Source organism: Eulemur rufifrons, chromosome 29 (assembly GCF_041146395.1).
Source record: "Eulemur rufifrons isolate Redbay chromosome 29, OSU_ERuf_1, whole genome shotgun sequence".
Taxonomy (NCBI): Eukaryota; Metazoa; Chordata; class Mammalia; order Primates; family Lemuridae; genus Eulemur; species Eulemur rufifrons.
The window spans coordinates 84,382,340-84,607,403 of NC_091011.1; the positions used below are offsets into that span (position 1 = coordinate 84,382,340).

At 43.7% G+C, this 225,064-nt stretch overlaps 6 protein-coding genes across 15 annotated transcripts; 3 read left to right on the forward strand and 3 right to left on the reverse strand.

The window, feature by feature from the left end:
- The first annotated feature begins 1,453 nt into the window (after nt 1-1,453).
- Nucleotides 1,454-53,706, forward strand: AGBL3 (AGBL carboxypeptidase 3). Its single transcript, XM_069462658.1, has 16 exons — nt 1,454-1,516; nt 2,796-2,856; nt 5,896-6,081; nt 17,324-17,431; nt 21,675-21,813; nt 23,009-23,788; nt 27,540-27,702; nt 28,123-28,249; nt 29,281-29,381; nt 29,606-29,718; nt 34,324-34,378; nt 34,988-35,074; nt 39,269-39,326; nt 41,134-41,205; nt 48,763-48,994; nt 53,283-53,706. Exons 1-16 carry the CDS (start codon nt 1,454-1,456, stop codon nt 53,704-53,706), a joined length of 2,769 nt encoding a protein of 922 aa, XP_069318759.1.
- Nucleotides 53,707-67,654: 13,948 nt separating this feature from the next.
- Nucleotides 67,655-76,978, forward strand: TMEM140 (transmembrane protein 140). Its single transcript, XM_069462659.1, has 2 exons — nt 67,655-67,932; nt 75,056-76,978. Exon 2 carries the CDS (start codon nt 75,080-75,082, stop codon nt 75,641-75,643), a length of 564 nt encoding a protein of 187 aa, XP_069318760.1. The 5' UTR covers nt 67,655-67,932; nt 75,056-75,079; the 3' UTR covers nt 75,644-76,978.
- Nucleotides 76,979-77,102: 124 nt separating this feature from the next.
- On the reverse strand, nt 77,103-81,949 carry CYREN (cell cycle regulator of NHEJ). The gene is made up of 4 exons (XM_069462660.1): nt 81,917-81,949; nt 79,528-79,672; nt 78,370-78,445; nt 77,103-77,505 (listed from the first exon to the last, which is right to left on the reverse strand). The coding sequence occupies exons 2-4, from the start codon at nt 79,662-79,664 to the stop codon at nt 77,263-77,265; spliced, it is 456 nt and encodes a 151-aa protein (XP_069318761.1). The 5' UTR covers nt 79,665-79,672; nt 81,917-81,949; the 3' UTR covers nt 77,103-77,262.
- A 2,668-nt stretch (nt 81,950-84,617) lies between these two features.
- WDR91 (WD repeat domain 91) lies at nt 84,618-109,541 on the reverse strand. 5 transcript variants are annotated; one of them, XM_069462561.1, is made up of 15 exons: nt 109,396-109,541; nt 107,841-108,020; nt 107,058-107,265; nt 105,328-105,410; nt 104,225-104,355; nt 102,863-103,025; nt 97,592-97,750; nt 97,179-97,372; nt 96,302-96,452; nt 95,002-95,096; nt 94,681-94,849; nt 91,134-91,242; nt 90,250-90,362; nt 88,761-88,958; nt 84,618-86,547 (listed from the first exon to the last, which is right to left on the reverse strand). In XM_069462561.1, the coding sequence occupies exons 1-15, from the start codon at nt 109,516-109,518 to the stop codon at nt 86,383-86,385; spliced, it is 2,241 nt and encodes a 746-aa protein (XP_069318662.1). In that variant the 5' UTR covers nt 109,519-109,541; the 3' UTR covers nt 84,618-86,382. The 5 variants fall into 5 exon arrangements, 3 of the variants coding, with proteins under 3 accessions (XP_069318662.1, XP_069318660.1, XP_069318661.1); XM_069462559.1 differs by having other exon boundaries at nt 102,863-103,058; XM_069462560.1 differs by having other exon boundaries at nt 85,898-86,547; nt 96,272-96,452; nt 109,396-109,518.
- Nucleotides 109,542-124,905: 15,364 nt separating this feature from the next.
- On the forward strand, nt 124,906-141,329 carry STRA8 (stimulated by retinoic acid 8). 2 transcript variants are annotated; one of them, XM_069462470.1, is made up of 9 exons: nt 124,906-125,097; nt 126,953-127,028; nt 127,478-127,562; nt 130,913-131,042; nt 131,100-131,221; nt 132,071-132,338; nt 136,469-136,542; nt 138,871-138,982; nt 141,255-141,329. In XM_069462470.1, exons 1-9 carry the CDS (start codon nt 124,906-124,908, stop codon nt 141,327-141,329), a joined length of 1,134 nt encoding a protein of 377 aa, XP_069318571.1. The 2 variants fall into 2 exon arrangements, with proteins under 2 accessions (XP_069318571.1, XP_069318572.1); XM_069462471.1 differs by lacking the exon at nt 131,100-131,221 and having other exon boundaries at nt 130,913-130,954.
- Nucleotides 141,330-147,179: 5,850 nt separating this feature from the next.
- LOC138377518 (solute carrier family 23 member 1-like) lies at nt 147,180-191,897 on the reverse strand. Of its 5 annotated transcripts, none has more exons than XM_069462512.1 (13): nt 191,673-191,896; nt 187,528-187,647; nt 184,751-184,908; nt 173,220-173,379; nt 169,860-169,982; nt 162,670-162,851; nt 161,321-161,441; nt 160,022-160,178; nt 159,062-159,315; nt 153,788-153,952; nt 153,421-153,529; nt 153,228-153,323; nt 147,180-151,728 (listed from the first exon to the last, which is right to left on the reverse strand). In XM_069462512.1, exons 1-13 carry the CDS (start codon nt 191,697-191,699, stop codon nt 151,469-151,471), a joined length of 1,932 nt encoding a protein of 643 aa, XP_069318613.1. In that variant the 5' UTR covers nt 191,700-191,896; the 3' UTR covers nt 147,180-151,468. The 5 variants fall into 5 exon arrangements, with proteins under 5 accessions (XP_069318613.1, XP_069318614.1, XP_069318617.1 ...); XM_069462513.1 differs by having other exon boundaries at nt 187,528-187,644; nt 191,673-191,895; XM_069462517.1 differs by lacking the exon at nt 147,180-151,728 and adding an exon at nt 151,736-153,031 and having other exon boundaries at nt 191,673-191,897.
- Nucleotides 191,898-225,064: the final 33,167 nt, after the last annotated feature.

Below are 225,064 nucleotides of genomic sequence, written 5' to 3' on the forward strand. Positions count from 1 at the left end.
AGAGGACTGCCCAAAGTCTCGCGAGGGTGGGCCCGTTGCCCTGGTAACGAGTGGAGATGGGCCGGCTTGGGACCATAACTAAACTTCAGTGGCTTTCCTTCTAGCGGCTGGAACCCCGGGTAACTTGGGGAGACTTCCGAGATAGTGTCCCCGGACAGAAGGAACGACTGGCCTGGCCAGAGGACTCGGGGTGGGAGTGAGGGGCCGGCCCAGGAGGGACGGTGGAAGTGCCGAAAAAGAAGGGGAGAGGGGAGGCGGGCGCCCCCTAAGGGAAGCGAGCGCATCCTGGCCAATGAGCTCCTCACACTGCCCTGTCCAGGAGTGAGCGTGGGAGGAAGACCTTGCCAACGCGAATCGTGGCTTAATCGGGCCTGACCGCAGACCTCTCCAAGGCGCGCCTGCTTTTGTCCCTTCTTTAGACGCGGAAGACACCCACGGAGCGCCCATTAAGTATCTGTGTGTGTGGCTTTGCTGAAGCTAAAGTTGCATTCCACAGCAGGGCAGCACGGTAGTGTGCCTCGTATGCTCATGTAAGGAAACAGAATCAAGATTTATGCCAATCCGCTATTCCAGATTTGGGGTTGTGATCCCCAGACCGAAACGTCAGTCTCAATACTGAAAGTGTGGCCTATAAGACAATTTGCTCTGTTGCATTTGTAGTTATTTGCTATGGAGCTTGCATTTCTATGCAGCTCACGCTCCAAAACACGCTTTTTGAAGAGAAGAGCGTAAACCAATAGGTTTGAAATTGGTAAATTCCTTTGGTCTCTCAAAAACCAGGATCTTGACAAGGAATTTCGATTATTCCGTTGTCTAATAACCACGTGGGAAGGTACTTGCATAGAAGGAGTAATGGTCTTTGCCAAGACAACCTTCTAGTAGCTATTGCCATTTCAGTAAGAAAATAATTGCATATTAGAGACAATATCTACAGAATAATCTTAATCAAAATACAAAGAGAAAAGTTTATTTTAGTCCTTTGAACTTTTGGTCAATTGAAAGTTAAAGAGAAAACTTTTTAAACTATATTGCTACATTTCACTGACAGAATAAATTTTTTTCTTTGATTCATTATATTTAATGCCTCAGGATCACTCTGAATTTACTATCGCTAGTATTTAATTGTAAATGTAAATGTAAATTATTTGGCTGTGTGCTCTGAAAATTCCTTTTTCAATTAAATTATTGATTTTATTGTGATTTTTGTTTCTTATAATAATGAAAAATTTCTTCACATCTTTGAAATTGAAAGTTTAATTAGCTGCATTCTAATTAATTTAGTTTTTAAGGAGAACTGTTGTCACTGTTAAATACAATTGAATATATTTTTGAGTACTCATTTAATGCAATAAACACCTTCAGCCTAAAAAGAAGTTGTCAAATAAGTCCCTTAGAAATTGTTTTACAGCCTATCCATATAACAAAAGAAATTGCAAGCCAAACACTGAAAGAGATGTCAGAAGAGTCAGAAAAGGAAGATTATTCAGACAGAACAATCAGTGAAGAAGATGAATCAGTATGTTCTTCTCAACTTTATTTTACTTGAGCTAACATTTGTGTTATAAATCCCCAATTAAAATATTATTAAATCAATTGGATATAAAAATCAATTGTATGTTTAAATCATTGTCACTGAAGCTGGGAAATAATTTGAGTGAAAAAGCTAAGCTATTACTGCATCCATTATGCTCTATAGAAAGAGAACTATATTTATATTGTTTTCTTAAGAAAATATTTTGGGGCCGGGCGCGGTGGCTCACGCCTGTAATCCTAGCACTCTGGGAGGCCGAGGTGGGCGGATCGTTTGAGCTCAGGAGTTCGAGACCAGCCTGAGCAAGAGCGAGACCCCATCTCTACTAAAAATAGAAAGAAATTATATGGACAGCTAAAAATATATAAAGAAAAAATTAGCCGGGCACGGTGGTGCATGCCTGTAGTCCCAACTACTCGGGAGGCTGAGACAGGAGGATCCCTTGAGCTCAGGAGTTTGAGGTTGCTGTGAGCTAGGCCAACGCCATGGCACTCACTCTAGCCTGGGCAACAAAGTGAGACTCTGTCTCAAAAAAAAAAAAAAAAAAAAAAAGAAAATATTTTGGCTAAGATTCTTCTGGGTTTTATTAAAATGTGTGTATGAAATCATTATTAGAGTTTTATTTTTATAATTCATGTCCACTTATTTTCTTATATGTACTAATTATATTGTGTTACATCACAATATGTATAATACTAAAACCACCTATGTTCCAACCTTACTGTGTATCACCATAATATTTTTAGTGTGGCTCTGAAGTCACAAAAAGAGGGACATGGAAGAAGAAAAAAGGAGAGAAATGTAGTGTTTAAAAATATTTTTTCTGGTTCTAATACATATTTCTGAGAGATTTCCTTTAAATTATATTGATGTATCAATTATTAGGTATGTAAATTAAGGTCCCAAAATAAGCTTTCTAAAATGATGTATGTAACCCTTTAAATCTATGGCTTTCTGTGTTTCTTTTTTGTTGTTGTTAATTTTATTCTTGATTTAAATTGCTATTGTTGTCCCAAGAATCTTTAAACCGTATGCCTTCCATGCAGTCATTATTATGACCATATCCAGTAGGAGAGGAAGAATGAAAGAGGCAAACTTCAAGGTTTCAGGATATTTGAAGTGTTTGGAGCTTTGAGACCAATAGCCTATAATCCATTCATTTTTTTCATTTATTAAAGACATATACTCAATATCAAGCACTAAAAAATTTCTGGATTTAGAAACTTGTTTTTTAAACAAATATTTTAAAATTCTCTTGTTTTAGGATGAGGATACATTCATGAAATTTGTAAGTGAAGATATTCATCAGTGTGCACTTTTAACAGGTTTGAACTTATCTATATATTTTTCCTTCCCTTTATCATAAGGCCTTGAGTGGATAAAAAATAAGATGGGGAAAGTTTTAGTTCCGCTTTCATAGTCTGAGACTGTGTGCCTGCATAACTTAGGTTTTTAGGTTGAGACTTGTATGGATGGGTTCACACACAGAATTAGGAGATAGCTTTCTCTTGTCTCTTTCTTCCCTTCAGATTCCCTCCACATTGTGAGGACCCCTGTTGCTGGTCCTCTGTTAAGAAAGACTGGGTTTTTATCTGAGATTTAGCCATTTGCACCACTGCAGTGGTCTGTGAATGGGACCTGCCTTCAGAGCAAAGCAGGAAAAGAAAACAAGAGGAGGTGGACTCACCTTGCAGAGAGTGCTTCTCTACATTTTGACTGCACAATCTGCTTGCACTAGTTTACTTTCAGACCCCTCTGATAGTTATGTTTTTGTGTTCTATCTATACTTGTAATCAGTGGGAGAGAAGGCCTATATAAGACTTATGCTGCCATAGTGGGACTGTAACTCTTGCCTGTTAACCTACGAATGAATGACAGACTTGTGAATTTTACATGCTGATTGCTGGATTTCATTGTGTTCTATTAAAGAATATTGGACTTTGTCCTGATAAGCAGTTATATTGCTTATGGATAAGTTTCTTTACTTCCAGACTTCCTTTTCAGCTTTTTTAGGGCATGTCCAGAGCAGTATTTACCCCAGGACTGAGTTCATTATTCAGATCTCAGCTCAGATGTTACCTCTTCAGAGAAGTCTTACCTTGACAAGACTATCTAAAGTATCATTCCCACCCATTCCCCTTTCTCACTTTCATTTATTATTTCTCTGTTTTATTTCTTTTGTAGCATTTATCATCACTGAAATTATCTTGTTTTCCTGTTTATTGCATGTCCTACCACAGCGTAAGCTCATGATGGCAGGGACATTGTCTATTTTTTTTCACCTCTGTATGGTCAGTGTCTGTTTATTGTTCTTGGCATATAGTAGACACATGATAACTCTCTGTAGAATGGATGATTCTGTATAACAATCCTGAGAAGTAGCTAGGGAACGTGATATCATTAATTATTTACACAGAGTAAGATTTATGTTGAAAGAGGCTGTCTTGCCTAAACGAAATCATACAGAAATAAAGTGGTAGAATAGAACCCAGTTATGTGACTTGTAGTTCCATTGCTGTATCTGCTATTGTCCTAAAGTGGCCAAAAACTAAATCTAAGCAAAAAGCTACATTTCAGAGGTAAACGAGCAAAAGGAACCAGTGAGACAAATGGAGAACCAAGTACGTGAGAGGTAGGGAGAACACCAGGAAATGTATTATCACCAAAGGGAAATGCACTTAAGGAGGGGTGATCATCAGCATCACATTGATGTCACACAGCCATCATGCTGAGAGAGACAGGACCACTGCACTGCTGCTTGGGGCAGCCCCCTTGTATTCTGTGAGGAATCATGTTCCTGGTTTGTGTCACACAGAGGCCCTAGAATGAGAACTGAGAAAAAGTTGTGACTGAGTTCACTAGCAACCTTTGAGAATATAGTTCCAGTAAGTGGTGAAGAACTATGGTCAGTAAGCATATTTAACCCATTAGACAAATAGTGTGATTAAGTTTAAGAAGATTCAAAAATAGGTGATTTCAGCCAAAGAAACAGTCACGAGAATAAACAGACCACCTACAGAATGGGAAAAAATTTTTGCATACTACACATCAGATAAAGGACTGAAAACAAGAATCTATTTAGAACTCAGAAAAATCAGCAAGAAAAAATCAAACAACCCTATCAAAAAGTGGGCTAATGACATGAATAGAAATTTCTCAAAAGAAGATATAAGAATGGCTAACAAACATATGAAAAAATGCTCAACATCCCTAATCATCAGAGAAATGCAAATCAAAACCACAATGAGATATCACTTAACCCCAGTGAGAATGGCCTTTATCAAAAAATCCCAAAACAACACATGTTGGCGTGGATGTGGAGAGACAGGAACACTCATACACTGCTGGTGGGACTGCAAACTAGTGCAACCCCTGTGGAAAACATTATGGAGGTATCTTAAACAGATTCAAGTAGACCTGCCATTTGACCCAGCAATCCCATTACTGGGCATATACCCAAAGGAAAAAAGGTCATTCTGTAACAAAGACACATGTACCCGAATGTTTATAGCAGCACAATTCACAATCGCAAAGATGTGGAAACAACCCAAATGCCCATCAATACATGATTGGATTAGTAAGCTGTGGTATATGTATACCATGGAATATTACTCAGCTATAAGGAATAATGAAGATACGACATCTCTATGGTTCTCCTAGAGAGAGTTGGAACCCATTATATTAAGTGAAGTATCCCAAGAATGGAAAAACAAGCATCACATGTACTCACCAGAAAATTGGTTTCCCTGATCATCACCTAAATACACATCTGGGAACGACACCAATTGGATATCAGACTGAGGTGGGGGGTGGGGGAGGGGATCAGTGTATGCCTACACAATGAGTGCATTGCGCACCATTTGGGGAATGGTAACGCTTGAAGGTGCTGACTCGGGAAGGGGGGGTGGGCAAGGGAGGGATATATACCTACATGATGGGTGCAACGCGCACTATCTGGGGAACAGGCACGCCTGGAGCTCTGACTTGGGGGGAAAGGCGGTACATGGGCAACGTATGTAACCTGCAATTCTGTATCCCCCATAACAATAAGATGAAATTAAAAAAAAAATAGGTGATTTGCTAGAAAAGCTGGAAGAGACAAATGTTTTTAGAGTAATGGTGAGAATTTAGCATAAATTAATAGTATATAAAGTCAACAGCTATTATTTAGCTATTGTGAAGATCAATTGTCGTAAGATTTCATTGTTACTGTTATTTTTAAAAATTCCATGAATTCTAAAATATTTATAATGATATCCACAAATTGAAGAGGGTTAGAAAGAAAAAAGGCCCTATATAAAAACTTATAGGAATTGGGGTTTTCCTTCTTATCACTCATGATTGTGTTTGAATCTTCTTTTCAGCTAACTCTATTGGAGATGCATTCTTCCCCCGGACTACACAGATACTATTGGAATATCAGCTAGGGAGATGGGTGCCACGTCTTCGTGAACCACGAGATCTATATGGTGTCTCTTCTTCTGGTCCACTGAGCCCAACACGGTGGCCATACCACTGTGAGGTCATTGATGAAAAAGTCGAGCATATTGGTATGTTTTTAGCAATTTGGGGGATTCAGACATTAGCAAACTACTTTGCCAACCTTGATTTCAATGAGGAGACTCTTGGTATTAGAATAATGCCTTACAGGAGAAATATAACTTGAACCACGTATGTAATTTTAAATTTGCTAATGGCCACATTTAAAAAGGTAAAAATAAAAAGTGAAATTAATTTTAAGAATATATTTTTAGCCCAACTATATCCAAAATATTTCACATCCTTTCTTCTGAATTTCAGAATCTGATGTACATTTATACTTATAGACATCTCAATTCAGATCAGCCACATTTGAAGTGTTCAGTAGCCACGTGTGCTTAAACAGAAGGGCTTAAAGCATGTGGATAGCCCCTAAAGCTTTAGAAATTCTAAACAATTCCAAACAGCATGACGGTGTTCCAGTTACAGTCAAATTCAGCCATAGATGCAGTCACAGAGGCGATGCTGGAATAGCTCTGAGCTGCATTCCTGCTCCTTTTTGCTCCTTGTCTCTTTCCCCATTGTATGTGTGTCTTCTCCTTAGTATATCTTTATCATCTTTTGCCTCTTTCTGCCTTTTTCCATTTCTGTTCCTCTTTCATTTTTCTATCTCTTCATGCTCCTTTGTTTTGTTTTTTTTTTTATTTTCCCACTTTCTATTTCTTTCCTTTAATGCACATTTATGGAACTGAAAAATACATATTTTAGTGTGTATTTTTATTTCTGTGTGTGTGCGTGCATCCCCAAATTTATTTTTTGCTCTCCCAGATAAAGCTTATAGCCTTATCTCCCCAGTCCACACACAGGCATGATAGAAACATTCCTTTTGTTCACCACATTCTCACTGCCACTACTTTCCACCTTTAGTTGGTGATAGCACATACACATACATTGTTGCCTGCCTTGGTGAATAAAATTGGAAACTGTTTATATTTATTACAACTGCATACTTATTACAGTGCCTACTTAAATTAGATGTTACTTAGTTCTTAAAAACTAAGTTTTCTCCATATATTATCTCATAGGTAGATAGATGCTACACAGATACGCAGATAGATAGATAGATATGGGCAGAGAGAGAAAGAACACTGATTTTTGTTTATAGAGGACAAAATTAATTTTCTCCAGTAATTCCAAAGTTATAGGGTTAAAAATACATTAAAGAACCCATGCTTAATAGTACTTACAAGCATCACTTATTTACAAAGATCTCTTCTGAGCTGGGTATATATTTATCTTCTGTAGTATAAGACGTCTTTCTCTGTTTTTCTCCTTTCAGCCCTCATACCATTATCCCCACCTCTCCCCTGCTAGCCCCCTCCTCCTTTTTGTTCCAGCACCAGAGAGAGAGATAAAGTCAAGCAGAGAAAATGCTGCCATGCTACTGAATTTGAACCTTCCCCCAAGCCCTTCTTTCTGTACCTCAGTTCTGTCTCATGACCTACTCATTACACATCTGTGGCAGAGGGAGTGAATAAGGAGCAGGAAAGGAAAATCTCTACTGCTTCTGCTGTGACCTCTGCCTAATTTCTCTCCTGTAGCAATGGTGAGAGAATGAGAAAAGAGGAGAGACCTAAATGGTAGAGAGAAGCAAGACCCCATCATGCCACTGCTTCTCAGCGTCACCCCCAGCCCCATGTGCACATTCCACTCAGCTTGGTTTCACTCCATCTCACTGGAACAACCCACTATCACATCCAAAGTAGACAAAGAGACTGATTAGGCAGAATATTTCAAGATCTTAGGGGTTATTTCCCAGGAGTTGGGCAATGTCCAGACCTTACTTTGGAATATGCAGAGTTTGGACAACCTAGGCAATCGGAGTTAATTCTTTACTGCACAATGAGAATATCCATTTTCTACTTTACTTTTGGAAATGCTGTGAAGCCTTTTGGAGGAGCACCTATAGTTGGATACCCTTGAAAAGGAGAAGTTTTACAAAGCTTTGTGGCAGATGACTCTAGTGCAGAACAAACTCATTGCTATAATTTTAAACACTTTTAAAGGCTTGAATATTCCCAACTTTGAGATGTATGTAATTGTCCTGAGAATCCTGTGCCATAAAATTAAGAGTATGTAATCATTAAGTTAGGTAAGAATCAGATACAGACTAAAAAAGAATACCAATGAATTAGATAACTAAGATAAAATGGATAAATGCCTAGTAAGACACAAACTACTGAAATCGACTCAAGAGGAAATAAAAATCTAAATAGACATCTAACAAGTAAAGAGATAGAATTAGTAATAGTTTTTGTACCATTAAAAGAGAAGCCCAAGCCCAGATTGCTGAATTCTAACAAGCATTTAGTGTTTATGACATTGTACCAAACAATCCTAATTTTTTACAAACTCTTCCAGTAATAGGAGAGGAAAGAACACTTCCCAACACAGTCTATGAGGCCAGTATTACCCTGATTGTAAAACCAGATACAGACATCAGAAGAAAAGAAAACTACAGACAAATATCTATTATGAATATAGAGGCAAAATTCATCAACAAAACACTAGCAAACTGAATCTAGCAACAACTAAAAAGAATTGTGTGCCATGAATGAGTGGAATTTATCCAGAATGCAAGGTTGGTTTAACATCCAAAACTCAATTAATGTGATACAGCATATCAGGAGAATAAAAAACAAAAACCACTAGATCATCTCTATAGCTATAAAAAAGGCAGTTTTTAAAAGAATCCACCACTCTTTCATGACAAAAACACTCAACAAATTAGGAAGAGAAGGGAACATCCTCAGTGTGGTAAAAGGCATCTGTGAAAATCCCACAGTTAATATCTACTCAATGGTGAAAGACTAGATGCTTTCCCCATAAAATCAAGAGCAAGACAAGAACATCGGCTTTCACCTCTCTTATATGACATTGTAATGGAGGTTCTAGCCAGGGTAAATAGACAAAAAAAGAAATAAAAAGCATCCAGATTGGAAAATCTCTATTCACCAATGACATGATTTTGTATGTAGAAAATCCTAAGGAATCCACTGGAGGCGGGGGGACTTTTAGAACTAATAAATGAGTTCCACCCAGTGGCAGAATACAAGATAATATATAAAAACTAATTGTATTTCTAAATACTTAACATGAACAACCCTAAAATGAACTTAATAAAATAATTCCATCTAAGAGCATCAAAAGAATAAAATAGGAATAAATTTAAGAGAAGAGTATAAAACCCATATACCCTGAAAACTACAAACCATTGCTGAAAGAAAATAAAGAAGATCTAAATAAATAGACATCCCATGTTCTTGGATCAGAACATTTACTATTATTATGATGGCAGTCCTCCCCAAATTGATCTACAGACTTAATGCAATTCCCATGAAAATACCGACTTGTCGCTTTGTAGAAACTGAAAAGCTGATCCTAAAATTCATATAGAAACTCAAGGAACCCAGAATTGCCAAAAAAAAATCGTGAAAAAGAGCAAATTTGCAAAATCACACTGCTTGATTTCAAAACTTACTACAAACAGTAATTTAGACAGTGGTACAATCATGATGATAGACATTTCTCAAAGGAAGATTATAATGACCAATAAACATATGAAAAAAGTGCTCATTGTGGGAAATGAAAATTAGAACCATGATGAGATACTGCTTTACAGCCACCAAAGACTAACAACCAAATATTTGAGTGCAGAACAACTTTAACTCTTAATGCATTGTTGATGGGAATGAAAAATTGTACAATCACTTTGAAAAAAGGTTTGGCAGTTTTGTTTTTTAATAAAAGAAAATACACATTTATTTCCTGAACAGCAGTTCCTCTCTTAGTTATTTATATTACATCAATTAAAATATATGTTCTCAAAAATATTTGCACATGAATTTTCATTTTTATATTTACTCACAATATCCAAAACCAGAAACTAGTGTCCATCAATAGGATAATGGATAACAAACTGTGCTATAGCCATACGGTAGAATACATATCAGCAAAAGAAGGATGGGGGGAACTGATACACACGACATGGATGAATTTCAAAGCCACCGTTACACTGAGTAAGAGAGTCCAAACACAGAAGACTACATGCTATATGATTCCAATTATATGAACTTGAAGAACAGGCAAAACTGGTTTATGGTAATAGAAATCAGAAGGGTGGTTTCTGAGGCAGGTTGTGGGGACTGACTGGGAAAGGGCAAGAGAAAACTTTCCTGGATGATGAAAATGTTCTACATCTTAAGAGGGATGTTGGTTATATGATCATACTTATTTGCCAAAACTCATTAAATCATACAATTAAGATCTATACATCACATTATATGTAGTATGTAAATTTTACTCAATTTAAAAAGTGGCCACAGTTTTCCATCCATGTATTCTTGCCCTTTGACATGTCATCTTGCATCTCTTTCCATCAAGAGGTAGTGGACTTTATTTTTCCTGCCCCTTGAATCTGAGAAGAACTTGTGACTGGCTTTAGTCAAATAGAGTGTGGTGAAAGTGATAATGTGTTAAAATAATTAAATAGGAGGCCATTTGACTGAGATAGCTCCATTGCCTTGGGGTGCCTACATAAGTAACCAAAATCTAACTCAAATGCATTTCTTATAAATGACTTAGAGGGAAATGAAACTTAAGTTTAACCAACCAGAATCTAATAACTAACTAACTTCTATTTACATGACTGGAAACTTGCCACTGGATAGTCCAAATAAGACAACTACATAACAGTAACCAATCAATTATTTACTTTGATTCTTCATTCACCTTATAGAAGCCCTTCTTTAAAGCCCCTCCAGTAGAGCCCCAACCACAAGCCACAGTTAGGTGCTGCCTAATTTATGAGTCATATTTGCTCAAATAAATTAGTTATTTAATGTGCCTCAATTTAATTTTTAACACATGCCGGTGTTGTCCTGGGCCTAAAAAGGCTTTGTACACTTCCACTTTCTCTTAAACTCTGTCCAGCCACCATGGAACAATCCATAGTTAGCTTGCTAGATAATGAGAGTGAAGCAGAGATAAACCAAGTCTGTCCAGCCCTACGCCAAACCTACAAGATACATGAGTGAGCCTAATCAATACCACAGACACCTAGCTGAGATAAATAAGTGATTATTGTTTTATGTCACTAAGTTTTGGGGGGGGTTGTTAGGTAGCAAAATCTAATTAATACATATACCAAAATGGCTAGAAGTTAAGGTTTTGTAGTAATGTACTATATCCCCTGGGCAAAATTTGGTCCATCACCGATTTTGAACCTTTTATTCATCTTTAAGAAGTGGAAAATAAATTAATCTTGGGACAGGAACACCTTTTACAGTCAATGCCAAACATATTTCTGTTAATAAATATTATATAGGAGGTTGTCAACAGATTTTCTTTCTTTTTATTTTTTATTTTATTTTATTTTTTTTTTTTTTTGAGACAGAGTCTCACTCTGTTGCCTGGGCTAGAGTGCCGTGGTGTCAGCCTAGCTCACAGCAACCTCAAACTCCTGGGCTCAGGTGATCCTTCTGCCTCAGCCTCCTGAGTAGCTGGGACTACAGGCATGTACCACCATCCCCGGCTAATTTTTTCTACATATTTTAGTTGTTTGGCTAATTTCTTTCTATTTTTAGTAGAGATGGGATCTCGCTCTTGCTCAGGATGGTCTCAAACTCCTGAGCTCAAACGATCCTCCTTCCTCGGCCTCCCAGAGTGCTAGGATTACAGGCGTAAGCCACCGCGCCCAGCCTCAACAGATTTTCTAAAGTAGTCCCAGATGAAGTTTATAGGGTGCTATGGTTTGAATATTTATCTCCTCTAAAACTCACCTTAAAACTTAATCCCCAGTGTGGCAGTATTGAGAGGTGGAAGCTTTAAGAGGTGATTGGATCATGAGAGCTCTGCCCTCAAAAATGGATTAATCCATTCATGAATTAATGTATCAGTGGGCTAATGGATTAATGGGTTATCATGGGAGGGAAACGGTGGCTTTATAAGAAGATGAAGAGAGACCTGAGCTAGCATGTTAGTATGCTCAGCCTCCTCACTGTGTGATACCCTGCATCTTGGGACTCTTCAGAGAGTCCTCACCAGCAGGAAGGCTCTCACCAGATGTGCTCCCTCAACCTTGGACATCCAGAATCGCAGCCTCCAGAATTGCAAGAAATAAGTTTTGGTTTTCTTACAAAATTACCCAGTTTCAGGTATTCTGTTATAAGCAACAGAAAACAGACTAATAATTGGGATAGCCAATGATATTCTATTTGTACACAGACATTAGATTAATTCCTCTGAGAGACAAAGAGGCTTCTTTTGGTTTTAAGAGAGAGAGAGACAGAAATGACATAAATTTGTAACCTAAATGCTAGAGGGTACCCTCAAACAAACTGCATGAAAATATACGTGACATTACTATACAAGGGCTGTCCAGAAAGTATCCAGCCATTGTTCATATAATGAAAACGGTTTGTGTGACATCAGTGTAACCTGACAGCCAAGGAGAGTGGACTGTAATGCATACGCCTGAATAATGATGACTGCACAGTACTAGTCAAAGGGGACACTAGACACCCTTGAGTGAGCATGTGTACTGTTTGGCTGTTGCATTCAAAATGACTGAGCGAGTAGAGCGATGAATCTGCATCAAATTTGGCGTTAAGCTTGAACATTTCTCTGTGAAAACTATTCGGATGATTCAGAAGGCTTTCGGGGATGATGCAATGAGACCAGCACAAGTAAAAGTGTGGCACAAACGCTTCAAAGATGGTCAAGAATCTGTTGAAAGTGATCCACGTTCTGGAAGGCCTGCAGCAAGCAGAACACCCGAGAATGTTGAACATGTGTGGGTTAGGTTAAGAGATACTGGGAGAACTGTGTGAGGTCCCAAGGTGCCCTACTTCGAAGGAGACTGAGGCGTCATTGTCCTATGTACAATGTTTCTTATATCTTGTATCTTCTTCAATAAATGTCTCTATTTTTCATAGTACATGGCTGGATACTTTCCGGACAGACATAGTATATTTATATTTTTTATATATCTTTATATGTCAAGATTTTAAATTTTCATGTTCTTTGATTCAGTATTTCTACTTCTAGGCACCTAACCTAAGGGCATTCACACACATAAATAGAGGCATATTATAAAGTTGTTCCTTGCCATATAAATAAATTGTTAGAAGCAACCAAAATGTCCATCAATAAAGACATAACTATAATGTCCATCAATTGTCAAATTTTGGCAACCCATATTAGAGAACACTAATAGCTGTTTAAAAATGAGGGAGATACATATATATTAAAGAAAAATCTCTGAGATATTTAGCTAAGTGGGCTGAAAAACAAATTGATTATCAGTATATATAGAGTGATGCCATATACATGAAAAGGACATTGTGGACCCCCAAGTATCCATTCCACCTCAGCTAATTAGTCTAAGTCAGTCAGTACAAAACACTCTACTTCTGACAGCCACATTGTTTCCACTTTACAACCGTAAGCCTTACGATGACTTCCAAGCTGAGGATGATAAAGTGGAGAGACAAAGAAACTAAACTTGGAATGACCACTGAGCCACTTACTGTACCATAGTCTGAATTGTCTCTGCTTCCGGATTTCTAGATATGTGAAGCAATTAATTTTCTTATTGTTTAAGCCAGATTGCGTTGAGAAAATTTGTTATTTGTAGCCAAAAGCACCTGAAGTGGATAGTTGAAAGAGAGAAAACTTAAAAAGAGAAAAACCAAAATGTCAATATTTCTCTATGTAATGAGATTATGGATAATTTCTTTTCTTTTTGCTTAAGCTGTAGTTTTTTTATACAATAAACATGTTTGATAAAAAAATTATTTATCAAAAGCATTCAGAATTAAGCATCTTTAATTCAGAAACTTTATTACTCCTGGAATTTTTCATGACTCTTGGATATCCTTTTATATGATCACTTGCATATGCCACATATCAATGATCAAAAAATGAGATCAACCAAAAGTAAACTTGAGAGAAAATAACAAAAATTCCTATAGTATCCAAGTGAAAAAACAGATATTAAAAATGGGCCAGGTGTGAAGGCTCATGCCTGTAATCCTAGCGCTCTGGGATGCCGAGGAAGGAGGATCATTTGAGCTCAGGAGTTCGAGACCAGCCTGCGCAACAGCGAGACCCCATCTCTACTAAAAAATAGAAAGAAATTATATGGACAACTAAAAATATGTAGAAAAACTTAGCCGGGCATGGTGGCGCATGCCTGTAGTCCCGGCTACTCGGAAGGCTGAGGCAGGAGGATTGCTTGAGCCCAGGAGTTTGAGGTTGCTGTGAGCTAGGCTGACACCACGGCACTCTAGCCCAGGCAACAGAGTGAGACTCTGTCTCAAAAAAAAAAAAAAGAAAAAAGATATAAAAAATGGAATATCCTTGCCACCTACCTAGGCTTTTAAATCAGTGCTGTATAAGGTTGAATAAGTCCCGGAACTGTTAATTTTTATTACGTTTTTCTTCCATAAAGGGATGACAGATACAGTACAAATAAATTTATACCACAGATTTGAACTTACCATCATGAAGACCCTTTCTAAATATGTTATTGACTTTCTGAGAAATCAATATTCTGTTGTTATCAAGAACAATATTATTTACAAAAGTGGAACTCAACACACATTAATCAAATAAAGGAGGTTGGGAGGAAGGAGAATACCCCACAAACAGGAAACTTTAAAACAAAATATTTGCTATTTTTGCAAGAGCAGCATTCTAAACTTATTTTTGTATAGAGGTTCTATCTTGAATATAAGCTATTTCAGACATGTCTAGACCTGTCTGCCATACTGGTAGTTAGGACCTCAAGGAGTCTTCTTTTGCATTAGAGTTCTTTTTTTCTTTCTTAAAAGAAAATATAGTGTATGGTGCAGGACTAAGGGTATGGTTTTGTCTCAGCCAGTCCTAGGGCCCGTGGAGAAAGGAGCTGAAGACCAAGTAAAACAACTTCACACGGTGATCCATGAGACACGAAGGCAAAAACAGCATAGGTTTAGTGCTCATATGATATGGTAAATGCTAAGTACAGTCTCTATTCTTCTTCTGGGGACATGAATTTGACCCAAAGAGAACTCAAAAGAATGCAATGTTGTTTGGACACCTCAACAGTCTGCAGGTGTGAGAGAACTGGGAAACAGCACATTTATTACGCACAGACGTAAGTTCTCTTGGGACAGTGATAAGTACTACCTTCAAAGACTTTTTTGGACAGCAGACATCAAGAAGGCTGGTAGGAGAGTCTGATGAAGGCAAGATGAATACAGAATTTTCCAGGCTACTTGACATAAAAACACCTGCAAAAGCTGTCACAGGATAACAGTCAAGAGGTGTCTATATCTGGAATCCATGTTGATGTTTAAGCCCCTTACAGATGAAATTCCTTAATGTGGAACTTTCAGGAAGTCTGGAAATGCTTCCATTTCCAGCCTAAATCTCTTCTGCTTAAACAATTCTAGCTCTAGAGTAGCTTTATTGCAATGAAGATGTTGCCAGACATAAAACACTTATGGCAATAGGTGTGTATGATTTAATATACCATTTAAATTTAAGTATATGTGGATAAGAACCCCAGCTGAGTTGTTTAACCACCCATCCATTCGCCCATTCATCTCTCCATCCATCCATCTGTTCATACACCCATTTAATCTATAGACATTTAACTGAGTGCCTACCCTGTTTCAAATACAATGCAAAGAACAGTTTTAGTGGAACAGTGGGTATTGGACTAAAAATAGCAAAATCTAGATTGAAATGGGTTAAGCCTGATTCTCAAAATATGGTCCTCAGTAAGGGTATTCTGATAAGCTGCAAACTTGACCCATTTATACAAGTTATTTCTCCAGTTCTTATGAGAGAGTTTCATTTTTCTTTACTATAAGTACTATTTATTAATAAAGAAGAGCATAGGCAGAAATTAATAAAATCTGTAATTATTTAATGGGAAGCCTGAGTGTGATGCAACTTTTGACAATCAACATACACAAAGGCAAATAGCTGAAATTCTGAAAGCTTTAACAAAAGTCATGTTATTGGTTCATGATTAGTTTTGAATTGAGTTGATTAAGACTTTCAACTAATGAGAAAATTTTAAATAAGAACAATTTAAAACTTTAAGTATAATTTGCTTTATTCCTTATCTTTATCATCAATTTATTTGGCTGTTGTTCATTTAACTCTACAATGCACAGTGTTGCCTATTTGCATCAATATGGTAGTCTATGATTTTTCTGTAGCTAGATTTGACCCCTATTCATCATGTCAAATACAGCTCTGTTACTAAAGCAGATGTACATAATCTTAAAAATGTTTGTCCAGGAATGCTTGTTTCTCACCACCAAGTTCTTGTTCCACTAAGAAATACAAATAACTAGGATAGTTAGACTATGAAGTAATTTTTTTCTTCCATCAAATAGGTCATGGTGAGAAAGATTTGAGCATGGTGCAGACAACTGTTAAGAATTTGGTCCTAGGCCAGGCACGGTGGCTCACGCCTGTAATCCTAGCACTCTGGGAGGCCGAGGCGGGTGGATCACTCGAGGTCAGGAGTTCGAGACCAGCCTGAGCAAGAGCAAGATCCCGTCTCTACTAAAAATAGAAAGAAATTATCTGGCCAAGTAAAATATATATAGAAAAAATTAGCTGGGCATGGTGGCGAATGCCTATAGTCCCAGCTACTCGGGAGGCTGAGGCAGTAGGATCGCTTAAGCCCAGGAGTTTGAGGTGGCTGTGAGCTAGGCTGATGCCATGGCACTCTAGCCAGGGCAAACAAAGCGACACTCTGTCTCAAAAAAAAAAAAAGAATTTGGTACTAAAAAGAATGAAGGGTAGGAAAACTAGTAGTTAAAACAGGAGTGGGGGAGGGAAGTGCCGAAGGATATCCTTCCTTTGGGGAGATAGAAGAAACTTCAACATGTTTATAAATTTTTAACTTGACAACTCTTATCGAGCAAGAGGCTGAAGATGCAGAGAATAAAGACTAAAAGGCGAAGCAAGATTCCCAGAGGTGGGATAGAATGGCATCAAGGCCTTAGGAGAAATAGAAATTTTAGTATAAAATCTATGAGTACAAAATAATAGTGAACCACTCAATATGATAATTTAGAACAAGGTGCCAATGAACTCTTGTAAAATTCAGCCCCACCGTAAAATGCTTATTTTAGCCTAGATTTATCAATGAATAATTTGAAAATATACAACAAAATTTTCCTGTTTTGTTTTGAAGTATTTTCAAATAATGTTACCTGCCCCCCCCCCGTTTTTTTTTTTTTCCAGATTGGACTCCTTCTTATCCTGAGCCAGTATATATTCCAACAGGCCTAGAAATGGAACCCATTTATCCAGACTCCAAGGAAGATACTGTAGTTTATCTAGCTGAAGATGGTGGGCACATTATGAAACATGTTGCTGTAAAATATAATTTGGTACCTGGGTTAATCTCTTAGTTATATTTGTTTTTCTGTTTATACTAGAAATTTAATATTGCCAGGAAGTCCCTGTCCCCATAAAGAAGTTTGGTTATATATTGATCCAAATGTTGATTTAGTACTAATTATATTTTTGAAGGTGTACTGAAGTTTATGCAAAGTTACTTTAAAGTAAAATATCATGTTGGCCATTAACATGGAGAGTTACATTTAGAATGAATTATGCTTCACATCAATTTTCAAAGATAAATCCAGTGTAGTGCTCTGCAACTACTGCCCTCTCCATCTACAGCTCACATTGCACTCATTCAGATGTTTTTCTTTTAATTTCATGCCTGTTTGATGCATTTCTTGGAGTTGTCATCTTTAAAAGAGAAAAAAATATCCCACATTGCAAAAAACCATCTAAGATTATATCTCAGGAAAGTGTTCTTAACACTTAACATCCATATTTGCACTTTGCACTTTGATAGCTTTGTTAATGCAAAATCTTATGTCTTCTTTTATGATAGTGTGCTAATAATCAAACATAGATGTCTCAGCCTATATTCAAAATTGTCCTGCTCCTGAAGCACCAATGTGAGAAAGTATGGGACTCTCGCACAATTGCATCATCAGAGCTCAGTATCTTAAGAGTGTTTTCGTATGTTAAAGATAACTTCCAGGGAGCATGTGTATTTTATTTAAGGGGCTAGCAAGACAAACAGAAATTCACAGGGATTGTTTCCTGAATAGTAAGCAATTCTAGAAAACATATATTCACATACATATTTTTAAACAACTGGAAGTGACTCTGATTTTTAAAATATAATTTCAAATATTTACATGGCTAACCTGCCTTAGCTTTCTTTTGATTCATATTTTCATAGTACCTATATCTTTTTTCCATCATTTTAATTTTAACCTATGTTTCATATTTAAATTTTTTTTTTTTTTTTTTTTTTTTTTTTTTTTGAGACAGAGTCTTACTCTGTTGCCTGGGCTAGAGTGAGTGCCATGGTGTCAGCCTAGCTCACAGCAACCTCAAATTCCTGGGCTTAAGCAATCCTCCTGCCTCAGCCTCCCAAGTAGCTGGGACTACAGGCATGTGCTACCATGCTCGACTAATTTTTTCTGTATATATTTTTAGTTGGCCAGATAATTTCGTTCTATTTTTAGTAGAGACAGGGTCTCGCTCTTGCTCAGGCTGGTCTCGAACTCCCGACCTCGAGCGATCCACCTGCCTTGGCCTCCCAGAGTGCTAGGATTACAGGCATGAGCCACCGTGCCCAGCCATCAGATTCTATTTATGTATTTTTGTGGTTGCTGTGAATGTCATTGGGGTCTTATTCATAAAATCTTTGCCTGGGCTGATATCTAGAAGAGTTTTTCCTATACTTTCCTCTAGAATTCTTATGGTTTCATATTTACATTTAAATATTTTATCCCTGTTGAATTAATTTTTGTGAGTGGTGAGAGATAGGGGTCCTGTTTTATTCTTCTGCATGTGGCTGTCCAATTTTCCCAGCACCATGTATTGAATAGAGATTCTTTTCCCTAGTGTACATTGTTGTCTGCTTTGTCAAAGATCAGTTGGCTGTGGTAGGTGGTTTTATAACTAATTCAACATACACAAATCAATAAATGTGATTCACACTAAACAGAAAGAAAACAAAGACCATATGATCATCTCAATAGATGCAGAAAAAGTATTCAGCAAAATCCATCACCTTCTCATGAAAAAAAACCATCAACAAACTAGGCATAGAAGAAACATATCTTACAATTATAAAAGCCATATATAACAAACCCACAGCCACATCATGCCAAATGGGGAAAAGTTGAAAACATTCTCCCTGAGAACAAGACAAGGGTACCACTGTCACCACTTCTATTCATCATAGTGCTGGAAGGTCTAGCCAGAGCAATCAGGCAAGAGAAAGAAATAAAGGGTATCCAAATTGGGAAAAAGGAGGTCAAACTATCACTCTTCCCTGACAACATGATCTTGCACCTAGAAGTCCCCAAAGACTATACCAAGAGACTCTGGAATTGATAAATAGATTCAGCAAAGTCCCAAGATACAAAATCAATATACACAAATCAGTAGCATTTCTATATACCAATAACATTCAAGCTGAGAGTCAAATCAAAGACTCAGTACCATTTACAATAGCTGCAAAGAAAATAAAATACTTAGGAATATACTTAACCAAGAAGGTGAAAGTTCTCTACAAGGAGAACTATGATGCATGGGGAAAGAAATCACAGAGGATACCAACAAATGGAAAAACATATTAGGTTCATGGATCAGTAGAATCAACATTGTTAAAATGTCCATACTACCCAAAGTGATTTACAGGTTCAATGCAGTCTCTATCAAAATACCAATGTCATGCTTCACAGACCTAGAAAAAATAATTCTACACTTCATTTGGAACCAGGAAAGAGCCCAAATAGATAAAGCAATCTTAATCAAAAAGAACAAATGTAGCGGCATCACATTATCACACTTCTAACTGTAGTACAAGGCTGTAGTAACCCAAATAGCATGGTATTGGTACAAAAGTAGAGACATAAACCAATGTAACAAAATCTGTTTCTTTTTACCAGTACCCTAAGTATAACAGTGATCATTGTCCTTACCCCAATAATTTAAGGTTTTTGTTCCACAAGGGAGATAGGGGAGAATGATTTGGGCAGGGTTTTGTGCTTTTCTTGCTTTGGCTGCTACTCCCTTCCCCACATCTATGCCATACATGGTGCTTTCTCAGGACTGTCACCAATGATTTTTGTGAGTACTTGGTGAGGTTACTGAGTGGGTATAAAATTCCTTTATGCCTTTATATCCCTTATATCTTTCCTGAGATTACATATTCTTTACTAGCCCACACTCAACCTTTACCAAGTGGTTAAAATTTTAACTGAATATTCCTTGCTAGACTTCCCCAGGAAAGCTAGTGTTCATGTTCCATCCTTCTTTAGAAATGCTTTAAATTTTCTTCCATCATTTTTTGAAGGACGTTCTCACTGGATATAGACTTCTAAGTCAACTTTTTTCTTTAAAGATATTTTTCCATTGTCTTGTAGCCTCTGTTGTCTTTGATAAGAAGTCAGCCATAAGTTATATAGGCATGCTTCATAGATATTGTGGGTTTGCTTCTGGACCATTGCAATAAAGTGAATATTGTAATAAAGTGATATTTGCTTATTCACATAATTTTATTCACACAAATTTTTTGGTTTGTCAGTGGATATAAGTTATGTTCACACTATACTATAGTCTATTAAGTATGCAATAATAGCATTATATCTAAAAAACAATGTATATTCCTTCATTAAAAATACTCTATTGCTAAAAAATGCCAACAATCATCTGATCCTTCAGAAAAGCATATTCTTTTTGCTGATGGAGGGTCTCGCCTCAACATTGATGGCAGCTAACTGATCAGGGTGGTGGTTGCTGAAGATTGGAGTGGCTGTGACAATTTCTTAAAATAAGAAAACAATGAAGTTTTCCATGTCAGCTGACTCTCCTTGCAATGATCCTATGTAGTTCTATTCTATGTGTTGTCCAAATGCATGACAACAGCTCTTATTTTTTGTCCTGCATTATAATCATTTACAGTGAAAGGACAAGTTCAGAACTACTACATCATGACCAGAAGTAGAATGAATATTTTTTGTTGTTGTTGTTTGTTTGTTTTGAGACAGAGTCTTGCTCTGTTGCCTGGGCTAGAGTGCCATGGCATCAGCCTAGCTCACAGCAATCTCAAACTCCTGGGCTCAAGCAATCCTCCTGCCTCAGCCTCCTGAGTAGCTGGGACTACAGGCATGCACCACCATGCCCAGCTAATTTCTTCTATGTATATTTTTAGTTGGCCAGATAATTTCTTTCTATTTTTAGTAGAGATGGGGTCTCGCTCTTGCTGAGGCTGGTAAAATGAATATTTTTAATGTGAGAAATATATAAATTTATTTTAGGCATTGCCTTTCTAGTTTAAAGACTCCTAGACTCTCTTACTTCAACATAAATCTATATAAATTAGTGCCAAATTACTTTAAAATTTACAGTCCTTGTACTATTGCTACAAATTCTTTCTAGCTCAGATGAGATCCAGCATGAACAGGATGATATGGCCACAGACTATTGCTCCAAATTCTATGCCTGCATATTATAGGCATGTTTTGACATCTCTATGGTCTTCTTCTCTCATCAGCTTACAAAGAGCCCTGTTTTGTGTATTCTCGAGTTGGGGGCAACCGAACACCTTTGAAGCAACCTGTGGATTCCTGTGATAACACTTTGATGTTTGAAGCAAGGTTTGAGAGTGGTAATCTACAGAAGGTAGTCAAAGTGTAGGTTTTAGTTATTTTTATTCAAGGAGCTAGGCCATCAACCATTTATTATTTTCTGTATCAGGTACATTAAAGTTCTTAGTAACCATTATTAAACTTCAATTCTTTGAAGTATAGATGCTATTTAGACATTATTGCAGGGGCATGTATAAATGGTTCTGAATTCAAATAATTTCGAGAAATATGAGTTAAATTTAAGCAGGTTTCTGTACTATACATTTTCCATATGGTGATATGAATTGTCACACACACACACACCCAGTGCTTCTCAAACTTTTGAATGGAATAGTTCTCGTAATGAATGTTCCATAGAATATCCTAAGGGCATTCATTTATTTAAAAAATATTTATTATGGAAATTTTTTAACATACACCTAAGTACAGAGAATAATACAATTCTACATTCACTACCATATACCCATTACCTGGATTCAACAGCTGTCAAGTTCTACAACATTTGTTTCATCTACTGGTAGGTCATTATTTACAACTATACACACATGCACATATACTAAGTACATAGTGCTGACAGAATAGAAAATTACTTGGTAAAAAGAGTTACAACTAGCCAGGCAAGATTGTTATGTATATAAATAATGTTCTAGTGGAATTATTATATTTGCCTTTATTTAAACATCTCCAATGACTGAGTATGGGGATGCAAATAGTTATCAAATGCAGTTCTTATCCTCAAGAAGTTCAAATTTTGTAATCTATATGATCATATTATTTAATCATTTATATGTTTTTTAACCTCTCCATGATAGTTATTTCATTAATATATCCCTAGAAATAGAATCTAATGGAAAATAGGAATATATGTCCAAGTAAAATAAGAAACTTTGGACTTTGCTTCAGTTTCAATAACTCTTCAATCATTTCTTTTACAGAAAATATAATTGGGTTGAAATATATAAATTTTTATCAAATACCCATGTTTTTATGTGTTCTTTTGAATTACAAAGAGATACAAAGGCTTTAGAATTAGCATAGAAGCAGTTTCTCACCCAATAAAAGATAAAATTTTAAATCTTTATCTTTTGAGTCACTTGCTATTGGATACTGTCTAAATGAACATTGTTTTCTAAAAAACTTTCTATGAATAGGTAAAAATAGTTTTCCTTATTTAATTTAAACTTGAGTGTCATTTTTACATTCTTATGTGTTTCTTTTCTCTTCCTTTCTTGTGCATTAGGGAAGAACATGAATACCAGCTGACTTTGCGCCCTGATCTCTTCACACATAAACACACCCAGTGGTACTATTTCCAAGTCACTAATACCCAGGCAGGAATAGTCTACAGATTCACTATTGTTAATTTTACCAAGCCTGCTAGTCTTTACAATCGGGGTATGCGCCCACTGTTCTATTCTGAAAAAGAAGCCAAGGCTCATCATATTGGCTGGCAGAGAATAGGAGACCAAATCAAATATTATAGGAACAACCCTGGGCAAGATGGGCGCCATTATTTCTCTCTTACGTGGACATTTCAATTTCCACACAACAAAGATACTTGCTACTTTGCTCACTGCTATCCCTACACTTACACCAATCTGCAAGACTACCTTTCTGGCATCAACAATGACCCAGTACGGTCAAAGTTTTGTAAAATACGTGTCCTGTGCCACACACTTGCTAGGAACATGGTGTATGTTTTAACAATCACTACCCCCTTGAAGAACACTGACTCAAGAACCCGCAAGGCCGTGATTCTGACTGCAAGGGTCCATCCAGGGGAAACCAACAGCTCTTGGATTATGAAAGGCTTCCTAGATTATATTTTAGGAGACTCAAGTGATGCACAGTTGCTTCGGGACACTTTCATCTTCAAGGTGGTGCCCATGCTGAATCCAGATGGTGTGATTGTGGGAAATTATCGGTGTTCCTTAGCTGGACGGGATTTAAACCGTAATTATACATCTCTCCTAAAGGAATCTTGTCCTTCTGTATGGCATACCCGGAACATGATCCGTAGGTAAAATAAGCTTCAAATTACCTCTCTGCTTATTTCATAAACTTGGTAGTAAGAATTTTGCTCCCACAGTCCCACTCACTTTAACTTTTCTTAAGATAGTGTACTATATAACTACTGTATTTTTCCCCATTCTTCTCAACCCTTATTCTATACTCTTCTGGCATTGTGCCACTGGATTCACTAGCGTTCTCTTAAATAATGAAATAGATCCAGAATGTTTTGATGGCTCTGTGAAACTAATAGATAAACTTGCATATCCCAAACTTGGTTTCTCAATAAAGCTAACAGTATCATTGACATTTACACTGGGATCCTTGAATCCTTTATATGTGAAAATTAATTACATCTCACAGAGCCTGCTCGCACTGTGTTGCTCATACATTGCTCTATGAGTCTTTTTGATTATCAGGTTACATAATTATTTAAACTTCATGAATAATAGTCTCATGTGCCCCTAAAAAATTGAACAGCTTTAAATTTTCTAGAATTTAAGAATCTAGAACAGTAAAATGCACATAACATAGAATTATTTGTTGAATGGGTGAATTCTTTGATAGATTCAGGTAATAACATTCAGGAATAGACATGTTGTACAGTGGAAAGATTTATTGGCATTAGAGAACATCCATTTCAAGTTCAAAGGCTCTTAACCTTTTGGTTAAGAGCATGGACTTTGGAGTTAAGCATATCACATTGGAATTCCTGCTATATCATTTATTAATTATGTGACTTTGTGCAATTTAAAAACCAATATAAGTCTTAGCTTTGTCATTTATAAGATAGGAATAATAATACTTGCCTCAAAGATGGTAGAATTAAATGTGAAAATTATTACTGAAGTACTCAGAATAGGATCTGGACCATTGAAAGCTCTAAATGTATTCAGTGTTTTCTCTAGTGTAAAAAAAAAAAAAAGTTGTTAATTTTAAGCAGATGTAGATGTGAAAACCCTTTGTAAACAATTTAGGGTTATTCAAATGTCACAATAATTAGTACTATTATAGAGAATGTTTACATCCTTATCTAGCTTTTTGTTACCAGGGCGCCTCACAGGGTCAAGCACAAAAGAACCATGTTACAAAGCCAAGGATCCCAAGGATACCTCCAGGTCCTCAGAGGAGCTGACATATTTAGAAATATCAATACCTGTCATGGCTCCTAGTGTCTTAGATGGTTCAGCCTTAACTTTCACTTTCATATCAATCCTTTTATCTGCTTAGGCACATAGGGAGTAAAGTGCAGAGCCTCACAATAAGGAACAAAAACCCTGGATTTATACCCCTCAAAAATGTGAATTCCAGGATTCCTGGAAAGCATTTAGGAAATGTTTTAAGTGATAAAATAAATAAATAAATAAATAACCTGTGACTTTTTTATGTTTCCAGTGATGGCAAACAATAAAAACGGGGCTGACTAAATAAATGCAATGTGGTATCCTGGACTGGATTCTGTGATAGAAAAGGGGCATTAATTAAAAAAACAAAACAAAACAAAAAAACCTAGTGCAACCCAAATAAAGTTGGTAGTTTAGTTAATAGTAATGTGCCAATGTTGTTTTCTTTATTTTTAACAATGTGCCGTGGTCGTGCACTATGTTCACATTAGGGAAAACTGGGTGAGGGATATACAAGAATTGTCTCTTGTTGCAACTGTTGTATAAACCTAAAATTATTCCAAAGTAAAGTTTATTTTATATATACACACATGCACATATATAAAGTAATTTAATGTAAGATGAAAGACACCAATATCCTGTTTCACTTACAGCAGTATAGCATTGCTTTGGGCATCTATTATATAAAGTAATATATTTTTATATATACATAAATAATAAATAATATATGTGGCACCAATGGAATGTCTATTAGAATATCTATAATGTCTACTTAATGCTCTTTGACATTAAGGGTCCCTGGTCTGACACACAATGGATTACAGGTCAAGGCCCCTTGGCTTGTCTCTATGGAAACTTTGTTAAATGTCTCAGTTCTTCTCAGATTGCCTTGTAAAGAAGGTTAAGGCAGGAGTCTATTCAGCAAGTTTCAAAAGACTTCTAAGAAAGAGAAATACCTTAATACAATTAATCATAGGGAGATAAGTAGGATAAGATATCAGTCACATATGTGTGGAAGAGTGAGCAGCTATAAGTAAATCTAAGATTAAGTATACTTAAAGCATATTAGAATGAAAGAGTGTAGCTCTTAGTATTGGGTACTTGGTATAAAATACTTAGAATATCTTAATTACCTGTGGGTAAGAAGAAAATCCAAACTGTTTCTAAAGTTACTTAAATTAATGTAAGATGAGAGAGCCTAATATCCTGTTTTACTTCAGCAGTATAGCATTTCTTTGGGAATTAATTATTTAAAAATAGATATTTCTTTTGACTCACAAGAAGTTGAAAGATCACTAAAATGGGAATTTTTGATTTAAAAATGTATAGCATGTTTTATATTTAAGAACTTAACTTGATATCCATGCCTTATAATCTAGCTAGTTTTCTAAAAACTTACAATGATCATTTAGTGGCTTTATGTTAGTCTTATGTTATCAGTTAGAATTTATTAGGCACTAAATGAGAAAGGGCAATAAATTAATACATGTAACAAATTTTAGTTTGGGATTTCATTATAGTTTAAAGGAATATTGTTTCTAATAGAAACAATGCTTTGAATGTTTTTATTTTAGGTTTTAATATTTTTGTTATTTTGTTATAAATGTAATATATTTCATATTATTATAAATACCATTGCTAATACTTTGGTATTTTTCCTTCCAGATATAACAAGTAGTACATGCAATTTTGATTATCTAAGTAATATAATAATCTACCACATTAACACACCACCACTCTTTTATCTTTTGAAAGCCTCCTTTATGAATCGTTTTCATCAATCAGTTTTGGGGGTTTATTTTTTGTTATTTTTATATTAACTGAGTGTTAAATTATAGAGACTATGGATTGTGCTATTAAGGAATGTATAATAATTTCTTTAAAATATTTATTAGAAATCTACTGGAAAAAAATCAATTCAGACTTTAGTACCATTTTTCTCAAAATGATATTTAGTCACCACACTAATAAGGATTAAATATTGATTGGCTTCAGCACCAATTCATCAGGCACTCAGTTTTTAACAAGTATTTGGGTGCCTAATTATGTGCACAGTACTGTTCTAGATGATTTGAAGCATTCCCCATCCTAATGAGCTTATATATCAAAAAATATAAAAACTTACCTAGGCAAGTGCCAAGTAAATAGTACCAATATTAAATGCTACAGGAGTTCAAAGAGAGAAAAATCTATGGGCTTGACTAGTTGTAAAGGAAGTGAGACATGCAGTCAGTCTTGAAGGCTAGAGGATAATATTTACATTAACAAAGATGAAGAAAGAAGGTATTTTAGTCAGAATTTATATGAAAGGTAATCGGCAAAGACACGAGTGGGAAAACTGGAATAATAAAACAGGGAGATCTTATTGAAGAAAGTCTTGGGAGTAAGTTAAATTTGTCCTTATAATGAATGATGATAGCATTCAGATTTTATATATGGTTAATAGTAAATTATTGTAGATTTTTAAGTAAAAAGTATATTAATAATGGGCATATAGATATGAAGAGAAATAAGATGAAAGCTAGGATATAAAAAATTCTATTTATTTGGATATTACATTTATAAATCCATAGTTATACCCATAGAAGAAAAATGCAGGAGTAAAATTTAGTAATTTATTCTTTTTCTTCTTGACAGACTGATGGAGAAACAAGAGGTTCTTTTATATTGTGACCTTCATGGCCATAGTAGGAAAGAGAATATCTTCATGTACGGCTGTGATGGTAGTGAGAGATCTAAAGCGTTATACTTAAAGCAACGAATCTTTCCACTTATGCTGAGCAAAAATTGTCCTGATAAAGTAAGCATCTTTTAAGATTATAACTGTCTTATGAAAATAAAGAATCTCTATTCTATTTCTGGAGATCTCCAACACTAATATTATTCCTAAATATGTTTGAACCCCTTCCTAGAACTTTTTAAAAATATAAGATCTTATCCCAACAGTAGCAAGCATTAATCAACCAATTTTGAATACACATGTTATATAAAGATAAAAAGTAAATTTTAAATTGCAGGAATTAGAATCTATAGTTTTCAGAAATGTAGATATATCATCCTTAAAATGAATTTTTCCACTGGTCAGGAAATAAAAAGCAGCTCCTGAAGTTTTAGTGAAAATTACTGATTTGCACAACTACTTTTTCATTTTCAATCCTACTTCCTAAAAATGATATAGCTACCAGGACAATGAGTCTCATTTTTATTTGCTTCTTTTCAGTTTTCATTCTCAGCTTGCAAGTTTAATATTCAGAAGAGCAAAGAAGGAACAGGAAGGGTAGTAATGTGGAAAATGGGAATCAGAAACAGCTTTACCATGGAGGCCACCTTTTGTGGATCTACTCTGGGTAAGACCAGGTGTTCTCATTCTCAGCTCTCAGAGCTTTAAACCAAAGGTATTTTTAATGTAAAATTAATAGTATAGACAATTTGATAGTGAGCACTTTCTTCCCACTTAAATACATACTGATATTTAATCAATTCTATAAATAGAATGAATAAACTCCCACTATATAGTATCTCTATTTCATCATTTCCTTTTGTTTAACAAGGAAAGTTTTAGTATGTAGATAGAATACTCTAACTAGTTGTATAATAAACTAATCTTTAAATGCTTGTTATTTTTAAGGGGGTTGCTGCAGATTTTTTAAAAATGTAGGCTCCTAATGATTTCAAGAAAAAACAATGCACATACCTAAAATACATGGTAGAAATGGGTTTTTGGGTTTTTTTTTTTTTTTGTATTTGCTATTTGCAAGGCAAAGTAGACAGTTTTGTTGATCAATTTATGTTTAAATGGAAGCACTTGGTTCCCTGAATAAAAAATAAAAGTGTACTCTGTAGTCTCATTTAAGAAATCTTTTAGTCACATCTAGCATATCACTGTTAGGATATATGGATATAGAATACTACATATTAAGATAATTGTCACATTGTCAGAAAATGTATCAACTCAAAGGAAAGTGCTAGAAACCCATATATGTAATTTCCAGCCAGTTTCTAAAGCACCTTGAAGGTGATTTAACATTGTTCACGATGAAGAAAACATTGTCTCATAAAATCTTTACCCACGTTTTTCTCAAAGCGATTGTTAGGGCTATTTATAAATGGTAACCAAATATTCCATAACTGTCTTATTGAATCTTCTTCTGCCTTACAACATAAACTAATCTGTGTTAAGTCAGCTTTGGTACAATTGATGGAAAAGGAACAAGGAAAAGCAATAAGCTGTAAAATGTCCTGCCCCAGAGAAGAAAATCCAAAGGACAGGTTATGGAATCATATCAATGTTTTGTTTATACTCTCTGTTTTACAATTTAGGCCTACCTGCTAAGAAAAAATTAACTCATCCTCAAGGATAAACTTATTGATGTTTTAGGTAATAAACGAGGCACTCATTTCACCACAAAAGACTTGAGGTCAATGGGATACCATTTTTGTGATTCTCTCTTGGACTATTGTGATCCTGACCGTACCAAGGTATGTAAAGTCCATTTGGTAATGCCTCAGATTCCAGCCTAGCAAATAAACACAGCCTGATTGTGGGCCTATGGCAGTTTTTCCTTTTAATATCCTAACAGAGCTCTTGGTGTGGGGTACTTAATGTCCCAATAACTATTGTACTAGGTGTCTATAAATATTCAAATAGTTTAATTAAGAAATAAGGTTATTTTATAATGAACTAATTTATCATTTTCCCCTAGTATTATCAGTGCCTGAAAGAATTAGAAGAAATGGAAAAACATAGAAACTTGGAAAAAGTCTTTGATGATTCAGATACTTCTATGATAGAAATTACGTTGGATCCAGAGTCTAGGTAACTCAAGGCTAGCGAAGCAATGCAATTTGTTGTGTTGCTTTATTATGCTCTTTATAATAATAAGATATTATTGTCAATTCTCAACTGAAAATCCCAACTATAGGTGGGAAAAAAATTTCCCATGCACATTATTTTGGCCAGACTTCATCAAGAGTTCATTTAACATATTCTTTTATTCAAGTAATATGAGCATTACTGTGTATAATGTACTAATTATATATGAAAGACATAACCAAATTGTTTTTTATTTGCTTTTGTTTTTGTTTCTCTTTTTATAGTAGACTTTAGTTTTTAAGAGACTTTAGTTTTAAAGCAGTTTTAGGTTCACAGCAAAATTGAGTGGAAAGTACACAGATTTCCAACATATCCCTTATCCCCACACATGCATAGCATTCCAATCATCAACATTTCCTACCACAGTGGTACATATGTTATAATTAGTGAGTCTACATTGACACATCATTATCGCTCAAAGTTCATAATATACAAAGGGTTCACTATTTTTTTTTTTTTTTTTTTTTTGACACAGAGTCTCACTCTGTGGCCCTGGGTAGAGTGCAATGATGTCATCGTAACTCACTGCAACCTCAAACTTCTGGTCTCAAGCAATCCTCTTTCCTCAGCATCCCCAGTAGCTGGGACTATAGGCATGCGCCACAACACCCGGCTAACTTTTCTATTCATAATAGAGACAGGGTCTCTATCTTGCTCCGGCTGGTCTCAAACTCCTTAGCTCAACAATCCTCCCTCCTCAGCCTCCCAGAGTGCTAGGATTACAGGCGTGAGCTACCACACTCTGCCACAGGGTTCACTCTTGGTGTTGTACATTTTACAGGTTTGTACAAATTTATAATGACACGTATCCCCCTTTAAAGTAACATACAGAGTATTTTCACCGTATGGATTTACCCTAAGAATCCATTTACTCGTCCCTGCCTCTCTAACTCCTGATAGCCATAGATCTTTTTAACTGTCTCCACAGTTTTGCCTTTTCCAGAATGTCATATAGTTGGAATCATCTGGTATGTAGCCTTTTCAGATTGGCTTCTTTCATTTAGTAATATGCATTTAAGTTTCCTCCATGTCTTTTCATGGCTTTATAGCTCATTTCTTTTTAGCATTGAATAATATTCCACTGTCCAAATGTACCACAGTTTATTTATCCATTTACCCACTGAAGGGCACCTTGGTTGCTTCCAAGTGTTGGCAATTGTGAATAAAGCTGCTCTTAACAACCGTGTGCAGGTTTTTGTGTAGATGTAAGTTTTTTACTCCTTTGGGTAGATACCCAGGAGCATAATTGCTAGATTGTAAGATAAGAGTATGTTTAGTGGGTTTTTTCCCCCAGCATTGCAGTAGATTGCTGTTTATTTTATTTTATTGTGGTAAGAACACTTAGTATAAAATCTACCCTCTTAAAATTTTAAGTGTACAGTATATTATATATATAAAGTTATAGAGCAGATCTCTTGAGTTTATTCATCTTAACTGAAATACTATACCCATTAATTAGAAACTCCCATTTTTCCTCCACTATCCCTAGAAACCAGCATTCTGCTCTTTTATTTTTTTTTTTTATTTTATTTTTTTTTTTGAGACAGCGTCTCACTCTGTTGCCCGGGCTAGAGTGCCATGGCATCAGCCTCGCTCACAGCAACCTCAAACTCCTGGGCTCAAGCGATCTTCCTGCCTCAGCCTCCCGAGTAGCTGGGACTACAGGCATGCGCCACCATGCCCGGCTAATTTTTTCTGTATATATTTTTAGTTGTCCATATAATTTCTTTCTATTTTTAGTAGAGACGAGGTCTCGCTCTTGCTCAGGCTGGTCTTGAACTCCTGAGCTCAAATGATCCACCCGCCTTGGCCTCCCAGAGTGCTAGGATTACAGGCGTGAGCCACCGCCCCCGGCCTCTGCTCTTTTATTTTATGGATTTGACTATTTTAGATACTTCACATAAGTGGAATTATGCGGTTTTTGTCTTTCTGTGACTGGCTGATTTCACTAAGCAAAATGTCTTCCAAGTTCATCCATGTTGCTGCATATTGCAGAATTTTCTTCTTTTTTAAAGCTGAATAGTATTCCACTGTATGTAGAAAGATCATTGTCTTTATCCTTTCATCCGTTGGTGAATATTAAGATTGTCTTCATGTCTTGGCGATTGTAAATAGTGCTGCAATAAACGTGGAAGTACTAATACCTCTTCAGAATCTGGATTTCAATTTTGCAGAGTAAATACCCAGAAGTAGCATTGCTGGATCATATTATGGTTCTATTTGTAGTTTTTTGAGGAACTTTTATACTGTTTTCAGTAGCAGCTGCCCCATTTTGCATTCTCATCAATAGCGTACAGGGGTTCCAATTTCTCAACGTCCTCCCCAACACTTGCTATCTTTTGTTTTTTTGATAATAGCCATCCTGACATGTGTAAGATGGTATGTCATTGTGGTTTTGATTTGCATTTTCCTAATGTTTAATAATGTTGAGCACCTTTTCACACACGTGTTAGCCACTTGTATGTCTTCCTTGGAAAAATATCTATTCAAGTATTTAGCCCATTTTTAAATTGGGTTATTGGGGTTTTTATGTTTTTTTTTTTTTTTTGCTTGTTTTGTTTGTTTTGTTTTGCTGTTAAGTTGTAGGGGTTCCTTATATATTTTGGAGATTAACCCCTTATAAGATATATGGTTTGCAAATATTTTCTCCCATTACATAGGCTGTTTTTTCACTCTATTAGAAACACAACTGATTTTTACATGTAGACTTTGTAACCTGCAACCTTGCTAAATTTGTTTATTACTTCTTTAGGGTTTCCTGTATACATATATATAAGATCATGTTATCTGCAAACAAGGACAATTTTCTTCTTCCTTTCCAATTTGGAAATTTTAATTCTTTTTCTTATCTAATTGCTTTGGTTTGGACTTCCAGTATTATGTTGAATGGAAGTGGGGAGAGTGGGTATCCTTGCCTTGTTTCTAATCTTAGAGTAAAAACTTTCAGTTTTTCACCATTAAGTATGCTGTGGGCTTTTCTTACATATGTAGCCTTTATTATGTTGAAGTACTTTCCTTCTATTCCTAGATTTTAGGAGTTCTTATCACAAAATGATGTTGAGTTTTGCCAAATGCTTTTTCAGCATCTATTGAGAAGATCATGGATTTTTACCCTTTATTGTGTTTATATGGTATATCACACTAATTAATTTTCATATGTTGAGCCATCATTGTATCCCAGGGATAAATCCCTCTTGGTCATGATGGATGATCCTTTTAATGTGCTGTTGGATTCAGTTTTCCAGTATTTGTTGAGGATTTTTGCATCTATCTTTCTCATGGATATTGGCCTGTGGCTTTCTTTTCTTGTAGTATCTTTGTCTAGATCTTTGGTATCAGTTTAATGTGGGTCTCATAAAATGAATTAAAAGTTCTCTCCTCTTTGATTTTTTGGGAGCATTTGAGAAGAACTGGCATTAATTCTTCTTTAAACATTTGATAGAATTCACCAGCAAAGCCATCTGGTCTTCGGCTTTTCTTTGTTGGGAGATTTTTGATTACTGATTCAATCTCCATACTAGTTATAAGTCTGTTTGACTTTCTATTTCTTCTTAAGTTAGTCTTGGTAGTTTGTGTGTTTCTAGAAACGTATCTGTTTCTTTCAGATTATTCAGATTGTTGCTGTACAACTTTTCATACTTGTATCTTGTGATTCTTTTTATTTCTGTGGTATCAGTTGTAAAGTTCCCTCTTTCATTTCTGATTTGAGTCATTATTTTTTTCTTAATTAGTTTAGCTAAGAACTTGTCAATTTTGTTTATTTTTTCAAAAAGTGAATTCTTAGTTTCACTGATTTTTTTCTATTTTCTGTTTTATTTATTTCTGCTCTAATCTTTGTTATTTCCTTCCTTCTGCTAATTTTGGGCTCTATTTGTTCTTTTCTAGGTCCTTGAGATTTTTATTATTTTTAAAATATAGACATCTATCACAATAAGTTTCCCTGTGAATACTGCTTTTACTGTATCCCATAAATTTTGGTATGTTGTTTTCATTTTTGCTTGTCTTGAGGTATTTTTTAAATTTTTTTTATTTCTTCTTTGACCCAATGGTTGTTCAACAGTGTGCTATTTAATTTCAGTATATTAATATTTGTGGATGTTCCAGTTTTCCCTCTGCTAGTGATTTCTAGTTTCACTCCACTGTGGTCAGTAATAACACTTAGTAGGATTTCAGTTTTCAGAGCTAGGAAACTTCCCAGATATATCATTTATTCATTCGCTTATTAACAAATAGTATTGAGTACCTAGTATGTGCCAGGCACTATTTCCACTCTAGTCATAGAGCAGTGAGCCAAACAGAAAAAAGTCCTACTTTTCTGGAGCTTACATTCCATTAACACATTCCCAAACCTTTGCATCTCTCCACACATTCAACAAAAACCTCTATTTCTAAGATGTCTGGAACTACCACACATAATCCATCTTTGTAAAACTTCTTATAATTAGAACTTTTCAACCATTCAAATAAAATTATAAAGTAAAAGCAACAGTTGAAATTTTAAAATCCCAGCAAAACATTACGTAAACTAAAATTATTAATTTTTTGTAGTAGCCGAGCCTCTGACAGTTCAGAATCCAATGACTCTCCGACTTACCTTCCTAATGTAACTTCTCAGGTATGATTAAATATTTTTGCTTATGGTATGAATATGCTAATAGGTACTTATTGTGACAAACAAGCAGGCAAAAAAATGTTTACAGATGTATAATTATTGTATTGTAATAGTTGTTATTTTCTGATTATGTACTTATCTTTAAATCATAGAATTTTCTAACCTTAGGGTTTTTTATTCTAACACCTTTACTTCATAGATGAAAACACTTAAGACCCAGAGATTAAATTACTTCTCAAAAGCCACACCACCTGTGTAGCACAGAGGTGGTAGCCTAACATGTATCACCTGCCTGTTAGTCCAATATTCATTTATATATTTATTACTCAACTGTATATTGAACTCCAACTATATATCAGGTACTGTCTAGGTGCTAGGGATAGAACAGTGAAGAAAAATGAAACAAAAGCTTATATTCTGGTTGGGGGAGATACACAATAAACAAGAGAAATAGGTAAAATACATGATGTGTTAAATGGGGATAAGTGCTAAGGGGGCCCCAATTAGAACTGGGCATCTCAAGATAGTTTCATGTCTGTACATATACTGTCCTTGGTGCATTGATTAAATATTGATTTTAAACAGGATTCTTTTACCCAGATGGAAACCAGGAAAAAACTTCTTAAAACAAAGAAGGAAAGGAATTCTACCACAGCAAAGCACCAAAATGCCGGAGAAGAACAAGAGGTAAATCTTCATTTATCTGGTTGTTAACAGTTTTTGAAAAATAATGAATGCAAGAGAATGGCAACTTATTTTCTCTTACACTCTTATACCCTAATTTTTCCCCAGAAAAAGTTAATGATTAAAATTTAGCTCATATTATTTACTGTTTATGAAAACACAAAAGGTCCTTGACAGATGAGAGGTGGTCTTATTAAGGTAACATATTTAAGTTTCATTTATACCTACCTTACTCTTTCAAGAAGCTTACAAAGATGCAGGTAGCAAGAAGAAATACATTAAAACTAAGAAAAATTAAATGAGAATATAAGGGCATAAAAATAGATGGTACTGGGAGATCAGCTTCTACCATGACACCATGAAGAGCTCTACAAACCCATTTACCAGCCAAACTGGTGAAAATTATTTAAGAAAAAAAAAACATTGAAAGTCTCTAGAAATTGTGCTAAGGGCATATAAGAAATAAATTTAAAAAATGTTTTCAAGAAAATCTACTAAAATTCATTAAAAACTTTGACAGTCTGTGGTATTTGAACCAAAACTGCTTTTCCCTCTCCACCTCCCAGCTCAGTAAGATAGAAACTCCACTTCAGATTAGTACAGTCAAGAAAATAGGGATCCCTGTCCCCACAGCTACCAGAGGGCTATTTTCCCAGGAAAGGCAGGAAATCAGTATTTCTTAATACTGTCTCTAGCTACTATTGCTGAAGCTAAGTTCCCGGTGAGCACAGACAAGAGATGGGGCTCACTTCTTCAACCCAGACCCCATTCATGGGATGGAGGCTCTACCCTGGGTGCTACACCACTGAGAATACTTGGGCCCTGATCCCTTTACTTTGGCGTGTACAATGGTGATTCTAGCACTGGAAGAGGCAAGTGGAGAAGACCTAAGGCTACTACACTACCTCTACCTACAGTTTAGGTCCTGAAGCAGGGGTATCTCTCAGAGACATGAGTGCCATTGTCCCTACCCCCAGCTCCAGAGCCAGGGCTTGAAAATTCTGGCTTGAGAGAAGAAGCTGGTCATGAAACAGATAGCTCCTAAATTCTTCCCAAAAGAACTGACTTCATTTGCAACAAAGTATAGAGAAGTTCAAGCTCAAGGGCATTCTCAAAACCAGTGTATGTATGGTAAAATAAATAATTGGGAGGTGATTGGTAGATTCATTGGAGGTATAACTCTAACCTGTATACTGGCTAGTTTGCAGGAGAGAATTGGAGAAAGAGACAGTTGGGAAGAGCTCTACTGGAAGCAGAACAAATCTTAATCACTGAATTTGATTGGATTAGTCTGAAGAGCCAGTTATGCCCCATGGCATTGTTGAAAACAATAGAGCAATCATTCAGAAATTAGTGGAGTTTAACAGTTAGGTGTGGTCTAGGAATGACACTGTCAAAGAGAACCCTGCCCAAACCACTGTCATCAGATGACTGTGTATGTACCCAAGTCTGCAACCTGAGCACCAACATCAGAGGTTTAGCACTGCCTGGGAGAAATAGGCTTCACTAATATAATCTAGCCAGTCGCTAAACAAACAAGCCAATAATAACAAGCTCTGGAAGAGGTTGGGGGAGGAAGACAGGTACCCAGAGTTCAATAGAATTCTCTAGTTAGGAAATAAACTTGACAAACACAAATGAAGGACACTTAAAATACTATGCCTAGTTGACAGGATCCAAACAATCCATCCTTGAATCCAGTCAATCCATCCTTAAGCATTTGTCAACTGCAGAGAATCTAGAAGTTGTTGAAGCCCTGAGTACCATACTCAGAAGATTAGAAGATTTATACTTAGACATTCAAACAAATAAGAATATCAGGAGTTGCTTTAAAAAATATTTCCTATGTTAATAATGATGCTCAAGCCTCAGTGGGAAATTTAAAGTAAGCAGTGACAAGTTCATTCAGCAGTATTGAACATCAAATACATTGTCATCTATCAAATGTGGATTGAAGTAACAGAATTTAATTTTCCACAAACTTTTGCAATTATTTTTCTCTCTTCCTCACTTAATTTTTTTAACTTTTTATTTTTAAAAAAATTATAGATTTATGGGAAGTTGTAAAAAAATATATATATGTATAGGACGCCCAGCACTCTTCACTCATCTAGCATAAATATAGTACTCTTTCAACACTGTGAAATTAACATTGATACAATCCACAGAGCTTATTCTGATTATCAATATGCATGCATTCGTTTGTGTGCGTGTGTGTATGTGTGTGTGTGTGTCCATACAGTTCTGTCACCACAAAGTACAGAGCTGTCTCATGACCACAAGTCTTCCTTTATATCCATGCCTGCTCCCTGCCCTCACAAATTCTAACTCCTGGCAACCAGTCTGTCCTCCATTCTAAAACTACATCATGTCAAGAATGTTATATGAATAGGATTTAAAAGTTTTTTCTAGTAAACAAACCCTCTAATTGATCTCCCTGTGTTAAGTCATTTGCAGGACCCAATAACCAAAGTAGGTTTTGTTTTGGGATTTTCTTTGTATATGTTAATATATATTGCAAGATACATACTTATTTAGTTCTCATAAATATATCCACCTACAGTGGGTTTCCTCACCTATCCAAGATATATTTAATATATTACACAATGTGATAAATTATTTTATAATTAAATGCTCATATATTTGTATCTTTCTTAATTAAAGCTTTAAAAATTGTTATGAAAGCATAATCTACATTTAGTGTTGGATATTTTCAAATGGAAAATAATCTTCATTTGTCAAATGCTCTGAAAAAGTTGTATACATTTTAAGTGTACCCATAAGCTAACAGGAATACTTCACTGATCCTGAAATTTCTTTTCAAATTATCTTTGACAAAAAGAGTGAACAATCTCATGTTAACTGAGGTAAATGGCTAAGGATAATTTAAATTCATGTTCTTGAACTATTTCTTATTTTAACTGTTTGCTTGTAAGACATCAATACATCCCTAAAATAATACTGGTAAATTATTTTTATAATATTTAGTTAACTTTATTTCCCACTGTCAATCATTGATTTTGAAGATTTTCAACAAAAACAATTTTATATTACTGTGGTTAGAAATTATAAATCACATTCATAAGATCACTGGCCTGGTGATATTTTTCCATGGGATAAATAGTTTATTATGGCTCACAGCATCATTTTACTCAAGGGATGAGGGCTAAAAATTACACCAAGAATTCATTAAGTCTTGTCTTATTAAGTGACTTTTCTTCAGCTGATTTCATCCCTTGTCTCACCAAATTCTAATAATTACATAATATCACTACTTTTAACTTTGTATAATTTCTTCTAGAGTATTTCCCTTTCTCGATCCCTTCAATAATCAAATTTTGATTTTTACATTTTTCTCCCATTTTAATACTATTTTTTTTGCTGCCAATCAATTACATCTACAAAGAAGTAGATATTAGCTTTTAACTCCATTACCTGGTCTGCTTTTACGGTGAGTTGATATGTATTACATGTTGGCAAAAATGTTTTCAATTCTTTTTTTTTGCTTTCCTCAGGCTCTTTTGGTAAATTCTTTATAATATTCACATATCACAGATACAGAAATAAAAGTTGAGAAGTATTTAAATGTTTCAGGTACCATAATGATCTGTAGACTACACAAGATTAGCAGTCATAGTTCCACAGTATTTTGTGCCTCTTTTAGTCCATCTGTGTCATAGTAACAATTCCTTTCATGATAAAAACCAGTATTATGTTCGTGTTCTTATTCTGAGCTTCTTTACAAGCTTCAAGAAAATATTTTTCTTCTTTTGTACATAAGCACAATTTTGCAATCTGTTTATATATTTTCATATAATTTTATATATTTTCACCAATTTTACACTCTTATCTTCCTGTATCTTTATTCTCATTTAAATAAGCGAGATTACCTGCATATCTTTTATTGTCTCTTTCCCATGATAAATAAGTTCTATGTGATGTGGAAAATTTTTAAACTCCCTTTAGTGCCAAAATATAATATTAATATTTTCTTCATTGATGCAAAAGAAAAATATTGTTGTGAAAGATATTAGAAGATTCTGATTTGTGAGATATTTTTGGCCATTCTAAACCTATAAGGATAAAATGAGAAATGTTTGTTGAAAACCCTCCATGCCATAAATAATATAGGAAATATACCCTGTTTTCATGTTGATAACATAACATTGTTTTACTTATGATTCTCTGTTCCATTAGGTGTATGATACAGGACCTTTACTGCAAAAACACAAAGAATCAAATTCTGATGTGAAAGGTAATGTTCTGCTACTGCCTTCTCATAAACAATTAATTCATTTACTCTCCAAACATTCTTTTTTGTTTCACAACCTGGAGGTTGCCATTATGCTTGGTGCTAAGGATATTAAGGAAGTATCTTTCATATATGTATATTGCCATTTCTTCCCTGCAGGAGCTCATCTTTTAACCAGAAAATAAAAACAAGTAAACGAGTTAAGCACAGTGCTACAGGTACAGTGCCAGTAATCTGTTTAGGGGGTCCCAGGGAGGATAGAAAAAAGAGTGGTCAATTACATTGGAGGGAGACAGGTCCATGTATACTACTTGAGTGATATCCGCAAGGTTTTGAAAGGTTTTTCTCCAAACAGAGTATAGGGATTTTATGTTCTAAAAAATGTCTTATTCCTCTCCTTCCATAATTTGAGGATGAGCCCAGCAAAGAAATTAATTTATAGACTCTTCATAGGCTTCTATTGCAACCTGCTAAGTTGATGTGAATCTTTGACTCTCTGGCATCTCTTGTATTTTTTCCTTGATTTCTATCATTTTATCTTTAGTTGAGGTCCTTTGGAAAAAATCATATAATTTAGCAATATTTTATCTAAAATAATTGTATGTATATATGTATTAATTTATTATACATTTATACTATACCTACTTCCCAAAAGGATTAGAGGTAACCTAATTTTTAAAATATATGTAGACCGGGCACGGTGGCTCACGCCTGTAATCCTAGCACTCTGGGAAGCCAAGGAGGGAGGATTGCTCAAGGTCAGGAGTTCAAGACCAGCCTGAGCAAGAGCGAGACTCCGTCTCTAATAAAAAAAAAAAAAATAGAAAGAAATTATCTGGCCAACTAAAAATATACATAGAAAAAATTAGCTGGGCATGGTGGCACATACCTGTAGTCCCAGCTACTCAGGAAGCTGAGGCAGGAGGATGGCTTAAGTCCAGGAGTTTGAAGTTGCTGTGAGCTAGGCTGACGCCACGGCACTCTAGCCCAGGCAACAGAGCGAGACTCTGTCTCAAAAATATATATATGTAAACATCTATATATACATTTGATTTATGACATGGAAGAATAATTAAAAATAGAAATGGAGATAAGAACCACACCAAGGACAGGGAAGCATAGCATTATAACTATGATGGTTAATTCATTTGAACTTTATTCTTTCTGATTGTGATCAACCAAGCAATTCAGCTGCTTTTCATATGTAACTTTTATATATTCTTTTGTTAAAAAATTTAATTTCAAAAATTATAAATAAAGGTAAGCAAAAGAAAGTAAAAATCGCATTTCAGAATATTTAAGACTTTTTCCTATGTCTATACATATACACTCCATGTTAATGAATCATATAACCTTCATGTTATTTTGCAACCTACTTTTTAAAAAAAAATTTTAAATTACAGTATATTATAATATAAACCTCTTTGCATGTGAGTAAACGGCAGCAAAGTATTCCATTCTATTAGTGAATCTTTAGACACCCCCATTGTTTAACTTTTATTGTTCCAATTTTTTTTCTATTGTAAACAACAGTGAAAACCTTATAACTCTCTATTTGTGTGTATTCTTAATTATTTCCTTATAATAAATTCCTAGAAAAGGAATTGCAGGCCCAAATGGTATGAACATTTAAAATGCAACAAAAATTCATGAGATTTGCATACTGCTTATATTAATTTCATTGAACTAAACTACTGCTTATACATTACTTAGTAGCATCTTTTACTTCTAAAAAAGATGAAAAATATGGAACATAAATGAGTCAATGAATTATTTTCATGGTGCTATGATCTTTTACTATCCCCTCTAGATACAAGGCCAAATGAACCAGATGATTATATGGTTGATTATTTTAGAAAACAGTTGCCTGATCAAGGTTTGGGTAAGTAAAATAGGAACATAGACAGTAATGAATGGTCACCTATGATATGTTATTTTTCTCTCTAACTCTAGAAATACATAGGGAAAACCGGTAGATATCATTGTACGTCAATTTGCATTCTTGTAATTTTACCCAGTCAAAAAAAAAATATTCATCTAATTGTCTGATCTTTTCATTCCATCTCACCAAATCTTAAGAGCAGAGAAAGACCTTGAAAGTACTCTGGTCTCGCCTCCTACTCACTAGAGAAGCGGTTCCCAACCTTTTTAGCACCAGGGACTGGTTTCATGAAGAAAATTTTTCCACAAAAGGTAGGGAGTGGCGCACAGGTTTAGGGCAGCAGAGCTCTGCAGCTCAGTCCCTAACAAGCCACGGACTGGGGGCTGGGGACCACAGCATTAGAGGATCCAGGCTCGATTTTAGTGGACACGAGAATTACCCAAGGAGTTTATGAAAACCTCAGCTTCTGATTGAGTAGGTCTTAGCGTGACCCCTTGAATCTGCCTTTTTATAAGGCACCTCAGGTAATTTTGATTTGGTGATCTGCAGACCACGCTTTGCAACTTACCACTTTGAGGGCTACAATGAGAACTGGTCAGAGGTCAAACAGTTGAGAGCTAACCCATCTAACCCTTTTTCATCCTGAATAGCTTCCTCATACAGATTTTCTTTCAATAATGGTCTGTTTCTTTAAAAATTTTTTTGTTTTTATTATTTTTAATGACATTATAATTGTACATAATTATGGGGTACAGTGTGACATTTTGACACATACATATTAATATAATGTGTAATGATCAAATCAGGGAAATTAGTTCATTTAACTATCTCTAATGATCCTTTGCATTTCTGTGGTATCAGTCGTAATGTCTTCTTTTTCATCTCTGATTTTATTTATTTGGGTCTTTCTCTTTTTTTCCTTGGTTAGTCTAGCTAATAGTTTGGCAATTTTATCTTTTCAAAAACCAACCTTTTGGTTGTGTTTGTTTGTTTGTTTGTTTAGACTCAATTTCATTTACTTCTGCTCTGATCTTTACTATTTCTTTTCTTCTACTAATTTTGGATTTGGTTTGCTTTTTCTTTTCTAATTCTTTGAGATGCATCCTTAGATTGTTTATTTGAATCTTTCTACTTTCTTGATGTAGCCATTTATTGCTATAATACTTTTGCTGTATCCCATAGGTTTTGGTATGTTGTGTTTCTGTTTACATTTGCTTTAAGGAATTTTTAAAATTTCCTCTTAATTTCTTAATTGAATTATTGGTCTTTCATAAGCATGTTGCTTAATTTCCATGTTATTTACACAATTTTGAAAGTTCCTCTTGTTATTGATTTCTAGAAAAGGTACTTCATATTATTTCAGTACTTTTAAATTTGTTGAGAATTGTTTCATGGCATAACATGTGATCTGTCCTGGAGAATGTTCCATGTACTGATTAAAAGAATGTGTATTCTGCAGTGGTTGGATGAAATGTTCTGTGAATGTTAGGTCCATTTAGGCTAAAGTACAGTTTAAGTCCAATGTTTCTTTGTTGGTTTTCTGTCTAGATGATCTGTCTGATGCTGAGAGTGGGGTGTTAAAGTCCACAGCTATTATTGTATTAGTTTGTATCTCCCCTTTAGATCTAATAATATTTGCTTTACATATCTAGGTGCTTCAGTGTTGGGTGCACATATATTTATAATTGTTATATCCTCTTGCTGAATTGATCCCTTTATCATTATATAATGACCTCCTTTGTCTCTTTCTACAGTTTTTGAGTTAAAGTCTGTTTATTTGATATAACTATAGCTACTTCTGCTCACTTTTGGTTTCTGTTTGTGTGGAATGTTTTGTGTGGAATGTTTCTGTTTATGTGGAATGTTTTCCCCAAACCTTCACTTTCAATCTTTGTGTCATTACAGTAAAGTAAATTTCTTGTAGGCAGCATATAGTTTGGTTATTTTTTTTATTCATTCAGCCAGTCTATATTTTTTAAGTAAAGTATTTAATTTGTTTACACTCATGGTTATTGTTGTTAGATGAGGATATATATCTATCATTTTGTTAATCGTTTTCTGATTTTTTTTATATCTTTATAAAATCCACCTAATCCACCTGGAAATCCCAGGAAATGTATTCTTGAAGGAATTAGTCTTTAAATCATGATGGAGTCTTAAAGGATAAGGTAGGCATTTAGGCATGAGGGGAAAATCACTTCCTTGTTTTCTTAAAAGACTATTGTCAATAGTTCTGTGGTCTTGTATGTAAATGTTTTCCTTATTTGTGATATAATATGTCTGGAATTGTGTATGGAAAACTCTCAAACTGTGTTTTCCCCACTTTTCTCACACCACAATAATCATCTACACAGAAGAAGACTTCTGTGACCAAATGTGGGTTTTTATCCCCACACACCAAGCAGCAGACATCAGCTTGGTGTCCTCTGATTCAATTCCAACACTCTACCTGGAGATAGCATCCAATACCACAGGTTGTGGGCTCAGTCCCCAAAACTTTCCCCCCCCTTTGCAGGGCAAGTCTAGGCCTCCAGAACTTCTGACACACTGGCTTCAAGTTGGGGTTCCCATGACCCCCTATTTGGGTTTTGCTGGAGTGGCTCACAGAACTCCGGGATACACTTACTTATATTTACTGAATTATTATAAAGGATATGGATGAACATATATGTAGGGTGAGGTCTGGAGGAAGGAGCATGGAGCTTCTATGCCCTCCCTGGGTTCACCACTCTCCAGAAACCTTCACATGTTCAGCTATACAGAGGCTCTCTGAACCCTGTCCTTTTGGGTTTTTATGGAGGTTTTATTACATAGACATGATTGATTACCATGTAGAAATGTGATTGAACAAAAAGCTCATGATCTAAACCCAGCAAGGCCTGTGTATTCAGATTCTTCCCAGCCTCTCTGCGTAGCATTCCTTCCTCCAGTATATGAGACAGGACCCTCTGTGGAATGAGAGTCTTTTGACCCATAATCAGATTAGAGTCCTGCCTTGGGCAGGTGAAAGGAGGACAAGAGAAGGTCACAGATTCTGTTTCCTGGGGACTTCTCCTGAGGCCTAAAGTGCCCTAACATTATAACAAGGACTGTAGGAGTTACGAGCCAGAAACCGTGGATGAAAGCTAATATATATATATATATATATATGTATATATATATATATATGTAGTGAGATATAGATAGATAGATAGATAGATCACAAAACCACAGGGATGAAGATAACTCATTCACAAAGTTTTGACTTCTGTCATCTCTTCCAATATTTAGTCTCCCCTTTTCAGTCAAAAGAAAACTCTATTTGACAGAAAAGATAGAAGCAATTTAAGATCTGAGGCATTCTGCTTTGTCATCCATAAGTATAAAATAATCCCAGAAGTATAAATCTAAACATTCCTTGATATATTTTCATTTTGAATATAGCTAAGTAAAACTTTTGTTGTTAATATTTTTTTTCAAATCTTAGTTCATTTGAGGTTTAACCATCCTAACACTATTCCGTTTCAGACACTTTCTTATATTCACACTTTGTTACTTAATCTCCTTTCCATCATTGTTCATGTTCTTTTAAAATCTGATGTTTATCTGCTTCCCAGAGGTACCAAGTTGTAATAGTGCTAGATACTGGGGTACAATGCTATATAAAATATAATCTGTTCTCAAGAAGCCAAGAAGGTGACAAGTAAACAGACAATAGCAATATAATGGAATGAATGCCACTTACCATCCTATGGGATTACATAGGTGTTAGTCGGGGGTAGGGACGAATGAAAAAAGGTTTCTCAGAAAAAGTAATTAATTGTTAAGATTCTAGGAGCCAAATAAATAGAAGTTTTTTGGTTTTTTTTACCAAGTTCTGTATCTATTAAGAATTAAGACAAAAGAGTAAGACAAAATACAAGCAAACCAAATTCAGCAATATATATAAAGGATTATACACAATGACCAAGTAGCATTTACCTAGGAAATGTAAGGTTGGTTTAATATATGAAATTATGAAAATTAAACAATATAATATACCGTATTAATAAAATAAAAAGGAAAATACTGATCATCTCAATAGATGCAGAAAAAGCATTTGGCAAAACCCAGCATCCTTTCATGATTAAAAAAAAGAAAACCACTCAAAAAATTACAAATAAATGGATTCTTCCTCCACCTATAAAAGGCCATCTTTGAAAATCCCACAACTAACATCATAGTTGGTGGTGTAAGACTAAATGCCTTTTTTTCCCTAAGATCAGGAATAAGACAGGGATATCTACCCTCAACACTTCTATTCAACATTATAATGGAGGTTCAGGCAGGAAAACTAGGCAAGAAGAAGAAATTAAGGAATCCAAACTCTCTATTTCTCTATTTGCAGAACACTTGATCTTCTATATAGAAAATCTTTGGGAATCCCCCAAAATAAAAAAACCTATTAGAGCTAATAAATGAGTTCAGCAAGGTTGCAGGATAAAAGATCAATAGACAAAAATCAATTATGATTGATGAACTGTATGGTGTGTGAATTACATCTCAATAAATCTGTTATAAAAATCAATTGTATTTTTTATACACTAGCAATGAACATTCTTAAAAAGACATCAAGAAAACAATTCCATTTACATCAAAAAGAATAAAATACTTAGGAATAAATTTAACAAAAGGAGTTCAAGACTTGTACACCGAAAACTACAAAATACAGTTGAAATATATTAAAGAAGCTCTAAATAAATGCAAAATATTCCCATGTTCGTCAATGAGAAGACTTAATATTGGTAAGATGGCAATGCTCCCCAAATTGGCAGATTCAGCGCAATTCCTATCAAAACCTCAGTTACACTTTATACAGAAACTAGCAAACTGAACCCATAATTCATATGGAAATGCAGAGGACCCAGAATAACCAAAAGAACTTTGAAAAAGACAACAAAGTTTGAGAACTCACACTTCCTGATTTCAAAACTTACTACCAACCTACAGTAATCAAGGCGGTGTGGTACTGGCACAAGGGTAGACATATAAATCAATGAAATAGGATTGAAAAAACAGAAATAAACTCTTATATTTATTATAAATTGATTTTCCACAAAGGTGCCAAGACAATTTGATGAGGAAAAATAGTCTTTTCCACAAATGCTACCAGGACAACTGGATATCCACATGCAAAAAAATGAAGTTGGACTTTTTCCTACATCACACACTAAAAATAATTCAAAATGGATCATAGGCCCAAATGTAAGAGCTAAAACTACTCTCAGAAGAAAACATAGACTTACTATTTAAACATAGTAAGGGGACTTCTGGTTTTAGCTTGAATATTAATAAAGCTTGAAAGTCATAATTTCTGTCCTTACAACAAGAAAAAGCTGAACAAACTAAAAATCAACAACTTTTTGGATCCATCAGAGAACTGAGTGTGCTGGGTAAACCACCACCCTAAAATCTGAAGAGACAGATGAATCCAGAAAGTCAGAGCTAAGATCTGCTTACCTGAAGCAGAAGCTGCTAGAATCATAAACTGGTAGGAACACTTAAGCAGTAATTTTAACAAATTTCTGGAGGCTGTGTGCACAAGCTTGAAAGTGAACAACTCCTGGGGACCACAGTCTTAAGGGAAGCATCACACTTTTGTGATTTTTACCTCCATGAACCCCACCAGATTCTCAAAGAGCTTAGAACAATCTCTTAGTAGCTCTGGCAGGGGGAGAGGAAGAATAAACATTGTGAAATACACCTAGGACATACTCCATAATAAAGGCCTACTCTCTAAAAAGAGAAAATCAATAGGTCAGAGACAAATGAATTATTTTTTCAGCAATAAGAGTTGCAACCTGGGTAACAGTCAGAGACAATACCACATGAGAGGAGTAAGAGGGCTTACATTCATATGAATTTGTTCAGATTATATAAATTGTTTGTCAGATTATTTCATTAATTGACCAAACAAAGAAGTTTTTAATCATTAGAAGAATGGTGCATTTTCATCAGTTGGCAAGGAAAAGCTATATACAGAATGTTCTTAAAGATTTGGATCAGTTTCCTTGCATTGTTGAGAGCACAGATGTTTGCAAAGGAATGTGGTTTTAAAACATAGTTCCTTTGTGAGTCTCAAAGTTCATCATCAGTTCAACATCAAGTCAGTAGCCAAAATGGAATCACTGATGTCAATTAAGCCTGGAACATTGCTAAGCTCACAAGGAAAAAAAGGCTTTACCAGAGACTTATTCCTTCTGGGGAAGAGTATTTCTCCAACTGCAGCCTCCTCTAGCCTTCCTGTCTCACTGAGGGGGCAGGGGAAGAAAAGCTAAGAAATATTTATTAAGGTCACAGCCCAGGGACACAGGCTTACTAAAAGATTTAATAATAAACTTATAAAATGCTTCCTCTCCCCTATACCTTACCACCACACCAACATGGCTCCAATATAATAACAGTGTTTTACTGCTGAAAGAGCTGTACAAAAGACAAAAATTCTATTTGATAAGTAGTTCTTAGGGAATCCCAAAGACAACAGGAGAGACAAAATCAAATCCAAGACGAATTTCAAGCCATTGGTCCCAGTGACTACAGCAAACATTAAGCACAATCCAAATTCTTGTCAGAGTAATGTAAAGCCCCATACTAAAGGCCTATTAACCTCAGTTCCTGTTACCCACTGTCCTGTGTCTAACAAAAAAAATTATAAGCTGTTTTAAAAGGTAAGAAAGAACAAATCCCATATGCCATCTTTGCTTTTAGTCCCAAAAAACAGAGACTGGAAACAACACTTTTTTACATCAAATGGATACAGCACAGATTATCTATCTTTCATAGTCAATTGTCATTGTTTTTTCCCCTTGACTGCTGATGTTCGCAACCATGATTTGCTGTTCACAATAGTATATCATCTAGTAGCGCAACTTAAGTGTGTTGCAATCCAAAAACGGTGTTAAGAGAAGGCCTCCCTGTGAAGCTGACATGTCATAGGAGTTAGGAAGTCAATCAAACAGATTTCAGGGGAAAGAGCTTTCTAGGCAAGGGGAAGAGTAAGTGCAAAGGCTCTTACTGAGGCAGGAGCATGGTAGTGTGTTCAAGAACACCATGATGGCAACAGCAGCTGAAGCAGAATGTACTAAGGGGAAAATTATAAGATATGAGTTTAGGTAGGTAACTTGGATTCAGCTCATGTAGGGCATCATAGGCTATTGGAAGGACTTCGATTTTTTTCTGAATGTGAAATGGCGAACCATTGGAGGGCATTGAGCAGCGGAGTGTCATAGTCTCAGATTTGTTTTAACAAGATTGTGCTGGTTGCTGAGTGGAGAACAGATTTTAAATGGAAATCAACCCCCCAAGAATTCTCTATTCCCCTCCCCAGCTTTATTTTATCCTGTCAATGTTATCATTATCTGACATACTATGTATTTTACTTGTTTATTTGTTTATTTTCTGCCCACTGTCATTAAAGTATAAGCTTCAGATAGGCAAGGGATTTTAGATAAAACCCTTGGCATATAATAATGCTTGATAAATAATTGTTGAATAAGTACAGTTAATATATCTGTCCATATTTTTATGGTTGCTCCCCAGATCCACATCACAACTTAAAAAGCAAAATGAAAGAATGCACATCTTTCCAACGCAAGAAGAGTGGCAGAAATTGGACAGATGATGAAAAAAGAATCTACAGGGATAAAAGAATAGCTCAAACTCAAGAAATATTACAATATTTGCTCCCTATCATTGATAGCACTAAAAACATGCAAACCACTCAGATAAAACAGCTACTCAGTACAAGAAGCAACTTCCAAATCCAACATCAGTAAGTTGGTAATATTTTATCATTCTTAGCTATTTAATACATTCATTTATAAGGAAGCATTCTTTTATTAATTCCTTACCCTAAGAAACAAATATAGGCTCTTGAAAATGGTATCAGCTACACTTCATTTTACAAAGGGACAAAGGCCCAAACCCATCAGAAAACACTAGATAAGTGAATGAGTCAGTCATCAGGCCTTATTTGATTGGTTATTTGCATGAAATTATTCATTAATTTGGATCTATGAATAGAGTATGCATAAATAAAGTATGATCATAGCCTGACTTGAAAATGTTCAGGTGTTTTTAAACCTTATAATCCTAGGGGATAACAAGGATTAAAAATTTAGCCTGAACTACTTTGACACTCAGAGGAAAGCAAAAGGGGATGAGACCAGATTTCTTTCTTCCTTTTTTTTTTTTTTTTATTTTTTTGGAGACAGAGTCTCACTCTGTCACCCAGTAGAGTGAAGTGGCATCATTGTAGCTCACAGCAACCTCAAACTCCTGGCCTCAAGCGATCCTCCTGCCTCAGCCTCCCAAGTAGCTGGGACTAAAGGCACACAGCACCATGCCTGGCTAATTTTTCTATTTTTTGTAGAGACGGGGTCTCGCTCTTGCTCAGGCTAGTCTCGAACTCCTGATCTCAAGCAATCCTCCCACCTCAGCCTCCCAAAGTGATGTGAGCCACGGTGCCTGGCCAGATTTCTTTTAAAGACAAAAAACAGAAACATCTCTAAGGCCAAAAGGAAACCCATGTAAATAAAAGTAACAAGCTAAAGTAATAAATATAATACTAATATTATCTACAAATTTTTATAACGTACTTTCCATGTGTTAGATACTGTTCTAAGTTATATATGCATATACACTTCACATTTTACACATGAGAAAACTGAGGTGCAAAGAGGTTAAGTAATTTGTCCAAAGCCACACCAGCCAATAGGTAGCAGAATCTGGATTCAAATCCCATTAGACATTCTGACTCTAGTGTCTTTCTAAATTTTATCATTATGTTTTGCCATTTCTCTTCATAACACAAATGAAAAACAGGATCAATATATTTAATATACAAAGACCGTCTACAAATCACCTAGAAAATTATGACTATTTTAATAGGAAAATGGACAAAGGCTATGATTAAGCAATTCACAAAAGAAAAAAACACGGCCAAGGAACATGTAGGAATGTTCAATCTCACTTAAATCCAAAGACTGCAAATTAAAACCATAATGCAATACCATTCCTTTTTCCTTCTCAGTGGAAAAATTAATTCTCATACTGTGGGAATATAAACTGGTACAGAGTTTCTGGAAGGTAATCCAATCTAAGTGAAAAGTCCTTAATATCATGTATTCATTTTGACTAAGAAATTCCACTTTTGGAAATTGATCCTAAGGAATAAACCTAAATAAAGGCTAAAAGGTTTGTGTAGACTGATGTTCATTTCAGTATTGATTATAAGAGTCAAAAAAAAAAGTAAAGAACCTAAATATCCAACAACAGAAAATTGCTTAAGTAAATTATGGTATATCCATAAAATAAGATAGCATATAGCTATTAAATATTATAAGTATATATTAATTAACATGGAACAATGTTCACAATAGATATGTGGTTCAAAACAGGCTACAGCACAGTTTGATCTGGTATGTTTGCATCTATATGTATGTGCACATATTACACACTCAAACACATATATACCTAAAAAAACTCTGGAAGCATATTTTCCAATAATGATTTTCTCTGGATAAAGTATTAGCAGGGGATGATATTTCTCTTTATGCTTTTTTCCTAATTGTTTGGTAATGGATATTTCTTTCTTATATAATCAAAAGTCAATAAAATTTACAAAAATAGGCAATTGGTGGCAATTCTAGTGGAGTGGGGTGGCTATCATGCTGGGGAAGGCAGTGCCTGACTGGAATTGAGTCTAATGGGTCAGCTAATACTAGAGAAGCAAATAGTGTGGGCTCAGGCAAACAAGGGATCAAGTATGATAATGTCAGCAAAATCAGAAATGAGGAAACAAATAACAAAATACAATAGACCTAGGCAAAGGGGCTGAGAAGTTGAGAATCTGGAGATAGGCAAGTGGTCCGGGTGACAATTAGGATATAGCTTGATCTTTAGTCATTACTTTCATAAAAGATCCCTTATACACTTTGAACCCAGAAATGCACTCAGTGTGGATTGGTCTGAGCATGACGGTGTAGACAAATAGTAGGTTATATTAATTAAGACCTCTTTGGTTACAAATAACAGAAACCAATTCAAGCTAGCTTAATCAAAAAGAATAAGGTAGACAGAGTATAGGGGAAGAATTATAAGAAAGTATAAGACTATTCATGGAAACAGAGGGAGGGGGAATTCAGCCAGGCTTCAGGAAAGGACTGAAACTAGGGAATGGAAACCTACCCATTTATCCATCTTCAGTCTCTGCTTTTCTCTCTCTGCAGAAAAGTTTTCACATCCCTTAGCTCACAAATTTGCATCCTACAGCAGTTTCACTTACAAGACTGACTCCCTATTTCTCATTCCCAATCCTAAATTATAGGGAAAGATAATCTGATAGGCAACCATGCCAGTGCATAGAGCTCACCCAGTTACAGACACAGCTATTGGAAGCCTTACCCTGTGGATCTAGAGGCAGTCCCCAGAGAAGGGCAAAAATTGTTCCCGGCACAGAAACTCCCAAAAGTATATAGGTATATATGGAAATATTAAAAACTAGGAAAGCAGCAAGCAAAACCAATCTTAACAAATGATTTCACAGCATACCTAAACATTATTAAGTTGATTTTTTGTTCTTACAATTTATTTCCTTATGGCTGCCTTTTCTCTGTTTTATATATCCTTTGTCTGACTGGCTCAATACTCTCACATAGTGTTACCTACAGTAAGTGATTACAGGGTAAAGTAAGAATAAGCACAGAATAAGAAGATCATACCTTTGCTAACCCATCTTGGACATCAATCCAAGTTAGGATTAAGGAGAAACTGTTTAATGTGCCATAGCAGTTTGCAGGGTTATCATAGTGAAGGATATAACATCTGACGATAATTCTAGGACTGGAACTTAAATTGTTCTGTTCTTAAGCCAAAATGAATAGGGTCTAGGTGGATTACTAATCAATAGCATGTTAGCAAGAGGATTTACAACCTTCAAATATATTTCTGGTCAAACATTGATCAGAGTTCAAATATTGAGGAATAAATCTCATGTTTAGAATTCCATTTGGTCATGATGAAAATTCTTGAGAAAAAATTATGCAAATAAGAATGTAATTGGAGAAATTACCACTTCCAGGAAGATGAAGTAGACATGTTTTCCCTAGTCTACCCACTAAAGACAACTAAAAACGCTGGACATGTAAAAAAAACATAAGACGACTCTGAAAGGTGGAAAAAAGAAAGCAGGCTAGCTAGGGACTTCCAGAACCAAGGAATGACACACTGGCGAGTCACCTGGGTTTTCTTTTTGCCTCACGTATCAAAGACTTGAAGCTAAAGAAGCCACCAACCTGAAAACACCAATGTGCACAAACACATTCACAAAAAACTCTAACAATAGCCTGCACTATATAACCAAAGAACCAGGAAATGCACAGCCTGCCAAGATAGAAAATTTTTAGACAATAACCAGTCTGATACCGAAATCAGCCAAACACCACAGATAAACAGTAGCCCAAATCCCACCCATGTAAGCAGAAGTAGAGTGAGGGGCCTACACGTCCACTCTTATGAGGTGTAACAAGGCATCCAACACCCTGCTAGGGTGGTGTGAAAGAAGGACACGTAGAGGCCAGAACTTTTACCTCCACTGGCCTACAAAGAGCCCTCCCCCACTGCAGTATGTCACTGGAAACCAAACTTCTCTCTCTTGGACTAATATTGATCATTTTACCGGTTATAGAAAAACATCATATAGCATGTATACTGAATGTGTTCTAATAGAATAAACAGAATAGATTTTTGGAGCAAAGCAGAATTTTAGAGACTACTAGAACTAGATGTACAGAAAAAGAGCTGAGGCCTAGAGTGGCTATTATATCAGAAAGGCTAGGATCAGGGCAGGTATCCCAATAAACATATCCTGTAGGCATTTAGAATATAAGATTGGAGTAGTGCTGTAAAATCATAATCAGAGATAAAGACTTAGAAATGATGGTAAAAGTCTTGAGGATGAACTCACCAAAAGGAAAAAACATGATTTATACTAAGTTGATATACTTAAGACCACAAAGTAGGTACATGTTGGTCACTCACATATTTCATTTCTTTTCTAGACTAAAGCCAGCTACTTGCATAAATATAAAGAGATACAGCACATCTTGGATACCACCCAAAAATCACCCTTTTATAACCCAAAGGAAGCTTATGCCAAACTCTTCAGAGTGGTTCCAGTCTATATCCCATAGGCCCTCTGAAAGTTTGTCACCTCCCAAAGGCCCCAAGAAGAGGAAAAAACATTCTCAAACACGAGCCATAAAGAATGAAGACATGAAACCTCTCACCAGCAAATGGGAGACTGCTCCCTCAAGTTTTAAAGCAGATGCAAATAATATAAAAGATGAGAGTCTTCAAGCTGAAGAATCCAACAAGCAAAGCTCTACGCATGTATCCCCCCATCTAACTAAAAATGAGGAGGAGAAACTAAATAAGAATGATGGACAACCCATCTTCCACCTGAAGTTGGAAAGGGACAGTTAATCTAGTTTTATGATGCTCTAAAAATTGTGGATGAAAGAAAACATATGCCTACATAGTAAGAAGAAAAAAAGAAAAGCCCTCCCCTTTCCTATTCCTCCCCCTACACATGCATATACTAAATTACAAATTCTAGATATCCCATCTTCTTTAGTGGGAACACCTTTCAGAAACTTTAAAAGAAATCCAGAGAAAATATAGAAAATTTTCAAACACTTAGATATTTATATTTTATTTTTGTCAACATGGAAAAAAAATCTCTGAACTTTTTATTTCTTTCTAAATTACTTTGCATACAATGCCAAAAAACTAAGAACTCAAGGAAGGAATGACATGCACTATATCACTGATTTTAATCTCCCTACTAAGCACTTGAATGAATCAGTCAACAAACATCATTTCGTGAATTTCTGTTATATTGTTGGCATGTTAGGAACCACTCGTGATATAAAAGACATTTCTCTCCACTAGAAGATTATCATATAATTGTACAGATAAAATATACATTAATAAAATGATTACAGAATAAAAAAGTGCAAAGTAAAGTGTTAAGTTGTGCACCTCCAACAATTAGAGAAAATACTATATATTAAAAGGTGCTAATTGCACAGAGAAAAAGTGTGGCACAAAATGACACTGAAATGCATAGACTATGGTTTAAAATCATCATTATTTTATTTCCCAAAATTTAGCAAAGATGTAAAAGATTAGATGTACAGTTTCCTTTAGAGCAAATGAGTGTACATCTCCAGCTGTTTATTCATGTGAACACTCTGGAGCAAGCCCAGCACCTCCTAGTTTGTCATTTATAAAGGCGGTGAGCACTGGGGAGGATTCCTGAAGGATACATCAAGGAACAGTTATGTCAGGTCAAGATGAATGTGGTAAGTGAGAAAACAGAGTCAACCAGCCTACAGTCTCGGGTTAACAATGGCATCCATTACAGGATGAGGCTAAGCAAAAAGAGGGTGAGGTAGGTGAGGTGCATTAAAAGTGTAGGCCACAAGCCTAATGAAGGCAGGATGGAACTAGGAAGACCTAGGTTGGGTGATCTACTTGCAAAAATATTTTCAGTAGCTAAAGAAGGTTCAAGGAGAGTCTGTTGGGACTTTAAAAGAGTAACCATTGTATTTTAAAGGACCTTGACTATAGATTTCCCCAGGAATCTTTAACAACTGGTAGGAAATAGCTGTCTTCTGAATAAATGAGATTGTGCTTTGGAGGCAAGTATCCCGATCCTCAGAGGCTCCCCCAACTTTTTGGCTCAAAATTTTTATTCTCAATGATTCTCTGGGGCAAGAGCAGAGGTCAACTCCCCTCTGGGATGCCCTCTGCCAGACAGGTGCTCAGGCTTGGAAAAGCAGGAGAATAACGTTCTGGATCACAGCATTTATTGTAGCTGACATCATGATGGAATAAGAGCTCTCAAAATTCAGTTTGCCCTTATCCTCATCTATCAGGACAAAAGCCTGAGCTCCAGGGAAACCTTGATTTTTTAATTCAGTGAAATATCATTTGAACCTTCGGTTGTCTGAGAGTTTGAAATTGTAAACTCTAGAGTTGATTATCTTTGTGAATAACAAGAAAAGTGAAAAAAACAGTTTCTTGGAAGATTTAGGGGTACAGAGATATTGCTTAAATAATTTTACCTGGGTCCTCACCCATACTTGCTCTCCCTGTATCCTAACATTTGATACAAATATTGTATAAAGATGCTTTACCCAAAGTAGGAGTATCTGTAGGCCACTTCCCCACTCTGCACTTCATGCTATAATACTTAACTTTTAGTTTTCTGAGCATGCCACTATCATAAAGTCCATTTATTCTCCCTGTCTAGCATTCTCCATTCCTAGTGGTACACCTAGCAAGCCCCTACTTCTTTAATATTCAACTCAAGTGCTATCTCCTCTGAAAAACCTTCCCTAGATACCCCAAGGTATTTAAAACAACTACGATTAATATGCTGAGAGTTCTAATGGGAAAAGTGGACAAGATGCAAAAACAGATGGGTAACATAAGCAGAGAGATGGAACCTCTAAGAAACAAAAGGAAATGCTAGAAATCAAAACACTATAATGGAATGAATGATAGGCTCATCAATAGATTGGACACAACTGAGGAAAGAATCAGTAAGCTTGAAGAAATGCCAATATAAACTACCAAAACTTAAATGCAAAGAGAAGAAAACAATAAAAAATACAGAATCTCCAACAACTAGGGGACAATTACAGAAGATGTAACGTGTATAATTGAAATGCCAGAAGTCAAAGAAAGAGGGAAAGGAACAGAAGAAACATCTGAAGCAATAATGACTGAGAATTTTCCAAAACTAATGACACCAAACCAAAAAATGATACCAAAAAATTTATGCCTAGATATATCACATTCAAACTGAAGAAAATCAAAGACCAAGATAAAAAATATTGAAAGAATCCAGAGGAAAAAGACATCTTACGTATATATGAGCAAGGATAAAAATTACATCAGACATCTTTTCAGAAACTGTGCAAGCAAGAAGAGAGTGGAGTGAAATATTTAAAGTGTTAAAAGAAGCACTGTCTCAGCTTGGGCTGCTGTAACGAAATACAACAAACTGGGTTGCTTAAACAATAGAACTATGTCTCTCACAGTTCTGAGGCTGGAAAATTCAAGATCAAGATGCCAATACCTCTAGTGTCTGGTGAGGACCCTCATTCTGGTTTGCAGATGGTAATCTTCTTCCTGTATCCTCACATGGCAAAGAGAGATCATCTCTCTCGTGTCTCTTCTTCTAACAGCACTAATCTCATTCAGGAGAATTCCACCCTCATAACCTAATTACCATCCAAAGGTCCCACATTTGAATACCGTCACACTGGGGGTTAGGATTTCAACATGTAAATTTTGGGGGATATAACATCAGTCCATAACAACCAACAAGCTAGAATTCTGTATCCTGTGAAATTGTCCTTAAAGAGTGAAGTAAAAATTGACTTTTCAAACAAAAAAAAATTGAGGGAATTTGTTGCCAGTAGACCTGCCTTACAAAAAATGTTAAAAGAAATTCTTCAGAGGGAAGGAAAACTCTAGTCTACATAAATAAAGGAAGAGCAATAGAGAAGGAATAAATGAAGATAAAATAAAATCGTATGTTTCTCTTAAATGATTTAATAGATAACAATTTGTTCAAAATAATAATATGCATTCAGAGATTATAGATCATTGAAAAGTGAAATGAATAGCAGCAATATTATAAGGAATAGAAGGGAGCAATTGGGAATACTCTGTTATAAAATACTTGCACTACCCAGGGAGTGAGTGGTATAGTGTTATTTGTGAAGGTATTCTGCAAATTCAGGGATGAAAAAAAGAAGTATAAGTGATATGCTAAAAGAGGGGAAAAAAAGAATAATACAAAATACTCAATTAAAACAAGAGGAAGTAGGCTGGGTGCGGTGGCTCACGCCTGTAATCCTAGCACTCTGGGAGGCGAAGCGGGAGGATCACTTGAGGTCAGGAGTTCGAGACCAGCCTAAGCAAGAGTGAGACCCTGTCTCTACTAAAAATAGAAAGAAATTAGCTGGACAACTAAAAACATATATGGAAAAAAAAAATTAGCTAGGCATGGTGGTGCATGCCTGTAGTCCCAGCTACTCGGGAGGCTGAGGCAGAAGGATCGCGTAAGCCCAGGACTCTGAGGTTGCTGTGAGCTAGGCTCACGCCACAGCACTCTAGCCCAGGCAACAGAGCGAGACTCTGTCTCCAAAAAACAAAAAAAGAGGAGGTAGAAAAGGGGTGGAAGACCAAATAAGAAATGAAAAACAAAGGCCATGATTGAACATGAGTCCTAGGAGAAAAACAAAAAAACAGGCAATGAATAGAAAACAGTAACAAATATGGTAGATATTAATCCAACCATATCAATAATCACTTTAAAAGACAATAGTCTAAATACAGCAATTACAAGACAGGAGGTTGTCAGAATGGACAGAAAGACAAGACTCAACTATATGTTGTCAAGAAATCCATTTAATATACAGCTAGATTAAAAGGAAAGGATGGAGAAAGAGATATTATTCTATATTAGCACTAATCAAAAGGAAGCTGGAGTAGCTATATTATTTTCAGACAATGAAGACTTCAAGGAAAATGATCAGGGATAAAGAGGGGTCAGTTCTCCATAACAATCCTTAATGTATATGTATCTAACAACAGAGTATCAAAATATGTGAGGCAAATAAGAAACAGATGAATCCACTTCATAGCTGGAGACTTCAACACCCTTCTATCAGTAATTGAAAGATCTAGCAGGCAGAAAATCAGTAACCATCAATCAACTGGATCTAATTGACATTTATGGAATACTTTATCCAACAACAGCAGAATATACATTCTTCCCAAATTTACATGGAACATTCATCAAGACAGACCACATGCTGGTATATAAAACACACCTTAGCAAATTTAAAAGAATAGGAATCATACTAAGTATGCTCTCAGACAACAATGGAATTAAACCAGAAATCAATAACAGAAAGGTAGCTGAAAAAAATCCCAAGATATTGGAGATTAAGCAACACATTTCTAAATAACACATAGGTTAAAGAAGTCTTTAGAAATGAAAAAAATTTCAAAGTAGATGAAAATGAAAATACAATTTAACAAAATTTGTGGGATACAATGAAAGCAGTACTTAGTGGGAAATTTATAGTACAGAATGTATTTCTTAGAAAAGATCATCAAAAATCAATAAGCTAAGCTTCTACCTTAGGAAACTAGAAAAAGAAGAACAAATTATGCTCAACGAATACAAAAGAAAAACTGATAAAAAATAGAGTAGAAATCAATGAAACTGAAAGCAGGAAACCAATAGAGAAAAACAATAAAACAAAAAGCTAGTTCTTGGAAAAGGTCAATAAAATTTATAATCCTCTAGCAATGTTAACTAAGAAAAAAAGAAAAGACACAAATTACTAATATCAGAAATGCAAGAGGGACCAATCACCATTGATCTCTTAGACATTAAAAGGATAATAAACGAATGTTATGAACAACTCTCTGCCCACAAATTTGATAATCTAGATGAAATGAACCCATTCTTCAAAAGACACAGTCTGCCAGAAGACTCAGTCTTCTGTTAGTACACAAGAAGAAACGGACAATCTGAATAGGCTTATTAAATAAATTGAATAAATTAAAACCTACCAAAAAGATATCACTAGGCCTAGATGGGCTCATTACTAAATTCTACTAGTCATTTAAGAAAGAAATTATACCACTTCTTTACAATTTCTTATAGAAGGTAGAAGCAGAAAGAATACTTTCTAACTCATTCTTTGAGGCCAGTATTACCATATGAAAACCAAACAAAGATATCTCAAGAAAGGAAAACTACAGACCAGTGTCATGAACATAGGTGCAAAATTCCTCAACAAAATATTTAACAGCGTTTAAAAAGAATTATAAACCACAACCAAGTGGTATTTATTCCAGTTATGTGAGGCTAGTTTAACATTCAAAAATCAACAATCTATTGCATCAACAGAATAAGGAAGGAAAATCAATCATATGATCACATCAATAGATGCAGAAAAAGTATCTGACAAAATCCTACATCCATGCATGATTAAAAATCCTCAGCAAACTAGGAATACAGAGAAACTTTCTCAACTTGATAAAGAACATCTATAAAAAAATAAATAAACAAAACTCACAACTTGGCAGACTCCCTTGTGCACAGTCTTTTGAACTGGGATGGAAGGATTAGCATAATGTCCGGAAGGGGAAGGAAGGGCAATGTAGACCAGCGGAAAAAGCCAAGTTTCTAGTACTCTCCAGAAATATATCACTTTTTCTCTGCAATTCACTGAAGGAGAACAAGTCAGCTGGGCTGGGGAATGTGTAAAGTGCCTACACATGAAGTGAAGCGAGGCCACTGCATTTAAGCCTCTGAACAGCTGGCAGGTGGTCAATTTTTAAAGCAATCTTTTGGAGATTGGCATGAAGAAAGATACGGGAAGTGCTGGGGTTTTATTACCTATCACTTAGCTGCCGGCACTGGAGCCTCTTCTCTCCCTTCCCGGAATTCCCTCCCCTTTTTGTCTGTTTCCCTTCTCCCTGTATCAGTCTGCCTCCTGTCATTCCCTGTTATAATTACCACAAATAGAAAACATCACAGGTGTCTGCTATAAACCATTTGCAGATACTGTACACTGCATTTAAAAAAGAAAGCAGCTGCAAATTGTGTAATTTGGTCTTTTTAAAAAGAAAACCCAGAAAGACATTTCTGGAAATAAACACATCTTTCATCCTGGTAAAAAAAAAAAAAACAAAAAAAAAACTCACAACTAAACTCACATCACACTTAATGGTGAGAAACTATTAATAGATGCTTTCCTTCTAAGACCAGGAATAAGGTAAAGATGTCTGCTCTCACCACTGCTATTCAACATCATCCTGGGCATCTTAGCTAATTCAATAAAAAAAGGAAATAAAAGGTATATATATAGCTTGGAAAGGAAGAAATAAAACTGTACATTTGATCCTTGAACAACACACGTTTGAACTGAGTGGATCCAGTTATATGTGGATTTTTCTTTTTTTTTTTTTGAGACAGAGTCTCACTCTGTTGCCCAGGCTAGAGTGAGTGCCGTGGCGTTAGCCTAGCTCACAGCAACCTCAAACTCCTGAGCTCAAGCGATCCTCCTGTCTCAGCCTCCCGAGTAGCTGGGACTACAGGCATGCACCACCATGCCCGGCTAATTTTTTCTATATATATATTTTTAGCTGTCCATATAATTTCTTTCTATTTTTAGTAGAGATGGGGTCTCGCTCTTGCTCAGGCTGGTCTCGAACTCCTGAGCTCAAACGATCCGCCCACCTCGGCCTCCCAGAGTGCCAGGATTACAGGCGTGAGCCACCGCGCCCGGCCCATGTGGATTTTTTAAAATAAATATATTGGAAAAGTTTTTGGAGATTTGCAGCAATTTTTAAAAACTCACAAACCATGTAGCCTAGAATTATCAAAAAAAATTAACAAAATTAAGAAATCATGAATGCATAAAATATATATAGATAGTAGTCTATTTTTTATCATTTGCTACTATAAATTATACACAAATCTATTATTAGAAGTTAAAATTTCTCAAACTTATGCATGCAAACACAGACCACACATGGCACTGTTTGCAGTGGAAAGAAATGTAAACAAATAAATGTAAAGAGGCAGTATTAAATCGTAACTGCATAAAATTAACCATAGTAATATTGTACTACTATAATCATTTAGTAGGCACCTCCTGTCGCTATTCAGCTGAGCTTAACGTTGGGAGTATCTGCTGAAAATGATGTGTGATGCTGATCATCTCCATGTGAGCCATGAGCAGTTCATCTCTCCAGTAAATTGCATATGGCAGTAAAAAGTAATATGTCATGGTTGTCACATACTTTTTATCATGTTTAGTGTAATACTGTAAACCCACATTTATGGTATTGAATAACACCATGTAACCCATATGAAGTGCCACTAACGATACTGGAAGCGCTCCCGAGAAGCAGACCAAAGTCATGACGTTACAACAAAAACGTGAATTGCTTGATGTGTACAATAGATTGAGGTCTGCAACTGAAATTCCTGGGCATTTCAGACAGATGTAAACAGGTAACAAACTTACAGTATCAACAAATACAGTGCAATACTGTAAATTTATTTTTCTTATGATTTTAACATTTTCTTTTCTCTAGCTTATTTTATTGTAAGAATACAGTATATGATACATATAACATACACAATATGTGTTAATCAACTGTTTATGTTATCAGTAAGGCTTCTGATCAACAGTAAGCTATTTAGTAGTTAAGTTTTGGGGGGAGCAAAAGTTATATGTGATTTTTCAGCTTCTCAGGGGATCAGCAACCCTAACTCCTGTGCTGTTGAAGGGTAAACTGTATTTTTGTTCACAGATAACATGATTGTCTATGTAGAAAACCCCAAAGAATCAACAACACAAAAAACTCCTGGAAGTAATGTGAGAATAGCAAGATTGTAAGATACAAGATTAATATACAAAAGTCAATTGCTATCTTTTATACCAGCAATGAACAATTGAAGTTTGAAATTAAAAACACAATACCATTAATATTAGCACCCAAAAATTAAATACTTAAATATAAATCTAACAGAATAAGTCAAGATCTATGTGAGGAAAACCACAAAAAACTCTGATGAAAAAAATCAAAGAACTAAATAAATGGAGTAAATAAATGGAAGAAATTTTATATTCATGGGTAAGAAGACTCAATATTGTCAAGATGTCAGTTCTTCTCAATATTATCTATAGATCAATCCCAATCAAAATCCCAGCAACTTATTTTGTGGATATCAACAAACTGATTCTAAAGTTTATATGGATAAGCAAAAGACCCAGAATAGCCAACACAATAATGAAGAATAAAGTAAGAGGACTGACAATACTTGACTTTAAGACATTCTATAAAGCTACAGTAATCAATACAGTGCAGTATAGGCAAAAGAATAGATCAGTGAAACAGAATGGAGAGCCCAGAAGAAAATCCACATAAGTATAGTCATTTGATCCTTAACAAAGGAGGAAAGACAATACAATGGAAATAGTGCTGGAAAAAAACTGGATATCCACATGCAAAAAAACAAATCCAGCCCAGGCACAGTGGCTTCCTAGCACTCTGGGAGGCCGAGGCGGGCGGATCATTTGAGCTCAGGAGTTCGAGACCAGCATGAGCAAGAGTGAGACCCTGTCTCTACTAAAAAAATAGAAATGATCTGGACAACTAAAAATATATAGAAAAAATTAGCCAGGCATGGTGGTGCATGCCTATAGTCCCAGCTACTCGGGGGGCTGAGGTAGAAGGATTGCTTGAGCCCAGGAGTTTGAGGTTGCTGTGAGCTAGGCTGACGCCACGGCACTCTAGTCTGGGCAACAGAGCAAGACTGTCTCAAAAATAAAATAAAATAAAATAAATGAATCCAGACACAGACCTTACACCCTTCACAAAAACTAACTCAAAATGGATCATAGACCTAAATGTCAAATGCAAAACTATAAATTTCCTAGAAGATAATATGAGAAATCTCTGTACCTTTCTCTAAATTTAGCTGTGAACCTAAAACCACCCTTAAAAAATGAAGTCTTTAATTTAAAATTTCTTTTTTAAAAATGAGCAGAGATCCACTTTAGAATGAGGAGTCTGAGGAGCTCCTCTCCCACTCCTTGGTGAAAAAAAAAACTGATAAAAATTCTATTTTTCAGAAAAACCCATTTAAAGTCTCAGGAAATTGTCCTAAGGACATACATCAGACGAAAACACATTCACTCAAGAAAATTTACTAAATCCCAGTGAGAACAGTGAGAGTCTGTGGCACTTAAACCATGACCCACTCCCTCCCTTCACCCCAATTCAGGAGGAGGGAAGCTCCACTCAGGGAAGGTGTGGCCAAGAACACTGCGGTTGCCCCAGCTCCCAGTCAAGAGCAATGGTGTCTCCCCTGGAAGGGGCAGGATGTCAACGTTTTTCATCTCCTTACCTTCATGCAGCCGAGGCAAAACTCCAGGCAAATGTGGCCGAGAGGTCACTTGTTTCAAACGGAGTGTGGAGAAGTTGAAGGCTTACCTGCTGCCAAAAACAGTGGAGAGTTTGGTGGCAAGCAATTAGGAGGCAATTAGTAGCCTGATGAAAGCAACAAGCTCAATCACAGGCCAGCTAAGTTACCAGAGAGAACCAATGAAAGACAGCGAGAGCACACCCTCCCACAGTGAAAACAAAGAAAAGGAAAGATAAAGAATAGAAGGAAGAAATATTTTAGACTTCCAGTTAAAAATGGTAAACCAGATATATATTTAATTCTGCTCCCTCTCAAAACCTCACTAAAATAACTTTTACTTTTTAAGAAATAAAGCTGAAAGTAAAGGAGACCATTTTGGATTCTAAAAAGCAGAACGACTTTAAACTTCTCAACAATAATATGAAACCTAGATGAAACAGAACAAAACCTTCAAAATTATAAAGGAAAATTATTTTTGAACCTAAAATTCTATACTGAGTCTAAATTTGATCAAGTCTGAATAGATTAGGTCAAGTTAGATTGAAGAAATTTTCAGTTTTGCAAGTTCTCAAAAAATTACCTTCAGTGTGCCTATTTCTCAGTAAATTACTGCAGATTAACTCCACCGAAATTGAATTAAGGTAAGAAAGAGAAAAGCCTGTGATACAGGAAATCGGAGATCCAATCTGGGATAGAGGCAAAGGGAATCCCCAGCATGGTGGTGAAGTGAGACTCCAGGATGACAGCTGTCTATCAAATGTCAGGGCCATCAGCCCAGACTGGAGCAGGTTGGAAGGCCCTGAGAAAGCCTTGCTCGGGAAGACACAGAGCACTTGATGTATGCAAATAGAACACTGGATAAAGCTTTGAGTGTTGGATTGGTGTTAAGTACACATAAAACCAAGCAGACAAACCAACCAAAAAAAGAGGCAATTATCTTCAGAGCACACAAAACATATGCAGGTTAGGAAAGATAATCATAATTTTCTACATAACTCAGCTGCCATGAATGGTATTTATAGGCATACCTCAGAGATATTGTGAGTTTAGTTCCAGACCACTGCAATAAAGTGAATACCACAATAAAGTGAGTCACACAAATTTTTTGGTTTCCCAGTGCGTATCAAAGTTATGTTTATACAATACTATGGTCTATTAAGTGAGCAATAGCATTCTGTCTAAAAAAAGATGTGTATATCTTAATGTAAAATACCATATTACTAAAAAAAAATGTGAATGATCATCTGAGCCTTGAGCAAGTCATAATCTGTTTGCTGGTGGAGGATCTTGCCTTGATGTTCATGGCTGCTGACTGGTCAGAGTGGTGGTTGCTGAAGGTTGAGGTGGCTGTGACGATTTATTAAAATAAGATGAAAATGAAGTAGTTTGCCACATCAATTGACTTTTCCTTTCATGGACGATTTCTCTGTAGCATGTGATGCTGTTTGATAGCATTTTATCCACAGTAGAACTTCTTTAAAAATTGGAGTCACTCCTCTCTCAAACCCTGCCATTGCATTACCAAGTTTATGGGATATTCTAAATCCTTTGTCGTCATTTCAACAATGTTCACAGCATCTTCACCAGGGGTAGATTCTGTCTCCAGAAATGCATTCTATTTTTGTCACTCATCCATCAGAAGCAACTGCTTAGCCCTTCAAGTTTTATCATCATTGCAGCAATTAAGCCACATCTTCAGGCTTTACTTCTAATTCTGGCTCTCTTGCTGTTTCCACAACATCTGCAATTACTTCTTCCACTGAAGTCTTCTTTTTTATATATATTCTTTTTTTTATTTCAGAATATTATGGGGGTACAAACATTTTGGTTACATATAATGGCTTAGCCTCGGCCAAGCCAGGGCTACAAGCATGCCATTTCCCCATACAGTACGTTCTGCATCCATTAGTTGTGAGTTTATCCACACCAACATCCACTGAAGTCTTGAACCTCTCAAAGTCATCCATGAGGGCTGGAATCAACTTTTTTCAAACTCCTATAGATGTTGATATTTTTACCTCCTCTCATGAATCATGAATGTTCTTAATGAAATCTAGAATGGTGAATGCTTTCCAGAAAGTTTCCAATTTGCAGTGTCCAGATCCACAAGTGGAATCACTATCTATGGCACCTATAGCCTTACAAAATGTATTCATTAAATAATAAGACTTGAAAGTTGAGATTACTGCTTGATCCATGGGTTACAGAATGGATGTTGTGTTATCAGGCATGAAAACAATATTAATCTCCTTGTACATCTCCATCACAGCTCTTGGGTGACCAGGTGCATTGTCAATGAGCAGTAATATTTTCAAAATCTTTTTTTTTTTTTTTTTTTTTTGAGTGGTAGGTCTCAACAGTAGGCTTAAAATAAAAGGGAACTTTGGGGCTAGTTTGATCTTCTATCCAGCTCTCTAAAACTTTCTTCCTATCAGCAATAAGGCTGTTTTACTTTCTTATCATTGTGCGTTCACTGGAGTAGCACTTTTAATTTTCTTCATGAACTTTTCCTTTGCGTTAACAACTTGGCTAACTGATCCAAGAGGCTTTGATTTCAGCCTATCTTGGTTTTCAATACGCCATCCTCACTTACGCTTAATCATTTCTGGCTTTTGATTTCAAGTGAGAGATGTGGGATTCTTCCTTTCACCTGAACACTTACAGGCCACTGTAAGGTTACTTATTGGCCTAATTTCAATATTTATTGTGTCCCAAGGAATAGGGTGGCCCAAAGAGAGGGAAAGAGATGGGGAATGGCTGGTTAGTGAAACAGTCATAACACAAACACTACATTTATTAAGTTCACTATCTTATACGAGTGTGTTTCATGGTGCCCCAAAACAATTACAATGGTATCATCAAGGATCACTGATCACAGATCAACACAACAGATAGAATAATGAAGTTGGAAATTTTGTGAGAATTACCAAAATGTGAAACAGAGACAGGAAGTGAGCCCATGCTACTGGAAAAATGGTGCCAAAAGACTTGCTCAATGCAGGGCTGCCACAAACCTTCAATTTGTAGAAAATGCAGTATCTGAGAAGTGCAATAAAGCAGAAGTGCAATAAAATGATGTACTCCTGTCCATAGTTACGATATTATAAACTTTGAATATTGATTTAAACAAAATTATAATACAACCAATTTGGATAGAGGAGGGAGATAGGAAGCAAACCCCTGCAACATGGAGTTGGGAAGAAGAAAGCTAAATCATCACTTTTTATAGTTGGTAGTCAATAGATTATACCTGAAATCGAAAAACCAAGAAGTACCAATCCAAGCGTGTCATTTAGAGAACTGAGGTAGATACTTAAGAATCAGCTAAAACAGGTGAAAGTGCTTACTTCAGAACAAGAAGAAAGGAAGAGTTTGGGCTGATTTTCATAACAAACTTTGAAGAACTGTTTGACTCTTTAAAAACCATGTGCATTATAACTTCGAATAACTTTTTAACCATAGATGTATATTTCTATCTCTTCTACATCATTTCACTTCACTCACCAGTATTCAGTTTTCAGAGTAACTAGTTCATATTATTACCTAAAAGTTAATTTTGTCTCTGTCTTGACGGTATTCACAGGAAGACCAGACTAGATACACAGAAATTCTGCTCTTAATAATAAGTTACCATTACTATTAAGATGTGCCTAGATCACATCAACTCTTTTTAGAGTTTGAGTCTAAATGAACCGAGGGGGAGGGCAAAGGGGGAAGGATGTAGCAGTTCAAAGAACTTCTCCTTTGGGGAAAGGCAGGGGGAGGGGAAGAGAAACTCTGAAGGATTCAGAAAAATTATTACATAGCTGTCTACTGGCTTCACCAAGTTCGCCCCCAGCCAAATGTCCAGCTGGCCGCGTGAGCAGACAATTTTTAAACTCTGTCAAGGAGCCTCCATGATTACAAAACTAAAAGCTTTGTTCTGCTCTTATTGTGAGATAATAAAATAGATGTTCCAGCTGCTCCAACATGGGCATAAATTCCCTAGTGAGAATAGTAAGAAGACAAAGTTTTGTGTCCAGAGAAGCCTGGTCATCGTAACAAAGCTGATTTCTGAAAAGGGGTGGGGTGGGAAGTGGCAGGACGGAAGACAGCTGCTTCCCAAGAAAATGCATAGGAGGTGACCTGGGTCCTGACGGCTGCCCTAGCTCGGAGCTTGAACCAGATGATCTTGAAGGTCTCTTCTGAATGAGATCCTAGGTTGTGTTTATCTCGGAATTTAAATCACTGGGAGCCTCGAGAGTTCTTTGGCTACTTTCTTTTCTGGAATTATTGGGGATATAATCAAGACACTTACCTGGCTCTTTAAATCAGTTGGTTTGCTGGCTACAGTGTGGGTAAACAATATGGGATGCTGAGCTACAAAATATTGTTTACTGTATTTCTGAAAAGTCACGAGCCACAGCAAGAAACGAAAGTGAAATCAGCTGATGCTGACATCAGTTAGCCCAAATATACCAAAGTTCAGAGAGCTGTTTACTTAGACACAACTGTGAGTGCAAGCGGGCCACAAGCTCAGGACGGCATCTCTCTGCCATTTCCCCGTCCACTGTCCTCCCTTCTGGAGCCTGACATCAGAAAGCCAGCGACAAGGAGGATTCAACCAGACGGCCCCGATCTCCTGCTCCTCCTTTCCACAAGCGTTCCTGTGGGCTCTGCACCTTCTTTTTGTAAGTACCCACCCTACAAGCACTGCAGCCTGCCCAGCTGCCCACTACCTTGTAAGACAATTTTGTTTTCTTCTCAGATATTTCACATTCTAGCCATCTGTACGGGGGAAATAACTGGTTGTTCAGTGTTGCTGACCTTCCCACCCCCCCCTTCTCTGTATGATCTACCCCTTATACATAGTCACAACATTGTAAACACTGAATATTAATTTAAATGAAATTACAATATAAGCAATTTGGACAGAGGGAGATAGGAGGCACAACGTAGAACACAAGAGTTGGGAAGAAGAAAGCTAAATCTTCACCTAGTTGGGAGTCCATAGATTATGCCTGAAACTGCCAAATCTACCTCTTTACTTCCAGCTCTCCTTCCCTCCGCTCTCTTCAACATTGTCCTGTATATCTCTGGTCTCAAAAATAATGAAGGGAATGACAGTATAACTGGTTAGAAATACATAGGGTCTTGCACACAGTCTGTACAAATAAATGCCTTTATTTTTAAGGCATTACAAATAATGCCTTGCGAAACACACTGTTTATCAAAATACAGAGTCAAACAAAAGTGGGCCACTGGCCAGCAGTAGCTAAACTATTATTCGAAGGTAGTTACGCACTGTGAAATCTTAAAATATACACAAAATTAAGACTGTCGGAAAGACCTGTGTTCTTGCCCCAAAGAATATAATAGGATCGAAGAGATTTTTAGACCCTATGTTATTGTACTAGATTGTTTTTCATGCCCCAATGGAAGTTCATGGTGGAATTTTAGTTCTCCTGCTGCATATCTTAAGAGATATTTTTAAAATGTGGGCTTAGTTTCACTAATAACTTCCATTACAATTCTTCACCTATAAAAATCTTCTTTGCAAGAGGTTAAAAATGCATATTTCCTTCTTCCTTTAGGACAACAAAAGTACATTTTTCAGTATTGTTTTTTCCATATACCCTTCCCTCCCACAATCTCTTATCTGAGGTTCAATTCATATGACATTCTTTTTTGAATTTTGCACATATTTCCCTTTCTCAAATTTCTTTCCAGATTGGACCCTGCTTTATCTAATTACTAAGGTTGTTTATGATTGTTTTATAAATTTTACTTTTTTATAAATATAGTACATAATTCTGGAAATATTTCTAATACAAAAGAGAACAATTGCCTATAATGCCAGCATCCAGAGATACCACAGCTAATATTAACATTTTAAAATTTGTCCGTATTCTCTTTCTTCTATGCATCTTTATGTAGATGCAGTCACACTCTGTAGGATGACTTTATACCTGCTTTTTCTAAAAGCTGCAGGGTGTTTCATCATCTTGATATGTCATAGTTTACTTCTAATATTGAGAATTCAAGTTGCTTCCTATTTTTTGCCAAAGTTATAGTGTGATCAACATTCCTATGTATAAATCATTGATTGCACTTCTGATTGCTGCTCTAGGATAGATTTATAAAAGTGGGGCCAGGCGAGGTGGCTCACACCTGTAATCCCAGCACTGTGAGAGGCCAAGGCAGGAGGATCGCTCGAGGTCAGGAGTTCGAGACCAGCCTGAGCAAGAGCGAGACCCCATCTCTACTAAAAATACAAAGAAATTATCTGGACAGCTAAAAATATATATAGAAAAAATTAGCCGGGCATGGTGGCACATGCCTGTAGTCCCAGCTACTCGGGAGGCTGAGGCAGAAGGATCACTTGAGCCCAGGAGTTTGAGGTTGCTGTGAGCTGGGCTGACGCCACGGCACTCTAGCCCGGGCAACAGAGCCAGCCTCTGTCTCAAAAAAAAAAAAAAAAAAAAAACAGTGGGATTACTAGGCCAAAAAGATATGACAATAAGCAAGTCAAAAGCAAGAAATGGTCTCCCTGCTCATTCAACCTTTCTCAAGTATTCCTTATAGGTAAGAAGTGGCTCCTTCTTAGCAAGGTGCAATTTGTATCCAGAGCCACGGCTGGAATGCTAATCTACGCTAGGAAATTCTCCAGTTCATTCTGTTTCTCTGCCTGTTGGGTGCACGATACTCCTGTTACCCAGCACCACAGACAGGCAGAGGGATTTTAATGTAACAATCTGCCAGAATTCTAATTGTCCCTCAGTCACACCCTCATGAAAATTTCACTCTTTTACTATGAACCTGACAAGTACATAATTCATAATTAAATGATATAATGCTGTGTCTCTTTCAGCCCACCATATTCTCCTTTATGGGTATAAAAATTCTAGAGATGCTTAAACAAGCAAACAAAAACCTGCCTCAAATCAATCTCCTAAGAACGTTTTCCATCTATTTCCCTAATTGGGAATTTGCTTCCCCTCTGAGCAGAAATTATCTCCCTCTTAAGGCCCTGCTCACACTGTGGCCCTCGAGTGACAACAGTCACACCCACACAGAGACCTGGAGTCTAAATCTGTGTTTTGGTCCAGGGCACCTAGAGCAGCAAAAGGCTTATGCTTTCCTATGACAGTTATGATGACAAAAGGTTAACAGTCTTCATTTATAAAGGGCTCATACAGACCAACAGTCAAAAGCTAAAACTCAAAACGATTTTTTTAAAAAAGCAAAAGAACTGATAGCACGTCGCAAAAGAAAACATATAGACGGTCAACAAACACTTGAAAATGTTAAACTTTACTAATTATGAAAGAAAAAATAACTGATTCATCATTTCTCACTATCAAAGATTAAAAGATTCAAGAATATGCACTATTGGGGAGGATGAGATAAGCATTCTCATAAACATATTCACCATAGCATTATTTATAATATTACAAAATAATGATATAAAGCATAATATATAAAAACTATCAACTAAGATACATCTATATGCTGCTCTCAAAGATAGTGTTTAGGAAACGTTTCTAGTTCATGAGATAATGATGTTCACAAAATGGGATACAAACATGTATTTATGGGATCTCCACTATATAAAACAACATTATAGAAAGAAATGTGCTGCTAAGATTGGTTATCTTTATGACTTGAAGTTCTAGATAATTTTTAGTCTTTTCTCTACATTTTCACATATTTTCTAGTTTTCTGCAATCAGCATGTATTACTTTATTATAAACAGGAAAAAGTTCATCTAAAAATGGCCATAGTGACTCAGCAGTCTCCCCCTTTGCCCTCTGAAGGAAGCAGTTGCTTATCATTAAAGGGAATTAAAAAGCTCACTGTGGTGAGAGCGTGATTACCAAGACTGTCAAAAACCAAAAAACAGGCCTGCCCTTGGAGCAGCAGAGGAGAAGAGTGTCACGGGGCTTCCAACCAAAGAGCCACATTTTGTCACTGCAAACCATTTAGGAAAAGAAGCAAGGACTAGCCTCCAACCTCTCTGCACACGAGTTCTTGAAGAACAGTCTGTCTGTATTTCCAACATAGATGGACCATTCCAGCACCGTGCCGAGCATGTGTGAGACATAAAACATGGCCCCAGACTCAAGTAGCTCTGCTGCCCTGTTAAGATGTGCAACTAAGATACGTACAAGAAAGAATGCAGGGAGACTACATGGCATCTACATTCACTTGTTCAAAAAAAAAAAAAAAAAGAGCTCCTACTGTGTATGAAAATAGCAAAAGAGATGAAGATTGTTCCCCAGAGAGATCACATTCTGGTGGAGCGTACATTCTAATTATGGCTAAACCAGTGTGGGCTGAAGGAGCCACGAAAGCCCACGCAGCTCTAGTAGGATCTACGGAAGCAGATCTAGGGCAGGACTTTAGGGGCTGGGGAGTGGCTGAGGGTGGGCAGCTGGGAATGGGCACAGCCGGCGCAGGTGCTGGACTGTGCAAAGCAAGGGTGGGAGCTGGGCCTCGAGAGAGAACTGCAAGTTCCAAGTCCCAGCAGATGGTGGAGAGCCTCAAGCACTGGGTGCAGGAGCTGGGACTGAATATAAAGAGATGAGAAGAAAAAGGGAACCAGGGACTGCCACCTTCTCCACGTGCCTTGTCCTGGGCTTCTTGGCTCCAGTTTTATTTTGTTCCACTCTCCATTTAAAACCCCAAAAGGTCAGTTGAGAAAATGAGGAAGTCAAAACAAAGGCTCCCAGCGCCTGGCAGGAGCTGCAGCGAGGTGGCTGATGCAATCTCTCCCTCTGAGCAGTCACGTTCATTTTTTTAAATTGAGCGCTGTTTTCAAGGCAAAAATGTTTAATAATAATGCTCTTTTGGATCCCAGATGTAACAGGATTTAAATAGGAGAAACAAGAGGGAGCACTGAAACAAAGGCGCCCCCAACTCCCATCCCAGTTGGTTCCTGGGCAATGAAGGCATGTCAAACCTTATTTCCTACAGCACAACAGTATAAATCAGTGTTCCCATCCTAGAAATCCATTCCACACCTTAAAATACCTATTAAAAAAACGTTAAAAACACAGAAATAGGCTCTTACAAGCACATTTGTTAAATATATAAAACCAGACAAAATGTGTTCCTGTTGCGAATCTTTCCCATACCACGGGAGACTGGTTAAAACTCCTTGTCATACCAGCCTAATACCATATGGGCTAAAGCTACCTTTTTAATTCCTAATAAATCCTTCCGTAGCAAGCATGATTGCTCCAAGAATCACCCAACTACCTTCAAACCAGAGGAGTTGGGCCTCTCAGGCCTCCAGAGCCTTTGGGCGGTAGTGAGTGGTAGTGGCACATGTCAGGGTTGGTTTTTGAGAGGTGTAGTCCCAGTTCTTTGGCTCCTTGCCTGGAAAAATCACAAGCAGGGACAGTGCCAGGGAGTGTTCACAGACACTTGGCACTTCCACGCAAGCAGCTTTTATTGCAGGCTTCACGCATACGAAGACTAGTACATTTCCAGAGAGCAAATGGATCTGTCTGCACAAGGGGAGAAGGCCCTGGGGCCTTACCACACTTCTACTTTTATGTCTACACCTTATGATATGTTAAAGGGTGGGCAGAATCTTCATTATTTTTCTGAGTAAAAAGTGGAGAGTTCTCCGAGCTAAGGGCACTTCCCAATTTTATCTTTATAGGGTAACTTCTAGGAGTTGCCATGACATTTGTAAACTGTCATGGCGCTGGTGGGTGTGATTTTTACCATGCTATGTTAATGAGGGAAAGTCACGAGCTCCTAGTTTCTGCGCAGGTTCCTGGCCAGAAAAAGTCCCTAACCTCAAGTTCCTGCTGCTGCAGGTTTGGTTCTAAATGCTCATTGGCCTCCTCACATTCGCCGCCCCCCATCCTCTTTTCCTGTGGTTAGTGCTGCCAACCTGCTTCTGTCCCTAACACCACAGAGAGGGAGTAGCCAGGACCCCGCTGGGACTGCCCTCGTCCCTCGCCCTCTGAGTGTCTGCTCTGGCCTCCTCTGGAGCAGAAGCCACGGTGGAACCGGGCAGACTGCCCAGTGCTGCCCAGGCCCAGGCCAGCAGCATCTGAGGTGAGGCAGTGGCAGCGTAGACATAGGCCCTCACTGTCCCAGCAGGATCCTGCTTGCAGCCAGCCAGCATGCCCAGAGCCCTGCCAAAGGACCCGCTGGTAAATTTTCATTCTCATTTTTGGCACACACGATGGAGCAGCCCTCTCTCAGCCTGTTCCATATGGTCCCTAAATGTTCTTGGAGAACAAATGCAGTGCATGGGATCAGACAGTCCCTCCAGTCAGCTTTGGGGAAGAGGAAGCTGTGCCCCTGAGGAGTCCCCTCAGAAGGTGATCGGGACAGTGTAGTCTCCAGGCCCCTCGCCAGGCCCACCACTCCCTTCACTGGGGGACACTACATGGCACTGCGGGGCTTCCAGGCCATTTTGGATCATGGCTCCAGTGCCTCGTGCCTCACAAAGCCTGCGGCACTGTGTTGCTCATCACTTCTGGATGTAAATAGCTGTTTTATTCCGCATTACAAAATAGACTTACATAAAGCAGATTGCTGTTTTAGAGGCCAACTTGACAAAGCCCTTCTGATTAAAAAAGCAGTGAAAGATTTTTTAAAAGAATAAGAGTGTAATGAAATTGGCACTTTTATATACAACCAGAGGGACTATAACTAGCAAGTTTTTCTATAGGTCAGTTTGGCAATATGCAGTTAGAGCACTAAAAAGATATTTCTACCCTTGACCCAATGATTGCACTTTTAGGTATCTTGCCTAAGGAAAAATCAGATTCCAAACAAGACTCGTATAAGCATCTTCATTAACTATCACTTATAATGGTGAAAAGTGGAAATGATTTGTCTAATAATAGTGTAATGGATAATTCTATGACAGGAACTATTGTGCAGTCATTGTTTTTGAAGAATATTTAACAGCTTTGAAAAATGTCCACCTTATCCAGTGGGAAAAGGCATTATGTTCAACAGTATGATTATGTAAAAAACACATCAGCAAAGAAAAAAAAATGCTAAAATATTATTAAATAATAGTGGTTCTATGTGTGGGGTGAGAAAAAAGTTTATTTTTTATCTTTTAAAAATATTTTCTAAGTTTTCTATAATTAACATATATCACTGTTGTTGTCAAGAAAAATTGTAGACTTTTAAAAGCAATGAGTACTACGATGTGATTTTGGTGCCAGGTGACATCTTGTCTTGACCCAGCAATGAGCTCCCGAAGCACATCAGATAAAATTCCAGAGTGGGTGTGGCCGTGGGCCTCCACCCAGGCTCACATGAGAATGAGCTGCCCGGCTCGGAAAACACCGGTGCCCAGCTCCAAGCACAGTTGCGGCTTTGATTGATTTATGGCCCAGCAACTGCAACTGGTAGTTTTTATAGCAACCCTGGTGGTTGTCATGGCAACTGTGGTGGAATCCAGCACCTTCAGGTCCCCAACAGGAGTGAGCCTTATCCTTCACCTCAGTCGAAATCCACCCTGGATAAGGATCTGAGAAACTCCCTCACAAATGTTCTCAGTGGCTTGTTTTGGTTGTACTTGGGCTGCAGCAAAGCCTTTGACGAAAGGGCACTTCAGTTAAAGTAGTTCAGGCCTTCAAAGATGCCTGGGAGAGATCTTCCTCCTGACCTCAAACCAGAGAGGCAGCTGACGACTTAGCAAGTGGGTCCTGGCTGTAGGTTACTCAGATTTCTTGTCCTTGGCGGCAGGCAGGGCAGGAGGGAAGTTTGCCGTGGGTTTTTATGCAATGCCAAAGCGAGAGGTGAACACTCACAGGTGTGACTTCCATGCAGGTCCCACTGCAAAGGGAAGGAGAAATGGCCATCTCAAGGCCACAGTGGGGCAACCACCTGCCGTTCCTGAGCATCCTGATCCTCACAGTCGTGGTCCTCTCCCTGCTCTGCTACACGCTGCTCTGGAAGGCTGGCAACCTCACTGACCTGCCCACCCTGAGAGTCGGCTTCTACAACTTCTGCCTGTGGAACGAGGACACCAGCTCCCTACGGTGTCTCCAGGTTCCTGAGCTGGAGGCCCTGGGGATGCCTGAGGTTGGCCTGGCCCTGGCCAGGCTTGGTGTGTATGGGGCCCTGGTCCTCACCTTGTTTGTGCCCCTGACTCTCCTCCTGGCCTGGTGCAACGGTGATGAGGGAGAGTGGCAGCTGGCAGCAGGCTTCCTGGCCGTGGCCTCCGTGCTGCTGGCCAGTGGCCTGGGCCTCTTCCTCTCCTACGTGTGGAAGTGGGTCAGACTCTCCCTCCTGGGGCCTGGGTTTCTAGCTCTGGGCAGTGCCCAGGCCTTACTTATCCTCTTGCTTATGGCCACAGCTGTGTTCTCTCCCAGGGACAAGACAAGAGCCAGCTTGAGAGCTGCTAGTCCTGTCTAGAGGCTTGTGAGATTGCAACGGTTCAGTTCCAACCACACTCGGAGAAGGTGGCGTGTCTGCTCAGCCGTCTCATTTCATAGCTAACGCTGATCTCAAGCTCCAGCAGATGGATCCCACCGCAGAGCAGGTGGGGCCCCCGGCATCAAGGAGGCCAAGAAGCAGTAAGGGAGGCTGGGGCACCTGCAGCCTCTTAGTGTAGGACTGTCTGTCCTTCAGGACTTCCAAGAACACCATAAAACCACGCAGCTCACCGTCACACGAATTCCTGCTTTAAGTAACTACTCTGAGCAACTCTTACTCCAGCCTCAGGAGTGGGGAGAGGTAAGGATTTCTGTCCCAGGCCAGACTTCCAGGCTGATTTGTCAAACGCCAAACTGGAAGCCAGAAGTTTTATGGCAACAAACGGGAATATTAAAAGAAAGAGCACCGTGGTGCCCCTGGGGCCCAGGTTAGCAAGCTTCTGCGCCCCCATCTGTGGTGAGTGGGCCGAGATGAGCCCCTTTCTGGGATTCCACTGCCAGAGGCCCAGCAATGACGGGAAGGACTCCACAGAGACAGAACACATGGGCACAAAGAGAAGCCCTGGTGGCTTTGAAGGCTCCCCTGAAAAGGCCCCTGGACCTGAAAGAGCAGCGCAGTCACTGGTAATTGGTCCTGTGGTGAGACCCAGGAGTACGTACGCCAAATCCTGGACAAGGGACGGTGACCCGGACCGAAGGGCTGCACAAACACAACGCCGCATCCCTTCACTTCTCAACTGGAACTGGGAAGGACGTAAGCGTGACTTACGAACTGTGGAATTTTGTGCATTTTTCAGCACCAGTATATTGGAAAACCTGTACGGCAAACGATTACTCACTCTATGCCTGCCAAAAGCCACAGCGAATACAGAGGCAGAAACATGGGCTCTGGCGTAATTTCTTGCCCTTGGTGCCTCCTCCACAGTCCTCTCCCACTGCAGCTTTACAGAACCCCAGGGGCCAAGGTGCAGGCCACCAGGTGGAAGGCAGGCCCGGGAGGCCTGTCTGGCTTCCTGGTCTGTGCATTGTGACATTCAAGCTCCCAGACAGGGCAGAGAACGGTGGGCAGCTGGTCTGCCTTCCAGGCTGGTTAGAGGGCTGAGAGCTCATTGATGGATCACCTTGTGACAGGAACTATTTTTAAAATAGGCTTCCTCCTCAGGAGAGATGGTGCTGACTGAACTATAGGAATTCCAGCATAATAGCAGCCATACCATTCTTTGAAAAGTATTGTCTCTTTGGTTTCAAAAAGTTGGACCACTGTATGACCTCATGTTCCCTGGAACCCGGTAACTGAATAAAACAAATGATTGTTTAATAAAACCCAGACACTCTGAGCGGGGGAGGGCACAGTGCAGAGAGGAATTACAGTGAGAACTCAATTTGAGTCCTCCCTTCCACACACTCAGAATGACAGCCCCAAGGCCCGGGGCGTCCTGGGGCTCCTGGCCCAAGGTGAAGCTGCCAGGCCCCCGGAGACGCAAAGCTGGGAGCACAGACAGCTCCATCTACACCCTGGGGACAGCGCCGGCAGCCCCTGCAAAAGTCCAGCTGTCCTCTAACTGCTCTCAGCAGCAAGTCCAGTTAACAGCTTATCCCTTAGCTGAAAAATATCTCCCTGACGTATTTTAACGCATCCTCGTCCTCCTTGGGGCTCCGGCTGCAGGCGGAGTCGGAACCCCCTGGCCCTGGGGAAGGGCTGAGGCCTGGGCCATGGGTGTCTTTCCCACTGTCCTCTTCCTCACTGCCGCTCCCAGAACTCGTGTGAGGGGACACAGAGCAGGTAGGGGAGAGCTCCGGCTTATTGGCGCCCACTGCAGACAGCTTCTCCCGTTTGCGGCTCTGCGGAGAAGACATGGCAGGCTTTATACCGTCTGTGTTTTATTTCCCTCACCTACTGGTTTGTCTGGCAGCGACGCAGGATGTGCCCAGAAGCAGCTGTGAAGCAGTGTGTAACGAGGCCAGGGGGAGCACCCTCTCTTCACCCTACTCCCCCACCCAACCACCTCATCACAGCTCTTGAAGAAATCAGGACCAACTTGGGAGAGAAGCAGGCAGAGGCACAAGGAATAGCTGAGTAGAAAGGAAAAAGAAACACATAGAAAAAATGGGTCTGGAAAGGAAGGGTGACAGAATGGAAGAGGCCCAGGACACAAAACCTGGGTGTGGGCCCAAACTCTGCCACTTATTAGCTATGGAACTAAGGAAAAGTCTCAGGGCCAATTTCTTGGGGATAACAGTATCTGAAATAACTATACCTCAGGGTTATCATGACGGTTAAATGAGATAATACACGATATCAAAGCCCCTGTAAAGCGCTGTACGACATTAAGGCAGTGCAGTTGGGAAATTGCAGCGGCCTTGTGCTCAGGAGAGGTGCGATGGCTAAGAGGCCACCTCACCCAACCGAGACCCTTCTGCGAACACAAACAGGTAAACACCTGCATCCCCCCTCATGCACCCTGGCACAGAGTCGCCCCAAACAGAGGGTGTGCTCTCCTCGCGTGCCCACACCCTCCCCAGGGGTCCAGCCCCACAGCTCATCCCCTAGGGCTCCCCCACAGGGGCAGAGGCTGAGAGAAGAGCTGGGCAAGGCCCGGTGGGGGGAGAGGCTGACAGAGGAGGGTTCCCTTGGAAACCTGGACCAAGGCCTGGTCCAGTTTCTGCCCATGAAGAGCTGAGAGGAAGAGACACAGTTGACTTTACCTCAATCAGGATGCCCAGAGCAACGTCTACCAGTTCCGCTTCATTCATGCAGTACACAGTCCTCACCGCAGGGGGTCTGAAACCAAGACACAAAGCCACAGATGGGGACAGAAGGTCTCAGGTCTCCTGAGGAGGAAAATGAGAACAAGACGACAAGACAGCCTTCCCACCAAGATGAGGGCACCAGCACCTCAAGCTGAGGCGCTTCCTTGGGCACAGACACAACTTCCTCATCCTTGCGGGCTGGTAACTGGCACAGGAGTTCATGGGGGCAACCCTGGCGGCGGGGGAGCAGGGCTTCCCACCCTTGCTGGCTCCCCCACAAGGAGGGAAATAGGGAATGGTGGCTGGCTCCCCCACAAAGAAGGAAATAGGGAATGGTGGCTGGCTCCCCCACAAAGAGGGAAATAGGGAATGGTGGCTGGCTCCCGGGATTGAGCTGGCAGGTGCCATCAGGCCGAGATTGGACTGTGGCGTGCTCAGATGCATGAGCACATTTAGGGGAAGACTGCAGCAGTCACAGAGGGGCAGCTGGTCAGTTAAGAAACCTTAGAAAAGACAGGGCCCAAGAGGGAGCCCGGGGTGCCCAGTGCCCTGCAGGAGGGTAGCAGGGATGCTCCTCCCACTGGCTGCCAGTGGCCTGAAGACCCCCCCCCCCTCCACAACTGCCACCCCTCAACCCACCCATCCCCCAGCTGCTGCTTTCCCACTGGCCCCGCAACCTGCTCTTGTGCATCCCTAAAGGTCTGCCCACAGGAGGGGCAGGAGACCCAACTCTCTGGGCCACTGATTTGCCCACTTGATGTTATAATGCAATTTTGATGCCAAGGAAGAGACTGGTATTTTAGACAACTGGCCTGAGAGCTTGGCTAACGTGCGGAACGCACTGTCTGTGTGCTGAAAACCCAGGCCCTGATGGCAGAGCGTGCACCAACGCAGAGGCAGAAGCGAGCGAGCGCCTGTCTGGGAGGGGACAGCTCACTCTGGCTCCTGCCTGCACCCCCTGCACCTCCTAAGAGCTCTAGGAGAGACTGTCCGACTGAACTGCCCCCCACCTTGCTGTTCTGCCCACGCTGAAGACCCAGCCCAGTGACTGGGAGCCCCCATCCCACGACTCTGGGGTTTCCCTGGGAGCCCTCTGACCAAAGATTGTCCCACCTTGCTGCTGCCACCGGCACCGCTGCCATTCTCCTCCTCTTGGGGGTCTTGATTGGTGCCACTCTCGTCTCAGCCACTGGGGCTGTCATCCATGAGGGAAGGACCCTCTTTTTATTCTGAGATTTTAAGGTTTCCATCTCTGTACCTTTTCACAAAGAAGAATCAGGGCCCAGGCTTAATGACCTGCTTTTCTAATTCAGAAAAGCAAATCCCACTCTCTCGTCACACCAAGAATTATAGGTCTATTTGTCCATGATGGGAGTCAATCTCTAAATCCTACAAAGAACAAAGTCCAGTGAATTCTAATAAGCTAGAATACTTCATCAGCCAGTTATTAGGCAGGGCAGGCCAGAGGTGACTCAGAGGGTGAGCAGGGCTGGAGACTCAGATGGCCGCTGGCAGGCAGGTGTGGGTAGAGGGCAGCACAATGCGCTTGGGAGACAGAGCCCTGGGACCTGCACCCATGCTGGGTGCCCCACACAGGCAGCCAGAGACAAGCAGAAATGCCTCCCAGCAGCCTCGTCTCCTCAGCGATGGGGCCAGCAAGGGACAGGGATGAGCACCCTCCCCAGGGAAAGGAGGAAAGGAGGTGGAGCCCTCTAATGTCCCTTCCCTCACCCCCCAAACGCCACTGTCCTCAGGGTGCCCAGCCTACTCAACCCCTAAAACACTTCTCAGTGATTGCTCCCTCATCTGCCCCAACTCCAGATACTCATTTTCTCTATAGTGACTCAGTTACAAGCAACCCTGAGGCCATTTGGGTTGGGTTTTTGTTTTTTTAGACAAAGTCTCCCTCGTTGCCCAGGCTGGGGCACAGTCGTGCAATCATAGCTCACTACAGCCTCTAACTCCCGGCCCCTGGGCTCAAGCAATCATCCAACCTCAGCCTGGGACTACAGGCTCGTAGCTGGGAATTTACTACAGGCTGTAGCTGGGACTACAGGCTCGTGCCACCAAACTCTATTGATTTTTAATTTTTTGTAGAGACAGGTCTTGCTATGTTACACAGGCTGGTCTCGAACTCCTGGCCTGAGGCCATTTTGATTCACAATAAGGTTTCAAGGGCCAATACCTCTCCTTTAACTTAAAGATACTTCCAATTGGTGAAACTTTAACCAGCAATAGGGGACAGGGAGCATAACTGTACGGGGCTCCCCTGATTTGCAGAATCCACCCCCTCCTTTGCCACCTGCCCCCCAGCCTCTGCTCTAACTTGGCTTCTCTCTTCCCTAGCCCAGTTGTTCTGCCTCAGCCCTTCAGTCCTGAAGCCCAGTCCCCACCCAGAGAGAAGGGACTGTGACAGAGCCTAGGTCTCTGCCTTCCACTTAGCAATCAACCCAGAAGCTCCTATGATCTTACTGAAGCAAAGGTTTGCCCAGAAAAGGGTAGTCAGCAAAGAATAAGATAGATCTCTCTGAGTCATAATTTGATAATTTATTGCTCAACCAGGATGGCTGTTTACAGCTTAAGAAAAAAATTAGCAGGCCATCATCCTATCCTGTCCAGCCAGAGTATAGACCCTTGACAGTGTACCCTTCATTTCTGTCAGAATTCAGACGGTGGTAACAGTCATTCCAGCCATTTAATGAGTCTACTGAGCATACAGTGCTGCAGTCTATGCAGGCAGAAATTTGACCCTGAGGTGGATATTTAGTGCATTTTACAAACGAGGAACTGAGACTTAGTTAACTAGAACATGGGCACAAAAGTTTGAAATCAATCATCCAGGATTAACAGCCAGGGCCTACAGACTCAAACCCTGTGCCTGCCCGCCCTGCTTCATGGCCCCAAGGAGGGGAGCCGCAGCATCTTTCAGAAGCACCGTTCTTTGGAGCGCAGTGCTCATAGGATGTCGAGCCCCGTGGAACCTTAGAAAATCTCACCCCAAGCTCCTCACTACTTGGATGAAAGGGAGGCCCCGCACGAACGCGATCTGCCAGCATCCCTAGTTCACAGCCCGCCGCTCGCTCTCGGCGACAGTTCACTGCGCTCGCACCGACCCGGCAGTGCTGCCCTGCGCGGGGAGCCGAGGGGCCGGTCGCTGCAGAAGGGAACACGCGGCGGAAGCATCCACGAGAGGCCACGCTGACCGAGCCGGGCAGTGCTGCCCAGGCCCGGGAACTGGCTATACCGACTCCCTCCGATCCGGCCCTAGGCCCCGGCGCTCGGGGCAGGACGGGTCTCCGCCACAGGCCAGGCCCACTGCCGGCGGCACGCTCCTCTGGCCCGGCGCACTGGCCGCCCTGCTTCCTCTGGGCCCCTGCACCCCCTTCTTGGTTTCAGGAGCGCAGCCGAGAGACAGATCCGGGGCGGTTGCGCGACCCATGTCCCACCCAGACCTCAGAACCCTATAGTCCCGGCCCAACCCCACCGCCGCGTACGCCCCCACCTGCAGCCACGACCCAGAAAACACCCAGCACGGCCCCGCTCCTTCCGGTCCCGCCCCTTTCGGCCCCGCCCCGCGCCCCGGCTCCGCCTCGGGTACTGGCTGACGCGGAAGCCCGGGAGCGCCCCCTGCAGGCCGCGCGCCACGCCCGCACCCTGGCGGGCACCTGGGGCGCTCGGCTGCTGGTGCAAGAGGAGGGGCGCGGCCCGGCTAAAGGAAAGCGGAAGTGTCAATTCCCGGGCCCCTGAATCAGACATTAGGGGGAAGGGAAGGGGATCTGTATTTTTGGGAATCCCGCCGGGTATTCCCACAGAAACCAGGTTCGACGCTCCCTGCTGGACGACGCATCCCGGGGGCGGAGACGCAAGACGAGCCCCTTGGGTGCAGGAATAGAAACTAAAGCCTCTGCTTACATTGTCATCTTAAAGTAGGCAACACTAATATTAAATATTCAGGTTGGCGGCCCGAGAGGTTCCCTGGGGTACAGGGCGGCTCCACCAAGCTGCCCAGGTGTCCTGGGTGCCGAGCTCTGCAGTTGTCACGTGGAATTAGCATTGAGTTTTAGTTAAAAAATCACACGGCTTAAAGCAGCCTAAAAGAGGCCGGGAAAGAAACCCCCAAGTTGGAAACGTGACGAAAAACGCCAGCGCAAGCTGCAGCCTTCACTTGGGGCATTTTGAAGTAAAAAGGATGATCTGACACGGTCTGCCCCTAAAATGAGAAATCAAGAGGGCTGTTTGAAATGTGTTTTAGAACAGATCAGCTAATAACAGAATGATTACTATCCACACACTAGAGGTGCACAGAGCTTGGAGACCGGAGCCGGAGCTCTTCCATTAGCGTGGTGCCTCTGGCTTCTCCAAAGCGGGAGTCCCCAACCTATGTATGGTGAGTTGTACGATTATTTATATTACAATGCAATAATAATAGAAACAAAGTGCACAATAAATGTAATGTGTTTCAGTCATCCCGAAACTATCCCGCCTCACCCTGCCTCCGTGGAAAAATTGCCTTCCATGAAAACGGTCCCTGGTGCCAAAAAGGTTGGGGACCACTGCTCCGCAGCACCTTCACCACGCTGCCGAATACTAATCCTCCATCCTAGGGCAGTAGGCTGCAGGGGAAAGTTTAAAGAAATCAAGGCTTAAGGATATAGATACATCAGCGATCAAAGCAGTCTGGACCAGGTGGCCTCCAGCTTCTTCAGGAGGGCAGCCCCCTGGGGCAGGACGCGCTTCTCCTCTGCCCCCATGAAGGTGTTCCAGTCACTGACCTCTGGGGTCCTCCCTCTCACAAGCTATGAGCCAGGGCAAGCCCAAGTCTAACTGCAGCTGGGGCTGAGAAGCATCATTTTGTTTTGTGAATAAAGGAAGAGAAAATACTTGCCATTAGAACTGACAAAGATTCTTTGCTTGGCCAAACTTTGGTCAGGTTCCTGAATCCTCTACTGGGCCCATCTGTGCACTTCCTTGTAAAATCCAGTTGGTAAGAACCACTCCCCCATCCTAGATGATATCTGATCACCCTGGGGACCTTATCAGGTTCCTGATCCTCCACCACCAGGTGATGTCTGACCACCCTGGCCTGTCTCAGCAAGAATCCTGTTAGGTCGCTTTCACCTGAATCCCCTCATCCCTGATGCTTCCTCTGAGCAATTTTCTACCCACTGGCCCCCACCCTGCTCCTTGGCTATAAATTCCTACTGGCCCATGCTGTATTTGAAGTCGAGCCCAATGTCTCTTCCCCACTGCAAGACCGTGTTGCAGTGCACCCTATGCCTATTGAGATAATCCTGAATAAAGTCTTCCCTACTGTGCTTTAATGAGTATGATTAATTTTTTCTTTAACAGTACCACCCCCTGTGCATCTCTCCTTAAAATCTCTTTTCATAGCCAACTAGAAAATGAGGTCTGAAGAGCAGGAAACAAGCCTGTCTACCTTAAAGCTTTGTTTGAAAGGAGAGAAACCCATTCTCCCTCCCCCAGGAGGGGTAAGGAATCAGTTATGTGGTTTGCATGGATTGGAGTCAACACCTGAAGCATTTGAGGGGTTTTTTGGTTTTTAAACTGACAGAGAAAATTGTATCATGTGAGGTAATGCGTATGTTAATCAGCTAGATTCAGTCCTCCCACAATGTATATATCCTTAAAAAAGTCACCATGTTGAACTCAGGAAGCATTTGAATGCCATGCTAAGGGGCTGGATTTTGGCCTGAGTCCCCGGAGCAGAAGCAGCCAAGTGCAGGCAGGTACCTGAGAAGGCAGGAAATGCAGAAATGCACTGCAAGGCTCTTGGTACAGGCTCAGCCAGAGCAGAGGGTCAACACCTGGCCAGGGACAGCTCAGAGGACTGAGGCTTGGACTGGCTTGATGGACTGGCTTCTGTGCCACCTTCACCCAAGATAACAGAGGAGTCTTGCTTGGGTTCTTGGGTAGATACTGAGCAGGGATTTGAAGGAGAGGTAAGTTCAAGTTCCGACATGCTTTATTTGAGGATGAGAGCTCATCCTGGAGCGGGTGAGATGTGGGACAGGTAGGGACACTAGGGCTTCAGGTGTTCTTCGTGTCTCTGCAATCCTTAAAGCCATTTCAGCAAGCTGTGGAGACTGTATTGAGAGGAGGGAATGGATAATAAGACAGACAAACTTCAAGATGAAGAGAGGAAAAGTTAAATTCCCAAATGAAATCCATGACCACTTCTTAAATGTCCTACAGAATCACTGGGTGAGATAAATAAGGTTGCTGTTTCAATGCAGATGAGGAGAGTGATATAATAATACATGGAGAAGTCTTGGTTTCTTTATCTGAAGGAAGGATTACCAAAGTGGAAATGAGTAACTATTTTACTACTGTCTCTTGTGTTTTCTCATAATCAAGCCACATAAACTCCTCCCTACTTTTCCCTCAAAACGCAGCAGAATGGAGCCAAGGCTTATACCAATTTCTCTGTGCCTTTCCCAAAGTGAGTAACTAGGAGTATTCCCCATTCCAGGCCTGCAGCCCCAGAACTGGGCTGGGAGGCTCTAAATTGAATCATGGCTGCTGCCTTCCCCAGCTCAGGGACAAGCTCGCCCCTACCCAGTGTCGGAGCCCAAGGCCCAGGCCCACCATCCTTCCAGGTGAGTTCCTCCTCACCTTGTGGGAACATCTGCCTCTCCGAGGTCCCACCCCAGCCAGGGAGTAGAGGGCAGGCCTCAGGCAGGGGCATGGACACAGCTGGTCAGGCTCAGCTGTGCTACAGCTGGGCCGGCCTGAACCCCACGTGCCGCCAGCAAACTGGCCGCCTCACTCTGACCCCCTTCCCCATCCACCAGCAGGGGACGCAGGCGGCTGGCACCTTCCACCTTGGATGTTAAGCTGGAGGAATGAATGAGAGGAGCCACCAAATGAAAGAGATGTCCTTGGGCATCCCTAATCCAAAAACCCGAAATCTAAAATGCTCCAAAATTCGAAACTTTTTGAGTGCCTACGTGACACCACAAGTGGAAAATTCCACACCTGACCTCATGTGATGAGTTGCAGTCAAAACTTTGTTCCGTGTGCAAAATTATTTAGAATGCCGTATAAAATTGCCTTCTGGCTATGTGTATAATGTATATATGAGATATAAATGAATTTCATGTTAAAACTTGGGTCCCCTCCCCAAGATATCTCATTATGTATTTACAAATATTCCAAAATAAAAAAAAAAATCCAAAATCTGAAACACCTCTGGTCCCAGGCATATCAGATAATGGATTCTCAGCCTGCGTGGGAAACAGCAGCCGCCAGACGGCAGGGCGGCCAGCAGCGGAGGCCTCGGCCCCTGCCCTCATCCTGAGACCCTTCTGTAACAAAAGCCACCAATTTTCAGGGAAGAGAAAGAACACTCTCTGGCCTCGACTCGAGCCCAGGGAAATAGGAACCTCAAAATGTCAGTTACCCAGCAGAAGTGACAAGAGCCTTGGGCCACATCCTACCCCTGTGGCAAAGCAACAGACACAGCTGCGGAAGTGCAGCTCGCGCCGGAGGGGCATGAGGACTGGGGTGCGCAGAGCAAGGGCAGGGAGCCCCCAGCTGACTACTGCCTGGGCAGTGACATACACATCCTAGAAAGACCCCAAGGGACCACAAGTACATACTCTTTTTTTAAAAAAAAGAAAAATGAGCAAATATATACAAAATACTGTCAATTTCTCCTGGGCCAACACAGTAGCTGTCACAGTGTTTCTCCTTCTTCCGGAGCTTTCCTCTGAAGCATGCGTCTGGCACGGTCCATGACCCTGGTCTCTGGGAGCACCAGCCACCTGCTCCACGTGACTCCCATGCAGTCACCGCAGCCGGGCAGTGCCTGAGCTCCTCGGACAGTCTCTCCCTGAAGACCTGCCGGCCAGCAGGTGGCTGCCCGTGGAGTGCCTTGTTTCCCACCTTGCATCTCCCCCGCGCCCCAGGGTAATACTGCTTCTGTGGGTGTCCCTCAGGGCAGCTCCATCAGACTTTATGGGCCAGGAGGGTGGTGAGCTTGATCTTGCCGTCCATGGAGGCGGTGAGGCAGGTCCCGCAGTCCATGGCGGTACTCCAGTCCACGGTGACCACAGGGGCCCGGTGGCCACCCAGGCTCAAGCAGCTTTCCAGAACCTTCTCATCGCCACCCAGCTGCAAGAGGACAGGAGAAAGGAAGAGGTGTCAGCAGACACCTCGCACAAACACATCCACCATATCCACTTTCGGTGGCCAAACCGTCTCCAGCCTGGAGGCTGCCACCCCAGCTTCCTCGGGGCCAGGCTCGGATGCCCACCTTTCCAGAGAGTCAGTTTAAGTTCTTGCATCAGGAAATGCCTTCACTTTCCCAACTCCAATTAGTCCATCTGAAGTGGAAAACAAGTACCCAAGAAGCTCCTTAAAAGATGGAATTTTCTCTGCCGCCTTGAACTTGCTGTGGGCTAGTGCCTGCTGCACCCCCCCCCAACTGTTCTCCTACAGCGTCACTCCCACTACCCGGCATCTGCTTACTTGTCTACGGTTCGCTTCCCATGCTGGGGACCGCAAGCTGCTCCAGAGCATGGGCTCGGCCATCCCGCCACACCCAGGGCAGCGCGTAACATGTTCTCCCTACCCCACCGGCTACCCACAGTCAGACAGATGCTAATGGGGAAGGGGAAGTAGAAGCAAATTGAATTACTACCAACGCCGCTACATGTAACAACACCCGTGAGCAAGAAGCATGAGAAAACACTTATAAAAAATCACAAGTTGTTCACAGATTGTCAAAATGGAATCTGAAGCCCTTTATATTCCTTAAGTAATTAGATCCCATTGTTGACATTTTAAAAATCATGCAGAGGAAAATCTTCCAATCCACTAATTGCTTTTAGAGCAAGTGTGACTGCAAATCATATAAACCGATCAGGGCAAATGCCAAGAACTGCATGATTAAAAATAAAATACACATACGTACACACATACTAATATATCCACACAGAGAGCAAATTACTGAATAGCCCACCTGAAACGCAACTAAAACAATAAAATCAGGCTTGTAAACGGAACACTTTTTATAGTATCTCTACTGGGAGATAAGCAGCTATGAGAAAGGATGGAGCTAATTTTTAAGGGAAGGGCAAGAACCACTAGAATCATCACCCTCCGTAGAAAAGGGAGGCCTTAGTGCCGGTGAGCCCGGATCTCACTGCATATGCCTAGGGTCACAGCCTAGATGGTTCCTCATTTCCCACCTCAGCACCCGCTTCCCCCACACCATGAGCTCTCACTGGCCTCTGCCCAGGTGGGGCCCCAAGGCCTGCCTTCCTCCTGTCTACCCAACTCCTCCTCCTCCTGGTTCCGTGGCCTCCCTGGGGTCTTCCCTGAGGACTCAATCCCCACTAAGAGCTTCCTCCTCTCAGAACTGCTCCACACTGTGCTGTTCCCCACTGTCGGTCCTGTGCCTCCCTCTAACTTGAGCGTGTGCCCAAGAGAGCAGAGATCATAGCTTATATCTCCTTGGTACCGTCCACGGTGCCTAGTCCAACACCCGGCACACAATTTCTGTCCAAAACTCATGCTGTTGACTGACCCATGAGCTGTGGCAACGAGTGATGCTGAGAACATTCCACCCTGTATGACTCTCTCTACCCACACCAAACACCACCATCAGGCAAATAATTACAAATTAACACTGAGGCTGAGAATGAATCCACTTGGTACAGACACAGGAGCTTAGGTTACAACACAAATCCTCTTCTAGTCTATTTGATGATGCTAGTAAAATAGAAGGCACATAATTTCATATAATTATATTTAAAAAGGACATGGAACGAAAGCTCTAACTTGAGAATTGAAGCAAATGTGTAAGCTGGGGGACAAAAACAATGTGGACACTCACATTATGGTTTGACAAATCAAATGCTCAAATTCTGTCTCAAACATGGACTGGAAGATACTTGACCCATGGGACAACCAATAAAATAACAAATCCATATCAGATTAGAGTAACTCAAAATCCAGCTGGCTTGGACCTCTTTGGGGGCATGTCTCCCCCACCCCAACACTTTCCAGCTCTTCTTATTCCTAAACATTTTCTATAATAGGTGTTATTCCCAATGAACAGAGGCAGGAAAAGGGAAGATCTTGTCCCAGATGAGCAGAGGGGACCGGCGCCTTGTGCTCCACCCCAGTCCCCCCTTCTCCACCTGAGCTGAGAAGCAGCCCCAGCCCAGCTCACAGCAGGGAGGCTCTCCACGCTGGCCACCCTGTGTGAAAGGCATCTCCACTGCCCAGCAGCATGGGGACAGAGGGTCACACTCAGCCCGGCCACGACCCAGACCTCCAGGGAGGAAGCCTCTGCCCACCACAACACCCCACCCAGTTACCTTGTAGATGACGCCCCCCGTGGCAGAACATGTCAGCATGTAATTGCCCTCTGAGTCAAAAGCGAAGAGTCGGCCCCTGGGGACTTGAACCTGCTTGTAGCCGCTGTATCCGGACAGCACAAAGGGGCCCGTGGCGTCGGAGGGGAGGCCATACTCAGACACCTTCAGGCCGCTCTTGTGGATGTTCCACTGGATGAACTGCAGTCACAAAGCACAACCAGAGTGCTCTCTTAGCAGAGCCTGGCCAGCGGCAGCCCAGGGCCCAAGCCTGGAGGGGACAGCGAGGACCGACCCTGGAGCAGAGGCTGGCAAGGGGGACCTGCCTCCCCGGGCCACAGTTCTGGCACCTTTGAAAGGCCTTTCAACTGCTAGAGGCAGAAAAGGGGCTTGGGGTGAGGGATCCCCAGGCCACCCCCAAGTCCCATCTCTTGCCAAAAAAAAAATCTAAGCATTTTTTTAAGGAAGAAAATCTAGAAAAACAGTCAGCAACCTCACATCAAAGTCCAACAGGAGACAAAAAGGGACAGCAACTGGCTTTGCATGGATTTCTGGTCTCTCAACCAGGGGGAATGCTTCAAGTGCCACCAAGATGATGACTATTATCATCATGATCATCATAGTTGGAAACCAGCTAGATTTTTCTATCTTAGGAACAAGGTAGAGAGGACAGATTCCAAATACATTTCCAGGTTCTCAGCAGTCCAATCAGTTGAACACTGAGTGATGCGGTGGTAAACTCGGCTTCGTCCACCGCAGTGTGCATAACCCCTGAGCCGACCACCTCTTCACTGGGAGTCCTGCCCACACAAATAGGAAGTGAAGCTTTAATAATCCCTTCCCACACTTCTCAAATGAAGAATTTATTTTATAGTTCCTGTTTTCAATGGATAAGAAGGTAGACAGTATCAAATCCAAAGGCACAGGAGGGCAGGTGTGGAAAAGCTGGTCTCTCTCCCACCCCGGGCGCTGCCTGGCTGCCTTCCCAGGGCAGGCACTGCGCCCACCCCCACTGCACCTCCACAGACGCAATCTACGAGGGGGCATTTGCTTTTACTTTCACCTTTTTTTTCTGGCTTCCTTCTTACATCTTTGGACTCTGCTCAGGCCAGTACGGCTCTGGGGAGCTGTCCCCAGCCCCTCAGCAAACTATGCATCCATGAGAGGTCCCATGCCCACCATTACCAAGCTCACCAAAGTGTATCTTGGCCCCAAATTGGACCCCATCCATGGTGAGATGAATAACTTTTGCTACAACAAGGAAAAAGGTCGTGGCACTCCCTTTCATAAGGATAGCCGACTCGCACTGAACTCATTTAGACCACACAATGGATCCTATGAGATGCGCTGCTATTTTATCCCTGTTTTATAGATGACAAACTGAGGCAGAAAGAGGCCAAAAGTCACAGGGCTGGTAAACAGCATGGGCGGGGCCTAAACCCGGCCCATTGTGTGATCCCAGCGCGGTCTCATCCGAATCCTGGGTGCCTACCTTCCCATCCTCGCCGATGCTGTACACAGCGTTCTCGTCGTAGCTGAACTCCACGGAGTAGACCTCCCCGCAGTGGGCCCTCCAGCTCATCGCACACTCGTGCTGCTGCATGTCTGAGGCAACGAGACACGGCCACTCAGATTCTGGCCCGGGCACTGAGGAAGGCATCTGCCCGCAGCAGGAGGCCCCTGGCCCTCTGCTTGGGAGCGACAGCTGTTCTGGAAGCCAAGGGCCTGCTGGACCCAACGAGTGTCACAGAGCTGCCCCTGCCCCAGAGGTCAGGCTGCCTCTAAGCTTCGGAAGCAGCTTCCTTCGCTGGATCAAAGCAAGGTTCGGGTGTCCCCCAGGGGAGCTGGAGCTCTTCTGGGGGGCCCTAAGTCTAGGGGGACACTCAAGCACCTGCCCTCTGTAACTTCCCCCAGGGTACCCTGGGGATCCCTTGAAGATACAGTCCAGACCTGGGGGTGTGTCCTGGGGACAGGGCCTGGCCTAGGGATTTGTAAGCAGCACGCCAGATGGCTCGGATGCCTCTGGTTAAGGAGCGCCATTCTGATGCTTTTGTGAGGAGAATGAGCTGCCAGGAGCAGGCGGAGAGGACGGCATCACTCTCCTGTGTCCTCCTGGATTCCACATGGGTGTTGAGGACTCCAATGGAATAGCTCGAGACCCAGGACCATCGTGCTCCACCCCCTCCCACATCTGCCGACACCAACCACGTGCGAGATGATTACTGTGGGTGTTTTGAAAACTCTGACCAAAGTTACGCACTAGTACGTACATCTGAAATCAGGGTTTTGCAATAGCCTCTAGTTGCAAAAAATCCAACTCTCTTCCCTGGGACATCAGAGGAGGGGACAAGGATTGCCATGAGCACACTTGCATACCAAATAAGCGGATGACACCGTCGGCTGCCCCTGTGACCAGCAGGTTCCCGTTGTGATTAAAGGCTGTACAGTTGATAGCAATGGGTTCTGGATCCAGGGAGAACTGGAGCTATTAAAACAAAAACAAAAAAACCATTACCAGACCTTCACCGAGCCCAGGCACACTGCCTACTCCAACGCAGACACATACATAAGCGTCCCAGGCTGGGTGGACCTGAGCCTTTGCCAAAGTGCTGTGCTTGTGACCTTCTGAGCTCTTTCCAGGGCAAGGTCTCTACGCCCTAGAACATTCCGGTTTCCATGCAGATAATAATGCAGGGTTGCTCAGTTATAAAATGAGTCATCCACATCTTAGCATCCTACACTTCACCCAGAGTACACTCCAAGATAATTCTTACTGAAAAGTCTTACCGCCAGCAGGAAATAACACTGCATCAACTTCCTTTCGTGACAGTCACCCCTAGAAGACTGCCTGTGCCAGCGTCACGTGGCTGCTCCATTCCCTTCCCATCAGCCCTACAGTCCCCACAGAAACTCTTGGAAATACAGCAGCAAACAAAACAACCTCACAGAACTCAAGTTCTATTAATTAATCAGATAATTAATGAAGAATATCATTTCGAACAATATGGAACCCCAGGAACCCTAAATAACCCTCCTGAAAATAGAAACACAAGATAGAATGTTATTTAACACACACACATACACACACACACAGTGCTGAGCTAGCAAATAAAGTACTCATCTGAGGCCAAAAGTGAGGGACAGCAAGAGTCCGGGGGACTAGTGACCTCCGCAGCTGGCTTTCACTATGGGCCAGTCATTGAATTCATGTGACTCAACTTCCCACTGTGACAACCATGCAGAGCTTGGGGGCCTGGAGACAACAGCATAAGACCTGCCCAGGGTCAGGTGATGAGAAACTATCACATAAAGCCGGGACTCCAAAGAACCAAAGAACTGGACCCTTAGCGGCGGAGTGAACTAGGAATAATCCTACTTCACAGGAAGGGATAACAAACTCACCTCTCTGCAAATTTGTAACCACAGACTGGCCCTGACATGACCCAAATTCACAATCCCTCTGTTGGCTTAGAAACCTCAAGCAGAGAATTTATGTTAAAGTTGGCAGGAGTTGGCAGTGCCCACAGGCACCTGGCAAAAGTGAATGCAAATCTTCTCCAGAGAAACGTAGCTCCATCCCAAGCCTCAAAATATTCTCTAGGACAAAGGTCCAAGAAACACGAACCCACAATCAAAATTTGTAAGACAGGAAAATCAGGCAAATGGAGCACGCACCCACAGGAATAGCAGAGAGCAGAGTCAGATACACAAAGACTTGAGACATTAGAATGACCAGACAGAACATACAATGAGAACATCCAATATAATCAACTAAATAAAAGAAGGAATTGAAAATATGGATAAAAGCCAGGTGTGGTGGCTCACGCCTGTAGTCTCAGCAACTCGGGAGGCTGAGGCAGGAGGATTGCTTGAGCCCAGGAGTTCGAGGCTGCAGTGAGCTATAATCACAACACCACATTCTAGCCTGGGCATCAGAGTGAGACCCTATCTCTAAAAAAATGAAAATATAGATAAAAATGGGAGACTGTAAACATGATGAAGCAAGCAGGTTTGAAAAAATGAAGCTGAGCTTCTACAAATGAGAAATACAATAACTGAAATTAATATTCTAATAGATAAGTTCAGTAGAAGATTAGATGCAGTGGTAGAAAGAATTAGCAAACTCATAAATCTGAAGAAACTATCATCAAGAATGCAGCAAAGTGAAACAAAAAAAAAGACAAGAAGATTTCTAGCACGTATGTAATTGGAGTTCCAGAAGGCAAGAGATATTCAGAGAACTGTTAATACCAGAAAAAACAATGACTCAGAATTTTCCAGAATTGAACAAAGACACAAATCCCCTGATTCAGAACACCAAACAAATCCCAGGCAAGACTTTAAAAAAACTAAATTTTAAAACTTAAAAACAAGAAAAGCCACACTGATAAGAAGATCCTAAAAGCTGCCAGAGAGAAAAGACCACTGACAAAGCAATGCCAATTATGCTGACAGCTAACTTAGCTTCAGCAAAGGTCACCAGAGGACACAACCACGTCAGAGTTAGGAGAATCAGTGTTCAATCTAGAATACAACAGAACATTCTAGAAAAATACATATTCTATGGTTCCATTGATACGAAGTTAGAAAACATGCAAAACAAAAACTATGTTGTTTATGGATATATATTAATGTAGTAAATGTAGTAAACTCATTGTTAAAATGTAAGGCAATAGTAAGCCAAAATTCAAGACAAGTTCTCTCTGGAGTGGGAAGGAGACGGAGATTGCGGAGGGGCACGCAAGAGCTAAAAAGTACTGGTAATGTTCCATTTTTACTGTAACGGGTACAAGGGTGCCCATTTAACTGCTTTTCCTCACATTATACCATATGCCCATGATTTCGATATTCTTTTATATGTATTCAATATTTAATTAAAAATGTGAAAATCACAAGTCAACAAAATTACAAATTGTGATAAGAGCTTTGGAGGAAAATAGCAAGATGCCAGGAACGATGAGGGACTGAACTGAAGCGGTGTAGAGGACAGTGGGCAAGGCCACAGAAGGGCCACCAGAGGCCAGTCCAGAGCGTGTTTCTGGACATGCAGGCCATGTTCGGACAGGAAATGCACTGACAGCATTTGCTCACGGACGGACTGTGTGAGCAGAGGGAGACGGACGGGTCCTGGAAGATCCCCAGTTTCTGAGTGGGATATGTTTGCCAAAGTGAGGAAAACTGCAAAAGGCGGGACAGAGGTGGCAGGGGGTGGAGGTCAAGAATTCGGGTGTGGCCCTGACTAGCCTAAGGGACCTCCCCATGGGAACAGAGACCATTTGTTTCTACAGGCAGATGCAGGCAGGCACAAGCTGAACGCCCAGGATGTGGCCCATCTGATGCAGGGACCCTCGAGTGTGTCCAGCAGCATCAGGAAACAATGTGTTCAACAGAACAGCCACCACTTTTGAGCGCTGAAACTAATAATTTTAATAGCAAACATCTCTGCCTTCTAAACAGGTGAGTTTAACATTGTTAAATCTCTCTGGGGCTTAGGGAGGCAGCTGCAAGCATCTATTATTATTCTAGGGGATCATGTCCTCGGCTCCGAGGACAGTGGCCAGGCTGTCTAGTCAGCTGTCACTTCTTATGAATACACACGTGTCCTCACTACTGCTGGCTGCTACTGTAATTCTCACACAATTCTAAGTTAACAGGGATTCAGGCGGCACCAGTCCTCTCCTAAAAAATAAACCACAAGGGCCCTCTGGTAGGTTCTGGGTGACTTCTGAGTTTCTGGCACAATTCTGAATGACTTGAGTTGCTAACAATATGCCCAACTGGAGTCTACTACTTTTCAACACTTAAACTTTTAAAAAAATCTGAGGAAACCAAAGCAAAAAGAGGGGAAGAGACTCATCAGAAACACAGGGGAGCACAGACACTGTGTCCCGCCACAGGGAGACCCACAGGGCAGGGCCCGTACCTGCTGCTTCATGGTTTTCGTGTCCCACAGCAGCAGTCTGCCGGGAACCTGGTTCGTGCCCTTGCTGCCGATGTCGGGTGCCGAGGAGTCCGCCTGGGAAGTGAGGCTGGGGGCTGCGGCCGAACAGACGAAAGAGGCCCCGCTGGGGCTGCACGCGAGGGACAGGATTCTGCAACACAAGTGGGCCCAGGTCAGACCCTCCACCTGTCCCCAAAGGGAGGACACATTCGGCTCTGAGGCCCAATCCTACTACAGGACATGGGGCACTAGGCCCCGCGGAGCACACTTGGCAGCCTGCGGCCTTGGGGGCCTCCAGCTCACCTGGGCATGTCGTCGTTGATGCTGATTTCACAGAGATTCTTCTTGGCTTCTGTGTCGTAAAGACGCACCGTCCCCACTCCACTGCCCAGCAAGAGCTGGAACGACAGCAGGCAGGAGGAGAAAAGGACAGTGTAGAGTCAGGCCCGGTCAGGGGGGTCCTAGGAGGGGGCCGGGCTGGGCAGGCTACAGGGGTGAGGAGGCTCCTCCACTCATCCAGGCGGCTCAGGGGAAATCTGACTACAACAGACCTCACTTAAAAATTAAATAAAGACATCAGAGCTGACCTTGAACAGAAGCAAAACCACAAAAGGCATCTGTGGAATGGGAGAGATGCATCACTTGGGATACACCTGGAGATGTTCTGGTTGGTTACATGAGACCCTCCGATCATCCCCTCTCTCTTCGGTTTTAAACCCCAGCCATTCCCACCCTTCCTTCTCGCTCCTGCTCTGTCCACCGCCCCTTCCCCTCCCCCGGTACTGGCCCAGTTGGGTCACAGAGCCTGGGGGGGCTTCAGTTGCCTCTTCAGGGGACAGCTCTGGCTCTGGGCCTATAAAGGCCTCCAGAAAAGAAATAAAAGTGGCTATCCTTGCCTTCAGGGACTTGTGACTTATTTGGCGAAAAGCCTCAAAGATAATAACCAACACCACCAGAAGAAAGAGCCAGAAACAGCTCAGGTCTGAGGGTATCCCCAGGAATATTAGGGAGGCTGTGACCTCAGCATTGGCTTGGCAAATTGACACTGGTGCAGGGCAAGCCCTGAGATCCCAGCCCATGAGGATAATTCCTTCAGCTGCCAAAAAAAAAAAAGGGTGTGCCCCGTGGGCTACATGGTGTGATCCTCAAAAAATGGAGCAAGAGAAAAAACAATAAATCAATTTTACCTCCTTAACTACAAATCCTATCTCAAATATTAGAGTTCAGAGGGAAATTGCACTATTTGTGGGGGCAGTTAGACCTGTGGGAACCACAGAACAGAACACCATCCCCTCACCAGTATAAGTTGCAGAGCCTGGCCCGGAAGGGCTTTCGGTGGGCAGGGGGAGAGCGGAGACCATGGCCGGAAACACAGACAGACGGGGGCCAGCAGACAGGGGGTCCCTGGGGCAGACCACCACAGACAGGCAGACCTGTGTCCTCCAGGTCCCCCTGTGGCTCGTTTCAATTCTTGTCAACCAGTAACCTCACTGCCACCCCAAAACAGGAGGCTGCTGGGCCAGTCCTGGATGTGTGGTCCCTGAACTCCAAGCAATTCTTCAACTTAGACAGCAAAGGGAGCCCACAGGCCAACGTTACTCACCAGTCTGTCCCGCTTGGTGGCCCATTCTAAAGATAGCAGTGGCGACTTAGAAATGGAGGATGCTTTGGTCTGCATGATGGGGTTGAAGGACCACACTTTGATGACCCCATCTACGTCTAAGCTGGCGACCCTCCTCCCAGAGCAATCCACTCTGCGATGGAAGAAAAGGGAGCACCGTCAGCATCCCGGCTCAGTCCCCGTCCTCAGCTCCTCCGACTTCCTTACTGTATTAAAAATAATCCCAGGAGGCCTACACTCAACAGATGGGCATGAACTATTTCTGGAAATATTCTTTCGTTCATTTGTCCAAGAAATGCTTCTTAAGTGCCTCTCCTGGTCGAGGCCAGGTATAGAACCGTGGGCAAGATTCCCAGGGTGTTGCCCTCGGGCCGGCAGGGAGATTTGTGGCCTCCCCAGTCACACTCCAGAACAGCCCCAGGGCCTGGGCAGGGCTGTCAAAACAACAAAGCCACCAGTCTTCTGAAAACTACACTCTGTGAGAGTTTGTTCTTAAAAAGGTCATGATTTCACCATGTTTAAGTAAAAACTTATAAACAGTAAATATTTACCCTAAAAGTACCAATATAAAGCAAATTAAAATTGAGTTGAGTTTGGGTGGTTAAAATAAAGGGTAACTTGTTCCTAAAACTCAGAGAAACATGATTAGAAAGGGCAGGAGGCCGGCCAGTCCAGTGGCAGCTGGGAACAGGATCCCCGTGACTATTCGGGGTGACCGAGGCCCTCTAGGGACCATCCCTTCACCGGCACCCCCATGCTCCCCCACCCCCTGCCAGTCACAGCTTCGTATGCGCTGCCCGAAAGTCCAGGCTACCCTGCACTTTCCCTGGTGGGCCACTGGCCCCAGGCCCAGACCCACCTGCAGTGCATGATGGACGAGTGGTGCTCCCCGTACTCCTCCTGCCCCAGCACAATGAAGGGCTGCTCTGGACGGACCCCTCCACCCTCGGGGCCTGCCACGGAAGCCCGAGTCTGCGGCTCCACCGGCTCCATGTGGAGCTCTGGGCAGGGTTCTGCCTCTGGGCCACTGGTTTCCGGCTTCTTCTCTGCACACTGTCGTGAACAAGTGGGACAAGTCAGCTGGGAAGGGGTCCCCCACACTGGGAACACACTGCAGGGTGTCTAGGTCGCAGCACGCCAGGGGCTCTAGTGCTTGCAGTTTTGCCTAATTCTGCACAGCAGCAGAACTCAAAGGAGAGGGAAGAAGGGCCCCTCCACAGCACTCCGCAGTAGCTGCATGGGCATCCCGGGGGCATTTGGGACACGGCATACCTGGGAAGTGGTGGTAGAGAAAAGCTCCTTCCTCTCCTTGCCATGGTCCTGCAAGCGCCGCTGCCGGTGCTGTGACCAACTGGACTCCCCAGTGGCCAGCCCGCTGAGGAGGCTCTTCCCATCCTTGGCCCCAAACGTCAGGTCCTTTCCCTTGGTAGCCTAGAGGACAAGAAGCTGGCTGGGAAAAGTGTCTACCAGTCTGCCCACGGCGTCACAGCTGGGCCAGGAGAGCAAGAGCCAAGGCGTGGATGGCTTCTCTACCCAACAGCTCCCAGGTAAGGTCCTCCCTGGCCAGGTGGAGCAGGTGGTTTAGAAAGTGCTGGCTCAGCGAGAGAGTGAGGTTGTCAGCTTCTTCCTTTCCGTCTTCTACACATTAAGAGCAGGCCAGGTCACCTGCGGTCCTCACCCTGCAATCTCTCTCACCTGGAGATATTTCTGGGTGGATGGCAGTTTTCTAAAATAGTGGGCCCCTGACAAGTGAGGATATCTCAAAAGCCTGGAATAGCTACTATCCAGGTTTGACTGATTTATCAACCTGACCAAGATATCTTCAAACTGGATTTTTGAGAATAAAAGGAAAAAGAACCCATATAATATTGCAAACTAGATTCTGTGAAGGTTACATATGAGAGCAAAAGAAATAGCAGAGAGGAGGTCTCAGAGGAACTAAACTGATAAACTTGCTAATGCGTAGTCTCAGGAGCCTATACGTCCAATGTAGACAGAAAAGGCAGTAGTTCCCAAACTAGAGTGAATCAGAGTCACCTGGAAAGCCTGCAGTCGTGGTGACCTCTTTGCAGACGTTTATGTAAACCTAGATGAAATGAAAAATTTCTAAGGAAAATACAGGATAAGGAGGCTTTGAATTCCTCTAGCTGACTCAAAAGGCACTTGTAACACTAACGCTTCCCCAGGAAGAGCAGAAAATACAACACTGAGAAGTATAATACAGAGGCAACACTTCCCTCACAAGTCAAGATGGCAAGGAAGGCGTCCAGTATAGATCAAGAACTGCTTTTATAGGCCGGGCGCGGTGGCTCACGCCTGTAATCCTAGCACTCTGGGAGGCCGAGGCGGGTGGATTGCTCAAGGTCAGGAGTTTGAGACCAGCCTGAGCGAGACCCCGTCTCTACTAAAAAAATAGAAAGACATTATATGGACAACTAAAAATCTATATAGAAAAAATTAGCCGGGCATAGTGGCGCATGCCTGTAGTCCCAGCTACTCGGGAGGCTGAGGCAGTAGGACCGCTTAAGCCGAGGAGTCTGAGGTTGCTGTGAGCTAAGCTGACGCCACAGCACTCACTCTAGCCTGGGCAACAAAGTGAGACTCTGTCTCAACAAAAAAAAAAAAAAAGAACTGCTTTTATAACGATAGGGTTATGCATCCCAACAGAGGGAGGGACCTAAGCATGACCTATCAGATCCTGCTTAAAGCAGAGTAGAGCTTCTCCTTAAACTGTATCTATTAGTAAGTCATTAAAGAAGGGTGACAACCACTAAAGATGATAAGGTATTAAAAGCCATCCAAAAAACACTTTAATAAGTACATTAAGGTAAATTTGTGTGTAGCTACACATATATATAACTTAAGTAATTATCTACTGTGACACACCTGTTAATTGAAAATTTTATTTTATTTCTTTTAAGGGCAAACATCATAAAAATCTTAACTATTGGCTTCACATGACATTACATGCCAATGGTCTCAATTATATTCTATCATAATCTACCTGACTCCTACAGTTCAGGAGGGAGATTGTGACCTCTGTCTTATCATTTGACCATTTCATTCTCACTCTGCGGATGGATATAAATTGACACCCACTAATTTTCAGTGGCCGGAGTAGATCCAGAGGGATTGCAAAGCCTCATAGAGCTTGCCAGGTAGTCATCCAAATGGGAGAGGAAACAAGTTCCAGTAATTTGATCTTCCCCGAAGCAAAACAAAGCCACCTAGAAAACAGGCCCTCATAGAACAGAAATTATACACCGAAAGACGGGCTCTTCCTCCTCTTGCCAAGATCCATAGGAATGGCCCTCCGGGCAGTGGTTATCACCACTGACGTCTCCATAGCTAGGAATTAATTTGATACTAATAAGAGTACAAGTACAGATGTCTGTGGACACTTTGCTTTCTTCACATTACAGGCAATTAAAGGTTATCTCTGTAATAAGGTAATTCCCACTTGCAGTCCCATGGCTCACCGAGTGGGTGTGAAAGGGTGTGAAATTACCCCTGGGGGGAGGGACAGAGTACACACTGCAGGCTGCAGGAGCCACTACTGATGTGACCTCCCTGGCTACTGCAATTAGAGATCCCAGAAAAGCTTGGGAATTGTGGTTTTGCAGGTACTTCCTCCTTTTTTTTTTAATTTTGCCTCCAGACTCCCACTGAAAGCCTGGAGAGTGTATATTACCATCTATTTTGCAAGAATGATGCTATGAACATCTTAGTAATAATGACAACAGGTACAGCAACCAATCACAAGCAGGCAAAATGCTGATGTGAGTGAAATTTACAATGCTCTAAATAAACACTATCTAAAATAGGAAAGTCTAATCATTTTAGATATTGTTAATTTAATAATACAGTCTATGTTTTATTGTGTGCTTATTCTTTAATAGTAAAAAAAAAAAATGCATGTAGTAAATAAAGCATGTAGACTTTTCTCCCTCCTACCCCATCAGAGGTATGGTGGGGTATGAGTGAGAAAAAAGTCTACATGCTTTATGTGCACTGACAAAGCAATGTGGCTTACTTAAAAACCAGTGTCATTGTATACTGAGTTCAAAGCAGTATATTATCACAATCACAGGAAGTGCCTACCACCCACTGCATTTGGTATGGTGAGAGAGCATCTAGAATTGTACACTCAAATTTGGGTATCACTTGTAATTAAGGGACTAAAACATTAGAATGTCTCCCTAGAGGACGGGGCCCAGGATGTGAGGGTTCTAGAAATCATGCCATAGGGGCAAACAGGTGAGGGGGGCATGAAGAAAGAGTGCTTAGCATGGAAAAGATAGGAAAAGTTGTCCAATATAAGACAACTTATTCTACATAGCTCCAGAAAGCAGAGCTAGGATTGGTGAGTGAAAGTTACAAAGAAGTGTCTACCAGTAGTTTTCTAACAAGCATATGTTCCCACTCTGACAAGCAGTGAGCTCTGCGTCACAGGAGGCAATCAATCCAGACAACGTGCTCCTCTACTCAATAGGAGGTTGGGCCAGATGACCTTTAAGCTTCCCTCCAACTTTAGAATTCTGTGACTTTCCTGAATCTCAAATCTAGTTATTGTTAGAATTGAAACATAATCTATCATCAATGAAAAACAAGAGACTTGACCATTGAGTTTTCCAGGTTGCAGGTATCTGTCATCTCTATTCAGGAACTGGAAACTTGGCTGTTAACATACCACTCGGTGACCCAACCTTTATTCAATTATATCTTAGAGGCAAGGTAAGGAATGTTCTGCTGCAAATTACCCATTCTTAACCTCATTTCTTTGCTGTACACCGCACAAAAATTTCCAGTCCTATTTCAGCCTCACCATGTGACACATTGTTCCTGAACACATAAAGAGCACAGCCATAGGCCTAGTCGCAATGAAGCCATCTCTGTGTTTTCTTTCATCTTAAGTTAATGAAATTGAATTTCCTCATTTCAAGCTCATTTCAAGGGACTCAACACTCCATACATCATCTATTAAACTTATAAAACATTGCACAGTGAGAGAGATCCAGAAAGCAAACAGTACAGCTTATTCAGCCACATTCCACAGAACTGGAAATCTAATTTTAAGATTCGAACTTTCAGAAAAACATTCAAAGGAGTACCCATGATTGATTTTTAACAGTTTCAACCCTCATGGATGCTAACACTACAGTCATTTTGTGCTAATGGCACTTTAGGTCTCAGAACTGACTCAGGGACCCATATAGGCCAGGACCTACAGGAATACAACCTCTACTACTAAAATTGACTGAGTCCTATTCATCTGCCAGGCACTGCACATACCAAGGGCTCTGCTCCTATCAGCTCAATTAATCCTCCCCTCAGGAGTAAATGTTATTATTATTATCCCAAGCAAATTGGGGCGAGTTTAAACAATCTGAGCACCAATGCTAAACAAGGAGCCAGAGCTAAAAGTAAAGTTCTAAGAAGAGCCCATGCTCTTTCTGATCAGTATCCTACTCAGTGTTTCCAGCTCAACAATACTAAACCCCAGTGCTGTGTTCTCATGGCAGCCTGGAGCAGCCCCAAACTGCTGCATCACTTGCAACTGGTCTCAAGCCGAGGGTGGTAGGAGAGGAAAGCACAGACTACGACCACTTACTTTACCTGTAACTAATAAAAACACATTACAAGCGAAAATGTCTCTATCCAAGCAATAAAGGATAACTCTGAGTCTATTCAGCTTTCACTCTGGCAGGCATTTCTGGAAGCAATGAATTCTGACAATCTCTGCTAGGAAAACTACTTAGTGGGACGCTTGGCTATTTTGGACATAAGCTGACATCAAAGAAATTCTCTTGCAATCTTCCATAAAAGTAAAAAATAGTGAAAATCCTTTGCAGAATCAGCAAATACCAACTGGTAGGTGAAATACACACATTCAGAGGTAACTCTTACTATAATTTTCTCCTTAGCCAGACACTACTTTAGATCATCAAAATTCCACAATTGCTTGAACTCACACTTGAGCCTCCAAAACACAGTCATAAGCCCTTGTGAGTTCATAAGACATTTATGAGAAAAGAGGGGGAATCTTCAAAGCCTACTTCCCGTCATCAGCTATCCACTGCTTCAACTGGAGAGTGTCGTGGACTTTTGAGAGTTGGCACGGGAGTGCAGGTGGTGGTCAGAGGAGAGCAGCCACTTGGGTCAGGAGACCTGGGTCTGAGGTCTGGCAATGTCTTTATCAGTGCACAGGCGTCTGCCAACTGCCACAGCGCCTGCAGTTCCAGGCAGAGGCGAGGATGGGGAGGCAGGGGCCGTGTATTAGGTGTATTTTCCTCCTGGTTCTCTCAGTTCCTCTGCTATGGTCTTATCTATATTCCCATCCTGCAGAGCTATCAGTTCATGAGGGGAAAGGCAGGGACAGAGGAAGAAAGGGAATGAGATGTGAATTTAGGGTCTCATCAATATACCCAAGAAATCAGCCCTAAAGGGAGGGCAAACTATCTGCACTTGACAAGAAGGTCTGGGAGCACGGTTGCATGGCAGGGGCTCCTTGGCATGAGTTAGGAAGGTGGGACTTGCGCTTACCTGACCGCTGAAGGACTCTTTCTTGGCCGAGCTCTGAGCCTGAGGGGGCCCCTGGGCAGGCAACCTTGAGGGGCTCTTCTTACTCTGAGGCAGCAGTGAGGACAGGAAGCCCACGCGAGGCGACTGGGAGAGGGAGGCGTTCCTCTGGCTGCATACCATGGCTCTGGTCAAGCACACACACCATGGGGTCACAGGGCTGGAGAGGAACGTGGCAAAACCAAGAACACAGACCTCTTGGGCTGTGGACAATGCTAATGACTGGGGCCTTAGTTGGGGTTCAGGAGCCTGGGCTTTAAGATGGCATTATGCTTGGCACCATTTCTTGTACAAAGGGAGCCAGCAGCTTATCTGACACAACACTGACATCTGCAACTCTTCTTTGAGGGCCACAGTAAAGCTCAGAGCTGTCTTGTCTGATAGCCACTGGCCACATGAGCTACTGAGCACATGACATGTGGTTAGTTCAAATCGAGATGTGCTGAAGGTATGAAATACATACTGGAATTCAAAGATTTAGCATGAAAAAAGTATAAAATAGCTCATTAATATTGTGTTTATATTCATTACATGTTGAAATATTTGGGATATACTGGGCTAAAAAATAAATCATTAAAATTAATCTTTTATTTTTTTTAATGTAGCTATGAAAAATTTGTAAATTATATCTTCCGTTGACATTGTACTTCCATCGGACAGTGCTGGCTCAGAAACCGGAGCAATTTCATCAGGTGCAGTACTTGGCTGCATGTATCTAGAACCTGGCTGCCTGGGTTTGCATCCTGACTCAATTGCTAACTGTGTCACCTGTCCGTGCCTGTGTTTCTTCAATCACTATTATCATCACCTCTGGCTTCTGCTTTAACTAGCTGTTTCTGAAGGTCACTCAAATACCTCTCTCTCAATCTGCCTACCTCCTTAAACCCTTAGACAGGTGTACGCTTCTCCTGAGGAATGCAGACAACCCGTGGTTGCCAATCTTTCCATATACGAGGCACTTCTTCCACTGCACAAAGGCTCCCCGAGACTTTACCATAGCGGTTGTGTTTTTATGTATCCAAGCTACGCACATCTGGATGTGCAGGCCTCTGGCAGAGCTGTGCAGTTCCCCCAGCTCTGGGCAGAGCCAGAGGCTCAGAAGTTGGGAACAACTCCTGAAGGACCTAAGAGACCATGAGGACCTTACTCATAGAGCTCTGCAGCAAGACCAGTGTGCCAAGGGGGCTCCATGGCAATTCTCCCTCGGTAAGCACAGGGGGCCACGGGCAAGGCGGGGTCACAGTGAACCTCAAGGCTGAGAGGACAGAGGACAAAGGGAGGAGCGAGCTGACTGCCCTCCCACCCACACCCCTCCTGCACACTCACAGTTCCGAGTCCCCCAGGCGGTCCATATTGGAGACATAAGGAGGCAATTTGTGTTGGACCAAAGTCTCTTCCGCTTCTGGCTGCTGCTCCTCTTTCCTCAGTCGGTGGATTTCGGCTTGCAATGCAAAAAGCTACGGAGGGGTGGGGCTGAGTTAGCCGATGATCTCAGCTAACCTTGCCCGGGCTGAGGAAGATCTAGACACAGCACTTGCAAACCCAGCCTCACTGGCTGGAGGTGCCACTCGCCCCCAGCCTCAAGGTGCTCATCTCACTCTCTGCTCACTGTGGATTGGGAATATGCAAAAGTGATTGCTACTACTGGACTATAGTGAGGTGAGAAAACCAAGAACCATTAGAAATCCAAATCCACTTTTTTTTTGTCATTTGACTTGCTTCCTTTTTACCATTTGACTTGCTTCTTCCTGAATTCACTGAGAAAAATAGCTCCACCCAATCCTGCTTTGCTCTTTGGAATCTACAAAATCAGGCTTTGGAACTCTCATGGAAAAAATTTTTAAATGAATTATAGCAGTTTTAACATTTTGCCTGAAGAAAATTACACATATACACACATACCCCCAAAACCCAAGAATCTTAAGCCCCCAAACAGAAGCAGCTTATAGTATTCCTTTTCCTGACAATGGCAAGAGATCATTATTTCAGGACAGAGAAAAGCTCCTCAGGCAAAATGTAAAAGGAAACATGGGTCCCCAGGCTCTATCGTTTTATCAAACTAGAGACACATAGCTGAGCAATTAAATTATATCTGCATTGTAAACAATATATACACGGCTATACGTGGAAAAAGATGGGGAAGACAAAATGGACATATGAAAACACATTAGTTGTAAGGTGACATAGGTACATATGGTCTTTTTCTCCTTAAAATTCATTACTGTTACCATACTGTTTACACTATACACATGATTTAAAATATGAATCTCATCTCTGGTTTTCAAAGACCATTACAGTCTTCTGGTGACTCACATTCATCTGAGAAGAGTTCAGCTTTCCTATATTTAATCAGCCCTCTATTGCCACTACCTAATTTCACACACAAAAAGCAGAAGTAGTTCCCAAGAAGCAGCCTGCTCAGAACAAACCTTCTGACGCAGAACTTCATTTTCTTCTTGAACCTGGTTGGTCCTCTGACACTCTGCATCGAAGTTCAAGATCACAGGGACTGGTGCACAAAGTTAAAGAATAAACTTGCCTGCGAAATGTTTAAAAGTCCTTCCCAATCTCTTGACACAGCAGCAAAACATTTGAACATGAGACACAGAGAAGAGAGTACAGGATCAGTGCCGTGGGCTCTTCACAGCTTTATGAAACAGTCTCTCCCTTGTCTCTGGGCCTACTCTGACTTCGTTCAGACAGACTCACAGACACATGACAATCAGCCTGGCCAGCCCACAGAGAAGACATAAACCTAAACCTGAGCATTTACTCTGAAAAACCAGTAGTAAAGAGATAGTATCCAGTCTACCTCATAGCCAGTCTAAGCTTTAGCAAGTTGTACAGACATTCAGCTAAAGCGAACCCTGGAGGCCAGTGGCTCCACATACAGCCAGCACGGCAGAATGATCAGCCACTTGGCTTCCCCTCCTCAGATTGAGCCTCTCCCTGGCAAAGGTTTAGACAGAAGAGAAAGCTTTCTGATGATTACACGGCCACACGCCACCTTGAGAACACCCACGTCCTAGCTTAGGGTATCGGTCTTTCTCTACTGCCTCAGACAGCTTCAGTCAGGAGGGAGCAGAGTGGATGAGGCCTCAGCACTGGGGAAGAAGACTAGAGCTCAAATGTGTGTGACCTAGTTTGAGGGGCCCTGAAAAGATCTTGAGTAACAGCTTCAATCTCCCTGGAGAGCCCACAAGGTCATGCCATAACCACGCTGCTGGTTTCTTTGGAAAGCCCTCGGGATGAAAGAGGCAGCAAGGGGAAGAAAAAAGGCAGCTCTGTCAAGGGCAGGATTCACGCTCACCCACGACACAGAAAGAAAGGGTAGAGGCAGGAAAAGGCACCCTTCCCCCCTGCACCAGAAAACGGTCCTCCCAGAGGCCAAAATGGCCACCAATGAGTGAGCCTCTACAACAGCCAAATTTATCAGTGCCTCATCAGGGAGCCCCATCCAAACCAGACTGCCCCTCCCCTAGATTTCCAGACCAGAGAGCATGAGCAATGGAGCATGCCCCAGGCCCAGGGACCTCAGCCTTTCCAAGACAAAATGCACCTACATTCTCGTTCTCATTCACTCTCTCTCTCTAATCCCCACACATGTATTTTCTCAAATCCCCACACATGTATTCTTGAAGCTACTCTGTTTTTCAGCAAGTTGAGGAACACTGAGATCACTATCAGAGACAGTAACCCAAACACTAACACAGACAGAGTTCCAACCCACATGGTCATGCCATAACCAAGAAGCGTTCTCATCTGCTACCTAATCCCAGCAAAGGCAACTGATATCCCCGGGGACACACGTCAGGCACAGAGAGGGTGCTCTCAAGGCTGGCCACTTCCTCTGAGAAGCAGCTGCTTCCCAAACCCTGTGTCTGCTGACAGAGCCCAGTACTAGCACCGGCTGCTGCCACCATCCCCGCTCATGCATGTCAGCTATTACTTCAGCAGCACAGTGTCAGAACTAAGATTTATGATTCCCTGGCCTACTGACAAAAACAACCACAATTTGTTCAGCCCCCTCATGTGACCCATGACAATGATCCTTGGGCATTTTCTAGAAGAAATGGCTGCATCAAGAGCAGCAGGCTACTGGTCATGAGGCCTGGATGCCTCAGGCTGGGCCCACAGCCCCAGGCAGCTGAAAGGATATGCATGCACTGAAACAGGACACTCAGGAAGTTGTGCAGGGACACAATGAAGGTGTCGGCCCACTGTCGAGAAAAGTAGGTAGCAAAGGTGGGGTTGGTGTCTGGGGACGGCAGGAAGGGCAGGACAAACCAATCCTTCCACTCCGCCTGGTTCTGGAGCTCCATAGCCTGCTTTGCAAAGAACTCCTGAGCCTTGTCGGTTCTGTTTGTCTGCCAAGACACAAAAGAGGTAGCGAGGAGGGGGGAAGGACAGAAGTCCAGAGGTAAGATTCTTCATTACTGCACAGCAGACAGCCTTTGGATGTCAGCCTGCCAGGTAAGTGGGAAAACAGGATCTACAAACTACATAGTATAAAGGAAATCATCACTCTTTTCTCAAGGATCTTATAATTTCAAAGCTGGTTTAAACTGAAGTTCTAATGATACATGCCATCCTGAAAATTAATCCATAGTTGATGTCCAAATAACCTCTAAGTGACTTATTCTCCAGCTCAGCTATAACTTTTACTCAAATTTTAAGCCAGCTACTTATATTCTTTAATACACCACCCAGGCTTACGTGCCTAAAACAAGAGGGGAACTAGGCATGGGGAAGACAGTCAGATGATCTACAGATGATAAGGGGGAAAAAAAGTAGAAAAAAAGTCAAAAACCATCTGCACTGTGACTGTTCCACTCTTTCCTATAGCAGCATACAGAGTCCTCTCCAGGGGTTTGAAGAATATCTATTTCTGGATCAGAGCTCTCTCCACCCAGGGAAGCTGAACCCCTGAGTCAACAAGCACCTGGATTGTGTAGACGAGATAAAAGCGGAACAGGCTGGTCTTCAGCTTGTTGATGGTGGGTCTATATATATCCTCCAAGCGGCTAAATAGCCTACGCTCCAGGTAGCTCCAATAATCGCGAAGAGCAGCCAAATCATACACCTGCATTAACTGCTGCAACTGGTCCACAATCTTGTCCACCTGGTGCGGGAAAGATGGGATGGAGAAGGTGGTAAAGGACAGAACTGAATACTCCCCTCCACAGAATACAGCATTTCCCTCTTGTTGTGGCTTCTGGATGTTTAAAAAAAAATTAAGTTAGCAATCTATAAAATTTTCAAAACATATTTATGCAACAACTTTTAAGTTATTTTCTCATGTTAGATATGTGGTCTGACCCCTCTAGCAAGCATGGAAATTTCAGGTGTAAAAGGGCTCTGGCCCAGGAAGCAAGAGATCTGGCACCAGGTCTTGGATCTGCCCCTAACTTGACCAACTTGGTAATGTCACTTCAAATGTGGTCTCAGTTGCCTCACATTTAATCAAAAAAGGGATGGGGGGAGAGTGAGTGTGTGAGGCAATCTTCACAGTCCTCCTCCCAGCTCTACAATTCCAGGATTCCAAGGATCATGAGGAGGTGCACTGACTCCTTCAAGTCATCAAATTCCACCAAAGCCCTGGTAGCTGCTCTAGCGTCCGCCAAAGTCACCTCCTTGTGAGGAGCAATTACACGGCAGTGTACAATCTGGAAAAGGTTTTGGATGACAGTACCACCCCAACTCCCTATTTTATAGATCAGGCTACTGCAGCTGGAGAGGCGAAATGATTTGCTTTTGCCACTAACTTTGGCAAGATAAGAAACCAGATCTCCTCACTCCTCTCCAGCAGTGCTCTTGTTCTAGCTCACTGCCTCTCTCAATTCACTGGCAACAGAAGCTGAAGTCAGCACATACAAACATACAAATCACACACATATAAATTCCAAGAAACTCTCAATGGAAAATCCTATCAGAGCAGGGGAAGTTTGTGTTTTAAAAATGTTCAATGAGGTGTTCCTCAACTGGAGAAGCAAAATCGCCAATGAGTCCTTGACAAGGCCACTTTATACAAACACCACAAGTACTTGAACCCAGCTAACGTTTTGGACTGCAGACTCCTTTGCTCCCACTATCATTGGAGGCTAATCCTTAAATATTTCTGTTGCCAAAACTCAGTCATCTACCTAAACTTGCTCCTAAAACCTCACTGCTACCCTGGCCAAAGATTGGCCAGCATCTGCTGGGAGGCTGGGGTGGAGAACAGACCCCTGGACCAGGAGTCAGGGCATCTGAGCTCCAGCCTCAGCGATGCTCATGACTCTCTGGGCAACTTCAGGCAAGTCACGCCCGTCCAAGGGCCTCAGTTCCTCAAGTGTCCAGGGAGGGCCGAACGCGCTAATGTCTCTGGTCCCCCGCTCCTCCACCGCCCCCCGGCGCTAGTGACAGCGCCGCTCCCGCCCCGGAGGGCAGTGCTGGGAGGAAGCCCGCTCCGGGCCCCCTCGGGCCGCCCGCCCGCGCTGCGCCCGGCGGCCCCTCACCCGGAACCCCTTCTCCTTGTCCGCCTTGATCTCGGCGTCCAGCTGCCGCAGCGTGTGTGTGAAGCCGCGGAAAAGCAGGTACTCGCGGACCAACTCGTCAGTGCGTTCCACAGCCTCCGCCATCGCTGCGCCAGCGCCTTGAAGGGCCGCGCGGCGAGGGACGGAGGGGCGGGGTCTGAGCGGGGCGGGGCCGGGCGCGGGCGCCGACCACGTCGTGCCGCGGCCGGCCTATCAGTCCGCACGCATCGCGCGCCCTGGCTGCGGCCCCGCCCCTCTGCTCCCTGCCCTAAGCCCCGCCCCCAGTCCCAGCCCCGCCTGCCGCTCTCGTCATTGTCGCGGATCTCGGGCGGGCGGCTAGTGAGGCTCAGCTCTCTTGAGTTTCCTAGCAGCGCTGGCGTTGGCTTTGTCATCTGAGTTAATGAAAGTGGCGGCTGCCGCCCAAGTCAAATAGCACTGGACCTTGAAAACATGCCAGATAGGAGGAGGGCAAGGGGTGAGGTGCCCAGCGTATTGACATGACATCGCAGAATCCTCTGTCCCTTGCCCTCCTTTTGAAAATGGGGGAGACTGGAGTCCTAAGAGGTAAAGTGACGTGAGTGAAGTCACACTACCAGGTGTGCCATCAGAGAGCGCAACTCCCCCAAAAGCCCTGGATTAATTAATGAGACTAATAAGACTACACAGCAAGATAACCACTGCCAAGAGGAAAAAGGCAAGTTTCCTAACAGTATGTATACTGTCGTCCCCAGTTTCTTGTGGGGGGAAAAATGGTGTGGGGGGGTGTGTGTGTGTGTGTGTGTGGACATTTTTAAAATTCAAGAAGAGTAAACCCCAGCTTTACAGTGGGCCCTTCATACCTTCGGATTCCGCATCCGCGGATGCGGATTCAACCAAGAGGACTGAAAATTGCAAATAAATAAATAAAATAAAATAAAATAAAATTAAAAATACAAATTAAAAAATACAGTATAACAACTATTTACATAGCGTTTACATTGTGTTAGGTATTATAAGCAATCTAGAGATGGTTTAAACTATACGGGAGGATGTACTTAGTTTATAATGCAAATGCTAGCCATTTTATGGCAGGGACTTGAACATTCATGGATTTTGGTATCCTGGGAAGGAGCCTGGAACCAAACCCCTGCGTTACCGACTGGAGTGGTTTTCTCTGAGAGATGAGACTATGAGGGACTTTCACTTCCTATTATTTACTTTTTTTTTTTTTTTGAGACAGAGTCTCACTCTGTCACCCAAGGCTGGAGTGCAGTGGTCCAATCATAGCTCACTGCAACCTCGAACTCCTGGGCTCAAGCGATCCTCCTGCCTCAGCCTTCAGAGTAGCTGGGACTACAGGCTGGGCACCACCCAGCCTCGTTAATTTTTTTATTTTATTTTATTTTTTTAGAGACAGTGTCTCACTATGTTGCCCAGACTGGTCTCGAACTCCTGGCCTCCAGCAATCCTCCCCCCCGACCTCAGCCTCCCAAAGTGCTGGGATTACAGGTGTAAGCCACCACATCTGGCCATATTTTTAACTTTTTTTATTGTTCAAACAATAAAACTTCAACGTTTTTACAAAGTGTATGTATTTTTGTAAGCAGGAAAATAGCCAATATCTTTGAGTCTTACTTTCTTCATCTGTAAAATGGTGACGATAATGTATACCTTGCAGAGTAGCAGTGAAGATTTAATAAGATAATGTATGTAAAATGCTTATCACAGTGAATGGCCTGTTCTTAAAATGCAATAAATGTTTGTTCCTTTCTGTTTCCCTCTAATGGTATGACTTTTTGTGTTTGTCAAAGTACAACTCAGAATCATTACCACCACTTTGCTCAGATACTCCAATCCTGCATGATCCTACTAGTTGGAAATCCTCCATTCCTACTATCCAATCCTACTATATGGAAATTCAGCTCCAAAGGAGCTCTGATCTACAGTAGAAAAACCCAAAAAGATAACAAACAGCAAGACAAGGTAGGCACTTGTTGGACCCTCTTTGCCTGCTTTACCTGTCTCCACATGTGTATCCCCCGGCAACCAGTCTTGACCCAAGCGCAGGAAAGGAAAGGAGAGTCACCTCTTTGACTACTGGGAAACCGACTCCTACTTTGAGATACCGGATCATCAAAAGTACACTTGGGGAAATTTGGATAAGTAGCAACCACCAAAACTTCCACCCACAGGAAAGTTGTGAATTAGATTTCCCTAAGGGCACCTGAAGTCTGCAACCACAGCTCTCACCTCCCGCATTCCATCTGCCCTGGGACTTCCCAGGCCAGAGCCTGTAAAACCAGCTAAGATTAGTTTTCTGACCAATGAAAGGCAGGTCCTCAGAGCCTTAGCACAAGCTCTTTGTTCTACCTGGAATGTCTTCTCCCGGATACCCACAAGCATAGCTTCCTTTCATCCTTCACATGTTTGCTCAAATGTCACTGTCTTAGTGTTTTTGGATTGCTATTTAAAATGTCATAAACTGGATGGCTTATAAACAATAGAAACTTATTTCTCACAGTTCTGGAAACTGGGAAGTCCAAAATCAAGGCACTAGCAGATCGGATGTCTGATGAGGGCCCACTCTCTGGTTCATAGATGGCACCAAGTTACATGCCCACTACAGAGCATCTGTAGCCATAGCCTTTGGTAGATAAATCTTTTCTTACTATAGTCAGTTCTATAGAAAGGTATGAGCACCTCTGAAAACTGGAACTGGCCCACCATGACCCATGCAGTAATTCACAGGTTCCCCATATACTGTAGCCCTCAAGCTTGCCTTAGGAGGCAGCCTGTTTAGGTGTTAGTGTGTAGCTCATTGAAAATCAATGACATATAAATTAAAACAGAGGCCATCTTCCCCCTCTCAAGTTAGTATTTTTTTTTTAATTTATTGCCTACTGTTGATGAACATAAAATGAAATGAGCATTCTCATTAAGCTTCAGAAGGAGCTCGTTTTCTAGGGATCGATTTATACATGATCAAAATCCCCAAAATCTTTCTACTCTTTAACTTGATGATTCTACATCTAAAATTTCCCTCTTAAAGAACAAATAAAAATATTCATGCAAAAGAGGCTTCTTATAAAAGTACAAGTTACCTGTAATAATGAAAGTTATTTACAAGAGTGAAAATTGTATTTAGGGGCTATAGTGAGGTACCCTCAAAGAACCTGGGAATGAGAAAACTGCATTTCCCACTGAGAGTTAAACTGCAAAATCAACCTAAAATGGATCAGAATTCAAAGATGCAAAATCAGTGGAAAGAGAGAAAAGTTACTAGGCTCACAGATCTTAATTGAGGGCATTAACTCACAAATTAATTATTATGTCAGTCAGAAAAGGTTTTAAACACAGACACACAGAAATCAGAGAGTGACTATGGGCAGAGCGATTCAAGCACTCATGTGCAACACAGCCAGCAGACATCCTGTGTTCTGTCCTATGGCAAAGCCATTCCCAAAATAAGAAAGAGGGACTACGCCACCCCAGAATTGGGCCCTGAAAGGCATCCCACTCCCCTTTGCCTGGTACCAAGCTTACGAAGGGATGGTCTGATTCCCCCAGCACTTGACTGCATGAAAGAGTTGTAGCATTCCGGTGTCTTTCTCCTAATAAACTGGAAGGTAGTTTCGGATTATGATAGTCTTCCAAGGTAGGCGGAAAAGGGTATCATTTATGCCAGTGCTAGCACGAATACTCCCTGTCTGTGTGACAGTTATATTTTTCATTCAAAGCTTTCACAAAGTGGCATTGTGATGTTTCCCTCACTCCCCTGTGCAGTGTAGTTAGCACAAATGAGTCTTTCAGAACCTGATCACTTCTGGGCACTACAAAAACCAGTTCCAGCTGGCCTGTTCTTCATGCCAATTCCACCTGCAGGAGTCTATTACTGATTTCCACAGGGAGAAATAAATCTGAAATAACCAAAATGTTCAACATTAGGGGAAATCTTTATAAATTATGCTACATCCAGCCCATGTAATATTTTGTAGTTGTTAAAAATTTTGTTTTTTTTTTTTTTTTTTTTTTTTTTTTTGAGACAGAGTCTCACTCTGTTGCCCAGGCTAGAGTGAGTGCCGTGGCGTCAGCCTAGCTCACAGCAACCTCAAACTCCTGAGCTCAAGCGATCCTCCTGTCTCAGCCTCCCGAGTAGCTGGGACTACAGGCATGCACCACCATGCCCGGCTAATTTTTTCTATATATATTTTTAGCTGTCCATATAATTTCTTTCTATTTTTTAGTAGAGGTGGGGTCTCGCTCTTGCTCAGGCTGGTCTCGAACTCCTGAGCTCAAACGATCCGCCCACCTCGGCCTCCCAGAGTGCTAGGATTACAGGCGTGAGCCACCGCGCCCGGCCAAAAATTTTGTTTTTTAAAAGTATTTAATTACTGGGAGAAACAGTCGTACTACATGTTAAAAATGTATGATTGATTCACATTGTGGAAACCAGTTTGACAGTTTCTTACAAACATGCAAATACCATATGACCCAGTAATCGCACTCTTGGGCATTTGTCCCAGAAAAAGGAAAACATAGATCTTTACATAAAAACTGGTACACAAATGTTTATTCATAATAGCCCAAACTGGAAACAACCCAGACATCCTTCAACAGAATGATTCCATTTATATAACATTTTTAAAAAGACAAAATTTAGACATAGAGAACTGATTAGTGAATACCATTGGTGAGGGATGGATGGGGGCAGGGAGGTGAGTAAGGAAGCAGATGTGACTTTTAAAAGGGGAACACAAGCGATCGTTGTGATAAGGAAATTGTTCTGCATCTTGACTGTGTGGATACATGAAGCTACACATGTAACAACATTGTATAGAACTGAACGCACACACATGCACACGTACAAATAAAACAGGGAATTCTAAATAAGATCAGTAGACTGTAAATGTCAATGTCCTGGTTGTGATACTCAACTTTATTTTTGCAAGATGTTTCCATTGGGAAAAACTCAGTAATGGGAACTCTCTGTTAATTCTTTTCTTTTTTCCCTTTTATTTTTAGCTGACATGTAATAATTGTACATATTTATGGGATACAGAGTGATATTCCATATATATACACAATGTGTAATGATCATATCGGGGTAATTAGCATATCTATCACCTCAAAAATTTATCATTTCTTTGTATTATGAACATTCAAAATCCCTCTCTGTATTATTTCTTACAAATGCATGTTAATCTATAGTTATATCAAAATAATAAGTTTAATTTTTAAAAGTGTGATCCAGAACTATAGATGCAATACCATTGCTTACATAACATTTTTGATGAATATGTACACACACAAAGTATTAACAATTATTGGCTCTCAGTAGAGGTGTTGGATTTTATGGGCGATTTCTGACTTCATACTTTTTAATATTTTTCAAATTCCTTACTATGAATATATATTCATTTTATAATTTATATTAATAACTATAATTAATATTTAATCACAGCATGTTCATTTGTCATAAGCACCATATCTTAGTGCTGATTCATGCAAAGCTTTTATCAAATAAGCCCCCAAAACTTTTAAGCATAAATTACTGCTAAACTAAGAATTTGCAATCCTGCACTTCTGTAATTCCGTTTTTGGAACCAAATGTAGGACTTTACACCTAAACTCTGATTATCAAGTGGTGTCATTTCTCTGGCTTCCAGCTTCCTCATCTGCAGTGTGAAGATCTGGAGCCAGAAGGACCTTGAGTTCCTCCCAGCTCTTACAGTCCCTACCCTCATGCTGGTACCAAGCACCTGCAGGGAGCCTTGGTCTGTCTGTCTAGGGATAAAGGATCCGAAAGACTGAAAGTGAACCACGTTCTTCCAGATCTCAAACTGTGATCATATCTCCTTGAGGAACACCTCAAATTAGAGTGAGAACCCGCCACTCCTCTACTCCACTGCCTTCCACCCCAGAAGGCAGCTAAGTCCCCATCTGCACAGGGCAGCAAACCACCAATAATGCCACTAGACTGTCAGTGTTGGGAATCTGGAGGTTTATGAGTCTAGAAAATCATTCACTTTCACTGCTGGCACAATTCAAGTCTCCTAGGTTAATAAGTAACATGGCTTTCGCAAACATCAACTATAGGACAGCATTCCATCTCTGTCACCACACTTTCGAAAGACCTACTCCCGCACTCTCTCCAATCCAGCTTCCACCTTCTGTAATACCTGGGACAGATATCCCCTCTCCATCCCCCTCTTCCTCTCCTTGGCTTCTGTCATGGTCTGCTGTGAATCCTCCCTTTCTGACACATCACTGTCATCCTCCTCAGGGCTTGCCTTACACCACTTCCCACTATCTTTAGGGGTCACCCAGCACTTCTCTTGGGGAAACCTACTATGTCTTCTTATATTAGGATCTGGGACAATGACTAGTGGATTCTAGTTTCCTGTGCAGATGGCATGTAAGCTAGCTGTCCATCCTCAAAATTCTCAATATCCACCCCAGATCACTGTGTGCCTACAAGATACACCTCTCTTGCAGGTGCCTTGTTGCTAGCCAAAAAAGGCAAAGAAGGACTCACTTTTTGAGCCCTGCCTATGGGTCACGCCAACTTTGACCAGCTTTCCCAATGCAGCAGAAATGTCTCCCTAAGACTGGCCTCTTCAACAAAGAACTCAAAGTCAAGTTCACCTGGTCTCTGTACTGGTTCATGTTCTTAGTTACTAGTTCACAGCAAGGTCCACTGAACTTAAGAATTCAGACATTTTTATAGCTGTCTTACACAGTAATTTAATATCTGTTGGTCTAATAATAAAATATTTGGACTTATATTTTATGTCATTTTTATTCCATTCTTCTGGTAAGTCATTTTTATTGTATTTTATAAAAGTTTCAATCCATACAGGCTGGAAGTAAAAAAAAATAGTTTAAAAAACCGGATCCTTCAACACATGTAATTTGGGAATTGCTGATCTAGGTGGTTTGGATGGAAGTAGTCTACAGCACACACTTTGAGAAACACTGCTGTTTAGGTTCATACCTTTAAACTGTGTCTCTGGCTCAAAATTTCAACCTCTGCCTTGAAACCAACTTTAGACCAATGGTTTTCACTCTAGTAGCATATTTAAGTCACCCAGGGAGCTTTTAAAATACTGATATAGATGCCATACTCCAAATCAATTAAATCAGGCCCCAAGCATTAGCATTTCTTAAAACTCCCGAGGTGGTTCAAAGGTGCAGCCAGAGTTGATCACCACTGGCCTGAACCCTCTCACTTCATCTTCTTGGACCACTTGCCTGGCCTTTTGTTATTTTATTTTGTTTTTGTTTGAGCAAGCCTGGCTCAATCTTTCTCCTTCCAATAATACTTTAATTCAAAATTTAAGCAATAAATAAGGAGAGGGAAGCACTTCCAGAATAACAGGATAAAGTCCTCAAAAAATCTGCCTCTCCCTAAAAGAAATGAGAACACTGGTAAAAAATGGTCAAAAGCAACTTTTCCAAAACTCTGAAAAGTAATCAAAGGCTTGCAACAATCTGAAGAGTGTTAATTCAAGAAAACAGCTGCATCTTGGTAAGAATGGCATACTTTTGTCATTTTAATGCACCCCACTCACATCTCCCTCTCCTCTGCTCTGCAGTAGCTTTGCAAACCAAGAAACTTGAGTGACAGTAGCTATGAAAAGCAACAGCCAAGGAGTCACTGGAAGTGAAAGAATGAGACTGGAGCTCCCGAAAGTTCCATCCACAGAGAATTGTCACTATTTGACCTGTCTGGCAGCTCCCTAAAAAGCTCCATTCTCAGGGCATGTCTTTATTTGGGTTGACTCAGAATTTTTTCTGTTAGAACAGCCTATCCCTAGAGAATTTGTCAAAGACAATCATCAGCAATTATTCGACATTGCAGCTGCCTGAGGCAGTACTACCTACCAGCCAGGGCTTACAAAAAGCTGGCCAAACACCTTAACATAAAATATTGTGAAATAAGGTTTCTATAGGGGACATTTGACATTTGTAAACTCTGAGGCCCCTGCTCTTTATCACATGAAATGGGTAGAAACCAACATGGAAACAAATGCAAAAGGCTGTTCCTCCAGCCAGAAAGTCAGGGCCGAGGAGCACAGAACAGGGGTGGCCATCCTGGGTTGGTGCTAATGCAGGGATCTTCTAAAGGCTTCCTGGCTGGACTGGTGCTGAGCTGGATCTGGGAGGAGGAAACACTCTCACACTGGGGGAGAGAGGGAGGGTATTTCAGGGCAGGATGGGGAAACTCGGGGATGGGGGTTATTTCAAGGAAGGATTTATATTACTGTGAGAGGGCATATTTCAGGGAAGGATTTATGTTATTGTAGGGGAGTTATTTCAGAGAAGAATCTGTATTACTATGAGGGGATGATATTTCTGGACAGGACCTATGTTACTGTGTTTGGGGGGTGTATTTTGGAGCAGAAGCTGCGAAGAAGCTTTTTAGAGCTGCTACTGTGAAGAGGTCAGGCTCAGAGGGTGACAGTGTGTGTGGATGTTGCTGGGGAGAACTCAATGTATCCAGCATTGGTGAGAGGTCACCAGAAGGTCCCCAGGGGTCATGGGCAGAGCCTTCTGCCTTGTAGCTAGCTGTGAGGAAGGTTGACTGAAGTGACAAGATCCTCATTGTTCAATAAAGAAATCATGCTGCTGCAGGTAAGTAAGTTTCTCAGTAGTGTCGCACCTCAGGGATGGGTTTCTTCCCGGTGCAGATCTGTTCCCCAGTGGGATTCATCCAAGGAGACTAATGCGTGTGTGTGGTAGGTTGGGGTGGGGGGGTGGGGGGGTGACTACATGAAAGGTTGGAGCAGGTCAGAGGTCAGTTCCCAAAATTCTCTGTGTCCTCTTGGTGCAAGAATAAGGTTCTCCAGGAAAGAGTTTCACAGACTCCCGAGTCCCCTCTGTTCCCACCAGACCCCAGAAACGCTACTGGTGGGACTGGTGGTGGTAGGTGTGGGGCTGGCCAGGAGAAAGAAACTAGGGACAGAGGTCGGGGCAGAAGCTCCTCAGGGCTCTCAGGGACCCTGGGTTAAAGCCTGCCTCAGATCCAGAAGGGACAGCCCCATGACGTAGGCAGAATGTTGGAGTAAAATGAACGATTTAAATTTACCTTAAAAGAGACAAGAAGAATTGACTCTGACTGGATGATATTTATGTGACAGTTTCTTTATACACAGTGCATCGTCTAATTTAACGTTCCATCAAAATCCTCTTAAAAATGAGTCTGCGACTCATCAAGTTTAGGGAGTGTCTACCGCATGCCAGATACCCTATTGCGTGCTTCTGTAGGACTGGTCGGTAGCCCTCTCAGTCACTGTGCGGTGGATCCGGGATTCGAACCACGTGCCACCAAAGCCCCTGCTGCATCTGCTAAGCCGTGTGACCTCTGTCTCACCCCTGCCCCGGAGTGAAGTAGGTCCCCTCTGGTCAGACAGCAGCATGGAAACACCTGGAATAGGCCGAGCTTCCCCCTCCAACCACAGCCCCCAAGCGGGGCGCTGCCCCGGGCTATTTCGCGTCTGCTCAGGGCTTCGCTGGGACTCCTAGTGTCAAACACATGTAGCGGGATCATGAGCATCACGAAATATTTCTGGACACAGGGATACCAGCAAAAAGAGCCCTAAAGACAAGAGTACATCTATATTTGGGGAGGAAAAAAATTTTTTTCCAAGCTGGAAGAATACCTGCTTTATACTGCCCCGAAGAGTGAACAATTTTTCTCTTTTCTTCTTGATATTTTAATCTGAACTCTTAAAGCTTTCTTCTCTCCGCCCCTTTCTTCTCCATTCCCCATTTCTCCTTGCTTTATTTAAAATGCCCTTCTCCTCTCTCTCTCACTTTTATGCGTCTATTTCCTTCACGCCTACATTTTCTCATCTTTTCGCTTAAGACAGGGAGCCTGAGACTTCCCTTAAGACTCTGGCCCTTTTATTTAAGGTGTCTTCGCTAACCCTCAGGATAACCCTACAAGGTGGTGGCATTGGTCCACTTGAGCGATGGGGAAACTGGGTTCAATGTCAGCTGAGTGGAAGCGGCTGGAGGACATCCATTCAGTCCTCTGTGGTTCCGTGCAGGCTGTGGGGAGGCCCAGAGCTGATGACTGACAGGTACCACCACTCCCTGTCCCCCTCACGACCCGGCAAGGTGAAAAGGTCAGCCTCGCCTCCCTCTCCTCTCTCCCCACCCTTTCTTGTCGCCTGGGGACAACTTGTAACAGTTTCTTCCACTGCCCACACTCCCATTGGCCCGCCACCTCGCATCCCCATTGGCTGTGGGGGACGGTGACAGGGCGGCTATTGGTCCCCGCTCCTGTGCCGAGAAGTGCCGGGTGTGTTTTCTGCCCCGGGCAGAAGCCGCAATCCCCACTCTGAGGCGAGAGGCCGGGAGGCCGCTGTCCCTGGAGTGGGGATGTGGGGTCCACAGATGTCCACCTTCCTCCGCGTGTATCTTCTGTAAACGCTCATCTCCAGAAAGGTGCCCTTGAGCATGTGAGTGTTCATGTAATACGCTAGTGGATTCATTGCAGTGGAGCTACACAGGTGAACGTTTAGTTCCGTCTGGAGTCACAGGAGCATTTGTATAGGGCATTGTGACAACCTCATATCTAAGAATGATTTTGGATTTTTTTAACATAATCTGATATGCATAGGGAGTCAAAGGAAGCTGCCTGTGGGTTGCAGTACATTACCCTAGGCTTTGCTAATGAGAGTGGATCAAACTCAAATGTTCTGTGAAGTGATGCTCTAAAATGATTGAGCATTTCTCTGAAACTTGTAGAAGGTTAGTCATTTTTAAAAGCTTTACTCAATAGAGTTTTTAAGATGTGAGCTTTAAGTGGGTATTAAGTGATGTTTTAATAAGAAAATATTTGGTATTGAAAATGTGCTTCGCTTTATAGATGAGAATTAATGAAAATATGGCATGTGACAGTGTGAATCTTCACAAAATGTCCTTTTAGAAGAACCTATCAATGAGGCTGTCTCCTAACTTTGTTAGACTGAAAGGTTATGCTTGGCATGCTGATCTCGTGAACAAGGTTGAAAACAGCAATAAATTTTTAAAGGGGGAAAATATGCTAGAGCTATGGCCATTCTGAAATGTCTAATATTGCTTTGGCCCCAGTTTCTTGCAAAATGAATGGGCTTTGCACAGAGGAAGTGCTCAGCAAACATTTGTTCACCGGACTGCAGTCGCCAGAATCTCTTAAGATGCAGCTTCTCGGGCTGCTGTGTGTTCCGTGCCCCACTTCTGTTGGAATGTGAGAGGCTTGTGCCGCTTGCCCTTGCTCCTGATAGCCACAGAATCATGACTGTACCCTTTTAAAAGTGGAAAAGTTTAGACTATAATCTAGTTAAAGAATTTTAACCTCCTTTATACAGATAAAGAAATTAAGACTTACAGAGATTTCTTGGCTCATCCAAAGTCACACAGCTGGTTGACTTGAAGCTAGGTTATGACCCAGGTCCTGAGCCAGTCCATAATCTAGCCTGCCTTTCCCTACAGCAGTTCATCCACTGGCCATATACCATCGCTGAGTGTGTTCCTATATTGACCCACATGCCCTGCATTCTTAAGACTAGCTTCCTTCAAACCACTATCTCTGTACTGAATTCCCTCAATTCTCACATGTTTTAGATGCCCAAACATTCACATTCACCTCTCCGAGCATGCCCAGTTTCCTGAGTCAGAATAAGTTATCAGGGTTCTTGCCCCTATGTAATCTCTCCCTACCTTTCTTAAGTAGCAACTGGCCAGCATCACCTTCCAAGGGCTATTTTAGGTTTCCCAAACATATTGCCTCTCTCAATATGTGAGAACTGAATTCATGAGAGAGTGAATGCATGAGATCCACAAAGGTCTTTGGGTTACGGCAGAAGTAAGATGTTATTTCCTCTCCCCCTCAAATTTTTCTCTAAATCTTCCTTTTCCTTCAGCTCATTCAACCCAACACCTCTGCCCATCCCCAGGCCTCGGAGATTCTGCCTTAGATGTCTGGGCAACTCTTAGTGGTTTAGTCTGGGAGAAGCAGCCAAGAGAGGGAGTGTTTGAGTTAATCACTTAAGTCTGCACATGGTCCTGCATCCTGGGAGGGACACTGTCTATGCTTGATACATGGCTCCTGACCAGAGATCTTACTGATGTGTTGGCAAAACAAGAGTAAGTTAGAAACCAGTGTGATTTGGGGCTGGGACACTCCTTTTTTTTTTGTTTGTTCATTTTTGTTTTTGTTTTTTGAGAAAAACTTTTGCTCTGTTGCCCAGGCTAGAGTGCTGTGGCATCAGCCTAGTTCACAGCAACCTCAAACTCCTGGGCTCAAGTGATCCTCCTGCCTCAGCCTCCCAAGTAGCTGGGACTACAGGCATGCGCCACCACACCTGGCTAATCTTTTCTATTTTTAATAGAGGCAGGGTCTTGCTCTTGCTCAGGCTGGTCTCGAACTCCTGAGCTCATGCAATCCTCCTGCCTCGGCCTCCCAGAGTGCTAGGATTACAGGTGTGAGCCACCATGCCTGGCCTGGGATGCTCCTTAAAGGAATTGGGACTTAAACTGGAAATTGAAGGACACTTTGGCTCTAGATCTATAGAAACTGGGGCTGGGGAGGCAGAGAAGGGTGGTGCTGTAGGTAGGAGGAAAGGCACTGGGCTAGAGATTGGTGAGCAGGGGAGCAAGAGCATCTTCTGTTAAAGAACAAAAGTGAAAGAAAGAGAAAATTGGGAGATTCTGAGTTTTCAAGGCAGTTAACATGCAGACTTCCAGGCCCTAGGGATGGAATTCCAGGCTATGCTTTCTACACTGCCATAATTCTTTACATTGCTAAGAGCAGTTTCCTTAATACACATTGCATCTGCAGAGGGCTTTTAGGAGAAAAGGCCTTTTGTTTTTAAATAAAAGATCACTTCTTGATCTCATTTGAAAAATACAGTTAGTTCCCCCTTTTGCAATGTGTTCCATTCCCCCTTTCCTAGCGAAAGAGCTCACCTTGAAATAAGGTGGAGGAGGGTCCTTCCCTCCCCTCCTCCATCCCAGACAGTGACTTCTGAGGCACTTGTCCTGCGTGAGTCAGCCTTTCGCACAAATTAGGTGCTGACGGGACAAACCCAACTGTATTATTGCAATAAAAAGCTCTGTCTGAAAAATATTCACCTAAGCCCCTGTCAGGGCCACAGGGAAGAAAACCAAATTCCAGGTGAATAAAGACAACTCAGAAAGAATGCTTTTTGGGAATCACAGCAAAATCATTCCCAGTGGGGAGCAGGAGAGTACATTTAGGAGGAGGACATTTAAAATCACACAAGGTATAATTAAGTTTAACATCTACTGGGCTTGATTCTCCCCTTAAGGCAGTGTGGGAGGATCTTCTCCCATCTTTCCTGTGGGGTACCCCTCCCCGCCCCAGGGGGAGAAATTTCTCCCAGCTCCTGACCAGGGGGCGCCTGAGGAAGGTAGGGCAAAATGGAGCCTCCAGGCTGCTGGCCGGGATGCTCTCATGGGGTCCCCACCCCTAGAGACAACAGGTACAGGGAAAGTCTGCCACCTATGGAGGAGGCAGAGGGCTGCACCCTCACCCTGTGACTGGAACTGTCCACACATCATCCAGCTTTTCAGGCAGGGTGTGTTTGGGTGGAAACCTGGGCAGAAACCCAAATTCCCAGCATTGGCGTTGAGAGAGCTCCAGGTTCCCCACAAGCCCAGAGACCTTTGGTATTCGTATTCTGAGACTATTAGAGAATTTGAGATCCTGGGAGGACCCTAGTATGTTTGTACTTCCATTCATCAGCTTCCCATTTTATGTATGCTAACCTAAATTCCCTGCTGTCCAGGGGTATCTGTTTCTCTTTAATTTAAATAAGTAAAGAAAACCTCTGTTCTTCTATTCCAGTGGTTCTCATTTTTCCCTGGGCTGTTCAAAACCTTCACAGTTTCACTTTGCTTCCTAGTAGAGATTAGTTGGTGTCTAGGAATTGGAGACTTTAAAGGGCTGGACTCTAGTCTAACATAGCCCTGGGGCTGGGCTAAGGGGGCATCAGCAGACCCAGTGCTGTCCTCTCTCAGCAGGCACCAGGGTGTAACTCCTGGTAATACACATCACAGAGGCTTGCAGGGATCAGCTCGGACAATTACAGCATCATCCAGTTACCATCGTCCTGCTGCTGTTCTGAGCAGCAAAGCAAGACTATTTTGTTGATGAGAGTGTTACTTTCTGACCTAAACAGTGTTTTAAAATCCCATATTGCCTTACTGGGTTCATCATCTCATTGGCTGATTCTCCCTGCTAAATAGCGGTGGGAAAAGTTTCTTTCACTCCCTTCCCCAATCTTCTGTTTATGGAGGAGATTCTGTTTCCAGCTGCTACCAGCTGTGGTGCCCCAGTGATGGCTCTGAAATGGCAAAAGTGTGAGAATCACCTGGGGAGCTGGATGCTGAGCCCACCCCAGTGGATTCAGACCCAGTGTTTTCGAGGCAGGGCCTGGGCATGTATATTTTCGACAGTCTCCCCAGGTGACTCTGACATACATCAAAATTGAGAAACCTCTGGCCAAGGTCATGCCTTGTCATGCAGCAGGAATGAGCTCAGGGGAAAGTGGACCCATTGGAGACCTCCCATTCCAATTCATCTGAAACCCCAGCACTGAGCACCTATTGGGGCTGAAATCTGTGCCAGGCACTGGGGTTACAGAGGTGATGAAGATGCAGCCCCCTGTTCAAGAGCTGGCAGGGGAGTGGGGAGCAGACCTCCCCCAAGTGGCAAGGTGAGCACCTGATGGAGGGTTCCACCACTCAGGTAAGAGGCCCTGGCCCCTGTCTCTTTTTAAATGGCTATTGCATATCAGTCCCAGAATCACCTCACTTTGGAAAGGGCTCCTGGTTTGTAAGCTCAGATGTGACAAAGCACGACATAATGATCACCTTCAGAACCCACTGGAAGCAAGACAAGGCAAACCCCATTCTGCCTCTCTGTCGTCGGAAGACTTCTTGCTTTCATAGGTGGTAAAGTACATTTTCCTCTTTCTTTTTGAAAAGAACTATTCACAGAAAAGTTCACAAGTCTAAAGTGTACACCTTGAGGGATTTATTTTTATATGTATACGCCTGTGTAACCACTACTTAGATCAAAGAGGAGTCATTCTTAAAGTAGAAAAGACCTCACAGGGTGGGACACATACCTGTCCCGCTTTGAACAGACTGTGAGGCCAAGATCTCAGGGTATGGCTGTTCTCCTTGGCCACACTTGAAATTAACAAGCGTCTGGTGAATATCTGCAATGTGCTGGAAACTTCCTGATGTAAGTCCCAGTGCCCCTCAACTGTAAATCCAACAAGGGTGACTTGTGATTTTAGGGGTCAAGCTTCAGTAACAGATTTTGTGTCATCAGTGATTTATTTTGTATCTGTTATTGATGATATTCATTGGTTTGGGACCTTTTACTTGGGAGAGGTCCCTCCTTTCTGTCTCCTTCAATCTGCCCTCCTTTCCCTTTAATATTGTGTTTTTATTATTTAGGGCAAAAAAATCCATATTACATTGCAGCTTATAATGGCGACCCCTGAAGAAGGCAGTGACCCCAGTGACAAAGCAATGCCTGGGCCACCTGAACAGCCACAGGCACTTGAGCCAAGGGTGGCCCGAAGACGCCTGTCCCAGGCCCGCCACCGAGCCACTCTGGCAGGGCTCTTCAGCAACCTCAGGGAGACCGTTTACTCCCATTCTGATCTCACAGCCTCAAAGGTATGGGGACCTGGGTGTGGGGAGGAGACGTTTCCACATGTGGCGGGACTGTGCTGCAAGGTGGGGACTGGCCTGGACCTGCCACCCCTGCTGGGTGGCAACAAATACCTTAGACCAGGTAACTTAAAAACAACAGAAATTTTTGGCTTACAGTTCTGGAGGCTGGAAAGTCCAAGATCAAGGTGCCAGCAGATTAGGTGTCTGGTTCAGAGATAGGGCTTCTGCTGCGTCCTCAAATGATGGAAGGGCAAACAAGTTTCCTTGGGCCTCTTTTATAAGGACACTAATCCCATTCATGAGGGCTCTGCCCCCATGACTTAATCACCTCCCCAAAGGTCCCACCTCTTAATATTACCACATCGGGAATTAGGTTTCAACATATAAATTTGGGGGGGGGACACAAACATTCAGACCATAGCAGCCAGAGAATCATCTTCTTACCCTAAGAACAAGCCAAAGATTCTGGAAACCACTTGGCCCTGAGTTCTGAGTCCTTGCTGACTCAACAGCATAATCATGAACCCAGCACTAAGCAAAGAAGAATGTGCAGGAGCATTGGGGGCGCTGTGCTCTGAAAGGACTGTTCAGAGTGTTCTTGCGATCGACTGTGTCCTCATGTAGCTGCTGTTCCCTTCACCTTCTCTTTCTTTGGGTTGGCAGATCACTGTGCTTCCAGCTCCCCTCAAGTCTCCTTTTTAGGCACCAGCCAGAATCCCTGGGAATCTAGAATGGCAAAACTCAGGGTACCACCCCCTAGCTGCTTTGGGGTCCCCTCCCACAATCTGGCCACATCTCCCTGTGGCAGTTCCCTGAACAAGGCCTGCCTCTCCCAGCCTCTGTGTCTTTGCTCAAGCAGTTAGCTCTGCCTTTGAGGTTCTGGGCACACTTCAAAGCTTGGCTTGGCTCACTCTGCTCAGCTGTCCTGCTACACAGAATCTTCTGGATCCCTCCATTTGGAGTATTCCCTCTCCCTTGTACATTTCCACAACCCTTTGCTTTTAGCCCTTGTTAGCCGTTACTTAATTCTATCTTATGTTATGAGGAGTTGTTTCCACACTTTTCTTCCCTGTTAGAACGTTGGCACCCTGAAAGCAGAGACTGTCTTATGTACTCTGTGTCCCTGGGGCTTAGCACACAGCTTTGCCCTTGTGCACACCTGAGGAGTGTGTATAACCCCTGACAGATATAGGTAGTCAGCCTAACCAATGACATTTAGCATTTCTTGTTTTTGAATAATCTTGCAATTACCATTTTGACTATAATATTACATACAAGAAGGAAGGAGAGAAGCAAGAAAGGAAAGAGGGAAGGAAGAAGAAATGAAAGGAAGGAGAAGGAAGGGGGAAATTTAGAGTTCAAATTGGCAGAGCATTTGATAAGTTTTTAGATCATCTGGCGTGTGTGCATTTAGCAAATAAACAATATTGTGAGTAGCACAGCTAATATTAACTAGCCAGTTGCACATTGTTACAACTGAACTGAAGCCTACCTCTGTGCCTTTGTGCAAGCCTGGGGTTGCCGCTAGTCCAGACTGTGCCCCTCAGTCACTGTTTATTCCACCTTCAAGCACCCTTTGTGGTCATTTGCCTTTGTACGGCACTAGTAGTTTTGCTGAATGAAGCTTATTGTTTCCAAATATTTTGGCATTTCGGTGAGAAACCATTTTTGGATACAAAGGAAACGTCACGCCTTCTGGGCATCAGAACAAACTTCCCATCCTTTTTACTGACGAGGTCAAAGGACATGACTTTGCATCTGAGAGAGCACAGCCTCAGCCCAGGGACGGGGGTCCTGGGTCTACAAAACCAGCCTGCAGCAAAAGGCTGGCTTTTCAGCGTTGTCTCTCTGTCCTCAGTGGCAGATTCTGAATAAGACAAAGAATCACATTCAGGAACTGGAACAAACCCTGGATAATCTGCTGAAGCTGAAAGGTAACGGATCCCTACCTGCCACTTCCCTCTCCCTCACAGGCTGGTTCAGGTTTTTCATTGAAAACAGAGAGAATGGGTTACACCGAGTCAACAAATATTTACTGAAGGCCTACTGTGTGCCAGACACCATACATGGGCCAAGATTGAGAGTCTCGCACCTGTCCTCAGGAGCTTGCAGTCTGGCAGGACAGGCCAGGGTCACTGATTTCTGATGAGTTCCCCACTGGGGTGCTGCTGAAGGCACCAGACCTCATCTTCAGAGGCCAGAGGAGAACTGGGCCAGCCCAGTGCTCCCCCCTCACACCTAGAAGGACATGTGGAAACTGGGCTCTGGCCTCCCTAATGCTGACCCTGGGAGGGTTCAGGGCCCCATCCAAGGCCCACCTGGGCCAGAAAGGTGGAGAAGACTCTACAGAGGCCTGACTTTCCCCTTTGTGACTCCCCAATAGAATCCTTCAACCTGGAGGATGGGAATGCAAGCAGCTTAGAGGAGGTCAAGGAAGAATATGCCAGCCTGTACTCCGGAAACGAGAGGTAAGACCCAGCCCCAGGAGGGCTGCCTCATGCCCACAGCCATGGGTGTCATATGATGGCAGCTCACCCTCCAGCCTGCAGAACCATCTGGGCTGCCACTCACCCATTTAAAAATCTTGTGCTGGAGATAATTCTTTTCTCTTTTATTCTAATAACATGCATTGGATTTTTTCCTGATTATAAAAACGATCCATGCTTACTATTGATGTAGAAAATACAGAAGAGACCAAAAATAGATATCATCTCACCTCGCAAAGAAAATTAATGTTAATTTTGAAAAATATCATCTAGGTTTTTTAATAACCATCCAGTTTTTTAAAAATTTTTGGACATCAGTTTTGAGAGAAATGAGATCATAGTGTTCATATTGTATTATGGCTTTTCCTATATATCTTTTTTTTAAACCCTCAACTACCGGCTTTATTAGAGGATATACATGAAAATAAGGAAAATACAAATCTCAGCCTACTTTCCAAGCCTCATGGGAACCTAAGAAAAGCCAAATGAGACTTCAGAGCAGAAAAGGAATCATAGTACACCCAGGTGTCACGGATACTGAAGGGGGAACATTATTAATAATGTCACGTTCAAACTGTGAAAGAGAAACTGATTTGAGAACTATGGTTCTTGTACTTTCATGCTCTCATGTTTCATATTTAACTCTTAACACTATCTGGACTTTTTATGTAGACTGGGGGTATATTCTTTGCTCTGCTGTCAAAAGATGGCCTCACCCCTGCACTGCGTCTTCATCATGCAGAGCTGCTTCCACGGCAGCCTGGATGTTGCAGGCAATGGTCGCGCCCCTGTCATCTCTGGGGGCCCCTAGGCATGTCCAGTTTGAGCAGCATGGTGTATATCCAGGTTGGCCTCTGATGAGACATACAGAGTAACAAGCCATCTTGTTACATCTGAGAAGGGGACTGCAAATTACTTGCTATTCAGAGCCTACCAAAAGCCTGCCTGAGTGAGGCCATGCTGTTTCCTAATGTTTTCAGTAGAGTCTCTCATGACTTTTAACTTCCTCACTGTTTTCCATATTTTCCAAAAATTTTTAACGATGAATGTGTATTCTAGCCTAAAGGAAACAATCAGGGGAAAATAATAAATTATAAAAAAAAAGTCAGTAAAACTCAAATTGTAGACAATGTGAAAAAATTCACAAAAGTGTCAAGAAGAAAATATATAGTTATACAGATAGCTTTGATCACCATTTTGGTCTCAGAGGGGAGGAGGCAGGTGTGGTGTGTGGATGTGTTGAATGTGTGGGGTGGTGCATTTGTAGCCTTTTTTTTAAAGTCAGACTGGGCCCTACCTCACAATCAGCCTGGGAGATGGTCTCAGTGAGGTAGGAGTCCACATTTGCTTTTCCCAAATGGTTAGCCAGTGATCTCAATCCCATTTATTATATAAGCCATCTTTTCTACACTGCTATATGAACTTTATTAACATACTAAAATCTTCTCAATACTTGTATCACTTGCCCATAGAAAAATGGCTAAATTTCTTTTAAAATCATAATGATTAGGGAGGATCTTTGACTACAACAATTAAAACTGTGGCACCAGCATAAGACTAGATTAACTATATTTTATAATTATTATATATTAATTCATTAATTAAATACAAATGAACTTTAAGTGCCTTTATTCAAGATCATTTGTATTTCCCTTACTGGGAACCATCTGTACCTATTCTTTGCTCATTTTCCTGTTGGGCTGGTGATCTTTTTCTTATTTAATTGTGCAAGCTCTTTATACATACTGAGAAATTAGCTCTTTATTACATGACTTGCAAAAAATTTTCCTTTGGTCATTTATAATTTTGGTTTTGCTTTTTTATGTTTTTTGCTTTTGTCATGCAAAATTGAAGTCTAATGTATCAATCTACTATGGCACCTGAGTTCTGGGGAAATACTTAGACTTTTTCTCTGCTCTGAGAGTTTTTTTTTTTTTTAAAAAGAATCTTCCTGTGTTTTTTTTCTGGTGAGCTTGCTTTTTTAATTCAACATGATACCTTGAGGATTATTCCTATAGGTATAATCAATTGTTAAACACAATGTTAGCAACAATATATAATCCAATTATATATATATATATGTAATATGTGTCTATATATAATATAACCAGGATTCCTAACTTTCCAAATTGTGTCATGTTCTTTCATTCTCTTAAAAGTGTCTTTTGAAGAGCAGAATTTTTTAATTTTAATGAGTCCAATTTATCCTTTTTTTAGTAGATTGAGCTTTTGGTGCAAACCTAAGTATTTCATGGTTTTTGGTACTATTGTAATGACACTTTTTAAAATTTCCATTTTCAATTGTTCATTGCTAATATATAGAAATGCTATTGATTTTTATACATTGACCTTATATCTTCAACCTTGCTGAGTTCCCTTCTTAGTTCTAGTCACGTTTGTGGATTCTTTGAGATTTTCTACATAGATAATTACATGGTCTGCAAATGAAGACAAATTTTACTTCTTCCATTCCAATCTGTATACCTTTTATTTCTTTTTCTGACTTTATTAGACTGGCTAAAAGCTCCAGTATGATTTGGAATAAAAGTGGTAAGGGTGCACATCCTTGTCTTATTCCTGATCTTAGGGGGAAACAGTCTTTTACAATTAAGTATGATGTTATAGCAGCTATAGGAGTTTTTGCAGATACCCTTTATCAGATCAAGAAAGTTTCCATTCTTAATTTGCTGCAAGTTTTTATCATGAATGAGTGTTGATTTTGTCAGTTGTTTTTTCTGCATCTATTGAGATCATACGGGTTTTCTTCTTTAGTCTGTTAATATGGTGAATCACACTGATTAATTTTCTTTTTTTTTTTTGAGACAGAGTCTCACTCTGTTGCCCAGGCTAGAGTGAGTGCCATGGCGTCAGCCTAGCTCACAGCAACCTCAAACTCCTGAGCTCAGGGAATCCTCCTGTCTCAGCCTCCCGAGTAGCTGGGACTACAGGCATGTGTGACCATGCCCGGCTAATTTTTTCTATATATATTTTTAGCTGTCTATATAATTTCTTTCTATTTTTAGTAGAGATGGGGTCTCGCTCTTGCTCAGGCTGGTCTCGAACTCCTGAGCTCAAACGATCCGCCCACCTCGGCCTCCCAGAGTGCTAGGATTACAGGCGTGAGCCACCGCGCCTGGCCCTGATTGATTTTCAAAAGTTGAACCAGCCCTTGTATTTCTAGGATAAAGCCTACTTAGTCACAATGTGTTAACCTTTTTTGATATATATATATATATATATAGTTGGATTATATATAATTGCTAAAAGTGCATTGAGTTTGTGTCCACGTTCATGAGAGATATTAAGTATTGTTTCTGTTTTCTCCCCCTCAGCCTGTTCTCAAATTGGCTTCCTCAGAATGGCTCTTCCCCCTGGTGCCCAACTGAGGCTGGGGGGAAGGATGCCCAGGAGGAGGAAGAGGAGGAGGAGGAAGAAGAAGACCAGGAAGAGGAGGAGGAGGGGGTGGAGGTGGAGGTGGAGGTGGAGGAGGAGGGGATGGAGGTGGAGGTGGAGGAGGAGGAAGAGGAAGAGGAAGAAGAGGAGGAAGAGGAAGAGGAAGAAGAGGAGGAGGAAGAGGAGAAAAAAGTAGAGCTCTTACACTCTCCAGGCACTCTGTCACCAGACCTCATGGAATTTGAACGGTGTGAACAGCTGGGTGGGGAGCTCCCTTCTGTGGGGAAGGGGACAGAGATTCCAGCTGGGGTATGCTGCAGCCTCTAGGCATGACTCAGACCAGGCCCTGAATGGAAACTCCAGAATTTTCCTATAGGAGGGGTTTGGGGATGAGATTGGTAGAGGTGCTAGAGAAATAATCTCGAAGCTACATTTGTACAGCTCATTCGCTGTTTTTACTTAAACTGGGCGTTTATTTGGGGTGCCTGGGCGAGTTAGGGTGATTATGAGAGCTAAATCTCTCCCCCTGACCTCCCCCACCACCCCCACACCACTCTGCACACGTCTGCGCGGGTCTCACGGTAACACGGACGGTGCGCGACGCCCCCGGCCCTGCCTCCTCCACAGACTCACGCCCCCTCGGCCGCCAAGGTAGCTTCCAGAGGTGTCGGCCCACTGGGAGGAAGCTCACTCCACAGCTGAAGGCACAACTTGCAGGCCCCAAATTTAATTTTTAAATCAAAACCAGGAGTCAGCATACCTGCACATTCGTGGGCTCAGAATTTTAAGGAATTTTCCCACGGGATGAGACGTGAGCCGGCCACACCTCTCCTCTTCCATAAGGGCAGAGAGCTTCACGTTTCCGGGCACCGGCAGGACTTGGGGAGGGGCCTCAAAAGCCCAGATCTATGTCCTTCATGGCTCCCAAGACGGCTCTGCTCCCTAAGGGTCAGGGGCGTGCAGATCAGTAAGGCCAAGCCCCGGGGAACGCAAGGCGCCGTGGCCTCGGCCGGGAGCGGAATTCAGAGGCGATGGCTGCGGGAGGGGGCCTCGGCCACGAGCTGCAGGCCTGAGACAGGGCGCCACTTCTGTTCCAGGTATCTCAGCTTTTACAAGCAGACGATGGACCTTCTCACTGGCAACGGTATAGTCTCCTCGCAGGAGGTGACGCTGCCCATCGTCTCCGCGGCCATCTCCCACCTGTGGCAGAACCTCTCTGAGGACAGGAAGACCAGCCTCCTGCAGGCCTGGGCGCAGAGGCGGGCCAGGGCCGCCCGGGAGCCAGCCTGTCCCGAGGGCAGCGTGAAGGACAGCGGGGTCGACAGCCAAGGCGCCAGCTACTCGCTGGTGTCCACGCCCGAGGAGGTGAGCAGGCCCGCGGGGTGGCCCGGAGGGCGCGGGAAGCACTCTCCCGCCAGCCTGGGGACCGGGGCTTGGCGGTTGGCATCCGAGGGGCTGTTTGGGTTCCGGCCCCCACAGCTTTCCGCTGTTCTCAACGTGATCTCATGACCGCGGAACGGCGTTTCTTTTTCTCCTGTTAGTTTCCTGGCCTTGCCGTGGGTATCAGCGAAGAGAAGCCTTAGAAGGCTGTCTCAGTCGCACTCTTTTGGCAGCCAGTGACTCGGTTGTTAAACCCTGAAGCCATGTAGCGCTCACAGCGGGGAGGTCCAGGGCAGGGCCCAGCAGTCCGCGAGGCCCCTCTGGGGCTCCCCCCTTCCCTCTGCCCATCCTTCCCCGCCTCCCCTCTCTCTAGTCCCCACCGCTGTGGCTGCGGAAGGGCAGCTGGAGCAACAGACTCATCATTCTTCCGCCTTGACATAGCACAAAGAACGATTGCCTGTGAAAGCTCTTTCTTCAGGGCCAAGGAAAACCTTTTCCAGAAACTTCCACCGTCTCCCTCCTTCCCTCTCATTGGCCAGAACTGGCCAGATTGCCAGCTTATGAACCAATGACCGGCAGCTGAGAGAGGCTCACATATGGACCAATCAGGTCCAGTCCCTGCAAGGCGGTCAGTTCCCACCCCCAAGAGTACTGCGACCACTCAGTGAAGAGGAGGCGACGACAGTGTCTGTAATGCATTGCTCCACAACCAGTTTGAGGACACTGGTTAGCACGGCCATGGTCTGCAAGGCAGAACATCAGGTGGCGCTGGCAGTCACCCTGCAGTGAGATAAAAGTGGGGCCCGCTGCTGCTCATGCGGAATTAGGGGAGCCTCAAACGATTGCTGCTGCTACATAGGCCGAGGCTGCCCTCGCCTCTGTAGCGCCAGGGCAGGCAATTCTTTGCTGTCTGCACCTCTTGCGCTTTCTAAAACATTTAGCAGCCATGGCCTCCACCTAGTAAATGCCACCTCCTTGCCCTGACTTTGCAAATGCCCCTCGGTGGGTGGTCCCTTTGAGGAGATGGCCATGCTAGTCTCCCGCTGTCTCTCTGTGGAGTCTCAGAGCCGGAGAGCTTCCGAATGCCTCTGTCCCTGGGGGGGAAGTACACCCTGGAATGCCCCCACCCTTCTGGAAGGTTCCACGGCTATCAGGCCCAAGCTTGGAGAACAGCAGAGATGTCACCCAGTCCTGTCCTTCCAGTTTATAGGCCTAGCAAGCAGTGTGACTTGCACAGGACACCCAGTTTCTGCTTCAGGGATTGTATCTCTTTCATCACGTATTTTTCTCACATCACTCTGCCTTTTACTCACCTGTTGATGGTCAACCCTCCATTATCTCCCCTGATGCTTCTCAACTGAATCACCTATGGAATTCAGTAAAAAGGCAGGTGCCTGGCTCCTACCTCAGACCCACGGAATCAAGAGTCCCTGAGGGTGGGGCCTCAGGATCTGCGTTTTTAACAAGCACCCCAGGTGGCTGATGCACGTGAGTGTAATTGGAGGGAAATCTCAGCGCAGATGTGCACCGGTCCATCAGCTACTGCCTTAGCCCCTCCCCCACGCAGTCATCAGTCCACCAGACTGTGGTTTCTGATCTGTTTTTCCTCTACTGTTGGGTCCACCATGAGAAGATACGCGTTCTCCTCCACAATGGTTCAGGCACAGCCAGACGACCGGTAGCCAAAGACCTCGTAGAGAAGGCACGTGTGAAAGGGTGGCCAGGCCAGGTGTCTTTACAGCCCCAGAGTGCCTAGCCCTGGAGTCTCACACAAAGAAGACAAAAGGAAAATACAGTCATGTGCTGCATAGCAATGTTTTAGTGATGGGTCACACATACAATGGTGGCCCCATGAGCTTATAATGGGCCTACGTAGAAACCTGATACATGGCACTTGACACTGGCATTGGAGATCAAATAGAGGAAATGATTACTATTGAGTAATGGAGCTGGGACATTTCATTTCCATATAAAAATATACATAAAAATATGTATACCATCTAGATTTGTGTTAGTATACTCCAGGACATTCACACAATGACAAAATTATGTAAGGACACATTTCTCAGAATGTATCCTCATCATTAAACAGAACATGACTGCATATACCAAATGCCTGAGCAATTCCGTCAAATTTTGACTGTGTGAGCATCTGCCAGTGTGAACGCTTTCTCAAAGAAGAGCAAATCCAAAGAGAAAACAGGCAGAAACTAATGTCCCCAAATCATGGAAACAGCTTGTCTGGACTTTTTTCAGGGAGGGCTGTAGGCTGATGTTCTGGTGTTAAGGGAAGCTGGCAGCAGATTCCCTCAGCTGTGCCCAGGAGCAGGGCTCCGCCTGCACTGCCGTGCCCACGTTTGGGGCAAGCCAGGGCTGGGTGATAAGGTAAGCGGAACAGAGAATGCTCATGCCTCAGGCAGAGACAAGGCCACAGTTACTCCTGCTGTGGCTTCTAAGTCAGCTTCAGTGAACCCGCTGTAGCTCCTGGTCCACCTGTAGAGGTTCTACTGTGGAACAGTTGTGTTAGAGGCCAGCACCTGGACTCAGGATCAGGTGTGCCCGGAAGGCACCGGACAGTTCTGTTTCAGTTCTAAGAGGCAAGGCCCAGTAGATGTTGTGGCCACTCCAGAAGGGCCACAGAGCCTGGCCTACGGTTCCCCTCCCAGGCTGGCTTGTGAGAGGGGTTTGCATGTGGGAAGACAATGTGTGGTTTACAACTTTGGTGGGCTGATTGGTTGAGGACAGGAATTAGGTCCTGGGTCCCTGTCTCAGGCCTGCGGGGGAGGAATGTGGAGCTGACAGGCTTCTGGGCTGATGGACCCGCGAGCAGAGGCCTTTCCTTGGCCCCTTTCCTGATTATCTTTGAAGTGACCAAAGAGGTATCAAGTAGAAGGACACCAGAAAATGTTCAGAAAACTAGGAGGAGGACCAGAGTCCCAAGGGATTCAGTTCTGGGGAAACAAATTGAAAGAAGACAAAAAGGGCAGACAGCAGCCCTCTGGGGAAGAGCAGTGTGTCCCAGAGGGGGTGAGGTGAGACCCTGGCAGTACCTGCCAGTACCCGCCAACTCAGGGCCAGAGAACTCCCTCACCTCTCCTCGAAACAACCGCCGATATAAATGGGCTATCAGATTAAGTAAAAAGCATGCCCAGTTGAATTTTTAATACAAAAGTGTCCCAGGCAATGTTTGGAACATTCTTATGTTTAAAAATTATTCATTCTTTATCTGAAATTCAAAGTTAACTTGTATTTGCTAAACCTGGCACTCATAAGTGTAAATCATGTTTCTTTAGCATATTTAATATTCTTTAACAAATTAGGGAAAAGCAGAATGAAAAACTGCCTAAATAGCAAGATTCCAAATTTGGAAATATATGATCAAATATGCCTGGGGAAGTGACTGGAGGGGGAAATAGATCAATGTGTCAACAATGGCTATCTCATTGTTTCTCAGTGATTCTTACTTGCTTTATCTGTTTCTATTTCCCAGAATTTCTACAATGAATGTGTATTTCTTTTCTAGAGCAGATAATGTTCGATATTGGCTAACATATTTAGTCATTATTATGTGCCAAGTGGTTCACATATATTGTCTTACTTAATTCTTGCCGCAGCCCTCTGAGCAGGCACTGCTGTGATTTCTGCTTTATAGAAGAGGATTCGAGAGATGAAGTCACTTGTTCCATGTCACACAGCTAGTGACTGGCAGGGAATCAGCCCTCCTGAAGCCTAACCCAGAGCCTTCCTGAACCTCTGGACTTAGCTGCTCTGGCTGCTAGAATGTCAATCCTGGGCTCAAATAGTCTCTCCATGCTGGGAGGTTTAGATGGGCCTTTCCCAGCTATAAACTGAGGCTCTGGCCTGTTACATCTTGCCTGAGCTTTAGCAAGAGGAGACACAGTCCCCAGAGCTTCCTTTCCCTCTCAGCCACCTCTGGGGTTGGCAGTTTGTCCTGGGAAATCTAGACACTGGGAAGATCTCCAAGCAGAGACCCTGGGCTGGGGTCTCGGCTCGGGCATGCATGCCCTCTGCCTTCCCAGTCCTCTCTCCCCAGCAGCCGAGAGCAAATGTCAGACTACTATTTCTGACACGTGCAATTCTGTGCTTTCTTTCAGATCCTTTTTGAAGATGCCTTCGATGTGGCAAGTTTCCTGGACAAAAGTGAGGCTCCAAGTACATCCAGCTCCAGGTGAGGAAGAGGGTGTGAGAAGTGTGTACGAGTGTGTGAGTATGCGAGTGTGTGTGTTATGTGTGAGTGCATGTGCGCCCCTGGTGGGGTGTCTAGGAGCCTCTCCTCCACAGCTCCCAGATGGGTGCACAATTCAGTGGATGTTCTTGGGGATCCACTTTTCTCTGTGCTTGGAAGTGGGCTGGTTCTAGGATTGTCCTGGGCATGTCATCATCTGGGGGATCCTTGGAGTAGAAAGGAAGGGCGGGAGAGTGGGAGAGTGGGAGCGTGGGAAGGTGGATAGGGGCGTGGGATGAGAAACGACCTAATGGGCACTACGTACGCTAATCAGGTGAGGGTTACACAGAAAGTCCAGACTTCACCATTACCCAATGTACCCATGAAACAAAACTGTACTTATACCCCCTAAATCTATAAAAAATTTAAATTAAAAAAGATAATAATTCTTCCATCCTGGCGTGGGGCTGGGACACACCAGGTTATCAGCTCCAGTGTGTGGAAAGGCTTCTGGCTGCTTTCTCAGTGTGTCTTAGTCCTGCTCATCCCTGCTGGGCCTGCTATCTCCCTGCTCTAAGTCCACTCTGATACTACATATCAGACTGGGTGGCCTATAAACAACAGAAATTTCTCTCTCATGGTTCTGAAGGCTGACAAGGCCAAGATTAAGGTGCCAGCAGATTCAGAGTCTCTCAGGGGCCTGCTTCCTCTCAGATGGCATATTCTGGATATAACCTCGCATGGTGGAAGGGACAAGGAATCTCTCTGGAGTCTCTTTTATAAGGGCACTAATCCCATGCATGAGGGCCTCACTTCCTAATACCATCACCTTGGGGGTTTCAGCAGAAGAGTTTTCGGGGGACACAAACATTCAGCCTAGAGTCGGGCAGCCTGTGGGTGGGTCACAGCCGTCGATCTCGGAGAAGTGGGCAGGAGCTCCGAGGCATGGAGAACCGGGCCAACATGGAAACTGGCCTGTGCCCTGGGCCTGGGGGAGTCTCTGAGCTGTGCAGAGGGGGAAGCTGCCGTTCACGGTGCTGATGGCAGGGGATGTGGCGGGAGGGAAGAAGGGGATGGCTGGTCCCAGGAAGTAGGAAGACACAGAATAGGATCTGGGAAAATTTTAAAACAAGAAGGAATTTGACTGACTCTGTCCCTAAGGGGCATTTTCTGAGAGGGAACTAGTTTAGGACTGAAATTCCCTGGCTGCTTTGCTTGAAAAGCTGTGGTCTTATGCCTGAAGGGACAGGTCCTTCTGATACCTATGCTCATGTCACAATTAAAAAAGGCTGGACATTTAGTTTTTCTGCCTTGGAAATGAGGGTGACATTCGTCCTCGTGAGCCCAGTGAGTATCTCCATTGTCCTCTGGATGGTAGCCTGGGCTCCCGGTTGCCGAGAGGCCTTGGGCCACAGCTGACTGGCCCTTGGCAGAGCTTCAGGCAAACCAGACATCAGCATTTGTTCCTCCCTTCCTCCTGCTCCACCGGCCTCGACAGACTGGGGGAAAGATGGGATTGCTTTGTCTTCTCCAAAACTGAGTGCAGGGTTTCATTTTGCTGAAACAGACTGGAGGCAGACATTCCTATTTCGGTGCTAGGCTTGGGCTGCAAAGACAACTTTGCCGAGAAGCTGCCAAAGTGTACTTGCCAAGCAGTATTTAGAACTCCTTACCCTGCTCATAGAACAAAAAAACAACCTATTAAAAATGGTTTTTTCTCCTTTCCCTAGAAAAGGCAGGGGTTGCTGCCAGAGGGTTCCTAAGCTGACTGTGGGACCTCCTCCCAGGAGGATGAGGTCAAAACGCTGGCTGTCCTGCACAGCTCACGGCCGCTGTGCCCTAAGACCCCAGTCACACGGAGATTTCCCCTTGTCCCAGGAAGAAAACAGGCCTCCTTTCCGCACCAGGGCTTGAGTTCCACGTTAGGCTTACTGAGCAGGGGCATCTTAGGGGATTGAACTCAAAATGTGCAATGTCTGTCCTGAGTGGCCTCAGCAGCCGCAGGTGGAACCAGAACCATAAGGGATCACTGTAGGGGGTTGACTCCGAGGGCTAGAGGAAATCTTGTTCCCTTTTTCCAGAGGCCACAGCTCAGAATACTAAATTAGGGAACAAGAGCCAGTCTCACCATAATCTCGATTTTTCCAGAGGGATCCAGACATGACGTTTGAGCAGAGGCAATGGAAATCTTTCAAGAAGAGGTCTGGGCTGTTGGAGAATTTTAAAGTGCTTGCTTCACACTATATCCAGATATTTTAGAGGCGAGGGGAAGTGAAGGTGAAAGATTAAGATCCTGAATACTTGCTATTTCTCCCTTCTTTCTGTTGTCAGTTCAATGTTTGCCAGCTGCAACGCAGAAAATCCAGAGGAAAACTTTCAGCTCTATATGCAGATCATCGATTTTTTTAAAGGACTTCGTTGTGTTAACTCTCAGTTAAAACAGGTAGGACAGAGCAGAGTGCGGTGAGACCTCTGCCCACCTCCCTGAGGATGGCAAAAAGGGCTCTTGAGGGGGCCCTCGCGGGACCTCACCCCAATCACACCGTGAGGGGCCACTGGGCAGAGACATCTTTTCATTCTCTCTGGCCTACTCTGTGGATGGTCAACTGCAGCCTGATGCATCCTGTAGAATAGAAGACGTCTGGGGAAACTGAGGAAAGAGACAGAGGGATGTCCTCCAGGGCAGACCTGGGCTGGGAGCCCTTTGAAGCTGGGACCTGACCCCAGGGGCCTGGCTCTCAGCAGGCATTTGTAAATGTTGTGTGAACCGATGATGACATCTGTCCAAAAGGCTGGGCTGTTCCATCATCTTCTGAGACCCCGGGGTAATGTTTACCATCAGCTTTTGAAGGATATTAATTTCTGCTTCCAGAAAGCTGACTGTGCCACTTATGGTGACGTGAGTAGTGGGGGTCTTGGTCGGGGGTCCATTCCTAGAAGCTTTCATGGGGGCGTGGCTTATGCCTGAGCCACCAAGGAGACAGGCCCTTTCAGATTTATAGCCGTGGAGTTTCTCTACTAATATAGCAAAACACACAACTGTTTATTTTAAAAGGCAAACTATAACAATAGCAAATGTTTGTCTAAAAATAATTAGGACACCTGTTCAGTAGGCTGAGGTATAACTTGACCCTTTTCTCACTAATTCTTCATTTCCCCCTGCCGGGACCACTTTGAATCCCCCCCTTGGAGTGAAGAGTCCTTCCCTGCAGCTTGTCCCCCACTCCCACCAATCTTTGGGCGACCGTTCCTTAGAGCAGCTGTGCCCACTTTCTATTGGACATGGTTAAATTAGTCTGCTTTTCTGAGACTTTGAGAAGATTAAAAGGACAGTCTGCCTTCCCTCCTTCCTTTCTCCACGCATGGCAGAGAAGAGAGAACAAGCAAAGATTAGAGTGTCCATATAGAGCAAAGCCCCAAAGAACCACCTTGGTGCCAATTAGAAATCCAGGTTCCTGGTGCCTCAAGATTCCCATTGAGGGTCGTGAGAGTGGGGCCCAGGAATCTGTATTTTGAACAAGCTGTCCAAGTGGCCCTGGGGCAGGAGGCCTTGGGCTTTGATAGGTTCTGTTGTAAAGAGGGAAATTTCATCCCCCACTCTCCAGACTTTACCACTGTACAGGAAATTTCATTCTTGTCTCTATCTTTGCCATTGTCTTCTCCCTGAACAAGGGGCCCACGTGATTGTCCTGGCCTCCACCTGACCTGACACTCTCTGACTCCCTTTCCCCCCTCCCCCCCCATCGGGAAAGCCTGCAGAAGCATGAAAGGCCTGGCCTGCAGAGGCCATCCCTCCACCTTGGGACCAGGTCCCACATTCGTTAGATGGTTGACTGGGGTTAGGGATGCTGCCTGGGGCCCACTGCGATCAACCCCGATCTGCAGGGATAACGGATTTCAGGGGTCATTTTCTGTTGGGGTGGGGACAGACAGAAAGTGCAAAAACCCAGGACCGTACCTTTAGGGGGAGAGGTAATGGAGACCCCTAAGAGGTTGGCCGGGGTCATTTTAAATGGAATGAGAAATCCTTGCTAAGCAAACGTAGTGCTACTTCTTAAAAAATTGTCTCCTATTAGGTACCCCATGTATATGGCATAAAATTCAAAACTTTTCAGAAGATAACAGTGGAAACAGTGTCTCTCCTGCCAGCGTCCCTGGCTTGCTACCTGGTACCCTCCGCAGAGGCAACTGCCATGACCAGTCTCTTGTACACTCATCCAAGGATACTCTACAGATATTTACATATTTTTTCAACTACAAATAGTAGCCTACTAGACACATTGCTTTTCACTTTGCACTTTTTAAAAAATATATCCCACAGATAGTTATCTCCTTTTATTAAAAAAAACAGCCGCATGGTGTTCCATTGGTGGGTGTACCATGGTGTCGTTCACCACCTTCTATTGGGCACTTGGGTAAAGCTTTAAGATTTCCCCTGTCTTTCTTATGGGATCCTGGAAATTCCCAGGATAGGAAAGAAAGTAGTTCTACTATATCATTTCTAGAGGTCACAGAGTGTTGAGTTGAGTGAAATGGAAGTGGGACCTTCTCCTATGTCCTTACTTCCTGGCCAAAGCTGGAGGTGAAAGTGCAGCTGAAGAGATGTGGGGTAGAGACGGGGGAGGCGGGCATGCCCCGGATTCGGGGGCCTTCCTATCTGCCTGGGGCCTAAAGCCCTTGGGTAAAAGGAAACCTCTTCCCACGGTGTTTTGCAGGAAGCAGCCCTTCCCAGTGACGATGAGATGCTCATGCTGAGGTGCACGGAGACCTTTGACGATGAAGATTTATAATGCAGAAAGGCTGAGAGGAGAAGAGATGAGTGAGGGTGTGCAGTTCCCAAGTTTGAATGTTAGTAGCTTAGGTTGTTCTTGACACAGCCTCTGGGACTATTTGGAATGGGCTGTCCCAGAAGCATTGTGATGGTTTTAGTTTCTGGTTATTATAAAGCATAAGAGAAATGTGGCCCCGTGTCAGTCTTTTGGGGTGTTTGGTAGAAGGGACTGGCCTGCTCCAGGGCAGGCATCTACTGTGCTCCTACTACGGGTGCACCAGGTGAGCTGAGGCCCAGGTCACAGACCTTTCAGGACGAGGACGGGCAGGATCTGTCCCTGGAGTTGGCATAACACCAGGTCCTTTCAGCATGTCCAGGGCACAGGGCATTGCCCTGGTGGGTTCTACAGAGTTCTAGCGCTGCCTGCTCTAGGAGCCCAAGAGAATGCTGACCTCCACCCTATGCTATATATAGGACAGCTGGGTGGAAGCAGATACATCTGCTGTTCCTGGTAGTAGAGACACCTGGCCGGGAGCTACAGTGAGATCCCAAGGTTCCAAGCACTTTCTGGTGAGGCTTCGGGGCAAAGGGTGCACAAGCATCCCTGGGCTGGCATGCCGGCCAGTGTGGGGCTGAGTGCTCTGTATCAATTTGGCTCGGTCACGGCACCCAGAAATACAGTCAAACATTATTCTAGATGTTCCTGTGAAGGTATTTTTAGATGAGATTAACACTTAAAGCAGTAGACCTTGAGTACAGCAGATGATGCTCCATAATGCTTCCAATCAGGTGAAGGCCTTAAGAGAAAAAGTCTGACCTCCCTGGAAGAAGAGGGATTCTGCCAGCAGACGGCCTCTGACTCAAACTGCGGCTCCTGCCAGCCTGCGGCCCACCCTGCAGATTTCAGACTGGCACTTCCACAATCGAAGGGGCCCATTCCTTAAATATCTCCCTCTCTTTCTGTATCTACACACACACACACACACACACACACACGCGCGCGCGCACCCTGTTGGCTGTTTCTCTGGAGAACCCCGAATACACTGGTGTGCAGAGGGAGTGGGTTTGCCCGGCACTGTACAGTGTACAAGTCATAATAACAGCCTCTCTCCTCCCCTGAAGGCCTCCCAACTGCTAGGCCTGTTTTATCTCCTCGTGAGAACCTGATGTGCAGGTTACGTTTTAGGATCCAAACCCGGTCCTGTCTGATCCAAAGCCCCAGCTCTCACCGTGCTGTCCTGGGATGCACCGGCCGACCCTCGAGGACTCCCCCTGGGAATAGCTGGGGATTGGCGCTTTGCCCAGCACTTCACAGCTTACATACGCCCAAACCCAGGTGGCTGGGGAGGCTGGGCGGGCAGGGGTAGCCTGAACTCGTGTTGGAAAGAAAGGAAAGGGGAACCCCAAGCCTCAGGTCAGCCACAGACCCAGCTGAGTGGGAAAGAAGAAATGAGGCTTTACGGAGGGGCCTGCACGTGGTAGGCCCTCAAGCAATGTGAGCCAGCTGTAGCCAGCCCCTCTTTGTGCCAAGCCCCGCCCTGCTGCTGTTTAGTCCAAGGCTGCGAATTTGTTCCTGGTGAGGTCAGAGTGGACCTCAGCAGGATGTGGAGGTGTCCCTGCTCCTCACAGCCTTGTGTTGGGGTGATGTCCCCACCTCCAGGCCTCAGCCTCAACAGCCCTCTGCTTCCCTCCCCGACTCCAGCCGGCCTCGATGGGTATAGACACAGCCTGGGGTAGAATTATTGCATAAACGACCCTCACAGGCTCTCGTTGCCCCTGCTCCCCGCGGGACTTCATACCAGGCAGGTAGCCTCCCGTATGGACCGATGTCTTCCTCTCTCAGGCAGTGCTGTGGCAGGCAGGGTTCCGCAGAGACACGGCACAACAGGATAGAGACAGACACATGGAGATTTACTTTAAGGAATTGGTTCCCGCAGTGGTGAGGACTGCAAGTCTGAAATGTGCGGGGCAGGTGGGCAGGCTGGAAACTCAGGCAGGAGTTGGTGCTGCAGTCTCGAGGCAGAATTTCTCCTCCCGGACACCTCAGTTCGCTCTTACGGCCTTCAGCTAGTTGAGCGAGTCCCACCCACGCTATCAAGGGCAACCTCCTTCACGTGAAGTCCAGGGATGGTAGATATTAACCACATCTATAAAAATGCCTCACAGCACCCCCACAAATAAGTGTTTCATGAGATAACTGCTAGGACAGCTTGGCCAGCTTGACGCATGCCCCCTGGGGCCTTTTATGTTGTTGTTATAGCAGCTCCCCAGGGAGGCCGGCAGCCAGCATTACCTCCATTTAGCAGATGAAGAAACAACAAATTTGGCTGAAGCCCAAAACCAATTAACAGAAAAGAAGCATAGATCCCCTCACCTCCAGCTATCTTTTTTTTTCACCTATAAGTCAGTGAATGGGGGGCATTTCTGTTGTTTTAAGGAGAAAGACACAAACAGCTCCAGTCTGCCTAATTCTTTAGAATCAGGACACGGAAACATGAAGCCAGCCTGGCACGGTGTGGCCACACGCACCGCCTCTAGGCCACGGCTGGGGTGCGGGGCCCACGGAGGTCGAGGTGGAGGCAGAAGAGACGAGAACGGGCTGGAGGAGGGAAGCCGGAACCCTCGGGCTCCGACAGATCACCGTGTAATGAGCGCAGATTGTGTGATTGTGTGGGCGGGCTGGTGCCTGGGCTGCCTGACTCTAGCTCAGGTGACTCAGTTCCACATCACGCTGATTAAATCAAGCTGAGTGCCCCGTGCCTGTCTCGTCAATTAGCTCTTGTCCACCAGCTCCTGGGGGGGAAGGGGCACTTCTCCAACATTGACTCTGAACAAAACAAGCCCTTGTGCTTTTATGCAAATGCCAGAAATCTGTCCCTTCTACATAAGCTTCTCACAAAACTGCCTTGTCCCTGAAGCTCTGAAACCACGAGTTCTTACAGAAAAGGGACAGCTCAGGGAAGCCAGAGAGGCTTATCCAGGACAGGGATCCAGAGGTCCTCTCCTGCTGTGGCTCCCTGGTGACAGCATGTTATGGGAATAAAGCACAGGAAAGCACCCTGGGAGAACTGAGCCTGGCTGGCTGGCAGCTGTTTGGGCAGAACACAGGGAGCGTCTGAAGTGCTGGAGGGTCAACCAAACGAAAAGCAATAAAGGGCAGAATTGGACAGGATTTGAAGAGCTGCCAGGGCAGAGAAGGGGCGGGAGGGAGGACAGGCCTGCTCTTGACTGGTGGGAGTCATCCAGTTCCGCCAGAGCAGCTGAGCCCAGGTCCCGGGTCTGCAGCATGTTTGTAACAGCATTTTATACAGGCCGGACCCTATTACTTTAAGCCCACCCTGCCACGCACTCACAAAGATCAGGCTTTTTTTTTTTTTTTTTTTTTTTAAGACAGTAGAAATAACAGCAGGTGTATATGCTGGCATAAATTATTAAAAGAAAGAAAATTTGATGATGCAAGAGGGGAGAACTGCATTGAAATCCTTGAGTGGGTATGAGGGAGCCATCTCCGGAGCACGCAGGAGCCAGCTGTAGGGAGGCACCAGGCACTCACTCCCCTACCAGGAGGGAACGCTGAGGACAAGCACAGAAGCTGGAAGTGGAGAGGTGCAGCTGTCGGTGCAAGTCCTCTCCTGATTACTTCTCTACAGATTTCTCAGTGAAATAAGCAGCTGAGAATCAGGATGAGGATGGAGGTGGAAGGGGTTTTAGAAGACAGAAGAGAGTGTGCAGTGGGCTTGGGAAAGGTGGCCTGCCTGCCAGGCAGCACTGGGGGCCACCCGCATGCAGTCCATGGTCATGAATCTAAAACCAGCCAGCTCGGTTGTGTGGTTTCTCCAGCAATGTTCAGCCACACGGGTGCAGGCACAGAGTAAGTGAAGAATTGTTTCTCATCCGTGTTAAGATTTTGCCAAGAGAGTGTAATGAAGGCAGAGCAGACCGAGGCGTTAAGAATGCAAGAAGGTTATCATTGTGACTGACCGTAGAATGGAGGCTGGCTAAGGAGGGAAGAAAGGAAAAAAGGGAGGTGGGAGGATGGTAGATTCAGCTCCTGGGAGGTTAAAAGGTTATTGGACTCAGGAGACTAGAAGTAATGAGCTGGGAAAACAGGAGGTGGTGGTCAGAGAATTGCTTGAAATTGAGGATGGTAGGAGACACAGCTATTGGTAATCCCAAAGCCTAAACAGAGATAGGGCCCAGAATTAGGGCCACAAAATGAGAAACTGAGATAAGCCAAGTACCAATGACCATGGAGCTCAAGGAACTGGGAGCTCAGGGTGTAGGAGCCATAGCTCTACGGCTATGAAGTCAGCAATTGTTAAGACAGGATTGTTGGAGAGAGGGACAGTAACATCCTCAGGGAAGGAGGGTCTGTAGATGCCAACAACAAAAAGGCACATAGGTAGAAAATCTGATGGTGTGAGGTTCAAAGCAAAAGCAGTGTAGAAAGGTCCAGTAGGATCTGAAATTAAAGTTCTGCTCCATTCCTCACTATCCTGAAGTATTAATTTTTGTTTATTAATCCCCTTCCTGTAGAGTTTTGCAAAGGTTACATTTCACACATGTATACTATCTAACCATACAGCGAAAATAAAAATGTTTAGAGGAATAGCTCATCACAAAAAAATAACTGTCAATTTTTTTGTGGACTAAGACTGCAAACTACCTTCTAAGAACAGATTGGATACACTATAAAATCAACCCAAAGTACTTATTACCTTGTGTGCATGTGTGTGTTGGCCGTGTGTGCTTCAAAAGAAAAAATTAATTTTCCCGTATTAAAGTAGTTTTGTTAGCATCTTAAAAAAAAAGTACTTAGGAACGAAAAACTTTTTCAAAAGAGCAGAATTGACTTAGGAAACTTCGTCAGCAAATGGTGAAAAAAAAATACGACTTTTCACCATCTAAGGGTATGTGCAAGGAAGGTATGTTCTGTGAAAGCAAGGATAGTGTAGACTCTGGGCAGTGTTTTGAGAAGTATGGAAGATAACACGTAACTAGGAAACCCTATCAGTGGGAACTGTCTCAGCTTCATGGGGAGAAAATTTATAGTCAATAAAGTGGATTTTACAGGCACATCAATTTCCCAAAGTATAGAAGATCTTCAGGCTTGTTTTCTTTCTTTTTTAAATTTTTTGTAGAGATAGGGTCTTGCTATATTGCCCAGGCTGGTCTCAAACTGCTGGGCTCAAGCGATCCTCCCCCTTTGGCCTCCCAAAGTGCTAGGAATGACAGGCATGAGCCACTGAGCCCAGCCTGTGGCTGGCTTTCTTAAGGAACACCTGCCATACTATAAAGTGAATGCTATGATCTGAATGTTTGTGTCTACCCAAAATTCATATTTTAAAATCCTACCTGCACCCCCCCCCAGGTGATGGTATTAGGAGGTGGGGTCTTTGGGAGGTGATTAGGTCATAGATGGGGTCCTCATGAATGGAATTAGTGGCCATATAAAAGAGGCCACAGAGACATCCTTTTCTCTTTGTGCCATGTGAGGTTACAGTGAGAAGTTGGCCATCTATGAGGAAGTAGACACTCACCAGACACTAATTTGTCAGTGCCTTGATCATGGACTTCCCAGCCTCCAGAACTGTGAGAAATAAATTTCTGTTGTTTACAAGTCACTCCGTTTAGTGTATTTTGTTATAGCAGCCCAAATGGACAAAGACTGCAACCAATAACAGTAGATCCCCTATCTGCAAGGAATGCATTCCAACACCCCCAGTGGATGCCTGAAAATCAAGGAACCCTATACATATTATGTTTTTTCCTATACAGACCTAAAGATAAAGTTTAATTTATAAATTAGGCACAGTAAGAGATTAATAATAAGATAGAACAATTATATTAATAAATTATAATATTTTAAGTAAAATAAAGGTTACTTGAGCACAAGCACTGAGATACCACGACAGTCGGTCTGATCACCAAGAAGGCTACTAATGACTACCGGGCAAGTTTCATCTACCGCATGCTGCACTAGACCAAGGATGAGTCAGGTCCCAGGCAGAACACAGCAACATTTCATCAGGCTACTCAGAACAACATGCAATTTAAAACTTATGAATTGTTTATTTCTGGCATTTTCCATTTAATATTTTTAGACCTCAGTTGGCTGCAGTAACTGAAAGCAGGGAAGGAGAAACCGAGGATAAAGGGGGACTACTGTATAGAATTTTTAACCGAGGACTGTGGTAGGTTGAAGTACTCCAGGACTAGCTGAGCAGATTCCATCGTGGGGCATCATTCAGGGCTGTTCTCAGGAGTATCTCAGTCACTGTGGTCCATTATATGACAGAATTCGGCTGTATCACACTCCACCCCCACTTCACCTCCTCACCCCCTTCAAGACTGACATTCCTCGTGTTAAGCGGCAATCCTCCTTCATCCCTGAAGCCACTGTATTTTGAGGGATAGCAACTGGAATTGTCCCAGGAGTGGGATGGAGTCTGTTCTTCTCCCCAAGGTGCCTCACAGGCAGCTTTGGAGGCATCGGGGCATTGGTTCAATACACCCAGGAATGATCTTCAAGATTAGCCATTCTGAACCCATCACCTGATAAACAGTTGGAATTATACATCCACACTTGTGTGAGTTTGTAACTGCATGCACTGAAGGCCATCTCCTCCTTCCCTGCCAATCTTTTCCCCATGGGCTTGTGTTTCCAACACACAGAATTAACTGGAGGGAATCCGGGGTCTAATGGATCTCACTTGCATTCCCACCTCTGGCTCAGTCTCAGGACTTCTCCCTTAAGAAATCCCAGCGACCATTAGCCCTGAGGCGGCTGTGGAGAGCAGGCCTCTCACGTGTGGCGGCCCTGGCACGCAGTTCGCAGGGGCCACGGGCATGGAGGTGGGACGATGCAAGAACTTCAGGAAAAAGATCAATTTCTTAAGATGAAAGCTGTCAAAGAAGCTCAAGAAGAAACTCATGAAACGGAACACCTGAAGGAGCAATTTGAGGCCCAGAAGTTAACTCTGGAAAATACAAAAATGGAGAATGTTAAATTGACTCAGAGACTCCATGAAAACCTGGAAGAAATGAAATCTATAACAAAAGAAAGAGATGACCTTAGGAGTGCGGTGGAGACTCTCAAAGTAGAGAGAGAACAGCTCAAGGAAAAGCTAAGAGAAACCATAATTCGAGACCTAGAAAAACAAGAAGAACTAAAAATTGCTCACATACATGTGAAAGAGCACCAAGAAACTATTGATAAACTCAGAGGGATTGTGTCACAGAAAACAGATGAAATATCAAATATGCAAATAGAGTCAGAAAACTCTGATGCTGCCTTAAAAGCACAGATCCAAGAACTTCAGGAAAAAGAACATCAACTTCTTAAAGTCAAAAATGTTCTTGGGGAAGCTATGTATCAAACAGAGCAACTGAAGAAACAATTAGAGGCCCAGAGTTCAACTCTGCAAAGTATTAAAATGGAGAAATTAAGGTTGACTCAGAAACTTCATGAAAACCTTGAGGAAATAGGATTTGTTACTAAGGAAATTAATGCCTTAAGAAGAGTAGAGGAAACTCTCAAAATGGACCGAGACCAACTTAGGGAAAGCCTTAGAGAAGCAGAAGCTAAAGATCTGAAAAAACAAGAGGAACTAAGAATTGCTTACGTGCATCTGAAACGGCACCAGGAAACTATCGATAAACTCAGAGGAATTGTTTCTCTTCTGAGAAGACAGATGAAACATCAAATATGCAAATAGCTTTAGAAAATTCAAATGCTAAATTACGAGAAAAGAACCATCAGAAGCGCAAAGAGGTAGTACAATATTAAAAAAGGTTACTAAGCGATGGACAACAGCACCTTACAGAAAGCCTGTGGGAAAAGTGCTTTCAGATAAAAGAGCTTCTGAAGAGATACTCAGAGATAAATAAACAGTATGAGTGCTTAAATGGATTGTGTCTTGACTTGGAGACAGAAATTGAAACCCAAAAAGAGCTTTCAATTAGAGTAAAAGCAAACCTGTCACTTCCAGATTCGGAAACCAAACAGATTCAAAAACTTCTTAATGCAAACCAGAGCTGTTCCATGGAATTTCATAGACTCATAAAGAAATGTAAGTATGTATTAAGCTATATTACAAAGATGAAAGAAGAACAACATGAATCCATCAATAAATTTGAAATCGATTTTATTGGTGAAGTGGAAAAGCAAAACAAATTGCTAATTAAAATACAGCACCTTCACCAAGATTGTGATGTACCATCCAACGAATTCAGAGACCTCAAGTTGAACCAGAATATGGATATACATATCGAGGAAATTCGTAAAGATTTCTCAGAAAATGACTTCCCCAGCATAAAGACTGAATTGCAACAAGTTTTAAGTAATAGGAAAGAAATGACACAGTTTTTGGAAGAGTGGTTGAATACTCCTTGTGATATAGAAAAGCTTAAAGATGGCATCCAGAAAAGGAATGATAGAATTCGTCAAGCGAATTACCTCTTTCACAAAAAAATATGTGCCGTAATGAATGAATCAACAGAGTTTGAGGAAAGAAGTGCTATCATATCTAAAGAATGGGAGCACGACCTGAAATCATTGAAAGAGCAGAACGAAAAACTACAAATTACCAAACTTTGAAGGTCGTCCAGGCATCTAGTGCCCATGTTACTCCCAGCACACAAGATGATAAGAATCCTCATATTCTATAAGATATCTTGACTCTGCTGCTTCTTCGTGGAGTTCAGAGCAAAATTATAGTATTGAATGTATTTATTAAGGAATGAGAACAACATGTCCTTGTATGTGATGGTCTTGTTTTTACATGCAGTTCTACTGTGACTGTCATTCAACCTGAACTAACAATAAAGCTAGATATCATGTAAAAAAAAAAAAAAAAAAAAAGAAATCCCAGCAATTTTATTTTTCTACCTGGAGAAGTACTCCTGTCTCTATATCCCAAAGCCAGGCCTCAGGACCCTCCTGCCCACCTGGTGACCCCCCCCACTTCCAGGGTCACTTGGATATTGAAAGAAACCTGTGGCATGAAAGGCTACTGGAAGGTTTCAGCGGAGGAGCTTGGGGAGGGAAGGAAACAAGGCTGAGACTACCAGGTCTGCGCCCTGCTCACCCCTGCCTCCCCACACACACCTCTCTACGGTGTCTGCACGCAGAGCAGGGATGCGTGGCTTTTCTACCCACGTTAGTGACAGACATTGTACTTGGTGGACCCCCTACACCACCTCGACTTCTAACACACAAGAACACACACCCTTTCTGCCCAGCGCTATGGGAGACAGGAAATCACCAAGCCTTGTAAAGTAGTTTACAGGAGCCAACTCCACCCACCCAGTGCCAAGCAGAGATGGGTGAATGGTGGGGGTGGTAGGCAGGAGAGCCCATGCTGGAAACAGCCTCTGGAACAATGTCAGATGTTCCCCTTCTCCCCACCCCCAGCAAAATGTCTCCCCTTCCTTCGGGAGGAGGGAGTTTGGCCAAGCAAGGATAGAGTCCTTGATGGGAAAGGAGGTGGTGAGAGAGGGCATAGATGTTTTTTCTTGCTAATAGGACCCAGTGCCCATCAAAAGGTGGAGTCATAAGACTGAGTCCCCTAGGGAAACAGTGGAAGTTCCTGGAGAAGCCCAAGGTAGCAGATCTGGCTCAGCTTCCCAGCTCTGCAGTCCACTCTGGCAGACAGAGTCTGGGGTCTGAGCAGGCTAAGTCCAGCCCTGCCACACCCGGACTTTGGCTCCCAGCCCTCCCTGGCCTGGAGGGGGTTGGAGCGCCAGGAACCCAGAGGAGGTGCAGGAAGAGGGGAAGGAAGGGGTGCTCCCCCCCCAGCTTTGGGGGCCGGCCCAGAGAGGGAGGGGACAGCGAGGCCACAGGGCCCCGTGGCCCCTCGGAGAATAAGAGGACCATTCCGTCCCCTCTCAGCAAACAGCCCATCTCCAGCCCTGCCCTAGCGCAGGCCTCTCCCTCCCAACACATCAAAATACGGCCAAGAGCGTGTGGGAAAGCAGGGAAAGTGTGGACACCGGGCGGCTCTTGCCACGCTGGAGGCCGGACGCGGTGACCAAGCGGCCAGGTGGGAGCACGCTGGCCATGCTCTTATACTTCTTTGGCTGCCACAAGTGCGGGTGGGGGAGGTGCGGGATCCGCCCGTTCCAGGTGGCGGGTGGGTGTGCGCGGAGGGGCAGTTCTCACATCCTGGTTTCTGACGCTCCCGGCGGACTCTCTCTCGAGGCAGCCTGCGAGCCCAGGATGAGCTGGCTCTGGTCCACCTCCGCCGTCACTCCGGGTCCCCGCGGGGGCCAGAAGGGGAGGCGCTGGAAGAAGGGGGACGTGCAGAACTTGGTGCCAACCCCCCAGGGGAGAGCGTAGACCTCCGAGGCCTTCAGGGTCTCCTCAGACGCCTCCTGGATTTGATTCCACACCAGGAGGCCTCGCTCCTCCTTACTTCCTGATGGGGAAAAGGGAGAAGTCGAGACTGGGCCCGGCTGGCGCGCGGAGGGGACTGGAGCAGGCCGCTGGCGCCCCCTGCAGGCACCCACGAGGCCTCCTCTCCCCCAACCCTCCTCCTCCTCTGGATCTTCCCAATGCGTCCATCAGCAGCAGCCTGCGGGGACAGTCACAACCCTGCAGCTCCAGGGAGATGCCAGGCAGGTGGTCAGCATTTGGAGAGCTTCTCCTGGCCGCCTCCTCCCATCCCCCTCCCCTTCCTCGTCTTCCTCTCCCTCCTCCTCCTCCAAGCCCATCTCCAGAATCACAGCTCAGCTCAGCTCAGTTCGCCAGGCATTCTCTGAGTTCCTATTGTGTGGCTGACACCACGCCAAGCACAGGGTACAACCAAGTAGGAACCACAGAGTTTTCCTCAACTCCAGGGAGCAGGCCTGTCCACCTTTAATGCTTCCGGAATGCAGATGCATTTTACATTTGGTGGAGAGCAGCAATGTGGAAAACAGAATACCATGGAGCAGGTGCCAGCATGGAGGGCCTTACGAGGGCTATGGAAGGATCCAGAAGAGAGAAGAGAAGAGGAGATGGCCTTAGATGGCTCTTCCAAGAAGCTATCCACGAGTGGAGCCTCTAGGCTCCTCGCCTCCAGTCTCCTCAGCACTCACAGACTCATTACTCCCCACAGCACTCGCTGCCCTGTATTGTCAGTGTCTGTCATCTTGCCTCTCCCCCAGTAGCCTGTGGATTTCTAGAAGGCCGGGGCATGTCATACTTTTCTTTGTACTCTAAGTATATAGCGCCTGTTACATAGAAAACAAGTCTCAATGTTTTTTTTTTTTTTTTTTTAATGTGAATGAATGAATAAATCTTTGTGTGGTCTCCCTTTCCAATTAGATTGCAGGCTGTAAGAGAGCCAGGACTGAGTCTTTTTTCTTTTGCTTCTGGTGTATTTCCCACTCTGGGGTCCTGTTATGGGCTGAATTGTGTCTCCTCCCCCACCCACATTCCTGTTGAAGCCGTAGCCCCCAGTACCTCAGAATGTACCATACACTACAGTCATATTTGGAGAAAGGGCCTTGAAGGCGGTGATTAAGTTACAGTGAGGATTAGGGTGGGCCCTAATCCAGTTTGACCGGTGTCTCTATAAGAGCAGTAGATTGGGACACATCGAGAGACAGCAGGGATGTGCGCACTGCACACAGAGGAAAGACCAAGTGAGGACACAGTGTGAAGGTGGCCGTCTATAAGCCAAGGAGAAAGGCCTCAGGGGAAACCACACCTTCATCTTGGACTTCCGGCCTGCAGAACTGTGAAAGATAAATGTCTGTTGTTTAAGCCGCCCAGTCTGTGGTGCTTTGTTATGGCAGCCCTAGGAAACCAACATAGGCCTTACACTCCACCCAGATCCAGGGCTCAACACAGCCATCGGGGCCCAGGAGCTCTCCAGGTGGCCCAGATGCTGTCTGCCCACAGTGCCAGCTCACAGGGCGAGGCGAGCCCTACCTGGGATGGTGTTGTCCAGCAGAAAGCCCAGAAATCCACCGACAAACATGCCCGTGGTGAGCAGCACTTCGATGACCTGGTCCAGCTGGTGAATCCCTAGAGTGGAGACAAAAGTGACAAGCTAGAAAGGACCAGGGACCCCACTGGCTCTGCCCCTGGCACAGTACCCGTCTGCAGGGCAGAGAACAATCACCTGTCTGGAGCATCTTGGGATGCTGCTTCAGCCAGTTGGGAACGGTGAGCCCACAGTACATGGAGAAGCCAAAGACAAAGAGGTTCCTGGACGAGTTCATGTCCACGTACTGCAGAAGAAAGGCCCCGGGGGTGGGCATGGGGCCATCAGCACCTTTACTGCTGGTGGCATCCATGCAGTCGCTGTTTTTGAGGTTTGGATGCTTCTGGCTATTTCTTCCGTTCGGGAGCTGATGTGGTTTCTGGGACCAAGGATTCTCTTCTCCTCCTCCCCTGCCCCAGCCCCATCCCATCCCTCCCATTCCCATGGCTCCCTTCAAGAGAGGCAATGCAACTGCTTCTCTAAGGGTGCCTCACCCCCCCCTCACCTGCAGATTGGAGATCCCCACGGCGGTGATGACCCCGAACATGACCAGAAACATGCCTCCAATCACGGGGGTTGGGATGGTGGCAAATGCAGCCCCAATCTTCCCAAACATGCCCATCAGGAGAAGCACGCAGCCCGCGGCGACAATCACCATCCTGCTCCCCACCTGCAGTGCCAGGAGAGGGGGAAGGAGGGGGATCAGCCTGGCCAGCACCCAGAGGCCTCTGCCCCATTCCTGGCACCTCAAACATCATTGGGGTGGACCAACAGGAATAGCACCATGAAACCTGCAACAGCCCCTTCTGACCCCAAATGGGGCTTGGGAAAGAACAGGTGTTAGCTCTGCGCTCATGTCTCCACTCTGGGGCTCTCAGACCTGTCTTCAAATCTTGGCCCAAATGTTCCTCTCCTAAGAAACCTGGAGCACGAGGTAAGGAGTCTTCTCGGGGAAGCACAGGGGCCCCACGCTTACAAAGGGGGGGGTGAAAGCCAATCCCAGTCTGCCTCTAGTCAGCCTCTGCACTTACCACGTAGGATTAATAACAACTATTTCATAAGATTAAATCAGATAATGTAGGTGAAGTGCTTAGTACAATAGTAAGCATTAAGCATCATGAGCACATAATAAGCACTCAATACAAGTGTTTTGCAAGGGGCAGAGGTGTAAAGTTCTACTGCATGTTGCCATGTCTTTGCGTGTGGCTTGTGCTGTTGTCCACTCAGATCACGTGTTTCTGTCATGTGCTCCCTCAGATCACATGCTCCCCAAAGACAGAAATCTCATTTCACCTCCTATAGCCACTGCTCACCCACAGCACTCATGTGGGCATACAGCATTTGATACACACATGTTTAATGTATCATAGAAGGCCGGGGCAGGAAGGAAACCTAGAGCCTTATTCAAACCTCTTATTTTACAGAAGAGGAAACTGGGGGAGACATGGAGCCCAAGGCGACAGGTAGCCATGCCTGAGTAAGACCCAGCCTGGCGATCAGTCCCCTGGGTTTTGCAAGCAGTGTTGTGAGTTCACAGACACATGGGATTTACACCACATCCATTTCAATTTGCATGGTGACTGTTTTGTAAACAGAGCCTACAATGTTAGTAGGAGGAAACAGATACCAAACAGGTAAGCTAATGAAAAAAGAAGATAATTTCAGATAGCAAAGTGTGCTCTGAAGACAATCACAAAAGAACAGGGTAGGAGGTGGCTGGGATGGAAAGCTCCATGGAGGGTGGTCGGGGAAGGCCTGTCCAGGAGCTGAGAGTTCAGCTGAGACCCAAGGGAAGAGAAGGAGTCACGCACACGAAAATGGTGGAAGAGCATTCTAGAGAGGAAACAGCAAATGCAGACTCTGTGGGTGGAGGAGCCTGGGTGGTTTCAGAGCAAAAGGAAAAAATCAGTGTGCCTGGGGCACACTGGGAGAGAGGTAGGAGATGTGACATCTGCTGGGCTTTGGGACTATGGAAAGGAATTAGAATAAAATCCAAAGGCAAAGCATAAGCAAAATGTGGCATATTCATACAACGGAATATTATTCAGCCTTTTAAAAAGGAAGGAAATCCTGACACTTGCTGCGATATGGATGAACCTGGAAGACATTATGCTAAATGAAATGAGCCAGTCACAAAAAGACAAATACAATATGGTTCTACTTATAGGAGGTACCTAGGGTAGTCAGATTCATAGAGACAGAAAGCAGAATGGTGGCTGTCAGGGGCCTGGGGGAGCGGGGAATGGGGAGTTGTTTTTTAATGTGTTCAGAGGTTTGGTTTTGCAAGACGAAAAGAGTTCAGGAGATGGATGGGGGTGATGGTTGCACACAGTGTGGGTGTACTTAACACTACTGAACTGTACACCTAGAAATGGTTAAGATGGTGAATTTTGTGTCATGTGTATTAAAAATAAAAAATTCAAAGACAAGAGAAACCCTCAGTAAAGGGCTTTTAAACGGGGCGGGGGGGGGTGACATGATGTGATTTGTATTTTAAAAAGCTCCTTCTATAAAAGTCATTTCATTGTATAAATCAATACATTTTCTCATTTAGGACAATGACAGATTTTTCTCAACAAGCAATCATGAAATATTGTAAACCATGATTTCTCTTTCTTCTACACGTGGGTTCATTTAGTAAACAAAACTGAGATGAGGCCCCTTCTCCTGATACTATGTAGCATTAGTTGGTTCCATCCAGAATCTTAAAAGTGAGTTTCCCTACTAGTCCCTTTCTATAGAGGATCAATTGCTCTTCAGTTTCAGAATTGACTAAAAAGGTATGATCTTATTGGAGTCACTACTAATTGCCATTACTTGGTTTACATAGAGTTTTTTGAGTAGCTAGGAGTTTTGGAATTTCAAGGAAGGAAGTACGTAGCTCATAGCTGGAGTTTGAGTGACAACTACCACCAGTAAGGAGAAAAAAAAAGACCTCTAAATTTTAGGACAATGAAAATACTCTGTGTGATACTGTAGTGGTGGATACATGTCATTATACATGTCTAACCTATAGACATATATACATTGCGTAAACCTATAGAATATACACCACTCGAAGTGAGCCCTAATATAAACTATGGACTGCAGGTGATAATGATGTGTCAATGTAGGTTCAGCAATTGTAACAAATGTACCACCCTGGTGGGTGATGTTGATAATGGGGCGGGGGTGGGGAGGGGGTTATCATGTGTGGGAAATCTCTTTACCTTTCTCTCAATTATGCTGTGAACCTAAAACTGCTCTAAAAAAAATTAAGTCTTAAAAATAATGACTCCTGACTTTGATGCTTTCTGTATCATTCGCAGAAGTTAGGGCAGGACTGCAGGATTGCAAATGTTCTTGTCAATATTATATCATGTGTCTATTGTCAATGGATCACTTAGATCTTGAATCTGTTTTTCATCTATTTGTGTCTACTCCCAGCCCTTAAAAGATACTCTAATGTAGTTTCAGTTTTGCAAGATAAAAAAGGTCTGGAGATCTGTTGTACAACAATATGAACACTACTAAACTATACAGTTTAAAATGGTTATGATGCTACATTTTATATTATCTGTCTTTTACCATAATTAAAAAATTTTTAAAAAGATACTCTAATGTCAACTAATGTTCATTAATGTTTCAATAAGTAGCAGATTCTTCCTTTGCCTATTTTTCCTCTTTCTAGTCTAAGGGCTTATTTATTTAACTGTGTTCATTAGAAATTCTTACCACATCAAAAGAATGTTTTGTTTTATTTACAACATTAACAACCATCGGAACAAAGGCACAATTACAAACACAATAGCTCAATTTGTCAGGTTCAACCAATGTCCTTTGAAAGCACCGAATCCTAGCCACTAGACCACCAGGGAGCTGTAACCAGTGTCCTTTGGATATGCCAACAGTCTCAGAAAGATGGCAGTCATCCCCCAATCCTGCTACCACAAGCACTGATCATGCAGCCCTGGGCCTGTTTTGGCCACAGAATTGACATCTGGGCAGGAAGCCATGACATCATAGAAAAGTGACAGGAAGTCTCTGGCCTTCAGCCTAATTTCCCCCCAAACATGGGGAGAACCAAGAAGTGGCCAGAGCTCGTCATTGCAGAGATGCAACATGAAGCACTACCTCAAAGGCCACAAGGGGGAAGTGTGAGTCCACAAAAGCAAGTGGTCTTTGCACCTGTGTCTCTTTCAGGGTTAGTCTTAAATCTCCTACTTGATTTGTAGCTTGCTCTGTGTCTACGCATCTTTCCTGCTCCTTCTCTCTCCTCTAAAGGGCCTTACTTTAGAAATGATACGTCAAAGAAATGTTTGTTCTGTTTATTGAAATACAGTGCTCTGTTCTGCATGAGATTTGTCCCTGTCAGCAGGAAAGGAAATATTTGCTGCTTTATACTTACATAGCTCTCCCCTGCTATATTTTGGTGTGAGTTCATGGCCCTCCTGTAGGAAAATGTCCCCACATCTGCACTAAAGGCTTTGAAACCTCAGGCACATCTCAAAGTGTTCACAGTGTCACAGGACCCAGGACTTGATGTAGGGGGAGGTGTCAGCTCAGCTATTTGCTCACAGATTTTAGCTCTGCCATGTGCTAGAGGCCACGCGGGGCACAGAGTTGGGCGGAGCTGATGCTGGGAAGATGCGATGCCACCAGGCTGCACTTCGAAATCAGCCGGGGAGCTGTAAGGAAATGCAACGTGGAGTGTGTGCGTGGGGAGGATCTGTATTTTTCCAAAACTCACAGGACTTGTGCTGGAACCACTGCAAAGACACAGCGCAGCATGTGGAAAGCAATATTCACATTAAATACTAATTTTGGAAACCAATATTATTAAATACTAATTTTTCTAAGTCATCTTAGAAAGCGCCATAAATCCATGGCCCTGAGAATGGCAGAAAGAGGACAGGAAAGGAGGTGTGGATATTGAGTAAACAGAACCCACTGGTGAGGGCGTGGGACAGTGAGAAGCTGCAGGTGACAGGGGTGACTGTGTGGACTCACTAAGACAAGGACTGCAGGAGGAGAAGCCAGGATGGGGCATGTGCTGCCAGGTGGGGCTGGCCAGGGCGCAGCCGAATATTCAGGTTTGGATCTCCCACACGGGGCTGGGCCAGAGGTGACAGACCTGCCACCTGAACTGCAGGAAAGGAAGTGAGGACTTTCTTCAGTACTTAGAAACCCAGTGGCACCTGCCAGGGCCAGTTGAATTTCTGCCTGTGGAGTCTCCACAACACAAGAAGGCCAAGTGTGGAAGGTAGAATCCTGGCCCCTCAAAGAGGCCCAGGCCCTAATCCCTGAACCTGTGAATATGTCACCTTGCACAGCAAAAGGGACTTTGCAGAAGTGCTTAAGGGCCTGGAGATAGGGAGGGAAGCCTGCATTATCCAGGTGGGCCCAGTTTAACTCCATGAATCCTTACAAGCAGAGAACCTCTCCTGGCTGTGGGAGGGGGAGATCCAACCACGAAGAATGGTCGCAGAGATGCAGCCTCGCGGGCTCTGCAGATGGAGGCAGGGGCCGAGAGCCCAGGAACGTGGCAGCCTCTAGATGCTGGAAAAGGTGAGAAAATGGATCCCCCTAGGGAGCGGGATGCAGCTCTGTCAACACCTCGATATTAGCCCTGTGAGACTCGAATCCAACTTCTGACCTCCAGATCAGTAAGATAATAACTTCGGGCAGTTTGGAGCCACTATGTCTGTGATAATTTGTTACAGCCGAGACAGGAAACCCACGCACGGGGTGGCAGACTCGGGCGCCCAGCCCGCCCCGGAGCCGCCCTCAGCAGCCTTACCTTGGTGATGCCCAGAGCCCCGACATTCTCGCTGAAGGACGTGGTGCCGTTCCCGGACCCCCAGGCCCCCGCCAGCAGGCAGCCGAGGCCCTCGATGCCGACGCCCCGGTTGATGGCGTGTTTCGGCGGGGGCGGGGCCCCCACCAGCCGGGCGCAGGCGTGGTAATCACCTACCGACTCCAGCATGGACGAGATCACCCCCGCGATGATCCCAAAGACCCCCGCCACGCTGACAGTGGGGACGCCCCACTGTCCTGCAAATGCAAGGCAGAGGGAGCGTTAATTCAGAACATGAGAAGCTGCTGAAGCCCAAATAATTTCTTTGCCAGAGGGGTCCTGGGAAAGCTTTAAAGACTGGGCAGGGTGTCTTTCAACCCTCACAACTGTCCAGAGGCCCTGGCTTGGATTCCTGCCTTACTGCTCCTCCCTGGGGGTGGGTCTGATGCCCAGGACTTGAGGTCACTGTGCACAAAAAGAGCCACCAACAGGTCTCTTCCTAGCAGGGCCTTGAAGTTTTTGGAAGTTGAGAGTCTTAGTCAGGGAAGCCCTAGGTCCACGGTCCCTGCCTGGAACCTATTACTCATACAGCCTGAGCCAAGACCTGCGGGAAAAGGTCTCCCCAGGCCTCCCCAGGCCTCCCGTGTGTGAGAGCCACCAGACCCAAGAGGAGACCCAAAGCTCTGGCTGGGAGGTTGGGTTCTGAGCAATGTGCAGGAGGAGGGATGTAGCCAGCTCTGAGCTAGGCTCCCACTGCCAGGGGACTCCTAGGACCACCGGGGTCTCCTTCCTCTCTTAGCAGTCTGATACAGACTCCCTGGGGCCCATCCCTCCTCTCCTCCTCAGTCCCCCAGAGAAGATCCCTCCCCCATCCCTGTTCAACCTCCATCCAGAGCCCTGGGCCCCTGGAAAGTTCCGGCAAACTTGTGTCCCAAGCAAGAAGGGGCGCGGTCTTCTCATCACCTGGGTAAGGGAAGCGAAACCAAGGGGCCTGGCTCAGGACGCTGCCTTTGGTATCGGTGCGGGCCCCGTACCCGTAGGCTGAGGAGTCCGTGGGGAGGGCGTTGCTGACGGTGAGTATGAAGCAAATGAACCAGGAGATGCAGAGGGGCAGCAACACCTGTGGGGAGCCAGAGTCACATGTGCCTGGCCCCGCCCACCATGCACCTGCATCCTCCCTCCCCCCCCCCGAACCTGCCCCAGGTGTGGGCAAAGGAGGGCTCTCAGGAAAGCCTTGAAATGAGCGAGTGTTGTGCTACTGACCCTTCCAGACACAACAGGAATCCAGCGTGTCAATGAATAAATGAGCACACTAAAGGGACAGGCTAGAACATAAACTATGGAGAGACCTTGTCAAATTGGGGCAGAAATGTCCAGTAAATTGGGCACAGCCTGGGCCAGAAGGATGACGAGATGGCTCTTTCCACTGTTTGTCGACCACGTGAACTTGGAGCAAACTCTCTGAGCCTCAGTTTTCTCATCTGTACAATGGACTTACGATCACTGCCCAGCAGAGCCTGAAACCCTGCGGGGTTTCTTAAATGACGCCCTCAGATACATAACTTTTAAATATCTGGTGGTGGGACTCCAAAAACCTGTATTTTTGGCAAAGTCCCCAAGTGATTCTTAGAATTTTAGAATCACTGGCTTGCAGGGTTGTTGAAAGATCAATGAGATCATTATGTGAAAGTGCCTTATCTGAGAAATGCAGTTTACAGTCAAATTAAACCTGGAAACGTATCTACCTTGTTGATAGCTACACCCACTTGACAGGGTGGTGTGAATCTAACAGGGAAGGCTCTGAAAAAGGAGGCACCATCATCGTCCCGGGTGTCCAGACTGCCAGAGAGCCACTGAGAGAGACCCCCAGCTGAGAGACTTGGCTGAGGCCAGGCTGCCTCAGGCCCTCGGTTCTACGTAATAGAGGTGAACTTGGCTGTCTCCCCAGTACCCTGCTCTGAGGACAGGCCAGGAACACAAGAAGGCTCTGCCACACCGGTGCCCAGAGCAGCGGCCTAGGTGGGCTCTGTGCTCCTGAAGGAGAAGTCGAGGGATGACCTCAATTCCACTCACAGCCAGGGGCACTCTCACTCCGCAGCCTCCTCCCGGCGTCCTTCCCCCATAGGTTAAGGAAGGCCGAGGAGAAGAGGCCACTGCAGATGGGGGAGCACTTGATCTGGGCCCACCTGGGCACAGAGAGGCTGCTCTGTGCTCCCCAGGTGAGTCAACTAAGAACGGAAGAGGGTGGGGGCTGCTTCTTACAGGGAAGGCCTGAAAGAGGTAGAACCTGGAGGTGTGGCACTTCTTCTCTCCTCCATAAGCAGGCACGGGCACCGCGATGTTTTTCAGGTACTGAGAAAACAGCACGATGAGGAAGATGGTCCTAAAACAGAAACAAACAGCCACATCCAAGCTGGCGAGCTGGGGCACGTCCTGAGAGTGTCACATGAGGCTTTGGGGGTGGTTCAGGAAGCTGAGCCACCATGTGTCTCTGGGACCAGTGGCCTTGCTTGGAGGGTCCCCATCTGGGTCCCTCTCTGCAGCACAGGCAGAGTCCTGCCATCTCTGAAAACACGGGGAGGTCTAAGGGAAGTAAGCTGTAGGCAGCTGGTTAGACTCAGCAGTTAGAGCCAGTGAGGTCAGAGTCAGGAAACTGTCTCATCTTCCAGGTCACTCTGCAGGACTGATGGTCCTCACACCTCACACCTTAGACTACAAGGGACAGAGTGAATGAGAGTGTTCAGTATCATCCCCAAGTCCCTCCAAAGGTCAGTGTAGGTCAGGCATCGTGGCTCACGCCTGTAATCCCAGCACTATGGGAGGCCAAGGCAGGAGGATCACTTGAGGCCAGGCGTTCAAGACCAGCCTAGCCAACATAGCAAGACCCTATCTCTACAAAAAATTAATTGGGCATCATTCTGTGTACCTGTAGTCCTGCCTCAGGAGGCTGAGGCAGGAGGCTTGCTTGAGCCTAGGAGTTTGAGGCTGCAGTGAGCTGTGACCAGGCCACTGCACTCCAGCCTGGGTGACAGAGCAAGACCCTGTCTTTAAAATAAAATAATAAAAATAAATTTAAAAAAAAATTTTAAAAAGATCAGTGTAGACCTTGAGGCCCAGCTGACCGTCATGACACCCTCCTCTGCACACAAACAGCACCCCGTGACTCTCACCACTGTCTGCTGGTATTATAGGTACTGGTATCCAAGTCTTACCTCTCGCTTGGACTGTTACATGCTTGAGAGCTGGGGTCATGTCTTTGCACCCTTTTCAGATGCCAGGGGCTTACAGACATTTGCTTAACAAAAACCTAGTTGGCAAGGGGCCAGTAGGATTAATGTTTTGTGAACATTACGTATCCTCTAGTTACGCTAGATCCACTAAGTATCCACTAAGGATACCTGTAATTAACTCATCTGTGAGTACGAATAAGATAATAATTAGCAGTAATAATTATAAGTAGCAACTTTGATGCTTCTTAAGTTATGATAATGTCTGTGAAAGTCTTTGTAAACCACAAGAGGTTGCCAATATCCAGGACTCCTATTATTGTCACGGGGTGATCGTCCACCAAAGAGAACGCAGATGGCACTTCATCCCCAGGGAGTACTTACATGGCAGAAATCCCCCAATGGATCCCGGCGTCACGGCTCACAGTATCGAAGAGAGGCAGGGCCACCAGAGAGATGGTCGGAGCAATGGTCAAGGGGCCGATGAAGCGCATGAGAAAGCCAATGAGGCCTGAGAAGCCCACCAGCATCTGAATACAGGAAGCCACCATGATTGCGCCCTGCAACTAGTGCGCAAGAAAGAGGTGCTCAGGAGCCTTAAAGCCTGAGGCAGGACTGTGGGCCTCAGCCAGCCCAGGCCACTGCTAAATCTGGTCACCGCTAGGTGGCAGTGCAGGGGCAAGGCTGGACCCCAAAAGAACTGAAGGAAGGAGAGCTCCACTCTCACTCCTCCCTCCAGTCTGTTTTTCCAACTGCCTGTTGGACATTTTCACTTTACATGAAGCTTTTCAGGAGATGGGCTTCACAATTACTTATTGACCATCGTCATGATGACGATGATGATGATGATGGTGACATAGCACTAGCATGCTCAGTAGTGTATTCAACATCTTGCTGCTGTATTTTTCTGTTTTCTTACATTCTACTGCAGGGGTCAGCAAACTTTTTCTGTAAAGGACCAGAGAGTGACTATTTTAGGCCTCTTAGCCATATGGGCTCTGCCGCAACTTTTCCAGACAAGATGTGAACAAATGAATGTAACCGTGTTCCAATAAAACTTTATTTATAGACACTGAAATTTGCATTTCACATAATTTTGACATGTCATGAAATATTATTCTTCTTTTGATTTTTTTTTTAACCATTTAAAATGTAAAAGCACTCTTAGCTTGTAGGCTGTCTGTTCAAAAGGAGATGACAGGCCAGATCTGGTTCTTGGGCTGTGGATTGCCAACTTCCGATCTACTGGATTGAGTTTGCTTTAGTTCCCCTTTTTTCTTTACTAGTTTGAATGTTTTACCTTCTATTTTATTCTTTTAGAAGTCATTCTTAGCTTTTTAAGGTGAGAATACTTAACAAAGTCTACAGTTAAATAAGATTTCTAGCTTCCTTTCTAATAATAATACAATGACCTTAGAAAACTTTAATTTCTACCACCATCCTTCTGTTTTCCATACTATCATTGTCAAATATTTGTTTATTTTTCCACTGCTCTTGGTAATTATTACATTTTTATTATATTTTCCTATAATCAATGCTTATTTAGATTTACCTAATGCTATGAAGTGAATATTTGTGTCCCCCTAAAATTCATATGCTGAAGCCCTTACCCCCAGTGTGATGGTATTGGAAGATGGAGCCTTTGGGATGAAATTAGGTTTCGATGAGGTCATGAAGATGAGGCATAGACTTAGTGCCCTTATAAGAAGAGGAAGATCTTGATATCTCTCTCTCTCTCTCTCTCTCTCCCCCCATGCACCAAGGAAATGCTATGTGAAAACACAGATAGAAGGCAGTCATCCGAAAGCCAGGAAGAGGGTCCTCACTATAAACCTGACCATGCTGGCACCCTGATCTCAGGCTCCAGAACTGTGAAAAAATAAATTTCAGTGTTTAAGCCACCCCATCTATGGTTTTGGTTTTTATTCTTGTCTCGCTATGCTGCCCAGTCTGGTCTCAAATTCCTGGACTCAAGTGATCCTCCTCCATCAGCCTCCTAAGTAGCTAGGACTACAGTCATGAGCCACCATGCCTATGATATTTTGTTGTGACAGCCCAAGATGACTAATACACGTATATTTGTACCCATATATTCCTCTGCTCACTACAGCTTTTTTTCTACCACTCTTTCATTTGAGATTTCATTTCCTTTTTACTGAAGTTTATCCTTTAGTAATTATTGCAACAAAGGTCTGTGACTGATAAACTCTCTTTGTTTACCTAAAACTGTCTTTATTTTGCCATCAATCTTGCATAATGTGGAATTCTACAGTTGGGAACAGAATTATAAGATGACAATATTTTCTCTTAGCATTCTGAAAATATTCCATTGTCTTCCAGCTTCTATTGTTACTACTGTGAAGGCTACTGAATGTCCAATGCTATTCTTTTCTAGGTAGTTTTTCTTTTCTTATTACTTCTAAGATTTTCTCTTTATATTTGGTATTTCAGTTTAATTAATTGTGAATTTACTTTTATTTATTCCCCTTAGGACTTGGTGTGCTTATTTTTGATCTCAGTATTCATATCTGTTATCTGTTCTACACTATCATTAGCCATTATGTCTCTTCCAAGGCTGCCACTTTTCTATTTTCTCATTATCACCTTCAGGAATTCTTATTAGATGCAAGTTGGACTTCTTATGATAGCTTCAGCTTTTTTTTTTAGATGTAGGGTCTCACTATGTTGCCCAGGCTGGAGCACAATGGTGTGATCATAGCTCACTGTAACCTCAAACCCTGGGCTGAATCCTCCTGCCTCAGCCTCCCAAGTAGCTGGGACTACAGGCATATGTCACCTTGCCCAGCTAATTTTTTTATTTTTTGTAGAGACAGGGTCTCAGTATGTTGCTCAGGCTAATCTTGAACTCCCGGGCTCAAGCAATCCTCCCACTTTGGCCTCCCAAAGTGCTGGGATTATAGGCATGAACCATGGTGCCCAGTCTAGCTTGACATTTCTTAACCTCTGTTTCACATTTCCTATCCTCTATTTCACATCTCCCATATTTTTATTTCTCACTGTTGAATTCAGGACTATTTCCTTAGATAATCTTTCAGTTTGTTAGTCTCCCTTCAGCTGTGTCTAAATGCTGTTTAATTCATTAAATGCATTTTTAAATTGCAATGACTTTTTTAATTATTAAAGTTTTATTTGGTTCTATTTTCAAATTTCCTTATTCTTATTTCATTTTATCTTCTGGATTATGGTTTCTATTGCTTCTTGACTCTCTTTAATTATTTTTTTTTTTTTTGAGACAGAGTTTTACTCTGTTACTCGGGCTACAGTGCAGTGACATCATCATAGTTCACTGCAGCCTCAAACTCCTGGGCTCAAGCAATCCTATCTCAGCCTCCAGAGTAGCTGGGGCTGCAAGCATGCACCACCATGCCCAGCTAATTTTTCTATTTTTTGTAGAAACGGGGTCTTTCTCTTGCTCAGGCTGGTCTTGAACTCCGGGCCTCAAGCAATCCTCCCACCTCTGCCTCCCAAAATGCTAGGATTGCAAGCATAAGCCACTGCCCCCAGCCTCTCTTCAATTATTTTTAAAGTACTGATTTAATATCCTCATTTAAGTTGTTCTATTAGTTCTTATTTCTTCTTATTATCTCTTATAATACATTATTGCCTTGTGTGAAATGATAAAATTTATGTCTGTGAGCTCATCTTCAGGGGAATTATTTTTTTTCCTGTGGGAGCTTGTGTGCCTTACAATGTGGAAGTATCACTAAAGAATAATTTTGTATTTTCTTTTGCCAAGAGCCACAGGTATTTCATTGACAAGATCCATTTCTACTTTAATTTCCGAGCTTGAGGGTCTTTCCACCACACCCACATATGTTGCAGAGTTGGAGTCTTTATTTCTCATGTGAATCCATGTTCCAGCAGTTCCCATAGACCCCTGGGCAGAACAAAACTTTTCTTGGTAATTCCCAGGGATGGTGGGATTATCATAGGCCCCTATTCACTGACTGGGATGCTCTTTCATGATCTGTTTGACCATTAAAACCCAAGTTCCTAGCCATTGGTCCTATATTTGAGTCTGACTCTTTAACCCACCATCATAAACTGATTCTGGCTGTAATTCCCATCTTTGTTTCTAGAAAGTGGAATTTTCCTTTGGTTTTGAGCTCAAGCATACATTCAAAAACATAGTTCATCCAGAATTTTTATGTGTTGGTGATGTGAGTGGAACCTCTGTTAGCTCAAACTACCATGACATTGGAAGGTGAAGTTTAAATTGGTCTAATGTATTGAAAACTGAACTTACCATCTCTTCCCACAGTTTTCTACTTTTTCTGTTACCACCATTTCCTCAAAAACAGTTCACTTTTACTTCTCCATTACTTCTTGTATCCTAGTGAGTGGTAACATTTCTACTGTTTCTATGTTTACATCACTTTCATCCGTGACTAGTGCTGTGATGCACAGTTGGTCTGCTGGCCACGGTTTCAAGCCTGGAGATACGTGTGGATAAATAGAACTCACTGAAACATGGAGAATCTGCTTTCTATCCCAGTAGGCTGACTCAGTAAATTAAACTAATCAATCAATTATTAAATAATAAAATGAGGTTGAAACTTGTAAGAACTTTCTCTTGTTTACAGCACTGGTGAAAAACACCAGACCAGCAGAGGGAGCTAAAGTAGCACGGATAAGACGGGGTTTGCGGCTCACTGTTGACACCTGGGGGCAATACGGAGAAAAACAGCGGCTCTGATGCCCTCAGACCCCGGCAAGAGAAGCCCCTGCCCTGCACCTTGGGTTTGAGAGCAGGGGTGGGCAAACTTTCTATAAAAGGCCAGAGAGTAAATATTTGAGATTTTTGTGGGCCACATGGGGTTTCTAATGCAATTAAAAAAAAAAAAAACCTTTAAAAATATAAAAACCCTTCTTAATTCACAGGCAGTAAAAAAACAGGCCGCCAGCTGGATTTGGTCCAAAAACCATACTTTGCAGGCTCCTGCTTTAGAGGACTCTGTATATCACAAGCACAAAAATAAACAGTGAATATATTGAGGAAAACACGAAGGCCTCTGTCACTTGGGGTCCAGGGCTCAGTGCAGGCACAGCAGGACCCATATCCCTAAACATCCGCTAATACTGTTCAGGCCCCAGGGACACTCCTTTCCATAACGGCTGCCCACTGTTCTCAAAACACCAGGCAGCTGCTTCTGAAGGCAGTGAGGGTTGTGAGTCGGGCCAGAGCAGTGCTGGAGGCGGACACTGCATCAGAACCCAGGAGAGTTGAGCAGCAGCAGTGCTCAGGGCGGAGTAAAGACAAATCAACTAGCTGGATCTTTCTTCTTGGACAGGATGAAGGCAACAGACCTGCATAAGGAATTGTGGTTCTCGGTAGCGCTGAATGTAGGGAAACCCTGCCCCTGGCTTCTAGCATAGCAGATGCTTAGTTTGAATTTACCAAAGCCAAATAAAGGCTCCCTGGGGGACAGCAGAAAAACATAAAACAGCCCCACAAACCCACAAACCACAGGTGTGCTGTGATTCATTCTATTGGTGAGATAATAGGAACAGGCTTCACTGAAGAAGTCCATTCTGATTTGGAAAAGGTGGCGTAACACATGCCCTCCTGAGATTGGCCAATCAGTGTAGCGAAACTTTACAGCCTGTCAGCTTAACAAGTGAAGGCCTTGGGTGCATCTTGGCCTGGAGCTGCGAGGCACAGTTCTTTAAAGAGCAAAACACCTTCTTAACTTTGGGTGCATCCCTAGATAAAAAGGAAGCACAGAGATTTGATGGTATTATTAAGTCCACCCACATCAGGTGCACTTTTGGACTGTATGTCAGAGTACAGGCACATGAAAAAGGCTGTTTTTCAAAGTGAAGGAGAGTGGCAGAAGTGTCTGGCTGAAATTCACAAGTTAGGGCTGGGGCTGGTCTATTGCAGCCTCACAGGCACGGTGCTCCCAAACTATCAAAAGCACAGGCAAAAGAGTCTACACTGAGTGAGGACTGGCCCTGCAGAGGCCAGGTGTTCAGCACTGACATGGGGCTTTGGGTGCAGGTGTGGCCTAAGGTGGCTGCTCGATCACTCTCCCTTTGAAAGAACATTACTAAGAAATCCACTACTGGGCACTGTTTGGGATTAGACCACTACTGACTGGCTCCCAATAACTCTAGGATCAGAGATCCCAATTATGTCTTGAATGATGTCAGAAAGACATTCAAATGAGAAATGGCCTCATCAACAAAATTTGCTGATGAAAGGGAAATAGTTATATTCAGGAAAAGAAAAGACAACTACACAGGAGAGGTTTATAGGATCCACGGGCAAGTGGTAGTCCCTATCGTCTAGAGCAGACAAAACCTTACAGGACAATCTAACACCAGCGAGAGACTTGGGTGCCATGGTGTGAATCTTTGAATTCGGAAGCACTAGTTGGCGTCTTACTAAAGGTGCTACTCAAGCAACTGAGAAAGCTGGGCCTGGAAGCGTGTGACATTCTGCCAGCCAACAGAAGGATCCCAATGGAAGAAGGATGGTAAGTGTAAGTCAGGCCAGTGGACCAAGTTACGTGTGATGTGGTGACTTTGCACATGTGAATACTGCCCGCCATTATCCCCTATAGAATTATAGAGATTCTTGGGCCGTAGCCAATGGACTAACTGTTTAATCTGGCAAGTGAATCACAGAAAGCTCTGTTTAAATTTGCCCCCTTTTGTGGGATAGGACTTTATAGTCAAATCTCAGATATTGGTTGTTCATGTTGATGTTCCTTAGTCTTGAAAAGAAGGAGGGAAGTATGACTTTGAATGTAGTCACTACAGTCCACGGGATGACACCTTGGGCCACAAGCCATCTCACAAACAGCATAATCCCCATCTCCATCTGAAGCCACCTTTGTTGCCCAGGATGGTCCAGATTGCTAGCAGCAGTGGGCTCATGTGCCTTTGGTGGGAGAATATACTTTGAGGGGATCCAGGCCAGCACAGAGCTGGCAGGCTGCCTATACTGGACACATCACAGAGCAAGGGAAATTTAAAGATTTTTTTAAACTGGTATTGACAGAGTTTCTGGTTTGAGCTTTGCCTATTCTGCAGCTGAAGATCTGGCCCAGATTACTGTAAAAAGACTGGCAACCCAGACTGCCCACCAACACGAATAGCAACATCCATGTCGGCACCTCGTGGGTCACTTCTCACGGCACCACCCAGGCGAGAGTGGACCAACAAGTACGACATCGAGTGATCTTTTCACATGTCATATCATTTCCCCAAAACAGTAAAATTTTTAAAAAATTGGAATGTGTGCTTAAAGCAAAATGCTGGTGACAAAAGCATAAAGAGCTGGCCTTCTAGGGCAGGAGGGGCACAAGAGCAAGCATTATCCAAGGGACAGGTTGAGAAATAAGGAGGTAAGGAAACCCTATTTTTCCAGGACTAGGGATTTGATTGTCTTCCCTAAGGTAGGAATAATATCAATCCATTTAATTTCACTTGTTGGAACTCAGATGGTATTTATGGGCTGATTGGAAAGTCCCGTATTTTCAAGATACATCCTACCCGGCAGAGACGACCCAGTTACAATATACATGCATTAAGTCATTTGAAAGTACCTTGGGGAAAGACACATGAAGAGGTTTCACAGTGTTGCTTTTGTTGCCCACTATTTGAAGGACAGCAGAGAAGGACTCAAAACCCCCTCCTCTGATCGGAGCAAGGGAATGGGCCAAGGGCTCCTGGTGGGAAAAAGAAAGACAATAGCAGAAAGAGCTGGAGCCAGCAGACCAATTCCTGTACCAAATGATGCCACTTTTGCCCTTTACATTTAAAATAAGTTGGTAATAAAATTATTTCTTAGCCATATTTCTAGATATATCTTCAGTCTGGGATGAAAGGGGCTGGCATCGTTGTTGATTCTACCAAACTGGAACACATCTAACATTGTTGTCTTAATAAAACTGGAGCCAGAGTATACTTGGCTGCATTGAATGAGGAGAGAGAGAGAGAGCACTGTGAATGCAGCCAATTCCTAACGTGCTGCTGGCACTTCAGGACATAGTCTGCTGCTTGAACTTTTATGTGAGACTGTGATGGTTCATGGTCTAATTATGAGTTCACAGATCATTTACATGATACTCAATGAAATGAAAATCACGGAAACGATGATATCTAACAAAGTCTGTGTCAGGATATTGAACTTCAGTCACCAGTTAATATGGTAAGCACAGGGAAAACTGACCCAAGGAGGCCAAGTAGAACTACAGTTGAGGAGGAACAATTATAGTTCTCTCTAAGTCACTCAATAGCATCATAAAAAGGATACAAGTTTACTACCAGGATGGCTAAAATGAAAAACCTATAAAATGTTGGTGAGAATGTAAAATAACTGGAGCTCACCTACACTGCTGGTGGAAGTATAAATTGGAAACTCCACTTGGGCAACATATTTGGCAGTGCTTACCAAAGGTGGACACATGCACGCCCTGTGACCCAGCGATTCCACTACTAGGTGTACAATCAATTGAAGTACATACGTATGTTCACCTCAAGACAGGTACACAAATGCTCATAGCAGCACTATTTACAAAGCAAATAACTGAATATCACCTTAAAATCATAGTTCGGATAACATAGAATAGATAAATAAATTGCAGTATGTTTATATAATGGAATATTATTCAGCAAAGAGAATGAATAATCTACCACTACACAGAACAATATGGAAGAATCTTGCAAATGTAATGTTGATCGAAAGAAGTCAGACACAATTGAGCATGTACTGCGTGGTTCCACATGCAAAGTTCATGAATAGGCAAAACTAATCTGTGGTGTTAGAAGTCAGGATAGTGGTTAGGCTTGTGGGTGAGGTGAATGGAAGGAGGCTCGAGGGGGCAACTGGGGTCTTGGTAATGTCCTGTTTCTTGAGCCGGGTTACATGGCTAAGTTCAGCTTGTGGAAATTTATAGTGTTCATTTCTGTATGCTTGTTGACTTAAAAATTCATTTTAAAAGGTACCAGTTCAAACTTTGGAAGCAAGGGCGAAAAATAAAACTAGAGCAATATTAATATTATCAAGCGTAGAGTAGTAGTATTACACACTGAGATGTTTTGTAGATTCTGTTCCTTCTCACTGGTCAAATATAAGTAGGAATGGGAATCTCATTGTTTCCCCCATCTTCCATCTTCCTCCTTTGTATTTCACATACAGGGAGTAACAATTGTTGCAGCAATGAGGCTATGAGGACACTGAACGTGGGTCAGGGTGGGTTGAAGGATGGGCGCTGGCTGGTCTAAGGCTTGTGAGTTTGACTCCCAGAGGTCTCTAGGGAGCCCACTCTGCTCTAGGTCCATAGCCCTCAATTCAGGAATGTCCTTCGTCCAGTTCCAGTGATCTTGGGGGAATTGGTGCGAAGGTAATAAATGAGGGCTGTATTCTTGCCTAAGCCAGCTACAGTGTGCTGGAGTCCCATTACCATGTTGTGCTGTGTCATGCTACCTTTGCTCCAGAGCAGGTGGTCCCTGGCATAGCTCCGGGCCAGCCCACACACCAATGCTACAGGTCTAGGTGTTTCAGGTAGATCTGGGAAGTAGATGGTTGGGCTCCCTAAAGATCTCAAGTGACCCTCACTCTCCCATACAATACCACCTACAACTGCACCCCACCCACGAGCCACCCCTCCACCCACCCACTTCAGGTGAGGATGCTGGAGTCTGGAAGCTATTGGGTCTGCTGGCCCTGAGGGTGTGGCTGATCTCTCTGCCAAGAATCCTGAGTGCACCGACTTCCTTCCCTACCATCTAGAAAAGGCAACCAGGAACACTGCCAAAGTTCACAGCCTGCTTCAAGGCCACCAGCTCCTCTCCCTAATGATACAATTGATTTCAGCAAGGATCAAGCTTCATGGTAGATGAACACAGGGGCACAATGGTCCAAAGTGGATAGACTAGGGGGACAGGTGGTACATGGGCACCGTATGTAACCTGAAATTCTGTGTCCCCCATAATAAGATGAAAAAAAAAAAAAGAATAGATGCATAACCTAAACTTTTGTACCCCCATAATATGCTGAAATAAAAAAAAAAAAAAAAAGAATAGAAATAAATAAATATAAATAAATAAATAACTAAAATAAAACCTTAAGGGTGAAATATTTAAATAAAGCATTCAATATGTTAATTAAAAAAAAAAAGTGGATAGACTAAGCAGGCAGCACCCCCCAACAGAATTGTGCTGAGCTCTGGTCCTGCATGTTGGTTTTCCCATTAACCTGAGCCTGCTATGGACATTTGTCAATATGGTGCTTGTGTATCTATGCAAAACTTGCAGCAGAGTGCCTGGAAAACCCTAAGTGCTCAGTAACCATGATCTGTTCCTACTACCATCATCACCATCATCTTCATCATCATCGTCATCACCATCACCAACACCATGATGTGTTTCTCTCCTCTTTGTAGTTCCAGCATTTAGCACGATTGATGCTTGGCACTTGCCAGGTGTTCAACTAATGATGTTTAATGAATTAATATAAAACAGGAGTAATACCCTCTGCCCTCTCTGCCTCCTGGGACTGGCTGGAGAAATGCTTGAACTCTTCCTCCTTGAAATATGCAAGTGTGTTTCCAAGAACACCCATTTCTCTGTCCTTCCTTTCCACCCTAGCAGCCCACACCCTCTCTTGCTCATCACTGTGATTTATTTTCTTCATTATACTTACAACTCCCTGACATTTGCCTTTTCTGTTTATTTGTTGAGGTATTTCTTTCTCTCCCTCCCACTCTACCCCACCACATGCACACATTAGGGCAATAGCTCCATGTGGGCAGCACCCTTGTCTGTCTGATCTACAGCAGTATCTTAAAGCCCAGGATCTTGCCTGGCAGGGAGTTGGATAATGAATGTTGAACAAATGAATCCACCCAGGAGTCCCCGTTGTGTACTCCTCCCCTCCTCCCACCCACCCCCTAGCCTGTTACCTCTCGGATCCTCTTCTGCCATTCCTCAATGAATTCTGGGGAGCTGGTGTTCACCTGGCTGGCATTGAGTGTCCACTCAGGGCACTTCCAGTCAGGAAGGGAGAGCATGGCCAGAGTGGGTGTCAAAAAAGCAAATGTCGCTCCCTGGAGAATGGGCAACCTGGCAGGAGGAGAAAGGATGCAGTTACCCATGACGTCCTCTAGCACTGGCCTGCCACTGGCCCGAAGGACTTGGGATTAAAGGCAAACCATCCACCCTGTCAGTGTGCCTCCGTCATCTTAGCCATCTCTTTATACTGGGCTCCACAAGGGCAGGGATTCATTACTTTTCATTTCCAACACTCCAGCGCTGAACCTGGTGCCACTGAAACGCTGCCAATGTTGGGTTTTATCATTTTTACTTTTTTTCTAGTTTTATAGGCGTGTAATGAAACCTTAACAAGTGTTAATTTGCATTTCATTAGGCCATGAATGATGTGCATTCATTTATGCGATTTTATGTCTGTTTTTCCTTGTCTATAAACTATCTACTCATTACACAGAATTCGGATACTGTCAAATTGATTTACAACAATTCTTTACTTAGGATAGTGAGCTTTATTTTCATTTCAAAAAAATATTTTTTGTTATTGTATGCAGCAATTCATTCCCAACCCAGAAATTATCTAAGGGAATATTCCAAAAATTTCAAATAGTTGAGCATTTTTCTAACTCATTTATATTATTTTCTTTGAAGATTATTCTATCTGGTTGGGATAGTGTGATATATGGGCTTTCTGCCTTTTTGTAATTGCTAAATATCTTTTATGTTCAAGACAAAGATGGGTTTCTTTCCATTTGTTTGCTTCAATGTATTACCATATCCTATCTTTAGGATCACACATTGTATCAATAAATTCTTCCTTCATTATTCTGTACTCAGACCTTCCAATTTAATTTTCCATTCATTCCTCCCCCCCTCCACCCCATTTTGTTAGGCATTCCCGTTTCTTTCCCATAACATCTTATCCGTACCCTTTTGTTTCTTAACCAGTCATATTTTCAAAGTCTTGACATAGTCTTTAACTACAATTCTTGATAGATATATACATAGATTTATATGTCTTACATTTCTGCTAGTTTTTCTTTTATGCACTTTTCTGTCACAAGTTTGGGATATATGCGCTCAGTTTCATTACCAGCCTTCCTTTCTTCTATAGCTCTTACCTTCTATGGTGACCTCGATCATATCTCAGTGCTCTTTTTTATTTCATAATTGATTTCATCTGCTACCATGATGGCAACCCCTATTTTTAAAATTTGCCCATGGGTATGATTCACTGTTATTCTCTGTGTGCCGTCTGACTTAAATGTCTCTTGACTGTTGATTAGAAAAACTCACAGCATTTTTGGCCTGGACCAGCCTTTTGAAACTTACCTAGCCTGGCCTTATCATTTTCTAGATAAGGGACGTGGGGGCCAAGGTCATAGCATTCCCTGGTGGCAGAATCACGCTGCACGCTGGGGTCTCCTCACTCACATGTGGGTTCCTCACTGCCCTGTGATGCTGAGGAAGAGCATGATGCAGATCTGTATCCACCTCTTAGCACCTGTGTGACCTAGGCATGTTGCCCAGCTGCCACAAGCCTCCATGTCCTCTTTGATAAAATAAAGATACTAGTGCTCCCCCAGAAAGTTGCTGTAAAGATTAAATATATGTAAATGCTTAATCCCATGTCTAGGGCATATAAGAGCTCAGTAAATAGCAGTAATTTTCATTATTTTATTATTCCCTGGGATATGTGGGTACTTCCTGAGAAGGTAGGCCACACAGGACATTTTCTTGAATGTTCTATCTAAGTAACTGCTATTACAACATGGACCTTTTTTACTGTTTTTGGCATTTCCCATCTCTTGCAGGTCGGTTCTCCAAGCTTTGTTTTCATGTCCCTGGTTTCCTTTTGTGTGGTTGGCAGGTCTAAGGCTGCGTCTCCGCATCGGCACCGCTTGGTCTGTGAGAGCTACTCGGCCCCTCAGCGTTCCACAGCCTCAGCTCGCCTCCTCCTCGCCGTCAGGATGTCTTCTGTCCTAGCCCTTCAAGTAGACAGTGTCTATCTGCTATAAGGGCTAATGCTAATATGTAAGGGTTAACGTTTGATGCCTGGCTCTCTTCACGTGGTGTCACAACATGTGTGAATTGGGATGGAGCTGCTTTTATTTGATCTACTAAACATTTTTGAAGATTATCTTTCTAGTATTGTTGGGTCTATTTCAGTAGGCTCTCTCTCGCTCTCTCTCTCTCTCCTGCTCTTCATTTTGCTTTTGTTTTGTTAGATTTGATTTGGAAGTGCTTTGGTAATGTCCCACAACTGCTGGGACATTAGCTATTTATTCATATCTCATCTTGTTCCAAATAGCATTTAAGGCGCTTACGAATACGTTATGATACAGCAAGGACCTACCACTCCACGCTCAGCTCCCCCAATTTCATTTTCTAGCTGTTCCTTCCATCCACTCCCCACCCCGTCTTGTTACACCCAGCCTGGTGTAACCACCACAGAAGGGCTGGTCTGGGCGCAGATGCACTGGGATCTGGGAGCAAATCTCCACTGTCGCCCCTACAGCATCCCATGGAAAACATGGGAAGACTCTCCCCATCCACCCTGCTCTCCCCTCTACCCTGTACCACCCATCTTTATGCTCATACCTGAAGAAGAGAAAACACCGTTTTCCTTTACAATAATGCCTTGCATGGTCTCTTAGAAGAGGCAAAATGTCAAGACCCAGAGCCTCAGAAATGTATCTTAAGTCTGAGAAGACTATGTTTTTGGCCTGGCAAAGCCACAGAAACGTGTCCTTGGGGGTAAGGTCATATGGTATAAAGCTGTATGGTGCTTTCGCATCATTATCTCAAGATCCCCTCACGGTGGGTGGGGCAATACCACATTCTTTGTGTTTGAGGGACTGACGCCAGGGAAGTGTCAGGCGGGGTTCAGCAGGAAGTGGCAGACCACCTGATCAGAAACTCTGAGTCACAGCACAAATTGCAACAGTGTGTTTGCTCTAAGAACAAACTATTTAAAAAATTTATGCTAGTAATAAGATGGGAGATTTTGCGATCTATTTTGGCCCATACAATGAGAACATCTAACTTTCTGGAAGTACTGAGAAGTTACGTTTCCACCCTTCTCTCTGAGCTCTTGTGTGCTCCTTTGCGAGAGAGAAGGAGTGACGTGGATTTGGTGAGCTGGTGCAACTGGGCAAGAAGCTCCCCCCTTCCTCTCATGCACGTCGGCCTGCCCCCACCATCTGGGAGGCGCACACTGCGTTTCAGACCTGAGGGAAGGGCAAAGATACAATCACCGCAGACAGAAGCTTCCTCTCTAGAGAAGTAGGACAAATGTGTCACTGCCAACTCTGATTGAGTGCTGTGAAAGGAAGTTAGATGGCGCTTTGCAAGCATGTCACAGAGAGGACTGTCCTAGCCTAGGATGATGGGGAGGAGGACGGGCTGTTTGACCTGAGATGTCAAAGGGGCCATGTCTGACTTTACTCACCATGGTATCCATCCTGCCAGAGACATAGCAGGTGCTCAGTGAATATGAGCGTGCCTCTGTCTTCAATGGCTTTTCCCCGCCCCGGCCCCCACCTCCAACTGGTTCTCTAGCATTTTTCAAGTGTCATGGCCTCTCTGACTTCCTAGGCAAAGTCAACTACCCCTTTCTCTTGCTACCACATCACATTACACTGTTTTGTAATCATTTATTCATATATCTGATTCTACTTTTGAAACTCTCATCTCTTTGAGGGCAAGAACCACGAATGACTCTCACTGCCCACTCGTAGCAGGCAATCTTGAGGCATTCGAGTAAAGGCTACTAGGACCTCTGATTTCAGGATTCATCGAGGGTAGAAGCTGTGGCCATAGAAGACTGACTGCATTCAGGCTTCCAGTTACTGAAGATCCGGGGATTCCCTGACCTACAAGAAATCTTCCTCTTAAAAGACAGGTACCCTGGGTTGCTCCCAGAATGGAGTATCTGCTACACTGCCTCCATTTACCAACACGCCAAAACTGCTTACCCCTCTGTGAGAAGTAGCAGTCACTTAGTTCTATGGACCAAATGTTTGTGTACCCCCCCAAACACACACATACAATTCATGTGTTGAAGCCCTAACCCCCAAAATGATGGTATTTGGAGATGGGGCTTTTGGGAGGTGATTAGGTTTAGATACGGTCATGAGGGTGAGGCCCCCATAATGGGATTGGAACCCATATAAGAAGAGACTCTCACTCCCTCTCCCTACCCCTGCCATGTGAGGACCCAGCAAGAAGGTGGCTGTCTGCAAACCAGAAAAGAGCCCTCACCGCAGCCCCCAACAATGCCGGCACTCTGATTTGGGCTTCCAGCCTCCAGAACTAGGAATAATAAATTTCTGTTTAAGCCACCTGTTGTATTTTGTTATGACAGCCTGAATAGACTAAGATATTTAGCAAACAAGATTTAATGGAAAACAGGTGAGTTATTGAATCTCCCTATGCCTGAGTTTCCTCCTCAGTACAATAAGCCTAATTATCACACCTGCCTCAAATGGTGTTATGAGAATTACATGTCTTGCAGGCCATGCAGTGCCCAGACATGCATCCCCCTTACTGTTATTACCACACAGGCAGGAGGAACAGATGGGGTCCCAGGCTGGGCCCAGGGAGATAGAAGTGGGGCCCCAGTGTTCAGGCCACAGCCCCACCTCACTTAAAGTGAATCATGGAGTCGACCTGGGGTTTTCCTCTTCACCACTTTGTCACCAACAATTTCCCCTTGTTGGTGATGAGGGATGAGGAAAGCTAATGCAAATAAGCCCCCTTGGATCTGGACGGCCTCTGAGAAGACACGAAGTGAAACCCACTGGCTTTCCCTGGTTGGATGTGCATGTCTCGAAGTGGCAAAGCCTGATCAATGACAGGGGAGAGTGAGGGTGCTCTTAGGGTAAGCTGGAGAGTGATTAAACATGTCAGATATGCCTCCTCCGAATTTCATTAGAACCCCTGGGGAATGCACAAAGGTGCTGCCGCACCCCAAAGCAAAACCCAGGGCTCAGGCATAATTGCTACGAATTACATCATTGATGAGGATGACTGAGGAGTATATTCTTGACTACCTGCCACATGCTTTCCCCTCCAAACCAGAACTGGGCAGGTGACCTCATCAATTATCTCCCCAAGTCCATGGCTACGCTGCCACGAGAAGCAGGAGGCCACGGTCTGACTCGCCTGCCTTCCCTGCCTATCCTAGTCTCTCTTGAGTCCCTAACATTCATGTGCATGAGACTCATTGGGGACTCTGTTAACATTTCCAGAACTCTGAGAGATTCTGATGTTTGAGTAGGTCTGCGAGAAGGCCCAGAAAAGAACATGGTTAGCAAGCACTCCAGATGGTGCTGACGCAGGCTGTCCAGGGTCCACAACAGTCAACATTCTTTCCCAGACAACAGTCTTGGCTCATAAGACAAGAAGGAAAGGGGAACCTACAGGGAATCCCAGAATTGTGAAATTTTTAGTCACGTTACAAAAAGTATAAATGGGTGGAGAGAAACTGTTCATGATGAAGGAAGTGAGTGGTCTTTACAAAACCACACTGTCCGAAGAACTACATCCTCATATAGCCATCTAATCTTTGACAAAGCAGACAAAAACATACACTGGAGGAAAAAATCCTTATTCAATAAATGGTGCTGGGAAAACTGGATAGCCACATGTGGAAGACTGAAACAGGACCCACACCTTTCACCTCTCACAAAAATCAAATCACGGTGGATAACAGACTTAAACCTAAGGTGTGAAACTATTAGAATTCTGGAAGAAAATGTGGGAAAAACTCTTATAGACATTGGCCCAGGCAAAGAATTTATGAAGAAGACCTCAAAGGCAATCATAGCAACAACAAAAATAAATAAATGGGACCTGATTAAATTAAAAAGCTTCTGCACAGCCAAAGAAACTGTCACAAGAGCAAACAGACAACCTACAGAAAAAATTTGGGAAAAAATTTTTGCATGCTACACATCGAATAAAGTACTGATAAGTAGAATCTATTTAGAACTCAGGAAAATCAGCAAGAAAAAAATCAAACAACCCTATTAAAAAGTGGGCAAAGGACATGAATAGAAATTTTTCAAAAGAAGACAGAATGGCCAACAAACATATGAAAAAATGCTCAACATCTCTAATCATCGGGGAAATGCAAATCAAAACCACAACGAAATATCACTCAACTCCAGTGAGAGTGGCCTTTATCAAAAAGTCCCAAAACAGGCCGGGCGCGGTGGCTCACGCCTGTAATCCTAGCACTCTGGGAGGCCGAGGTGGGCGGATCGTTTGAGCTCAGGAGTTCAAGACCAGCCTGAGCAAGAGTGAGACCCCATCTCTACTAAAAATAGAAAGAAATTATATGGACAGATAAAAATATATATAGAAAAAATTAGCCAGGCATGGTGGTACATGCCTGTAGTCCCAGCTACTTGGGAGGCTGAGGCAGGAGGATCCCTTGAGCTCAGGAGTTTGAGGTTGCTGTGAGCTAGGCTGACGCCACGGCACTCACTCTAGCCTGGGCAACACAGTGAGACTCTGTCTCAAAAAAAAAAAAAAAAAAGTCCCAAAACAATAAATGCTGGCATGGATGCGGAGAGACAGGAACACTCATACACTGCTGATGGGACTGCAAACTAGTGCAACCTCTGTGGAAAACAATATGGAGATACCTTAAACAGATTCAAGCAGACCTACCATTTGATCCAGAATCCCATTATTGGGCATCTACCCAAAAGAACAAAAGACATTCTATTACAAAGATATCTGCACTCGAATGTTTATAGCAGCACAATTCACAATTGCAAAGATGTGGAAACAACCCAAGTACCCATCAATACATGAGTGGATTAATAAAATGTGGTATATGTATACCATGGAGTACTACTCAGCTATAAGAAACAGTGGTGATCTAGCACCTCTTGTATTTTCCTGGATAGAGCTAGAACCCATTCTGCTAAGTGAAGTATCCCAAGAATGGAAAAATAACCACCACATGTACTCACCATCAAATTGGTTTCACTGATCATCACTTAAGAGCACATTTAGGAATAACATTAATCGGGTGTCAGGCAGATGTGGGTGGGGGGAGGGCGTGGGTGTATACATACATAATGAGTGCAATGCGCATGGTCTAGGGGATGGACACACATGAAGCTCTGATTGGGGGGGGCAAGGGCAATATATGTAACCTAAAGTTTTGTACCTCCATAATATGTTGAAATTTAAAAAAAATTTTATAATAAAATGTATAAAAATATAAATAAAAACATTTTCAGACAAATAAAAAAAAATGAAGAAGAACTACAAACTCAAGGACTTTTTAGCATAGACTGAGAAAACAGCAGCTGGAACAAGAGGTCAGCCAACCTCAGGTCTGTACAAAATCCTGCAACAAGAAGTGTTTCCCACAGCTTCCCCTGCTGTGAAGACTTAGGGAAAGAATTCTCTACAATAGCAGTCTCCAACCTTTTTGGCACCAGAGACCGGTTTCATGGAAGATAATTTTTCCACGGACGGGGTGGGCGGTGGGGAGGGGCTTGATTCTCAATGAGAAATGGGTATTTATTCAACAGATGATGTTGAGGAAATTGCCTTTTGGAGAGAAATATAAATAAATTGAAAACCTCACTTCACAACATACACCTAAATAAATTCCAGGTGAACTCAATGGTTAAATTAAAAAATCTAAGTACCATGGTACTTTTTAATAAGGTAATATTTATCTTATCTATTAGATATAGGAAGAATTTCTAAGCCTAAAAATAGACTAAGTTTGAAAGGCCAAAAGTGATCAATTTTACCATAGAAATATAAAACCTTCGGTATGGCAAAAATATCTTACTCAAAATTAAAGACACATTAAAAATGTTTATAGCAATTAACAAAGACAAAGTTTTAATATTTTTCGTAGGCATTGATTTCCTTGTAAAATAAGAAAAACATTGATTTCTGGATAAAAATGTCAGGTTGTACACTTGCGCCCTCTTAAAACTCCACTAAATTGACAGTGAAGTATATTTTAGAAGCATAAATCACAAGGATAAAGAGAATGAAGCAGGAGATAATTGCAACAAAATTTTGTAAGCTGAAAAGCAGATGGAGAGTGGTAACTGATTCAACAGCCCTGGAGAAGTAGAATCCTCTAATAGCAAGAGGTAAAAGGCAATATTCCGAAAAATGCACAGTCTCAGGAATTGGTTCTCAACATAGAAATGCGGAGCTAAAACAGTTTAAAGTCCTTTTTAAGCAGGTGCTTCCCCCATCTTGGCAGAAGACTAGTTTGTTCTCTGGAAAAGGCAAAACACAGGGTATCTGGGCTGCAGGAAATCAGGCAGTTGGAAGAGGGGACACCATACTGAATGCTGGGGTAATTCGTTTAACGTTTGCATGCTGAACACTAAAATTTCCAGCCCATTCATCTTCCAGAATACTTCAGCCAGGCCTTTACCTTCCAGGCAATAGACTGGAAGAGCCTTTTCTGAAAATGCAAAAGTATGAGAGGAAAAGCATAAAGATGCTGAAATGTGGGCCTCTCCAGCTAGATCATGGTACCATTTGAAGATGACAATGTGGATTGTGACTTCTGCGGTGGGGTTGTGGGGCATTGCTGCCTATCAGGCTACCATGAAGCCCAAGGTGAACAAGACTCACTCTCAGGCTCAGAACTTCCAGTCAAACTTTTAGGCCCCCACTCTTAAATACGAGCAGATATGAAGGATCACCAGACAATCAAGGGAATATGGATGCTGGTGACCCAAATAAAGAGACAGATAAAAGTAACTTCTCCTGCAAGGAGGTAATAACTTAAAAAAAAATCACTCTCACTTATATCTTTGAAAGATAAGAGAAGATAAGAAGATTTGGCATTCAGAAAACAAGAATAAGATGCATAAAAAGGAATATTCAGAGAATAAAAAGAGCTCTTAAAGCATTTTAGCAGAAATAAACTCAGTAGAAGAGTTAGAAGACAAAATTGATGTAGTTTCATTCCCCTAAAAGAGCAAGAGCACAAAGAGATGTAAATAGGAAAGAAAGGACAAGAAAATTAGAGGACTAGTTCAGGGAGTCCAACATGTGAATAATAAGAGTTTCAGAAAGAAACTCAAAGAAACTGAAGGACAAGCATTTGCATATTGTAAGGGCTTATTGAGTACAAAGTACAATGATGAAAATAAACTCAGGCCACGAGACATCATTGAAAATTCACAACATTGGAGTAATAAAACAAATCCTTCCAGCTTCCAAAGAGGAGGGAAGAATGATACATAAGGCTTTGGACTTCTTAAAATCACATTGGCAAGAGGCACTGCACTACCAGGTTTGAGGTGAGGGAGGTGAATAGGAAAGGTCCAGAAAGCCCACAGAGAGGAATTTCCTGAGAAAGTGTAACCCAAAGAAGCCACCGTGTGGGGTTCTAGGGCATTGACATGGGGCAAGGAGAAGGGTGGGGGAGAATGAGAAAAGAGGTTTGTATGGAAATGAGGAAAGGAGGGACTCCAAAGACACGTTGCCCAGGGTTCACAACTGCGCCCAGGCCAGAGTATCAGGACTCCACTTTACTCAGGCTAATTTTAGCAGCCCACATATGAATGCAAAGAACTTGACAGTTAAAAAAAAAAAGTGATTCCAGTGATTACACCCACTTACTATCTCAGTGACACTGTAAGGGAGCAGGGCATATGGACTCATTAGCTTTATTTTACAGGTCCCAAACCACGTATCTGGTTCAGTGAATGTCTGTTGTCTTTTCTACCCAGAACAGAACTCATCTTCTCTGTTTCATTGGGGAACTTTCCTGAATGGGGATTACCATATTTGTTGCCATGGCAGGTCCGGGGCTGGACATTTAGCTTAAGCTGGGCCAGAGGTCTTCCCTGGAACTTTACAATGAGTGCCTAGCCAGAACAGCATTCACTTGCCTTTGCCTGGGAAGTGTTCGCCCTGCCTGCAGGCATATTGCAACAGTTGATTTTATGTGTCAGCATGACTGGGCTAAGGGATGCCCAGATAGCTGGTAAAACATTTGAATCAGTAGACTGAGGAAAGATCACCGTCATTAATGCGATGGACATTATCCAATCCACTGAGGACTCAAATAGAACAAAAAGACACAGGAAGGGCAAATTCTCTCATTCTCTCTTTCTCTCTCCTTGAGCCAGGATGTCCATCTTCTCCTGCCCTCAGACATTGGTGCTCCTGATTCGCAGGCCTTGGAGTCAACGGGGACTCACACCATTGGCCACCCAGCCCCCACCCCACCTTATATCCAGGCCTTTGGACTCAGTCTGAATTACACCACCAGCTCTCCTGCTTCTCCAACATGCAGACAGCAGATCATGGCCTCCATAAACATATGAGCCAATTCCTATCATAAATCTCCTCTTACATTTATGTTTCTATATATCCTATTGGTTCTGCTTCTCTGGAGAATGTTGACTAATACACACCTGCAGGAAGCCTGTCTACACTGGCTGAGTAAAGAAGAGACGGCCCCACCCTCCAACCAGGAGAAGAGAGCCCCTGTGCTTAGCCCTATGCCTTAGAGGGTCCACTCTGGCTCCTTGGGAGGGGTCTGCAGGGCCAAGGGGATATGTTCACCTGAAGTCTATATCCCCCTCCCCTTCGAGTCTTTAAAATTCTCTGCCCAAATGGCCCTGAGTTTCTTCCAGAGCCTGCTTGGGCATCTTCTGCAGGTCCATCGGTGCAGCTGTGTGCACACCCCAGGCCTGAAGGATGGCAACGGGCCAGCATGTGGGGCAGCTGTGTGGGGAGTACATTGTCATAGGGGGCAGAAAAATGGAAGTTGAATGTGCAGGATGAGGTGTCCACATCCATGCACGTGAGACCATTTGTGATTGGGAGCAAAGCTTAAAGTGGGGACGGAAGGGAGGAGGCCACAGTCTGGGGCTGGCCCTCCCCAGGGTGCTACATTCCAAAGCAGAACTCCAGGGGGTCAGAGAATTCTAAATTCACACCTGGTCTTCTGGGTAGGATGATGAGGACGTTTCATGTCAGAGTTTGTCAGCTTGGTTTATCACTTTCCAAGTTTAGACGTGGAGCAGGTGGGTCTCTATTTGTACTCCCACAGAGGGTCTTGTGAATATCAGAGGCAGGCCTGAATGGAGACCAGAGCTAGAGAGAGTCCCGGCAGCGTTGGAGCCCTGGTCATGCTCCCGAGCCATGGACACGCCCCTGCCTCTCTCTTGGTTTGATCTTATAAATTAATAAAGAATAAATTTTTGCTTAAGCTAATCTGGATGTGCATTACTTTCCATCAAGAATCCTAGCTAACATAGATAATAAGCAATGGAGCTGGAACGGGAACCCAGGCTCTGACTCCTGTCCCTGTGCTCCCTCGATTGTGCCACCCCAGCTTCCTAACCATCTCTCCAGCTACCAGCCAAGCAACCCTTGCTGACACCCTGGCAGGTGACGGTCAGAACCCATGGGGAGTTTTACCTACCTGACCCCTAAAAGCACTTGCAGGAGAGTGCAGATGCCAGAGACGAAGAAGATGGTGCTGATGAGGTAGCTCTGGGTCAGGGGGTCGTGCTGCAGGCACAGGTCCTTGGCCAGGAACAGCGGCACCGCCACGATTCCCCCCAGGGCGGTGAGGAAGTGCTGTGGGCAGGGAGCAAGAGTGGGTGGGTAAGGGACACTGGCTGCACAACCAAGAGTGCACCCAACCTCAGCAGGGGGGCGGTTCCCACTGGCAGAGGCAAGAGTTGTGCCTCTGCCCTCGGAGGCACCTGACCACGAGAGACAGGCAGAGACCCAGGCAGGCAGGGGGACCAGGAAGGCCTGGCAGTGAGAAGCAGGGACCCAGAGAGCCTGGTCTCGAGGGAGGGCCCTGGCGCTGGGAACTGATATCCTGGGGAAGAAACCAGGGCAGGGACACAAGCACAGGAAGATATAACAGAAACCAAAGTGGGCCTTTAAGAGCAAGAACAAGGCAGGAGGCTCGTCATCAGACGAGGCACACTCTGAGAGCAGACTGTTGACAAGGAAGTCCTGGGCACCAGCTTGGAGCAATCGGCCAAAGGCTGTTTGAGTTCCCCTGGACAGGAAAGAATTAGACCCCGAGTTCTGGGCAGGGCTGAATCCCCGGCAGGCAGCCTTGGCTACAAAGGGCATAAATTAGATATAGATCACAGATGCATTGATTGATCAATTGATCGATCGATAGATATGGGGAGCAAGTAATCAATACAGGAATGGGCCACCATGTCACACGCTCCAGCCCCAGAACTGAAAGGCTGGTCGGGTCTGTAGGATATCCATGGGCTGTGGCCAGTTTTGTCTGAGCTACACCCACTGGCCAGTATGTGGCTTCAGTCCTCACACAACGCTGGCCACTGAGCCAAACATTCTGAACACAGACACGTGAAGCCGCCTGCTTCTCTCCTTTGCTCCAATCCAACCTGTTCTCTGACACCTTAGGTCACCCCTCTGCCAGCATTTCCACAGGGCATTGAGTTTCTGGTGCTCATAGAATCACTCTGATTTGCCACCATCAGGAGCAGCAAATGCCGTTGCAGGTTTAGGGTACAGTTTCTCCCCCTGATCCTGTAAGAATATGGCATAAATCAAGCCGGCACAGGCAGGATTACTTTGCCTTGTTTTACAAAAGTTAGCTGCTCGGTCCACAAAGATAATAAAGAATGAAAGAATTTGTTGGGGGGTGTAGGGAGGGAGGCTAGGAGGAAGGGGAAGAAAGCAGAAAGAAAACGAAAAGCTCGCTGGCCATAAGGGATGGCTCAGAGAAGAATTGCCATTAGGTGCCATTATGATGGAATTAGGCCACAAGACCCAGAACACCTGATCCTGCCTTGTCCCAAACACCCCTCCTGCCCAAGACACTGAGTGAGATCTACACACAAAGAACGCAAAGCAAGGCAAATTATGCCCTTATCTAGTTGGGACTTTGATCCCAAATCTCAGTGTGAGTGAAATTAAATCACTGGAAAGGTTGATTTTTCTTAAGAAAATTAAACCTAAGAAAATTAAACCTAAGAAAAATATCCATGCACGGCACAGGCTTGCTTTTCCAACCCCCGCCCACACCCAGGCAAAGTTGAGTCTCAAAATGTATATCCCAGTGGGACAGAGGACCACACCCAGTCCCCATGCCAGAGCAAGAGAGCATCTTGCCCATAGGCCTGGGCCCCCAGAAGACACCTGGGCCAGTACACCTGGGCAGGGAGAGCCCCATGTTTCTCCAGCTGTGAGTGAAAGTTGCAGAAAAGCAAGAGTGAGAAATGGCCAGGTCTTCTTTAAGGGGGCAGTAGCAGCTCCTGTTACCACGGGGAGCAGTGTCTCAAAGGGACCATTCAACCAGTTATGGTTAATCCCCTCAGTGGACGTCCTGGAATAATCTGCCCATGTGATCAGCTCTGCTCTTTGGCAGAGGGGCAGGCGGGGGCTGGGATGGGTGTAGGGGGCAGGGGAGACCTTGAACTCTCACTAAGAGACAAAGTCCCTCATGTTTTGTTCTTTGGTTCAACAGACAAACTATAGTCACTTAGGGGTTGGCTGCCCCCTTGGGGAAGACGATATGGGAGGGTTTTCAGAGAAGAAACGCCTGTGTATGGTAAGGGCACTTTGATGAACTTTGCCATTGTTCCAACAGTCCTTTCTTCATAGTCTCTTATAAATGCTTCTTCGACCTGCCACCAGCTAGTTCCATACAGGCCACAATATTCTCCAGGTCAAGAATCCACCCAGTGTTTTACTTTCCATCTCATATCATGCCCAGCATGGTATGTTACGTTTGGATAACCAAACATACCAGACAGGGCTGACTCCCACTCATTATCAAATAAATCTCTTGATCGTACAGAATGGCAGGCATTTCGGTGGAAGCTGAATCAGGAAGAGCAGCTATAGAGCTGGCAGGGTTTGCCCTAAGGAAGCAGAGGTGGCTGGTACCTTTCTGGCCTCACCCAAGTGAACTGGACCTTTAACCAGACCAGTGACCCCACCTGGGAGAACAATGGCCCAGTCAGTGTCCTTGATTTGACTAATCAGCTCAGCATGAGGGAAAACCCCTCCTCTAATTCTTTGCCCCTATCTGCAAGCCCCTGGGGAGGAGCTTTGAGTTCCGCTGGAGGGGCAACCACATGGAAGATGACAACTGCAGCAAGTGAAGTTGTTGATGTTGACTAATCTGACCTGGCTGTGTGTTGATGTGGTTTTTGAGGCAGAGCCTCTTTGGACCCCGTGCTTGCTGGGAGTCATTACCTGGATCCCCAAGAAGATGCAGAGATACCACGGAGGGACGTCCAAGACGCCATAGACCAGGCTGCTGCTGGAACTCCCGGGCTGCCCTTCCTTCTCCATGTCTTGGCCATCGGCCTTCTGCTGGGAACAGAAAGACACCACTGGGCATTTCAAGAGGAATCAAGTGGATTTCCTAATTTCAACTGGACAGATGGACAGCCTTCCAGAGGCAAGAGACAGGGGGTTGGGATAAACGTTGGCCAGCTGGGAATTTTAGGTCCAGACTCAAAAGAAGAGTGATTTCCTCTGTTACGATCTGCAGCAGGGCCTCCAGGCGAAGTCTAGGGCCATGCGAAGGGAGTGGATGCCTTGCCCAAAGCCTTGGCAGAGAAGCAGCATTGTCGGGGAGGAGATGGCGGCCTCAGATTAGATGAGTCTTCCCCTCCTCAGAGGTACCGACAAAACTCTGAGCATGTCTGCCATGGCCCACAATACCCATACCATCATCCTATGTTTCCTCATCCAAAAGGCCATAAAGTCCCATAAATTCTATCTCCCTAGCATGTAGTTAGTGCTCATAGAACTGATGGAATAAATGAATGAATGTACAAACTAACGACTACAGAGAATTTTTCTAATTGATTTTTCTTTTTATAAATCCCTAACTGTAACTGGTTAGAATTCTTTTGAAACACCATGCCTATCCTATTCTAGACTTCCGGTGGAAAAAGGATGTATTGATGCTGCTTGGTCCTTGGGCTGCACCTGGAAGAAGTATGCTTTTCCCAAGGAGACCAAAGCCTGGCCGAAGGTAGACTGGAGGCTGCTGGAGGGCGCTCTGGCTCCTAGCACTACCCGTGAGTTTCTGCGAATGAGGAATCTAGAAGGAGCAGCAGAGAAAGAAACAGGCTGAATAAAGAGAAGAGAGACCATGTGTGTGAGAGAGACTGATTGATCCCGGGTGGGCATCTCAGAGAAGAGCAGCAGAAGAGAAGCTGAACAAATGCAATTCTGTTACTTGCCAGCTCAGCAACCATAGGTACCTCATGTCCCTCTCCCACCCTCAGTCACCCCGTCTAGAATCTGGGACAGTCGTAAGGATACTCGCAAGCTTGCTCGTGTGCTGTGTGTGCCACATCCGATGTGTGTGGCTGTGAATGAGCTCACAGTCCTGTGGCTGCTACAGCCACATGTGTTCTGTCAGCAAGTGCACCCCACACCCTCTTCCAGGGCTCTGGGAAGGGACAGGAAGGGAAGGTGGAGGCTCAGGAAACACCCCGACTGGGGAAAACCGTTGGTTCTCACTGTCGGACCTACTTGCCTTATTTCCTGGTAGAGCAGGAGCCAGTGTCAAAGACTGTTCCCAGTCGATGACCTTCGAATAGTCTAAGTTCTGTGTTTGTATCAACGTGGACCAACCCATAACCTTCTGCATCTGCTTTAAAACAGTCACCTGGGAAATTGATCCTGCAGGAGGCCTCGCAAGAAAAAGAGAAATTTAGAACATAGAGCTGGGAAAACCTTTTCTTCCCTGAGAACAGCTGGTCCTTCCCTTGTGATAAGAGTGTGTGACTCCCAAGAGCCTGTCAGCCAGGGCTGGCAGAAAGCACAGAGCCTGAGATGACACTTTGACCTCAATGACAGGAGCCCTTCTCCAAACACGCTCATTTTCTTCTCCTTTCTGTGTGCTTGGTTTTCTATTTCTATTGTGTTCACCGAATTGTTTATGAATATGCCTTTTGTTGTAAACATCCTCAAGTCATCTCTGCAAAGAGGTGGGACATGGAAATAGAACAGCAGGGACCCAGCATGCTAAGAGCCCCGTGCACCAGCGCTGAATCGTTGGGGTATTAAAGACATAGATGGAAACAAGGGCAGCCCAGAGGTATTTTAGAGCAGCGTTTCTCAGATGGGGGTGGGAGATGCCCCATCTCGGGGCATATCATAACGTGGGGAGCATTTTTTATCCCAGGAGAAACTCTTGCTGGGAGAAGTGTGTACATGGGACTCATTCGGCAGTAGAAGAAAGAGCCCCTCTTTGAAGGAAGGATGCATTCTTTGTGCAGCACATCCTGACAATGAGACGGTAGGAGATGTGCCCCAATCCTCTTTTCTGTTTGGAGGTAAGTCTATCAACTCAATGTGAGGATTGTAATTTCACAGTAAGACTTGTTCAAAAGAGGCATTGGTATTTTATAGCACTTTACAGTTTACAAAGAACTTCCAGTGCATCTTCTTATTTGAGTCTCACCACCGTCTCATTGCCTCCCATTGGCAGATGAGGAGACTGAGGCTTAGCGAGGTCACAGGGTTTATCCAAGGTCACGTAGTACCTGGGAGGGTGGAACCTTCCTCTTGTGGTGTCGAGGGAAGTCACCTGCAAGTATGGCCCTGGGCATACAGTGACAGGGCCCCAGCTGCAGGAGCGGACAAGCAGCCCAGGGAGACCAGCAGGGACAAGGCTGGGGATCCCGGGAGGGACGGGGGAGGTGGGCCCCTTGGCTCTGGCACCATCTGGACCCCACACGGCCTTCCATTGCTTCCAGGCCCCAAGGCGCCACCTGGCCTAGGTCATTTCCTAATGTTTCTATTCACGGGGCTCTTACCACTGGGGTCATCCCAGTTTCTCCCGATGTGGCCTCAGTGATCCTGCCTCAGTGCCTTTGCTCACCCTGAGTCCCCCAGTCTCCACCCCCTGCTTCTCGTATCCACTCCCTCCAGGGAGGAGCTCAAATGCCTCCCCCTACCCCGTCCCCTTTCCAGACTCCCCGGTGCCAGGTGACCTTTCTCTCTGGTACCCCAGCACACTCGGTCTCTCTGGCATGTCACTTGCCATTTTCGCCCTCGTATCAGAAATGTTTATGTGTCCCCCACTTCTGCCTAGACGGGCCATAAGCTTTCAGGGTTGGGAAGCTGCCTTCCCCACATTTGTGTCCCTAAGAGTTTCTAGCAGAGCAACACCAGAAACACTCAGGACGGTGGCTTTTTAATCCAGGTGCTGATCTGAGGCCGTGAGAAAACTGGCAGGGAGAACAGCGCCTGCGAAGGAGGTGGAGATGCCCAGACCCCCACTCCCATGGTGCCTCAGGGACACTAAACCTGTGGGGGCCACCACAGCCTTCAGAGAATAGAGTCTCAACTTATTTCCCAAGATTTTTTTTTTCTTTTGGCTTCCTAGAGGTGGTGGCAGAAAGAATTCGTTTGTTTGTTTGTTGTTTTTTTCTGGTGCTGCAACGTGGATTGGCAGAAAGAATTCTGAGAGGAGGTGAGGCGAGTTCTCCTCGGGTGCCTCCCACGCTCTCTCAGAAGAGAGAGGAGACTGCCGGCAGGCTGGGCAGAAGCAGCCTGGGCTGGGGCCAGCAGCCGGGTCCAGGGAACCACCAGAGAGCCCAGTCGGGCCGTGGGCAGCCTCTGTCCCCAGACACCTGGGCTGGGCCTAAGTGCAAGGGGCAGTGGCAAGAATACTGGGTGCCACTCAGTCCACTCTGTCATTTTTATGTGGCCAAAATAGGCTGGACAGGGTGCCAGGGGTAGGGCTGAAGGCCTAGCCAGAGAGACTTCCAGATGGGCTACTGTGACTTTACTTCTCTGGGCCTCAGGTTCCTCAGCTGTAAAATGGGAACAGAAGTGCCTGTTTCATTGGCTTGTGAGGAACAAATAAAGCTCACGAAGTTCCCAGGGCATGCTGGCTGTCTAGCCAAAGTTACTCCTCTCTCTCTCTCCCTTTGCTTCCGTTCAGAAAGGGCTTTTGGCAAGAGAAATCTCAATGCTGGGAAACCGGAAAACAAATATTTGCCTTCTTGATTCAGCAGGGACCAAGCCCTGAGTCAAGATGAAGCAAACAGGATCGTCACCCCACCCGAACTCTCAGAACATCCAGCCTTCCAACTCTTCCCCGTTCCCTTGTCATTTATCCTCAGTTGAGTGCTCAGGGCACATTGTCTGTTGTGTTGGTGACCAGAGGGGACAGACACTGGGGGAGCTAAGGTTGGAGGTGGGGAGGGAGCTGCCTCCCCTGTGTGAGAACCTCAACGCTGATCTAAAGCATGCGGGCTGCCTGGGCGCTAAAGAGCAATCAGGGCAATGGGACTCCACGCTGGGACCCCTCAGGCCCCCCTCTGCTCCCTGCCCCGCTTTCTCTCCCTCTGTCTCCCAGCAGCACTCACCGAGGGCCCGGGGTGCGCAGAGTTCATGGACTCTGGGGTCCTTCTGGCTTCCTCTGGGGAAGCAGGACAGGGAACACCAAAAAAGAAGTGAAGCTGCTCCCGGAGAGGAAGATTAACTTCTCATCATCTGACTTGGTGCAAAAGGCACCGCGGGAGGGCGGGGACTGCCGGAGCGGCCCCGGGGAAGGAGGAGGGGCCTCCGGGTCCCGCTTCCCGCCTGTCTGTAACGGACCCCCGCGCCAGCCCTGCCCCGCAGGGGACCAACGTGCATCCAGTTGTGGCAAATGTTTCCTAAGTCTGTAGGTTTTGGTAATCGCAGAGAAGTTACTGATCCCCCGTGGCACCAAGGGATCAAATCAGAGTACAGCCTGACCGGGTGTGGCATAAGAGCACTTTCTGGAAACGAAACCGGGTTCCAGGGAGCAGAAAATGAGGCGGGTGAGGGCGAGGCTCTGGGCTGAACATAGAGGAATTTCAGTTTTCTAAGCTGATTCCTGGTGACTGGTTGAGCCCGAATGGAAATCGTTGCAAAACTGCCTGACCAGCCTGGCCCCTGAGCTGCAGTAGTGACAGGGTTAAGGAGGGACGGGGAACCCCCCTGGCCCTGGGAGCGGCTGCTGAGGCTCAGGGGTGGGGCAAAGGCCTCTGGGCTCAGGTGAGAGCCTGAGGAATAAATGCCTCCAACGCTCTGTGCTTGTCTGCTTAAGACTCGGAAACACCTAATAACCCAGGTTTTAAAGAGAGAAGTCCAGGAAGGTGTAGTTTTGCTGTCACTCTGCACAGGGCACTCAGACACTCCTGATAAACCCACTCCATGACGCCCAAAGTAAGCGAAGCGCCAGCTCTGGCGCACAGAGCTGTGGACCGGGTGGCACTGGCTCCCGCGGCTCCGGAAACACCGCGGGACCCACAGGAAAGTCAGTGGGACGTGGTCCAAAAGGAGGCCCCACAAACATGACAATGAGGCGTCTGAAGGGGGAGAAGGCAGACCTGGCTTGGGATGTGGCAGAGAAGCCAAGTTCAGGAGAGAGTCAAAAGCCACTAACTAGTTGACCCTTACTGAACACCCACGTACTCCGTGCTCTGCCTTTATGTGTATTGTCTCGTTTCATCTCGCGATAAACCTAGCATCGGCATCCTTAGCTTGCAGATTAGGAAGTTCAGGTGTTGATGGGTTACACCCGAGGGTCATAGCAAATGCGGGAGCTGAGATTCAAACCCAGCTGTCTCAGTCCACAGCCTCTTTAATTGACACCAGCTTTGCTTTTCTCTTCCAGGACTAAACATACTACAAACTTTCCTTTGAGTTTAGTCTTACAGAACGCACATGCTACTCTAGGGTTGCTTAGCAGGAAATGTCCCAATAGGCACTTCGCTGTTTATAATCTTCCGCCTCTGCTCTTATGTAACTAACCGCTTCTAGTAACCCTTCAGCTTGGACAGTCTCAAGTTTCCAAATTCTGATGGACAAGCAGGCTCCAGGGAATAATATCCAAGTGGGGTCGTAGGAGCCTGGCACAGACACCTGGAAGGAATGAAGCTGATCTGAGGGCTGCCACGTGTGGAACCAAGGTCTGAAACCAGCTTCCGGAGTGACGTCACCCAAACCATCTTAGCAAAGCTTCATTTAGAAAACTCAGGAATCAGAAGCAAAGGTTCAGGACAGCAGCAGAGGATCCCAAGCAGGAGCAAGCAGATTCAAAAGAGAAGTTCAGAGATGAGGGCCAGCAAATTTTTCCCAGGGGCCGGGACACAGAGCCCACGCCTCTTCCTGCAAGTGCTGTGGGATCAGGGCTCGTACGTGTTCAATTGGTGAGAAGCTCTAACGTAGCGATTCTCAGTCCTGGCTGCATATTGCTTTACCGGCCAGAGGTTCTGACTTCATTGGCCCCATACACATAGCAGCAGCTTTCTTTCTAAATCCCAGATTATTTTAAGGAGTATCTAGGGTTGAAAATCACTACTGTAATATAATCACGCAGATTCCAAAGTTGGAAAACAGGTTGCCAAAATTTCACTACTGCTCCAAGCTGTTCCTTCTCAGTAGAAGCAGGTCTTGCAGCCAGCTTTAGTGTCTTCAGGATTCTAGCTCTTCCTGTACAGTGTACTTGGGGTCCCCACGCCGGTTCACCGAGGCTCTGAGTAGAGGGTGAGCTGATCAGAGCAGAGACCGGGAAAGTCAGAATGGATTCACATGCAGAGACACGTCAGGCTTGAGAGGCCCTGGACTAACAGACTCCATCACCCCGAAGGTATCCCAGGGTGTACCCCTTTAATTGTCCGCCTTCCAGACCTGAGCACCAGCCTGCAGCCTGCCTGTGTCAGCTTGTTTCCCACACGCCCACAGGGACAGTATCCTAGAGGATTTCTTGGCAACCCATGACTCACCATACTGCTACTTGGCCATCAGAGAAACTGGAAACCAAGAGGGCACCAAATAGGTGTAAACCAGAGAATATGAGCTAGGGTTCCTGGTTACAGACCACAGAAACTAACTCTGACCAGCTTAAGCAAAAAATGTGCATATATTAGGAAACCACTGGGAGCTCATAGGGTTACCCAGAAGATCAGGGCTTGTTCACCTGGTGAGTAACAAATGACTCTCCACCAGAACGCAGGTCTTAAGCAGTAGGAGTTCTGATCACTTGCAGCAAGTGAGGATAGCACTGGCGAACTTCTCCAAAGCAGTGTCTCCCACGGAAAGTGGCACGGGTGTTCATGGGGCAGCAGAGAAAGAAAAAGATGTGTCATCAAGTGGGGGCATAGTCTCCCTTATGCATGCATGGTTAGTTCGTCATGCTAGCACATGGGTCTCATGTTATGGTAATGAAGCTATAGCTCCTCCCAGGGTGGGGCTTTAGCACGGTAATGAGGAAAGTTCACTTGAGTTCAAATATAGGCTGCTAGGGTCTGTCAGGGGCTAGTTTTAGCCAGCCAAGTAGCCATGGAACAGGCTGATTGCTCAAGGTGGCTGAATTCCTATACTCTCTGGAGACACTCGCTTCCTACTCACAACAGAATGAGTTGAACAACCAGACATTGGGAAGGATGGAAATGGCGGCTCTAAAGCTCACAGGGGAAGGAATCCGTGGACTTTCCCTTTTAGGGTATTACTTTCGGGTGACTTGGCTCCACCCGTCTACTCTTTCTTGTGCCATCACTCAAAGTCAAATTCCAAGGAGACAAGATCTGATTGGCCCAGCCTGGGCTATGTGTCCACCCAGGGAGGCAGCCACCAGGGATTGGGGGTGGCAGTGTGTTCCTGTGAGGGCAGCTCTCCAGGGAGCACATAGGATGCGGGAGGGGCAGTTCTCCCCAGGAAAGGAGGAGGGGTGGGAGGCAGATGCGGAAGGAAGTGGTCACTCCCCACAGCTACAAAGACAGGGAGTATCCTGGGTGGAGGAGTCAGCATATTTGTTTCCCCGTGGAAATTCCATGCTGTTGGAGTAAGGGAACCGTCATGTGGTCGGTACAAAGTGCAACAATGGCGTGTACCTGCTTCACATTCATCACTGGGTACTGAAGAGGCAGTTTCCGCCTCTCTCTCCCCTACTAAGCGCAAACCTGGAAGGTGATTATCAGCTGCCTTCCAAGAAACAGGAGCTTAGGGTAGTTGGTAGACACTAATTTTAAACTATGAATGCATGTTTTCTGTGCGGGTATTTCCATCTTTCCTCCCCACCTGTCCCAGAGCACACACCTCCAAGGGAAGGAGGCAGGAACCCTGAATTTATCCAGTTTGAGAGCACTAAGGGTTAATTTCTTGCACCCCTGGTTTTGCAGACTGAGATTCCTATCCCGTCCATATGGAGACTCGCCCACTTGGCTGAGACCCCTCAGGCAGAGTAGTCTGCAACAGGGACTGGTCGCAGTGGGGAGGTAGAATGGTGTGCCTCTGGGATGCCTGGGTTCAGGGTGCGCTCCCTGGGCTGCCCGGGAGAGGGTCCCACTGGACACTGTAAATGCCTCCAGCAGATCCAGGGCTTTCACAGGATGCAGACTGTTAGAGACTCTGGACCAGATTAGTTCCCGATTCCCAGGGAAATATCTAGGAAGAGAAGGGGATGGAGGATGATTTTTAAGCCCGCCATGCCAGACTGGGAATTTCTAAAAGAACCACCCCTCTGCCTGGAGACGGCAGGTGTCACAGGCCATCAGGTGGAGGCACCTCTAGCTGAGCAGATGAAACCAAGGGTCCCCAGTATCCAGCAAATGGCCAGGGGGGGGGGCCAGCCCAGTGCAGAGACTGACTCAGGAGGAATGTGAACCCACACTTAGGCTAGAGGGAGCAAGGGAGGAGAGGAGGGGCAGGCACCCAGCTGGGGAAGGACAGAATTCTGCCCAGTGTCTGGGCTCCTCTGGCTGTCCCAAGAAGTCCCAGGAAAGTCTCACTGCAGAGCCAGGCAGTGTGAGTGGGACAGCCACTGACCAGGGAGACTCAGTTTGGGCAGAGCCCTGTTTACTCTCTCTCTGCAGGGACACAAGACTTATTAGGGAGAAGACTATGGAAAAATAACATTTTGGGACTTATAACTAATTTTCTTTCAAGTATTTTCCTCTTTCCTCCCTTCCCTTCTCTTGGAAGAAAGTGACGCCTGGGCTCATAGCCTCAGAGGAGGAATGTGATAGGGTGAAGGCAAAATACCTGGTGCTAGTGTTAGACACCTTGGAAAATAGCACTGTTTATAGAAAGAGGGCTTTCTCCCTGCAGGTAGTTGGTTGGGAGGTGGGGGAGGAGCTGAAGAGTGAGAGGGAAAATGGAGACAGCAGGGTGTTGGTGTGTCCCCAAGACGTGGTGGTACCCCACATCTTGCATGAGAGACCAGATGGGACAGTAAGACCCCTGAGAGGGGACATCTGTATGATGGGTCCAGGTAGCCAGGGTCACAGACGGTGCCCCTACAGGACACTGAAGCATCTGATTGATTCCTGGGTCCTCAAGCCGGACGTAGAAGTGGTCAGGATGGCTGATGGCCCTGAAGGGACAAGGGCCTTCTCAGTGGGGACATATGTGAACTGAAAGATGTAGAACACACAGATGATAGATACTTCAGGGACACCTGTGATGACTGGGGACCTTCTCTAAAGTCTTGGCACTACCCAAGTGTTCTGGAACATAGCCACAAACCCCAGGAGAGGGCAAGAACCCCAAACTGGAAGGTTGAACTTCCACCACCCCAGTAAAATGGAGGTTCACAATAAAAATGTGACAAATTACTTTTTGTCCGCCTGTATTTTTTATGGAAATTTATAATTTATACTTGTTTGGATGCCTTAAGAAGAAAGGAGCCACTGGATCTCAGAAAATTTCTCCAGGAGTAGCGACTGCGGCCACACAGGCCATGGATGGAAGAGAATCAGCGTGTCTGTCCTCCCTACGTGCCACCTCCAAAATGTTCAAATTGAGGACCATCTCTCAAGGAGGATGTCCAAGGTCCTACTCTTCACGGTATTGTCCCTGATACTTGTACATGGTGGCATGCTGGCATCGCCATCCAGGGGTTGATCGGGGATGAGGTGGGTGGGAGCCCAGGGCTGCAGAGCGCCCAGCTCCTGCATGTCCTCCCGCTGCAGTACAGCTCCAGCTCCTCCTCGTGAATCAGCTTCAGCTGGGAGATGTGGGAGCCAGGACTGGAGACCTTCTAAGATCTGGCATGTGTGGAATTCCTACGATGGGCTTTATGAGTAAAGGATAGTGGTCTTGGCCTCTGTCCTTTTTTTAAATTATTATTGTGCTCAATTCGTCCCTACACGAGTTTGACCTAAATACATCTTGCACACAGTTGCATCTTCATCTTCTCTTCAGTTGCTTCGAAGGGGGCTGAGTAGCGCTGGGGCTTGGGCTGGGTGTAGAAGAGCGAAACGCTGCTTCTCCTGGGGAGGACACAGGGTGGTTCTCAGCGGTGGTTTCTGCCCAGCTCTGAGCAAGCCCCACCTGTGCTCCATCCTCTGCTGAATGCCAACCTGGCAAAATACTCAGAGGCTGACCTCCGTCAGGGCCTGTTAGTGTTAACTTCCCTTCCCCCTTTTTGGCCTCCACCTTCTTGCAGAGAAGTTGTCCTTCTGGGAAGCAGAAATCTAGACTATGAAGTTGGAAGGAACTACAGAAGAAAGGAAGGCACAGAGAAGGAGGGAACCTACTTGGTCATTTTTCTTGCCTCAGTGAATGACCCCAACATCCACCAACCCCTGTAGCCACAGCCTGGGCATAGCCTGTGAACTGGTCCACCATATGCAATTCTTTCCAAGTGCTGCCAAATTCGCCTCCTAAGTATTTCTCATGTGTGTCCAATCCTCTCTCATGGTAGCAACTCTATTAACCTCAACCAGGCCACTTTATTGCTCCTCTTTCAATTCTACATCGGCTTTCCTATGTGTCACATCACAGCCTGTTTTTTTCCTCCAATTGATTTAATGCCTGGCAGTCAGGATTAACTCTTAAAACATAAATCTGGTCATGTCCTTCCCTTTTTAAAACTCTTCCTGACTCCTTCGTGCTCCGAGGATAAAGTAAAACTAATCCTCAGCATGGCCTCTAATGTCCTTCATGGTTTGTCTCCTCCAAACCTCCCTGCTCACCACTCCCGTGCCACACGATGTCTGGCATGCACGGGAGGTACCCAGCAAACAGCAATTGGATTGACTCAAATTATCCAGGTTACTCAACGTGTCTCAGTCAGTAAGTTGTGTCTCTGATCTCCTGGGCCAGGTCTTTGTCCATAAAAAGATGGGTCTCAATATCCTCCTTCCACTGTCTGAGGCTCTGGCTATTAAACAACAGGGGATCTCTGAAAGGACAGGCCATATCTGGTCTTCTCTGCCTGAGCTCAGGATTGACAATGTGACCACCCAGTGTGCAGATCCCCAGAGCAGCAGCTGCTGCTGCCATTGCATAGGGGGAGGCACAGGACTGGCTTTCCTCTAAAGCTTTAGAAGTCTTCTATCCATTTCAAAAGGTGAAACAGCCCCTCAGAGAATTTCTTCTGGAAATTTCTTCCAGAAATTTCTTTGCAGGGAAACATGCATATGTCTGCATGAGGGCACACACTCCCCTCCTGATACTGTTTTATTTATCTCCTTTTTTTATTTTAAAATGTACTCTGAGATTTTGTTTTTGTTCAGATATGGTGAGGAGGCCAGCAGATGAGAAGATGACAGCCACTGAAAAGACAGTTTATTACTCCCGTGACACACCATGCAAGGCCACACAGGGAGGCACCGGGGTTGGTCGGAAGGCAGAAGGATTGAGGGGAAAGTGTGAACAAGAACTTTTATTGGGGTTTTCATGGGGAGAAATGGGCGAGGCAGGCGAAGCAGCTGAGCAGCCTTAGTATTGGATAGTCTGGACGATTCTGGCAGGCTCTAGCGTTTTGGGGCTGTCCCTGGTTGTCTGATACTTGGCCCTGGCGTGACTGGGGCATGGGGATAGTGGTTCAGCCTGACAGAATTGCTCCAGGAAGGCTGGCTTTCTCTGGTCATGGAGCCCAAGTGCCAGAGCTTCAAAAGTATAGAAAACAGGAGAATATAGTTAATATGATGCTAAATGGAGAGGTTTTGAGTTTCTCGCCAGCACACTGTTCACCGTGGCAGCTACCAACCAGCAGTCTTACCTTTGCCACCGCCCCCTTAGTAAGGACCTCAAAAGTCTCTTCTTCCCTAAAAAAGAGTGCATGGAAAAGGGCAAAGGAACACCACTGGGAGAGAGAATTGAGAGTGTTAAATAAAACCTTTCCATGCCATTCATTATAAATTAGCTTTGCAGGAAAACTTAACTGACCTCAGAGCTGAAAAGGAAGGGAGAAAGGATGCCAAAAATCTCAGAGGAAATGGGTGCGACATAGCTTAGAGCTAGGAGAGTCACTACAGCTTGAATCATCCGCTTGGCCACTTGGCTCTGGTCTCCGATCAAACCGGACAGTCACAAAGGTCAGTGCCTACTGGTGTCTCCTACCCTGCCTTATCAATCAGCCCTGGGTTGGACCAATGTGTAGAGAGGATTGGGAAGGGAGGATACAGCTGCTAACATGAAAGCAGCAGCACGATCAGGCTTAGTAACAGGTTGGCAGAGAGGCACGATCTCCAGGGCTCACGTGATCAGCCCTGAACACTCTGAATGGGAGAGGGAGGAGCAAGGGGGAGGTGTCCTGGCAGTCAGGGCAACTGGAAAGTGAGATGAACCAAACTTTCCCAGTCTGAACTCAGTGGCCCAGGCAGTCCAGTCTCTTCTGGAAATATCTTTGCAGGAAACATGCATAAGCCTGGTTTTAACCACTCCCTTCCTGGTTGTCTTATTTATTTCTCAAAATCATGAAAGTGCAAGGAGCTGGACCTTTATCTGCCCTGGATCTCATGTCCTGGAGAATTCTGAAAGCTGCTCTGGTGGCTGCAGGAGACAGGATCGAGAGTATCCTAAGCAGAAATCACCAGACCAATGCTGGCTCCAACGCAACAGTCCCCAACCTTTTTAGCACCAGGGCGGGTGGGGAGAGGGATGGCAAGTGATGGGGAGTGGCTGTAAATACAGATGGAGCTTCGCTGGCTTGGCCCATGGCTCACCTCCTGCTGTGCAGCTTGGTTCCTAAGAGGCCACAGAATGGTACCCAGTCTGTGGCCTGGGGTTGGGGACTGCAGCTCTAAGGAATGTCCTCAGTATGTTCAGATCTCCTAAGATGGGGTCCGAGAGTCCTGTACCACACTGAGTCAAGCATACTTTTTCTAAGACAGCCTGGTAAAAGTGATTTCACTGGCCAAGATACCCTGCCCCGAGGGTCTTGGTGGGGTGTAGTGTGTGTGTGTGTGTGTGTGTGTGTGTGTGTGTGGAAGGCGGAGGTGGGGAAGAATGACAAACTTGCAATGTCGGGACAGGGCAGGCAAGAAGCTAAATGCATTTTAATATTAGGTTTAGCTATAGGCATTTCTGAAGTCATATTAAATTTCAAGCTTAAATCACACACTTCACAAGTGGACATGGAGGTTTAGAAGCCTCGGTAATTATTACTAGAAGTATTTGTCTTGGCATCGAGTCAAAAGCAGAAGCCTGTGCATAAGCCAGGCCCCTGGCCGGTGCAATCCTTTGTAGTAAGAGCCTCCTGCCTGAGCTGCTCCTCAGGTCCCATCTTCCACTCAGAAGTGGCAGCCACCATCCTGCATCCTACCCCTGGTGAAGTCCTGACCCCTTGTCTTTTGAATCCAATGTCAGTTGTTTTAATGAAACAGAGCATCCTGCTCCTGAACATGGAAAGATGACGAGCCCAGAACTATCACTACGCCTCCAATAGTTACCTCAAGACTTGTTCCCAGACCAGTGATCACTCTGGGAAATCCAGCCAGGACACTTGACACACTAGAGAATAAAATGGACATCTCAAAGCCTGCAAAAATGGTTGTTGGAGGGAACAAAGCGCATCCCTACTATGTGGAGGGTTGCGCTCACGCTTGGCTCTTGTTCCGTCGGGGGAGCCTTAAAAAGAGGTAGGCTGCAAGGACTGGGAGGGAGGTTGTGGAAATGAAAGGCCTGGGGTGTGGGGTGCCAAAGGCTCAGAGACAGGTTAGACGCCTGCTGTCCATATCAAATCGCCCTGGTGTGTCCTCACTGAAATGGCTCACGTCATAATCCAAAGGATGGTTCCATGGGGTGAAACCATGTCATGGTCCCAGTGGGTGGCACTTTTGTTGAGTTTACAGTTGGTGACACATCACACTTTCTTCCCAGCATAGAGCTGAGGGAGTTGCTCAACTCTAGGCCTGGCCAAGGGAAGACAGAGCAGATCTATATTCCAAGTTGGTGACAGTGTGACACCACTGAGATGGTTTGGGATGTTTGGTAATAGAATCCCTCCTGGGGTTTTCTGCCTGGGAATATGTGTCCTGCAGTATGAGGGTTGTTCTTTTCTGGCATTAGTTGTCTCAGTCCCAGCCAGTTCCTCTGAGCTGTGCTAAAGAACCCCAGGTCCCAGGCCTCTGTCCTCCCCTTTTCAGCTCCTGGAATGTCAAGGCAGGTGCGGGTCATTCTCTTGGCTCTGCGGTTACCTTTTTGGGACAGAGTGAGACATCAGTAATAGGCAGCACAGCTAACCTGTCCCTAGGGGACAGTGTTGCTGTTTGGAGTCCCAGAGGGTGAGCCCACACCACACCACATACTGTGAGGCTCCCTCAGTGCAAGGGAACCATGACAGAGGTTGCCCCTCAACCTTCTCAAGCAGTCTTTGTCCCAGTACCTTGAGCGCTCCAAGGGCGGCTTCCACAGCTCAGGGAGTGCGCCTCTCATCGCCATCCTGGCAGGCTCCATCTTCTTCGCCGTGGGCTTCCTTGGAGAAGGTGCAAAGGGGCAGCTCTGCAGCTGCTCCTGCTGTGTACCTGTCCTGGCTGTGTGAAGCTATAGCACAGTGAGCACGTACTGGCCTGTCTTGACCCTGTGGGTGGACGGGCCTGGGGGGAGGCAGGAGACTGAGCCCCCAGCATTCCTTCTGCTTCTCAGGAATGCATGTGCCACCTCCTGGCTCAGATGTTTACAGGGAATGACGTGGAGAGGATAGGAAGACACCTGAGCTGAGGGGGTCCTGGCTGCAGGAAACAGCCTGCACAGAGTTCCATCAGAGAGCTTTCCCCCACTCCAATCTTACCACTGGGGTCAAGTGCTGTCACTGCATGGTCTAAGAAGCACGTGAAGATGAAAACCCATGACTGGGCCTGAGCCAGCATTCTCTAGGCCGATGTCAGGGAATTCCTTTTAGTTCCCTAGTTGGGGGAGGGGCAGGAAGAGGAAGAGGAGGAGGTGTCCTTTGATTCATCCCCTTGCAACCTGCCACAGCCTCAGGTGATAGAGAACAAGAGCAGCAATGACACCCAGTGGAGAAATACATGCCAGCTCCCTTCTATCTAGACAGGCATCGCCCGGTCTGTCCCTCTAGAATTCTCAGCAGACGCCACCTTCCAGGACTGGGTCTGGGTCCTGTCCATGGTGCTGACATCTAGGGCAGGAGGAAAGGCAGGCTGGACTGGACCCGATGGAAGGGCCTGACTTCAGATGTCTGCTATCTCAGGGGCTTCAAGGCCATGGCTCATGTGGCTGCCAACCACAGGTGACCTCCCAAGCCTCTAATGCTATTTCTCTGAGCCAAGGCCAAGTCCTAGCCTTTATCAAACTGTCTATTCCTCATCTCTTCTCCAAGGGAAGGCTAAGGAGAGAAAAGATACTGTTCTCAATCCACAAAGCCATCTCAACTAATAACAGAAATCCAAAAAAGAATGCCAGTTTTGGGACTTCCTTTAATCATGCTTATTATTAATAAACAGGCATCTCTTCCTTGTTTGCATCCTTCCTTCCAGCCATCCACCCATTTATCCATTCAACACATTTTAGAGCACTAATTGTCACTTAGTATATTTTGAGCATTATGCAGCCAGCAGCCAGACAGCCAGATGATGGATATGTCACAGTGAGCAAAAACTGACACACAGGTCCCTGCCCTAATGGAACTCATCATCTGGTACAGGAGACAGACACTAATCAAATAATAATACAGATCAATATATAACATCACCAGGCACAGTGGCTCACACCTTCAATCCCAGCAATTTGCGAGGCCAAGGTAGCTCCAGGTTGGCATGTTCCTTTGGCCCCAGACTCCTTGCCCCATGGGGAGGGGGCAAACCCAGAGTAGGGCTAGAGTGGGCCCCTCTGGCAAGGCCTAAGGATGATACCAGCAGGGCAACACAACGTCTCACTCTCTCCTCTACCGACAGGTAGGTGATCAGAGGGTGGACCCGCGTGCCTCAGAAACGGTGCCTATAAGTCCTCTGCCCAAGTTCAACGCTTGCCCCTGTTTTCCGGTGGCACAATGAAATCAGATCATTTGCAGAGGTGGAGATAGAATACAGGAGAACTATAATGGATATGTAGTAACCCAGCGCTGGGAACAGTGGAGGAACTGTTACCACCCTTAGGCCCAAGGACAAGGAGCAAGAAGGATACTGGCCCCTAGGAGGAGAGAGTCACATTGAGGACGATGACATGACTGGAGAATGTGTGACTTTTGGTTGAGGGATCCCAAGGTGCCTCCCAGGTAGGGACTCAGGAGACTAAAGATCATGGCCTCTCTCTCCTCCCTTCCTCTAATTTCCCACTCGTGTTCCCTGTTGGCCAAACGCAACCAAAGCCAGAGGCACAGGACCTGTTGATGTAGCCCAGATAGGTTGGCCGCCCAGGGCAGAGAATAGGAGGGAGAAGGGTGAAAGGTGGGCAACTGGAAAATATCCAGCACAGCCACTAAATAATGACCCAGATAAAAGTCATCAGTAGCAGAGATGAAAGGTGAGCATTTGTGAACAGAGTGTTATGTCACAATCAATCAAAACTGAAGTCTTGAGAACCCTGAGTGTGTCTGATATTGCACGACGTGGTGGTCAGGCATAACTGCCAGGCAGCTCCCATGGGGAATGCTACGCCAGCACGTCCAACTCAGAAAGGTTCGGTCTTCCCAGAGGCGCCCAGCTCAGTGTACGACTGAGACTGGAACCCAGGCCCGCTCCCCGGCGTGGTTTTGGCCACACCCCCCGCCTCCCCAGTTCTGACAAAACCTACAGACAGGGTAGGGAGGAGGAACGGGGTAGAGGGAAATGGAAAAAGGTTTCAGGTGTGTTAGGTGTGCAGGCACAGTGAACATCTGAGTGGAAATGGCCAGCCAGCAGCCAGACATGCAGGACTAGAGCCCATAAAAAAAAGGCCACTCACATGCTCCACGCCTCAGAGCACGAGACCTGGTGGGGGAGAGCACTACCCTTGCTCTAACAAAAGCTGGCCCAGGGACCAGCCATCTGCAGGAAGACCAGGGAATCACATGCCACAAAGGAGGATGCTACATTTCCTCCCATTTTTTTCCTACCTACTTTTTTCCTTTTCCCACCCACTTGCTCGCCTCTCTCACTAGTGCCCTACTCTCCTTCCCCTTCCTTCTGCTGTCACCGTTACTTTGTTCATCTAAAACCTAATGATGGGCAGTATCCACCTACAAGGACCAGATTCAAAATTAAACATCAAGAAACTTAGATGGGCTAAATTAAAAGAAAATTAAAAGGCACGATGCAAACCAGCTATGATATTGGATACTTAAATGGAAATCCTACACAGTTTCCCATTGAAATGTCATCTGATCTGAGAGCATATGTACCAGCGAGAAGTGAATTTTTCTGAATATCTGACATGAAGCCTACTCCAGGGAGCTGTTCTCTTGGTCTGACTTAGCTCAGCTCTATGAACAAACACCCGCTCGGTTTGTCTTGAGCAGTGTTGATCTGAGTGGGCGATGTGCCAGGTTTCTCATCGTTACTGGCAGATTTCTTAAGTAACTTGCTGATACTGTCGCTGTCTTGGAGTGGAGCCCTACCTCTGCTATTTTTAGGGGCTTGTACTAGGAACCCACCTGTCATTCAGCCAGCCTTTGCTCACACATGACTTGAACGTGGGCACTACCGATCACACAGAGAAGGGATGCTGTCTATGGGAGGCATGTCGGAGACTCTGACTCACTTTTTTAGGGCTCTTTGGCCCCGTGTCTTCCCCCCAGCTCCCCATCCCAGTTTCCAGATCAGCTCCTAGCCTTAACTAATCCATAAACCAACACTGCAGCTCTAAGAAGTCAGCCTAGGAGAAGGGCTTAGTAGATGGGGATAAGCCATGAGGTCTTGGAGCCCCATACGGAAGAAGTGAGTTGTTAACCAAGGAGTGAGCCATGCCAGTGAGTTGTAAACCCAGTCTCAGTGTGGACCAGCCAGTTTTGCCATGTTCCCCAGCTTTACTCGGCACCCGTGGCCCTGGCTGATCATTTGGCAAATGAATGCCACTGTCACAAGTTATCAGAATGGAAATGTATCAGAACAGGGAAGAATTTTCAAAATCACTTACTCCAAACCCCTCATTTTATAGATGAGGGAACCACAGTCCAGAAAGTAAAATGTCTTACCCAGACACAGGCAGTTAGGGGCTCAACAGAAGTGGGATCCAGGTTTTCTAACACCTGGTGTATCACCCGTCAACAAGTGCGTAGGACAAACACTGGACACATAAAGTTTATGTCCTGATGGCGACTCAAGAACATCATCCTCATATACAAAGAGCAAGGCATCACTGGCACCATTAAAGGAATTCTCTAAGGACACAAAGGGTGCCTCCCACTGAAGTCTGAGCCATCTTTACAATATCATTTAAAATTACAAAAGAAAATTCAATTTTGTGGTTTTCTGTATCCTCTAGTTTAAGAACCTCACATTTAGATTGGAGGGTGTAACGGATAAGAGGTTTTGCTAAAGACAGTAACAAGCAGTGGTAGAACAAGTTAAAGTGTACTTTAATGGAAATTATAAGAGTGAACACATAAAGAGATTGAGGATGAGGATTAATAATAAAACTTCTGGTGTTATTTCCAAAGGCGATGAAGATTTCATATTTTAAAAAAGTTAGTCTCGGCCGGGCACGGTGGCTCACGCCTGTAATCCTAGCACTCTGGGAGGCCGAGGCGGGTGGATCGCTCAAGGTCAGGAGTTCGAGACCAGCCTGAGCAAGAGCGAGACCCCATCTCTACTAAAAATAGAAAAAAATTATATGGACAACTAAAAATATATATGTAGAAAAATTAGCCGGGCATAGTGGCGCATGCCTGTAGTCCCAGCTACTCGGGAGGCTGAGGCAGGAGGATCGCTTGAGCCCAGGAGTTTGAGGTTGCTGTGAGCTAGGCTGATGCCACGGCACTCACTCTAGCCTGGGCAACAAAGTGAGACTCTGTCTCAAAAAAAAAAAAAAAAAAAAAAAAAAAAAAGTTAGTCTCTGCTGACTACCTCCATCTTTTCACTTCCCATTCACTTTTTTCCCCTTAACATGCAAGAATGTATACCTCAGCATTATTCGTGGTAACAAAACCTACACGAAAACCATGAAACTGGAAACTAAGTGAATGCCCATCAATTGAAAATGGCTGAATAAACTCTGGCACACCAACACCACTGAATACAAGGCAAATAAAAAAACCATATCACACAACTGGGCACGCTGGTGCATGCCTGTAGTCCTATCCTAGCTACTTGGGAAGATGAGCCAGGAGGATTACTTGAGCCCAGGAGTCAGAGACTACAGTGAGCTGTGATCATGCCATTGCACTCCAGCCTGGGCAACAGGGTGAGACCCTGACTCTAAAAAAAAAAAAAAAAAAAAAAAAGACAAAAACCATACCACTGCCTGACAAAGATAAGATGAAGAAAAAAATTAAAATTGGCCGGGCGCGGTGGCTTACGCCTGTAATCCTAGCACTCTGGGAGGCCGAGGTGGGCGGATCGTTTGAGCTCAGGAGTTCGAGACCAGCCTGAGCAAGAGCGAGACCCCATCTCTACTAAAAAATAGAAAGAAATTATATAGACAGCTAAATATATATATAGAAAAAACTAGCCGGGCATGGTGGCGTATGCCTGTAGTCCCAGCTACTCAGGAGGCTGAGGCAGGAGGATTGCTTGAGCCCAGGAGTTTGAGGTTGCTGTGAGCTAGGCTGACGCCATGGCACTCACGCTAGCCTGGGCAACAGAGTGAGACTGTGTCTCAAAAAAAAAAAAAAAAGAAAAAAAAAAAGAAAAAAATTAAAATTAAAATAATAATAAAAATCATATCTTAACAAATCAAATGAGAAAGCAGGCATGAGAATTCACCTATCCTTCATCAAGTCCAACATTTAAAAACCCTGCAAAAATGCAAAATAATGCCACTTTCTACACTGATCCTTGTTTCTGAAAATACAGGTATTACTCATCAAATATATTAACTGTGCTAAGATATACAGGTTTATTACTATTACCCTAAATGAATTAATACATAAATATCCCAACAACAATTCTCATTGAATGAGGACTATATGGAAACTACAAATTCAATTAGAAAAAAAAATTAGACAACCCAAGAGAAGAGCTGGCCAACACCCAAGCAGACTTCACAAAAAGAAAATGCAAACGACCGCAAACTACATAAAAAGTTTCTCAATAATGTTATTACTAAGGCCGGGTGTGGTGGCTCACGCCTGTAATCCTAGCACTCTGGGAGGCTGAGGCGGGTGGATTGTTTGAGCTCAGGAGTTCGAGACCGGCCTGAGCAAGAGCGAGACCCAGTCTCTACTAAAAATAGAAAGAAATTATATGGACAGCTAAAAATATATATATAGAAAATTTAGCCGGGCATGGTGGCACATGCCTGTAGTCCCAGCTACTCGGGAGGCTGAGGCAGGAGGATCGCTTGAGCCCAGGAGTTTGAGGTTGCTGTGAGCTAGGCTGATGCCATGGCCCTCTAGCCTGGGCAACAGAGCAAGACTCTGACTCAAAAACATATATATATAATGTTATTAATAAACATATACGTGTGTGTATGTATATACAGTTGTCCAGTCAAAGACCTCAGTCATCTCTGTCCCCTTCTGTTCCCTGACCTCTTCATACAGACATAAATCCTGTCAATTGTCTATCACAAATGTCTCTTAAATGTAAATTGCTAATATTAAGGGGAAAGAAGAAAAGAAAGAAATTTAAATTACTCCTTTCCTCCCTATCCTCATTGTCATAATTCAGACTATGTGCCCTTTCTAACAGGACCATTAAAGTGGCTTTGTTTTTATTGTGGTAAAATATACATAGTATAAAATTTTCCATCTCAACCCTTTTTGAGTATACAATTCAGTGACATTGTGTATATTCACATTGTTGTGTTAATATCACCACTATCCACCCACAGAACTTTTCCATCATCCCAAACTGGAACTCTGCACCCATTAAACATTAGCTTCCCATTCCCCCCTCCCTCTAGCTCCCAGAAACCCCTACTCTTTCTCTAGGAATTTGGTACCTCATACTAGTGGAATCAATCATACAATATATGTCCTCTTGTGTCTGGCTTTTTTTCAATCACTTTTAAATTGGTTTCATTACCTCCAGATTTTTTTCCTCCTCCAATTCTTTTTGTTTAGTACAATCCAAGTTACCATTCTAAGATACAAAAAGACTATTCTTCCATGTTGAGTACAAGAGAAAGCCTACACTCCTTAGCGTGGTGGCTAAGACCTTTCAAAATCTTGTCTAAATCTCTTTTTCTGCCTCCACCTCTTGCTAATCCCCCACCAAGACCCCAATCACACCACACTGCCTGGGAAGTACTTTCTCGTTTCCTTTGCACCTGCCACTTCCCCGGCTAGGAACACCATATCCTCTCTATCCCTTCTGCTTCCCCCACCCCAAATCCTTGGTCTTCACTTAGCAAACTCTGCTCCTCCTTTACAGCCTGGCTTCTATGTTCTTTCCCCTGTGAAGTTTGCCCTGATTGTCCACGACTGCACGAATCCCTTCCTCCTTATGTTATACTACAGCACGCTGCACATCTTGGCTTTATGTACTTTTCATTATGTCTTATATGTCTGCAACTTAAAAGCTTAAGAAATATTTATATAAATCTCCCCTTTTAGCCTGTGATTTCCTTAGTGGTCAGGAACACATCTTTTTATCCTTGGCACTCTGGCTGGTAGCTACTCAATAAATGTATGTTCAATGAAATGAACAAAATGAAATCAACAAAATATTCATCCATCTATACTAGGCTAAATTCAGCCTTCCCTGGACATATAAGGACACATTAGGTGGTCCCTAAAAGGCTTCTGGGGCACCAGGCTCCATAATATGCTTTGGATACTCTGCCACATACCGTAAAGGGGCATCTTCTCCCAAAATGAAAAGCGGAGGTAACAGTTATTATTGCAACAGCTGGTTAAGATTAGTAGCTCTTTTAGTGTCAAATATAATCAAGGTAATTACTCAAAGTTGTCATCCTGATAGTCTGAGGCAATCAAGCCCAAAGCACTGGCTTTCCCCCAGGAAGGCTGTGTAGCAGAATTCAAACCTGGAAGCCACTTGAACTGAAAAATCTTTGTGAAGAGAAATTGTGGGTACCGTTCCCAGGAAGAGCAAAGTCCAAGTGCAAGGTGGCCTGTGGGGGCTGCCACGGTGCTCCTTCATTGACACTGAAGAAAACCACGCGGCCAGCAATTTATGCCCAAAGCAGTATTTCATGAGAAGAAAACATTTTGCAGCAAATTATTACAGCAATCATACTCTGCATTTGTATTGCACTTTCGTTTTCAGAACACTCTCATTTACAAGATTCCATTTAAGCCTTGCAGCACATGAGTATAATGATCTTAGTGCAGAGATGAAGAAGCAGAGGCTAAAAGTGGTATTGGGTCTTGCCGAGGCCATGCAGCAAGTAGTAACACTATCTGCTGTTTCCTATCAGGGGTCTCTCAGACAAAGCCTGGGAGTCTTGAGGTTATTTAGAGATTTCTCTTGTAAATCTATCACAGCAGGACTTGACATAACTTTATACTCACCTCCCAGATTATTTGGTGCTATTACTGATAAGTGAATTCTAGATTCGGAAGGAACTTTGGAGGTCACCTAGTCCAATCTCTCAGTAAAGGCAAGGAATTCCCTTTACCAATCTTTTGCCATGTTGGGTCTTCCTTACATTGAGTCTCCCTTGAATTTCTTTCCATAAGTCCCATTAATTGTTCTCAATGGTACCTGCAAATAAATAATGCTTAATTCCTCTTCTCAACAAAAGGCTTCCAAATATTTGTAGGTGTTCCCTTCTGCTTTCAGGCCTAAATATCCCAGCTCCCTTGAGCCATTGCTGTCTTTCTTTTACCAGCAGTAGTAAAACACTTTAATAATTTCTAGCATTTATTGAGCAGGTACTATACTATCTACTTTACACAGATTATTTTATTTAAGCCTCACCACAACTCTATGATAATAGTGCACATTCTGTTATCCTGATTTGACATAAAAGGAAACTGAGGTTTAGAGCTTTAAGTAACTTATCCAATGTCATCCACCTGGCAAATAAATCCAGGCAGTCTGAGTCCACAACTCTCAGAGTAAACCATTACACCACAGACCCTTTCCTGTTCTTTCTTTATACTCTCTCCCTACCTCCAGTCTGAGATAAAAAAGCTTGACATGGTGCATGGATAGAATGTGAGCTGGTAGTTCTGAGAACCAGTTCCAATCCTCATCACCTTCTCACTGTGGCCAGGAGCAAGTCAAATCACACGATGCTACTTATTTTTCTTGTTGGACACAACCACGCCACAGAGACACCTCAATCCTTGCCACCGTATACTCATCGCTCTTGGGACTACATAGAATTTCTCATGGCTATCTATGAAAGCCACGAACCATTGGGTCTCTGACCAACTCACAAACTTCATCTCACGGCACTCTCCTCCTCATTCATTGAGCACCAGGAAACATGGGCTGCTTTCATGTCCACATGCCCGGGTTTCTGAGGTAGGGTCTTCACGTGCTCACACATGCTCTTCCCCTGCGGGTGGAGTTGACATTGCTAGTTCCTTGTTCTTCAGATTTTGGTCAGCATGTCACTTTCCCAGTGAGGCTTCCTCACCCATCCTTCCATCCATCTATCCATCTATCCACCCATCCATCCATCCACCCATCCATCTACCCATCCATCCACCCATCCATTCATCCATCTATTCATCCACCCAACCACCCATCCACCCACTCATCTGCCCATACATCCATCCATCCAACGTCTCTGCTGGGCATATAGTCGTAGACAAGTCAAACATAGTGCCTGCTGTAGCTTACACTTTTCCATTCTGATGCCCTGATGGAAAGCAGTTTCCCCATTATACACTTATTAAATATTATACTTTCCTTTCAAAGCATTATACAAAATTTTAGTTATATAAATCTTTTCATTTTATAATACCTGAATACACTCTCACAGCTTTAAAAAAAAATCAAACAATATACATAACGCAAAAAATTCTCCTTAATGTCCCCCTGCTACCCCAAACCCATCTCAATCCCCTTTGTGGGGGTAATTGCTGTTATCATTTTGGCATGAACGCTTCCAGACCTCATTTATGCACTTACATATATATGGGCACATATAAATGCATAGTTTTGTTTCTTTCACGTGTTTAACACAAATGATATCATATTGTAGATCTACTTTTATGAGATATTGTATATAATGCTTTTTTTGCCATGTGCCTTGTAGATCATGCACACAGAAATTCATTCTTTTAACATCTTCATAGTGTTCTGTAGTATGATGGCCTACAGATGAACTATTTATGAGCAATCAGACTGTTTTAATTTTTTTTTTAAGAGAGACAGGGTCTTGTTTTGTCTCCCATGCTGAAGTGCAGTGGTGTCATCATAGCTCACTGCAGCCTCAAACTCCTGGACTCAAGCGGTCCTCCCATACCTAGCTAATTTTTTTTACTTTTTGTAGAGACTTTTTGCTATGTTGCCCAGGCTAACCTCAAACTCCTGGTCTCAAGTGATCCTCCTGCCTCAGACTCCCAAGGTGCTGGGATTACGGGTGTGAACCACCATGCCCGGCCACTTATTTTTTCTTCTTACGAACAATGCTATAATAAATACCTTTGTGTATACCTCTCTGTGTACAAGTGCAACAGGAGGAATTACTGGGTTGAAGTTAATGAGAAATTTCTATCTTCATATTGTCAATTCGTTCTCAGAAAAAGCCTACACCAATTTATAATCACAGCAATAGTGCATGAGATACCCATTTTCTTATACCCTTACCAATGTTTTTTGTTTTTCTTAATCATAAGGGCAAAACAGTCTCAGTCATCCTTGTTTGTAAGTTGTCTTTGACCATTTTTTATTGGTTTATCTTTTTTAAAAAGATAAGATTTGTGGATATTTTTTATATTTTTGGGATATTAATCCTTAGTCTATTGCATAGTCTATTTTCTCCCAGCCTGTTGTTGGATCTAATTTAGTTTATGGTGTTTTGTCTTATAGAAGTCTTAAATTTAGGTTTAGTAAATTGGTCAATATTTTTGCTTTGGGGCCTTGTGTTTTATGTCTTGTTTACAAATGCCTTCCTTATCCCAAAGTTATAAATATTCGTCTGCATTTTTGATATGATTATATATCCACTGGATTGTTTAATGATCATATTCACCACTTGAGTCTGAGCTCTAAGAAAGAGTCATGTCTGTTTTATTCCCAACTGTATCCCTAAGGCATATCACACTCTAGTACCTCCATGCTCAATAATGCTTATTGAGAAAGAAAAAAAGGATGATGTAGATCTTATTGGCAAGAAAATGCAGGCATTCCTGGAAGAAAATCAACATATGGAATTTAGCTATTGTGAATTTCATAAAAGAATGCGTTCTGTGTATATTCTGTTAAATTTTACACTTAAGTTTGAATTCTGGCTATTGCCAAATTATGCAGTAATCCCAAAATTATCACAAAATCTTAAATTTAGAAACAAACTTTAGGGCTCATAGAGGGGTCCGACTAGTTATTTGGTGTGACACTCCTGCATGGCTCTGTCCCCTGACAAGAGGTTGTGTAACTTCTGTGTGCCCCTGTGGGCACCAATCCCTTTCCAGGAGACTGGCAGCATGATTTAAGAGCGCCCCCTACTGTTGGCCTCTACGGGCCCAGACCTCATGGTGAGCACGCTCCTGACTCCATGCAATTCTGCTTTCTTATTCAAATTTACTTTTTCAAGTAATATTGTCTCCTCTGATTTCTAACAGGCTTACAACTTCCTTTCGCGGGGAGGGGAGCTTCCTTTACTCAAAACTTTGTTGTCATTAACCCTTTATCCATCTTCTTCAGAGTACGCTATCTGCAGTTCTTTAACTCCTAGTCATTCACTCTTCATTCTTCACTATACTGCAATTGGCTTCCGGTACGTCTACTGGATTAAAACCAGTCCCTTGAAGATCATTACCGGTCTCCTTCCAATAAAATTGAATAGCACCCTACCATCCAAAGCTTCCTTCCTTCTGTCATTCACTCAAAATGACTGTCAGGTGCTATGTAAGTCCTGGATATATATAGACAAAAAGAAATGTCCCTTCTTCAAGGAGCTTACAGTGTAATGAAGGCACATATAAGGTATAAAGGAAAGTAAGACCACCTAAACCTTTTCCACCTGTGTGGAAAAAAGCTTCAAGGAGCACATTGCCGGGGTGAGGGTAGGAATAGTGTATATCCAGGCTGAGAGAACAGACAAGCAAGGAGGGGAGGCACCGTCACATGAAAGAGAGAGTGTCCTTCTGGTGGAGGAGAGGGCATCGGGTCCTGCACCAGCAAAACCTCAATTTCATTATGAAGGTATTGGGGGAGGGGTTCCTTGGAGAGTTTTGACAGGGAAGTGACATGCCCCATTTTGGATGCTCTAAACCAGCGGTCCCCAACTGTTTTGGCACCAGGGACCGGTTTCACAGAAGACAGTTTTTCCACGGGTTGGGGCGGAGCTTTGCGGCTGGGTTCCATAACAAGTCTGCCCCCCGGGGGTTGGAGACCGCAGCTCTAAACCGCAGCTGCTAGCTTGTCTGTGGGCCCAACGTGTCCCTCTCCTCTGTATCACAGTTCTGATTCCCTCCAGAGGGATCCCAGCTTACATCCTGCTAACAGGAGGCACTTAGGTGAAACGTGAAAGGTGCAAGAGAAGCAGCCGTGGGCGGGTAGGTGGCAACTGTGGGGTTGTGGTAGCCGCTCCCCGGAGTCTTCCCAGGAACCACCACCTTGGTGCTGCAGGCAGTGGAGGGCTTCCTGGTGGAGGCTTTTCCGCGACTCCCACACTTCCAGCTCTTCTGGAAGCCAGCGGAGGTCTTCTTGACCTTTGCTCTCCCCCTCCTTCCAGTGGTTGTGAAATCCCTGGTTTCCTGATGAAACCCGGACACAGCACGCAAGTTTCAATAATTCTTGCCTAGAAACTGTCCTACACTGACACCATGCACTCAGATATCCTTCATTTTACGCCACTTGTCTCTGTTTTTCCCAAGGTCCTGTCTCCCCTCTCTCCCTGTAAAGATGACTGCAAAAATTGTATTTCTACGTCTGGCCTTTCTTCTCTGTACCACACCCCAATTTCCAACTATTTCCTGGACACCTCCACCTGGATGACCCGCTAGAACCTCAAACTCAACACATCAAAAATAAGAATCATCTTTTTTCAGGAGTTCCTTTTCATGAGTCAACATTTCTCTTAATCATTAAGAGAACAGAATTAATTATTCCCGTCATCTGGCTCAAAACTGCAGTCAATATGTTTCACTCTCATTCAGGTAGAACATTTATTGGGAGCCGACTATGTGCCAGCTAGGTTCTGAGAGTATGTTTAACAAGCTAGATGTATGTGTTTTTGCTCTCAAAGAGCTTACAGTCTAGTGGAGGATCTAGGAGAAACCTAAAATGGTTGTGAGATTGTTTTTCTTTCACCCTTTAACTACTGGCCAGTAACTTGCAAAAATTCTTCAGCACTTCTGAAATCTCTCCTCAGTTCTTTCTATTCCCACCCCCCTTATCAGCCAAAAACCTTCATCTGGCCTGGAAAATTCCTCTAGTTTATTAGATAGACTTGATTGCATCATGGAGGTTTTTTTTTTTTGTGATTTGATAAAACACACATGTGCACATACCGTATTTTGCAAACAATTTCTTTTTTTGTAATTTGATAAAACACACATGTGCACATACCATATTTTGCAAACAATTTCTTGGGTCATTGATAGTCTCTTCCTGGCCAAACCCTAGATCCTTTGGGGTTCTTTCATTGATCAAAGGAACCCTACCTCAGTGTCTCTCCTGTCTGCACCATTCCCACTTAGGGCTTGATATTTATAAAGCACTATCCTATGATGTGTCTCTCCTGCTTCAAAAACTGTCATTTCAAACAAAAACAGTGCCCCACTCACACTTCCGGCCTTCTTTTTCACAAGTCCCCTACATGAACCTGTTTCTTCCAAACTAAGTTGCAAGACGGAAACACGCCCCAGGCATGTTTCCATGTCTGTCCTTGTTTGGGGTGTCCGCTCACCCAAGTGTCTGTTTATCCAATGCTCTCACTTCTTTGAGCTAACTTGACACTTTACATTTCTGACACTCACATTTGGCCTTGTTTTAGAGCTGACTATCCAAACCTTTTCAATTTGAGAGCAGGGATCACTTTATTTTTTTAACCTCTGAAGTACCTGGCATAATGCCCATCCCAAAGTAGATGTTTTTAAAAAATTATTAGACCAAATTAAACCCAAATATTTCTTGCACATTTTAGTGCCAGTTGTGTCCTTCATCCTGTTTCCTCTTCTACATAACTGTCCTCCAAACATTTGAAGATAAGTAGTTTGTCCTTGTTCCTTATCTGAATAAAATCTAGAAGATACTAACTTGGTAGTCCAGTTGAATGTAATCACGATTCAATATAAGCGCAAAAGAATCAAGAAGTCCCGAAGGGAATTCCTATCTGAACTTTGACTCACACCCTATGATCTGGGATAAACAAACACAGTATCTCTTCACACCCTTTCACCCACCACCAATTAGCTAAAATAAGGTGGAAACAGATACGGCACTTATCTTAGTCATTTTATAAATATAAACAAGAAAGCTAGGAAAGCACCTGGCACTTTGGAACAGAAGGGGAGTCGGGCCAAAGTCATGGATAAATGCAGATGTGGATGGGCAGCAATTAGTTCTAGCTCTGCTATAAAATTTGTGACCTAGGACAAAACCTCAACATCTTTGGCCCTATTTGTCTACTTTTTGCACATGGAGTCTGCTAAAAGCAAAGGAATTGTACTGAAACAACAACGTAAAAAAGTACCTCTGGACTCAATGTAATATACCAGGCATTTTATTAACAGTATTTTAGTTTTACAAATACTAAAGCTGAAAATAAGGAAGCCACAGATCATTGTCTCCCTTTAAGTGCTCTTAATTATTTATTAACCTTAGAGTTTTAAAATCATCCAGACTACATAGAAATATCAATTTGGTCTATTAATTTCTGTTGGTCTTGTGCACCTATTTCCTTCTATGAAGCCATGGAAGGAGGTGCAATGACTAACTACTGACATCTGCTAATACACTCAGTTTCCCGCAGAGATGGATCAAATGCAGAATATACTCTTTAGAATGGCCAGTTCTTACGAGGGGTATTCTGAACATTTGGGCCAATATTTATGTTCTTCCTCAAATCATCTGGATTATCACCAATAGAAATAATTATTTTGATCCGGTCTCATCTCCTCTCCCTCGTCTGGTCTCATCTCCTCTTCCTGATCTGGTCTGGTCTCCTCTTTCTCATCTGGTCTAGTCTGGTCTGGTCTTGTCTTTTCCTTGTCTGGTTTCTTCTGGTCCCAAGTTTTAATATCAATAATATTAATTTTTAGAATATCTATGTTGTTATTTTGCAAAGTCATATGTCTAGCTAATAATGTCTTGTTATTTTCTGTTTTTACTTGTTTTTAATATTGTTTGGCATATTAACTAATCTAGAGAACTTGTTTTTAATTTTATACACAATATCAGAGAGATTTATTCCCTGAAGTTTCTTGGCATATATATAAAAAATGAAATAATTATTTTGTCCTTAAAGGAATTTTTAAGATCATTTAACCCAGTTCCTTGAATCAATTTGTTCAGAAACTATTTTAAAAATGTATTTTCAAAGGCAACTCTAACTGTTAGGAAATTGCCTATGACTGTCTGAAGGCTAAGTCTGGACTAAATTAACAATTTCTTAAAGAGCACAAAGAAGAAAGTATTGATTTTCATAACAAAATAAACATTTGTTTTTTTTTCAAATAGGTCATGATAATGACCTCCAGGAATCTTCAGCTTGGATAAACCACTTGGGCAGAAGGAGCTACATCTGACAAATGACATGCCTCACAATTATGTTTAAGGTATATATATTTCTGACTTTAAAAGTTTACATATCCTAGTTAACATGATCTTAAATCAAATGATGTTGGTAAATATTTAACGGAAAAACTCAAAAAACTGGCCAGGTGTGGTAGCTCACCCCTGTAATTGTTATCAAAAGTTTGGCACTTGTCCCCAAAGTCACATCAGAAGAACGAGGACAAGTGGTTTGAGGAGAAGAAAAGAGTTTATTAATTTGCTGGCAAATGAGGAGGTTGGCAGACTCTTGTCTCAAAGTACCAACATTCTGCCTCTGAGAAAAAGTACAGGGCTTTTAAAGGTTCTGATTAATCCCATAATACCATCTTCTGCTAAAACAATCTCATGGCCTCCGCCCGGACTCATTGCATCTTTGGCTAAGACAATCTTGTGACCTCTGCCCAGACAATTCCCTTGAGCCATCTCCTGTGGCACAAAGAACAAAGGACACTTCCCTGCCTCTCCTGACCACTGGCCTGAGGCAGGGATACAGGTTTTAGTTCTCAAAACTAAGGGGGTTTTGAAGAGACAGAAAACATTTTTACCCTTTTTCAGGCCATTTTCTCTGTTACATATTCCCCACTGTCAATTTTACCTTTCCATATCGATAGGAGGAGGGGTGACATAGTCATCAAGCTACTTCCTGCTGAATTGGGGCGATGTTTTAGGTGGAAGGTACAGATTATCAGGTGAAAAAAGGCATACGCAATAACTACAACCGTGAGGACTGACAAGGTGAAACGGGCTGTCGCCTTGCACACAATGTCTAATACTGGGCTGGGTTAGAAAAGAAACCTCGGACCTCAGAGTGCAAAGCTATTAGTTGTACCCTGTAGGTGATCCGAGAGACTGGCTTCTGCAAATTCAGAAATCATGTACAGAAATACTTGCACCAAATGAGGTTTAGGATAACACAGCCAGCAGTAAGACAAATCAACAGAAGAGGCAATAGCCCAGGGATATCCTCACTAAGGAGTTGTCTCTCTATCCTATAGACAGAACAAAAGAAAAGATTAGGAAAAATATCATCATTTTCATTTTTCCTTTTTTCTCAGATACTGTAGATCACCTAAAGATGAGCCCCTCCACTGAGGGCTACACCTCTTTACTTTGGTATGATGAACCCCGGGTTTTCACTCCTGACAATTTTAATGAAGTGTGAGTTGTTAGAGGTACTTCATAGGGTCCCTTCCACTTTTCTGTTTTTAATTGGGGAAGGGACCTGAAAGAAGCAAACTCATGTATAGTGGTTAGTACCTGAGCCATTCATTTGACACATTGCTTTACTCTATTTTCTTTCGCTCATTATTATATTATCATACTTACCTTGGGGTGCAAAGAAGGGTCTCTGATAAACTATTTATTTAGGGGCTTAACTTAAGCCTGCTTCTAAATGGCTACCCTTACCCATAGGACGGCAAGTGGCAACATCGTATCTCACTTTAGGTTTCTTGTATCAATTCCAGGATGTATATAATTTGTAGTCTAGGTGTAGGGCTTTGCTTACTTGTTGGGTTACCTCTGCTATAAGGGAGGGTCCGTTATCTCTCTTGTGAAATGTCCAGGGCTCTGTGGAGTGTGCTTCTGGGTCCTGCTGACAATGGGGTGCCTGCCGACATCCTCACTGGAGGACGAGGAGAGGCTGAGCCGTCTCTGCAGCTGTCTGCCCACAGTGTCCATCACCCGCATGCCATTATCTATCTGCTCAGCCTCTTGCCCTGAGCTAAACGATGTGCAGGCTTGCTGAGGCCTGAACGCCAAAGCGCAATGGCAGTCTCCTGTGTACTTCACCAGGCCCTCGTATTCATCCAGCAGGTGCTTGGCGGCGCCATCCCCCCACCCCGGAGGTGAGCTTCTGCCGCTTCTGAAACAACCCCTGGTGCTCTGCTGCTCAACCAGGTCCACCTCCTGGGCCCGCTGTGACGAGTTTCTCAGCTGCCACTTGCCTATGGCTGCCCCACTGCCACCTGGCCCTGCCCCCGCTGCCCCCTGCCTGACTCACAGATCACCAGGTGTGGCTGGCACCAGAGATCGGGGTGATGGCCCCAGGGAAGGGGCCCCCCAGATCGCTTCTGTCTGTGCAGCTAGTGGCAACTGAATCCCCACTGTCAATTTTGCCCAGGGCTCCTGTGGGGATATTTGGAGGCAGGGGGCTCTGGGCCCCCTCCTTCACCGTCTGAGTCCTGGATTTAAAAAAAAAAAACCTATTTGCTCTCCTGGAGGCTTCTTTTCCTGCCACCCAGAGTCTTTTGCAGTTTGGGGCAATGTTCCTTTCAAGGTCCTTCTTCTTTACAAAAAGTCAGTGTGGGGCGGCTTTTTCGCCCATTCCTTTTGACTGTCTCAAAGGACCCTTCGGCTGTTCTTGCACATTCAAGCCCCCCTATCTGATATTGCTGCAAATTGCCCACCCCAACTATGGGTTCCCGCTGGCCCAAATTGAGTTTGCTGCCGGGAGAGACCATTCTGAACCCGCGAGTCATAATTTACTGGGCGTGGGACTAAAGAGTTAGTTCATGTGTCACCCTCCCTGGCCCCTCCAATGGTGCCAAGACGGCAGCAGCAGGCATTCCTCCCCCCTTGCTGTGCACTGCTTGGTGGCAGGCTGCGTGCACTGGTCCTCCTTCTTGCTGGGTCCACCCCCAGGCTGTGGCCCTGCCGGACGCCTCACCCTGGGGGTGAGGGTTCTGGTGGGGGGGCAGGAGGACCTCATTTATCAAAAATCATACAAACACAGATCATTTTATATACCATAAACAATGAGTTTATCTGAAGCAGAGAGCTTGAGACTCAACATTTTAACTTTATGGTGGCAGACCAACTATTTGAGCTCTGAATTTTAAAAGAACAAACAGCTCAGATTAAACCATGGGCCATTAACCACCACTTTTCCTCACACTCCAGACAAGTATGAGGAAATCACAATAATCCTTAGACACAGGTACAAAAACTCGTTAGACAAAAACTCACAAACGATCAAATACAAACAACTTAGGGAATTCCCAACACAAACAATCTAAAATGCCAAGGTCTATCACTTAAAGGGAATTTTCATTTAACAACCACTTCTCACACTCCAGCATGTACACTGGATTACAATAACACCATTGTCTTTACTGTAAGTTAACCATTCAGCCAACATTTTTTCCCAAGGGACTTTGCTTCCTTATGTTGCTACAAAACTCACAAATGACAAACAAACAATACAGAGAATTCTCAACACAAAATGCCACGGCCAACCAAATGAGAACCATCCAAACGAGAACCAAATTCTCCAATGAGAACTAACATCTCCCAGCCCCCCTAGTTCCCTGGGAACCACAAATGAGCTCCACATCCATACCAGCTTCCCTAGTTCCACTCAACCTCATGACTTCCACCCCCAAAAGGTGCCTCAAAACAAATGAAACCAACAGGAAGCTCTGAAAACCCCTCATATGGGTGGAATCAGAGTCTCGGCGTGCACGCTGGGGAACTCACCAAACAAATGCCAGAGGCTGTCCAGACATTTCCAAATCCATTTCCTTCTCCTCAACTCAGTTCAGGTTGCGGGAAGCTGCATTTACCTCCAGGGGACAGAGATAGGAGCTCCCTGGAGCTAAAACAGGCCGGGGCCATCCCTTGCTCTCTCACCTCAGGAAAAAGATGTTCCTACCTGAGAAGACCCACCACTTTGACCTGGGACTGCTCCCTGCCTCTTCCAGCAGTTATGGGGTGTCATTCCACCGGGGTGCTGAAGGGCCCACCCAGGAACCCAAATTCTGTTACCGAAAGTTCGGCACTTATCCCTGAGGCCGCATCAGAATAATGAGGGCAAGTGGTCTGAGGAGAAAGAATGAGAAGTTTATTAATTTGCCAGCACATGAGGAGGTTGGCAGACTCCCATCTCAAACTACCAATGTCCTCATTTGCCAGCAAGTTAATAAACTTCTCGTTCTTTCTCCTCAGACCACTTCCCCTCATTATTCTGATGTGGCCTCAGGGATATGGGCCAAAACTTCAGTCACGTAATCCCAGCACTTTGGGTGTCTGAGGAAGGAGGACTGCTTAAGGCCAGGAGTTCAAGGCCAGCCTGGGCAACATAGTGAGTCCCTATCTCTACCAAAAAAATTTTAAATTACCTGGGCATGGTGCAATATACCCGTAGTCCTAGCTACTTGAGTGGCTGAGGTGGGAATATCGCTTTAGCCCGGGAGATCAAGGCTGCAGTGAGTTATGATGATGCCACTGTACCCTAGCCTGGGTGACAGAGTGAGACCCAGTTTCAAATAAACAGATGAACAAACAAACAAACAAACAAAAACCATGTGCAATATACACCATGCCTTCAAGTCTAGGCAAAACTTATTGGAGAGTGTTAACTGAATTCAGGTGCACAGTGGGTTATAATAGCATAATCCCTGTGGAAATACATTGTGGACATTTATTATAACCTATTCTCAAAATACAATTCATATACAGTTAAGGGTAGGCTAATTTTTCCTCCTCTGCAATTTCTAGAATTGTTCTAATTCAGCTAAGCCTAGAAAATAACCCACATCCACCTGACTTGCAACTCCCCCCAAAACTGCCATGAGATTTGCCTTTAACATTCTACTTAAAACTTAACAATTAAAATAATCCTGTAAGTGAGATTACCTCTTGGAAAATAAACTATTGACTGTAAATAAAGAGGTTTACTGGAAAAGATGACAAACCACTTCAAGGTAAACAAAACATGGCAGGTGCCATTCAAACCAAGGGATACACAATATGGTAGCTAGTGCTTGCTGGCCAACAGCAAATGATAGTGTTCCCTCCACCTTATTGGCAGATAAACTGTGTCTGAGTTTACAAAATCATCTGGGCTAAGATGGCAGATCCAACCGACATATCTAATTTTATTTCTTCCTAAAAGTCCACTAAAATTAGAGTAGGGGAGAAAAAAAAACCCAGGAAGAACGAGAGGAAACAACAGCAACAAAATGTTAGAAAGTAGATGGTTGAGTGGACTGACTTAGCTGATTTGAGAAAGTCCAACCTCAAGCTAACAGTGGGGAAAGCTGAGACCCAATACAATACTGTCAGCTGAAACTGACAGTACCAGCTGCCCCTAAAACCAGACATACAGTGTGTGGGGTGGGCTAAAATAAAGATTACTAGGAAAGCTGTCTTAAGAAGTTAGCTCCCTAGATTCATCCCCCAACTCCACAGCATAGTGCAACTATGCTTCTCACAAATGGACAGATATTTGGAGACAATCTCTGGAGTGGAAAGCAGTGAAAACAGTGGGATTAAGTAATACACATAGTATAAAGCACACAGAGACCACCATCACAGTTCTGAAATCCTGGCAGTCAGACCCTTGCCCTCTAGGCCAGCCATTGTAACACTCTTCTCTATGGAAGAGATAAAGCCTAAAGACACTGGCAAAAGGGGTTCTCCCGTGGAGAGATCACCCAGATTTTCCAGTAGGGGAGTTCAAAGTGGGTAAGCCCTACTCATGTTTTCAAAACTCTCAATCAATTTTTCAGTCTTACTCATGAGCAGATAACCAAGGATTACCAAGCATCTAAGAAGTCTCTAATATGGAAGATAGAAATTAAGCAAATAATTAAGTTTATTTAATTAAATAAATAATTAAGCAAATAAGCAGATAAAATCAACTTGGAGAAACAGAGACAACACAAGAACTATAAATAAAGTTGAGAGAAAACTTCTCAGAAAGAGCAAAAAATTAGAGATGAAAAATTGGAGAAAAGGTAAGAAAAGCAGGAAAAAAGTCCATAAAGTCCAATATTTGAATACTAGGACTTTTAGAAAGGGAGACAGAGAAAGTAAGTGCAAGGAATCCATCACAATAAGTCAAGAAAATTTCCCAGAACTGAAGGACATGAGTTGCCAGATTTAAAAAGTCTACTACGTATGTCCACTGTGTCGAGCACAAATGAATTTTTAAAATAGACCCACACCACGGAACATTGCTGTGAAATTTCAAAACACAGAAGACAAACTTGCTTTTCTCCGGAGAGGGGAAAAAGTAGATTACATATAAAGGATAAGAGTGGCTTTGCACTTTTCAACAGTAATGCTGAAAGCAAGAAGATAATGGAGTAATGCCTTCAAAATTCTGAAGAAAAAAAATACCTACAACTTAGAATCATGTATCCACTAATCAACTGAGACAAAGTATTATTTTTAAACATGCAAATTACTAAAATGTGTCTCTTCCATATACCTTTCCTCCAAAAATTACTGGAAAAATGAGATTAAAAACAAGACTAGGGTATGGGATATAGGAATATAGCAAAAAGAAGATCCAAGAAAAGGGAGAGAAGAGATAAGGGAAATACTAGAATGACCTCTGCATACCAGATCTGAGTATTGTGACCTAAGACAGACGTATTGAAAGCTGACCAAACCGAAATTCCCACTGGCATTACACCAACAGACCAACTAAGTCAGTCTGATCCAGGCTCTTGTTTGTACTTATCTGATTTTGACCAAGCCTAATGAAGTTTCTGTCCTTTCCTCCTCCATGCCCTGGTAAATAATCAGCTGACACTCATTTTAAACCCCACCCCTCACCCCAAGTGTGCTTTGATCTACTACAGAGGACTAGGGGGAGGCCATGGTGTGCTCTGACACAGGGAACAGAGGGTAGACTGCTCCTTCAGACCGTATTTCTGCCAGACATCCAGGACTGGGCTCACACGGCCACAGACCTACCTGAACTGCTAAGTCCTGTTTTCCAGTGCTCGCTCATGACCTTGCCCACTGTCTTTCCCAGAAGGGGCTTCTGTGAATTATCCGAGGAGCTAAAGACAAACTATGAACCAGAGACTGTTTATCTTCTCCTAAAAGCCTTTGTGACAATATTGCCCTTTTCTTACACAGCTAGGCTTTGATTTTATTACTCAGCTTTTTAAAACTAAACAATATATTATTCAGGGATACATACCCAGCTGGCAAAACTCTAAAGAAAAAGAGTAACACAGAAATCAAGATAATGGCTAGTTGTGGATGATGAGGAAAGAAAATTAAATATAACTGGACAGCAGCAAATAGAGGGCTTTTAAAATAGTGCAGGTTCTATTTTTAACCTTGGTGGTAGACACACAGGTCATTATTATATTTATTCTTTAATAATTTTTTTATAAAGTCTTTTGTATGTATGCTTCATTAAGCATACACACAATTACAGAATAGTCCTGCAAGGTAGAATTTCCCTTCTTTTACAGAAAAAGCACCATTTTTTATTGACATACCCATCTAAGGAATTCCCCAGCCTGACCCCCCTAAAAAAAAAAAAAAAAAGCCTTTTTTTTTTTTTTTTTGGAGACAGAGTCTCGCTCTTTTGCCCTGGCTAGAGTGCCATGGCATCATCTAGCTCACAGCAACCTCTATCTCCTGGCTTAAGCAATCCTCCTGCCTCAGCCTCCCGAGTCGCTGGGACTACAGGCATGCGCCACCATGCCCAGAAAAAAAAGCCTTGATTACAATTTATTGCTACTTGAATATTACTTGTGTGCTGTTCCATCACCCTGAAGTGCAATGTCAAGGTTCAGGAGACCAAAGCAAAGTTAAGGCAAAAAGAGAGCCTGTATTTTCTAGTCCTCTCCTTTCTT

Excerpts from the sequence above, each read along its gene's own strand:
- STRA8 (XM_069462470.1), top strand. The coding sequence starts at position 124,906 with ATGGCGACCCCTGAAGAAGGCAGTGACCCCAGTGACAAAGCAATGCCT. Across the intron at positions 132,339-136,468 it reads TGGTGTCCACGCCCGAGGAG|ATCCTTTTTGAAGATGCCTT; the intron begins GTGAGCAGGCCC and ends GCTTTCTTTCAG. Across the intron at positions 136,543-138,870 it reads CCAAGTACATCCAGCTCCAG|TTCAATGTTTGCCAGCTGCA; the intron begins GTGAGGAAGAGG and ends TTCTGTTGTCAG.
- CYREN (XM_069462660.1), bottom strand. The coding sequence starts at position 79,664 with ATGGAAACCTTAAAATCTCAGAATAAAAAGAGGGTCCTTCCCTCATGG. Across the intron at positions 78,446-79,527 it reads GTGCCGGTGGCAGCAGCAAG|ACCCCCTGCGGTGAGGACTG; the intron begins GTGGGACAATCT and ends TCTTGGTTTCAG. Across the intron at positions 77,506-78,369 it reads CTCTGGGCATCCTGATTGAG|AGCCGCAAACGGGAGAAGCT; the intron begins GTAAAGTCAACT and ends TCTTCTCCGCAG.
- AGBL3 (XM_069462658.1), top strand. The coding sequence starts at position 1,454 with ATGTCAGAAGAGTCAGAAAAGGAAGATTATTCAGACAGAACAATCAGT. Across the intron at positions 17,432-21,674 it reads AGTTTATCTAGCTGAAGATG|CTTACAAAGAGCCCTGTTTT; the intron begins GTGGGCACATTA and ends TTCTCTCATCAG. Across the intron at positions 29,382-29,605 it reads GTGATCCTGACCGTACCAAG|TATTATCAGTGCCTGAAAGA; the intron begins GTATGTAAAGTC and ends ATTTTCCCCTAG.
- TMEM140 (XM_069462659.1), top strand. The coding sequence starts at position 75,080 with ATGGCCATCTCAAGGCCACAGTGGGGCAACCACCTGCCGTTCCTGAGC.
- LOC138377518 (XM_069462512.1), bottom strand. The coding sequence starts at position 191,699 with ATGAACTCTGCGCACCCCGGGCCCTCG. Across the intron at positions 184,909-187,527 it reads GCATCTTCTTGGGGATCCAG|CACTTCCTCACCGCCCTGGG; the intron begins GTAATGACTCCC and ends CCCTGCCCACAG. Across the intron at positions 160,179-161,320 it reads ACCTCTTTCAGGCCTTCCCT|GTGTTGCTGCCCCTCTGCAT; the intron begins GTAAGAAGCAGC and ends GGCTCCCCACAG.
- WDR91 (XM_069462559.1), bottom strand. The coding sequence starts at position 109,518 with ATGGCGGAGGCTGTGGAACGCACTGACGAGTTGGTCCGCGAGTACCTG. Across the intron at positions 97,751-102,862 it reads AAGAGTCCTTCAGCGGTCAG|GCTACCAAGGGAAAGGACCT; the intron begins GTAAGCGCAAGT and ends CTTGTCCTCTAG. Across the intron at positions 88,959-90,249 it reads GCATCGGCGAGGATGGGAAG|TTCATCCAGTGGAACATCCA; the intron begins GTAGGCACCCAG and ends TTGTGACTGCAG.